This window comes from Toxotes jaculatrix, chromosome 7 (genome assembly GCF_017976425.1).
Source record: "Toxotes jaculatrix isolate fToxJac2 chromosome 7, fToxJac2.pri, whole genome shotgun sequence".
Lineage (NCBI taxonomy): Eukaryota > Metazoa > Chordata > Actinopteri > Toxotidae > Toxotes > Toxotes jaculatrix.
The window spans coordinates 18,256,576-18,502,941 of NC_054400.1; the positions used below are offsets into that span (position 1 = coordinate 18,256,576).

General features: G+C 38.4%; 10 protein-coding genes across 15 annotated transcripts; 7 read left to right on the top strand and 3 right to left on the bottom strand.

The window, feature by feature from the left end:
- Nucleotides 1-33,368: 33,368 nt before the first annotated feature.
- ido1 (indoleamine 2,3-dioxygenase 1) lies at nt 33,369-36,221 on the bottom strand. The gene is made up of 10 exons (XM_041042585.1): nt 36,072-36,221; nt 35,437-35,532; nt 35,236-35,355; nt 34,990-35,108; nt 34,854-34,868; nt 34,646-34,745; nt 34,369-34,486; nt 34,235-34,286; nt 33,978-34,126; nt 33,369-33,882 (listed from the first exon to the last, which is right to left on the bottom strand). Exons 1-10 carry the CDS (start codon nt 36,162-36,164, stop codon nt 33,488-33,490), a joined length of 1,257 nt encoding a protein of 418 aa, XP_040898519.1. The 5' UTR covers nt 36,165-36,221; the 3' UTR covers nt 33,369-33,487.
- Nucleotides 36,222-38,467: 2,246 nt separating this feature from the next.
- On the top strand, nt 38,468-45,981 carry LOC121184612 (rho-related BTB domain-containing protein 2-like). Its single transcript, XM_041042402.1, has 10 exons — nt 38,468-38,648; nt 40,571-40,772; nt 40,995-41,098; nt 41,184-41,369; nt 41,464-42,404; nt 42,509-42,627; nt 43,341-43,491; nt 43,606-43,694; nt 44,786-44,891; nt 45,342-45,981. Exons 1-10 carry the CDS (start codon nt 38,587-38,589, stop codon nt 45,545-45,547), a joined length of 2,166 nt encoding a protein of 721 aa, XP_040898336.1. The 5' UTR covers nt 38,468-38,586; the 3' UTR covers nt 45,548-45,981.
- Nucleotides 45,982-49,462: 3,481 nt separating this feature from the next.
- Nucleotides 49,463-100,335, top strand: LOC121184654 (phosphatidylethanolamine-binding protein 4). 2 transcript variants are annotated; one of them, XM_041042459.1, is made up of 8 exons: nt 49,463-49,564; nt 50,832-50,935; nt 51,224-51,356; nt 70,730-70,828; nt 90,984-91,029; nt 91,424-91,540; nt 98,063-98,176; nt 99,941-100,335. In XM_041042459.1, the coding sequence occupies exons 1-7, from the start codon at nt 49,562-49,564 to the stop codon at nt 98,152-98,154; spliced, it is 594 nt and encodes a 197-aa protein (XP_040898393.1). In that variant the 5' UTR covers nt 49,463-49,561; the 3' UTR covers nt 98,155-98,176; nt 99,941-100,335. The 2 variants fall into 2 exon arrangements, with proteins under 2 accessions (XP_040898393.1, XP_040898392.1); XM_041042458.1 differs by lacking the exon at nt 99,941-100,335 and having other exon boundaries at nt 98,063-99,923.
- A 2,905-nt stretch (nt 100,336-103,240) lies between these two features.
- On the top strand, nt 103,241-109,240 carry egr3 (early growth response 3). Its single transcript, XM_041043264.1, is given in 3 exon segments — nt 103,241-103,715; nt 106,433-107,488; nt 107,491-109,240. Coding segments are annotated over 3 exon segments (1,311 nt in total). The 5' UTR covers nt 103,241-103,561; the 3' UTR covers nt 107,592-109,240.
- A 3,247-nt stretch (nt 109,241-112,487) lies between these two features.
- On the top strand, nt 112,488-140,772 carry bin3 (bridging integrator 3). Its single transcript, XM_041041585.1, has 9 exons — nt 112,488-112,601; nt 118,237-118,285; nt 119,424-119,464; nt 124,185-124,246; nt 125,920-126,056; nt 130,612-130,652; nt 135,339-135,480; nt 136,577-136,711; nt 139,113-140,772. Exons 1-9 carry the CDS (start codon nt 112,594-112,596, stop codon nt 139,257-139,259), a joined length of 762 nt encoding a protein of 253 aa, XP_040897519.1. The 5' UTR covers nt 112,488-112,593; the 3' UTR covers nt 139,260-140,772.
- A 215-nt stretch (nt 140,773-140,987) lies between these two features.
- Nucleotides 140,988-152,970, bottom strand: acsl2 (acyl-CoA synthetase long chain family member 2). Its single transcript, XM_041041583.1, has 20 exons — nt 152,895-152,970; nt 147,817-148,067; nt 147,617-147,731; nt 147,202-147,266; nt 147,004-147,105; nt 146,376-146,475; nt 145,296-145,474; nt 145,145-145,177; nt 144,887-144,938; nt 144,657-144,730; nt 144,260-144,337; nt 144,034-144,168; nt 143,791-143,925; nt 142,990-143,158; nt 142,786-142,874; nt 142,585-142,701; nt 142,332-142,475; nt 142,129-142,230; nt 141,952-142,023; nt 140,988-141,854 (listed from the first exon to the last, which is right to left on the bottom strand). The coding sequence occupies exons 2-20, from the start codon at nt 148,063-148,065 to the stop codon at nt 141,714-141,716; spliced, it is 2,151 nt and encodes a 716-aa protein (XP_040897517.1). The 5' UTR covers nt 148,066-148,067; nt 152,895-152,970; the 3' UTR covers nt 140,988-141,713.
- A 1,069-nt stretch (nt 152,971-154,039) lies between these two features.
- prkg1l (protein kinase cGMP-dependent 1, like) lies at nt 154,040-160,931 on the bottom strand. Of its 2 annotated transcripts, none has more exons than XM_041042466.1 (19): nt 160,742-160,931; nt 160,512-160,635; nt 160,131-160,297; nt 159,390-159,503; nt 157,719-157,824; nt 157,389-157,452; nt 156,969-157,046; nt 156,679-156,773; nt 156,419-156,484; nt 156,221-156,298; nt 156,000-156,096; nt 155,754-155,893; nt 155,557-155,646; nt 155,211-155,352; nt 154,955-155,118; nt 154,732-154,854; nt 154,390-154,452; nt 154,227-154,293; nt 154,040-154,123 (listed from the first exon to the last, which is right to left on the bottom strand). In XM_041042466.1, exons 1-19 carry the CDS (start codon nt 160,929-160,931, stop codon nt 154,040-154,042), a joined length of 2,052 nt encoding a protein of 683 aa, XP_040898400.1. The 2 variants fall into 2 exon arrangements, with proteins under 2 accessions (XP_040898400.1, XP_040898401.1); XM_041042467.1 differs by having other exon boundaries at nt 155,754-155,887; nt 155,994-156,096.
- Nucleotides 160,932-162,993: 2,062 nt separating this feature from the next.
- ubl4a (ubiquitin like 4A) lies at nt 162,994-166,418 on the top strand. The gene is made up of 4 exons (XM_041041409.1): nt 162,994-163,189; nt 164,545-164,650; nt 164,757-164,980; nt 165,760-166,418. Exons 1-4 carry the CDS (start codon nt 163,142-163,144, stop codon nt 165,865-165,867), a joined length of 486 nt encoding a protein of 161 aa, XP_040897343.1. The 5' UTR covers nt 162,994-163,141; the 3' UTR covers nt 165,868-166,418.
- A 256-nt stretch (nt 166,419-166,674) lies between these two features.
- si:dkey-32e23.4 (dynamin-1-like protein) lies at nt 166,675-174,294 on the top strand. 4 transcript variants are annotated; one of them, XM_041042573.1, is made up of 18 exons: nt 166,675-166,837; nt 167,421-167,547; nt 167,820-167,961; nt 168,265-168,303; nt 168,534-168,580; nt 168,685-168,756; nt 168,839-168,925; nt 169,076-169,238; nt 169,794-169,914; nt 170,082-170,420; nt 170,829-170,949; nt 171,070-171,225; nt 171,334-171,444; nt 171,531-171,629; nt 171,832-171,948; nt 172,037-172,146; nt 172,280-172,439; nt 172,572-174,294. In XM_041042573.1, exons 2-18 carry the CDS (start codon nt 167,446-167,448, stop codon nt 172,626-172,628), a joined length of 2,043 nt encoding a protein of 680 aa, XP_040898507.1. In that variant the 5' UTR covers nt 166,675-166,837; nt 167,421-167,445; the 3' UTR covers nt 172,629-174,294. The 4 variants fall into 4 exon arrangements, with proteins under 4 accessions (XP_040898507.1, XP_040898508.1, XP_040898510.1 ...); XM_041042574.1 differs by having other exon boundaries at nt 171,334-171,423; XM_041042576.1 differs by lacking the exon at nt 168,265-168,303.
- A 5,546-nt stretch (nt 174,295-179,840) lies between these two features.
- disp3 (dispatched RND transporter family member 3) lies at nt 179,841-187,366 on the top strand. The gene is made up of 20 exons (XM_041042651.1): nt 179,841-180,840; nt 180,954-181,173; nt 181,331-181,467; nt 181,607-181,741; nt 182,098-182,258; nt 182,433-182,572; nt 182,698-182,789; nt 182,916-183,080; nt 183,472-183,633; nt 183,726-183,872; nt 183,965-184,101; nt 184,193-184,365; nt 184,464-184,594; nt 184,923-185,107; nt 185,223-185,349; nt 185,871-186,016; nt 186,118-186,277; nt 186,403-186,516; nt 186,643-186,815; nt 187,010-187,366. Exons 1-20 carry the CDS (start codon nt 179,841-179,843, stop codon nt 187,364-187,366), a joined length of 4,062 nt encoding a protein of 1,353 aa, XP_040898585.1.
- The last annotated feature ends 59,000 nt before the right edge of the window (nt 187,367-246,366 follow it).

A 246,366-nucleotide genomic window follows, 5' to 3' on the forward strand; every position in this document is an offset into this window, starting at 1 on the left:
AAAACAGAAACATGAGGTCCAGCTCTCCTCCCCACCCCAAATAATTCTTCTACTGTCCCTAACATCAACAAATGCAAAGCCTTTCACTAACACCAATAGACCAGACAGCATTTAACCAATCAGTTTTTTAGTCAAATGTGGTGCGTACTTTACCAGACTCAATCGCCTTTTCCCAAATATCTACCCAGAACATTCAAATGACTTGTCTTTTTTATCACTCTGGCATTTTCCTGAACCATGCCCAGTGATGACACCATTGTTGCTCTAGCTTAGGGAATCTAGTTAACGTGGAGATAAACTACCTGTATTGTTGACATAAAGTGTGGGTAATGATTGCTGCTGATTTAATTCTCCATTCTCCTCTGCCTAAGACTGTAAAATGTTGGCTCAGAGTTCACTAACTTGCAGCTGCACGTGCCGGCACACAGAGAATGATGTGTGGGACTCTAAGCTATCATTTATCATGGAGGCCTCACGCCTCTTCACCCAGTACAACGCTCAACCATTACAGACAGAATCAGACACTATGAAGCTGAATTGTCCTGATAATCATAGAGTGGAATAAAGGAAAAGGTTTAACACTGATTTGAAAAGGCTTTGCTTGATTTAGATTCCCAGCAGAAACGTCTTCATTAACTGAAATCAATTCCCCTTCATGTACCTGAAAATGTTTGTCCTCTTGTCACACATACAATTCATTACAAGCATCTCTATGAGCCAAGTATATATCATCACATTTAAAAAAGACTTCAGATGTTTTCCCATCCTGTTCTGTTAAATCACTTTTTCTTTTCCTGTGATGTGTCAGTCAGCAGAGAGCGCCTCCTCACGTCTTCTCCTCGTTATCTTTGGCAATCATCGTGTTATAACCCTAATTTCTCCCAGAGCATTATCAGGAGTTGGGCATGATGTCAAGCTGTTGGCACCTTATATCTGCTGGGGAATGCTGATATGGGTCCCTGCCAGCTGCACCGATAGCCTTTGTAATGGAAAGATGATATGAATATAACAGCCTAATGAATGAGCTACTGTCTACTGTCACAATCAATCACTGTCAACATCCTAGTCTAGGAAGGGCATAACTTATACTTCAGACATGGATTTTTGACAACTTGGGCTATTCAGACTAAATGGGATCACTGATGACTCTTTCAGGGGAGACGAGCTAAGGTCTGTGCTTTAATTCAATTAATTAACTGACGGTTTGTCCTTTGATGCCATTATTTTCAGTGCTTTTTTCTTTTCTTTGGAAGAGACATGTCCATATTTCCAAAATGAAATTGAACTGTCCATTGTAAACTTTTAAGGTTTCATCTCCTTCTGTTATGATAAAGGCGTTGCGAGAATGATGGCTGGTTTCCCCTCCCTGCAAATTAGGTGTGGAAAACAATATGTCAAAGACCAGCCTGCTTGCTTATTGGTTATGTCAGCACTCCTAAAAAAACCTGGAGAAAACAACAATGCCAACAATGTGTAAGATCTGAGTCAGATGTTGAGCCGATATTCGTGCTTTCCATGAATATGCTGCTGCTCTTGCAGTTATTGCTTCCCCGTGTTTTTTTTTTTTCTCCACTCAAGTGGGTGGGGGTTTAGATGCGTCTCGGCTGAAACTGAAGACGTGAACTGAGAGTTTATTCATGACTTTGGAAGTCAGACCCATCCTTGTTAGCACATCACTGCAGACTCTTCCACGCTGGAGCGAAGCCATACCACAGACACATTTGAGAATACCACCTCTGCGTCCTCTGGGGGAAAGGATAATGAATTCCTTTGTCAAGTAGAAGAAGGTGATTCACCTTGTTTTCAGAAATATAACAGACAGCGTAGAGGGCAGAGTTCACTGAAAGGACAAATCTGTTACAGAGAATGAACGTACAGTCAGGCTGCAGCCTGAGAGTTTTGCATTCATTTACATTGAGGTGGATGAACTGATTCTCTGATTAGAAGTCACTTTGCATCTAAGTTGAATTTTGCCCTAAGCTCACTGCTGTTTGCCTGACAGCAGCTTCCTCTATAATTATAAGATTACGAGATTGCTAATTATGAGCGAGAGATTTGAAATTAGTGCAATAAATGGAAGGTTCATCTTTTATCAAGCACAAGCAAATTAACCACAAATATCGCTAATGTCTGCACTAAGGCTTTTTAACGAGTTTATGTAATGAGTTATGTAAAAGGACTTGCAAGATGTCACCTGAAGGACGGTACAAGTCTACCTGTGCCCACAAGAGGGACGTCAGATGTTACTGACTTACACGGGCTATTTCCGTAAAGCAACACCTCCAAACAGTCTGGAGTCTCTGGTGTGTTGGAGTGGTGCAGAGAAAGCCTCATGATTTGTGAAATTCGAGAAGTGGAAAGGATACAACACACTCTGCAGGACTATAATCACATCCATGTTACCCAAAAGCAAAACCAGTCAACGGTGGCGTGTTTGCGCCTACATTTAGATTTTCCTGTGTGCATGTTTTGAAATGTGATGTTTGGCTGGGGGGGGGGGGGGTAATGCATTTTGCTTTCTAGCACCAGATGCTTGTGGTGTTCACATGAGAATATCATTTAATTTTTGAGTAAATATTTTGAAGAGCAGGCGGAGTACTGGGAGCAGCTCTGCACAATGATGACAGAAAGAACCAGGATCTGTCTGTCACACGGAGCAACCAGAAGTACCATCAGCACCCCCTGTCCACGCCCCTCCACCCCTCAAAAAAAAAAACAAGGTGAAGGCGATACAGGATCAATTTTAAATCTCAAGAAAAATTCTATTCTCTCTCTATAAAGCTCTCAGAATGCAGAGAAATTTGATTAATTATTTAATTATTTCAAAAAATGTTCACAACCTTTCAAAACCGCTTCCACAAATCAAATAAATTACAGTTATAGTCTGCATTGTTAGAGGAAAGTCTGTTGAAACACCAGAAATGGAGCAACCAGACAGAGCTTTGGTTTCTGTGGGCACACTGAACAGCCAAACCCATTTACCACTCAGAAAGGCTGAAATTAGCAGACACCTCTGTGTATAGAGCTCTAATTTAGCTGTGGCCTTGTGGAGCTCAAAATTTTTTTTGAAAAAAAAAAAAAAAAAAAAGATTGTAACTGACAAAATACTCATTGTCACATTATCAGAATGTAAGGTGTAATGCTTCAGCTTATTTTCTGAGGAGTGTTATATTCATTTCTTCCTCTGTTGTATCTGAATGGATGGTTTTTTTCCTCAAGCAGATGTCTGCATGACTCGAACATAACGCAAAAACTCAGGGGATCTGCATTCCTGACTGTGTATCCGATAGGAGTAGCGTAGCGGGGCTATACATCTGGAGACTGGAATGAAAACACACTGCAGCTCTGCAGCGTTACATGTTAGGAACAAAACATTGCAAAACAAAGTTAATTGCCACAAATGTTTTCACTGCTCTGCTCAGGGAATAAGACTCAGGAAAATGACGCAACATACACAGCATATATTGTATATAATGATCGTGTTTGAACAAAATGGAGGGAAGATTGTGGAGAAACACTTTTCCTATATACACTAACAAACAATATTCTGTGAAAATATAAACTACAGAGACAGTGTGAAACAGTCTTACACCTCTTTCAAATTCAACTGTTGCAGCTTGGTGTGTCTGATTGTAACAACAACCTTGTCTTCAAGACATACAGTTTAATGTGAATGCACTATAGAATTATCAATAATTAGCAATGAAAAATTGGTGGGCATCAAAATGTAACACTAAATCCAGTGTAATGCTAATTCCCACCAGTTTTACAGCTGAAATTTACTTTATAAAGCTGCTTGCAGCAGAAATCACAAATTGCTGGTAGTTTGTACATCACAGCTGTAAAAAGACAACTTGTAGTAATTCCCCCAAATACCTCTGTCAGTCAAATACTCTCTGAAGAAGTACTCCATCACCTCACCTTTCTTTGCATTGGAGATGCTTGCTCACTTGGTGATGGACTTGCTCAGGTCTGCAACTTCAGCCGAAGGGATGAAAAAGAGTTTTTTTTTTTCACATGCAAAGTGAGTACAACCTGAGTACAAATAAAACATGCAGATTAATTAAACATGAAAGATGAATAAAATTACCCATCAAACACCACGGTGGTCTTGTTTTCTGCTGTCATCAGTGCTGCCACAAAGAATTTTTAAAATGGTCTGTTTTCATCTAGATTTTCTACACGTGCTCCAGGTTATGTTAGTATTCTGTGATTCTTATCAGACTCCTGATTAGAGTTAAATTGATTTTTGTTCCTTTGCTTGTCCATGGCTTCAGCATGTCTCCTCCATCATCAGCGAGGTGCAGTGTCATGTCGTCACATGTGATCATCCAAGCGGCTGAAGTGTCCTTGAGGAAGATACTGAATCTCAGCTCCCGGCTCCGCTGGTGTGGTTCGGTAGCTGACCCTGCACTTTTGAAAAATGATGTCGCTCACCCACATCGCGAGCCCAAAGACATTTTACAAGGACAAAGAAAAAATTTAAAATGTGTCTGATTTTTCTGTGTTTTGCTCCTGTTTTCTGTTGCAAGCAGTGAAATCTGATTGGAAACATTTTGTATTGGGAAAAGCTTTTGAAGGAAGATGTGGGAAAATAAGTATTGTCTGCTTGTGTGAGCCATGCTGTTGAAGATTCATTTGAAATACACTAATTTATCAGACCCACACTATTTCCCAAAGGGCAGAGCCATTCACAGGCCTCTGTGAACCACTCACTGTGTAATATCATTCCCAGAGCTTCATCACTCCTGACCATGCACTGACACTTTTTGCAGTTACAGTTTAAAACACCTGCCGAGTAGTAGGCTTCTTTTTTCTTTTTTCTTTCTTTTTTTTTCAGGGTAATATCCTCTGGTGCACAGGTGTGTGCAGGGACTGTGTCCAACAGAAGCATGGGTGATGTCAGTGCAATATAAAGAGAATTCCCTTTGTAGTTTGCTTGAGCAACATCCCCTGTAGATAAAGATGACTGACACCTTTATATATTCTGACTTCATCATCAGAAAATCTAAGGAAACTTTAAGTATCACAGAACCTGATAAAAGTGTCTGGGAGGCGACTTCTGGAATGTGTGCTTCAGTGAAATATGAAAAGCACATTTTTGAGATTTGCAACTTTTTCAATGATTTATTCTTTGTGTCAGGCATTTAAATCTAATGTCATGGCTCCTCAGTTGAACATTTAATGTTTGTGGATCAGTCCAGTGTTTAAATGCCAAAGTGCTGGTTGAAGCCAAAATTGTCTGCTCAAGAACAGCAGAGAACTTCATCCAAGCACTTAAATTACACGGTGGATTTTCTGGCTTTTGTGGAGAGTTGTAAAGCTTTCGTCTTAATGTTCAGTATAGGTTCATGTGTAAGTGTACTCATAGTATAGGTATTGTGTAAAACAAATGTCATCAAATTAAAATATACCTCTCGTGGACTTTGGATAATTAGTGTAATTCCTCTTCACATTCCACTGCCCAAGCACACACTTGCATTTGTGCGTCAGACGCACACATACTCACGCACACACCAAGCAAAAATCACAGCCCTTGTACCTTAGAAGGAGTCCGTCTGTATGCAGCATGCAGTAGTACCTAGGCTATGTTCCCTTCGCCCAGCCATCTGGTTTCAGTTCAGACCCATCTGGATCTGTCTCCAGCCCAGGCATCTCAGGAATACATTTTGGAGGGGTGCCCACATCCGTTCACACAGACAAGTGTTTTCAATTACTAAATTTTAAATGTCTCTAAAACCCGAGTGATTGAGCTCTTTTTTTTCTTTTTCTTTTTTTTTTTTTTTTAAGGGGGCAGTGGTGGTAAACACTACTTTAAAAGAGCTGCTTCAAAGGAAGACAGGTAACCAGTGCATGAGGCGTTACACCTTGATGGCTGGCAGGAGCATGTCACCACTCAACTCAAGCACAAGCCAAAGCACAACCACAGCTCACATACTCCGCGAGATCACAACACATACTTGTTTGCTGATTTCAGTGCTACCGCAAATATCTTCTGAGCCGACGTGAGGGAACTAGAGAGCCGAGAAATGATGAGAACCATGCAAAGAGCTCATCTCATATTAAAACTGACAGGACGATTCCACAAGCTCCCACACCAAACGGAACGAGTTAGCTTTATGTGTAGCTGAGGTCTGAATCATGAAAAACAGAAGACATGTTCGGTTTGTAGCAGTTTATCACATTTACATGGGCCTTGGGCTCACATTAATTGATACTGATTCGTTTCTGATGGTTGCAACATCCGTTACCAATTTCTTAATTAGAATTTATGGCCATTGCTCATCCCAGTCCACTGAATTCATACAAATCAGAAAGTGGATAAAAGAGGTTTTGGATTCTTCTTGTTTCAAGTATTTTGTACATTTTTTCTAATGTACTTTATAGTACTAAATAAAGTAACATGCAGTAAAACCTAAGGGCAGTGTGTGTGCATCTTAGCAAGCTGCATTTTCACACCGACAAAGAACTTTCCATTTCTTTAACCGTAGTTTGTGTATGTGTGTGTGTGTGTGTGTGAGTGTTAACCCACCCTGATGAATTCTGCTGTGTCAGAGTGATGTCTGTACCTGAATCTATTTTAAATTGTGACCAACAACACATTTTAATGACTTCTATGACTAAACCAGCGGAGACCTTCCTCAGCATGCCCGCAGGCATGTGCTCATACAGCTACAGTATTTCACATGGCTGTGTGATAAGGTCTATAGTGTAGCACTTGTACATTGTCACAGGCAGTGGCAGTTAATCCAAAGGAAATACTGCCCCTTTTTTCAATTTGCATGCTAATACTATTCCTGATTTAATCTGATATGAGCTGCACAGTGGTAGCCCTCATATAAGTTCCCCATCAGGCATCCAGTCCCCCATCATTCACATCTATCTTGAATTAGTGCTGCAGCAGCTCTCAGCATCCTATTCAAATGTTGTAAGGCCTCCTTCAGACCAACAACAGCACTGCGTCAAACATGTAGCCTCCTCATTCTTTTCAGTGAGATCACTGCATTGTCACAGAGGTGGCCACCTATATAAAAAGTAGTCTGGGGGCTCAACTTTTGCTGCAGCACAGTGCAATGTCATCCAGAAATGCAGCTTATTAGCCAATCAACTGAACAAGAGACAGCTAAAGCATTTCTAAGTCTAGATGAACTTAGCAGCCGTTTGTTTAAGAAGAAGACAAAGGGTCTACAGGAGACTGTCCTGTCCTCAAAAACAACCTTTGTCTGTACGAGCAGCTCCAACTATGACCTATAGTAACCTTTTACTGTTAGGTGACCTCTGGCGGCCAAATACAAAACACAGGACTTTGACACAGGAAACCGCAGCTTGTTTCCAGTTTCGAACCGATGGTCAGTGTCGTTTCTTTTAACTGACCGTTCCACAACCTTAACCATGTGTGCATAGCTGTAACCATGATGATGAAGGTCCTTTAACCTTAACCTGATTTTAACTCAAACCATGTGCTTTTCCTAAACCTTAGTAGGTTATTTTTGTGCCTGAACCTAACCAAACTGCGGCCATAAAACGCTGTGCTTTTTTAAAAAATTGTTTCACACCATTATTTCCTGTCTCTAACAAACAAATAAGAAATATCATTGACCAACCAGCTAATCTGAATTCAAATAGGTTATATTATCTAACTCACTGTACTCATTGTAACTCACTGTAAGCCAGGACAGTTGTTAAATATGAGCCTCACTGAAGCTGAGTAACACAAAATGTCTAGGAATCATGAACTGCGTAGTACATTTTGAGACATTTCTCTGGAAAGGTGAAAAAGTCATTAGGATTCATCCTCCGGGGCCCACAAACCCCGACACTGTCATCCATAAACTCATGCCAAAAATAAAATTGAAAAGACAGAAGATACAAGTGTCATGACTAGCCCCTAAGGGAGCTGTTTTCTGAGCCCTTGTTTTGTTTTGAACCCTTTTGTGGATACTTGGACTCTTTTTTAGTTTGTTAAGTTTTGTTCATAGTTCCTGTTTTATTTTGAAATCATGGCCCTTGTGTATCTTGTTTTATCCTAGTTCCTGTCTTTGTCTTGTTTCCCTCCATTTGTGATTGCCTGCCCTGCCCTAATTGGTTTCACCTGTTGCCTCTTGTCTTGTGTATTTAAGTCTTGTCGTTTGCCTGTGTTCTTGTCAGTTCGTTTTGTCTCTTGTCTCGTATCTCAAGTCAGGTTGTGTATTATCATCCTTTTCCTAGTCAGGTTATTATTTGTTACTTTGTTTCTTGTTTGGTTTTTTCACTCCTCCGGTTGTTAAGTCTTTCTCCTCGCTAAGAGTGATTTTGTGTTCACGTTTTGCATTTTTGTTTCTGTGCTTTTTTCCCCTTTATGGGTGATTTTTGTTTGCTACTTTGTTAGAATAAAAACTATTGTTTTTGATTTCATCTGTGGGGTCGTGCGTTTGGGTCCAAGTTCTTGCTCAAGTCGTGAACGAACTGACCAGTATGGACCCAGCAGACCCCATCTCTAAGACTGACTTGGAGCTCACGATCTCGTTCTCCTCCTAAGACCTAGCTGACATGAAAGCTGGCAGTAAAGAGCTTTCAGAGGTCACACGTCGTCTTGGAAGACTGATTGAGCTCCACCAGCAGGCCACAAGCTACTGGGGGAGGGAATTAGCTCAGGAATTGCTCCGAGACCTAGTTTAAGAAAAACCCTTGGTGGTGGAAATGTTTCCAGAGGCAGCTCTACCATTGGGACTGTCTCCGTCAGATCCGGCTCTGGTCGACACCCAAGGTTTTAAAAAGAAACTGGTCAAGTTCCTCGGGGGTAATGTAGTCACCCAGCCAACCTCCTAGTTAGCTAGCCCCTTCAGCTTCGCCTCCAGTGGTGGCTCGCCTTCGCCGCTGTCACCCTACAGGTTGGCCATCTGAGCTGCTCCACCAGTCTGGTCGGCCTTCCAAGTGCCATCGCCTGTCTGTCCAGCCTCCTGGTCGGTCTCCCCAGCGTCTTCGTCCGTCTGGGGAGGCCGACCAGCATCAGCCGCTACTCCAGACCTCTGGGTCGTCCACCTGAGGTCTCCTGTCCTGCCCTGGCTCGTGGTGTGAGGTGTGAGTCAAATTTTAAAAGCTTTTTTTTCCTCCATCAGGTATAGTTGTCTATACTTTACATTCTTTTATATTATTTTTTTTGTTTTTAAAAAAAATGTAATACATGTAATTACTGACTTAGATAGGAAATAGAGTTGCAACTTGGGAAACAGGTGGTAAATCTCTGTGGCTCAAAGCTCATGAAAATACTTGGGAGGCGTAAACTGGCTCTAGGTTGGTCTGAATGCAGCCTAACCCTGACCCATCTAAATTATGGTACACCGTGTACTGAAAATGAAATTGGGCATTATTTGAATCTAAAAGAAGCAATTTTCCACAAGAAAACTGCAGAGTTGGTTTATTGCAGCATGCGTCTTGTTCTATAATGTATAAATCTCAGTATGGACCTTGCCAGTGTGTGTATGGGCATTTATGGTTGCAGTCTACTCTGTGGTTAAGTGGATTTCCAATAGTTGAGTGGAAAAATAGATAAAACAAAGTTAATGCATGAGTTTCTAAGTTATATAGATTCTTTATGGAGCTCTTGTTCTCTGCAAGTGTGTGTGTGTGTGTGTGTTGCTGAAAAAGTAATTAAAGCCTTAAAAATCCCCACATACACCAACAAGCTATAATTCTCGCCATTACACTAATTCCCATGTTGTTAAATGTGTTTTATATACAGCTTTTTTTTTCTAATGACCAGAATTGAACAGAGCTTGAAATCTGGAGGATCGTTGTGGTTTTGATTTATGATGCTGGAGTGTTTCTCAATGGTCTTGCGGCATTCATCACATCTATGCGTAATCCCTAATCAGGGTTATGTACATAGCACTCCATCAAGAGCCCTTCAACATCACTCAGAGAATGTTGACTTGGTAATTGAATTTGAGCATAGCTTATGATGGGAACATAAGCCAGATGCCAGGATGTTTATGGCGTTGTTGCTTTGCGGGCAACAGTGTACACAACCTCTCTCTCTCACTACAGCCGGATTTTCCATGCCCAGTGCATCCTTATGGTCAAAAACATCTCCAGTAATTACTCAAGTTATAGTAATGAAACCAGTGTTAGCAGTGATATGCATCATGTACATTCATTACAGCGCTCAGTGAGGTGCTGGCAAAGACAACATGACTGATTATTCTTTGTGTTCGAATGTGACTATTGTAATCTTCTGTGGTTTTTTTAAAGTCACCTGGTTTAATCCTAACGAGCACTCTCCACCACCATCATCAAAACACTAAATCATGAAAGATCGTTTAGAAGAATGGTGCTCCATCCCTCCAATCAAGACTTGTAGGATCTACGCCAAGGAGAACTCAAGTTCTTCTGGAGGGTCCTGGTAGCCCCAGACCTTACTATACGCCTTCAGTTTATCACCTATCATTTCTAGGAATAGCACTAATGTTTTCATGTTGTATTTCAAATACCAATGTTCAGTATCAATGCAGAAGGTAACATGTCCATTTTGTAGCGAGGCGTAACATGTAGCGGTCCAGGCAGTGGAGTTTGTGTCCTTTCATAGACATTCGACTTTTTATGAACTGTAAACACTATCTTTTTCTAACCTTCGTCACATGTTTTTAGTTAGCCCTAACCATGGCCTATTTTCCTCAACCATGCACTTTTCCTAACCTTAACCACAATGTCGCTGCTGTGTGCGGATACTGTAGAAAGCAAGAATTGTCAAAACATTGGAGTTGGACATAAAAAATGTTGTCATTGGATGCAGTGGGGTTCCTGAGCCAAGGAAGCAGTAATCTTCTCTTTTTCAGAAGCAGACATCTAGCAAAGCAATCCCCACTGCAAACCTTCTTCTCACCGCAATCGCTGCTCCCTCTCTTTGAGTGAATGAGCGTAAACACTGAATGGGAGTAGTCCTACTCAGTAGTGAGACAAAGCAAAATAGAAGATAACTGGTTGTAACTCCACTTATAGCACATGTAGCTCACCATCATCTGTGTATCACAAATATTACATTTTAGTGTAATACAGAGTACTGGCAACAACCTGTTGTGTCAATTGCTATGATGTTATCCAGTGTATCTAATGAAAATGAGTATAAAAGCATCTCATTCTGGCTCCAGAGGTGCAACCACCATGACAACCACAAATCAAACCGACATTACTACAGTCTAATTACAGACATTACGTGTAATTAGACTGGAACAAGTGAGAGAGAGGCTGTGGTGATCAATAGAGCGTAAGCGAGAAATAAAAACAATCATCAGACTTTTTACAGATACTATAAGGCACAAATGAGGTGGACACAGGACACATGGAGCATGCAGCTGCAAAACCAGCGTCTACCAGTCCTGCATCCACTGCAGCTGACTCTGCAGCCATCTCTCCTCCCAGTTGTTTGTCATTAGCTGTTGCCTCTATCATTTTTTATTCATTGTTCTGTTTATGTATCTGAGTTGCTTGAGCTAAATGTGTGGGTTTCACTTTCCCAATGCTCAATTAAGATTGACTACATAACAATGTGATTGATTGCATAATCCATGTTGTGGATTATGCAGAGTGCTTATGAGAGGAGAATTTGATATTAACAGTGCTGGTAATTACAATACAAAAGGACAATTATTCACTCACTGGCAACATAAGCAACTTTTCTACACTGCCACAGTGATCTAGCTCTGTACGGCACAGCCTTGACCTGCCTTTCCAAAGTTGAGCTTGAAGCACAAAAAAGAAAAAGGCAAGAAGCGTCTTACCAAGCCACAGCCCACTAGTTTCATGGCAGACACCCTAACCACACAACCACTGCGATGGCTAATGGAGAAAGCAATGGGATTTGTAGTAAAAGCACTGTGCATCCTCACTGAAATACAGCCTCCATGTCTCCTAGAGCCTCAGCAGCTTGGCCAATTGCTGTGAGAGAATGCAGATGGGAGAAATGCCCAGCAGTGGAAAACAGGGAATAAACTAGCTTAATGAAAGCATCATGGCACAGTGAAAAGCCAGTCTAAGCCATCAGTGAGAATGCCCCGGGGGTAGGAAGATGGGCTGGTGTGCGTGCTGGGGGCTGGAAGCTTGCCTAGATCCAGGAGCTCTGTTGGCCCTCTGTGGGCTCATGGCAGTCCACTTCCTCACCATGCAGCCCCTCCTGGAGCAGCCAGAAAGCTGAAATGCCATGTTACAGGTTAGGCCCTGAGGTACTAAGTACCATATCAGGAAAATTAGATGCTTAGTTGAGAATGGCCGCAGCCCAAGCTTGTCTTTTACAGATGGAGTTGCATCTGCATTCAATGTCCTTGACAATGTCAGGAGGTGAAGAAGCTCTGACGTTACAGAATAGATACACTGGTTGTGTCTTTCTAGAGCTGTAGGACTGATGTTCACCATCAGCTGTTCGGCAGAGAAGTGCAGCTAACAGATATATTTCCCAGCTGTTCAAGATTGCGTGCAATTGCCTGATATTCATTTTCTTTCAGACTTGATGCCTCCAGGCATTTGCTGTAATTCATGTTTGAGCTGGATGTTTTACTGTCACCTTTGGTAACAGCTGGGTGCCTCATCCCAGGAGAATCATGAGAGGCAACTCCTGGTTTGTGTAGTTTGGATGTTTTAAAGCTGCATTAATTAATATTTGCTTGTCATTTGGCCATGTATAATGTGAAAGGGGTCGCTCATAGTGATGAGAAAATTATCACAGGCTCTTCCCTTCAGCTCTATCGAGCATTTTTGTGTCTTTCAGCTAATTGTTTCCAAGTTACACAGCATAACTCTTGAATGGTGAGCATAGACAAGAACTGAGGAGCTAAGGAGCAAGACAGAGCTGCATATCAGTTTTTGTTTAGCAGATAAAAAAGTCTTTGTGTTTCACTCTCATCATACTTGGGGTAATGATGACAAAATCAATGAGTGTGCACACAGTGGTGTGGGAGTTTACAGTTTGCACAAATGTAACAGCCCTTTATGTAATTTCATAAATAATGTTTGACAGAAACAGTACTGTCTGCTCAGCCTTCATCCAACCAGCCCACCACTTTCTCCTCTGTTCACTCATCAACTTTTTCTTAAGGGTTATATAATTTTCATTCACAGTCCTAGATAAAGATCTTATTCAGTGGGAAAGGAAAATGATCTAACATCTATTGGACCCGGTCAACAGCCTTTTAATTCAGTATACTTGGTTTAAAGTTGTTTTTTTTTTTTTTATCCTTTTCTCATCGACTTTCATTCCTGCAACTATAAATAAAGTCTGTCAATAGAGGCTATTTTTCCCTCTCCACAGGGTGAGAGGAACCTTCATGATGAAGTTATCTCCTCCACAGCTCTGCTGTACAATGCCACCTATTCATTGCTCGCTGCTGTCTCACTTTGACATGTCTTGCCCCTAAACTTACCTCGCATTCCATTTATATCCACATATGTGATATTTTTTTTTTTTTTTTTTTTTTTTAGACAGCAAAAGACTGTATTAAATAATTTAATCCGAAATCTGTAGACACCATAAAGTATGGATCTTTGTTTCCAGTTTTAAATCTTTCACCCCTCACACCACCGATACATTTATATAAAATTCATGTACTCAAGTTAGATTTCTCCTTCACATCACGTGGCGGCTCTACAGCAGCAGGACATATGGTCACATCAGTCATATGGATGAACACATTCTCATTCAGTTTCTGAATTTGCGGTTCAGGGGAGGGGACAGTGGTGCATTGTCTCAAAGGCACAGAGTGAAAGCAAAGCTCAACAAAAACATCTGTTAATTGTTAAAGTCATATGGGAAGAAAATGTTAGGAAGATTGTTCCCTTGTAAATGGGAGAAGTTGAGATACTAATCCAAAAAGGTGCAAGCTAAATCCCTGTAGGAGCCAACTATGTGTCCGTCAACATCCCCACGACCTGTCAAACTGTCTTTTAGAACCAGACAGTGCTTTTTCACTTTTTGTAAATCCCTCTGTATAAGCTAAGTCAGCTAAAAGCCTAAAATGTAATAGTTGCTGTATGTGGACAGTTAGGGGAGTCTATTCAGTGGATTCAGTGACAACTCTACTGACAGAAGGGCCATTTACAACTTCCAAATATATCCTCCTGCCTGTATCTCTGGCTAAGATGGTGAAGTTGCTGTGCATTTTCCACCGATCCATCAAGAAGTGAATCAAACTGTGAGAGCCAGGGAAGTGCAAACAAGGCGAGGCTGGGTCACAGCCTCTCCTCTTTGTCTCTGTGAGCAGTAGAGCGGATATTAACTAACAAATGGGAGATAAGGCAGATAAATTAAAAGGTGACACAAAGAGAAAGAATACATTCAGGAAAGACTGTTATTTTTTCTCTTATCTCTCATCTCTAACACAACAGTCACTCTGAAATGAGATTAATAGGCATTGTTCTCTCTCTTTTTAGCCTATGGTGTCTAGAAGCTAGGTTGACTACCAGTCATTTTCATGGGCATGGGCCGCGTCCCTTTGACAAAAGCTGCGGCTTGTCGAGCAGAGAGGGGAGCCTCCTACTTCTTCTTCTTTTCTGAAGTTGGTTCTTCAGCTCTGCTTTGCTGAAGAAGTCACCACAAGCCACTGCTGGCTGCCGTTTGGTGTTGCCCCAGTAGGGCACTGTGGGATCATAAAACCAGAACAACAAGTTGAGAGATGCTAAAACACTCTATAAAGCTAAGTGGGACTGCAGAGGTGGGTGATAGTTATCTGCAGATTTGTCACTATGAGTGACACATTTCAAAGAGTCTGGACCAAAGAGGTGGACCAGTTGACTGATGTTGAACGGTCAAAGTTAAGAGTTAAACTTCTAGAAGGAAATAAAACATGTACAGTCATAATTAGTGAAAGATTCATTGTTTAAACACTGATAATTTTTCATCTCGGTGTAGCATTTCCAGCGGACATTCTTGATCAGAGACTTAAAACCATGAATCCAGTGGCTTTGGCATATATTCACAACATCTTTCAGTCTTTTCATTAGACCTGTTTTGGAAAGTTTGAGAGCAGTTTACTCCTTACTGTCTACAATCATTAGATTAAGAAGAAAGGGAACACAAAAGTTTTGCCAAAGGTATTTTCTTGCGTGGCTAGTGTGTATGTGTGAGTCAAAGGGAAAGTAAATGAGTGGTGTTTTTATGACTCCATTTATGTAGCACTTTGGTCCCATGGGTTTATACAACTTTGCAGTATAAACCACATCGAACACTCGCAGTGAGTGGGACGAATAACGAAAACAAGAGGGGTCCTTGTAACCTTTCATGTGAGCATTCTTGGCAAATCCATGTTCACTTCCCTGAGACATTTTTAATTTCAGCTGCCCAGTTGGAGAGCTCTTGAAAGGGCTGAAGCTATGATGTGTTAATTGGCACATGCAGTACTCATGAGCATGTGGGTAGCACTAACTTCAGTGCACTTTAATAGTCAGATCATAGATTCGGTATGGTCTTGTCTGAGCTAAGAATAGGTAAGCGTGTCCTTTCTTTGCTCCTGCATACCAAAAGTGTCCAGAAAGAATTTGATAAGTTGCTTTAACCTCACAGTAAAATTGATTATCTTAACTCTGACCAAACTCACAGTGCATTCAAAAGGCTTGGTTAATTATTAGAGTTCAACAGACACCACCAGTAATGTTCATGGCGTTCTCTCCTGGTATTTGTTAGTGAGTGTGTTTGCATTCTTGTCTGGGATGACAGATAAACCAGCTTTGCTTGCATGGAAAGCAGAATTGAAGAATGGTTTTGTGCACAGTGGGGAATGTGTAAACCACAGTGTCTGCAAATGTCCTTACTGGACCCCAGTGAGGTCTTTCAGGTCCCTGCAGCTTCAAGATGTAATGGTTTACATGCACAGCTGGCAGCACAGCGGGGCCATCAGTCACGGTTATATTTGATTTCAAGCAAGTGGATTTTCTTTATGTTATTTTTGTTTGGCTGTTCTTGGTTGGAGGAATGAGGGAAATTCTTATATTTATTGTATGACTTACATTTATTCAAGAAGGAATTCATGTGTTATGCTTAAACAACGATCTCGCAGACTGTGTGACTTTCATGTATCTAAGTTTGCTCACGCTGCAAGTGGAAAAGATTAGCATTTTGTGAAATTTCCCCTCAAACTCAGTGTTTATTAGAAATGAGTTGGTTGGTTTTTATGGTATAATGATGATAATCTCCTCACTTTTCTTTCATATTTTAGCAGACCACAGGGGTTTATAAACATTTATCCCATCACACTGTGGCCTGCAGTGTGTGAAGCAGACAAGACCGGAAATAAAAACAATTAGAATTTTATTTTATTTTTTTGCATATAACACATTTATGGAAACTCACCATGCCACATGTGGAACACATGGCGCAGAATCTGACCAGGACAGCGTCTTCCCACAGTGTTTGTGTTGGTGAAGCATTTATCATGATATAAGTGAGCGAAGACAGATTTTCCAGCAATCATGATTCAGATTCCTCATTCACAGCAGTGAGTGGCCAAAAAAAGATTTTATTAGATGCTTGATTTTATAATAAAAGTCTGGATGGATTTGAAAGCAAAAGTTAATATGTTAGCAGATGTCACATAATCTTAACACAGACAGACTGACTGTGACTCAAGAGAATATTCGTCTGTGTCTGTTTGCTAGACTCTTTTGAAATACTGTAATACAGTGGAAAAGGACCTTGTAGAGGCTAATTTGAAAGTTGTTTAATTTAAATAGCATATAATAAGCTTTTGATTAGTAGCCCAGGCAAATTAGTGGTACAGTTGTTTCAGTTTGGCCTTCTCTTTAGTGGTTGCAACTCTGTTGAACTTTACTGAGTAAAGGAAAAGAGAATTTTCTACCTTCAATCTGTTGGTCTTACAAAACATTGCTCATTGCACAGGAGAATCTCTCTCATGATATCCAGTCCTCAGGTACAAAAAAAAACAAACAAAAAACAAAAACCTTCATTTTGTAGAAAAAAAATGAAAAGATCTATCTAATATTCTCAAATAGCACAGCACATGTATAAAACAAGGTTATGCAACATGTAATGTTTAGTTTAATTTAAAAGAAGAGCAAGTTTTCCTGTTTTTCTTCACTGCTTCCTTTCTCCTCTGTGTTTCCCAAGTGCACGAACCGGGGAGGAGACATGGTAATTCAAAGGAGGTTAAACTGAAAACTGCACAATTTAGAGACAGCGGTTTTATGTGGAAAAGGAGAGGCGTGCACTTAGTAACGCATCCAACAACACTGGCGGTGACTTTGTTGGGGGCGAATATTTTCCATTAAGAAATTCATGAGCTTGTAAACAACTCAGGTCCTGGGAAGCGTAGTTACAACTGGGATGACAACCAGCCTGTTTGGAGAAATATCACTCGTTTTGTTTTCATTGACATACCCTTCTGTGTTTTTCTGCACAAGAACAGCTCCAGGCTGACTTTGCAATAAGCCCGACACTAATTCTGTAGGAAACCATGTAGAGGCTCCTGGCCCAGTGTTCACCTCTGTTACAAAATTAAAAAAACTTTTTCAGTAGATTATAGATTATTTTGTGTGTGTGTGTGTGTGTGTGTGTCTGTGTGTCTGTGTGCATGTTCACAGCTGCCTCCCTTTCAGTGCTTGGCAACCTCTGCCTGCGTGTGAGCATGCAGGTGCACACAGAGCCGTGTGCTGGTGAAGATGAGTCAGTACAAAGTCACTTAGCAGCTTTATAGAGGATGTTTGTAAACTTTAAAGGGCCACCTGTGAGCAGCCATAAAGCTGCCATTGTGCCAACCGTGTGTGTGAGCTGAGTCACATCATTTTGCCATGCTCTGCTTGCATTTCTCATGTCTTATTCTTTGGTTCGAGCCCTTTGAGGTGACACTGCTTACTGTGACTGATGCTAACATCACAGTGATAAACGCCTTCATCTGTGGATGACGCCTCCTCGGCTTGCACGCAACTTGATTTTAAATTTGAAACATAAAACAAGCCTGTCAGAATTTAGATTAAATAATTACCAAAGTCAATGCTAAAAGCAAAGGTGCAGGAATAAAATAAAGCAAATTAACATGAAAATAGTAGTCCATTAAGAAGCCTAAATAGGTCTTACCACCGTCCTAATGCTCACAGTCTGTACTGAAAGTGATTACTAACAAATGCCATGTTGGTCCATTAGAACATAGCTCTATAAAGTATGATAACACAAGGTCATACTCTGGATCCAAAACAAGTCTGCATTACAGAGTAATTACTTCTTCTAGTGGACATGTTTTATACTATATTTTATATCTTTTTTTATATCTTTAATTGGGTGCAAAAATCTGGTATTCATTTTCTGTTCCCCCATCACCATGTGTGGTGCCAGAGGTTTTTAAGTTAACCTTCCTGGAAAATATTGGTTATTTTGCTAAATATGGGGCCTGCTGTTACTCACTTTAGTACGTCTCATACACTTTATTTGTGTTCAGTGGAAAGTCTGGCTTTTATGATCCAGAATGAAGATGATTCTTGCAAAAAAAAAAAAAACAGAAAAAAAAAAAAAAAAAAAAAAAAAAAAAGCCAATAGCTGAAGAAAGAGTAATAACAGCAAATTTGTAGGTGAGAAAATCAAAAGTGGCAGCAACACAACCTTTTCTTATGAAACAGTCAACATGTCAGTTAAATGACAAAGTACCATATTGTTATGTTTGAAAGCGCCACTGACAAATGTGCACAAATACCAAGAAGCTGTGAACGATTGCTTTCTCAGCACTCAGAATCATTAACACCAATTATTCACATCTTGAACGGGAAACCGGGCAACTTCCTGTTCGCTTGACTTCAGTTCCTCCTGTTGCTGTTACTGTATTGTTTATCCTGTGTTTCTTCCTCTACGCGCTCTGTTCACACGTAGATTCATACAAGCATCCGAGATGCCTTTCCAGGATAGAGTCTATCCATCATGAACACTTCAAACGACTTGCCTCTCAGTTCGCACTAAACAGTCTTTCCCTTTTCACACTTAAGTTGGTTCCCATGTGTTTGGAGAGCTGTTCAATCCTCACTTGCTCATACTGGGACTCATCAGCATCCGAGAGACTCTCCCTTTCCAGTCTTCCCAGGATGCACAGCTGCTTTTCTGCGCTCCACTTGCTGGAAAGTCTATCTTTGTGCAGATAATATTAGCTACATCCCCTGTTTACTCAATGCTGAAAACTGAACCATTGTATAAGGAGCTGTCAGGGTCCCTGATGCCTCAGAGTCACGGCCAGCAACAGTGTAAAGGGGGTAGGATTCCCTCAGAGATGAAGGATAACACTGTCCTACCTGCACAGAGAGTAGAAGGCTGTGGATGATTGCAATGCGGGAATGAGATCTGTGAGAAATTTAGGGTGACAGGGTTATGTCCTGTAAAATGATCAACACTAGCAAATCAAGCCTTTGTACTATACTGACTGTCTAGTTGACCGAGCATGCTGTTGGTAAAAGACAAAGGGATCAGCTGTATGACTACATAATTCTTATTCATTTTGCACTGACTGAAAGAAGTGCCATGGGGTTTTGAAAAAAGTCTGATCAAGCCTGTTGACAAATCAGATGCTCACGATTTGTTCCTCACTCATTCCCTGGTTACTATTTTGTTTACCTTACTGTAAAGTGTTACCCATTATTTGTTATGTTCTGAATGCTGGAATCAACAGCTCCATATTGACACGGTTAGTCAAAAAGCACTACACATGTATGTTACAATCTTGACAATAACATTAAATTGATTTAGTAAGTTACATCTCCATCATACTCATAACCATCATGCTGTTGTAGGTTTTCATGGTGGGTAGATGTCAGCTACTGAGATTCTAACATCAAGAGGCAAATTTGCACAGTTTTTAAAAAGTTGTTTGGAGTGGTAATGTGGCAGCGGGGAGCTGTTAAGTTGAGCATTCACCACTTTACAACTGGCACCCGATGTAAAGAAAGTGTGGAAGTGATGCAGTTTGGAGCTTACTTTATCTTGGTCAGACATTACTTCCAAGAAAACCACAATGAGTTATTTGTAAAATGGGAAATATCCTTCCCTGTTGCTGCTTTGTGACTCAACATGAATGAGGTGGAAGTCGTACAAGGCAACAGGGAACAGTGCTTTCCTCTGGGTTAGGAGTGCAAAAGTTTGGTGTGTGTTCTCGATGAGTCACAGATCCTCTTCCAAAGCAAACTGGGCTGAGGCCACATTACGTCTTAAAACTGCTGTACAAATGAGATTCAAAGCCTCGCTCTGGCCCACCTGGCAGCTCTGTGTCACCTCCGCGTTCGAACAAAATCTGGATCAGTGCTTAAAGAGTGAAGAATTCAAACCAGCAACCTTTTATTTAACCCGTCTCACATTAAATGAGGATTGTTGCTCTACAACCTTCTGCTTTCTCAAGATCAACAACATCCTTTGTGATAGCTGAGGAACTGGCTGCTTTCCTTGGCATCATGTCATACACAGGGAGATATTTTTAGGCCGTCCTGTATGAATTAGGCAGTGTTCAGTGTTCTCTCTGTGGGGCAGTTCAGATCTACCTGATTCTAGGGTTGCTATTAGCCTCTCTAATAAAGGCCAGATTGTGGGAAAACTGGTAGTTAATGTGACCCGGCTGTGGCTTGCTGACAGACGTTCCCACCAGCGGTGTAGGACAGAGGTTGCTCCATTTTCCTATCCACAGGAAAAATGCTATCAACTCCCTCAGTGCTGCAGACTCTTTACTTGCATTATTTTCCCTTGAGAGATTTAATAGCCTTCTATCTTACTCTTGACATCAGCTGCGAGATTCAATGACTCCATTTTCAGTATGAGTCCATTCACTGCTTCTGTGGCAGAATGGCAAGAGCAAACTCAACTCTTCAGACACGGATACAAGAATCCAGTCATATGTCTGGATCCTGCTGAAAGTGACTGTGACAAATGAGAATAGTGTTTTATCGTGCAGCTCATCTCAGAGGTCTCAGGTTTTCAGAGGCCAGCAGACTCTTAGTTAAGTTTTTCAGCATCTATTTTAACTCAATGAAAAGGCAAGACCCTACAGGGATATCGATTTATATTTTTAGTTCAATGTAATCTGATTGTATGAGGATGGAATATCGTTATGTGAAAAAAGTGACAAACCATCCATCCAGGTCCATCGTGGCATCCTCAAGAAATTTACCATCACCCCAGACTTCCTTGCTTCTGCATGTTGGCACTTGTTTGAGCTGTATATACCTTGACTGGCTCCTTAGGGTCTGGGTTTTATCTCACACATAGTGTCTGATGACGGCTTACATTAGGCAGAAAAATGAGACAGTGGAAATTATCCACAATATGAGAAGGAAGTAGGGGATGTCCATTTTTCAGTGCTTGGTGGGCTGCTTGGAGTTCTTTTCTTTAACAGTGTTGAATACAAACTGTATAGCAACAGGTTTTTTTTGTGTGTGTATAATATCAAATACGTAAGGTCCTAATTATTAATATGAATAATGTTAGCAAAAAGAAGATAGGAACAGAGAAACCTTGATTTTTGTGCCCTTTTCTTTTTTGCTTGTCACTTTCTGTATTGACTGTGGATCAAATAACTCTGAATTATCATCCCGTCTCCCTGAACTCTAAAAAGCATTGTAGTTGCTCTTATGTGTGTTACTTCCAGCAGAGGCATCCTGCTGTTTTCACCAAAAAAACACTGATAGCCTCACTGTGTGATCCCAGTACCAAAATGGCAGGGGATCTTCACAGACCTGAAAGGAGAGTGTTTATTGGACTTTGATTCATCTGGTGGCCAGAAACACACAAATGAATACACATGTCTGCTAAAGTGACAACTATTTACCAACACATTTGCTGCAAAAATCACATCTGTTTTGTCTTTGAAGTTTATTTAAAGTGGCTTCTTAATATGACAACACAGCATCATGAATGTGACCATTTCAATGTAAATCTTTTATCTATCCATCAATTCTTCTGTAGTAAATCCAGTTTCAAAGTTGTGAAAATATGACTGAAAATACCAATTTTTGTCATTCTAGCTTATTTCACTGACCCCTAGAGGCAAGTTCACGTGCCTCACCATAGTACCAAAAGTCAGTTGGATGCCTATTGCCAGCATCAGGCTTGTGAAGCATGCTTGAAAAAAGATTAATTAGATTTTTTAAATTAATTGATAAACTTCATAGAACAGAATCCATAGCAACCACAAGACAATGTGGGCTTGCATTTTGAATTAAGACTTTGACTTTTTCAAACTAGAAAAGCTCTAACATGTTCATTATTCTACAACTTATAATGTACAGTGAGGTTGTCCTCAGGCATTGTCGGAAATAAAACTCATGTAGAAGTTGGCGAATAAAGCTGAGGTTAATGTTCTAATAACTACAAAAAAATACTGTTTTTCTCCTGAGTTGAAACCAGCTGCATAATTTCCATTACTTTTGACAAATTTTATGCAGCTCTCTGCAGCACCATACGCTGCCTCAAACAACAGATCCTTTCCACCTAAATCACATTACAAAGCCTCTAATTAGCATCCAGCTTTGTACCCTAAAATTTCAGACACACCAGGAGCATGGGGGAACATGCCTGTCTCCGTGGTCCTCTGTTAATGGAACAAGCCTGTCTGCATGAGACCGGTTAATTCAAGCCACTGCGTGATAATTTCTTCTGGGTCTCTTTGGTGCCAGGCCAGCAGGTGAGGACTACACAGCCAGAGCATCCTGCCCCATTATCCAGACAGGACCTAAACTCTGGTTCCCACATGTTTTTTTTAAATAATTTGGCTCATTTCTCCAAATTCATCTCAAACATGCAGGTATAGATTTAGTTTGTTTTTGTGAAGAAACATTTTCAAGACTTTTTCTATCCATTAAGAAAACAGGCAGCCCTTAAGTGTGTTTGAATCTTGATTGTGATTTTACTTATATTTTTCAACCTGAAGTTTGCAGCATTTCATTAGCAGACGTACAAAGCAAAGAAAAAAGATGTGACAAAGGTCATCAGCTAGAATCAAATTCACCACTCCACTAGTACACGATACAGTATGTGCTGGGCTAAGAGAGAGACAAAAAGTCACTGAACCTCATAAACATCACTCAGCGTACTGCTACAGAAATGACGGTCTTTAGTGGAGCTGAGGCACAAGCATCCCTCACAGCGGGACAATGTGCTTGAGGATAATCAGCTCAATAAAAGTACATCTGCCTTTCACACTGCTATATACTGGGACTGCACAGGGACACAATGTCCTGTTTTTTTTTTTTTTATGTCTCACTCCTCTTCACAAATAATTTCATGCTAGAGGATGAACATTAATCTATCCCTCTGCAGATGAGGATTTTCTCCTCTTTAAAACTTTTTCAGTGATTTTAGGAAACATTGTTCATTTGCTGGGTTTGTTAAGGCGAGGTCACATAAACCTGCAGCTCAGGTTTAAACTCTTTCAAAGTAAGGCCATTTAATTTATAAAGCACATTTTATTACAAGTAAACTCAGCATGAAAATGCCTACAGCAAAACTCATCTCACCCTCGCTCCAATTATGTGTTGTCACGTTACTGAAACTTCATTCTCAGGTCACGTGATTAAAAATGAGCTGTTTCCATGACAACTGAGCAAACTCCATGTGCTGATGAAGGCCCCCAGACATGGATGAAAGCTAGGGAAAATTTCTGCTCAGTGGACTTTTTGCCAGCAAAGTTTTGTCAAATTGCAATTTCAAAGGTCGGTGATGAACCTTCAGTCTCAAAATACAAGAATCTTTCTGCCAAAGATCTGACACATCTGCTCTAATCCTGTAGAAATTTGAACGTGTAACTTTCACAGTTATCATTTGCATGTCTTCAGGCTACACAACATCAGTATCATAATAGTTCTCAGGTTGAAATGTTTCTCCACTTTATATTATTTAGAATATTATTTATATTGTCATGGGTTACATCTTATTGATTTCATGCTAGGGGTGATCTTGAAAATGTGAGCGTGTCAAACAGGTCACAGTGCACTGCAGTGTTGCTACAGTCTGTTCAGGGTAATTACTTTTTATAGACCTTTCTTGCTCAGAGACTGGTGTTGAAAAGTGAAGATTCAGCCCCTGCTGTGGAGGATTTACTTCCTCTGTGTGTGTGTGTGCGCACGTGTACTGTTCTGCCAAAAAACACTCTCCACTCCCATGTCTGCTGCTTCTTTCAATATGCATCGCTGAATTTAAAAGAAAAAAAGAAAGAAAGAAAGGAAAAAGGAGAAAATTTCAAACACTTTAATTTGTTAGCTAATTTTTACAATCAAGCCTGTTTAAAGTTATTGAATTAGCTCTGGCCAGACACACTGACTGACATTTTACTAAATTATTTTTGGAGAAAGGTTTTATTTAGTGGAGAGAAACTAACCATCAGTATGTGATGCTGCAGATGATGAGAGGAAGACTGAAAATGGTGCACAGAAGCCAGAAAGAAAATCCTGGACTTCACCCACATAAGAATGAGTAAGAATGAGAAAAATAATAATTTGAAAAAAAAAAAAAAAAAAAAAAAAAACCCTGGAGTGAACAGCCAAGGCTGCCAAGGTGCCACTTGATGTCTGAAAAATTGCAACGCCAGATTTTTTTTTTTTCATAAGGATCTGCTAGCTGTCAGGCAGCTGAGGTGAGATGATTGGATCTTTGAAATCTTTTTTTTCCTTTTTTTTTTGTCCACTTGTCCACTTTGTTCACTGTGGTTCTGGGTGTCAGCTCTGCACATAATGGTTAATATAAACATCTGAGCACAAAGGCCTTCTCAGAGTACTTAAAACAAGTGCAGTTATTTGATTATATAGCAGCAAGTGAGATTATATAATTACACAATAGAAATGAGAAACAACTTTTCCCTCGACTACTGTATATTTGCAGTCCACAGTCGTAATCCAGATGACACCGCATATGAGGCTCCCAGACCTGGAACAATATTTTTGGGGTTTCCTGATTTTTGCGATGAAAAATATTTTAGTTCTCAGAAACTAATTTTATCCATGAAAATACTGAACAAGTACATTTGGCAAGCATCTATTTATATGTTTTGCATTAACCCACTGTGGAAACTAACAATATTGGCTTCCCCAATTTTGTAAATTACACGGCTGAAAGCACAAGGTCTTAAATATAAATTTGGTTGTTTTTGGCTTAGGTGAACATATTTTGGCAGAACAAATTGTAATAGTTTGTTTTATGAATACACTTTTTCAGGACACAGTGCCATGGGAGCAGAGACGAGCACAGTAAGCTCACACTGTGTGGGCAGCAAAGGGCCAGCCTCAAGATGGGACAAAGGTCTGAATGTTTTCCTACATGTACCAGTCAAGCCAGTGTATGAAGCTGTCAGTCCATATGAACAGCTATGTGTTGACTGTAATGTTAATGAGCCAATATTTCTGTTAAATTTGTTATAAGATATTGTCCCAGCACAATCAGCAACTTAAATTATATTTATAGTAAATTTCCAAGACAGCCAAACCAGACTTTTAGGATTTTAGCGAAGGTGTGTCCACTGGTCCAAAACTTTGGGCCAGACTGAAATACCTTCCGCAACTGTATCTCTCAAACACTTTTGTTTAAGAGACACAGGTGCAGATATCGGCTGAACCATGATAGAGAACATGGTGAACATTGTAACTGTTAAACATCAGTACAGTTAGAACTGCCACTTCAGACGTCCTGGTCTTCATAATCAAAAAGCATGTGGCACATGTGACAGCACAGTATGATCAACAGTTTAATGATCAAAATCTAATAACGTGTACAAAAGCAGTTCTAATGCATGGATTCATGAAATGAACAGCAGCAGAAGCAATGGGAACTCACAAAAACCATGAAAGAAAACATTACTTTAAAACACGCCTGTAAAAAACATCAGATCGATGTGATGTTAAAAGGAAGATACAAACTTGGCCACCGTCGGCCTCTCAGCTCTAATGTTTCCAAATCTACATTTTAGTACAGCCAACCAGGAGCTCGCCAAGGACACACTGGACTTGAGTCTTTCTCACGGGGGGTTAAAAGGTCTTACAGCTTGTCATGCCACTAAAACCCCTCTTGATGCCTGTAAATTGATCATGCATAAAAGTATGAACATGGTTTCCTTCAATCATGAAATCTGGGCAAACACAGCAGCGTTTCTGGGATTCAGACACAGTCTTTGGCCTTCCTATAGTGTTGTGGGCACAATCAGTGAAACACTGGTGAAAGAAGGTGTCTGCCTGCCAAAACTATTCACTGCAGGTACATGAATTGTGCTGCCTGTATATGGTAGTGTCTCAAGTCTGATGCTTTATCATTGTTTTGTGTAGCATCATCTTTGTCTGAGCAAACACTCAAACTTTCATTTTGAGCTACGACACAATGTGACACTGTCCTGCATTTTGACCCCTTTAAAATTATTCTTCATCCTGCAGCAACTGTAAAAATCTCTGCATACGTTTTCCTATCCATGGTAGAACAGTGTAGCACCTCATGTCAGTGGTCTCCCCAGGCCTGTAAGTTGCACCTGACCACTCCTCCCATCTGCCTGACCTCGTCTGTCTCCAGCTTGTCCCCTGGCCTGAGCAGCCCACCCTCTGCCTGTCTCAGCTCTGCCGACGAATAAGTCCGGATCTCGCCTGGGAGGAAGTGGAATGTTTTTACTGGGAAGTTTGGGATTAGACGACCATTGCAGGATTTTCATTCCATCTCTCGGTAGTTGCACTCCAAAGGAAGCCCCCTTTTTTTTTCTTACATAAGTAAGCCATGGCCAGTGTGGATTAATGAGCTTTATCCCATGCAGAAAAAGCAAACTAGACTCTGTGTCCAAAAACTGCAGTACAGAGTGTCCATGACTGAATCAGAACAAGGTCTGTGAAGAAAGGTTCTCTTCTCTCGCTGCCCTGTGATTAACTACCATAGAACAGTTTTGTACTGAATTACAGTACTCCTTTATTAATCTGTGAAATCTGCCAGTGTTTGTCCATTTTAGTCTGTGGAACCGTGTTGTTTGGCTTGTCACTCAACCTGTGGCAAAGCTTCTGTCTATGTTGGTGCTGGATACGGAGGTGTGAACATCCCACTGCAGATATTATCTCCAGTTCCTGAGCTTACTGGTATTATCTTCGAACACCTACTGTGTAATCTACCCCTGAGCTCATTCGTGGCCCTCTTATCATGCAGTGTGTCTCTGCACATAGCACCTAATACATGTGAGTGTGTGACAAGGAACGATGGACATTTCTTTTCCATGCAGGAGACCCCCGGGGAACTTCCTGTATTTTTGTAACCCGGATGAGAAGCTGTTGATAACATGAGTGTGTGGGCGCCAGCAGGGAAGGTGACATTAGCGACAACTCAGAGGAAGAGGAAGTCAATCAGCAGAGTGAGAGGGAGGAGGACAATAGCATGGCATGAGAGGAAAGCCAAGTGGGGAAAGTGGGAGTAAACACACATGTGAGGTATCTCTGTCTGCAGGTCAGAGGGAATGCAGGGCTATGTCTGCACGTGCATGCATGTGTGCTCATTTGGGCATGGCGTGTGTCTGTGTATTTAAGTGCATTTGCATGTGTGTGTGTCTGTGCACACGCACGTGTGGGAGTGTGTGTGTGGGATCACATAATTGTCTGTTTCGCACCTGGCCGGGCCAGAAGTGAGTCAGCAGTGGTGAGAGGTTGAGCTGTATTCCCTGTCACACTGTTCAAAGTTGTGTTAACCTTTAAGACAAAAGGCTGTGACGTGTGTGGGCTTCTGCTAATCCTGTGAGGGAAGCCATCTGAATGCCATGTATTCTTCTAGCAGCCATCAAAATCTGATTTAAAATGTGTGGTTTGGGTCTCTGGGGAAACCATTCAGCAAGTCCAACTGAATTGTAAGGGCATTTTGGTCACTGTGAGTCTTCCTGTGATCTGTTCCTCATAGCCTGAACACTCAAGTCCAGGCTATTGTCATCATTTTTACTGGAGACTTTCACTTAGACTGCAGTCTAATTAGATGGACCCACAGCACACAGGAAATCATTGAACCTTCCAAAATGATCTGCTGTTTTCATCTGCTGCTGTTTGTCTTTCACTTTCAAAGCTGACTAAAATGTGTGTTAATCAAAAGCATTTGTTACAGGATATGAGGTCAAAGAAACCTCAAAATTTCATTCAGAAATTATTATGAAGGAGCCATACTCGTTTGTACTTTTAACATCTCTGCTAACTTCTTTTTAACTTCTATGCTCATTATTTTCCACTAATCACAGTGTAGGGTTTGATGAAGATAAGACTGACAGTGTAAAAAATATCTGAAGTTTTCCACAGATTTTGATAATGCGTTTAAATATCTTTTGCTCTTGGATTTGCTGTCTGGCCAATGGCCACTACAAACCAACAACACAATGAAAGCATGACGCAGATGACTGAGCGTACAGTCTGTAGTGGCAATTTTTTTCATTAACCTTGTCAAAGCATATTTCACAGTATATATGAAAGAGACAAACACAAGGGTGTTTCAACTCCTATTGCAAGTGAATTTGTTTGAAAGAGGCCAAATCTTTTCCCCCTAACATGGGTAAAATGGGGACAGGTCAATAAGCTTGAGGTCACCACAGTACGAGAGGTCTTGTAGGACAGTATTTCAACCTTGCAAAGTTTTTGAACACAGATAAGGATTGCCGAGAGCCTTTTCAATGTGTTCAAGACAAAGAGGAGCACAAAAAAATATCTCAGAATAGGAAAACCTTTTCTTTAGTAATTTAATTTAAAATTTGTAAACACTCTACCAGCATGGCTCTAGGGATGGCTATGTTGATCAGCCAGTTCACCTGGGTCCAAACTCTGACTTTCCCTCTAGTGCCACCATAAGGTAATCTCATGGGATACCATAAATTAGTAATCTAATTCATAGTGTTAGCATCAGTCAGCATCATCAAACTGTTTCCATCAATCTTGATTGTACTTTGTGTTTGGTGCTAATTAGCAAATGTCAACATGCCAAAATGCTAAACTAAAATGATGAAGAAGGTAAACATTAGACCTACTAAGAATTAGCATGCTAACATTATCATGGGGGGCCTATTAGCACGCTGATGAAGCACCACTGTACCTGAGGACAGCCTCACAGAGCCGTTAGCATGGGTGTAGACTTTTAGCCTTATTTAAATAAATAACTAAACACATTACAAACATATTTCTATAATAAGTAAATATTGAATACAATGTTCCTTTGTGCCTAGTAATACTTCACAATCCTCTCAGGCTCTGAAAATGTTGCAGGTGACTCATCAAAACTGGCGCAACAGAGGCATTTAATCAAACACATGTAGACAGTCTCCTGTGTTTGTCCAGCTTTGCACTGTAGTTGTCCATCAGGTGCAAAGCCGTGAGAATCTCTGCAACGCAGCACAGTGCAGTGATATGTATCACTGGGGGCGAAATGTCACAAGTTTTCCCTGGAAGAATAAAGGCTGCAGTGTGACGCGCGCTTTCCTGTCAAATCCGTGACGTCACCTGGGGCTGGATCATAAATACAGGCAACAACAGTAATTCTACACCTGAAAAAGCAGCCTTTCAAGCTGGCCGTGAACATGACAGCCTCTTTGTTTTCTTTTTTCATGTGGGCATGCTGTTTCAGTCAACTCAGTGGGGAGGAAGTGATAAAGTTGCTGTAAGATGACTACATCAAAAGCCTTTAACCTGCTCTAACAGACCGCACAAGTGATGCACAAAGAGGAGCTGAGATTTAAAAAAAAAAAAAAAAAGATTACAAAGACAGGATAGGTGAAAGATGAGCTTGATATTTGTTAGATGGTAATTAGTAGGCAGAAAACTGAAGTCTGGAAATCCACAATACAGAGAACATCGGGTACATTTGCTTGTGTTTAGAGAGGCTTCTATGGAAACCTTCCTAATGGAGGTACGAAACGGGGAGGATGATTCACACCAGTATGGAGGTGATCATGGGATTAGGAGAGTTGTCAGGAGCACTATAGGTGAAGAAACCCTTTACCCTGGGGGTGAACTGTCACATCTTTCTTTCAGTTCTTTGACTCAGACCAATACATTTATGTCCCATGGGATGAGGAATCTAGGTACTCAGTTTTTCCACCCTCACACTAAAAGAGTTCCTCATGAGTGTTTGGTATAAATGGCTCTTTATGGTCTCAAGCATATGTATTTATTGAAAGAGAAATAAGAGAGCAAACAAAAGTTGTCAGGGGTGTAGTGCTATTTGTTTGAGCACCAGAGCGTACCTACGTTAAATTGTGGCTTGTTTCCCAGTTTGTGTACATACTGTTCCTAAGGTAGCAAGTTTACCATCAGATGTTTGACTGACTTCATAAAGTTGCAGAATTTGTATTAACACCGAAATGCAGTATCTTTAACAGGGCAAATGGGAGCGGATCAAAAAGAGGCTTTGTACTAAAATATGACCAAATATACTTATGACACAGAAGGAATTAGAAAGAAAGGCCAGTTACCTTTAACAGTTGAGGTAAATAAAGGCCAGTCACTGTTTGAGGAAATTCAGTGTTCATGTGAATGAATGAGCATTAAACACCTTTAATGTTATGCTATTATCATCAATGCTAGTTTCAGGAGAACCCTCTATTAACTCTATCTATTAGCTAGTCTAAGGTGGTCATGAGCCTGGTGCTGCCTTCTCATCATTACAAGTTAACATATAGGCAAGAAAAAAAATGAATTCACTGTGTCGTTTAAAGGCTACCAGCAGCTACAGCTGACCAACAAGTCTTAAGGTGGAATGTTTTTTTGCATGTTACTCACTGCATGAGCTGACGTCATAAATCAATCAAAAAATCTTAAATATTAATACGACAACTCTGACTATTCAGTTTGTTTTCACTGGCTCTGTTACATGACATACACTTTAGTGAGGATTGGATCTGTATATAAATTGTATATAAATGTGAATGTCATGTATGTGAACTGTGAATATTGAATTTCCTCACTTGGAAAAAAAAAGTAGAGGAATGTTGTTCCGGTGCACTGCAGCAGCACGACACCTATGATGATCATCTAAAGGCAAACTTTGGACATGGTAGTGAAAAAATGGTGATGACAGCCTGGTGGGATACATGGACCTCAAATTTAACACAATTTAACAGAGGGTGTGTCCAAACTGATCAGTAAGTGACCTCTGGGTGTGTAGACAGAGATGTTTGACAAAGATAGTGAAGTCAAGATGAGTAGGAAGTGGAAAAACGCCCAGAGTCACCTACTGTATTGCAAATACAGCCCATTATTCCCAGCTACACCCGTCATGTACACGCCAAAGGCTATCAATCCCTAGCTGCTGCCATTGAAACAGCTCATTCACAGGGTGAGAAAAGGTCCTGGCTTTGCTTGGCTTGAGGTAAGTAGAAGCATCATAAATTCAATTTTGAAATAACAGAATACAGGATATCCTGTGGTTAACCACTAAGGCACAGACATCCGATTGTCTAACCAAAAGGAGAACCCACGCCTGTAGTCCTGTCGGCTCTGATAGATGGACTATGGATGTTAGAGTGGATTTCATAAAAACAAGAGTGACTCCAGATGCCCTTTGACGTGAGGAAAATCACTTATTTAGCCAGCTGAGCTGATTCTTGATAGCATTAGCGTGGCAAGTTCGTACTCAAATACTACAGAACATTTGTATTTTCCTCCTTTGGAACATTTAAGCCAAAATGGTACTACATATTGACAAAAAACTGATTCCTTACATACTGTATTTTTTATGCATCTCACAACATTGTCAGTACAATACAAATGATTCGAAAGTAGGTGTGTACATGCATTTGTAGGTGTCATGACCTACACTGAAACTAGGAGCCCCAACTACACAATGAAGACATCCTTAGAGATGGCCTGTGTTTGCTGTCGGGTTGTCAGGGAGTCCTCCATAGTCAGGCAATAAGGAAGGGGATTATTTACTTTGGCTGTGGAAAAAGGCTCTCATCAGATCACTGTGACATGTGATCATGTTTGTCCTCCGCGCCACCCAGTTCTCTCCATCCCAGTGTAGCTTCTGGTCACCTTTCACCTCCTCACCTCGGGCCTTCTGGTGTTTTTGGGCGAACAGTTTCTCAGGTTGTGAAATGTGTGTGAGTGAACGGTTTGCTGTGGGTAAAAGAATAACTGACTTCCAAGAAAATGGTTTAAAACTTATGTTAAAATGTACATGTTCATAAAGAACCTTTAACAAATGTGTCTTGACAGGCTGCATTTGTAATTGTTTTTTTCCTCTCATTTGCTCTTTCATTGTCCTTCCTGCTACCCAGAATTTTAAAAGAGAAAGTGCAAGATAAAGTCGGTCAGGTGGGGATGGGGGGGTGGGGGGGTGGTGTACTGTAATGTTTAATTGCCACATCATCTCTCTTATCAGGCTGTTATCAGGGCTGTTATTGTAATGAAACACCAGTGGAGACCAGCCAAGAAAGGTGAAGATTACAGAGCATGAGCCATTCATGGTACAATCCATCCCTTCATTGCTCTGGGTTTTCCACACTCCCAGTCCAGGAAGTACAGTGGGGCATGTGAGGGCTGGATGTGGGCTGGAGGAGGGTGGCAGGAGTGCTGAGGTAACCACTCTGATAAGTGATGCATCTCCTCGCTGTATTGTGCATTGTGCTTCGACATGACAACCCCACTGTGAATCAGCACCATAGAGTTAAGATGCAACAAAGGATGATTATTTGCTGAGATGGAAAGTTCAGGTACCAGCCTGTCAATACTTTAAGTGTGAGGAAGATTTTATCTGGTGATGATTTCAACATATCTTCCAATGACAGTAGTTAATGGTGAATAGATTATTTCACCAGGTCAGTTTTGTTTTGACAAAGCCAAATCAGTGACTTGCATAGCTTTGGTTCCCTCATGTATGGCCCAGTGTTACAGCTTTTAAAGACAAACTCTGTGAAATCTTCCCTTGGTCGGAATTATACAGCTGCCTTTTAGTGCCCTGCTATGGTTCCATTGGGTATTGCAGTACTTTAGGTTTTCATCTGATCATTTTTTAACAGCTGCAAACTTCTCTCAGTTTTTATTTTTACTTTCAAACCAGTGCCAGTAACCTCAGTGGACCATTAAAGATAAAAGATAAATACTTCCACATTTTAAAGCTGCAGAAGACAAATCTTTCTTGTTATTCCTGAACTGAATTGATTGAAATGAATCTCACAATCACTTTCTCCAAAAGTAAAGGGGTTTTGTATTGACTTAAGTTTTCTAATGTCCAAATATCCTCTTGATACATTGGTCTGGAACAGATGATGTATTTTTTGTTCCAGTTCATATTAAAGAAGGAATTAGTGGTTGGATTTAATGGAAAGTAAGAGCAATGGTTTGAATTATGGTTTGGACTGAATGATGGGTATCACCCATGTCTATTAAGCTGAGATTTCTGTACAGACACAACAAAGCTCCATGTAAGACAAGGAAAGGAGGCGCCTCACTCTCTCAGGTGCCATATGACATCCTTTTAATGACATAAAAAATAGCGTGTTAAGTAATCAGAGGTGATTTACTGCCTGTTTTATGTGATGTAGTGGACACTCTGCTGGGTGTCCTCAGTGATGACAGCTCACATCAGCTTCATTTCATTGCTTGTCTCAGGCAGGAGGGCGTCTTTTGTTTGGTCCCTCACAGTTTTTAGGAAGGTCATGATGCCTGAGCCACCAGTGCCCCTCTCCTCCAGTGCTGTGGGTGCTCTGCTGACCATCTCCCTCTCGAAGTCCTCGCTCTGGTTACGGAGTTGTCGAGCACGGGCAGCAGGTACAGTGATGAAGCGGGTGACGACGTTGATGTGGTAGCTACGTAAAGCCAACAGTTTTGTGACACAGAGATGAAAAGCCTGGTTTAGCCGCTCGTTGGCCTGCTGCTGGACAAAACTCCTGAGGGAGGGTTGCCGTGAGATGTCCTGGATCAACTGCTTGTGAGCAGGCGGCATGTAGTTCCTCATGCGGGTTAAAAAGGCACCTGAAAAAAAGGCAGTATCACAGAGTCTTTTATTCTTTTATTCTCCTCCAGCACTGATGTAATCATTTAAAGTACAAAAAAATCAGCAATCGTACCACTGTTTTCTTCATGTTTGACTCCCAGAAGTTCATCAAAGCAGTGCAGCAAGCTGCTCTGTGCAGCACTCCCTCCTGAATACTCCATCGGTTCTGCCTGGACCCCTTCATACACCAACCCCTTTGGCATACTGGGGTTGTCTTTCCACCTATGCATACATACACAATGGACACAAACATTTCAAAAACATGTTCCACTGGACAAATCAATAATTAACTAATAAAAACAATGTTTAAAAAAAAAAAAAAATCTGTACCCAGACAGGTAGATCCTCATGATGCCATAGAAGACTGAAGGCTCCACGTACACTTAAGAAAAATCATACTGATCAGAAATACTTGTTAATAGGATAAACATGAATACATTTAAGTTTTTTGTCTGAGTGACTACCTTGCATCAATTTGAGTGCATCTGTCATGTTTTGTATGGACTGGCTGATGTCCTCCAGGGCTCTGGCCACAGTCTCAGTGTCACTACACCTGACACTGTTGATCACGGTGGGAATGTTCTGCAACACACGTCCAGTCTTAAATTTACTTGATTTAAATGCTTGTTTTAATGTGACTTTTATAGTTTTCAGTCAACAACTCAAACACAATTAATCCTCAGTTTGATTTTTCGCCACTGCAAACTATATGGATTGACTTAATTGTCAATGCATCTTCACCCTCAGTGCAGGAACTGCTGCAAGCTCCACCAGCAGAGTGACCATGAAGAAGCCTCGGACACTGTCTCCACCTGGGAGGCTGACCAGCAGCTCCAGATTGCTGTGCAATGTAAATAAACAAATAATTAAAACAAATAATTTTACATGCATGTGAAAATTTTGGTACATAAGGTGTAGAGGAACTGAATTAAAATTAAACTGTACTCACTCCATGTCAAAGGGCCTGGAACAGGAGATGCAAAGACATAAATGGAAAAGAAACAGCACAGATTTATACCTGATACTTATATGGGGCGTAATGAAACCAGATGCAGATGCAGAATGCAGATGATAACTGGACTCACCCTTCGGGGTCCTTCTTCCTCCAGTTAGCCAGTACTCCATCGGCATGGGTGAGAATTGGAGGAAGTCCTAAGCGCTGTGACACCTCCCAGTATGGAACAGCCAGGTTACGTGGCAGTTTCTAAGAGGAAGATTATTTAAAAAATGAAAATTATTCATTTAAATTTTTTATTGTAGGGCAATTGATAGCAGTGCAGGAAGGAAGACAGGAAAAAGGAAATATGACAAAAAGAAAAACTGACAGTTACCTCAACCGTGTCATTCTCTCCCTCCTGCCAAACATAGCCCATGGTCATTACGCTGAGGGTCAGGTGGGCCAGCCGCAACTCCCGGTGCTTCTGCAGAAACTTGGCGCTCAGCAGCGGCATCTGGACAGAAGGACTAACAACATTGAGCCATGGCTCTACAGACATTTCAAATTAACTTGCTGCTTTAATGTCCCCCCTTACCTTGTTAATATGGGCGCGCAGCTCGTGAGAGTGCACAAGCTCTGGGACTTGCAGGGCAATATCCATCCATGGCTGGTAGTAAGGTGGAAGCTCTTTCTTTGAATGTGAAGTTGCAGTATAGTGTGTGTGATTAGAAAATGTTCATTGTCATGGAAAAAGGAAATTAAACACAGCAGTGCACAAATGTGAACTTGCACATGATGGAACAATGAGAGGCATTTTTTATTTAGAATTTAAAAGGCTTACGAGTCAAAATTTCAGTTTTATTTTATGTTGTCACATGTACAGTGACCTTGGATCTGGAGAAGGGCTTAAACAAAATGTGATTTTGTAAACACATGATGTAGGAATAAAGTTCAGTACACAAAGCAAACATGAACAATGCCAAATTTCAGCTTCTCTCAATCAATACCACAAACCATGAGTGCACAGTTTTATAACTGCTAAACTATGAGCAGCATATTTGTCTCTCTGCCTATGTAAGAATCAGCATCATTGGACTTTAAAAAAAAAAATTGTCTTTTTTCAGTATAACCCAGACACTACAGTTTCATGGTAGTCAGGTAGTTAATTTGTGACAGCCTGTGCAAAATGTAAAAAAAAAAAAAAAAGTAGAGAAGAACTTTTCCACCTACCAGAGGCTCGGGGAGGATGAAGCCGAGCTCCTCAGAGACATGGTAGGAGTCCAGAGAGAAAGGAGCTTTGGATTCTGTCTCAGCTGCAGCCATAGAGAAAGTAACAGAAACCCACAGACGGCAACAATCACTGTCTGAATGGTTCAAGAGATCCTGACCTGACTGGACTCTGGCACAGAGTTCACTTTACAGCTGTTGTCATCAACGGTTATTGATTACACAGCATTTATCACTGCTTCTGCTGTTGCACAATTCCAAGTGTGGCAAATCAGTACCTGCGCTTCACTTTGTGAATCATTAAGTAAAAGACTGCCACTGTAAAAACTTTCAGAAGCATCTAAGCTGAGAAAATAGTTTACCACACTCTCTTTATTATACTGGCATTTGATAATTATACCGCTGTGCATAGGATTTTTACTTCTCTCATTAATTCCAAAAACATGGATCAATTGTGTGTACACATTCTCAATTCCGAGAACAAGATTAAAAGTGAAATAACAAAGGTTATATCCAAATCTATCTAGTCCTATGTCCTCTTCACTGTCTCATTTTTATGTATATTTATTTTATATGTATGATTATATTTTGTTCCATCCATTTTATTTTGAAGGAAATTATTCCACCCTTTTCTCTATGTATATAACTACTTATTGCTTAGAATTAAAGACATGATTAAGTAAATGCAGACTGTCAGCCTCACCTGGTGGAGCAGCCTGAATATTGCAGGAGTTGAATAAAACAGACTACATAGAAAAAAGATGTCTCTCTCTTTCTCTTGGTTCAGTATCACTCACTCCTCCAGAACACCAAAAGCGCATTTCACTTTGTGAGCAGACTGAGGTCATTTAGGAGCATTAACATGCTTTGCCCACTCAGACAAGTAACTCAATAAAACAGAAATGCAATAGGACATAAATCTGTTTAGGCATCACAGAATGATCCCTGTTGGAATCAGCTTACCAAGTTGGGGGCTTTCTTTTACAACAACGCTCAGTGCAGCTCTGGATTTAATGCATTCTAAAATTTGCAAGTATAAAGGTCGACTGTAATTCGATCCCCTTAGTCCTGGAACAAAGTTAAGATGTACAAACACTGGATTGCATTGTTCGACTGTGCGATTTGAATGACGTAGTTCGAGGCAACACAGAGTGACTGAGGGAAAAGATACAAAAACTCTTGAGATGGTGGTTTATTGGTGGATTTAAAGCCTTTCATCTGAAGCTGCAAGGACAGAGTTACTGCGTTGAACTGGAGGGGAAACAACTGCTATTTTACTGACAGTGAAAACTCTCTGTCAGTAGGCCTTCCACCATCTGTGCACTATGGCTGTCAGTACCTGTGAGTGGTAAGTGGCTTTTTGATTTACCGAGACCAATCGTGGTGAGTAGTTTCTTTGCAATGTTTGAGGCTGAGTTATCGCTCTAGTAATTGCATTGCCCCAAACTGCTAAATAATAACTAAACTGCGTGCCAATAAGAGCCACTGCTGCACGTGTCAGCAGTGTTAAAAGCAAGAAAAGAGCCTTTTTCCTAATCATTAACACTGTACCAAGAATGGATTCAGATAAATGTCACGATAAATGTAAATTTAATGCACATCAAGAAGATTTAACTCAGTAACCTAATCAATACTTGGCATTGACTAAATAATTTTCAGGTTTACTAAACACACTTTTTAGTACTGAGAACAGGTTTTTAGCTCAAATACAGAGATTCAAGGAGAATTAATCATTCTGAATAGTCTTATTGGTCTTGAATATGCAGTCACAGCAGCATTATTATCCAAAACAGTGACATGAGATCCCTATCTTTTTTTCCTGTGTGGGCTAGCTGCCATATATGCAACCACTATGTGTGTGGTTATGCACATACTGTACACACAAATGCACCAGTTAATAACTAGTTTCTCTCTGCTGGATGAGTCCCACCTGTCCCAGCTGTAAATGTAGTAGGACCGCCCCTGAATATAACACTATCAATTATCGCTTAAGGGAGCTGATTATTCACACTGAAGTCTATACTGTGCTCACTTTATTTAAGAAAGCCTGGATGCACGAGTGGTGTATAACGATTGTTTTAATCAAACTTACAGCATAAACAAACAGTGCAAAGTACAATCCAGATTCTTTAAAGAAAGAGATTTAAAAGAAGGGCTGGACTGGAGGCCAGTTTAGGCTGCTTAGGAGCCGTGGAATGGGATTTGTGTGACTTTAAAGTGGATCAGTGTTTTGTAATGAATGGGGTTTTTTTTCCGTCGGTGCGCCTGCCTATTATTAGCTACGGAGGCCTTTCAGTAAGCGGAGGTGGTTCCATGACGGTCAGGGCTGCAGCTCTGCAACGCACCGACAGGCTTCAGATCAGCGTTCGTATTTTTGGCCATGCAATCGGACTAATAGCACTGATCCAAAGGACTTCTCCTGAAACATCTGCGGTCGGCCGCCTATTTTCAAGCCGCGTTCACCTTGCCTTGAAGATGAAGTTAAATACGAGCTGCCGTCAGGTGCAAGCCGCATCCGATGGAGCCTTGCTTTTTATCGCGTTCAACGACCAACCCGATGCAGCACTTCCTTATGTTGCGGTAAGGGGTGGGTGGGGAAATGACACATCTCCTGCAGGGGAATCAAAACTGCTTTTTACTTCCCAATCGCTGGTTTTGCGATGAACACTTGAGCCAGATAAACAGGCTCAAGAGTCAGTGACGGGGTGTTACATAACCTGTAATGCAGCAGATCCTCATGACTAGTGTCTCGGTGGTGGAGGGACTGTTCGGTCCTTCTGGTAGGATATGCACAATTTTGTCATCTTTGTTATGGATGATAACTGAAGCTGCAAGCTTATTTAATGGCGATGTATTTTAAGAGGATAGATTGGAGGCGCAGTAGAGGTTATATATAGCATATCTGACCATAACAAAAATGATTAATTAATTCGGGAGTTGCGCAGTGTAGACTGTAACAGGAATGAGCAATATTAGAGGCGGTGTATCTCTATTGTGTCATACAGGCCCAGCCTAAGGTCAGACTGTCAGATGTTATTGTGTGTGTGTGTGTGTATGTATGTATATATATATTTTTATTGTGCAGTAAGTGAAAGGCGATTTTATGAATGGCTGCGACCTGCAAGTGACTGTTAGGAAAAAAAAGCACCATAGTAACTCGTGATAGTAATCTTTAGAGCATTGCCACTGTAAATGTGTATGTATGTATACATCTCAAAATATAAAGTTCTCGCCATAATGTGTGAATACTGTTTTCTGAGTATAGCATGTCATCGGAGAGTCAGACCTTCGGTTGTAGTATAAGTGACCAATAGTGATACTTTAGAAATCAGAGTGAAAACGAGGGCAGTTGTTTCTTTTATAGTGGGGTCCTTGGAGGTCCAGGCAGATACTGGGGACAGTAGGTCTAGCTGATCTCATTCATAAGAAGATAGCACTTTCTGAGGATCTAAATATGAATGAGTATAATGAGTAATATGATCAAAGATTCCCAGAGCAGTAACTCTTTCGAGGGGGGGGTTGCAAGTACAAAACTCAAATGGTGGTCTGGTGTTTAAACAGGTAGGCTCTGGGTCTGGGAGTCAGACATAACACTACTAAGTATAGCACCAGTGCATAATCAGTTCACAGTTTGATGTCCTGTGTGCTGTGGTGGCACAATTTAGACCTAAAATAAGGTTAGACAACTACACTAGTGTGACGTTTGACTAACCGCAGCAGTCACTGTCATGTTTATATCCTGCTGCTTTTGTGGAATTAAATAAAAAAATCATTATCAGCATAATACATGGAGGGTTGTCTGATATAGGCTGTGACACACAGAGACAGACTACAGTTCCCTTGGAAACTAGTCCGGGTACCTAAATCATCAGCCACCATTTTCAAGAGACAGAAATAGTCTGTTTACCTATTACCTCCATTTCATTTAATGAAGATATATTTGAGCTAATACTCATTGCTGTGAATTAGGGCTGTGACGGCTGAAGCAAAGCTTTAAGTCAGGGCTGTGTGGCTTGTAATATAGAATCCGTAAGCAGGGAAAAGTATTTTAGGCTTGCAGATGGCTGATGGGATTACAGCAATATCTGGATAGGATTGTATCACCCTTGATTAATCCATAGAAGACAAAATAAACACTTTATTTTGAAATGGGTAATTGTTTTAAAACTGAATGTTCTTTTCCATTCCACTTGAACTAAAGTGTTGAAAACTGTCATATTATTTTGCAATACTTTTTTTCTTTACTATCACCCCCTTTTTGTTTGCTTGTCCCTTTAAATTTTTTTCTATATTTGGAACAAGGACAGGGAACTTGTGAATGGGCACAGGGAAGTCACGAGACATCCATTGATAGTGCTGCGGGCAGAAAAAGCAGTGCAGATGATCAGGAGTAGACACAGTGTCTAATATCCATATTGATCCATGTTCCTCTACTGTTCAGGACAATAGTTTAGGATTTCTGGTGCTGATGCAGCTTTCTGCGCCTCTTTCTATTTCGACAGGTCACAGTTGACAGATTCTGATATGGACTATGAGAGGCCAAACGTTGAAACTATCAAGTGTGTGGTGGTAGGAGACAATGCAGTTGGAAAGACCCGCCTTATCTGCGCCCGGGCCTGCAATGCCACACTGACTCAGTACCAGTTACTCGCTACACATGTGCCCACAGTCTGGGCAATTGACCAGTACAGAGTATGCCAGGAGGTGAGTATGCAAGCTTATAACTTTACAAAGATCACCTGAATGTTGTTTTCTAAATTTGAATATATGTTTTTAAGGATTTAAATCTCTGGTAGCTTGACTAAATTAAATGTATACATGAGTAAAGCACTTGTGCATCATATGTCCCATTAGCATTGCAGTCATTCGCTAATGATTTACAGAAACTGGTGGTTAAATAGGCATTAAAGTATTATCTCTTATTAGGTATTAGAACGCTCCAGAGATGTAGTGGATGATGTCAGCGTGTCCCTTCGGCTCTGGGATACTTTCGGAGACCATCATAAGGACCGGCGTTTTGCATATGGCAGGTGAGACACTGTAAAATTCAGTATTACTTTACCAGCAGGTGCTCTGGTGCTGTCTGAGAGAATTTGTCCTGTGTCTTCTCTTCAGGTCTGATGTGGTGGTACTGTGCTTCTCAATCGCCAATCCCAACTCTCTGTACCACGTGAAGACCATGTGGTACCCTGAGATCAAACACTTCTGCCCCCGTGCTCCTGTCATCTTGGTGGGCTGTCAGCTGGACCTGCGCTATGCTGACCTGGAGGCAGTGAACAGGGCACGGAGGCCTTTAGCAAGGTACGTCAGAGACATCAGAGATTGTTTGAGATTTGTTTTGATTTACTCTTTTCTTGTGCTCAAATTGCCTTCGATATATTTTCTTCCTTTTCAGACCCATTAAATCGAATGAGATTCTTCCTCCAGAGAGAGGCCGGGAGGTGGCCAAAGAGCTGGGAGTGCCATACTATGAAACCAGTGTTGTTGCTCAGTTTGGAGTCAAGGACGTCTTTGATAACGCTATCCGAGCTGCGCTCATCTCCCGCCGCCACCTACAGTTTTGGAAATCTCACCTCAGAAATGTGCAACGGCCTCTCCTTCAGGCGCCCTTCCTGCCACCGAAACCTCCCCCACCTATAATCACTGTGCCTCCTCCCCCAACCACCACAGAGGAGCATCCAGTCGGTCTTCTGGAGGACCCACACTGTGCTGATGTCATTCTGGTTTTGCAGGAGCGACAGAAAATCTTTGCACACAAGATATACTTGGCGACGTCCTCTTCAAAGTTCTACGACCTCTTCATTATGGACACACAAAATGAGGAGACCGAAAGGCCCCCTCGTGGTCCTCTCTCTGGCCGAGAGCTGCTGATGCGTGCTGCTAGCTTCGACGTTTGTGAGAGCAGCGATGATGGAGACAGGGCCAACCTGAGGGCCTGCACTAGTGATGGGACCTTGAAAGATTCTGAGGGGGGCCGACGGGGCAGACTGCTCTCCTCGTGGAGCCGAGCCTTCGTCAGTATCCAGGAGGAGCTGGTAGATGACCCTCTAACATACAGCCCCAGGCCCATGACTGTCGTGCACATGGACCAGTCCATGCAGCTCAGTCCTTTCCGAGCAGTACTCCGCTACCTGTACACAGGTCAGCTAGACGAGAACGAGAAAGAGCTAATGCACATTGCACACATTGCTGAGCTGCTGGAGGTCTTTGACCTGCGGATGATGGTGGCAAACATACTTAACAATGAAGCCTTCATGAACCAAGAAATCACCAAAGCCTTCCATGTACGACGCACAAACAGAGTCAAAGAGTGCTTGGCTAAAGGCACCTTTTCTGGTGAGTGGAAATCATTAATCCATGTTTGTTCATGTGTTCTGCTTGAAATACAGCAGATGCAGGGGTAAGCAAGTTGCTACCAGTGTCTCACCTCTGTATTTCAGATGTAGTATTCAAGCTAGATGATGGGACGATCATGGCTCACAAGCCTTTACTCATCTCTAGCTGTGACTGGATGGCAGCTATGTTTGGCGGTCCTTTTGTGGAGAGCTGCACCAAAGAGGTAAGTCACATTACATCACTAGTTTGTTGGGCTGTGAAATAAGGTCAACAGAGCTCAAGTACAGACCAAAGTCAGTGCCGGGCAAAACATTTATTCTACGGTGTTCATAATTTCCAGTGGCGTTCTTATTGCCAGTCGATTTATAAAGCAGAAGCATTTAAAATTGAATTATTTTCTAATTACACAAAGCACGCTACTGCAGCAAAGATCAATAGATGTACTATCCCAAGTAGAGCACCAGTGACCTACGTGGTCTGTGTGCAAAGTGTGATTTAATTAGGGGATTGCAAATCGGTTGTAATAGAATTAAGTGGCTTCTCTTATCCACACATACTGCAGTTCTGTTCGCTCAGCTACTTTGTTTTTCTACCTTGATAATGCTACTGAAATATTATTCATGTAATATATGAAATCTGTAGGGAGTTTGAGATTTAGATACTGTCATTTGAAATGATCAAAAATCCATCATATGGCTCTTGAGCTTCATTTTTAGATGTAGAATTATCAGCTTTAAGACACGTCATGGCGTTTTTCCTTTTTGTTCCTCTGTTGCTGCTGTAGCTAAAGCAGAACTGAAAAATTGAATAATGATTGTTACATCATATAAACACACAAGTGAAAAGTAGATTTCTTTTCACTTTGATGTTAAATGCAAAACACAACAAAAGCCTTGGGCCCCAAACACATGACTGCCACATGTTCCTGTTTCTAAGGTGCTGTTTCCCAACACGACTCGCAGCTGTATGAGGGCTGTGCTAGAATATCTCTACACGGGGCGGTTTTGTTCTCGGCCTGACTTGGATGCAATGGAGCTTATTGTTCTTGCCAATCGTCTTTGCCTCCCCCACCTGGTTGCACTTACAGGTATTACATTTGGGATAGTTATTACCCTGTAAACCACAGGATTGTATTACACAAAGCCATTGTGCGTGTTTTTAAGTTAATGCCTGTGGTGACTCCCTTTTATGCATCTTTCAGAGCTCTACACAGTAACAGTATTGACAGAGGCGGCGATGATGGGGGCTGACATTGATGGAGATGTGCTGGTGTACTTGGATATGGCCCAGGTAGCATGACCTGTCAATCATCTCAAAACAAGGACAGCAGTTAAATCACTTACATAATGTTTTGGCAAACTGTATTTTAATTAATGAGAGCATTTCTCAGGGAGAACTGATCTGGAGGCGCTGAAAATAACCTTTCCATCTAGTAGGTGGAGCCTAAGAAAGTACGAGTCAGCTATTTATCATAATGAATGGCAAAGGATATTTGGGGCAGTGGACATTTAGGACACAGAAGTCAGACTCAGCACTGTAGTTTATCTCATCATTCAGACTCATATGTGCTTCTGGTTCAGCTCTAGCTCATCAGTGCCATATGCAAGGTAAATATTCTCAGAGGCCGCATCTTCGCTTTGTGGCAATTAGATTAACTGCTAATTTCTTTGGTAATATGTACCACTAAAGCACCTTGAGGCCCTTTCTAAAAGAGGAGCCTTGTGTCTGAGGACACTGGAGACTTTGCCACCTTCAGCTGTACTTCAGCAGTTGCCATTATAATGCCAACATGCTAAAATTAACATGCCAACAAGCTAATATTACAACAAGCTAATATTAGTATTAAGGTTAGTAAGGTAAGTATAAGAGTAGCGCCTGAGTGCAGCTTATGAGCAGCAACTGAGTTTGAACCATTGCAATAACCTGCTGCAGCTGAAACTGCTAATTAAACTCTCACAAAATGTATAGAAAGTCTGACCAAGCAGATGTAAACATGACAATCTGAACCTTGAAATTATGAAAAAAGAGAGTCTCTGGAGAGTTTTAACTCTCTAACAATGCATGCTGGGAAGTCTGTTAATGTGCTAGTTTTGTTTCTTTCAAAACTTCATTTAATGACTTGAGTGAACTCTCAGCAGTTCATTAATTCACCTCATCATTTCAAATCAAACAACCTCAAGTTAGAACAGCTCATGTTTCTAAGTTTTAAATTGGTCTGAAAATTAAAACTAGACATTCTAATTTAAATTAACTTGAAATTAGAAAGAAACTTGCATGTTAAGATGAAGTTAACAATAAAAGATTTGTTGATTACACCAAATTCCTGTATAATGTTAAACAGTGTACAAAGATGACAAACAATGATTTTGTATGTTCCACAGTTCCACGGTGCCCAGCAGCTCACTGGCTGGTGTCTTCACCACATCTGCACCAACTACAACAGTGTCTGCCGCAAGTTCCCCCGAGACATGAAGGCCAAGTCTACAGGTAACACACGTGATCTGGGAGAACATTAGCGATCTTTAATGTCCTCTTGTTCATACTTTACACCAACATGACATACAGTTTGGCAACAAAGCCACTTGGGCACTGTAGTACATGAAGACTTGTTCGTCTTGGAACATGGCAGCATGAAATGAAAAACATATTTAATAGGCTTTACAGGCAGATGGTGAATTTAAATGAAATCTGTAAAAGCAGATTAAGCTCAGTGGACCCATTCCACCTGAGTAAGACCTATATTTAGTTTTAGAGCTTTAGAACTAGCCAAGAACTCCTAGAATTAATGGTTATTGCCTAGACTGTACTGGTTTGAGCAGCAACTTGTTGTTGTGACCATGTTGAGATGCAAAAACCACTGTGGGGAATTGGGCTATTGATAATTAACTCTTGAAAATCCTATATAGCATCTTCCTAAAACAGATTATTCTGATGCAGAGAACCAAGAATACTTTGAGAAACATCGCTGGCCACCTGTGTGGTATCTTAAAGAGGATGACCACTACCAAAGAGCACGCAAAGAGCGCGACAAGGAGGACTACCTTTACCAGAGACGGCAGTGTAAACGCAAATGGCTCTTCTGGAACCTTCCTTCCTCCCCTAACTCGAACTCTCCCTCTTCTGGCTCATCCGCTGTCATCTGACCAAGTGGTAAGGCCAGGTCCACTCTGGGGTACATCAGTGTGGATGCGAGTTGTAAAAGGTACAATAGACAAGATAAGCACTGCTGACTAGGTACGCCCCAATTATTCAGGCACACTCTTTCTCCTCCTGTTTGTTTGCCTCTGCAGTCAAACGGCACTCCTCCAGGTTTGCGAGTTCAGCTCAATCTGGCGGTCGAAGTAAAATTTTGTTCCTTATATTTTTAGCTTGGTGTACATGAGATTCAAACCTCAGTGACACGAACCTTACTGACAAATGGCACAGTGTAAATGGCGCAAATAACAACTCATGTCGATTGTTATGTGTTCGACCATCTGAGTTTTAAGTTTTAGAACTAGGACTCTGCTGGCACAGAACTTTCCACCTATGACCATGATTATCATCAATTAACCTGAACTGATAACCAAGTGCTGCTTATCAGCTGCAACAACCAGCAATTCAACACAGAACTTCAGTCTCAGAGATAAAAACACTTTGCCCTTAAGTGTTTGTACAATCTACCAAACTATGTGTACAGTATGATCTCATCAATAGGATGTAACAATAGAGATAGCCTGCCAGGAATCGAATGAAGTCATTCTCTCTAACCATGCAGATTATGACCGTGTATGCATAAATGAAAATATGGGCAAGTTTTATTTTTGTACAGTCATTCTGTTTTTGAATGTTTGTGTACGGCTTTCACAGCTAAAAGTGATCTGGACACACTCAACATTTCCGCATTTGTGATGTTGTGATTTGTGGCTTCTTGTCACAAAAGGGCTTTAGTTTACATGAATGCATTCAGTGTCCTGATACACAAGAGATCCCAAATCAAGGAAAATAATCTGTATTTTCTGTAAAATGCCAGCAAAAACAAACCGGATCGCTATTATTTCCTATGTGTTGCTTGATGAGGCTTGTTGGCACACACGTTTCCTGAGTCCTTCAGCTTTACATTGAAAGGTCACATCAGCTTGATCACTTGTCATCCTGGAAAGATTCACATGATGCATCTCAGAACCAACAGCATCATTTCCATGGCTGAAGCGACCACATGTACATTACCATTCCTCCGTGATGGTGTGTTTGACGAGTCTGTCACTGGTGGCGATTTGGCCTTTAGAGATTTATCTTAGTTGATCAGAGGATGCCCCCTGACTGTCTGCAGTTGGTTGTGTAAGACTTGTACATGCAGGAGGCTTCCTCATGCCCGGATGAAGTTATTCATACTCTTCTACACACCTCGAGCACTTTCTGGACTCTTCTCTACAGAGACACACACAAAAACCTCCAGTAGCAGCATCCTGGCGTCCAGCACTAAAGACAGTACGGTGTCCTGACACAGTGCGGCAAATTTTGAAAAAAGGAACTGGGGGAGGACGCAAGACCAAGATATTTAAAATGTAAAAAAAAAAAAAAAAAAAAAGTCGTGAAGAGGTTTAGATCAAATCATTTTTCTTGATTTGTTTTGCACACCTCACAGTATATGTTCAAGATTGTCATTAACTGTTGTACTTGATTGTAGGATGGACTGCAGCATTATTTGGATTTGTAAGCACGGTGCTCAGTGATAATGGGTAGTATTGTAAATTGTACAAAATATCAGATGAACTGCAAGTAACTTGCATCACTCTAGTGTGCAGTTACCTAATATTGTGCACTGCAGGCAGTGAGCAGAATCATACAGTATTACTGAGTAATACATATACTGAATATTGACTTGACTTATCCGTCTTGCATTTAGTTACTGTGCAGCTACAAACTGTTGTTGAAAATAACTGAATACTCATCGTGCTGACCTCCTGTTACATCTACTATATACTGTAGTATACATGCAAATTACAGGCAGTTCAATCGAACAGTTGACTAATAGTAAAATAGGATTACAGTGCAAAATCAAGTAGACACGTGTTTATATAAATTACATTATAAAGACATCCATAAAACAGACCATTATTATTAAAAGAGTAAGTTCTGATTGCAGCATTTGCAGCATATGCTAAAGAAAGGCTTGCTTTAACTTCTGCATACAATGGTTTATACATTTCCATGCAGTTTTTGACTAGTCAGAGATTAGATTGAGCCCAACAAAGAGCTTAAAATGATTAAGTGGTAGGAATCAATTCACTGACAAAACCAATTTCTTGCTTGTAATAACTCCTGACCTAACTACACTGCATGAACAGGGCTCGCCGAAATAGATCAAGTTTATTCATCGCCATTTAAAGTGTAAGCTGTAGATAAGTGATGGTGCTGGTGCTCTAAGCAGTAGCTTTAAATTGCTCTCAATTACATTAATTCTGTCTATTGCTAATCAAACCATAGGAAGTGTCATTTTGAATATCTTACTTGTTAAAATCTTTTGGCATACGTGGTCAGACATTAGGCTAAGGGATGAGCCTCCAGGAGCATGGTACTCTTTTACAGCAAGCTTTATTCTAATTCTACTTTTCTAGTTTTAATCCCTCAAAAAATCAATTCAATTTATGTATTTATTTGATTGTTAAACAATAATGTCCAGTTTTCACACCAAATTTATTTAAAGTTTATTATAATAGTTTAACAGCAGGAGGGTCTATATTGTTGTAATTTGCCTTGGTGGTGTGATTGACTAAGTTCATAGACATACATTTCATTCCTCAGTGCATTGCATCTCTCAATGAATCTACTGCTGATGTTTTGCATCAACAACACCTCATGCCTTAATGTACAGTGTAGTGTATGGTATCGAATGTAAAGTAGTGTTACTATGGTTAGTAGTTTGTCTGCTATATGTTAAGTTACCATGGTGCTCTTTAGGTTGTGTGTGTCTGTGTAAATGTACATAATCCATAATTTGGATGTAAAGCAATCAATTGGTGTGTGATCTGAGGAGTCCGCTGAGCGTGCTTTAGTTTGAACACTGCGTAGGGTTTTATGTCCTTTCAAAACACAAAACTAATTAAAGACTCTGATCATCAAAGCCACAGTAGACTAACACAATGACAAACCATCAATTTGTGACATTAACCATGAAATGAATGCAGGGATTTCAATTTTGTTTTATTATTTCAAAGCTGCTTTATGCTAATGAGCTCCGTTTTTGGAGTCTGCATAGTTGCAAAATGTTGAGACAGTGTGTCCATTGGAAGTTAGATTTTAACTCAAACATGTAAATATAAATTGTGGGACGACTTGCCATTCAAACTTGGCATCGCAATTGATACAAGCTATTGCATAGTTTAAGTAGGTACTGTTTTTGTACTATGCATATTGAAATGTCTGACTTTCAAACTACAGACTTGCACTGCTTTGTAGCACCAGGTTCTATTCAAACTTCATTAGATGGTATTGCAACATCATTAGTTAGGCAGACAACATCAGGTAAAAAATAAATAAATACATAAATAAAAAATATATTAGATCATAAATTACAAAGACATCGTCATGGGGCCCTTTTCCATATGTTTGGGTGCTAATATCACCGCTGCAGAGAAGCACAAACCAAAGGGAGCTTTAGCAGCACCAGGAATATATTATATATGCTGCACAATCACTACTGCATAGTTTAAGAGGCCTTGTTCAGAAATGGGTGAAAATTAAATTAAAAAATATAATAAATGAAAAGAAAAAAAACTTGAATGTTTTCTCAGTGTTCAAAGCCTAGATGACATTTTCCTTAGTCATCAGGTATTTTTGTTCTCAAGAGCAGTTTTTATTGTTTAGGAGCTGTAAATCTGAAATTCTGTAGCATGTGTTATTGAAAATATGTAAATAACATTTACTAAATAAAAAAAGGAGCAACGTGTGCAGTTTGGGCATCGCGCCAGCCTCTTCTTTTGCTTGTTTGATTGTTTGTTTGTCTGTTTGTTTTGGGAAGCTGTTTTAGTTATGTCATGTGAAACTTTTGCAGCCTCACACGTCAGTAGGATCCTGCACTGCGCAGAGGCGGCAGCAGCAGCAACAGCAGCTCCTGAACCAGAAGAAGAAACCGGCTGCACAACAACACAAGTGGACAACTTCCGATTAGAGAGATGGTAATATTAAAGACAAATAACTGAAAGTACACTAACGCTGGTGCAGAAAACTGCACTTTCATCTAGTGTCTCCTCTCTGTCTGCGCGGACGCTTGATAAATTGAACCGTGTCGACATGTAACGTGATACGCTGCATAAATGAAAACAAGCTAAAGCAAGTGAAGGCTAAATTTATGCTAATGAGTATTTCACACACAAAAAAAAAATCTTATGAAACTTCCTTTGCGAGTTACGCGAGAGTCATCTGTCTGATATAGATTTAAGTTTGCAAACGGGAAATAAATAAGTGAAAGTACTGAACCAAGTTAGGTTTAAATATAGTAACGCTTAAGCACCACGTAATATTTTTATTTGCAGTGCAGCGCGTGTCTCCCCGTTTGTGTCACGCGCGTAAATTTAAGTTTTGTAATTTAACAGTCACATTGGCTGTAATTAGAGATATGAAGAGAAGTGTTTTTTTTTTTTTAAACGTAAACGAGGATTCTTCTCCAGTGTCGTTTGTAATGCTGCTGATGTGTCCTCTGTTTGAACAGGTGTGGGCGGGGTCAGGTGTAAACATAAGCTCTGATTGGCCGAGACTGTACAGCAGGTGAAGAGTTTATAGAAGGCGCATAAAGCAGCAGGACAAGAATTTAAATGCAACCGGACCTAAAGTAGCATAAAAATTCTCAAGCCAATGAAGTAAATACGTCAAAGTAGAGTTGGTCAAATTATCTATTAGTCAATCAACAGAAAATTAAATCACCAATCATCCTGGTAATCTCTTTTAAGTTCATCATCTTAGTTATTTTTCAAGGAAAAATGTCTAGAGAATTCTGGTTTAATCTAACTAATCAACTTATCAACAAAGGTTGGCAGATTGTTGAAAATGAAATTAATTTATAGTTGGAGACCTACATCAGTGCTGTAATTCACACTTCAGTAACAGTTGCTTCCCACCAACTGGCAAACACTATTTTTATTTACTGTTCAAGAGTTATGCTGCTTGACGGGTGAATGACATATAACTTGAACTGACAATCATTAGAAATGACAAGGTCAAGTGAAATGGCACTCCTCTAAACTGGCCTGCCAGAATAGACAGGCCTCCTTTGACCTTGACTGTCATTGTGTAGTTGGCAGTTTTTCAGTAGTCTATAGTGTATTGCTTGGCAAAAGAACAATACTGTCTGAATCTAACAGAGTCCACAAATAAAATATTTCCTCATCAAAATGTATTTGTTGAAAATAATTGCTTCTTGCCTAATTGAGTGCTGCTGTTCTTCAGGCTCTGCTGGGTTCATTCCTGGTATTATGTGCCTGCAGTTTGGAGCTTTTCCATGTGGAAGCAACACAAGACACCCTGAGCACTCTGGATTCTTCTTTCTGTCAGTAAGTAGATCATAATGTTTCAGAGAGTTGTGATCATCATATAATGGGCACTGACAGGTAAACTGTACACAAAATGAACATGGCAAAGACAGAAGAGTCTGAACTGAAGCTTCCTTTACTCATTAAATGTTGTATTTAAGCACTTTAGGCCTATGGCAGTATTGGAACATTTTTAGATAAGTTGGCCATGTTTGTATCAGGCTGTGAGCCTGTTCACTTTGCCCTTGGTTACAGAGTGTTATATAAAATTGTACAATGAGTTTCAACTTTTGTCTCTCTTCAATAAAGTGGTGGACTAGAAGTGATCTATCCAGAGCTGGACATCGACGAATGCGTCATAATTCCAAAGGACCGGAAACTCAGAGAGAAAGTCAGCACAGTTTGGAAAGCTCCACAGATTTACTTCACGAGAGCAGACAAGGTAAGAGATGTCTGTGTGGGTGTGTCAGTGTTTTTATGCTGTTTATGCTTTTTCGGGGGTGTCAGAGTAATCAATGAATTAAAGTGGGCCTTTACAGTGCGGTGATTATATTTCAGACACAGTGGATTTTTAAATGAGAGAATGCTACTCTTTTTAAGTAGTAAATGTACTGTCACAGAACATATATTTTATATGTTCTAAGCTGATATCCATTGGTAAATCCGCACTTAAACACATTAAAGCTACATAATGCAGATTTTTAGTTTATAGTTTTTAATAGGAAATCTTTTTTTATCAGATTATTATTCCTCCAAATCTGTTAAACAGAAACATGTTTATTGTACCAGGTCTGAAATATGATAACAGGCTTTATGGGAATTTTTTTGACATTATGGTGTCTGTGAAAATTTGTCTTTATGTAATCAGTGTTATTTGACAAACACGCACATACTTATTTTTAACACTAGAGTGCAGTAATGGATAAAACAGACGGCATCTCAGCTTCCAACAGAACAGGCCATGGGTTACTGTCACAAGAAACAAAATGTTCAGAATATTTGGCAAAATAATAAGCATTAAAAACAATTTAGCAGTATTTAAAATTTCAGTCTGCTCTTAAGTTTTTGAGCATCTGTTCTGTTATCTGTATTATGTGTACTGAGTACCAGTTTACTGTAGTAATCTTTAACACCAGAGAGGGGTGCTAGTACCTCATACTCCTAAGCCACTCGATGAATGTGTTTAAACCACAGTCATGTTGTACTTGCACTCGTAGTTTATATCATTTCAAATGTCAGAGAACATAAATTGTAAAGTTTGTAGTGCTGTCACTGGCATCCTTAATTCAGTAACTAACAATAGCTCAGGTTTTGTTGATAAAAGCTCCAGTCACACTAGTGACGTTAATCAGTAAATCTCCATCCTCAGTTATGTATCAGCTGCAGTTATTAGAATGAACTGGAGCAGACAGAAAACAAAGCTGTTCATGCTTTAGAGAAATAAATCAAGTTCAAGAATTAAAAACACAAACAGTAACTCTCAAACAATGCAGAATAAGACACACTGATCATTAATTATAATTCATCTGTCAAAATGACTAGGCTGGAATCCAATGTAATGCATTGAAACTACTGTAAAAAGTTTGAGTGTAGTGTTAAAATTTTAGATACATTTGTTGTAAAAGATTTTAAAAATTGCAGTATCAGAATGTTATTAGCTGATGATAACTTAGGAACCCTGGAAATTGCTTGTAAAAGGGCATGACATTAACAGCACAGCCCTCTAAATACCTGTTATACCAAATAATCTGGAAAGAGAAACGAGTTTGAAAAATGGTTTGACAGAACATGAACAAGGGCTTGAATGTCATGTCGTATGTTCCTCTTTAAATACTTACTCTTGTCATGCCAGGCTTAAAATCATCACAGAGGTTCATTCACATGGTCTTTGTGGTACTCATTTATTAATTTATTAAGTGTATCATCCTCTGTGTGGTTTTATTGTTGAGCGACAGATTGAGAGAGATAAACTTCCCAGTCCACAGGACCCCTGCTGAAGTTGACAATGAAATTACATCAAGTGTACACCAAATCTTATATCTGTAAATTGAAAACTTAAATTGAAAGCCACCTCGATTTAGGAGCTAGTTTATGAATTCCAGAGCTAAGCAGTCTGGCTTGAACATGATCTATTGCCCTTCTCTTGCTCAAACTCCCTTTGATCTATGGTCGTATTATCTATAATGCTGTCTTACATGATTCTCTTTTATTGCCAGAATCAGTGCTAGACAGCAAAACAGATTACATGTTAGATTAAATCAATACAAACTTTATTTACTGGGCTTTGAAATGTAATTCTCCATTTCTCCTGACACTTAAGCAAACACGCACTATTGAAGGCTCAGATTGTTGCCTGTGGTTCTGTGGTTGGTCTGCTGGTCCACCACGCTTTCTGTCACTGTGCCATGCTGCCAGCGTTGCTGCTATTCTTTGCCACTCAGCTCTTGTACCCAGTAGCAGGAATACAGAATAGTGGCCGCTCAGGCTCAAATCCACCCACTGTAACACCCACTTCATTACTGGGACGGGATGCATGCCTGCTGAGTAATTGTAATGGAGCGCAACGGGCAGTAGTCCCATAAAAACGCCTCTAAATAGGTGCTCATGACCAAAAACAAAAGCAGAGGGTCACAGAAGCTGCAGATTTCTGTGGCCAAACTTCGGAGCAACGATACACCAATTGAACTTATGTGTTAGCAAAACATGGCATATGTGTAAATGAAGCATTTTTAGAGGTCCTAATTACACTGAGAAGCCTCAAGAACATCTACAGCTTGATTCAAGTAATAAATAAAGCTAGTACAAAGTGGTAATAAGGATTGAAAATTAAACATACCTGACCAGATTTTTTCATGGGAACATGAACTTTTGTTGACTTAACTTTATGAATATATTAATCTCTGAACTTTAAACGGAACAACAGCAGAAAGTGAAACTGTCTTCTGCTTCATTTCCTGTTGAAGAAGGTTTTGAAATACTGAGAAAAGTTTTTCACTTATAATGGATAAAGCTAGTGTTTTGTAGGGAACCAATAACACAGATGCGATTAGAATTTTGTAAATGTAAATGTTATATTCTCTCACACAGCATTTAAAAGGATTATGCCAAGGCAGATACAGTTTTTCCTTACTGTAGTCCTAATTGTAATATCGAAAATTACATAATTCAGTGACCTTATAATAAGTGGAAGTTAAGGTAAAAAAAAATGTCCCCAGTCTCAGTCTCACAGCCCTGATGGATTTTCTTGGTTGTGAGCTGAAGCATCAGTTAAGTTCAGTTTTATCAAGAAAAAGTGTCAAAACACTCAAAAAGCAGAAGAATCAACTTAATTTCATTCAGCTAAAATTCTCATATTTTACATATATATGTACAGTAGGAATGGCTCCTGACTCAGCCACATAGTAATGATGGCAATTATTATTTGACCTCTGGAAGGAAGACAGACTTAGATCAGGGAAGAAGCTTTCACCCTTGGAAGTGACATGCTCAGCAGATCTAACATGAAGTTTTCCAAACCAGCTCTTATGTTTGATCTACAGTGACACCTTGCTGTGTATAGTGTCTCTGAAGATTGATCTCAACAAAGATATATTCTCTGAAACAAGGAACCAAAGTTGTAATTGGACCCAACTAGACTCACAAGATAATATCCTGGCGCAGAACATTGTAAAATTTACCTTTTGGTAACATTCTGGTACCTCTATGAGAGATCTTTATTTATTCGTTTATGTTTTACGTCAGACTGCACCAATATAGTTTTTGATTATTAATAATTCAACAAAGAGTTAGATTCAGTTTGTTTTTGCCAAAAAAAGTTTGTCAAAAGAATGTATCAACACCTTGCTGTCTTTAAAATCTATAATCTTAGTGTGTCAGCATAGCATTATGTTTCCTGTAAGAGCCAAGATGCTATTAGTAAATTTTGTTTCACAGAAAGAGGAAGAGCTGCACAGAGTCTTGATGCTGATAGGCACTCCTTGGAAAACAAGCTGTGTCTGCAGAAAAAGAAAGGCTAAAAGAATAGTAAAAATTAGGAGGAATCCAAAAATAACCAGAGAACTCTGAGCTAGAAAGGATTAAGAAGCTCTGTGTATATTTGGCTACATGTCAGCTCATCCAGGTGATTTGGCACAGCCAAGGAGTGTCAAAGTTTTGCTTGCAAGACAGTTCTTTATGGTAAAGCAGATAGCGTGACTTTGCTATACGGCTCTTTTGAAATATATATGTGTGTGTGTCTAAGCTCACGTGTATTATTATTATTATTATTGTTATTATTGTTATTATTATTATTATTATTGTTGTTGTTGTTATTATTTATAATGTTCAGTCTAGTTCACTAAGCGTTCTCATCCAGCAAATTTAGCTATGCTGACACTGAGCCTCGGTGAGAGCTCGGGAAACAGTGTTTGATAAAGCTGGCTAGCTAGCTAACACCGTTATATAAAGAAAATGTCAATGTATCATGCAGCGAGAATGGATTAATGCAATGTCACCAGCTCATGATTATTGTGCTAGCTAGCAAGCTGATAACAGTATTACACTTTATAAATCCGATTTCAAAAAAACCATTAAGTTATCTGCTCTTTGTTCTAGAGCTGTGCCAGTGCTGAAGAGTCTTGTCTGATCTATCATGTATCTAAGTTTGATGCAAGCATGGTCATCGTCCCTCGGTGTGCTTGGTGTAAACAGCAAAGGCCACAGGAGCTATCTTTACCTCACAGTTACTCCAAAAGTGGAGACAGTTTTGGAGTTGTTGTTTTTTTTTTTTTTTTTTCAGTAAGGACCATAGCCACAGGGCACATTCTTAGACACGGGGGATTTCAAAGCCTTGTTTTTGGGTAGACATTTCTTGCATCTGGTGGATGGAATGAGGGTTTAAACCATTACTGCGATTAGAGCTGCCTCACTATGATCTCTTGAGCTTGCTTACTGCTGCTAATAGCTGTTTCCTCTCTATTTCCCTCTATCTTTTTCTTTTTCGCTTTCTCTCTCTCTGTGAATGATTTTTATGCTTTGCTAAAACATGTGGGGGCGTTGAGAGAGGATTTAAATGCAACGATCCCCCTCCTCTTTTTTTTTGGTGAATCTCAGCGTTCTTTTCTGCAAGCCTCTGATGACGACAGGGCAGCTTTAAGCCTGGCAGTGCCCACGGCAGGCTGCCGTCTCAGCGCTGCCCACTCTCCTCTGTGTTGGCATGCTGGAGAAAGCGAGGGTGGGGTTCCTCTCTAGCAGACCCTGTCATTCCTAGGAAAGCCTACATGTCCACCCATGCAGGATTCCTGATAGGTCTTCATGTTGGGGATGTGAGAACGCAAAGATAGGGATTTTATTTTCAGTAGGCGATGGTCTATTATTCAGCGGAGAGTCAAGGATGTATATTTAGATGAAGAGACAAGGCACTTCCTTGAGCCTTTAAATGACAGTGAGGGTCAACAAGTGAAACATGTACTGTAATATCCATCTAATTGCATATTCAGTGTCATCAGGTGGGTGTTTTTGGCTCTGCTGGATTAAATCAGTGTGTTTGGCTGAGATTCAGGGAGTTTATTTCCTTAGCTAATGTTCCCCTTTGTCATTATAACACCATGTTAAGCTGACCCGTGTCCCGCTCCATTCAGTCATTGCCCATTACTACACAGCACGTATGATTCATGCAAGCTTCTGAAGAGGAAAGACTTACAACCTTCTGCTACTAGTACGATTGATTATGCTTATTCAGTGGAATGAGGAGAAGCAATAACCCTCCAAAGCCAACATCTCACACAGAAGAATAATTTGCACCTTGTGAAGCATGTCTGTGGTGTGCAGACGACTACAGGTGCAAGCAAAACTATTCGTACAAACTGTAGCGCTCACCTGACACATTTATATCTAATAAGCAGGATTTTTTTTCCTCCCCTAATTCTCTCACCTCCTTTTCCTGTCTTCTTCTTCCCTCCACTCACCCATGCATTCACTTGTATACTGACGGTCTATTTTATTTTTTGAAGATACTGTTTTGTACCCTGTTTGTTGCAGTAGCATGGTATTCCTTCACCTTACATTTGGTCTAAGCGCGTAGGCAGCAACACTTTTACTCTGTGGCTGTGAGTAAAATATGATTTCAATTACCATGAAAATGTATTGTATTATCAATGGGAGGATAAGAACAGATTAAGGAAGCTCTGGGATGCTCTTACAGATGACAATGGTCAGGTTTCTATGCAAGCAGGAAAAATGGAGAAAATGATTTTCACCGTTTGACAAAAGCTCTGAGAAAAGGAGGTGGTTCAACACATAAAGCCAACACAGACCCTGATATGTTTAAGATAGGGACATTTGATTTGGTATGTAGGACCTTTTTTAGAACAATATTTTGACAGATCAACTTTTTTTTACTTACAGAAGTAACGAACGTTTAAGAATAAAAGCATCCATTGTTGGAAAAAATGTGCAAAAAGTTAAAATTTAGATCCAAATTTGTGAACAAGCTTCAGCACAGAGGCAATGGCAAACACTTGGAGAAGCAGCGGGTCTTTAATAAAAATACCACCTGAACCCGTGCCTCCTGATTATTATTCAGTATTCACACAGAAATTCTATCTCGTCGGTTCATATACATTGACGGCAAGATCTGTTCAAACAGAAGTTCATAATTTTCATGGGAAGTGCATCTGCTGCTGTGGATACTTAAACAAACATACAAGATTAAATTTCTATTTATATGAGCCACAGAAACCTAACATTTGCCAGGGAATCATTGTAAGATCTGGAGACGACTCGGTTGCACTTTGGCACAGTAAGAAACTCGTACATTTTCTTAATGTGATCTGTCCAGCATGTATGCAGCCTCATGACACCCAAAAATATCACCTGGAGAAAAAAAAAAATCAAGCTGTTCCGTGCAGTTCTCATTTTGTCCTCTTATCTTGTGGTGTTGTATGATCTGGAGAAAGCATTGGGCCAACAATTTCTGAATGTTAATATGCTTTTTTTTTTCATTAACTCCTTCCTTCTGTGATGAAGTTCAGGACAGAAATTGAACTTGAAACTTTAATTTGGATTTTTAGTTGTAGAATAGTTTATGGTAGATTCATAGAGTGTGAATATAGACACTTCTGAAACTGAGATAATTGACTTTTCTTTCTTTGACAGCCTCTTTTCTTTTAGAACTAAGTAATCACAAAGTTAAAAGTGATCATGTGAAGTTTACTTAAGACCCAGATGCTTGGCTTAGTGGCACGTTGCCCAAAATGTTTTGTGCTTCTCATTTGTGGTCCGGCATAGGGTTTAGTTACAGTTGTGTCCCAATCCTCTGATTCACCTTCTTTAAGAACAGCTTCAGGGCTGCTCATAATGCTTAACTCTCCATAATGCCATCCCCTTCATCTCCCCAGTGGTCTTATTGTCTTAACTCTGGATGGAGAGACAGTGTTAAGAAAAAACAGGTTAATACACATTTGGCACAGTGAAAGTAAAGTATCTTTTTAAAGATGCACTCTATTCAAGTTTTTTTTTCTGAGAATGTTTTTTTCATCAGATGTTTCCTGTTTCTCTCAACTTGTTTAGTTACCTTGTCAGTCTGTTTTATTGTTTTTTTAAGATAAATTACCAGCGATTCTTTTTTTTTCTTTTGACATTAAGAGGCTGCTAATGGTAACAGCAATCAGGTCCATTGATGTGTTGATTGATCTGAGAACAGGGGATGATACAACTGCCTTCCTTGTCATTTTCCTGATCCTGTAGTTTGGAAGCAGAGAAAATGTTATGCAAATGATTTGTTAATCCCTTTACATTATTTGTTCCATTTCTCCCTTTCGTTTTCACACTCAATTTCTAGCACAGCAAGCTGACAGGCGGACACCCTCAGATTGCTAATTCTTAAGATAGAAGAGAGAAAAAAAAGTCAGCCATCCATCACATTTAGAATATACTTACTTCAATTAATTAATTTGACTTGAATGATTTAGCTGAAAAATGCACAAATAGACCTTTAAAGCCCTTCAGGTACTTCACTTTAGAGACCTTAAACTTTAACCTCTTTCTCTTCCTTTATCTGTGTTTTCTTAAATGTTTTCACCAGCAGATTAACAGTCTCTCAAGAAAAACATTGACCTGCACAATTAAGGATATAATATCAGCATAAGCAGGATAAGACAGCTGAGTCTAAGCTGTGAGAGCAGTGGCACATGAAACTGTGACCAGTGTTTTTCTTTTTTTTTTCATAGTTTTGTTGTCCCCAAAGGTTGGTGTTAAAAATAATAAGAAAGAGGTGGGATGGTCTTAGATTCAAGAAGCTTAAAATGCAAAATCTCAAATAAGCCCAATTTTCTCTAGCCAATCGCATTGCATTTTGGTGGGTTTGTGTTGATCGTCTCAACTGACTCACATACCGCCCCTCCCCAAATAAAAACACTAGAGATTTACGTGGCTTTTCAAAAAATGTATCTAGACATTTATCCAGCTTAATCTTCTTAACATATTAAAGTGATTTGCTTTACCCTGAAGTGGCTGAAGCTGCAAGCTCACCGCCCCTCATGGCTCTAAGACCTGAGAGGCATTGTGGACATCTTCCGCTCTTGAAAAAGAGAGAGGTGGGCAGAAGTCAACCTGCTTCTCAGCTGTGGAGCTGTGGCTGTCCCCGCTGTGCGTCCATTTTATTTTTTGTTCTGTTATTAGTCCAACTGTTGCACTCAGTCAGTGTTCTTAGGCACATGGCTCTGCCAGCACTGCCCACACTGTGGTGTGGAGGTTTGGAGCTCTCAGCTTTTGAGCTGAACTGAAAGAGCTCTCTCACAGAGTAGGTGTTGGCAGGATGCTTTGTTTCTTTCTGTGAATGTCATGAGAGGTATGGATAATGAGAAAACTGAAGCACAGTGATGGCATGATTTATCTGGGTGCCAACTTTATGGCTGACTGCAGATTTGGGCATTTTCGGATAGATGATGCGCTTAACCTTTTCTTCAGATGCGACACAAATCTGAGAATCAGTAGTGACGGTTACAATGTGTTTTCCCTTAAAACACCACTTCACAGGCCGGGCAGCTAAAAGGTCTTGGTCAAACTCAAGTACTGCTAATGTCCTTTTTTGGCATAATGCTCTATGGATGCGCCTCGGGGCATTAATTTTGCCAGATCGCATCGGCAGAACTGTAGGCTTACACTTGGAGACATTCATTGTAACTGAAGCCTGAGTCCATTTATTGTCTTCATGGTATTTAGCTTAATGTCTGTCAAAGTTAAATCAGACACGATGGGATCAAAGTAAATGAGGCCGTGTTACAAGCCTAATTTATTTCATTTGGATAAGAGTTTAAAGAGTTGCCTCAAATATAAAGCTGTTAAACTTCAAAAATAACAGCATAGTGGGAAAAGATTCAATACTATGGCTAAGAAATCACATATTTAGTGTGTTTAGTTCCTTGTAGGGATGCAACTAATGATTACTTTCATAATCCATTAGCTTACCCATTAATTGCTTGAGTAATGGATTAATTGTTTTGTTTACAAAATATCAGAAAACAGTTAAGAGTGCCCCCCCCCCCCTCCCCATTTTGTGTGACCAACAATCACAAAATATTCTGATTACTATCACATAATATAAAGAAAAGCAACAAATCCTCACAGCTGAGAAGCTGGAGCTGGAGAAGCTTTGGCATTTTTGCTTGAAAACAAATAGTCATCAAAATAGTTTCTCAGTCATTTCTTGTTGATCAAATAATCAATCAATCGCTTCAGCTCTGGTTTCTTACATTAATGTCAATTATGTGCACTGATTTGATTCATCTGCTACATTTCATCTCAGTTTCTAAATTACATTCATCAGAAGAATGTGATTCCCTTGTGATCTACCTAAATAATGACAGTGGTTTACTATGAAACAAATGAACCAGATTAAAATGAGACAATGTGCAGTGTGCTTTGTTATTATCGATAATGTGCCTAACCTTAGAAGAAGAGATTTTGATTCTGCATAGCAAAGTTTGCAATATCTATATACATATAGTTTGCAGGAAATATATTTCCTGACAGTATAATTTTAATTTAGGCTTTTGACAGATGTGACTCTAACACTGTATGCAGTTAACAACTTGCTAACAAGAAAGCAGCAGCACTTGCTGTGATTTCTTACTCTTGGAGAGAACATACATCCCATGTGTCCTGCACTGTAATGATTTAGCAATGATTTGTTTCTGTTCATGTGGCCACTTAGCAGGATACCTGATGAAATTAAATTTAATGTTTTACTGTTTCTCTTCTCTTATTCAAGCTGGCAGGCACTTGACCTCTTGGTACTTGGAGGTAATGTCTGACAGGTGTTAAAATCATACACTGAGGCTGTCCATGCAAAATGCTGTTGAACGTAACACAGCTCCACACAGTCGAGCACTTCAAACAAACTATGAGTGGCTGCTTCTTTTCATATCACAGAGAATAGGAGAAATTGATTGGAACTGGGAGGCTTAGGACTGGATTTTCCTCAACCATAATATTTTTTCTTTAACAACTGCAGCTTAAATTTAGATTTTTTTCTGGCTTTGTTTTTTATTTCTTTGTCCAAATCCTATCGAGTGGTGCTTCAGGTTTTTCCTTGAGTAAAAAGTTGATATTGTTGTGGGGAGGGAGAAAGGACTTTTTTTCATGTGTGCAGGAATGTAGATTTCTTCCCCCCGTGAAATCCTAATTGTGCCTTGGAGGGCTGGTAGGGTATCTCTGCTCGGCTCAGCTCAACAGGATTTGTGTCTGTGTATGTTAGAGTATGTCTCTTAGCTTGAATGCGGATATAACCCTTTCATAGCACAAGCTGCTGATTTTTCATATTTGCCGATAGGCTGATCCTGTGCATCCGTAGCTTTTTTGTGGAAGACATTGAAAGTTTTTTGTGAGGGAAGCTTCCATATTTAATTTTTTCCCTTAAATATTTGTAAATATTTTGTAAGAGTTAATGCAGATAACAAGTGCACCTCTTTCTGTGGATCAACTGTATTTGAAAATTAAGCTCCTGAGAGCAGGCCTTGTCAATAGTGTATGGTCAGATTGAGAATATATCTTGGGTCAAAACTACATCTGTCCTGTGTGCTTCTTGAATTATTGCTCTGCATTTATCTATGCAAATCCAGGATAAGATCCTATCTGCCTGCAGCGACATATCCCCCTGGATTTGGTCTATGTGAGGTAGGCAGGTTATGGTTGACAGTCAAAAAGGAATTGCAACAACATATATGCGAAGATTATTGCTGTAGTCATTAATTGTTGCTTGAAAGGGGATTAGGATTACCAGTCGTATAGAACACTCTAACACCTGTCCTTCCTCACATCTAACAATGTTACTTCAGTTTCCCTTATTTCAGTATCAGTTCAAGTTGGCAAAATAAAAAAGGCTGATTTATTCAAATGAATCATCAGCGCTGGAAATGATTCAATATGTGCCACATTCAGATGGGTGATATATTATTCCCTTGGGGAGAGGCAAAGATGGAGCTGTGGAGCTGTTTTATTTGTGCTGTCTTTATCAGTGTGTCAGGCAGAGAGGCTGAGCTTGTTCTCTATGAATGGACGAGCCCTTGAACCATAAACCTGTACCTCCTCTGATAACAGTTTCTGCATTGTGATATAAGTGCCATTCTCTCTTGATGTCCTCTCTGACAGCGCTAAATATATCAACATACACAAAATGATCTGTCAGACGAATTATTTTATTTCAAGCAGTTCTCCAAAACTAAGGATTTTCAGTGCTGTGTGTGCAGTGTGCGTTTTTGAAGACACATTGTGGATTGTGTTAAGGATTCAAAGCGAAGCGCAGTATTGTGGTTGCGTTTCGCCAGGCTTTGCTATTCATGCTCTTAATGTTTTGCCTCCAGGTGAACATTTTTTACTGTACTTTTTTGTCTTCCTTACCTTGTGCTATATTATCATTTAATGCTATTTCTGCTGCTGGGACCTCAGACTGCTCTGACGTCTGAGATTTCCACATCTTCTAAGGTGATAAGAGTGCTCCCTGCATTACTCAGAGCCCGTGTGATGACATGGCCCTGATTGTCAGACGGGTGGGCTGGTGACACTGGAACACAGACGGTGCTTGTCTGTTTGAAATATTCTGTTTCAAGCTTCCAAGCCCTGGGCAGTCCTCTCTCCCAGTCTCCCAACACCCAGCTTCGCCCACTGAAACAAGACTCTTCCATACTGGAAAATCCGGCCCTGTCAACTGGCAGTCTGGACTAGGTTCAGCCCACATGCCAAGCACCCCCCCACCACCACTTCCACCCCTTAATAGGCACTAGAGTTTGCCACCCCATGTAGATGCCTTTTGGTCGCCATCCATGGATGGCGTCAATAGCATCTTCCTACACAACAGTGACTGAACGGAGGGCACAAGAAAATGTGGGAATAATTTACACTTTCTCACTGTACTACCATCAGAAACCATAATTAATCATGATAGAAAAAATGTGGAAGCCATCTTGGCTGGTGAAACACACAGTGCCTGTGAACAGCCCTGACACCTTTAACAGCTCTGATGGCCAAATAGGAATGGGTGTCAGAGTGCTTACAACTAAACTCCCTTCATGGCAGCATGTAACCCATCGTCTTCAGAATTGTGTCTGCTGCATGATGGTTCCCCACGAAGTGTAACTGTTGTAATCTTGTTATATATTTTATATAGATAGTCTGGAGTCCATCAAAATGTGGCAATAACTGTCGAAATAGATGTAACAATAGCAACAGTGGAAGAATTGTTCTCCATGAGCACAAAATAGCTTCCAATGTAATATATGATGATGCAGATAAAGTTAATTTTTATAGCATGTTAAATATGAGGGTAGGCTTTTGTAACTTGAAATCTCTTGTCATGCACTGTGCAAACTTGCTGTTTTCAGTCGCACATACACTAGCTAATATATCCACTAATCCCAGAAGATCTTCATTATTTTACTTTTCATCCTAAAAAAAAACGTCCCCTGAGGGCTTTTAGAATCAAAATAGTTGATTTAGATTCCTAAATCCTGGTGAAGTAATTAGAATGTCCTCACCATTAACTTTTATAGGCTGCACTTGGTGGTAAAATAGCAGATCTATGACTCGAAGTGTGTGACATGCTTGACAGGCTAATTATGTATATGAGTCCAGTGCTGTAATTTGCCCTGTTTGACTGTGTTGTGTTCTCAGCAGCCAAACTACATGACAAAAATATTTCCCTCTTGCCTCATTTAGCACGGGCTGGATCTGAAGCTCATATCCCAGCGCCTGGCTGCATGTTACTTCAGAGTACCTGTTAGTGGTAGTTACTGTGTTAGAGCATGTGCATTTGCAGAAATGCTTTCATGGCAGTGAGTAGGTGTATGTGTGTAAAGCCACCACTAGAAAGTGTTGAAAGCCTCAGCTAGCAAGATCGCATCCAGGGTGACTAATAAGCTTAACATGAGCACGGCTGTGTTCGCAAGCATGGCGCGGTGAAAGAAGTCTTCAGTGTTGAGAGAAATGCAGAAATGGTTCCCTAGGCTGTCACTAATTCCTTCACCCCCCTCAAGCTTCAATCAGACTGTGAACCATCTTACTGTTAGCTATGGCCTCATAGCAGCTCCAAACTGCACTGCAAAAGTACAAGGCTTTACAAAACATGAGTTCAGGACAGACTGCTTTTAAATATTTTCAGAATTCATTAAAGAGCTGTTCACTTGTGGGTTTAGAAGCCAACATAAAATGTACTGTTAAGGAATTTTCAAGTGATAAAGACACAACAATTATATTTAGTGTGCACAGTCTATAGGATATAAATTATATTGCATTGTATTACTTTCTGTCATGTGTTAATTTGATTAGAATATAGCCTTGTAATAGGTATTTGAATGTTCAAACAAAAAAAGTGTTAATGTGATTATGTAATTATGTAAACTTGTGTTTCATATTCCGCTGTGATTCCCCTTGAACCGCTACCTCCTTCATAGCTCACTCACTCCTCTGTTTGGCAACCTAGTGGGGATCTAGCTGTGTTGTCTTTGGGCCTTAAATATGCATTTGTATCCACATGTGGCTTTCCTTTGACCATGTGGCTCCTCGAAGTGTGGATTTATAAGCCACTTCACACTCCACTCCTGTGTGGGAGGGAGGCTGAGTTAAAAATAGGCAGGTTTGGAGGTAGTGAGCAGCCCGCACTGTGTGAGGCGCTTAAGAACACACTGAGGAGTGTTGGCATTCTGTGCGCATATCATTTATATGTGTCAATAATCAATCTGAATATTAAACCAGTAACTGTAGTTGTTATCGGCTCTTGTGAAATTCCCCAAATCATCTTGTATAATGGTCTCAGACGCATCAGCAACAATTATGTTGCACCAAAGCAGCAAGAAGCGCTGACATTGTGCGTTATGGAGTTTGATAATAAATGGTGGTGCACTTCTCTGATAATTTATGACATCTGAGACATCAAATGGCTTCGATTACAAAACACCACCTTTAGTTTATTGACCCTGTGTGCATGTGTTTGTGTGTGAATGTACAGTGTGAGTCCATTTTTTTAAATATACCATCTTAAATGGGTATTCCAGTGACTGATTATTGCGTTTTTCATAAAGTTGGGGGACTTCCAAGAGACAGCAGAGGAGGCTGAGATATCATGACTTTTATTCCAGAGTCAACTCTGTCTCCTAGAAATTTCATTTATATATACTAATTTGTTTTGCCTAATAGGTTTTGGAGGAAATGCAACAGCTGCCTGGATTATGTTCAGTGTTCAATGTTTTTACCAGTAGAGGAAGTCTCAAGGAGGTGGTTAGGGTGGATGACGGGCATGCAAAGTGCAGGACTGTGACTCTGGAGACTGGGGTTACTTTTTCCGAGTAGCTTAGCTTGTGTGGTTAGATTTGGTTAAGGTTATGGCAAAACATAATCTTAAAGGTACCCTGTGGATTTTATGACCACTAGTGGCGCTATGGAGCAATTTCTTTTTTTCTTTTTTTAAACAAATGGGACTCACGCACACACACAAGGACAGTGGATTTACATCCTGCCATCGGTTTCACGCTCATCTGATGGTTGACAGTTTGTGATGATAATGGTCCAATAACAAAGGAAGTGAAGAAAATGAAGAAGAACATTACTAGCAAGGAATCATGGGTGTAAACAGTGCACATGTTGAAATATAAGAAAAGGATACACAGTGTGTTTTGGTGAGAAACACTGAATGTAAACATAAATTAAATTAATATTATCCGTATTTAAAAACGTAAAATTGGTGGAGAATTGTCTGCCATCACAGGTGTTTTACATGTTTTTTTTTTTCATTGGTACCAGAGGACTGCAAACAGTGGACTGTGAGTGGTCGTGTGTATATTTTGAAAGCCCTTCACACGTTGAAAAAAAAAAAAAAGCCTACCAGCTCTCCACCTTTAGCAAATCACCACCTGTGAAGCACTTTAAAACATTTGTTTTGAAATGTGCTATATAAATAAATCTTTACTTAATTTAAATATGTGGATCGCAGAATTCGGTTCTTGGTAGCCAAGCTGACATTTGTATACATGTCTCTGTAGTCATAACAAGCCCTTTTTTTCCTTCACCCACTTCCTCTGTAACAGATCACTGATCTGCCCTTTATGAGTGCCTATGCAGGAGGTTTTTGTGATGCTGCTTGCATTGAGGAACAATGAGGTTTCAAAGCTTCTGCAGATTAGGGGTGGGGGGTGGGGGGACTGTTATCAATGACAACGAGGACCTCCTCACCTGTAAAGGTTGTTGACCTCTAGGTGAGTGCTGTTGCCCTCCCTCCCCCTCTATCTCCATCTCGTCTTTGGGTCTACGGCCCCCCACTCTCTGGTCAGAATTCAATTACTGCTGCCGGTCTGACCCCTGACCTTCCGTCCACCAGGGTGAACCTCATCTTCTGACCCTGACAGTGGTACCACCGTTAACCTTCCCCATCGCTGGCTGCTCTGCCCCTTTCACTGCTGTTCTGCCTCTAAAATGAGACCCTATTACTTTGTCCTTAGTATAAAAGTTCACACATCTTTGCTCTATGAATTCACTTGATACTAGATTATTCATTCAGTTTGATTTAAAAACTTTTTAATACTGTTTGGCTGGAAAAAACAATGAAATTGTAGCTTGGATTCATTTTCTCCATCATCTGACAAATTTATTTCTACCACCGTGCTCTGGAGTTTCTATTTTTCTGTATTTACAGATCGATCTTTCAACCTTGCTCTAAGCTGCAGTCGATGGTTGTTAAGCCATTGCTGTCTCTTAATCACAACACAGATACCTGTTAATTACCAAACGAGTTCAAGTGTTTTTGCTACTTAAACAGGGATTTGGGATCGATGCTTTGCTTTGCTCTGGGTCGAGCGGTGAGCACAGTTGACCATTTAATGAAACGTTGTAGGTTCCGTGCACAGCGGCTGAAGGAGATGAAGAACAGGGAGGATAAAGCAATGGGTGTATTAATAGGCAGCTGCATGGACGACACTGTTTGGTATTGGGTCAGGGATAAAGCATGAACTTGTAAACTCACAGAGGGGCCTCTCCTCCCTCCCTTCCTCTCGCTAACTCACTCTCGCCCTTCGTGGTGTCATCAGTTAGCAGAGCTGGGCTCGATAGCCCAGGCAGCTCTACGAGAGCAGCGATTAGACATCTCTCTGATTCTCAGCCCCAGCAGAGTTCACTCAAAGGTAAGCCAGTAGTTTACATCCTCAGAGACACTGGTCTTCCTCTGCCTTTGTTCTTCACCGTCTTCTGTTTCGCAGATACTGTATCTATTCCATGCTACTGGCTTGGAGTGGGAGTTTCATGTCATCTCTTAAAAATACAACAATATAAAAATGTATTTCAGAAAACTAAACCTGCAGTTCTATAATATATAATCATGAAGAGGTCTAGAGTACATGTATTCTTCAATAAAAGACTCCCCCCCGCCTCCGGTTTTGTGTAGGTGTCACTGAAGAGAGCACCTCCTCCTTTCCTCTCTACCACTGACCAGTAGCCGTGACAGAGACACCCAGTCAGCTGCAGGGTTTATTCCAGCCGCCCGGTGTCTTAGGTGTGGTCTCAATGGGCCGTTTTGCTGTGATCACAGCAGGCAGTGGGAGGTTAATCCCAAGAGAATGCAGGCTCAATCTCCCCCCGCCTCCAGCCTGCACCCAGGAGCCTCACATCCCCTACTGTATAATGGCCCGATGGAGCTCGGTGGTCTGTGGCCGACACCTACCCAGATTTCACTTCTGCTCTGAGCTCTTAGATTATTATGGCATTTTTTAAGGTTCTGTAGCTACCATAACAGAGCAGAGCACAGCAGAGCAGACAGCTGACCTCTCACCTCTTTTACAATAATCTAAATTAAGGAGATAAAAGAGATTAAACACAGGAGCATTAAAACAATTTGAAGTCTTTGCTGAAAGCTTTGTGTGTCCTCCAAAATATGGACAATTAACTGTCATCAGTGATAGATTTGTTTATCTGCAGTGTAAAAGCAAATCTAAATTTCAAATTATCATCAAGGCTCAAATGTTAAGTTTCCTCATTAGTATTAATGATTAATACTAATAAGGTAGAGCTCCAGCATATTCTTGGAAAATGTGTGCCTTACAGTATCCAGCTATGAGAATTAGCACTGTTTTAATATACATTTAGTTTGTTCAAGCCCTGATAAATTATTTCAGATGGCAGAATATGCATCTGTTTTTCCCTGGAGTCTCTTGCACATATCTGTGTGTAATTAATGTGGATTTTGACAGATGGAGAAAAAAATGTCCTTGTAAGAGAGAAGGGTACATGCCACAATGTGTGAAGTGCAAGCACGGAGGGAGCTTCTTGTATTATTTGCTGCCCGTGCCAGCTGGACCAGCCAGATTCTTACAGGTAGAAATTTCGAGCACAGAATATGTGCAGAAATCGCTGAATTTCAGTGCCCACTATAAATAGGCCATGATTTTGTTGTTACAGTCGGAAATAAATGTGAAACGTTCTTAATGTTGTTCTAAATTTGTCTTTAGGAAACTAAGCCTGTGTAATACAGTGTATCTCTATCCATGGTAACTTTCGTGAAATATCCAATAAAGTGCCATTTCTTTCAGTGATAATTGTGACTGGAGGTCATTTTTAATTTAAATGCTTAAATTGCCTTTTAATGTGTGTGTGTGTGTGTGCACATATGTGCTTGTGTGCGCATGCTGTTGTTTGAAACCATGTTATTTCTGAATGCATCAGGGTCTGACTTAAATATTAGTGTAACTACATTATCACAGTGTCTTTGCCTGGTAGCAAACATGTACAAATGAGGATTACAACTCTTGAGAAGGCAACAGGTCATGGTTGGTAAGCTGCCCGGGGGGGTCACTGATATAGAGTCACTTTTGACAGGCTGTGGAGGAGGCTCTATTGTTGCTGGTGTGTCTGGATGTTACCTGCAGGCACTATCACTGAGACTACAGTATTATCCTATTATTAGGCTTAGTTGTTTACGCTTATTACCGCTTGTCAGGTAGGCAGAGAATCCTTCTGAAAATGAGCATCTGCAGAAAAATACATGACTACTTCTTTATCTCACTCAAGGACATCGGCTTAAATTTCAGAGGCCTTTAAGAATGTCTTGATAGGACACAACAAACAGAAATTTAAGGTTTATGTTTACATGGGAGCGTTTGATTCTATGAAATGTTTCAATGCGCCACAGACAAACAGACGTTGTTTGGCAGTCAGTGTAAGAATTTAAGAGACGCTACATCTGTTTTATATGTATTAAAGCTGATAACATTATGGTCCTGCTTCAGTTGAAAGTACATATACAGTAAGAGGACATTGTGGATTGAAACTGCCTCGATTAATGTCTCTGTTTGTAGAGGAAGTGAACAAAATAAAAAAAGCCCATCATATGGTCTGGCAGATTTTGGGCACAGGACCAGGGATGACAAATGTGCTCTCGCAATAATTCAATCTGCTCTCATAATTCTCTAACTTTTAGGGACAGACAGAATGAACATTTTCCGGCAATTAAGCCGCCAAGTCAACGTCCAATAACTGTGATCAAGTGTTAGTTAAGATGCTTTTTCTCTCACTTTATCTATTGACAGATTGAGGGGTATAAAGATACTGGGTAAGTGGCAGAAAGTTACTGTGAATATGTTAACGAGAGGAGTTGGTATCAGATCCAAAACGTTGTCATTTTTATTGATGTCACAGTAATTATATTAAGTTTCTGGAATAACAGAGAAGAGACAGAGCTGTAGTCTTTTTACAAAAACGAGCGTATTGCAGTTTGAGTGTAGCACAGCTACAGAACATATTCTGATGTGTGTTGCTGCCTTTTTAGAACAGTTTTATTTCATGCTTTGTATAACAGTATTGTCTCCTGTTAATTTCTTTCTAACATTTTAACATTTTCAGCCTTGACAGCTGAAGTAAAATTGTGTTATGATCATGTGTCAAGCCAATAAAAGGCAAACCCAGCCGTCTGGTACCAACTGGCTTTGTGAGCTTTCTGTGCTCAGTTGTGAGCTATGTAAAAAAAAAAAACACACACACACTCAATTTAAACACACATTTTATTTTATGAATAGAATAAAATTCACACTTTGCAACATTTTCAGGTACAATAAGTTAAAGCTGAGAAAGTAAAGTGATGTATTATACAAGCATTATTACAGAAGTATTGTTTGCTGCAGAGATGGCTGTCGAGCCTTGGGCAACGTGATGTACAAAGCGCATGGCTGTATTTAGAAAGCAAAAGGGATCAGGTACCGCTCTTCCTGCAAGTGCCTCTGGGCCAATCACAATGTGTGTGGTACTGTAGTAAAACACTTTTTCTATATTAAAAGTAATGATTTATAAATCTCCTTCTGTTTGCAGAAAAAGATGTATGTGCTGGTGATGGTTGATCCTGATGCTCCACGCCGCAATAGTCCAACATCTGCTTACTGGAGGCACTGGCTCGTCGTGGACATACAGGTACACTCTGCAATAACCTCTGCTCTCGCTTGAAAACAACCTTGTGTGGTTCGTTGATGGTGACACGGACAGCATTTCTTATTGGATTAGGAACTCATATGGTAGCGTTTGGATTTTTTTTTCCTTGAAAATTGTGCATTTTCATAATCTCAGGGTCTCACTTGGCATGTCTTGTGTTTACATCTGCACTGGGGCCGATTGCAAGGCTGAAAAATTATGAATGGTTTTTAAGCCTAACTTGGTGAAGAAAGGATGCCAAGTTCAAAAAATGTTAATTTTTCATATCATGTATCTTGTGCAATAAATGCCTGTGACAAAAGTGTGGGAGTAAGTCTTTCTAAATGGCTGTGAAAGTTTGCAAGGCCCTGTCAGCAGCAATTTCCCTCTGCTGCAGAGAGCCTGGGACGTGTCAATGCAGGCGTGTGAGACTGAGATTGAGGAGAGCAGCATGCGAGGCGCACACTCTTTCTCCCATAGAGCTCCAGTCCCTCAGCTCCCCCTCCAGTGGAGAGATCTTGGCAGAGTGTCCTCCCTTCATCTGTTCCCCCAGGCAGAGCAGCTCCCCCAATGATCCACACTTCTCCATATTTTACACCCCCGAAATGGGCACGGCTCCGATCCCCTTATTTCTCTTCATATTTCACTCCTTTTTATCCATTCGTTTGTGTGTTTTCACATTCTTGCATTCTAACGCCAAATGCGTGTTGAGTTGTTGATTGCCTCAAATATTTGGAGGTTTGCAGACATTTTATAATCCCGCGGGAACCGGGAGATCAACCCAGTAGATTAAGACTAGTGGTCTGAAAAACAAGCACACAAAGACGCTTCAGCAATGTATCACTGCTCCCGTTTCATTTTATAAGGCGTTGTTGTACACTAAGTAAATGCCACATTGATTCAAAGATCCAAATGTGATGTATCTGGGATATATATATATTTTAGTGAACCTACAAAAGGCATAAATTCCAAATTTTTGTGATTCAGCTCATCTGTGCCGCACTTAAGAGATGATTTATGCAACCAACATTCCTGCTTGCCTTGAAGGATCTTTACCTCAATATTTACCTCAGATCATTCACATACATCACTGACATACAAGAAAGAAAAAAAAAAACAACAAGTAATTTCCACTTTATAAAATTGCATTAGACATCACCTTTGCTTCTTATTTTTAAGCCCATAAAGTCTGTCTGGCCACGTGACCAGCTGTGAATAAACAAATGTCTTTCAAGTGCTCAGACAGACCACATTCTCTCTAGCAATTCAATTGCCTGTCACTTGTGTGGGTGTTGACCTGCGTTGCCCATGTAGGGATTGGCCAATGTGACGGGATGTTTTTTCTGATTGTGACTGGTGGTTGGTCAGAAGGGTTAATGAGCCTTTTGAGTGATGCCAACCCATGGTGGGAGGTGTTTAATTGACCAGGGTGGCTAGGTGACATCACACAACCTCAGTTTTGTTTTTTCAAGTGTCGATGTGAAGCTATTGGATTTTGTTTCAGTGCAGTAGTGATTCTGACAGCTATGTAGGTCAATTTATGAATTAATGCGTTTATATTAATGTAATTCAGCAAAAAAAATACTAAACTGGTGATCAAACATGATTTAGAAATTACTCATTTTTTCTCTGTAAGCTAGTTCCTTTCATACATATAAGGTAAACAAAATTCTGCACCTTAACATGTTTGGCATTTAAACTGATATTTCAGTGGCAATGTGTTTGATGGTAGATTGTTTTATAAAGTAAAGTAGTTTCTTTAGACGAAGTCAGGGGTCATGCTTTCAAATGTCAAATGGATCAGTGTTTTGATCCTCACTCGTCAAACGGTGCGAGCTGCGGCAGCCGTATTCTTTTCATATATATTCATTAGTCTAAGGTCATGCAGTCTTGCCCTAGTTTGTGGATCTTTCCATAATTAGTGTGTATTTTTTATCCATAGCCACAACCGCGAAGGTAAACGATTTCCTTAATTCAGCCGAGAGTGAAGTGAGGTCAGGCTGGACCGAGCACCAAGGCACCCTAGATTTACGCTGATTCTTTAGCCGGCGTCTCATTAGAGAAGCAGTGGTAACAGAACAAGGACACACTGGACTACCTCGTCTATTATAGACACATCACTCACCTTGCTTTGAGCTGTATTATCTTCACTAACCAAAACATGTGCTGAGGATCTCCTCACTGTGAGTCAGCCATGCCAAAACCCTCTTGAAGCACAGAGAGAGGAGTTTGAGAGCCTGGTTTTTGTTGCCACACACTGCACAGTGCCTCACATGCAGACATTATTCTTCCACAACTACAGTGTGGAGCCTTATATTAAGCAAACTTTAGCATTAGCTGTACAAACAGAAAGTTTTGTTCGTTACACTCCCCATGCTTTTCTAAAAACGTCATTAATTTGCGATAAATTCTTTGGTATGGATGATCATAGAAAGACCTGAGTTGTGTTTTATGAATACACCGTCTTCTATGGTAGATGTTTATGTGTAGAGCTTTAGACAGAGGACAGAATATTGTGTTTGCATTTTTATGGGATATGTAAGAAGTTATGGTCTTCTCTGACAAATCTGCCCTTAAAGTTTTCTGGGTAGGATGGATAGGATGCAATGCCCTCACACAACAACAACAACGCTTCCAGAAAATAAGAAATATGAGCAGAAAATAGTGTCAACAAACAAAATGTGTTCTTTAGATTTTCATCCATCATTTGTCAGTAATTACCTTGAAATGATAATAAATATGAATTCAAATTACAATTTAATACATTTAGTTTTATGTGATTTAAAAGTAGTTTAACAACACCTGATCTTTCACTCCTCACAAAAGGTGACATGGCAGTTAATGCTTCTCTGCTAAGCTAGGCTAGTTACCATTACTAGCTCAAGTTCAGTGGCTTTTTTATGTGGGATAACAAACTGAATTACCAAGATGTTAGTTCTTAAATATTCATATATTGTGGGGGATCATTTTAGCTGCAGTCATCTCACCAGCAGGATTGAACTGGATCTGGCTCTCTCGGTTTGACTGTTTGGTTTGTATCTCTTTTAAATTATATGTCTCTTTGACATAAAAAAAATTATATGTTAAAACAAATGTCAAAAAGTCAGACTCTGGTTTTAACTGCATTTCTTCTAAATATGTAGTTACCGCACTTTGGCTTTGTAAGCCACAAATGTTTCACCGCTGCAACAGTATCTCTGGTGTCCATATAGATTTGGCTTTTGTGCTTGTATGACACAATAAATAATGTAACTTACCAACTAACTAAGTGTATAAGTGTGTGTCAAATCTTCTATTTAACTGGCTGTATCACGTATCACATCATTACTTTTGACAGCCAAGAACAATTTACTCCAGCAGTTAAGCGTAAACTGTGTGGTTGGGTGTCTCGTCTTCTGCCGCCAGCTGTCCAGTTTCTTTTAGAACTCACATTATTAGATGCTGTATATGCAATTTAATCACAACTGCCCATTTTCAGTGACCCCTCGAGCTACAGAAACAGTCATTTAGAATCTTCTGCAACACTCTCTGTTTTACATCAATTATGGACAATTACCAAAATAACCATCAACAGATTGTTGTCTCGCTCTCGAAGTCGAATTCCAGATTGTGAGCCTCTCCCTCCCTCTCTCTGCTCTCCCAGAGACTAAATCAATGCAGATGTTCCGGTACGGTCTCGCAGCAATAATTACTGTAACAAGCAAATCATTAGTAGCTGAATAGAGGCAGCTTATATAAATACAGCACCGGGTGTTACTTTTACTCGTTAATACTTATTCTCTCATTATAGTTTTGGCGGTTTGAGAGTCAGCATGATGCAATATGAACTTGCAAAACAGTGCTAATGCTCTTTTCTGCTCTGAGAAAAGCCAAGGTGTTCATTATCGCTGTCAAATCCCATTTAAACAGAGATGTATAGCCTTAGGTTTTTATGGATTTTTTTTTTTCTTACTTTTTATAATGTATGAAGTTTCTCTGCCGAGGGTTTGTCTCCATGAGAGGTACTGGTTGTCTGACATACTTAACTTTTTCTTGTAATGTGCAGAAAAGTTAACATAAGGATAATTATTGGATTTTCTGTGCTCATTTTTTTTTTTTTTTGTACAATAGATCTTTGAAAAATCAATTGTGAAAATATTGAAACTGTATGTGTACATTCGCCAGAAGCAAAAGCATCAAGGTTATTAACTGTGCTATCATTTGATTGGGCTTAATTGCAGTTTTCTTACAGATACAGGAAATACATTTGAAACAAAACATGAGATTCATGACCCATTGTAACCTGCTCAGGCTGCGGTCACTGTGTGTCATTCTCAGTCAGTACAGTTCTTCACTTCCAGATTCACTTCAGTAAGGTCTGTGGATTGGAAGCCATCATCTGTTTGTTAACTTCCCCTCCTTGGCTAATTGAGGGCCAGTTGGACAGTTCGGCACACTGCGTGCTCTGCTCATTATTATGGTGCATGAGGGAAATGCATGCTTTAACATCCATCTCTGTTGTAGCTGCTCCCAAAGGAGGACAAAGCCTGTGTTCTGCTGCTGGTCAGGCAAATACAAACAGTGAAGTATTGTGAATGTATCAGACCAGCTGGCTTTGTGTTTGTGAATTCTGCGGCCTGCAGAGATCGTCTGCTCCACACCTCAAGATGTCCTTTAACTGCAAACTATTAGGCGTGTAACTCCTTACAGTGTTTCATTCAGTGTTTAGCCCTTAAAAGGATAACACTGGTGTTATTTTGCCTCTTTGTTCTTATCAACCATTCACCTTAAGAGACCAGAACCCAAAAAAGATGATTTTTTTGTTTTTTGTATGCGTTTGTGCAGCTTTGATATTAATGAAGAAATACTGTGTGATAACCAGCATCATTGTGTGGCTCTTTTACTAGCATTTCATAGTTTGGGGGAAAACGATAGTCCATGTCACAGAGGAATAAGCTTTATCAGGTTGTGGCTTCACAGTCAATACTTCCTAGTAGGATGAATTGGTTTAGTTTGAGTCTTAAGAGAGTTCTCTCAAAATACGGGTGATAAAAAGATAAAGTCACACCCAGCTTATCCTTAGAAAGTGCAGCCAGAACAGTCCTTTGTTCCAGTATGGCACGTCCTCTTGCCACAGAAACATTTCTGCATATATACTGAGTGACTGGAGTATAGATCTTTTTGTCAAGTTTTGCTAAAACAATCTCACTCATAGATCGTTAGCATCTGAGCAGCAGCAAATGATAGTACTGAGCATTTGAAATTACATTTTTTACCTCTGCAATAGCCTTAGAGTTTGTTTTAGCAAAATACCTATCCAATATTGCAAATAAACATACATAATTGCATTGTTCTTTATCCTGTAATTATCCCTACTGTGGCATGTTATGATTTAAGCGTTTATTTTTGACAGACAGCTGCCCCCATATGGAAGCCAAAAACAATTTCCCAAAGGCCAGACGAACCATAGCTAGCTTCATTGTGAGAACAAAGAGCCATTGGTATTATTCATAATTAAACTCTTATTGTGTACTCTGCTGAATATTTCCATTCTTCTGCCTCTCTCCTGCTCACTCTCGTTTCCCCTCTCGGTACTTTGCACCTCGTGCTGGGAACATCTGTCTGGCGTCAGAGTGGAGCCTGGCTGTGCAGATTGGAGCAGGTAGAGGAGCACATTGTAGCCCAGCTAATGATGAGAGTGTCTGCCCTCTCTCTTGGAGGAGACGCAAGCTGCTGCTTCACGCTCGCTCACTCCACTCATACGCCCAGGGAAACAGATTTCCAAACATATGCAGAATGTTTTTAATCCAGTTGAGCACTTCATTTCCCAGCAAACACAAATAACCTTACGGGACATCCATATCTTATAACAAGGGGGTGGGCGCAAAGGAATTGAACAATTTTCCTTTTTAATGTGATTTTTTTTTTTTTAGCGCTCCAAAGTTGCTAAACATGCTCATAACCTAGGTTAACAGTTTTCTTGTTTATGGTTTCACAAACTTTTACACAGAAGTGCCTCTCCTGGCTCCAAGTCATATGAAGCAACTTTATCCAATCTAAACTCTGCTCGGTGCACCTGTTGTCATCCTTTGTTTAAACTGACAGCATAAATACATGTTCTTTGTGTGAAGTGCCTTAAAGAAGTTGAACAGATTGTTGTGAATAATATATATGTGACGAGTATGTAAACTAAGCACCTATTTACGTAATTAAGAGTCCTCCCAGAAGAAAGGTTTCAGGTTTTTAAATCAACGTCAGTTACCTACTCGTCTGTGTACAGCTTGAATACTTTTTTTTTTTATATTTTATATTGCAGTTTGAATTAGTTTGACCCTCATAAAGTTTACATGCAGGTCATTCATCTTTTTTCAAAACTACCAAAACCTCCCCTGGTGCAAGGCAACAATAGTGCTTCACATGGAAGCCCAGCTGGAGGTGCTTAACATTTAGAGCAGTGCTCATCCTGCTGTCAGCTACAGCCAGACAAATGTCAGAGGTGGTACTACATGGAGTTCAGCTTTTGGAAGTCATTTCCTCACTAAACCTTATCAGACTCTCCTCACAGCCTCTCTGCCAGGTTGGGATGCTAGTGTTTGGTTTTTTCTTTTTTTAAGCTTTTTGAGTGTGACCTTTTTTTGCATAAATTCATGTGTCTGCATCTTTATGTGTCTGCTATCTGCATTCATGAATTTGTGCGTATGTGTGAGAGAGTTTGCTGAGATGCTAACAAAGCAGAAATCAGTAGTGCTTTGTGGGGCAACTTGCCAACTTCGTACCTGGACTTGCTGTGACTGTGGCTGTGTCCCTGTGGCTCAAACACATCTGGCCACCCCCCGGACTTGTGTACAAACACGCTGTAATAATCGTATCGATCTTATCTTATCTTACAGCTTATTAACAAACAGGTTCCTCTTCAGTGTGGGCTGCTGCTCTCACTGTTCTTCGCCACCTAAAGGGAGAATTACATAAGAATCCTCCGCTCAATTGTCAGCTCCATCCCCCGTCCACATACAACAAACACACACACACACACTCACACACATATACACGCTCATACACACACAATACTGTAGCTGATAACCTACCAAGCCTCTTGCCATCTCTATAACAACTGACCTCCCTGCTGTGGTTGCCGTGGTGAGATGATTGAGGAGGTTTCACTGCGTGAAGAAAGTGAGCTGCTATGGTTTCCTGTCAGAAGTCGTGAATGCTGTTTGGGCAGCGAGGGAATAATCATCCATAAATTACAGTTTTTACACGAAGCCTAATAGTTATTTTTTTCTAGGAAACCAAATTCCTATTGATTTTACCTCATGCATTTAGTCTCTTTCAGAGGGAGAAAGAAATCCATATTACATCCCTTACACATTTATTTTATTTAAGGAAGTAGGCCTACTGTGTGTCAGTGTGCTACCTTAATTTCCACCCTGTACACTGTCCTGGATGTATCACAATTACTCTCCAAGAAAACAAGGCCAACCTGGAAAGCCCTCTTTGATCCAGTCTGTCACACTATAGCCTAGTAGGAAAAAAAAGAACAGATTGGACCTTCTCCATGCAAATGCAGTTTAAAAACCAGTAGCTGTGCACACATAAAGGCGCTTCTTTTAATATGTGCCCCCTTTCTTCACACCCACGACCATTGTGTATAAAATCCTATTTTTCCTGAAAAGATTTCTAGTCGCAGCCGCAGACAATGTTCCCCCACACAAGCTGTCGTCTTTGTCATACCCCCCCCTCCCCCCCCACACACCCCCCCACCCTTCCACTTCAGTCAGTAAAGCAGGATCTCTGGCAGTCGGCCCCACGTGCGCATTTGTGTGTTTCAGGGTACAGGTGGGGGGCTTGCCGGAGTCTGCCTACCTGGTCAATCTTGGCAGACATGGACAGGGAAAAAAAAAATCAGACATGAAAACCAGAAGGAGGGAAAGAGGGGCGGGTAAATGAACAAATGTCAGGGTTAGTGGGGGGTTGCTGGGGCCGCGGCTGCGGAAAACGCTTCCTCATAGGGGTGTCTCCTGATAGGGTACGGTAAAGGGGAGTGAGGCATGCTGATAAAAACAACTCACTAACAATTATGCTCACCTAAAATAGCCCTTACTTAAGTAAATAGCATGCTTGCCAGTTAATTGTACACAAAAACAAAGACTTCACAAAAGACCTCCTGCAGCCAATGTATTTTCTTGTATTTTGGCATGATAATTAAGTGTGACAGCTATGAATGCAAAGTTGGCAGATATTATAGTGGCCTGTCTAACTCTACATACTGATTATGATTGTTTGTATTCCAAAAGTTATTCTAAACTATAAGATTAGCAAACTGCAGTATAATGTATATTGTATAATGAACAAATAGTTAGACGTGGTACGACAGCTGAGCTTGTGTATCATAAAATAAAACGCATTCAAATATCAGAAACAGTGAAGCTGGATTTTGCCATGAATATAAAAAATACTGAGCACATCAGAGTTACCAAGGCTTAGCTGTGATGGAGGTTTGACAATTATCTGTCCATGTAGATAGCGATCGTACAACAGAGTCTGGCTCTGTTTTACAGACATTAAATAAATATTCTGCCTATTTTTGTGAATACTGCGAGTGCTTGACAATTGCAAACATTGTACAGGAGGATGAGTCCATTCTGTGCAGATTACAGCCCATATCTGCTCCTAACCAAGCAGCTGACTGCATGGGATTTAATGACAGCGTTCCTAATATTCTCAGGAGATAATGCCTTTTATAATAGCAAACGAAAAAGCCACCGTCAATACAATGTGTTCAGCAGAAGCCAATATTTTGTCCATGTTACACTTGAATAATTTCCTCTGAAATGTTCTCTGGATTTGTTCAACTTGTTCTTATTGATATGCTGTAGGACTAACAACCATAAAATCTACTAAGACCTCTGATCTGTACTATTGACCATTATCATAGCCAAGAGGTTTGTTACAATGTGGTATTTTTATGCTACAGTTGGTGTGAAACCTGTTTACATTCCAGGGTGCTGTATAGTTCACTTCTCTCCGCAGCTCAGTCAGATTCCAAAGCACTGTATAGATTTCTTTCAGCTGATGAAATTAAAAAGACAGCAGTGTGTGTGTGGTGTGCCTTCCAGCAACGCGATTTGCCTGCGAGTTCACGATACGGGTTGAGAGGGGAGTTCCTTTGGGGGGGATTAAATAGCTCCCTCTCTTCCTTCCCTCCTCCCCTGCCCTCCATACTTGCAGAACACAAACAGCTTGCAGGGCTGTACACTACTTGTACAACATGTTTGCCACAGTGCTGCTCACAGGTAACAATAAGCCAAGGTCAAAGGTTAAGAGGGATTGTGGAGCTCGAATTCTTGTGTGCTCCTCTGGCAAACATTGTGCACACAGGCACAGGAAACAGTGCCCATAGTATCGCTGGGAGAAAGAAAGAGTGAGAGACAGAGAGAGCGAGTTGGCTCGGTAGAGAGGGGGCATCAAAAAGAGCAAGACCAGGGCCAATTTCACAAAGATATGTTATACCCGTCTATAAGGTTAGGACAGTGTTAGATGGTTCTGTAAGGTTAGGACAGTCTTAGTTTGGCTCCTAGTCTAATGCCAGTTAGACATTTGCACAAAAATGACTGATTTTAAGTTTAAAAAGAGATGTGACAACTGCACCTGCTGACAAATTGATACCATCCTCTCCAGAAAAACAGTACTATGGGTTTATCATGCTGCTTAAAAGGACCCGTGTTTGTGTAACCTTTTTAAATAAAGAACAAAAATCAAGTGTTAAAAAAGTCTTTGAATTTGTCTGGTGTTAGGATCTCTCTAAGAACATTCAACACAGGTTTCTTTTAACCCTAAAAACACTCTTTCCCTAACCTGAGGGGAGTTTTCTGATCTGCTACTTTTAGTTACCTAAAATCAGTGGTACAAGATCTATTCAAACCTTTTACTTAATACCACAAAGTAAAACTACTCCATTACTAGTAAAATTTCTGTATTCAAACATAAATAAAAGTAGGGGCAAGGAGGAACGAGGGGCTTTCTGGTAAAATGCTGTCCCCTATATGTCTGGGTGACAAATTAAAGGAAAAACCTGAATAAATGAGAAACGAATGCAGATGCATCTGCACAGATGCACTGCATGGTACAATTAAGCAGTGAACATCCAATCATGCTCTGTGACATGTCTAAAACATGCTGAGCAGGTCCAGTTGATTCTGGTTTTGCATCAAGATGGAAAGAGGAAAAGAAGATGCTGTAAAAGACGTCTTCTATAAAGAGTTCCATGTTTTTTGAATTGCAAAGAGTTGTAGTTTTACCCAGAATTGCCAAAACACAGAAAATTAGTTTTACCTAAGTTTGTCGAAAAATTACACAAATTTGAGCAACTGATGAACTTGGGTGTCTGTCTGAACTCTGGCTGTTGGTTTGATTTAAGCTATAGTTAAAGTCTATCTTAGTGAAACCAGATTTCTGCCTCCGTCAGGCTCTTTGAATGGGAAGGAGATTATCCATTTAATCTCTTAATCATGCACACTGTATACATTGTTGGTTCTGTGCCTATAACCTCTGTCCTGATCACATCTATCGTAGCCACCTTTTGCGATGATTCCCTCTAACCCACAGACTAATTCAGTTTAGCGCTGACACTGTTACATATGTTCCTCTCCAGCTGTCAATATATTAAACCCCTGGTGCCCTGTTAAAATGAAACCCAGACCAACGGTGCATATAATGGAATGTGAAAATATGTAGATTTTAAAACACAGCTTTTTAAAATCCCTCATCCCCGCAAATGTATTCAGAATAAAGACAGTTGTTTCATAACATGAATTAGGTTACTGTACATTTTGCACAGTATATGTTCCCCAAAAGTAGGAATTAATAATGAAGATGCTTTTTGGCCTGAAATTGCTATTCAAACAATTATGTACTTAGTTTCTTCCAACAAATGCATTCCACATTATTGTTTTGCCTCATAGCAAAGCACCCAAAAGACTAAAACCTTTCATTCCAGCAAAGGCCGCTATTGGTCACCGTCAATAAAAGCATAAAAGCATTTATTTCCCACGTTTGTCAAATTAACAGCATACTCCATCTCCCATAGGACTTGTAAGGTTCATTAACCTTTCTGTGAAGTGGGACAGGTTTCCAGCAGTTACCATAACCTCTGTCTCGCTCCTACCTCAATTATAATAGAAGAATTAAACATCCAGCGATTCAAAACAGTAATGCTGCCTCTTAAATCCCTTTGTACCAGCTCTCAGTTGTTAATGACTAAAGACACTGAATGAACTATGGAGTTATCAACAGATATAACAGTGGACAGAAGCAAATCAAATGGCTACTCTTAACAGCAGGGATTACTGACTGTACAGTTTTTGTTTGACGGCCAGAATTTACTGTTTCTAAAATTATTATTCCGTCTCTTAAACGGCATGTTGCCTTGGTTTTCTATGAATAACACAATGTTGAATTGATGGTACATAAAACTGTTATTATTTATTGAGAAGACTATGCCAAATCTGTGTGGAAACACTTGTGGCTGTTTATTAGTTTCTTAATTATTGTAAATTTCAGAATATTTCACCAAAATTTTCGCATCTTGCTGTGGGCTGGCTCGACGTCCTTCCAAAGTCAAAAGAACCAGCTGACCTTGAACTAATTAAGTGGTCAATTACACGCCTGTTGATCTCTTCTAATTTCTTAATAATTAGATTAACTGTGTGTGCAAAGAGTTCGTTCTCTTGTCCACCTACTCCTACTCCTCCTTCATCCTCCTCGTCTCTCTCTCACTTCTGTTTCTTCTCCTCCTCCTCCTCCTCCTCCATGCCCAGGCCCACTAGGTTTCAGTACTCATTTATTTTGTGTCACTGTTCACACCTCAAAAACTATTTTAATTTTGTGCCTTTGACTGTTTAATAAGCTTAATCTTCCTCTTCCTTTCCCACCCCCTTACATCTCCCCCGTCCCTTCATGTGTTAATCAAAATCCAGCACGTGCCTGGATGTATTTGTAGTCATACAGCTCTATTATAATCTATCCATTTAGTATCTCCATGGAGGCCTCATATTTGTGTGTGTGTGTGTCTTCTGATGCTACTTGTAGGCAAGCTCAGGCTGGGATTTTCCAGTGCCACCCCCGTCAGTGGGAAGCCCTATATGGGGACATGTCAGCGCCTTGTTTGCTTGTGCTGATGAAGCTGGGGGTGGGGCGAGTGGGCAGCCTTGTTCAGGTTCCAGGATTTCCTTCAAATGAGTCAGCCAGCCCCCACTCAAACCGACTGTTACCTTGGGAACTCAGGCTTGGGCTTCCCTCAACAGTACTAAAGTACAGACTCATCAGCACCCATACTCACAGACACACACACACACACAGTGGCTGTGAGGGAAGCAGCACCCAGGTTGGATGAAATTATCTTATTAAAACGCTCTCACTTTGGCCTGTACTCTGCCCTGTTAGGCCCAATCTGCTCCGTGAGATCGAGATGACCAACGCGGCACGGCAACTTTGTTAAGGTGAATTTGTAATGTATGCAAATTAGACTGAATAGATGGATGTGATAATGAGTTTGGGTGGCTAGTTTCTTAAGTCAGTGATTTGAGTAATAGTGTGCTTTCTTACTAATGAGCATGACCAAAGGAGTGTAGGTTTGGTACATCACAGTGTGTCGGCTGATGTCAGTGATGGCTGGAGTTCGCTTAATAACTGGACTGTTTATGTTTCCAACTCAGTTCATTACCAAAGCCAAATGAGTTTCTTTACTAAAGCCATTAGTCCAGCAGGCTATTGTTAAGTGGGTTAATTTGTTGATGCACTGAAGCAGATCAAGGGTGACTCCCCCACTGGCTTTCACCCTGTCCTGCTGAGCCAATCCACCCTGCACAGCTGATCGCCATTTGGTTTCTCTAACAACCATTCACCCCAGACTGCAGCCCATTAGGTTTTTACACAGCACAGGCTCTTAATAGGGGTCATTATTATATGTTTTTTAGGGATATATATATGTATATATATATATGTATATATATATATATATATAGAGAGAGAGAGAGAGAGAGTTTTTTTAATTGGAAATTTTTAAAATATATTTTTTTGAAAATTTGAGTGTAACCAATACAGTGTTATTGATGTGTTAACAGATGTAATTTATTAAGGTTCATTTATTGGTACTCTTATATTTTCTGCTTTGTGATGTGGTTGGAAGAGCAGGGAGCGACTACATCAAATGGGAAAAAAAATGTGTGTGTGTGTCTTCCTTATGCTATAACTGCCATACACAGCAGCATCACCAGTCATGGCCATCTGCCAGCTGCTCAGCCAAAAAGTAAACCTTGTTCATTATGAAATAATAATATTCCTTCCGGGTTATGCAGCGCTGAGGTCTGTTTGGGTGACACCTCGTTTTGTCTGAGAGGCCGAAGGTAGTCAGTCCCAGCTAAATGCGACCTGCACAAGCTGCTGACCAGCTTTCTAGGAGCACCAGAGAAGTTTCAGTGGAGGAATATGGTGTACCTCGGGTTTGCAGTGCAGTTGAAAAGATTGAGCCATCTGTTAGCTCTGAAGCCATTCTTCAAAAAAAAAAAAAAAATGCTAGGAAGTTTGTGGCCATGCTGGTTGTCTCCACAGAGACTCCTTGACCACCGTCGGTTCGATTTCATGATGCCTAGGTGATCTTTGTGGGCCGTGACAAGGACACAAGCTCGTCTGCAACAGGCATCAGTGGTGAGTCACTGGGCTATGCAGACTTAAGCTCCAACACAAGGGCTCATGTTGAACCTGGCAGAAGTTGACTTGTCCTTGTTGAGGTCTTTGAGGGTCACCTGGAAAATATAGAGAAAACTTGGGAGACTTCACTGATGTGCTTCAAGCCCAGCTGGAAGTGTAGGAGAGACCTGAGTGGTCTGCACCCTGCTCCTAATGTAGCTACAAGAGCTAAACAGTCAGAAGTACTCACAGAGTGTGGCTGTGATATTCCTTACTGAATGTCTGGCTTCTTTCTGATCCACAGCCGTGTATCAACTTGCTTGATCATATCTGCATCCAACCTCTTCTGAAGGTCAGCAGACACATTGTCTTGCACAGTTTTTTAGGAGTGGTGGCACAGGTGTGGTGCAGCAGCCGCGTGACCATGTACGTGTCAGGCCCGAGAAGGGACTGATGGCTGAAGCCTGAGTGGCAGCCTAGAGAACTGCAGCCTACTGTGTTAGGAAAGTCAAAACTCAGGGCATCTTGCAGTTTTCTTTTCACTAATTATACAAGAGACTCTTGTCATCCTTGTCATTTTAAATGCAGATTGAAAAAAATGTGATGTTTTTCCTTCATACATATCTAAGACCCCCAGTCAAGCAGTAATGTGATTCTCTCTTCCACTTTGAAAGAAAAACTGTGTTTAACCTGTAAACGGTGAGATTCCTTGTGAGACACAGACTTTTAATTCACAATAACCCTGCAAATGAATGGGCTGATTACTGAGGCGAAGATGAGGAGGCAGTCATAAGCACTTGGCTTGAGTGGAATAGGCGAGGGGGGGAGGGGTGGCTGTGGCGGTACAAGTCCAGCCTCAGAAATAGAGCTGTGAACACCATCTGTCATGCTCTCTCTCCCCGTCTGTTAGCCTGACTGCAAGTAAAAGGGAGAATGATGCTCTCAGAACTGCATTAGAAGGACGTGGGTGCTGATTGTCGTAGGTGTGGGTTTACAGGGTGTGCAAGGGAGGGGGAGGGAAGTGGTGGATACACAAGTAGGTGCATGAGTAACTCTTGCTGACAAAGGGAAGCACTCACCCACACATAGAAGGAGAAGGGTTGTTGGGCAAGTGGGTATTCCTGGTGAAACCGCACCCCTGCACCCACCCACCACCTCCTCACAGACTCCTACCTATTGGCTCTTGTCAGAGGATTCCTAGCGGAAGTTATGTAGACACATTATACAAACACAGTGCTCATCCTCTCCTCTAAGGCCTAGAGAAGTGAGCAACTCATCTGTAATATTAAGATTAGTTTACCTTTGTAATGCCTGCTCTTGTTTTTGTTAGCCACTTTCAGACCCACAGGAGGTGCATCAGTGTTCCATCAATTATCATTTTCAAGAATTGCATGATGGTAATAATATAGCTATCAACTCTGAACTAATTCTGGTTCATTATGAGTATTATGATATTAGAATAGTTGCTCTGGATGAGCCTTGGTTGTGCTTCACTTAGAACAATGGGACAGAGTTGTTGCGCTGAATATTGGTGGTTGGAGTGTCAGGCTATTGCGTGACCCACAGAAAAAGCTCTGCAGCATAGCTTTTTCCAGATTTTCACAATTATTCATTGCTCATAACGTGTAGGTTGTTTGGGATCCTTTCTGCTTTTGTCTGAGTCAGAGAGTGAGATATAATCAGTAAAACATGAAGGCAAGCTGGGCTACGAGAAACAGCAGGGAGAGGCAGGATGAAGTGTCCGTAATACCACAGCTGGACTCACATCAGTTAGTCCAGTTAGCACCAGGCTCCTATATTTGAAAAGAGCAGAGAGAACCCAAAGACATATTTTGTGAAAATAGTTTCTTTAACATTTAGAAACATGATATGGATCATATATTTAATCAGGTCTTTGCATGGTAATTTTTGTGATTGAAACCGCAATGCTGTTTTCCATTTCTGCAATCTGCAGGCAGATCGGAGGTCAGGGTCGGCTTTACAACAGCTTGTAGGGACCGTCTTTTTCATGAGCCATTTACCAGGGCACACGTTTCCTGTTGTGGTATCTTCAGCATAGCCCCAACCCTACTCACTAACCTTTCTCCCACTCCTGTTCACTACTCACTGGTTAAATTATATAGGAAGTAATGATCTCCAATTTCAAAGATTGAAACACTATTATGCTTTAGAGTTTTCTTATTCTTTTCTGCTAAATATGTAAAATAGTAAACGGCCATATTGACACTTTTAGTGTTTATATCTGTCAGTTTCTGCTTCTCCCACACTGCTCAGTGTGTGATTCGTGTGTATTTGACTAAATAACTCTCTCTTAATCCAGGTAATTTATTTCATGCTCTGTTTGTTTCTTGATGTTATCTATGCGTTAAATGATTAGTGTATTTCTCCAATCACTGCCTGATCATCACAAAATGTCCATGTGCTGAATGACAGTCTGATGATTTGTCAGGAATCATTCATAATATATGTCGTCTGCAGTTACAGTGATTTGTAGTGCATTTGTTGAAATGAATACTTATGACAAGGGTCAGTATAGTCAATTAAACATTTAAAATGTATGTAGTATGAAAGTTTTATACCTGTCACAAAATAAGAGTTTAAAGACCAAATGCTTTTCTCATCTGTCTCATATTTTCCTGAAATTAGGAGCATAGAAGAAATTATGTGACATATCATACCCACAAACATATATTTAAAATACAATGCCTAGATGAGGAAATACTTAGCATTACATAGCAGCACTGATAGTGTGTTCCTTGGTAACTGCATGAATAATGAAGCCATTCCCAGTCTTTTTCAACTTTCAGCTGTTGAAATGACATAACTTGCAAATTTCCAACAGTTGAAACACTGACACAGTGGCTGTGACTACACTGTTGGGGTTTCTAGTGAAGATACTCATTTTAATATTCTGCTGCTTTTAAACAATTAAACAAACTGCTTACAGAAACAGCTAACGTGAGTGGATCTATATGTTTGTTGTTTTGCTTTAGATGAATTAGCTGCAAGCTTCACAGGCTTGGATTGTGAGTGAATACAGCAGCAGTCTAAGCTACTGGTTTCTCTGACATCTGCATTATGTAATGTAACTTTTATCTTCAGCTTGGGGTCAGCACAGACAATCCAAAAATATAACTGTTTATAGTTGGTGAACATAGATATTGTACAGCAAAAAAGTTACACTATTTATTCTCTGTGTGTATGTGTTTGAAGAAGTTTGATATTTTGCAAAAGAGATATACAGTGTTAGTGCACCATAGTATATCATACTGGACAACAACACTGTTGCTTCACATCAGATTTTCATCTAAACCCTTTATGACATAGTCCTTAAACTGTAATTTATCTATTATTTATCTGTTACCTATTATTTATATCTAAATCTATTAAATAATTTCTTCACAACCTCTGTCGGGTAAACGTTTGCTCTTTTTAGCTGTGTCTGTTAGATCATATTGACGTGGTTATGCTTAGTGTGTAAAGTCCTTAATGTTCCTGCTTTTATTTTGGAGCTTTACAGTGTCTGGGGTGCGGAGTCTCAACGCTTTTAACTTTTCTAACCCTGGAGCTCAGAGCATCATAGTTGCTGAGGGTCTCATTGATCCAAGATTAACTTCATCAATGCACTATGTGGTTTTTTGATTCCCCCTAACAAAGCGGTAATAGATTTACTATATGACAAAAAAAAAAGTTTGTCTGCTTCAAACCGGCATCATCTATCATCCATGCGGAAATCCAAAATGAATGTAATTGACTATATTTGACCTGTGTAAGTGCTTGTTCACCAGCTCGTTGGTGGGTACGGCCCAACACACACTGTACGAGCCTTATAATTGTATTACAGCCCTAATTTATGACATCATCATTCCCAGATTTTGCATGGGTGGGGTGAACAAGAAAATCACTCAGCTGGGTTGAGAGGCATTAGGTGAATTGAATTAGGTGAAACTGGGATGAATTCAAACCTGACAAGTAGTGTTTGACTCATGTGAATCATCATTTCAATTTTCGGTGCTTCTACATGCTATTGTTGCACTTTGTTTTTGTCCACAAATTTAGACTCTACAAATTGAAATTAAGTAGAAACTTTGAAAGTGTAATTTGAATTTTATAAAATACTGTAAGAATAAAGTGATACTCATATGAAAACCCATACTTTAAGCTGAACTTTTCTTAATATACATAATTAACTGAGCGAATGGCTGTCAATCATTTAGTGGTCAGAACTTTATACGCTCTGTGCCCCACCCCCACATCAGAGTCCCTGGGGTAGGCCGCCCACCATGTGAGAATGTCCTGTAGATTAGTGTGAGCGAGTCCGTCACTCCCCAATGAACATCAAGAGTCAGCAACCTCAACACTGTCCTGCCCTGTCACAACTGCTGTGATACCAGCTCAGCTGTGGAATAGAGAGACCACTATCACCATAAAACACTTTTATTTTTAAGATTATGATATCTTTTGTATATTAGTAAGTGATTCTATGTGAGTTCTGCATATGATTGGCTTGTCTTTTATTATTTGTCTGAATTTCAATATTGCATTCATTTGCTGTTGTTTTTACGCTATGTATTATAATGAAATTAAAAGGGCACCGGGTGCCATGGAGAGTGAGCGAGAACCGAGCATTAAGATGTGGGAAAATGTTTCACGCTCAAATGTTGACTACCTGTTGCTATGGCAATGGGTTTGGATCCTGCAGGCTGCAGGACTCTTGCTATTTCTAAATAAAGCTTTTTTTTCCTCACTGATCAGTGGATGAAGATACTCAGTCGAAACTAATCGTCTGAATTATATCAGTCTGTGTAAACAATGGTGCTGTGCACTCTAATACTTATTCCTAAACCTCCTAAACAGCAGTTACAGGATTATAGATAAGATGATGCACAATAGGGGAAGCGTGCTTTACTTGTGCAAAATTTCTTAAAAATATTTAACTGATACTAATAAATGTATTATTAAAACGTTATAAGCACAGCTCAGTTATTCAAGAATAGAATTAAAAACTACATGCTTATGCACAGAGTTGTAAAATCTCTGTGTACCATGGTCACATTTCATCAGCTTCCAGGTGACCGCTGCTATATTTTCAAAAAACAGTCAGTCTGTGATTGGTCCAGTATCCTAGTCCTCTGTTCCACATTCCACAACTAGAAACTAAAAGAAGTGTTCCCTGTTAAAAAACACTGATACTGAAGTTATGTATGAGGTTACCGAAATAGGGGGATCAAGTTGTCTTTCCGAAGATGCAATGTGTTTATCCCCTTTTAAAAAAAAGATAATTGCTGAGAGGAGAATTTGTTTCCACTATTCCCAAGCTGAAGAAAAATAAACTCCACAAAAGGCCGTTGTTGCTGTTTGTACTATATTACTGAGTTGGTTAAGTCTACATCCCTAAAGAGAAATACCGCTTAAAGGCTTAATACAGCTTCTATCCTGCTAAAATCTGTATTTTATTTAGTTCTATCATCCAGCCAACTGAAATGTCTGCTTAAGGATCAAAGGAAATGAGAAAAACTCCCTCTTGCCCTGCATGTCTTTTGTCTTTGTATGCTGTCCCAGTACCTTTGTCACCCTGTGGGGGGAGCCTGTGTGTGGAGAAAAGAGTACAGAAATAGGTGCGGAGACCAGATATTTGATGCCTGTGATGGGGACTTCCATGCTTACCTCAAGTGGGTTTTGGGCCATTTCACAGACGAGATATTTAGTCATTTTCCTCCCACTCAAGGATGCAGCCGTTTTGCAGTAAGCAGCAAAGTCTATTAAACAAACATTCCTGTGTGCACAATTTGCAGCGTGAAGTCCCTGATTGTGTTCTTCCAGGGTATGAGAGAGTTTAACCTCACAAATATAAAGTAGAAAATAATTATGAAAAGTACCTGTGCTTCCATGTCGGTTTAAATGATGTGTGTTTCTAGGTGACAGGAAGGTAATATTCAATTAATAATATGGGAAATTGTTACCTGGAGATCCACTCAGTAGACAATTCCCAGACAGTCTTTTGTTTTATCCAACAATATGATATGACCCTCTAGTGGAGCTCAATGCGAGTTTAATGTTTGATGGAAAATTATTATCTTTCCCCAGTCATCACCTAAATGTCAGTGTTTATTGGGTCCATATTTACTAAAATCCCTTGCTGTGACAATATACTGGATGAATAGTTTACACTATAATAAAATTAGCTCCAGATAAAATTGTCTTGGGAAATAAATGGCCTCTCCATCCTCTCTCTAGTTGGTACAGTGGGTGCTAATTTAGGGATTGACCACTGAGCTAGGTAAGCGCAGAATGTTTTTGGGAGCACAAAACTAAAGGTGCATTGTAGGAAGCAATCTAATGAACCACTGTGCTGTCTTTATTGTTAATTCATTAGCTTTTTATGGTCATTTTTAAACAATTTCAGGTTTGGCTCAGGAGTGAGCTGACCTAACTGTCCTTCAAAATCCCCCAAATGCTTTTGCTCTGACTGACTCTGTGTCTGAATTAACAGGGAACTGCGCTGAAGAAAGGACAGATCAAAGGAACCACCCTCACAGGTAAGTATGGTTTTCACTTGACCATTCATTTTGTAACCTTAGTTACTGTACTCATTACATCTTACTCTAGCATTATATATATTTTCAGTTGGAATTATTGCACTGTATTATTTTGGACTGTTGCAGAAGTTTCATTATTACAAATCAAGTACTTTTTATTTTATTATCATTTCATTAACTTTATTATTGTTATCTTGACCCCTTGTCTCTTGGTAATTTGACTTCCTACCTGTCATTGTTTTTGCAGCACACATAATGCATGTAATACATTTGCTAATGAAAAGACGTTACCCGCTGACAGATTTTACTTTCATCATTGTGATAATCAGATATAATGTTGTGTAATATCATTCACCAGTCTCTCCTGATTCTCATTCTTTGTTTATCCCTGCAGACTATTACCCACCGTCCCCGCCACAGAAGACTGGCTTTCATCGCTACCAGTTCCTGTTGTTTGAGCAGCTTCCAGATGCACCAGTGTCACTCACCAAGCAGGAAACTGCATCCCGAGGTAATGACTCGACTCACCAGTACCTTGGGTTCAGACCACTTTTGGCTACTGCAGTATCATCTATCATATACCAACACTGATCAACACAACTGCCAACAGTTAGTTGTTGAATCAGCAATAGAAAGATTACACCAAGGCACTGAAACTCGAGGCCCAAACATTTCCTCTCAAATTAACCACATTATAGGCTTTTGTGGTTATAGGTTTTGTGTTTTAAGAAACTTTATAGGTGGCTGCAGGTACTTTTTTGTAAGCTAAAGGATTGTTCCACTTCCTGCCATACAGTAGGAAGTTGTGTCATTTTTCCAAAATTAGATTCAGTTACTGCCTCTTTTTTTTTTTTGAGTGGGCTGATTTTGGACATAATTTTACCATATTAGGTTTCAATAAATATATCAATGACACTACTGAAGCTGCTATTATCAGTGATTTGATTTATTATACAGTGTCCCAAGACAGTGCAGCCAGACACCATCTAATTGTCTTTAAGTCCAGGTTTTGGTCTGTGGCTGTGTTTCACCCAGACAAATGGCATTACGCATAATTCACAAACAATTACAAGCATTTAATCGAAGCATTTGGAGTTGCTTTAGGAAGATCATTTTCTCAAAGTGCTTGAACTTGACAAGGGAGATGTTAATGAGGTTAGTGAGTAAGTCTGCTGCAGTGTTAATGCCTGTAGGGTCAAGACAAGTACTGCTGGCTCCCACGCACACCTGCACGAGTCTGCCTTACTACGTCTTGTTAACCTCTGCCAACCAACCTCTGTTAACCCGAAATTCTTATAAACCGTGACAATCGACGTGAACACTCAGTTTAGAGTTAGCCTTGATTACTGCTGATATTCTTACCAGATCTTTTTCTCAGTTTGGCTCTCAAAGGACTGTGTTTGTCTTACAGAAAGCAGAGGTTTTCTTTTGTTTATTCAGGTTTTCAGATTTTTCCTCCCCCTGAAGAAAAGTCTCTTGAAGGTGGGCAACTGAACCTGGATGTACAGTGCAGTACCTCACAGGAGGCGTGCCCGTCTGTCTGTTCTAGTAGGGCCACAACTGCTGATTTGAGCAGAGTTTGGGGCGTTGTGAGACTTCAAGCGTTGCGGCCGTGAATGAGTGGAGCTGCCAGTCTCTGCTTTTTGAAGTTTTGACAGCTATGTCAGCAAACAATCCAGGCACATTAGGCTCAGGTTTGTTTGATGTTGAAACCTTTGGAAAAAGAAATGTCAGAAGAAATGTGCTCTGGAGTATTTTTTTTTTTTTGTATCCAAAAACTCACATTTTGGGAGATTGAGATCAACTCTTATCACATTGTTAGGGTATTCACTGTGTCAGTACTGTTTAAGCTGAAGAAATAATAGCATGAATAATAACCTGCTATTTAGAATATTTTAAAATACTTTTTGGTGCAAAATAAACTGGAGCGCACTAATTTTCTGCAACCAGCTCAAATACAGCAGCCCCCCCCCCCCTTTATGAGGCGATTGAACTGAGTGGATCCACCCATCCTTAATCTACTGGATGACTTTAACTCCCGCTGTAGCACTTCCTCTCTCCTGTAAACTGTTCTGTCCATTCAAGGGAAATGAAATTAAGAAATTCACTCTTGGATAATCAGATGTTTCATTTGATGGGTCAATTCTGGAGAGGATAACTGCCCTTGTAAAGAGGGTAATGGAAATAGACGCTGTGTGACATATTAAGAATGGAAGCCTAGTCATGGTTTATGAATAGATAAAATATTTGATTTTACAGTCATTATTAGTTTGGCCGAATTCAGTGGTGTACCTGCTGTATTATTGTTGGCCTCCACTTGGCCATGAGCACGGTATTCCCGCACAGGCAAGAGGAACAGAGGGAATCCCATGTCTCCCCACCTCCTCCGTTAAGTATGTTCACTTATTAGCGTCTGTCCTCCCTCCATGTGGTATGACACAGAGAGCATTTTTCATAGCCCATGACATTAATTGATGTGATTTGCGAAGGGAGAACATTTAGTCGTGGGTGGGAGACTCCTAATGATCGTTTTCCACTTCCAGTAGTGCAGTCATTGACTCAATTTTATCGCAAATTTGTCGTCTTTTTTCTTTTCATCTCTGACCATCACTTAAGTAATAAACGGGGTGAACAATGAGAGGTGGAGCAGGGCTGTTGTGAGGAACCGTGGGAGTCTGCTGTGCCTCCTGTGTTAAGGTTATGAATGTGGGTCAGTGAACTGATGGAGACAGCTGGTTTGTTACACAAGGAACTACAGGGGGGCTGCGCTCTTGGCACCGGGCACAGGGGCGTGATCAAAGGGAATCCCCATTGCTCTGGCTCAGGAAGGCTGTCCCTGAATGGAGACTGTCCCTGTGCCAGGGTGGGGGGCAAGCGTGGGCACACAGGCCCTCGTGATACTTGTCAGCCACTTGGCAAGCCCTCAATATGTCCTGCTACTGTTTAGTGCCGCCGAGTCAGTTTGTCAAGGGAAACAGTGTGACAATGCCGGGGAGGGATACGCCGAGGCCTTGAGAGAGGCCATCTAGTGTTGTTTCAGCCTACACGGTAGTTTGCGCATACACTGTTCACATATCCAGCCCTCTGTTTCCTGACTGGGATCCCATCAGATACCGTAGGCTGATCAGACACAAAAATGTGATGAAAACAGGAAGAACTCCATCAGAATTACTGGCTAAAAATTTAAGTAGAAAGTGAAGAATTGGTCAAAATCATCATCCTTGCCAATTCGTTTTTCCTTTTATTTTTTTCCTGGTAAATTACAAGCGAGAGGGAGAGTATGTGACAATCATGGTGTGTGTGTGTGTGTCTGTGTGTGTATGTGTGTGTGTGTGTGTGTGTGAGTGAATGGATCACGCTGGAGTTAGCTGCTGGATGGTGCACGTTGCTCATCTTGCCTCCTAGAGCCCCTACTGCCAGCTCAGCACACTCCACAGTAATTGAAGCCATTTGCAATGTTGCAGTGTGGTAATGGGCAGATCCATGTCTACCACCCACCCACAGCCTCTACCATTAATCAGAGCTGCTTGGAGTCAAGAGAGCCAGGATTTGGTTGCTACAGCAGGCCTGAGTTTCAGCCAGGAGTCGGCTGCCTTAAAGGAACACTTTGACGTTTTTTTAATTTTGGCAGGTTGTGTTTTGTTTTTTGTTTTTTTTTCTTCAGCAGACACTTGTCGGGTTTAAGATGAAAGTTTTGGGATTTTTCTTCAACTTCACTCACTCAGGTTCACAGTATTGTTTGAAATCATTGCTGAAATCAGTCATCAAAATAGAGCAGAGATAATCAAATCAATCAATCGATTAGTTTATCGAAAGGAAATTAACCAATTAGTCTATGACATCATTTATTTAAATGAAAGATTACAAATATTACAGCTCCTCAAATGTAAAGAATTACTGCTTTTCTTTCTCATGTGTGATTGTAAACTAACGATCTTTGCATTTTGTACTGTTAGTCAGATAAAACAAGGAATTTGATGGTGTTACCTTGGACTGTAGGAAATTGTGACAAACATTTTCAGTTTTTTTAAACACTAAATCATTAATTTATCAATTAAGAGATCACTAGATTGACAGAAAACTAATTGAGTACTTGTTCAGCTCATTTCAAATGCCAGTCCTCTGGTTTCAGCTTCTCCAATATGAGTGATCGTTGTTTCTCTGTGTTTTATATAATTGTAAACAAAATTTTAGGTTTTGGACATAAATGTAATCTTTGACACTGGGAAACAGGGATTAACATTTTTAATTTTTTCATTTGCCATTTTATGAACAGATAAACAGATATAATCAGCAAAATAACCGAATCTTAATAGTTATTAGTGGAAACCATAGCTGCAGACGTTAATTAGTGCGTACCTCGTAACTGACCAGGACAAGCATTCCAAAGGAAGTGAAGGACAAATACAAAACATTTTTCCTGCAGTGTGACGAAGGTGAAGAATACTAAACAAATATGATTCAACGTATAACGTATCCCTTTAAGACTGAATATGGAGTCTCCGGCAAGGCGACAGCATTTGGTAACAATGTAGGCTGCTATATTGACAGCAGGCAGTCAGCTGAGATCGGCAGCCAAACAACATAACACTGTTCCTCGACCCAGGTCCCTCCACAGCAGACATCTGCCTTGTCGAAGCATCAGCTCTGTTCTGTGGCTAACCCCTGACCTCTGAGGGCCGTGAAGAATTTCCCCCTCATGAATTTAGGTTTGCATTAATCTTACTATGAATTTTATGTAAAGAAGCTCAGCGTAGCTCTTACCCTGGCTCCTGTTACTCTACTGCAATGAACAGGATCACTTGGTTTTGAGCATTTCTGAGACACTATAAGAGGTTTAACAGGGACACCGCCCACACCACTAAATGTAGCAGTTCTGTGTCACCTCACAGCAGTCCTGATCTTCATGCCATACCCAGACAGAGAAGCAAGGTGGAAACAAAAGGGGAGGCAGGAAGACTTTAACATCGCCCTCAGGTCCCACACTATCTGTCCTTTCCATGAGCAGGCAGATGGGAGAGGCGGAAACACGTCTCTGCACTACAAACAGACACCAGCCTATTTTAAGGTCACTTGTAAGTCTAGGCATTTACCAGCCACCAGATATTGTGAATTTTCCTCATTTTGGATTGCGCCCAATGATTGCACAGCTTTAGACAGGATTATGTGTGTAAAGCCTTACAAGCAGCGCCTGGTTTTGACTCTTCGTTTGATCGTTATTCTCCGGTGAAATGATCTACAGTGTGACATTTTTCATTAGAGGAAATGTTGCCTAACACTATTGTAAGGCAGGTTCTCCCCATGAAAAGAGAAAGAGAAAGTCTGAGCATTTACACATGACATGTCATCAGAGTCAAATCTGCCATATGACTCGTGAACTAAATCCCAATATTCAGTATAAAGTTTGTTGTCCCCCGGCTACCTCACCCCTCAGCTTCCTTTAAAGCGCTGCCTCTGAAGGGTGAAAAGGGGACCTTGTTCTGGACATGCAGGGGATTCTGGGATCTGCAGAGGCGGTGCATTATCTTCCACTAAAGCACAGGCCAGAGGGGCCATCAGGCCATGCCCTATCATACAGACAGGTCTCTTGACTCCATTGCCCTCACTTGATTATTGGAGCCCTTTCTGCAGGCAATCCTCATTCACAGAAAGGACCTGGCAAGGTTCGGGTACTCATCTGCTCATCTCCCAGTTATTATTCATCATCTTCCCCAGCTGAGCTCAAAACCTGACCTGACCTCTTGGCTAACCCAGACACACTGAGGTGTCACTCTCATAAGCTAAATATGTAGGAAGGAACAGAAAGAGTGTATGAGCCCAAAAATACTTGAGTACTAATTTGGTAGTTGTGTCATTTTATGTTTAAAACTTTCCAATTTGAACAATACTTTAAGATTTGATCATTAAATGCAATAATATAATCTTTAAAAAGCATGAAATATCACAGTCATTTTGTCTTAGATGTAAAGAAATCCTTCTGATTTGTTTCTGCATTGAGGGCAGGAGAGTGCACTTGATGTGCTTGGCACCGGTAAAGTGTATTTCTTCTCCCAGATCTCCTCCAAGATGCCGGAGGATACAAAATGTGGCTCCCTGATGGTGAAAACAGAGACACCAAAGGCCTATAAAGCAGTAATGTTTCTATCCAGGCATAGTCAGATTTGACCCCTAACTGTGAGACCATTCTCTCTACAGATTTGGACCATTTCAATAGTTGGCTTTCTTTTCAAAAGATTAACTTTCCTATGCTATTCTTGAGCAGCTGTTAATGTAATTACTCCACATACGGAAATACCAGAATGTCAGTGATTCCCTGGATTACGGAGCAAGGCATTGTCTTATGTACACCCAAACATGTGAGGACTCATACAGACAGACAGATCCAAATTTTTTCTATAATCTGTTGAAGTTTGCAAGTTTAAAGCATGCAGGGTTTTGTTGCCTTGGAATGATAATTGTGAATTTGAATTTTTTTGTTTTTTGTTTTTTTTTTTTTGTAAAGGGAGGGGAGCTGCAGGGAATCAGCGGTTGTCAAAATCTAAGAAGTGATATTGTCATACCAGCCGGATGGCCGTCTGGTGTTTGTTTAAAAGGGGAGGGAAGAAAAAAAACAGTCCAGGCGATTGAATCATATCTTCTTGCCAATACGTCCTTGTGTTCCCACCTCCATCATTACAGCAACATGTTTTATTTTCAGCAGTGCTGTTCTCAGTGACTCACATCCCAGAGCCATGTGCTGCTCAGTTAGGCCTCAGATCCCTTAAACATGGACCGAGCGGTCATGAGAAATGCTCTTGAAATGCACCAGAGACTACACTTAGACTGTGCTAAATTTATGTTGGATATTGTTAGGATAAAAACATGCTGTCTAATAAACTTGTGAGGTTTAACTGCTCCTAAGTTATTTTGGACTATGTGCAATATAAACCTGGTACCACACAGAAAACAAACCTGGCTTTTAAGTACATGTCCCCTCCAAATGTCTGTAAATACTAATAAATATCTGTGTTTGTGTGTCATCCTGCTGCCACAGGTAAATGGGATCTTCAGGCCTTCGTCACAAGGTTTGGTCTGGGAAAGCCTGTGGCCACTCTGCAGTTTCTCACCCAAAACTACAAAGACTGAAGGATGCTCAGACCCCTCAAAGGTGTTGTGGAGGAAGAATCTGTCAGTACAATAATATAAAATAATGTTTCCCCACTTTCCCTGAATTAAACAGTATCTGTTCTTCAAAGCTTGCAACAGTTCAGCCCTCTTTACCTTTATCTTATCACTGAGTTAGAAAAAGATTTCCTCTTTGTGTTACACCAGCTGCTAGGTTTTGATGTTGCTTTGTATCTCTGTCATGTGGTCTGGAGCAAAGGATTTGGGAGATAGATTTTGACCTCACTGGGGATTTCTTATTAGTTTCCGAACACTGTCGACCAGAGAAGGAAGACGGCCTGATATCACAATTCAGTGTGGAAAGAGTTGATTCTAATTCAGGGGCGGAAACACGTCAGGGCCAAAAAAAGGAAGTGGGAGGTGAAACCGAGACCGCAACAGAGCCGGATGCTGCAGTGGAACTTGAACCAAAATACTCTACAGAGTGACAGGACAGGGGGAGGGGCTGCAGGGCCTGTGGTGTATCGGGTGAAGGGAACTTACTGTTTGTGTAATTGTTTATCATATTTCCATTGACCACTCTCACCCCAGTTGGAAACAGTGAGCTACTTTCAGGTCCTTGATTGATTTTTCTGAAGTAAAAACTGCTCTGTCTAAATGCTGAAGTGTCCTTGAATGTAACTTTGGGACAATGAACCCTTTTTGAACTTTTGACAGTTGTAGAGGCCCACCTGGTAGGTCTGTAGAGGATGGTGTGAAAACTTAAACTTTTCAACCCATTCGCGAGGAGATACTTTTCAGACTTCATGGGTCTTTGTAGAGGGTGGGTCAGAGTACACCCCATGAGGAATATTGGTTTCTAACCAGCAACTCTCCTCTGGGAGGAGTTTGTATCAATACCCCAGATGTCTGAAAAAGGCTGGATTTACATGAGGGACTTTGATGTTCTGATGATCAATCTTTAGTTGGTGGTTTCATTGACCCTAATTTGGTGTCTCATCAGTGGGCTAGGCAGGAGTAGGTAATGGAGGTTTTTGTTCCTTTGGTGGTTAAGCCAGCCTTGGTAAACCCCTATGTGCCCTCTCCATGAACTCTGGGAGATCATTGATCAAATTGTCCTGCATCTGCTTTGTTTGCCTCCCGGACTTAGAAGTCAAAGCGGCCGGGTCCACAAACAAAACAACCAAAACAATGCACATATTCACCCAGTTAGTCAGAGAGTCCATTCCTTTTGAACAAATGTTAAATATCCATCAGTTGGAATATCGCTCTTGACCTTGATTTACCCATCTTATTTGACTTATGAAATCACATTTTTAACAATTGGCAAGTGGAGTATAATTCCACACTCATTGTGAAGCATGCCAAGTGGGAGAGCATTCTTCCAAAAACCACCTACTTGAATCCATCAGTACACCACTGAAAGCCAAGATTTGTACTTCCAAATACACTGTGCATTTTTTTTCCTCCTTTATATCTTGGAGATATCCTGCCAAAACAGCTGGGTTTTGCCACTCAGCTTCCTTGAATGTGTTTATTTTTACTCCAAATGTCAGGAGAGTTGAAATATTATGATTAAGAAAAACTGACAGCTGTAGTTCAGTGGTGCACAGTATATTGCCTTCTTTGAAAAAAAAAAAAAATCACATCCCCTGATGATATGGAAAAGGCATTTAATATTTTCTTAATTTATTCAAACTTACATTAATTAAAAGGAATTTGTATAATCAATTCAATTGCCTAACCGCTACTAAGTGATCTAATATGCATGATGACTTGAGTCTCCATTTTTCTTCTCTCTCCTCAGCTGAAGAATTGCAGGAGATGTATTTCACTAGAGGATTTCTGCAGTTCATCACTTGCTGTGAGCAGTGGCAAAATGGATTTGAGTGTGACATCTGTTCAATGCATGTCAACAATATGGTCTGCTGACCTCTTTGCGCATTTATTTACTATGCGTTTGACCTCAGCAGACTGGTATTGTTCTGAAAATCTGACTGCATAGATTCAGTGTCGTTCAGTGCGACTGGAGATTCAAGTTCTGCCTCTGAAGAAAATTATGAATATCCACATTTGTGGATTCAGAATTTTAATGTGCGTCTTTCGACCTTTTTTTATTTGTTTGTTTGTTTTTTTCCTGAGGTATCTGCACTGGCCTTGTGTCTTCAATGTATGGTTTTACCCCTCTTAGTAACTGTGAAAAATAAAATATACAGAAAAAAATATGTATACGCAGACATAGTAGACTGCTTAATGATGTTTAGCTGAAACTATTGCAAACTATTGGATTTAATAGGAAACTATGTAAACATACCTTTGTTGTAGGTAATGTGATGATACAAATGAAAGAAATAATAATTGGGAACATTTTATCTTTCCAGCCATTTAACTAACAGCAAGGAACAACAATTTTAGCCTTCCCCATGAAGCTTGGAAAAAAACAAAACTAATTTGACTATATATCTGCAGTGCCTGGGCAGTTTTCCACTGTGCTTTAAAATGAGCCTGTGCTTCCATGGAATCCCCATATGCAAAGGAGGCAGGACAGTGCAGTCAAAGAGCTCTAACGCCGTGGGCCGTTGACAAACACTGCAGTAGGCCTGCACCATGTGACCCAGCTCACAGTCGAGGAAATAAACTGGCAACAGGTAGGTTCCAGATGGGCTGGCCAACTTTCCAACCACAGAGCCACACAAGCGCTTCTGCCGAGGAGAGACACTATAGCACAGTCAGTCCCCAAACTGACCTGAGGGAGATCCTCTCATTGGTTTGTAGCCATAAACATGACAGTTGAGGCATGGCTTTGTCCACTGCATTGATCAACCTGTGCAATTTCATGGGATGACAAAATAACACAATCTGATGCAATAATCTCACAACAAATACTACCTTTTATAATCTTCTAATATTCTTTATGTTTAAACTGTAATTTATGAGGCCAAAGGTCAAGGCATTGTTTTGCATTACATTACACTGTCAGGCGTTCCTGTTATTTAGTTCAAGTTATATCTCGTACATTCCTTGGTTTGCTTAGTTACGCAATGGTATACAGTTATAGAATGAATTCATACGTTAACACATTCACTCTCCAGAAATGTGGTAGTTGTGGTTTCAGTGTTGAATGTCACCATTTAACGCTATTGTTCATTTGTCTGTCCAGAACAGTTGTACCCTGTCCAAGGTATGTTATGGATTTTTTTTTTTTTTTACATGTATTCATATAACAGATATCTAGCACAACATTAACAACCTCTTAATGCATGTAAAACTTCAGACAGTTGACAGTTGCTGCATCACAAGTTAAAAACAAGGACAGAAAATATTAACATATTAAATCACTAAATCAGTGTTTATATAAGGCCTGATAATAGCTGAACGTATGTAGATAGACATTGTGCAACTTAAAGCTTGAACAGCTCAAACATGAGACAAATGACAGTTTTAACTCGTGCCTTTTGACCTGCACCAATGTGCAAAAAGCTTTACAGAGAACAAGTTTAGGGAGTGAGTCAGTATGAGGCAGAGGATGAAGTCAACATAGAAAGTCTATCTTTGGTCAGACAAAAGCGTTGTTGTTGAACTTTGAATCAAGTCCATTAGGAACATTGTTGTCTATTTTTTTCTGATTCAAGAGGCAAGACTGGGAGAGAGACACCCTGAGAGGACTCTGCTCTGCCCCTCTGGTATGACTGCTACTCTTAAAACACACAGAGAGACATACACATGGAGGACTTGCCTGTGGTAATGAGACGCACAAGATCACTGGCTGCTCTGTTTGTGTAAGCCCCCTAAACACCGAGCATGATTCAGACTAATTCTCCCACACACTCTGTTTACACTTCTGGTTCATTGAGGTACTATTAATTTCTCAGGTCTGAATATTCAGGCACTGACATTTCATTCAGTGTTTTCTGGGGATTTTGCAAAAGCCTGAGTTTTATATTGTTACAGCTACAGCAGAAAATAGGTGATGTTATTACCAAAACTGAGCAGAACTTCACAAGAGCAAGAGCTAATAACTATTATGTGATAGTGATAGGCTATATGTGAAATAAGTCAGTGACCCCAGAGGCTTTCAGTAATTCTTAGCTTTCTGTGAAACAAACCAAATAACAAGGGGATATTTTTGAAAGGGTGTAAGGCAACCGGAGAAGGTTTTTTTTCACAAGTTGGCAAATTGGTGAAAAGCGAGCCATGACGCTTTGTCATGTCTTTAAACGTCTGTGGCTTCCGATCACTTTTCCACTACTACTTCACCCGGAACTCACGTCCAAATAGAGAGATGAAGGGGGCGGGGCCGGACACTGCCTTATTTGGAGTTTCCACTTAAGCGATCACTTGGGCTCCAAGTCAAAGCAAGCCTGTGGATTTACAAAGCGATTGCAATATTTACAAGCGATTAACTCCGTCAATTATTGTCTTTGTAAGACAGTGTTGCTGCATGAAAGGGGGGTTGGGGAGCGGGGGATTGAACCGGTGTTCTGCAATACGGGACGGCACAAAGTGTGTGCATGTTCACCAAGAGCCACTAGAGCAAAAGGAAAGCACTTGGACTGCAAATTCATTTCTCTGTCTGGGCCTCTTTGGAACAAAGAGAAGCTTGGATGTCAGTCCAACAAAGCAATGTATTCCAGTATTCAGTCAGCACTGGTAAACTCCTAACAAACAGTATGTGGGTCGAACTTAAGACATAAAGTAATCTTTTTTTATGAGTGACAGCCCCTATAGCCACAACACACTCTTCTTTTCTTGCTCTCTCTCAGCTGCATTTAAAAAAAAAAAAAGAAAGCTCGCAAGGTGCCTGTCAGTCTATTAAAGATATCCCCATGACTGATAATAATAAAGATAACACGCTGCTCAGTCACTGTAAAGTTTTCCACAGGGACGGGCATCCCGGGGAAGGACGCAGCTGGAGGTGACATGCAGATTTTGTAAAGTTTGCAGCTGTCTATCTGTCGGAGCCTTTTGCCTCCACAGTAATTTCCACGACTGGTGCGGGCGCTCTGTCCATATATGGTCATCTACGTCACGCAAAAGTTCCATCCCCCTATTTAATACAGGCAGACTGGAGTCCCCTATCCAGCTCCAATAGAGCAAGTAGAGCTGCTCTTGTGCAACCAACACCACCACCTCCTCCATTGATTCACAGACTTCAAATTCCCCCACAAGCAGAACCATCAGCTTCCACTGTGATCAGATTAATAACAACAATAGCCCGTGATCACACAGGAGGAGATAACCGGCGACTGCACGTCCTCCGCGGGATACTTGGATAGCTACGGCAACGGGATCCATCCTTTTTTTCCACGCCTGATCCACACCTGTGTTTTCTACTTTGAGAACACCCCGCTGTGTGTTTTTTTGTGTGTGTAACTACTTGGATACCTGCGCGTTGTCCTTTATAAATGTCGGACTGAATATAACTGCTATGACAGGGAAACTAGCGGACAAGCTCCCTCTTACCATGAGCAGTTTAATAAACACGATCCCTGACAGTCTCTACCCAGAAGAGGACATCCCGACGTCTATGAATATTTTCACCAGTACGGAATCTATTAATCATTATTCACAGATGAACACAGGTAAGATTTTAATTTACTTTGTGAGTGTGTGTGTGTTTTGGTTAAAGTGGTTCAAACTGCGATGTGCGCGGAAGGCAACAGTTGTCTTGGGGCTTGGAGCACCTGTTTGCGCTCTGGCTGTAGCGCACAAAGGCAGATTCCCGCACGGAATACCTACTTTTTGGGGTCAGGTGTAACACACCTCACTATGAATTAGATACACCTTTAAAAAAAAAAAAAGTGACTTTCGGGTCGTGGCCGTGTGATTTTTTTATGAGTATTGTTATTATTATTTTGTCCGTAGCCGAAATGTCAGGAGTTAAAACACAACGTGAAAGGGGCAACTGCACTCATTTCAAAACTAAAAAAAACAACAACAACACAACAACAACAAAAGCTAGGATATTATATTTTAGCAAATCTACCGTATTTATAGTGAGTCTAATTCTCTAAAGCTGATGCGTGTTTGAGGAAATAGCTTGATCTGACTGGTTATGGAAAAAGGCTGTTTTACGCACTGATCATTTAAAACGCAATCGGCTGGTGATTAAAACTGAAATATGAGGAAACATGTCTAGTGAATGTGGTCAAACTACCAACGCCGCTGATTTATTAATCTTATATCCATCCGCAAAGATGTCTCAACTACTTTAGACAATGACTTTCATTCACAACTCTATTAACATGTCACAGATTGGATTTTAGTAGGCGTGTGTGGCTGTTTTTCCCCGTATGACGCCAGGCCCATATAGTCACTAAAATACAAGGCCGCAGATATTGATTGATTTATGGCTTAGTCTAGATTTAACATATATCTCTGATTAATTCAGACGCCAGCATAAAGCTGACTTGTTGGTGCGGCTCAGTATCGTGCATTGGCATTAAATCAATCACTAATTGTACACACTCACTTTCTGAGGTGATGGGTCAGTGCTGCTCGAAAAATATTAAATCTTTAGTTTCCTGACGTGGCTGAGAAGATCACCAAGAGATGCAGTGAACTAGGTTTTACCTCGTCGAACTTCGTTCATTAATCAGTTTTTATGTTTACGTTTTTTTGTTGTTGTTCACAAATTAAAACAGTTTGAATTAAACCTGAAATATTTCCGCCTGATTTACCTAAGAAGTGTGCGTTTAAATTATCTCAGCGCCAGGTCTTATAAATAGTATGCTTCTTTATGTGTGTGTAGATGAATTAAATATGAGCGTCTTTAAGTACCTGACAAACGTGACATATTTCATTTTTCTATAAAAACAGCAATTAAATGTTTATTATGTGACCTCTGACAGGAGATATTTAAACAAACGGAATGAAACTATGGGAGAAAAAAAGATGCTGCAGAGTACAGGTGTGTGTTGCTGTCTTAATTATGTCTGAGCTTAGTAAAATTCACATTATAAACAAATATATATATATATATATATATATATACATACATCATTTTCCACATGTGCTTTTTTATGGAATTAACAATCCTACATTTTTGTTAAAAGTACCATGCTCTGATTTTACAGGTGGAGCAGGTGTGTGTTCTGGTCTCTTCAGTGCTGACCTATAAGAAAAGAGTGATGACTTTATTTCATGCCCCTCATTCTGTTCAAATATCCCACTACTCAAATGTCCTCCAAAGCACTAAAGATTTAGAGTAAAATCCATTAATATCTACTCTGACTCCTTTTTTTTAACGTCATGCACATAAACACAATTATGTCATTGTGAATCATTCTTCATGTGTTGAGCAGTATTGTGCAATATACATAATTTTGGTTTTGTTTGTTTCATTATAATTTGCCTTTAGCCAAATTCCAGCAGGCTGTAATTACTGGGAGTGAATATATAAGCACCCCTGTGTATGATTTCCTGCAAATGAGAAGAGCGACGTCTATTTAAACTTCTGTTTAAGAAAGAATTATTTTTTTCAGATGTCTCACATTTAGCCTTCAGACTACTATCAACACGTAAATGTATCCCCATTAAGCACATCTGCACTTGATGGTTTTTATGGCGTCTTTGGAATAAGTCACAAATGTGTGTGTGTGTGTGTGTGACAGAGAGAGAGAGACAGAGAGTGTGTGATTGGTGTTAAGTGTAAGATTCTGTACAAATAAAATATCCAGAAAAATTTGTTAACTGATGCAGAGATTGGACTGACACTTAATTTTTTTTTTTTTTTGCCCCCCGTTATGTGCAGATGTTCTTTGCTGCAAATGTGTTTTGAATCCTTGAGCGTGATAGATGTGGCGTCTGCTTTATAATCCTCCCTGCTGTAAAGAAATCAGATCTTGCCATTCAGTTTGGCTGTCCTCCTGAGGGACACAATGACTGGATCAAAGGGGGTGTTTAGGTCTTGATTTATGAGAGCTTGTGGGATCTGAGAGAGAGAGAGACACCACTGTCTCAGATGCAGCAGTCACTCACTTAACTTACAGGTCTGACAGCGCTCACATTTCTTTATGAACTGTGTTGGACTTCTTTTATATTTGATCTCTTGTTGGCACACTATTCCAGAAATATGCAAAAAAGCTGAAATTTCGGACAAACCAAGGACTGTCACTGCAAGTTCATCTAGCTTGACAAAGTGAATTTTCTATACTTTTTTTTCACAACTTGTGCCACATGATCACTTTTACAGTGATCTCTCAACTGATTGCATTTCATATTCATGTTTGAGCAACCACGTGGATGATTTGTTCATGATATGTTTTTTCTTTTTTTCTTTTTAATTTGCTTTATGTAGATAATATCATGGATCTGGGCATGGGAAGCGAGAAAGCAACGGCAGAGATTCAGTATGGATCCAGCTTCCAGTCCAACCGCAGCGGGCAAACTGTCACCTATCTGGGGAAGTTTGCCTTTGACACTCCTCCATCAGGTGGCATTGGTGGCTCTGGCTGGTGCTCTGATAACAATATCATAAGTCTTGTCAGCGCGGGGATCCTGGGTGTTTCTCCATCACCCGGCACGGTAACGACGCAGACATCATCCTCCACAGCCAGCATGGGCGGACAAACGTCAGATATGGAACAGGTATATGGTCCTCCACTGCCTGCCTATTCCACCTGCAGTGACCTGTACCAGGATCAGGTCTCCTTCCACCACAGCCCTGCCACCAGCACGGCTCTAGCCTACCCTGGCAATGACTATCACTCCACATCCAAAGCCTCCATGGATGGCAGCCTTTTCTCCATGATCCCTGACTACAACCTTTTCCATCATCAGGGGGAGGTTGGTGTGATGGAGCACAAGCCTTTCCAGACCATGGACCCCATCCGAGTTAACCCTCCACCCATCACACCCCTGGAGACCATCAGAGCATTCAAAGACAAGCAGCAAATTCACCCAGGCTTCATCGGCGGGCAGCAGCACCCTCCTCAGCACCACCCACCGCCACAGACTCTCACCCTCAAACCCATCCGACCACGGAAGTACCCCAACCGTCCCAGCAAAACTCCTGTCCACGAACGGCCGCATGCCTGTCCGGCAGAGAACTGTGACAGACGCTTCTCACGTTCAGACGAGCTCACACGTCACCTTCGCATCCACACAGGTCACAAACCCTTCCAGTGCCGAATATGCATGCGCTCCTTCAGCCGGAGTGACCACCTGACCACGCACATCCGCACACACACAGGTGAGAAACCCTTCTCCTGTGAGTTCTGTGGACGCAAGTTTGCCAGAAGTGACGAGCGAAAGAGACACGCAAAGGTTCACCTGAAACAGAAGGACAAGAAGCCAGCTGACAAGAGCAGTGGGGCAGCAGGGAGCCACAGCTCGCCACCCAGCTCCTGTGGGGGGCCAACAGTGGGAACCTCATGACCGTCACTATGTGCATTTGGACTGGACCCTCACCATGCCCCATAAAGAGACTTAGGAAGAAGGGATCACGTCCACTATGAGATAAATAGGTGACTTTTTTCCTCTCTTTTACATCCCCTGCTCCTTTCAGTTGTATTCCTTCTATTTTGAGACGGATGCCTTTAGTTTAATTAAAAGGGGAAAGGCTGCTACGCCCTTCTCTTTCAAGCAACTCAGAGCCTCAGCTACTGTAACACAGTGCCAACACAAAGAAGGGCACCTTGGCACATCCTGTCCAAAAGGCCACTGTGTATCTATAGGTTTTGGGGTGGATACACTTTTGTAAATTTTACCGAGAATTTCTACATTGGAGGGAAGCCAGAATCCATCATTAGGGTCAAAACAGACAAAGTTATAATGGAGCTTAGCTAAAAGATAAGTTGTCTGGGATGTATGCATTAATTTTATTAGGCTGTTTAAAAGTGCAATTGGTTATATTTGTGTACTGTCATGGATACCTTATTAGTGGCACTTGACTGTCTTTCTGTTGTTTTTGTTGAGGTGTAGTGTTTTTTTTTTTTAATTTTGTATTTGAATGTTGTTTTTCTCAAAAGAATGTGCCAAATGTATTGTGGTGATACAGCCAAGCTGGTTCTTATTATTGTGCCTGACATTTGCCAAACATAAAAGTGATATCAGCTTATAGCACACATGTTGAGTTCAAGGAAAGATCAGATTCAAACACCGTATCTCAGATTTAGATTAACCTGAACAATTTGGTTAAATCTAGATAATGACTGAATGGGTCACACAAAGCAAACCAATGTCTTGTCCTGTTACTTTTACTTATAAAACAAACACGCCTGCAGTAATCAATGCCTTTGCCATTACTTATTTATTTGTAGTCACTGAGAGACACTGTGTGTTTATGTTGCCTTTTTATATGGTGGCTTTATGTGGTGTTACCAGATATAATTTCTGCAGCTTTTTTTGAAAAGCTCACCAATACTGTTCTTTTTTTCAGTTTCCATGAGTTGTGCAATTATATGCAATACATTCATGACATGTGCCAACAACCCGTAAATCAAATAAACTAAGAGCACAGTTAGACAGACTGAAATACTCAAATAAATGACACTGGGTTGCAAACCAGCAGTATATGAAAGCAAAGATGAATAAGTAAAAAGATGAATGAGGCCCTTTGCGTGTGCTTCACAGTGTAAAAAGACTTATGTACTGGGTTTAAGTCACCAAAACATGAGCAACATATGGTAAGAGAAAAATTAAAAAATTCCAAATCCATGTTTACATCTATTCTAATACAGAGAGACTGAGACTGAGTTGTAAACAAAGGACTTGTTGTTTTTGTACATTATACTAATATGTATGCAGGTAGCTACAGTAGAAGTTTCACTTTTGTACTCAAATGTCAAATGCACCATAACTCAGTATTAAATTGTGCATATATGTGCATGCCTTCATGCACACTATGTAAATACAAATGTCTGCATAAACAAGAACTTTCAATTGACTGAACGCTTGTGCGGAATGTGTCTTAAAGCTTTTGGTAATGTAGTTATAATACAGAATATTTTGTTGTCATAAGTCATTGCAAAAATTTTTGGGGCACTACAATAGTGCCTAATATGGTGTGTTATCTTCCATTTAAAAAAAAAAAAGGAGTAATAGCATTTGCCCCATCTGTATGCTTTAAAGTGGTAACTGGTTTAAGGAAGCACTAATGTGTTCTCTGAATAAATGACAAGGTTTTTTTTTTTTTTTTTTTTTACATTTTGTGTATCTCCATTATAGTTGCAATCAATTATTTCAATTAAAACATCTTCCCCATTGTATAGAAAACACCGGTTGTCCTTGAATAGATGTTCTCAGAGACTAAATGATTGACTCTCTTCTTAAACAAAAAAAACACACTGCACACTATGTGGCTCCTTACTGATCTTTGTGCAGATAGAAGGGAATACCTCTTATTTTTTTCAATCAAGCATTTTGTATAGGCTCATCTCTGGCACTGGCTTCTCTTGGATCTGAAGCGTATTATAATGATATTGACAACAATAACCAATCCGATAAAACTTTGCTTTTCTCAAAAATGTTGTTTTGATTTACCCCTAGAAAGCAGGAATGTTTTTTGAGATATTAATATAGTATTTTCACCTAGTACTCATTTGGTTAAAAAACAGGAAAAAAAATGAAAAATGATAAGGAATGAATAAGACTTTAAATATCGAGGTATGTACTTCTGTCGAGGCTGGAACAAAACACAGATGGCCAAAATATTAGTACTGACCACACCAATCAACTTATTTGCATTTATTTCATTAGTGTTAGTGAAATATTTAAGGAGCAATAGACTTGTGTGGTAAGATTATTGCGCAAACACTAGATACACTTGTCCTTCTTTTAAAAGAAACATTCTTGTCTCCATCTAGTTTGACATAGTGTATTTCTGGTTAGTGGCTGTTCTTTCTGACTATTAAGAAGTGCCTGGTGTATGCGAGGCATAAGAATTTATATAAACATTGTTGTCCGCTGGAAAAAAAAAACATTGTACCAGTCAGCAGACATGGCAATCAGACTTAAAGAGAATATCGACTGACAAATGCAAAGGCCAAAAGAAAGGTTCAGAAAAGCAGTGCCACAGAGAACACAGTGCATACAGAAATTCTGCTTCCAAGGCCATGCTTCCCCTTTCCTGTAACAACCAGTTTTCACTGCTGAGCTTCCTGGCAAGTGTCCACTTATTTTCCAATTAATTTGGCCTCAGAGAGTCTTTTCTCAACTCATCTACATGGTTAAATGAACAGACCTCCTAGCACTTTTACAGATAGTTTAAAAGTTCACACACCCTGAAACATCTAACTGTAAATCAATAGTTTTGTATCATAAAAAATACATTATTTTATTGCATAGATGTTTGTCAACTAATGAAACTTTTCTGAGCTTGTCCCAGTAAAATGCAACTGAAATGAAAATCACAACTTAACAAATGTAACTTTTCACACATTGCATGGCAGAGAATTCCTTATTTCAGGTGCCAGGTATTTACCTTGACAAGTAATATTAAAACATTTGAGATTGGGATTTGCCAGGTTAAATCTTGCAATAAGTAATGACCTCTGATGTAAACATTCTGTAGCAGACAGCCTCATGGAGTCAGCACAAAAGAATATATGTAGTAGATGAGGTGATAGGAAAAACAAAATGTTTATCTTTAATGTTTACCTAGAATAATTTGATGTTAGACACTGATCATTATAGACTGGATCATTTTAACTTTATTTGACCAAAAATTATGCTCTTGTGTGCTCTAGATTTGACACTTTGCTGGTGAGAGTGGATTTTTTTAATTATAGTATATAGAATGTGGCCTCCTCTAAGAGAAAACTGTGTTTATGTTGCTTTGTGTTAAGGATTGATGCAGAGTAAGGCGGAGACTACACCAAACTATTTCCACATCTAAATGAAGCCATGTAATTACAACTTTGCAAACTCAATATTTCATCAGTCACGTCATCTCACTGTCTGTCACTTTTGTTCTGTGACATTTTTGTAATGGTTGGGTAGATTTTGTACAATTTATATGATCCCCTTCCATCCCACTCCCACAATATAGTTTGGTGGTTGAACAACAATACAGGCTGTACCATGTTCTTTTTAACAATAATCCTTCTGTGTAATGTGTGAATGCTATAGATATATGTCAGTGATTTGTTTAACAAACTCAGAAACAACCCCCTCCTAATACTGCTTCTCAAAGAATAATTTATTTTATGTTTTTTATGTTCTATTGTCCAAAAGTGGGCGGCTGAACGCTCTGAAATTGGAATTTGCCTCATCCTCGTTCTCTGCTCCATGTTGGATTTGAGCCAACATCAGCAGCCATCTTTGTGCCAAACTGGGTTGCAGGGTTGGCTGATCAAAAACAATACATGATGAGAACTCCACAGGAGCAACAAATCATAAATGTGACCTCAGTCTGCTTGCAGTTGAAGGCAGCCTTGTGCTAATGTGTTTAACTGTTTAATTTAGTCTCCGTGAAGTTGGCCTCGGGCAAGGCAATAGGCTTGGGCTCATTCATGACAATTAATAATTACAGGATTTAAGAAAAAAAAAGAAGGGAAAAAAACAACAACTCACATTTGAAGAGATTTCAATAATATGTAGATATTATAGGCTACTCATGTCATCTTATGGACTACAGTGTGGCTTCAGGGATTTTGTGGTCTTCAACGGTGACACTATGGTGTTAAGACAGAGTCGATACTCACTGTTTTCTGTTGTGTTGTGTTTCCTTTTCATTACAGTATATCCTCATGTTTGCATGTGCACGGAAATGTTCCGAAGTGCTACCCCCAGATGCTATGGGTGGTGCTCATTTCTTTATTATGCATGAAAATAAAAGTCACATTGGGTGAAATGGGATAAATCAAACAACAATTCAAGACAGACAATTGGAAACACGCACTGGGATAACTGTTCTGTTCTGGCTTTTTTTTTTGTTTTTTTTTAAGAAAACAAGGGGTCTTGTTTAAAATGTTGTGGATGTCTTTAGCCTATTTCATGTTTTTATTACCTTATAATAAGGTCCTTTCATGATGAGCTGAATATGGAAATGAATTTTACTATATCCTTGTGATGGGGGGATGTACTCTCCTGTTTACTTGGCACTTCAGTTTGTTGTAATGCAATTGTTTTGTTATTTCTATGTAAGTACTTGAATAAAGAAAAATATCACTTGCCTTCAGTTTACTTGGGTCACCACGCGCACGCGCAACCACGCACTCACTCACGTCAGCGCGCATACCCAACACAAACACACAAGCAAAATGAAACAAATGAACATAATGTATAAACGTTTTACTAACACATTTATTGGATGGAATTATTATATTAGCACATAACTGTAACTATTTGCTTTACTCGTTTCTCTCAAAAAAAAACGCAAAACTCATGAGAGGAAACACGAGCGGCTTAGCTCCGGACTTCCTGTTCAACGCTCGACTGTTGACTGGTAGAAAGGGATGAGGTCCTCGGAAGGTAAAAAAAACAACTAAGTGAAATCGGAATAAAAGTTCACTCAAAATGAGCTGGTATGTATTTTCCTACATCACTGATTTGAGATACTAGTTACATAGAAAAGTATAATTTGAAAGGACACGTTCATAATGACATAGCACTGACGGCTCGTCGACCGGGCTCCGGCTATTTTCCGGAAGCGCTACACAAACAGTAGTACAAGAGTTAGCGCTAGCATGTTAACTCACGGCTAACGAAATGAAAAATACTCGTAGATAATTTTCATACTCCTTTAGATAACAGTTCACGTGTCGATGGTTTTCATGGAAATAGTATATGTTTTCCTTAAACAGTTGCAAGTAAAGCGACAGTTGCAGCAAACTTCGATGTAGGGGTGTTTGGTAAAGTCTTATACAGGAGCTATGCTAGTTAGCGACAGTTCGGTTGTTTGCTGAAACACTAGTGAGAAAGTCATTTGCGGAAAGAGAATTAACTGCTGTCTGAAGTTATAGCTGCTACCTAGTTGTTTGGATAAATCAGGCTAAGTTTTGCCGCATAACGCGAAAACTCAGTTTAGCTAACTGTCAGGTCAGCAGGGTCAACAGTGAAGCCATTCAAAGGGAACTGAAGTTGACAGAAGTCATCTGTCTCTGGCTAACGTTAGCATTTTAACATGCACCCCTGCACCACTCAGGAGAATTTGGTTAATTTTTACACTCCTACCGCGTAGACAGTACTAATGTAATGGCGTTGTGTCCTGTATCATCTATATATTAAGTGTAGAGTAGAGACGAATTGAAATTATTGCTTTGAATGTAGGTAAGTAGGTCAGTGTGTTAATAGTCTTTACATGTTTACTGCACCTAGCAAAACTAGGTTTCTTCAAGGATATGTTGGACACCCATATGGTCAAATGTTGGCTTAGAAGTTGGTGGGCTTTTGCCCTAATGTGCCTTAACATTTGTCTTAGGTTTGGTTTGGTTTGTTAGTATAACCTCAAGACTAAAGTCTTGAATCACTTGAGTCACTTGAATCAGCATTAAAGCGGAGACAATTAGTCAAACAGTTTGGGGAAAAAATCATCAGCAACTATACTGATCACCAGTTATTCAGTTTTTCAAACCAAAATGCTTAACACTGAGTTTCCAGCTTCTCAAATGTGAGAAATTGGTGCTTTGTTTTATGAAAGGAATACCTCTGAATTTCAGTCTGACTGGTTGGACAAAAGCGATCAGTTTCAATATGTTGGTTTTTGTTTTGATAAGTAGTCTTCACTAGTCATTTCAGGACAGTTGATTGGGAAAACAGTTATAATTATAAAAATAATAGTTTCAATTCTAATCAGCAAGTAATGTGTAAATGAGTTCCAGACCAGTATTATTGTGTGATGTGTAAAGATATACTTTTAAGCCAAGCTGTGTCTCTAGTTCCTAACCCAACCAAAGTTCTCTCTGGAGACAAAGAAAATAAATATATCATTGACTTCACCTTTTCTTCTCATTTTGGCCCAATAGTCTGAAAATGTAACAAAAAACAACTATATATATGTGTGTGTGTGTGTGTGTGTGTGGTTGTTTCATGTTTCCTGGGCAAGATTTGTTTTCTGTTACTGAGAAATGGTTGCTGACCTGGTTCCACAAGATCTGTCATCTATTGTATGTGTCACATAGGCAGAGGTATGTTTCATAGTCCTCAGTCTGTTAAGTGTTCATAAGTTTATAAGTGTGCAACCCATGATAGTTGTATTCTGTCTTGTTGTTTGGACAGCATGTTTTTAATTTGACTGTATTACTAAGGATTCTGCTATGATTGCAATAGATTTTCAAGTATGGGAGAGTTTGCAATATCAGTCCTCAACTGTGTGTGCTGTGGAGGAGTCAAAAGGGGCTATCATAAATTCAGTGCTTGTTTCTCACAATTCATGACTGCAGTTCAAGACAAAACGACAAAATCCTTCAGTGCGCTTGTGACGTGTATGTATATTAACTTGCTTTACAGTACGTTATACATCCTTAGTGTCATTTTCAGGGGAGACAGTAATCAAGTAAGCAAGCTGGCGTCACTCAGTTCAGTCGGACAGTCAATAGCTGGCAAGCGACGCTTCAACCAGTACGCACTGCCAAACACAAGGTCAAGAGTGGGGTGCTCGACCAGTGAAAAGAGTCTTTTATGGGCTCTGCTGACTGATGCATTCCAGTAGGGCTTGCACACTTGCTTCTGTGACGTGAGAGGTTTGACTTTGGGGTCATAATCAGAACAATTCGACTTCCCAACAACTTCAACCAGTCTTCTGTGCTCCATGGAATATCCAAGGTCGAATGATGCACTATCTCTGTAATGGCATACACATTTGCAGTTTTAGTGAAAAGCCATTGGTTCTTCCAGGCAGTGCATAATGTGTCCAGGGCAGAGAAGACTGTTATGTCTTTGTTCAGGCCTACGTGCTTACTTGATGGCGGTGACGCGTAGCCTATTACAGCAAAAATCAGAGAGCTCTGTAAATGCAAGTTGACCAACTTCCTGATAATGACAGCATATTTGTAACAGAGAAGCTTTTTAAATGCATCTGGGCCTCAAAATAGGCAATGAGTGAATATTACCATTAACTTCTCAAGTAAATATTCTCTGAATAGTTATGTATCTCTGGAGCTACTGGTTCATATTTACTTTTACAAGTAAATGGTTATTGGTTAAGTGAATCTTTGAATTCAAGTACTGTAACATGTACCTATACTACAATGGCTGTAGATTATATTTATGAAATTGTCAAAAATATTTAGCACAAAATACCAAGCCAATGTTCGGCTGAACTACCCACGTCTGCCATCACTAGGCTAAGATTTGTTTTCAGAAAAATTTGGACTTCAGTTTGTGTAACACACAAATTTTCTATCTTCAGCTGTCTTGTGGCCGAGCCTCTGCCATGTTAGACACTAGTTCTGGGTTCACAGGACCCGATTTACCAATGTTTCTAAATGTGACAGCCCCTACAGAAATATTGCTGTGTGAAGAAACATTAGAAATGATTCTCACAGTGACTACCATCCTCCCTCTTTCTCATTCTCTCCCTCTGGTTGCCTGCTACATTTTCCCTCTCTCTCCCTGAAGCACACTTCACTCGGTGTGTTTGCCAGTTCTCATGAGCAGTTGAAGAGAGTTTCCTTTGGCTCTTTGTAGAAGTGGCTTTAATCTGAATCTATAACATTAAGGACTTTCTTCAGTATTTTTTTCCAAGCAAATTTATCCTTTGGTACATTAAAGGGAAAATCCACCCTAATATAGTTACACTTGGTCAGACACTCTTGATGTCATCGAGACACAAATCCTGTCATGGTCAGCTCTGCCAAGATATGGCAAAAGAGAACATTGAAAGCAAACATTTAAATATATGTTTCATAATGTATTGGAACACTGCAGTGTTTATACTTAACTCTTCCATTGGGTTTTTGCTGTGAATGTCATGATTTTCTTCCTGACACACCCACCAAATGAGGGGAAACAAAATCCCTTTGAATGTACTGCTAATGTTCTCTAAAGACCAAATCAACAAAACAACAGTATACATGTCCGTTGTCTTTAAATACAACCACAATAGCTGTGTTTTAGCACTGTATAATCGCGGTGGCCTCTTTTTACATATGAGTTGTGTTATGTTTCCTTAAATTGCCATCGTTTACAAGGTAGAGATGAAACATATTACATATGTACATCATAATAAGTCAATTCAGTCATACAAAGTCATCGTCATGCACACAGACACACAAATTAAAACAGCTTCAAATATCATTAGCAAGAGAACCTTTAATGACCCTCAGAGAAATGAGTGTCTTCAGTTTGTTTTGCAGTTCATTCTAGTATCACAGTGAAGTAGATATGAGTCAGTGTGTAGCAGTGTGGATTTGTAATTTCTACCTAAGCTGTGGTTTCATCATTCACAATCACTGGAAAATGATGTGGGTAAACACTGGAATATTGCGTTAGCAATAGGAACAGTGATCATGAGGAGTAGGTGTTCACCCACACTGACTGAAAGGGTTAATGGGATATGTACTCAACGTGAGATACAAGTGTTAAAGCAGGCAAGTCATGAACTTTTTGTGATTGGTTGGTACACATCTGACCAGGCTGAACTGATTCTTAGGTGGCTGTATTCAGACTTAAATGTCCTGGTGACGACTTCTCTTGCAAGACGTAGCCTGATTGTGTGAGGCTGGTTCTCCTTGTTTTAGCTTTGGGAGAGCACAGCTTAAGCTTGCGTCCTGTGAATTATCTATTAAATGAGGCTGCTCTTGTGTTTTGGAAAAGGAATCCTTTGCAATTTCAAAGGCTGATGTGTACTTACGTATTGTATTTAATGTGACGTTATAGTGTGCTAATCAGGTCATCACAGAAAGGTGAGTCATGTTAGATGGAGCTGAGTAAGGTCTGTCGTTATTTTCCGTGCTGGCTCACCCAGATGATGACACAGTGGGTGAAACTACTTTCCTGAGCCAAAAGTAACAAAACCGTTTTAGGCATTTGTAATCAGTTCAGATTCGAATGACTAAAGTTTGTATCCAGATCTACTTTGAAAACAAGGACAAGACCAGCGATACTTTATACAACTTAAAAGACGGAATCAACAGAGCCAGCATATCAAAGGAAATCTTGATATCTGAGCAACTAGTGAAACCTGTTTTTTTTGTTTTTGTTTTTATTTTTTTCCTTGTTTGTTTCTGTCTTTTTTTTTTTTTTTTACTAGATTAATCCTGCTTTTTTTTGACCATGTTGAGTTTTGGGATTGAGCTGCTATCAAAAGGATCTTCCACACACATCAGTAGCATTCCCTGGTTGCACAACGATCACATACATCACACCCTCTCTTTTCCATCTCATTATTCTACACACCTTTCTTTTGACGCAGCTGCTGCCTCACCCTGCCTGTCAGCGGCAACCGTCCATCATATAGCTTAGATTTCAGGCCATTAGTGCCACATCAATGACAGCGTACAGCCAAGCACATTGGCAAGGCAGTGTTTTCTGTCTCATGGTTTCTCAAGGCACTCTGATGCTCGGTAGCAACTTATTAAGGCATAGGCAAGGGTTTGAAATGGGGATAAAAGATTGTGTTTTAACTAAGAGGGAACAGGTTTCTTTTTCTTTTACCAAAACTATAGTGTGTTTTTCTTTCAAGAGTGAGGAAAAGTTTGTGTTTCATTCTGAAAATTAGGTGCAACTACTGCAGCTACACTAAACCTCATGACATGTTTTGGTGTTGATCTTTTACAGGGAAGTCAGTGTCCTGGTTGTACTTTTTTGATTATATATTATCGGGCCCCGTCTGACACTGAAATATTATTTTCTTGATATGTAGTATAAACAAGTGCATCTGTGTTTGATTGCCAACCAGGGTCAGGGAGGAAAGCCACATAGAGAAGAAGGGACAACCTTCTGTTTAGTGATATCCGCTTGCAATGGGTGCCAGATGTTTTCAGTAATGATGTGAAGTTAGTGTACGTGGCTTTGACTGCATTCATGACAGAAGTAAGAATTAACAGTTTCATGTTATCTGTGTCAGGGATCTGAGAGTTGTTTGTTCACCTTAGGGCCTGGACCCACCTCTGGTCAGACATTATGCAACCCATGACTATCTGAGAATTAAGTAATTTCACCTTTTATGTAGTCATTTGCCAGTTGCTTATGTCACCTGCCATTTCTTTTGTGTTTCAGGATTCCCTTCAAGATTGGACAACCTAAGAAGCAGATTGTCTCTAAAACTGTAAGTCACCAGACCAAATGTACACTTAATTCACTCATCACTCAGAAAGATGTAGAGCAGCAAATCCAAACAAGTGTATGTATATAAAAAAAAAAAAACTTGCTTTAAGGGAGCATTTGTTTAAAAAATGTGTTTTTGTAAAGGTTTAGCTTCAGTTGTTAAGCTTCACAAATGGTACATGCAACATGAATAGTAGTTTGAATAATATCATCAGAGTGCCACAGTCAAAAGACTTATTGGTTGCCAATTTGTCTGAGCCATTAAAGGGGGCAGCGGTGGTTACCTTGAAGTGACAGTGAGTGGGCGTTCTCCTTGCTGGAGAAAACCACTTCCACTGTAATGGGTCTGTGGCCCGGCAGTCACAGTGAGCCTGGGTTTCCAGCTTCCTGTGCCATCCTAAGCAAAAACCAGGGAGTGGGTTAGAGGCTGCCCAGTTAGATGATCCACTAGTGACAAAGTGTCAACCGCCTCCCTCTGTGTTTTGGCCTCTGTGTTTAAATCCAGGAGCCCACAGAACCACAAGACAGGAACCCATGAGGCCTCTGTAACCCGCTTGACATGTTTTAGAGACGTGGTTGGACAAGCTGTTTTAGCCCTTGTTCACCCTGGGAACTTGATGTTTTTCACCTGCTTTTCAACCACTGGAAGTCATCTCCAGCTATAGTTCCCCGGTTATTGTTTATGCTCCCAAAAAGTCCCTGAGAAAATATACATGACCCAGCAATTTCTCAAGTACCAATACTAGTTTTGAAGATGGTTGTGTGGTCAAATGTAAGTCTTGAGACTGCAACAGCTTATATGCAGAATTCATTTAGTCTACAAACACACAGTGGTTGTGGCTGATATGTGTTACATCTTTAAATATGTGAGTACCTTTTTTTTTTTTATCCATTTTCATTTGTCTGATCATCCTTCAGATAATGTGGAAATATATACAGAAAATTTGTCCCCAAATTAGTTACTGACTGACTGGCTCCTGGAACTAGTAAATCTTCAGGCTTTGTGGTCAGAAAGGGTGGTATGATTATTCTGTCTTCATGTCTTGTGTGATTAATAATTTTCTGTGATTAAACAAATAAAATAAACATGATAAATAATGAAATTACAAAATTTTACATGAATTGCCTTCTTTTTTCAGGTTGAAAGAGACTTTGAACGTGAATATGACAAACTCCAAAAGTAAGTTTGCGTTTTAAACCAAGATTTGTAAGGCAGATGATTACTACACTTAATATGAAACTACTACTACTATTACATGTTTTGTAATTAACTAAAAAACTTTCTTTGTGTGTGTTGCAATGTGTGTGTTTGGTGCCTTCAGTTTGGTGAAAGGTGATTTCTCCTACACCATATCTGTGCCCACATAATGCATTTGAATTTTTTCTCAGAGGTCTCCTTGTGCCAGTATGAAAAATTCATCAACATTTAATTCTCAGCTTATTTAGAGATAAAATGAAACAAGAGCAACAGTCCAGTGGAAAGCGTTATTAAAGAAAAATGAATTTACAGTATAATAGCTTTCTGTAACTTTTACTGTGATCGGTATTGACCAGCCTGCTGCTGTGCTAAGTCCAATGTGGGGTGTATGTGAGAAAATTTCTCCTTGTATGCTATTGTTAATTAATGTAAGATAAAGTACTGATATAAGTGTTTTTATTATTTATTGTAAAATGTATATCAGTTATCGTACATTTTGTAGTCAGACAAGATGCTAAAACTCAGAAAACAGTAGGAGATCTTTTCACAAATGCATGCATGTTGATCCAAAATTGTTGGTTGTTGGTGGTTGTTGTTGTGTGTTATACAATTATTATACAATTTTACCTAACTTGTAGGTATTTTGGCTTTACGTGTTGACAAAGCACTCTGAGAAACTCACACGAATCATGCTCCTCATTGTACAGCACAGTTTCTTTGTCCCACACAATTCACCAAACCCTGCTGTGCTTGGTCACTTATTTTTTTCTCAACACTGAACTGTGAAAGGACCCACATTTTAGCTATGGTGGAGTCTGAAATTAGAAACTGGGAAAAAGAGCTTTCTTCTCATGAGATATTCCCCTCAACCTCTGATAAACCTAGATTTAAGCTTAAGTTATAATGTTATGACATTTTCTGTACATACATCATTAATATTTAAATATTCAGACAAACTTTAATGTCCCACCTATGTCATTAGTTTGAACACGTAGTCGTTCTCAAAGCTTTTTACTGGAGACTTAAGATCCTCAGTATGAAATATATCAGCAGTCGATGGCTGTTGCCCAACGAGCCTACTTTGAATTGAGTAACACAATATCAGTGTTCCCGTGAAATAAAGGTGAGAGGGTGTCAGAGAACCTAAGAACCCAAGGCCTAAAACCTCAGTATATCCAGGCTTCTCTTTCTGTGAGGCATAGGTTATAGAAACTCCCTGAGGGTTCTGCAGAATGAGTGGGAGCACCATTTTCCTCTCAGGTTTTGTTGAGTAGGAGAGCCCTTTATCAGGAAGGTGTGGTGCCAATAGACCTTATAGATGAGTCAGAGCAGCAGACATGTACAGACACTGAGGTTCTACACCCTAGAGATCCATATCAACACATCATGGTCTGTCTGTGGCCTAAGTGTGCGTGGTAGGCCTAAACCACGATGCCCGCTTTTGCATTCTGACATCTCGTGTAATTTTCACTTATAAGCTTTTGGTATTGATAATATTGAATCTAAATCAAGGATAATGGCCATGTGCACTGCAGCACATTTTTCTTTACATAATCACATAACATACATTAACATTTTTTATAAGAAACCCTTAACCCTGTGAGCCCGTACGTATCATATATGATACCCACATTTCTGGGACTCATTGCATCACCATCAAGCATAAACTTTGCATTTAACCCTTTTAGATGAACTCTTATGCTCGTATACTGACTCCTGGTGGACCCCCCTCACTTTTCCAAATGTTTTGACATGTGTGATACAAACAAAAAATATAATTAGAATTTATTTTTTTAATTATTTTTTTTTTACATTTTGTCAAAGGGACAAATAAAGAGTTCATATTTGAAAAATTAGAATTTTCTGACCATTCTTTCATAGTTCAGGTCTCACAGGGTTAAGTTTGTTGTTAAAAACAAACTAATGTCACAGTGTCACTTAAAATTCTTGCCAGGTTGAATTTCTAGCGTAAATAATGCAGTGGTCAAATTAAATGTACTGAACTGTACTTGTAAACATGTTTTGGTTTTTGCAGTGATTTACTATAGTGTACATCTTCTTCTTGTGTGAATGACAGTAACCAGGTATTTACCCAAAAGGAAGAGTCTGGTGTGAGCAGTCAGATGTGGTTGACTGCCTGTTCATTATCTAGTGTCATACAAAGGGTTTGTGAAAGCCATATAAAATGCAGTAGTGTCTTTCCAGTTTTCAATAGGCGACATGGACAGATGATTGTGGCTGCACAGGCCCAACATTGGGGCACTGGAGCAGGGAGCAGCAGCTGTTCCACTAGGCTGCTCTATTAGCACCTTTTGGAAAGAGACTCCAGGCTCACCTGGCACTTATCCAGAATGGCGCTCTCACTGTGAGTGCTGACAGAGAAGGGAAGATGCAACAGCATTGTGCAACACATTTTGGAGTGGGAGGTACTATCTGGAACATGGGTTTCACATGCACAAACAAGATCTACGAGAATACATCTTGAGTGTACAGGCATTGGTCTCAGAGCACGCTAGTTTGTTTACATAGTGAGATGCTTTCACCCACTATCCTGCAAAAAACGATGACTCCATGACTGGCAGGGTTTTACTGTTATACTGTTATTTTCCTCATCTCACATTTGCCTCCTTTCATTACTCTCAAGTGTTAATTGTGTCAGCCAATTTACAAGACACTATTTTAGTTTCAGTTTGTTTTACATGATGCCCTCCATTAATTCCACTGGTATTCAGAACTGCATTCAAAACAAAGTCTAGGTAAAGTTATGTGGTATGATTTCTCAACTGCTTCTGCTTGCTGCCATCACAGAGACAGAAATGATAAAAACTGACCACATATCCGTATTTCCAGATGTTTAGAACAATGTCAGAAGCAATTTTCCAGTTGCAGGTATGATTCAGAACAGAACTGTAATATGATAGCTGCATGGAAATATTGTCTCTTTCTAAACAAAACAGAAAAACTGTTCTGAACTCTTCACAGCACATCCATTGTCCTGGACTACATGCACACTGAAAATGTATTTAGTGGTCAAACATTACGAAAAGAGGAGGAGGCCCTCTAATTATTAGATACTAACTAAATCCTGCCTGAAGTATTGCTGATAATATTGACTATAATATGAGTAGCATCTGCTGCAACAAGAACTGCCTGTTTCTAAATATCTGAAATATAAGTGTATATTTTGATTAGAGGAAGACTGAAAGGGCATATGAGAACCAGTTACAGGGAGACGAGAAGTTACTGTGGAGATTGTTCTGACAGAATTTTTTTTTTCCTGTGGCATGAACAATAAGGGATGAAGTTACATCATTTACTGCAAATGACATTTTTAGAACAACCTCCATCTGGTCTGTGGCGATTCAGTATAAAATCCTAAAAAACGTCAAGGAAAACAAAAGCATGCTGAGAACAAGTTATGATAGAGAATAATTGATTATATTTATTTACCCATACATCCTCAAAGTCTACAAGCAGTTTATTATGGAAACAAAAACAAATAAGTGAAATTGCATTAACAGTTTACAATCTAAAATCAAAGCTGTTAGAGTGCAATCTCATGTGGGTCAATACCACAAATTGTTAGGCTATTTTTTATTTTTTACCACTGTTGTTATGAGTTGCTCTGGAGTAACTCACCAAGTACCTTTTTCTGAAATGACACTGACATGTCTGAAATGGTTCTGTTGCAGCTTTTCTGTATGTGATTCAGAAATTGCTGGTGTTATAATAATGAGCAATGGTAAATTTGAGGTGCATTATTCTTTTGAATCCGTACTCCTTTGGTTTAACATTGTTTAAAAGCCAGTGTCAGGACAGCAGAGAACAGTGACATTGGTCCATGCACCTGTGGGAATGCTGGAGTAGCCTGCTAAGTGTTTGTTTCTCAGCCGCTCTGCTGAACAATCAAAACTGCCCAAACTCTGTATTTTCAGGCAACTTACTTCCATTTTTGGTTGTGTGTTACCAGTGTCTTTACATCTTGTGGCCAGTGGCCATAGTGCCCCCACCAGAAATCCTATGGGATTATACAGCTATTGTCTTCCCAGTTAATATAATCCCTCAAAGCAATGATGGAAATGAAACCCCGCCACATTCCTTTTTTTCAACAAACCAGGAGAAGTGATATGAAAGCAGTCTCAGGGGAGATTCTAAACCCCTCATTTGCCTTAATTGATATAATGAATGGCATGTGTTTTCAGCCTCCATAGTCTGGTAATTGCCATTTTTAACACCCATCAATGGAATATGTGCAGTGGAATGATTGAAGACATTAATGCTTTTGAGCGCAAATGTAGTTGACAGCGACAAGAAGGATTCCCTGTATTGTTAATTAGCTAACAGATGTTATAATAACATTTTATGTGGAATCAATGAAATGTGTAATTCCTTCTTGAACCATGTTTTTATATACTAATTTCCTTTCCTGGGTTTTTTGGTTTGGTGCTTTCTTTGTCCATGTCAACATGTCTTCAGTGAATGGCATAGATGATGAATTATATATAGATTATTATTAAATGCCGATATGGTGTGGACATGGTCTTCTTTTTCACATGATTTTTTTCCTATTCTGTTTCTGACTGATGCCATTGTTTGTTATAGATTTCAGTTCACATTTCCCATTGTTATCGGTATTACTGATGCTTTACTGTGTTACAAGCCCAGAAGCTGGCTGATAATTATTCTTCTTCTTGTCCTACAGGCTCGAGGATCAGACGAAAAAGCTTCACAAGGACATGAAGAAAAGCACTGAGGCTGATTTAGGTGTGTTCTGTCACAGGCCTGTGTGTTAAAGCCTGGTGTGCCATTGATCTCCACTTGTTCACCAGCATACTTGATGTTGCTTGGCAGGTTTTTTTCAGGGCTAGAAAGACGTCTGGTTGCCTCGGTTTATTTGGTGGTGCGTCAGCTCTCCGAACAACTTGACAAATGAGACGAGAGAGTGCAAGCCTCCGCCTTAATCTTCTTTTATAGGTTTTTCTAGGCTATCATAGTGTGTGTGTTTTGGATTTATGAGTGTATCTTTTTGTGCAATGTTCAGTTAGGGCTCTCTTTGTCTAGCATCTCTGCCTTCATTTATTCATGCGTTTGTCGGCCACAGAAATCATGTTTACTCTACTTTTTATTTGCTTATTTGTTGGTTTTGGAGTTGTGTGTTTGGGAAGTAGCAGTAGACATGGCCTGTGGTAAGTAGTCAGTTGTGGGGGTGGAGGAGCGGGGACGGATGGAGGAGCGAGAGGCTTCTTCATTTCCTCTCCTTTGTGCTCTGGAATATGGATGCATCATCAAAGTGTCATAGCTGTCAGGCCCTCATTATCGTTAATGGATTCCATCTGTCGCACAGGTCCCATCTCCACCAACTGCTACCAAACAAAGAGCTGGACCTACTCTGTGTGTCAGCACTACATTTAATACACTTCTTTCTATATCAGCCATTATTTATCAAGTAAAGGGTGGTGATATGCTAAACTCTATTGAACTCGCTGACAATTGGCTGGTGAGGGATGATAATATCTTTGAAGGGTTGCTCCTGTTTACAGTTTCAATTAGGCCAAGTAAGAAAGTGGCAGGGATAACTGTGCTGTTCATACTGAGAAATTGTTTCATCTTTTCTCAGGTCCAAGCGATTACAACAGACACGAGTTTCACTTATTTGCACTCTGCTAATAAAAATAAGAAAATCACTACCCTCAGGTCACCTTTTGATTTTCATGACCTTATAATCAACGTGTCTCTCAGTCATGTCAGGTGAGGTCAAAACAAGCAATTTGTTACTTGTCAAAAAAAAGAGATGCAGAAACACCACGACGCAGTAATTGATTGGTTGAAAATTGGTCTTGAGAGAATCCCAAGGGAGTGTGAAAAGACACCAGTGGCGGTTCCAGATCTCCATGAAGCCCATTTTCACCACAGCCTCCTCCTGTCAGCTTGTGTCTCCCCAGTGCAGATCATTTATTTTGACAGTGAAGCCATAATCTGATATGTGCTCTGTGTCTAAACAAAGTGGCATGAGTGCAGATTAACAGTAATTGGTGCTGTCAGTGTAGAAACATTGCAAAGATTCTTGGTGCTCTGGTGAATATTCAACACGGCAGGCAGCCCCACCACCCCCTCAGATTTTTACAATGGGGGCAGCACAGTGCCATTCTACTTTTGCTCTTTATTTCTTTCCCAAAAGCTCACTTTTCAAGACCCTACCACATACAAACACATGTACTGATGAAACGCTAAAAGCCTTAGTGTAATCCACAGAAATTGGCCCCATGGTTTTAAAAAGAGAAAAAAATATGGCTTTGAATTGGATTAGAATGTGTAGATGAGGACATTTTCAATAACCATTTAAATGGGTTGTAATCTACATGATGGTCTTTCCTCAAAGTTATTTAACAAAGTTGTAATGGTATCCTCTGCTTTGTGTGTGTGTGTGTGTCTTCCAGCCATGTCCAAAGCAGCGGTAAAGATCTCTGCCGACCTGCTGAGTAACCCTCTGTGTGAGCAGGACCAGGCCTTCCTGGAGTCCATGACTGCCTTAGATACAGCCATGAGAAGGATGGACTCCTTCAACCAGGAGAAGGTCAGATTTGTTCCCATAGTCTTCCACACTTATTGTGCACCATCTCACTCTTTCACTCTCTTTTTTGTTTTCTTAGAACTTGCCATTCATATTAGGTTGGTGTTGGGGGAAGTATATATCCTAAAACATAATGGGACACCACTGTCCCATTCAAGTGAATGGGATAGTGGTCTCAGACCTTTGGACCCCACTGTACATAGTAGGAAGCTAGACGGGTTTTTGTTGAAAATGCATGTTTTCATGTTTGTCAATATTGTGCAGCCTGTGGACTAAAAACTATCCGTATGTCTTTCCTTCTGCTGTTTTTGAAAAGCATCTGTGGGATCATCCTCTATAAGCTCAAGCTACTGGTTATCAGCTGTGAAAATTGATGCATTTGTGACTCACTGGTGTCTAAAATAACTCATACAATGGAAAGGCCTTTTCTCAACAGGAAAATATGCCCTACCACAAAATCCACAGAAGTAACTGTTCACAGCCTGTGCAGTGAACAAGTCTATTGTATTGGTTGCATTACGAATTGAAACAAACATTTGGCTTCAGCTCAACGCTTTTTAAACTGATGGTTTACACTGATGTTTTAAACTGATGGTTCACACCATATAATCTTGAAAGGTTGCCGTAACAAGTATATTGTTAGAAGAGCAGCTGCAATCAGCAACACCTCTCAAATCTCTCCTGCAGTATTACATTTTTGTGACTAACACTTGATGAAAGAACAAGCAGGGAATCGCCAAAGTTTGAGACCATGCCAACAGACTTTCTGACAGTTTGACAGGCAGAGCCAAACTGACATTGCCATCCATAAAATGTGGTCCATCACATCCTTCACCTCTGTTTCCTCTTGTTGCACTTTTTGTGTATTTTGATATTTAAAGTATTTATTGATTTGGAGTGTTTCTTGCGATGTTTGTGCTTTTTACCATTGTATGTTTTTTCCTAAGGGGCAAGCGTAGATATGCAGACATTTCTTTACACAACTGTAAGCAATACAGCATACTCTTGCCCGCGCTCTCTCATAGCTGTACTTTGTGAAGATCTTTTCTTTGGCTGTCAGGCCTCTTCAGATTATTTGCCGAGTGCACTTCAGTTTTTGATTAGAATCATTGCCACAGGTAGTTATAATGTGAATCATAGTGGCACCACATGTGTGCATCCTCAAGGCACTACACTGTGAAGGGTAGACGTTTAAAGAGGGAAAAAATACAGGAGAGAACACAGGAGATCACACTAAGGCATATACCGATTGACTTTTTTCCATCTGTGTTTTCTTGACTCATTGCCCTGCTGTTAGGTGTTCTGGGCTTTTCACATTTGTTGCCTTAAAATATTCCCCTTTCGTTTCACGTTCTGTTGTGAACCAGAATGATTTCATAACCTTTTCCACAACAACAATTTTAACAAGGTGAAGAAAATGAATACCTTTGTTAAAAAAAAAAAAAAAAAAAAAAAAAAAAAGGATTTTTTTATTTTTTTTATTTTATGGTAAAATTGTAGTGTAGTATCTCAGAAATGGCACACCATCTGGAAATGTGCATATTAGGCTGAAGAGAGTTGATTTATATTTTCTGTGAAACTTCATGACCTGGACTCAGTTTCCACAGAAAATCAAACCATAACCTGTTCCCCAAGATATGTGAGTGAAGCAGTGTCCATGCTAAAACTCAAGCTCAGCACAGAAGTGTTTTGAAGTCCTCTTTTGAAATGAGCATATTGTCAGTCTAAGAAGTGCGAGTTGGTGAATCAGCCTCATCACAAAGTAAGTTGAATACTGTATTTGTGTTTTAGGCGTAATGCCCTGTCAAGAACTTTCTTTCTGCTTTGATATGAACAGACTCAAATGTCACTCAGACTAGGAAGATCACTGTATTGAATATAAAATATACTAAACGTCTAAGCAACTATACTGGAGAAGTCACTTTTGTTTCTTTCCTTTCTTCTTCATCTTTAACATACCAGTCTTGCAGACTGGCTTTGCTCACAGCTCATCAAATTTTACAGGAGCCATTTTGAGTGACCAGACAAAGTAGAATGTGGGTTGGACTGAGCGTGTGGGTTTGTGACCCCGGGTGCGTATGTTCCAGGACTTGGCTTGGTCGAGTGCCCAGGAGAGCACTCCTGCCAGTTTGACTGTTTTCAGGATAGAGCAAGTTTTACATTCTTCAGATTTTATACAATATCAAATTTGCTTTTTTTCCATTTTCACTGTCTTTGAATTCAGAACTGAAGAAAATTTTTTACCAGTACTGCCATGCACACTTGACTGTATGGATTGCTGGGTGCTTTAAATCTACCTCCTCCTTTCCACATCATTTGAAGATCATAGTTTGAAGGTTGACTCTTTCAGCATCAAAGTCCTTTCCTTTTCCCTCCTGGCTAAAACTGTAACTTTTATCTAATTTCAGTTTCTCCACAACACCCTCATCAACTCAGTCATCTTTTATTTTAATGTGATTTTGTATTTTCCCATTTTAATCGGTTTCTAGTTGCAAAAGACAGAAGTTGTCTCTATAGTGTATAGTAGTGGATTCATTTTCTGGCACCGTGGTGTGTAGTTTTCCTGTTTGGCTCTGTGACTGGGATGTGTTTGACAGTGATTCAGGCAGGCACTTTGATCCCAGCACAGTTTCTCACTCGTGGAGGACAACAGTCACCAACTGTATTGACGTGGTTGTATTTTTTTTTAACACACTTTGATCCAGAGTGGATTTTGACAGCTAGGTCACACCTGATTTTCTGTGCACTTCTTTCAGTCTTACTAAATAAAAATCCTTGCTTCAACACAATGTTGAGTTCCAGGTTTGGGCTGGGCTGTGTGGCTTCCTTTTGTAGAGTGGCTAAAAGTGAGCTAAAGGCAAAATAGTGAGTGTTAGCACTTTTTGGTCAGTCTGCTATGTGGAATATCACCTCAGGTTTGCTAGGTGTTTAAAATCCAGCACGGCTCACTCGAACACTACTCCAGCATCTCCCTTCAAGCTGACTGTTGATTCTGACGGCACCGACAGCAAACCCTATTGCTCCAGCAAAACAGACACAAAAGCATCCACCCTTTGCTCTTCTCCGTGTTGAGACGAGATGTTCTGCCGCAGGGCTCGCAAGTGAGAGAGCCAGCAGATAAAACGTGCAGGGATAATGAAGGCAGCAGTGGCCCAGGTCTGTGTGTTTATTTCTGGGGCTGAGGAGGGCGCACAGCCCCGCCGGCACACTGCTGCCGAAGCTGAGCCCCAGTGTAGATGGCGGCAGCACAGTAGAGGATGCTCCGTTTGGAGGGATATTGATTTCCTCTGCGATCTGTGTGTATTTTTGGGAGGCCTGTGTGCCGGGATGGCCTCTGCCCCGTGACTCACTGATGGAGACTGCTGCTTGAGCGCCGGCCTCAGGCTCTGCAGGGCCTCCAAGGAATAGCTCCCACCCCCCACCCCCCCCCCTCTCTGTGGGAAGGGGCAGAGGGTAGAGGGCACCAGCATGCTTAAGCAAATCTGCCGCTGTTGTTCTCCCTCCTCGCTGCATGCTCTCACCTTAGAAGCAGCGGCGCAGCTCAAGTTGGGGAGGGGGGGGTTGTGGGGGGGGTGTGAATATGTAAAACAAAGAAAATGTGAATTCCCATGTACTTATTTGTTATTGGTTCTCTGTTTTCCCTCAAACCACAATCAACCATTTTGTACTTGGAAATCTGCCCGTGTGAAGCAGTGAGTGTTGCTGTATGTTCTCATCGATGGTCAGGGCATTTTTACAAAGCACAGCTGCGATCTTGCTTCCTTGTTGTTGTGTGATTGACTGTCCTTCCAATAGCGAGTGAACATATGATTAGTGGAGCTGCTCACTGTTCTCATGCAGCTGTCACTTCACATCTCGCTGCTTTAAATTCTCCTCCGCTGCTCTCAGTGTTCCGTTATGCTAGGAGATCTAGTAGTAAAAGTCATTTTGAATCTGCAATGTAAATTACGCTGGAAACTTTATTAATTGTGCGCCAACTTCTGTCAATGAGACTTGGTGCCGGGGCTGGAGGCTTCAAGATGAGATGTTCGTTTACTTCCATTTAACACCCCCCTTCCCCTCCTTCCCTCCCCTGTCGGTTCTGGCAACCAGAAGGAGAATGCAGGAAAATATAAACTGTTATTGTTAAAATGTTTGTTTGCAAAGAACTTTCATCTTGTAAGGCAGCCCACCCTCCACAGGATTTGAAATCAGTTGGGCTTTGCTTTCATGTCCGTCCCCTGACAGTTCCATCCTTTTGTATCGCAAGCTCAATGAATATTCAGGGGTTTCTCCTCAGGGCTTGTGTACAATAAAAGAGTCAACGTCATGAAAGTTTCTTTGCAAGCCCCCCCCCCTCCCTTATTTTTCTTGAGTGCTCCGTTTGAAATATACACAATTGTTGATGTTTGTGCAGTGCCATTACTTTGCAGCTAATGAGCGAGAGGTGTAGAAGCTGTTTTGTCCTGAGTTTAAATTTGATGTAATTCAATTTGACAGTGAATAACAATTCATAATGTTACTTCTTTAATATAGAGGTGCTTATTGCTTACATTAACAAGTGTTCTTTTTGTTACAGGTCAACCAGATCCAGAAGACCGTTATCGACCCTCTGAAAAAGTAAGTGTCCATCTTGATTTCTCATTCTGTACTACTGTATTTTAAAAGTTGGCTTTAAATGGTCTCTGTATGACCAAAGACAAATGGTTGCTGTCAATAAGTTTAACATTTGTTTGGCCTAGCAGAACAGTGACATTATTCACATAGGACAATTTAGATGCATTGCAAAATCACAGGAAAGTGTTGTCAAGGCAGTTTAGTTCAGCTTTGTGACATAATGTTCCTGATGTGGTAAATACAGGCTCGGGGCAAATTAAGTCCAGCGACCCGACCTTGCTGTGCTAGTCACACTAGTAGGGCGGAAAGTACAGCTGGTGTGCATGACCACAGGAAGGCCTGCAGTGTAGTAATACAGATTGTAAAAATGCACTATGGAGTGAGTGGTGCTGCTGTGGTGGTGGTAGTGTGTCTGGAAGAAAGTTTATTTGGTTCTCATTCCTAATACTCGCCCCCATTTGAATAGGCAGTGAGTGCTATTCCATTCTTTAAGCGTGTGCGCGCACACATACACACACACTGCACACACACATGCAAAGCAGAGGTACTGAAGGGAGTGGTTGGACTATCCCACCCGGCTTCCGGAGCGCTTGTTAAGGCTTTGCTTCCTCCGCTTGACTCCTCCCCGGGGATTAAACATATGCTTTGTAAGAGAGCGTGTGCATGTGTTTCTATTGCAAGTTAATGTTGAATTCCTCCCCTCTTAAACTTATCATTTTTTTAAAGTAACCAATATGAAGCAATTCCTCTGTAAAACATGAATAGGTTGGGTCAGTGTCTGTCTGTGTGAGTGTGTGTTAAGCCCTCTCTTCCTCGTGTGCTCTGGTGGCGGAGAAATGACAGGATGGAATGGTTCTAATTTCCTCTTCCTGGTGGGCGGCAGGCGGACGTGTGGGCAGGCTCAGAAAATGGCAAAGGGCCCAGCTTCCTGGGCCCAGAGCCGTGGATTGGTTGAGGAGGAGAACTGTCTCAGGACAGTGCACATGCTCGCACAAACATACATGCAGATACACAAACACCAACCCAGATTTTAGAGGGGGGCTCGGTTTCACAAAGATGGTATTTTAGACCATAAAGTTAGGTATTTACATGATTCTGAAATAGAGCAGAGCAAGTAAGTTCATAAACGAGTTTTAAAGCCAAGCTAAACTGACCTCATCATTAACTTTTTCCCTCCTTAAAAACACAGCACTATTAGTTATTAGTCTATCAAAGTGTCTTACATAGAAAACTGAGACACAAAAGCTACTATACTTCAAAGCTTCCATTAAGATTCCATTAGTCCTTCACTAATGAATATTTTTCATTTACTTAGTCTCAAAATACTCTATTGGTGATCTTGTGTCATTGTTAAGAAAATTAAAAAAAGAATGTTAATGTTAATGGAAGACCCTTGAATGGGGTGTGTGTGTGTGTGTGTGTGTTTATAAGTGTGTTCATTTGGTACGTGATTGAAGTGTCCATGTGTGATTACTATTTAAAATTTTGGCACCCATCCTTAATACTTAGTGTGGTAAAATGTGCAGTGAACACATGAAAAAGAAGCAGCCCCCCTCCCCCTACGTGTCTGTTTCTCTCTCTCAGGCCCAGACGTGAATTTCATCCACTCAGCGGGGTCACTGAATGACATCACTGTGTTTGTGTGAGAGGAGGGGAGTGCGTGGGCATGGAGGAATTTATGTTATCTAGGCCTCCTAACCTAGCCCTTTCTGCTCCGTTGCTCTTTTGGGTGAGACAGAAGTCAAGCCTGTTTTGAGACCTCTGCCCCGGGTTGAGCTGTGACTGGACAAGTCACCTTCACCCCTCTCAATCAGAGGAAGACCCTGCCCCTGGAGCAGGTTGTGAGGCCTGGAGCCGACGGTTGTGTTTGGCCTCAGCTTTTGGACTGTTGCGGTTTTGGGGAGTGATTGAACTTGATCTGATTTTGTTGTTAAATTTTGGAATCAAAATTTGTTTTTGTGTACCTAGGATGTTTGCTATGAAGTTATCTATCTTTTCCCCCCATCTTATCTGGTGTATCATGTCTAGGTTGCGTGAGTTGTCTTAGTTTTGATCAACAAAGCGCAAGGCAAGTTTCAGCAGATCAAACTCCTTCTGGCTTCTAGTGAGACAAAGGGGGTTTCGTCTGTCATGTACGTCACACACACACACACGCCTTCCCATGGCCCAATGCTCTTAAACCATTTATACAGCAGGTGGTAGTTTTTTTTTTCTTTTTTTTTTTTTTTGCAGCGAGCATATTTGAACAAAAAATTACCATATGATGTAAACTTGTCTGACACTCTTAAGTCTTCATCTGAGACTGTGACACATTGGAGGTGGTTATTTGCACATAAACAATTCTCTTTCCCATATTTTAGTGGTTTGCTGTGTGTGTTTTGCAGTAGTGGGTTTTGTGATGGTGACAGCCAGCCTCCTAGACTGAGGGTGTCTACACCAGACTTGGGCTTGGCTGACGGGTCAGACTGGCCTGTCTGTGGATTGGCAGCTGCTCATAAACACACTCTTTGGTCCAGATGCTATTTCCATCCAGCCTGTTCACCACACCCTGACCTGTCACATGGACGGTGGTGTGCCCTTGGCCCCCGTGCAGCCCTCAACCAGAGTAAGACCTCATTCAGGCGAGGCTGACCGCAAATGCAGACCTAGCCTGCTGACCGGTAGTTGTTCAGCCAAGGCCAGGACATCGAGGGAAATGTCCAGTGTCTGGACAGTTATAGGCCAAACTATCATTACAAAGGATGTATCGTCACCTTCAGCTGTGGACATATTCTGCTGCTTATTCTTGTGTGGGAGCCTTTGACACAGCTGAGTCACTGTAATCTCTGGACACAGAGAGCCCTGAATTTAACAGTGAGACATCAGTGCCCAGCATAGGAAGGTCAGAAGTGAGTTAACAAGCAAATGGCTCTGTGTCTCACTCTTCTTCTGTCTTTCGCACCAGGAAAGCAGTGGCCCTTAAGTCTCTCGGTGTGCTGTAACACAGACTCCTGTTGCTGGTGTTACTGTCCCACTTTAGAGCAGCACATCATCATGGTGTGTCTCAAGGAAATTGAATTGTTCTGGCAGGTGAAGTATGCAGGTCAGCCTTTGTTTGATCTTGAAGTTGGTTTGCTGCTGCGCTGTCATCAGCCAATAGGATCATGTTTGGAGAGCAGTCATGCCTAGAGGGCAGTTACATAATCCCTTGGCACTTCAAGTATGTGTACACTGGAGCAGATAGTAGACTTGAGGATCGGCATCCACCCCAGCCATAAACTGGGCCAAAGTGGTATTTTATAAATAGTGGTAGAGCGTGGGCCGTGGGGCTGGGCTGAGCTGAGCTCCGTGATGTCACTCAAACACTACGAGGCCACTCCTTGCTTAACTTCCTGTCGGAAACAATCCCTGCTTGTCTGAGACTTAGCCTCAGTTCGCGTCACTTTCTACTCCCCGCCCCCCCCCCCCCCCGGCAAGGTGCATGGGCAGACACAAGGCGTAATCTAGGATTTCACAATCAGTCCACAGGTTCTCAGTGGTTCCCTCTGTGCGGAGCAGGGCAAGGGTTGGCATGGAGAGGAACGTAAACCATGAAGCCCACACATTTTGTGGCTAATAACAGTATAGGCAGAGACTCACATAAACTATTGTAGCAGTGTGCCTACACACTTGATGCTTCAAATGAGTCATTCAAAAAAACAGTATCTCACTCTTCATTACAATTATTATTACTGACTCACATGTAGCAGACACCTGTGTGAATAATCTTGTGGCCTGCTTTTGAAAAACACTGTCACTGGTTTGTGTTTACATGTTAGAAACGCTAGAAAACTGATGCCTTGCTTAGTTTGTTTTGTCGTTAATTTGTCTGTGACTGCTGAGATTTTAATAACAGCTTTCTGGTGTCTTATAGCCCCTTCACACTCACCAGTGTTAATTGTTGTATATCCTTTAAAACCAATGAAAACAGAGCAAAATTACCTGCATTTAAATAAATAATATTGTGCATTTACTGCATACATTATATTAATATTGCACACATTCAAGTATACTTTAATGTTGTAGCTTAAATGTTATCGATCATCCATGTATGTTAACTTTAATTTTTGTATTTTTTATTAAATATTATTAGGTTGAATATTTACTGTATTACAGTATTCCTGCTTCCCATTAAAGGCAGCCACAAAACCAGTGCAACAAGTCCCAGGATGAATCTCAGACTCCTGTTGCTAAGTTACAGATGAATGTTTTCCTATTTTTAGTGCTGAAGACTAGGATTCTCGTTGCAAGAATATATTTTCATTTGGAATATGATAATTGTCACAAAATGAATTGTTTCATGCCATTTTGAACTACAGTAATTAGATAATAGATTAGAGGAAGCTTAATGCAGAGCTGTCCTCTGGGGTTTGAGAGTACCTCTACAATAAGATGTTGAGGAGAGGGATTTTATTAATTCATAATGACTTCTATTAAGATGGGATGCAATGCAGAATGCATGTCTACAAATTTCACAGCGCAAGGAAAGCTGTCTTAATGATTTCAGTCATTTTAGTTTCTGTTATAGTTTCTTATTTTTCTAAGCATTTGAGTACTCTGTTGTGAGTGTCTGGGTATTTTGTATTTGCATGCATGTGCAAGTGTGTGTGTTTTGTTACGTGTCCCATCGTTTGTGTCAGAGATGTCTAAGGCTCTGTACCTGTCTTGCAGGTACAGTGGCGTCTTCCCCAGCCTCAACATGGCAGTGAAACGTCGGGAGCAGGCACTGCAGGACTACAAACGGCTGCAGTCCAAAGTGGAGAAGTATGAAGAGAAAGAAAAAACGGGCCCTGTTATGGTCAAACTACACCAGGTACTGTGGTTTAAAACTTGCATCGGTGCACGTGTTGGTCCACTCGAATGCTCTCCCTATCTGCAGAGGAGCAAAGTTCACTTGCTCTTACATGTTGCACGTATTGTGAATTGAGCACAATAAGTGGAAAAAGACAAATGCTGACTGGATATGAACAAAAATAGTTGAGCACATGCATACTGTACATGTGCGCTCCTTCACCCACGCAAGCTACCAGGCTCTCAAGTAGTGCCTTTTCAAAAAGGCAGTGCTGCACATCTACAGGCACGTAATTGAGAATTGTAGACACACAAATACGCATACACACACACCATGAGGCCACTACAGAAGCGCACACATTCACAGATAGCGCTGCAGTGTTGCCTATGCTATTGCCTCTAACACATCCTCACATGGCGAGCCACCCACACACATTGAGAAAAGCACTGTCAGGGGAACAAAGCCTTGAAGAGGCCCCTACATCCCTGCCCTTTGAATCCCTGTGCACTTAAAGAAACGATCCTGACAAAACACTCGTATGCCATTTCAACCGGCAAGAAAACTAACTAAGGTGAAGAGACCATACCATTATGCAGCAGATAAACAGTATGTTGTAGTTTGAATATAGCAACTCCCCCCTTCCCCTTAATAAAAATTCTCACCCTCTCACACATATTCATTGTGCATTCCATAACTCCATGCCTACAGTAGACTACCCACTAATACATTCACACACAGATCAGTGGTGCTGGAGTCCACTCACAGCCAAGTCTGCCCACATTACCCACTCCTCCTCACTGTGGTCGTGATTACAGCCTTTTTTTTGCACTGCTTCTCCGTGGGAATTAGGCAAATATCTTTCTGAACAATAAGAAAAAGGACACTAATGATGGCTCAAGTGTTGAATTTACTTAAAACTAACGTGTTTCTGTTTGCAGGTATTTGTTTTCCTCTCAGTCTGTGACTCCCTCTACCTCAGGGAAGATTCTTAAATTTTGAGCGTGGATTATAACATGAACTGACATAAGTGAAACAAGAGGATGATCTGTAAAGTCAGAACTGATAGTGACCACTGATGGTCTTTTCTTTTGTTTCCTCTCTAATCTCCACGCCCCAGGCCAGAGAAGAGCTCCGACCGGTCAGGGAAGACTTCGAGGCCAAAAACAAGCAGCTGCTGGACGAGATGCCCAAGTTCTACCACAGCCGCATCGACTACTTCCAGCCCAGCTTTGAGGCTCTCATCCGGGCACAGGTTAGTGACCTCCCCACCTCCTCTCCCTGGAGATGCACACACAATGAGGCGCTCATGCATACACGCTCACACCCACCCCAAAGTGTGCTGTTACGCCCCGTGAGCATTGGTTAAACAGTGAATAAAGTGTCTGATGGAAGGGAGTGTATAATCCTGGCAGTCTGTCTCCCTCCACGCTGTCCTAATGTGATTAACCCCCAATGACAGCCCACACTACTGTGTTTAGCCCAGGAAGGCCTCATCTGTCTGGCTCCACTGCAGCCCTGCAAGCCTTCCTCTAACCTGCAGCTACTCTTAAAGCAGCTGGGTGTCTCAAGTTAGCGCCACCATGTCCCCCTCCCCCACCCCAGACCTGCATGGCCAGGTCATTTCCTCCTTGGGACAGCCACTGGCACACTCCTAATTAGAAAACTAGATTATCCCAAACCTAATGACAATTATCGAGTTCTATGATGTACTTTGAACTTAAAATTAGCAAACTGAGCACTCAGCTGTAACCAATATAAAATATTTCCACATCTAAGCTTAGATCTTTTCTCTTCTGAGATGACATTTTTACCTTTTACCTGGCTTTGTATGGTGCAAGCTCCTATTAGTCACACTAGCTACTTTATTCTGTCTACGTTCTTTTTATTCATGTAGCTCACGCACATGAATGAGCATTTACACGTTTACAAACACACACACACACAGCCGCACGTGGGTGGTCAGTGGACCAGTGGACCTTATCCCCAGCCTTGCTGCATGTGATCAGTTTCATCCTCCACTCCCTTCTCTCCCAGCCGCTTGTTGCTGCTCAGCTCCCAGCGGCAGCAGGAAAAGGCACAAAGGCTGCCTTTGTTGGGAGCCTTCAGCTTCACTACCACAAGTCCTGTCCAGCGACTGTCAGTGGGACACACAGCATGACCTGTCCACCTGTACAGATGTTGATGAATTGAGACATTGTCTTGCTATTTTTTTCCTCCTCAGTTTTGAATTCTCTGCGGCATGTTTTATTTTTTTAAGCATTTAAAAGATTACTTTCTTTGTCTCTTTTTCTCAGATGATTTTATTTGTCTCCTGAAACAGTGGTCACGCAGTGTTTAAGGACTTACTGGGTAGAAAGCTACTTAAATTATTCATTATTTTTGTGGGCTAAGAGGTCAAAGTGTAACCTCTCTTTATAAATATTAAGCAGCTGGGACTATGGTATGTTGAAATTCTTAGACAGAAGTCATGTAAATTAAAGCTCTGCTTTACCCAAAGGCTCCTTTTTGTATTGTAGGTGGTCACAGTTGTGTGAGGCTGTGTTTACTCCTCGTGGTGACTCAACTAATTGGAATAGTAGTGTGTCTTTGCTACAGAAGACACCCAGACAGTGATCTGGTGTACATTATCATCACTGGTCATATGGACATTTCCGATGGCCATTTCAACAAGCCACTTTTGGTTTAAAAAAAAAAAAAAATATCCGCTTTACCCCCACAAACAGCAGTAACCTAATACTTATAGCCCACTCATGTGGTTTAGGTGGCAGATATTGGTATAAACATACAAAGGTCTTTCAGACTGAGCACTTAAAAGGTGGTTTAAAGACTTGACTTTTTTTTCCTTTTGGCTGACAGTGTTGAATCTGCTCAGGACGAAGTAAGACAAATGTTATTTCTATATAAGATGCAGGATTTTTATTTTATTTTCAACTTGACTGAGCCCTTATTCTGCTGTGACCTGTAGCAAATTGGTAAGCCTTTCTCCCACTGGTATCTTGGTTGGTCTTGCTGTTTCGGCCTACAATAGGACACACATGCAATTTCAGAGAAGCCAACGATGCCCCCTTAAGAGCATGGTATCGTATGCATCGCTGCGTGAATAAATATTGAGATGTGTGTGTGTGGGTTTCAAGGGGTTGTATTTCCCAGTACTTTCATTCTCTGCCTACTCTTCTGGAGTCTTGTAATGTGATTAAAGTCTATTAATCATCAAAGCAACTCTCTAGGGAGCCTGACTCATGAACTAAGGGGAAGAAGCAGGGGTGGGAAGTGTCAAAAAAGCTTTCAGTGAACACTCTCTATCTCTTGTTCAGATCGGGAGAGAAAAGCAGGGTCACTACCCACTGAAGTGCTGGGTTTTTTGGGGCTTTGTCGGAGTTGTTTGATATCTGTGGGCTCCCTCTTCTCCTCACGAATCAGTTCTCATTAGCGGGGTTGAAGAGGTACGAGGCGAGCAGCTTCAGACTTGTGTAAGTAAAACCAAGGTTAGATTGTGCGAGCGGGGCAGAGTTTGGACATGATTTTGGAGTTTTTCCCTGAGAGGCATCTAAGACAGGTCTGTGGATTGACCCTGTCCGGTCTCTATCAGAAGACAGACAGGACTATTTGTTCTGCTATCACAGCTTTTTCCTTTTTCCCCTCCTGGCCCTCAGGTGGTCTATTTCACAGAAATGTACAAGATCTTCAGCGAGTTAACAGACCAGATCGACCAGGCAGGGTTGACTGATGAGCAGAGGGAGAGGGAGACCGAGGCCAAGCTCAGCGAGTTGCGTGCTCTGTCCATTGTCGCCGACGACTGAGGGAGGAAAGCTGAAAACCGGGAACAGCTCCTTTCATGCCTCTCTGAATGGATTGCACTCTTTTCAGGCTCCTCTGCGCAGTTCAAACGGACAGCAGTGGCCTTAACTTGATTATCAGTTTGTTTCCTTGCGGCCTCATCACCCCACCAACCCCCCGTCCATTCCTCTTGTACTACACTCCCATGTTTCATTCTTTCTGCAACTCCAAGCAGCTGAAATGCCACATAAACTAAGCCATCAGCCAAGTGCAACATTATAAGCCAATATGTCTTTTTTTTTTTTTTTTTTTTTTTTTTAGTAAAGGAATCAAACAGCTCTCGTCAGAACTAATTAGCGGGGTTACACTTCTTGGTTTCAGACATGTCTATAAGCATTTGTTTCTAAAGTAGGAAATGAGCAAGGAAATGTTTTTTTATTAGTCACATCTGCTATGTTACCAATAGTCTGTGAAACATAGTTTTTATTACCCAACTTTGAAATAACACTACAGACTGAATGTTATGTAAGGTGCTGTAAGTTATCAGCAAGAAAAAATGTATTTCTGTATTTTGGCCTTTGCCTGTTATCTCTTAAATTTAGCTCTGTGCCATGGTGTGTGAGGGCTTTTGATGGGGATTTACAGGATACTGGTAACATCACCTGTGCATAATGTGCCTGCATTGTCCTGACTGTGGATGTAACATGAAAACTAACTTGTGCGAAGTTAGACTGTGCCTGTGCAGAGGTCTTGAGAGATCGAAGACTCAGGCTGCGGCGAGAACAAGTCGCCATTGAAGTCGAATCACTGTTCAAAACAAAGGCTGGTGCTCCCTCTAGTGGAAAGTACTTATTGTGACACACAATTTCCTTTTATTCACACCATCCATCCTTTGTTCTATTGTTGGTGGTTCAGTTCATCTGTTAGCAAAGAACCTCACACATTGTTGGCACTCTAGAGAAAGTCCTCTCTCTGTACCCTGTACACCAGGGTTTGGATGCCAACTGTTTTTGGCTTTTCTTGATTTTGGACCAAATCATTCTGCCATTGCACTCCTTTGTTTCCAACTTTATCAGGTACAGCCTCAGTGTGATGACCACGCTCTGAGGGTAAATGGTAATGTACACACACTGATTGCTCCCATATCATGTTAGCAGGTTTTTTTTGAGGTGTCACACCAGGAAGTTGACTATTTATTCTTTTACAGTCCGTTTTTGCTTTGTTGTTTTGTTTTTTTTTTAATTATAAAAGCAAACGAGTCGATTTTCTGTCTTTGTGTCAGGTAATGTGTAACTGTTAGGAGTTACATGTAGAAGTGTATTAATGAAGGTGTTTTTCTAAATAATGAGTTTAAGTTGTAGAAGAAGGTTGATTCTTTTTTTTTTTTTTAACATAACTAAGTGAAGACTTTTAACATTTGTGTTGGGCTTTTTTTCAGGTTTTTAAACGTATTAATACCACAATCTGTTTTACAGACAGTGGTTTCACCTAGGATCTCAATGTACAATCATGAAATAAATTAATTGTGAGAATGTCTACAATCTGCAGTGTTAACCTGTTAATATTATATTGTTCCCTGGTTTAAATTCACCTTTTGAATTTCCACAGCATATTTCCCTGGGTGGGTGAAGGAGTTGTGAGTTTTTTCTTTTTTTCTTTTTTACTGTAATTCAATCACACAAAGACTTTTCAGTTACTAATTTTTATTTCTGTTCAGTTTTGCTTTACTGGAATTAGTCAGCTGTGTCCACTCAACAGATATCAATATAAGCAGTATTTACAGAACAGTAATTTTTTTTTTTTTACAAATCATTGCTGGTTGAAACCCTCATTAGTTCAGGTGAAGGATTATGTCCAGAACCAATTAGAAAAATGCATGACCATTTGAACTAAGATCAAGGATGTTCATGAAAAGCTTGCATCATGGCAACCCATCAGCCTTAAATTACAAACCTACAATTAATGCAACTTCTATCAGCCTCACAAGTCAAGTACAGTGTCCCTTTAAAAATCCTTGCATGGGAAAAGGACAGGGCAGCGTAAATACAACATCTAATTTATTGACTGTGAAGGTTGCTTCCTAATAACTTCAGTGATTCTCCTCCCTACTACTACACAATAATTTACGTAACAGTAAAATCTCCCACTGAATCACAATGCTGTATTAGTGACAAGGACAACAGTGAGACTGGAACAAAAGTGAAAATGGTTTGGTCCCATTCTGTGTTATTTTCATGTGAAGAGTTAATACATTACGTATGTGCAAGAGCTGGACACCGGTGGATGTGAATGAAAACTTCTTTGAAGCAAAATACCAATATTCCAAAATATATCCATTCATATATTTTAGATGAGGCACTGCTGGATGTTTAAGATTCTAATTTCTTCGCCCCCCCAGGGTCCCGCTCCCATTTTTTTTTCCCTTATTGGACACAGTAACCCTTGGGTGTGATGTGTGAATTACTGAGTAGAGTCTTTTAAATGGGCGTTTTGCTGTACATGCTTGATATCTGTTCCTGAAAGACTCTGCGGATGTCAGCACGTCTACTTTTCAGGGTGGGTGTGAGAAGGCCGTTGGCGACGCTGAACGTCTCTGGGTGCAAGTACAGGTCCTTCACCTGAAAGGAGGAAAAGATGTGACACAAAACCACAATGCCGGTAAGTACTAGGAGGTTTGTAGCTCATAAATTTGAACTGTACTCAGAGATTGCTCACTTGTTCGAAGGACTTCAGCCCTGCTTCCTTCCCCACGGCTTTCATGTCCTCTAATACTGCATTCTTTAAATCCTGTTAGTAGACAGGTAACCAAGTACATGTTTTTTTAGAGTCCATACCGTAGTGTAAATCAGTGATATTAAAGAGCCATTATAAAATTTTGGAGATTTGACATACTGGATTCTGGCACAGCTCCTCATAGGACCCCACAAATCCCCGCTCTTTAGCCCAGTCAACAAACACCTCGGGGTCGGGCACAACTATGCCTATGAGATGAGACTGGTCACATGAAATACAAGAGAAAATCAAATATTTAATTTGTACCTAGGCAAGTGGTTTGTGATCAGCTGTATAGGAATCACATCATATTAACATTGTACCTGTAAACTATCTCCATGCACGAACACCTGGAGCACAGGTACACATCGCATGTAGACATTTTCTATCTTCTCTGGAGCGATGTACTCTCCCTGGGACAACTTGAAGATGTGTTTCTTTCTGTCAATGATGCGCAGTGTCCCATTCTGTTAGAGGAGAAATGTAAACACACATTTGCTCATTTACGGGAAACTAGATGATTATATAATCATCTGTGTGTGTCACCCATAGGCTGATTATTCTGTCTAATCTCACTGGAAGCCACTGGCCCACGTCCCCACTGTGCAGCCAGCCGTCGTTGTCCAAGGCCTCAGCCGTCCTATCTGGGTCCTTCAGGTAGCCTCTGAACACGCTGGGGCCACGGATGCAGATCTAACGCAGGATAAAGCCGTGAGGAGTGTCAGCAGGCAGCAAGTTGTCAGGTAATGTGTAGCACGATTGCTTATTTAGACTCACCTCTCCCTCTCCATTCTTAGCATAGTAGTTCATGTCAGGGATGTCAACCACTTTCACCATGGCACAGGGTAAAGGAGCACCAACATGACCTGACAGACACACAAACATACCTGCTGAGGACACGAGTAACCAGCATAGGCACAAAAGCACAAGCAACTGAGAGGGAAAACAAAAAAAAACGTTAAGAATCAGATGGTTTCCTACCTGCGCTCCAGTCTCCCGGCATAGAGAAAGTGCAGCCTGCAGTGCACTCTGTCTGACCGTAGCCCTCAAATATCAGACAGCCCAGAGTGGCTCTGAGGAAGGACAGCACTGCAGGGGAGATGGGCGCTGAAGCGGTCAGGGCAAACCGTAGATTACCTCCTAAACTGGCCTGAAACAGAGGTAGCATAATGAAGTATTTGTGTAAAATAGCTCAAACACAATCATATTGTGATTAGAAGCTCATTTCCATTTTAACCATTTTCAACCTAGGCCATATTTCCCATCTGCACTGACCATACCAAGCCAGAATCTTTCAGTTCGTGTTTGCCTGTGTGCGCACGCTTCTCCAATACACTCCCACAAGGCCAATATGCTCTGGGTGAATTTGGCACTCGTTGCTGGAATAGTTGTGCTTCTCTTGTAAAGTTTGGATACAAATTTGTTGACTATTTGCAGGGCTGCTGGTACCACTGAGTTAAGTAGTACAAAACATAAATAGTGACAACAATAAAGTCCTGGATTAGCAGAAAATATGTCATTTTAGGGCTGAAAATGAATGTGTAGTAAGAATTTGGAGTTTTTTTGGGAGGGCTGATTTCTGATTTCTGAAGAGACCACTTGTCCTGTAGGTCCTTTACTAGACAGCCAAACGTGGGTGAGCGACCTACATATGAACCTACAGCACTGCAAAGCAATGAGAAACACAATTCTACAGCAAAGGAGCTGTTATAAACATTCATCAGCAACAGCATGGGAAAATATGATCCAGGCAGAAATTAAATGGAGCCTCCAGCAACTGACCTGAATCCTGTTGAAGACCAGTTTGTCCCACAGACTGTTGTTGCGTACAACCCCGCTACTGAGCTCCGCCTGCTTTCTCCTCACAGCGTAGTGAAGCAAAGCCCGTCGCAACGGAGAGGTCACAGAGCCCAGGATCTTTAGAGATATCAGCGAAAATGGACACAAAACCAGGTTTAAAATATGACCAGCTGAGAATTACGCCTTCTAAAATAAAAATGACAAGATCTGAATATATTTGCTGACCTTGTCGTAAATGCGGTTGAGTAATCGAGGCACAACAGGAAAGAAGGTCGGTTTGAGAGTTTTAATGTCATCCATTAGAAGAGAAATGTCCCCTTGGTAGAATCCTACTCTGGCCCCGTGGCAGAACATAGAGACCTGTGACAGAAAAAAACTTAATTTAGGGTTTACACACACATAAACACACACTAGAAAAGAAAAACAAATGTCTGAAAAGAGGGTCAACTACCTGAATCATCCTCTCAAACATGTGGGCAAGCGGCAGGTACGAGATCGACACGTCCTCTTGCTGGATCACAAACGAACCCTGGGAGAAAACAAGAAATAAAATGAGCAAAGCACCAGGGAGAGATAAAGATCAGGCAGCAGCATACGGTGAAGCCTCGCAGGCAATCAAACATGCTGTATGGCTTTTTCAACAGCAGTTAGATAGCTGAATCTTTATACTGGGGCAATTAGTTAAAGTACCTTGCAGCGACAGGGGCAATCAAACACCCAATTAATCATACCATTAGACACAGCGGGGAGAGGGACAGCTTTGAGATACAGAGACACAAGCAGATGGGAAGTGATGGAAGCCGTGAGGCTGTTCTCAATTAGACAAGGAGGTGGAAGTGTAGACAGACCTCCAGGATCTTAATGACAGAGGAAGTGTTGGAGGCGATGTTGCCGTGGGTGATCATGGCTCCCTTGGGCTTCCCTGGATAAATAAACAAGACATTATTGCAGTGCTCTGCACAGCAAAGGAAACTACAGCGGTGCCATAAAGAGAGGCTGGTAGTGGGCACTGAAGGACACTTCTCTAATGATGTGAGTGAAGGATAATTACGGAGAGACTTATGAGATCAGACGATACCTGTGGTTCCACTGGTGAAGCAAACCACGGCCAGATCCTGGGGCTGGGGCGGCTACAGCAGGCAGCAATAAAATATGAGAATATGACAACGGGCTTCCTCCACTCTTAATTTAAGCCCTGTTTACAAGTGAGTGTTAATGATATCTTATGGGACAGTCGCAACGATAAAACTGTCAACCTAGCATTTAGAGGGGGATAAGGTATTTACTGGAACCAGTCTGATGTGGTGATACAGCAGCTGAGAGATAACAAACTCACCACAGGATCTTTGAGGTTCTGCCTTCCCAGGTCCTAAGATGTGGACAAAGAGGAGTTACTCATATCAGTTTACACATCAGCATTGATTAAAGGGGGACATTTTTTTTAATGAGCCTGCATTATAGGGATTTAGTGTTTCCACCCTGCTCACCATGAGCTGCTCCAGTTTCAAAACCTCCACCTCACAGGTCTTCGCCCTCTCCACAAAGGCTTCACTGAATTCGTTGAAGAGAACCAGGCAGGAGAGCTTCGGAGTCACCCCTTTCTCCTTGTTCTCTAACAGAGACGCTGCCTTCTCCTCCCGGTCACAGATCACCAGAGAGATCTCCGCTAAGAATGAGCCAAGACACGCAGATGGGATAAACTTTACTGATCACATGCTGATACTACTACCTATCTACAGTATACAAATTAAGTATGAAAAAACGAAAATTTAAAAAGATACTAAATACAGTAAGTACACTTACTGACAGACTATACTTATATTGCCACTTCGGCTACTTCACCTCCACCTGGATACTGTATTTCTCACAGCTATAGTTACTTGTGACTTTTCCTATTCAGATTTTACATTTAAAACATAACATATAATAAACATATAATGAGCTTATAAATGACAGTGTATTGTTAAAGATTAAACCTGTGGTTCATAACGTTTTTGGGTTTTCTCACCGTACAAAAAAAACGTTCTATAAGACATTAGCAGTTCCAAAGAGTAATTTTCTCCTCCATACTTTGAGATCAAAGTACATGAGATTATCCAGTATTTAGCAAAAAACACAGATTAGGAAAAAGTTTAAAAAACAAAACAAATGAATAGAAATTAGTTTTTGTATACATCACTCCCATTCTTCTGCAGAACCAGCACATTTGCTTTTAATTCTTTAAGTACATTTAACTCATAATACTTCTTTACTTTTACTTCAGTAGGATTATGAAAGCTAGACTTTTACTTGTGCTGAAATGTTTTTATATATACTACTCTTAAGTTATATATTTTCTGTATGTGAGTTACACGGTTTACATGTCTCTATCAGTCTTCAGAACAGTATTCTGTATTGACCAGCACAATTGTTTTCCATACTTCAATTAAATCTGATGTGATATAGGAGGCTGGCAGACACATAAATAATGACATTTATATTTTGAGGTGAATTATTCTTTTAAATAATAATAAAATCTCATCAATTGTGGTTTTTTTTTGTCTTTTGTCTTATCAAGGTCTTCTCACCCAGATTGAGTATGTGGACCATGGCTTCCAGCCCCAGTGTGTCATACAGAGGCACCACCGCCATGGAGTAAGTATAGCAGGCCAGCTCTGAGATGATCCACTGTCACCAGCAGAGGGAGACAGAGCAGCACTGTTAGACTCAACTCCAGTCTTCACTCATTGCTGTGTACTTGTTGGGTCAGATACATTAGAGACTTGTGCATTAAGATCTACGTTACAGGCATATCATATTTACAAGACAAACAAAACCACAAATAGTGTGTAGATTGGTCTGATGGAGCAGAAAATTACGTTTCACTTTCAGTCTACGCAGGAATGACAAAAATGGCCCAATGGATTTATTAAAAAGGAGTCTGGGAACAGACATGTTCCAATATTAGCTGCCCTGGAGACCCACATTCACCACCAGCACTTTGCTCTCAATATGAATAACAGCAAACACACTTTCAGGGATGAGGATATATGAAGCTGAACTATATTAAGCTTAACCTAAGTTAATCCTTAAACCCTGGGGGTTTAAAGATCAACAGTCCTGTCTAGAGGCAAGAACGGTTTATGTCTTAGAAGTTATGTGATCGATTCTATAGCTCATAGTTAACCAACCAATGTGGGCACAAATTTTTCATACCTCCGGTCTGTTTTGTGCAAATATCCCAACAAACTGCTGCGGGTTCGGCTGGCAGCCTTTAGCCAGCAGCCCAGAGCCCAGCACTTGCGCCCGCTCAGCCACCTGAGAGATCGGAGAGAGACTGAGTCAAGTAAAAGCAACAGATTACGCAGACGAGGCGTGACGCGTGGAGGATCAAAATGCCAAAACATCTCAGACCTCTGTGTAGGAGATCCACTGGTAGGGCTGGCCTGGCTTCCTGAAACCAAGGCACGGGCCACTTCCTGAAGGGCACAAGACAGCGGTGTCACAGCAGGTCAGTCGTTTACAAGATTTATCGCATAATGTCTGTGATATCTTTCTTTAAGTAGGGACTTGTTCTAGTGGAATCCTATAGTGATGAATAACAACTATTACACCACACTTTTCATGTTAACTGTGGTGTAATACAGTGTCATTAACATAAATTTATTTAAGTTTTACTTTGAAGATATATCAGTAAAGTACTTTTCATTGTAGATATATACATTTTGTGCTGTTGCCTGAAATCCCACTAAATGTCAGCTTTGATTACACAATAAAATTTAGGATAAAGTCAAATGTATTGTGTGGTGAAAGAGTCTACTGTCATCACCTGAAATCTTCAGGCCTCTCTGGAACATGTCGTAGGCCGTCCTGGTGTCGTCATAGTAAAACTCCAACAGGGAGTCATCTTTAAGAAGAGCCGACCGCCTGCAGCTGGGTTCTCCCTACAACAAACTCCACTATCAAAAACCTATGCCATTTACACAAGTCTAAGAATGAGGACGTCAACAGTGAACATGATCCACTCACGTTTACAGCTACAGACTGGGCTTGCAGATCACAGGGAGGACGCATGGGTCGAGGACGGGTCACCAGCCAGTACGCAGTGAGGGAGGCCAGGGCTCCTAAACCCAGCAGAGAGGAGGGCGACAGAGACAGGGAGGACAGGGAGAAGGAGGACAGAGGCAGAGATGGCAGAAGACTCCAGAAGTCCTCTGTTTCAGACCCTTTCAGTCCTGCGCTGGAGCGAAGTGACCGTAACCACTCCTGGAAATGCATAGCTAAGAGAAGAGGATAGGAGAAGAAGGAAATTACATGGTGCATTCACATCACAAAAGTTTCTTTGTGCTGCAGTTAAAAAAAAAAAAAAAGTAGCATCTTCTGCAGGGAGCACCACAACAATAAACATGCAGCAGGCAACAGATTCAGCCCCCAAGTAACTTTTTAAAATGCTTTTTTCTTGTTGAAGATTTTTTTTCCTAATGTGTATAGTTTCATTGTTGTGTTATTTACTTGACTTTTTATCCGATAAATGCATGACTTTCTTGTCTTTGCATTGATTTTACTATCCTTTATTTCTTTTTAACAGCCGTAGCAACAATAGACATAACAGAGCTGCAACTCATTATGTTAATCTGTCGATTCTTTTTTCAGTTTTCATCTATTAATTATTTTGTCTGTAAATAAGTCCAAGAATGGTAAAAAAATAAATATTTATATTCCCAGAGCCCAAATTAACATCTTCAAAAAATTGTTTTTTCAACCCAACTGTCCAAAATGTACATTTAACAATTATATAACAAGGTAAAGGCTGAAAAAAGCAGCAAATTCTCACACTTTAGAGGCTGCAAATGTTTGACATCTTTGCTTGATAAATGACTTAAACAATTAGTTGATCGAAATGGATGCCATTAATTGACTTACTATTTCAGCACTGGTAAAAAAAAAGTTTATAAAAATTTCAATAATGCATTTAGATTTCTCTAATACCAATAGCAGCTCTAGTTTAATGCATTTTAAATAAGAGGAGATTTAATTTCACTGTAAGCTATTCAGTTGTAAATGAATAACTTTCAGGGTTTTATATTCAATAAAATAAACTTGCTAAAACTTTGTAAAACTAGCTTAAAACATCCCCCTGCTCTCCACCACAGTAAACTCATGTTCATATACTTCAATCTACCTTAAATACAGACAGAAAAAAAAAGTAAATAAAATATCACTGCCTTTGAAACAGTAAAATAGCCGTTTGAAGAGTTTGGTTAAAAGACTGAATCACACTGGGTCACAGGCTTGGCACCGCAGAGAGAGAGAGAGAGAGAAGAGAAGAAAAGGAGCTGAGCTGTATACAGGGGTGGGTGGTTGGGGGGGGGCGGTGGAGAGACACCAGGAAGTAATAACGATTGGCTTAACAGAAACAGGCACCGAGGTTACTCTCAGGCATGTTGTGCCACTCTTTCATCCAACGGGGAGCGAGAGACTCGGGGTGCGTACAGTAGCGAGGGGCTGGTGGTGAGATAGGGTGAGGGGGAGGACCGGCTAAGTCCACCCCCATGATTCCCTGCCAGAGACTTTATTGTTCATATCAAAACTGAATGAAACAGGGACAGACCGGGAGGGGGAGAGGCGATTTAGGCAATTTGAGAACAACGTATAGCCTCAAAACAAACTCCGACCAAGTAAAACTTCTCCCTGCAAAAAACTGCTCATTTCACCCTCTCAAACAAACCACTTCATCTTCCACCAGGCAAGGAATTCACCTCCCTGAATAAATCTTTCCTTTCCCACATCCACTCCCCTCCCCAAACACCCCTCAACCTCTCACCCACTTTCTCCCCCAGTACCCAATAGGAGAGGGGATAAAGAGTGATATCATACCCCTCCCTCCTCTTTCCCCGGGCCGATCCTGAGCTGCTTCCCTTCCCTGCATGGGCAAAGCGATGCCACACTTGTCCTCAGAGGATTTATAATCTACTTTAAGCATCAATTTACGTGAATTAAAGCTTCTCAGTTGCTACTTTACACCTGCCGGAATAACAAAGCAGCTGGTGATCCACTTGTGTCCTTTCACTAGGTAAATAAATGGAAAGCAAAGGGATTTATGAAATGTGACACATCCCAAAAAAATGACAGTCTGCTGCGAAGAGAGCTTCCTGTATCCCTTTAGTGTGTCTCGGCACCGCTCCCTCCTCTCTCACTCCCATTCATAATGGCTATTGTCAAGGCCCAGACAGGGACCATTGTGCTCCCAGCTTTTACTCCCTGGAAGGAATGAGACAAAAGAAAATGGCACACACATGTGAATTTATACTGAAGGGAAACAAATGCACCTTCACAGCCTGTGCCAATCCCTGCTTGAAGAGAGAAACCTGAACGTTCAGGCAGTTCCCACTTGAATTTACATTATTATGGGTGATTGCATAGCAGGACGCACATGACAGAGATGTGTCTGTGAGGGATCACACAACGTCAAGCGGGGTGGATTAAATTTCTGTTTGGTGCAAATGGTGTAAATATGGAAATAAACTGACATCCTGCTACAGAGTGCACGGAAAATGCCATAAAACAGCAGAGTGCAGGTTCACAGGGAGACAGCAGGCATGTAACAGATAGCCTGAGGCAGTCTGCACGTCTGTGCACATTTACCGCTGCTGACAAGCAGAGACAGAGCCGAGAGCACAGAAGACATTCAGTGCTACAGTGTAGTGTGTGCTAAAAAAAAAAAACAAGAGAGCAAAACAGTATGTGGAACGTGCAACAACAGAAACCAGAAACTGGTTCTGAGAAAGCTCTGGCATGAAATCAATGATAACTATAACTTTAATAACTCAGAACTGTCCAAAATTATTTGTGTGCTGCGTTTCCAGGTGCATTAAAATGCAAATAGCCTAGCACAGGTGAAAAATGAGTAACATTAAAAATGGGAGATTAAAGAATTAACATGCTTTGAATTTCATTTTAAAATATTAATAGTAAAAGAAGAACCTCGCCTTAGGTGAAATCCAGGCTTCAACAGATAATTTGAGAGTTTATGTTTTGCATTAATAAATGCAAACATGCAGCTTCATCAAAAGCTTTAGCCGTGTTTTTGGTACAGTGAGAAGCAGATTGTCGGTTGTCAGGAATATGTGGTAACATCATCAACACAGTCAGGTAAAGTCTGCTTGCATTAACAAATAAAACGGAGCCAGTTCAGTTCTGACTGTGGAGGAGAGTGAACTCAATTTCTGTATTTAAAACTCTGGCAGCCAGAGTTCAAGTTTTAAATTATGTTAAAGGCTTTTTGGTCAAACCTTGGTCAAACCCTTTTCACAAATGTATACAGAAATGTTTTTACTGTCACAGGCAGACAGAAAAGAACTGACATCAGTGATATTACTTAAGTGAGAGTGAGAGTGCTGTTTTTTGCCACCTTCCTGTTAAATTAAACTTATAAATTTGCTCAACTAGTAGAAACAGAATTAAGTAATACTTTTCCCACAAAAGCACAGATCCCACACAGAATCACACCCTGAATGAGAAGAAGCTCTGTACAGTAGCCAACAGGGCTTCTGTGTTGATGGGAGCAATGTTGGGGAATGCTTCTCCATGACCCAGAAAACTACAGGAGGTGACATGAAAGGGGGCAGGAGGGGAGAGAGGGAGAGGGAGAGAGGGAGAGAGGGAGAGGGAGGGTGAGAGAGGTGACAGCATTTTATACCCACACCAGCACCAGCAGCAGCAGCAGCAATGAACTCTGCACACTTTCCATGTGCCCAGAGTCGTGAATGGTCTGATGGAGGAGAGATGAGGAGAGGAGTTACGGGGGGGGGGGGGGACACGTGAGGCAGCAGGGGAGAGAACCAGTAAAAGAGAAAGAATGAAACTCAGGGGTGTTTTCCGGCTGTGATTCCCAAATGAAGCGTGAAGAACACAGACACACACTTGGTCACAATGATGTTTTTTCTTGTCGAGGAGGAAGGAGGTGAAGAATAAAAGAGAAAGACCATGCATCCTGCACGTAGGGAACACCATCACTTTCTACAAGTCGGTCATACGTCTCCCATCGTCTCAAATTCACTTGAAACCGATCAGGATTTAAACTTAAAGCTGCAGGATTTTCCTGCAGCCTTAAGTTTTCAGTTACATGTAACTAAGCAGCAGGTTCAAAACATAACTAACCAACAGTAACTTTCCAATGTTTAGCTTTTTTGACACCAAACCTCATAGGTCACTTTTGAATCACTGAGTGTTTTTGTGCACCAGGGCAGATCATCCAGCCCTGCACGGCTGGGCACACAAGCCTCAGCTGTCACACTGTACTCTGTGACTGTCACAATACCAGAGAGCTGGCATTTGGCCATGTGGACAACTTCAAACATGTTACACGCCCTAAAATATCTAGACATGCAGCTAAAGTTACAAGACTTAGGTGAAACAAACACAAACCCAAAGGAGGCGCAAGATGAGGACATGGACAGGAGTGTGATTTGACAAAGGAATGTAAGGAAAAACCTACAGCTCAGGGCTGAAGCACTCTCCAACCATAATTATCCTCAGCTTGGATCAGGGACAGAAATACCACAGCACTGTGCTTAAGTTGACAGTTACACATAAGTGCACCTCAGGTCTTTTAAAGAATCTGAAAGCGCGCTGAAAAAACATCTATCAAACCTGAGGTCTCTGCACTGTGAAGTAATTTTATAAACACTGCAGCAGATAAACACTGCAGCAGGAGAAAAGCACCATGAGGTGAATGTAAGTTAACGTTTCAGTTATGCAAAGGTAAACTGCACAAAGAAATCTCATATTTCTCATATTTCTCATTATTGTAAAGAATCACTTACATGTATCTCTTCACTTCACCACTGACAGGAAAAAAGATATGTTTTGTTTGTTTGTTTGTTTTTTCAGCTCCGTGCAACAGTTTGTTAACAGGTTGATTCACCTTCACTGTGCTCCTCAGACTTGAACAAACTCTCAGCTCGGCAGCCTGGTAACTCAGCGGGCTGCAGTTAAACTTTTCTTATTTTCAGATCGGAATCAAAGCCCGAGCTCGGGGTTGAGCTGAAAAGACTGAAAACGAGAAAATAAACAAAAGAAAGAAAGAAAGACCAAACGGAACTTACCTTAGAAAACCGCAAGCCTCTGAACTTTTTTCCCTAGATTGCGCTCCAAAGTTTCTACTTCAACAGCAGATCCATCGAAACGTGTTCTCACGTCAAGTTACAGACAATTATACATTCATATCCCGTCAAAACTTTCAAAATAAAACCGTGACTGAGGGGCTCACTCTGCGCATCCTAGTTAAGTTGGAGATTTTAAACGGAAAACTTAATCTAGAAAGTTGATTAAGAGAATAATCATGTAATTTTACTCCATTTAATACTTCACTTGCTATTTCAAACGTTATAGAAAATCTAAGAAGGGAAGAGAACTGAGAACAAGAGGGAAAATACAACCAAACAAAAGGGATCATTGCAAAACATTTTTGGTATTTCTATTTGTTTATTTATTTATTTAGCATTTCCTCTTTTCCATTTGTTATCTAATGATTTGGTTTTTTGCTATAAGGTAAAACAATTATGAGGCATCCTTTCATCAAGCCACACCATGCATCAAAACACAGTTTGTCACATATCTGATCACAGCACGAGTTTCACTTTGTGCCTGTTCTGTTGTATCACTATTATATTTCATGACAGTCATTCTGTTATTCTCAATCATTTTAATTGTTTAAACCAGTTCGACGTTTTCTAAAACCATTTGATTCAGTTGCTTTACTTTGAAGGTGAAATCACTTAACTTCCTGTTATATTTTTCTCTTGACGCTTTTCTGCAAGACTGTGCCGACTCTGACGTCACTTTTTAATGAAGCGACCACCCCCCCCACACACACACACACTCACAGTGAGGCTGACGTTTCAAGAGGAAACGCAGAGATAGTCTGATGCAACTGATTTGTTTGTTTGTTTGTTTTTTATTGAGTTACAATCAACCACAATAACATCAGTGAACTGTCTTTATAAATCCATAGAGGTTCTAAATCAAAAACAGTCTCAGCTCAACACAGTAGGCAGCGTGGTTCATTTATCAAACAACATCTGCAATTACTGATACTGTGGAAATTATTTCCTATCTGAAAATATAATTAGGTCTTGTTGGCAGTAAGACTGAGAGACAGTGAATTATTTAAGAGAACTAAACCTAAAAGTGATGTATTGTCAAACAGGCACTCCCCCACCCCCAATCCCACAGTTCACAGCTGATAGCCTCAGAAATCTTCCCAGTCTGTGCAGAGCTCAGCTGAGTCCTCACTGTAATTACCACATGCACTGCAGTCCAAAGGATGTTTAACCTGAAAGACATTATGACAGGAAAAAAAACAAGAAAATATAATATGTCTGCTCACTGAGTTATCACAAAACAAAAAGTAATAAGCCAAACTCAAAGTGTCTTACTGTGGGAATAACCGGAGGGCTCAGAGTTCTTTTGCAAAGACCGTCCCAGTTGAATCCTTCAAACCATCTAAATAAAAACAGAGCATCACATCCCATAAAACCATGTTTTTTTCATGCACAAGGCTCAGTGTTTTTCTCCAGTGTAATAAACCTGTCGCCTTACTTGTGCTTCTGAATGTCCTTGGCCCCATTTCTCAGACTGCCCAGTCTCTCCGAGGGATTGCTCCTTGGCGATGGAGAGCGAAAGGGAACACACAAATAAATAAACTATGAATTAATAATCAGCACAGGTCGGGTCCAATACACCCGCATCATTTCTTAATTTGCTCCTATCTGTTTGTGATTGTTGAGGCTGGAAGAGGTGAAATACAATATATTACACAAGGGTGGGTGGATGGAGGATGGTTTTTAGGAAGTGCTGAGGAAGTGCTATAAAATAATTAGAAAACTGTCAGTTACTTTCACGTAATAATTCATGGTGTCTAGTGGGTCATATTTACAACACCTGCAAAGTTTCTTTATGAAACTAGAGGCACTTTTGCTGATGTTTTTTGGGAAGTCGACCTGATCGATGCCACGGATGGCTGCAGTGAAAATCTTCAGTGGGTCCGAGCCGCTGAATGGGAGCCTGAAGAGGAAAAAACAGACCTATTGATACCACTTTAATGTAGAACTCAAGAAATGAGCCTGAAAAGTCCTGCTAGGCTGCACAGAACCGTAAAACGTACCCACCGCTCAGTAGTTCAAACACAAAAACACCCAGTGACCAGATGTCTGCAGATGTACTGTGGCCTTTGTTCAAGATGATTTCAGGTGCCATGTAGCCGAGCGTACCGCAGAACGTCCAGGTCTTCTTACCCACCTCAACCTTCTTCAGACATCTGGAGCCGATCTATAAAAGGCAGACATCAGTACATTTACAGGTACCCGTGGTGAAAGTCAAACTCAAAATGTGGACTTGAGTTAGTAAACAAATTGTAGCACCAGTTTGGCATAACCATGCTCATCCAGAAGAACATTTTCGGGCTTGATGTCTCTATAGATGACACCTCGACAGTGAAGAAAGGTCAAGGCCTCAACAACACAAGCTGTGTAGAACCTGGAGCTGCTTTCGTCCAAATATCTTCTGAAACGGTGTGAAGAAGTGCTGATTTAAACACCACAGCGAACAAAACAAATGTGTGTTGTAGAGAGATGTAGAGCAGTCCTAAAAAATTGAACTGTGATGAAAGCTTGGCTGAAAACACAGTGGTAGGACTATAAATATTTTATCGGTATGATGACAAAAGGTGCCTTGAATCTTAATTTCCTTTAGTCCAAAAATACTTACTTATCTTTAAGTAGAGTGCATAAATCCCCACCAAGACAAGCCTCAGTTAAAATGTACAGGCACTCAGGGTCTCTGAAGATTCTGTGTAGCCTGCGCTCAATAAAAATACAGAAACATGTTAAAGGTTTTTTTTAAATCATTAACATTTTATGTAATCAAACCAATCCTAACTGCTGTAACTGCTGAAGAACAGACACCTGACTATGAATGGACAATGAGCTTCCATTAGGATGTGCCCCTCTCTCAGGATGTGCTCTCTCTGACCGCTGTTGAGGATCAGCTTCTTCTTGAGGACCCTCATGGCAAAAAGACACTTGGCGTTGCTCTTTAGCTGCACCTGACAGAGGATAAAATCAATAGATTGCATTATAGAAACATGGAATCTTGAGTAGAGCAGCAGCACAGGGAATCACAGGGTAGCACAGCATAAGATCAACCCTTACCAGATCTACGTGACCAAACTCCCCAGCTGCTAGAGTGCAAATAATGTGGAAATCGCTTAAGGTGGACAATAAGAGGAGGGCACAATCTCTGTCTGACCTGCTCACAAAGAAAACCCAAGGTGAGCTGATATCTTGCATTTTCTATAAGTGGTAAATAACTATGTGCATAATAGTTAATGTGCATAATAAAAATAAATTAGCGTAATTGTAATGCCCCTCACTCGACTTTGGATTCATGGCTTTGCTGTGCCTCGTGACTGCAGTCAAATACCAGCCCATCGATGATGCCTTTGAAGGTCCTGAAACACAAAGGCATGTGATTATTCTCCAAATCTCTTGATAAGCACAACAATTAATGAACAGATTAGAGAACAGTTTTCTATTCAGTTAATTTTATTAGCACAAAAACATCCACTTACTGTCTGTCTATTACCAAGCATGTAACCGCACCAGCAGCAACCACATTCACAGTCTGAACATCCTCTCTAAAATAAAGTATCATAACAAAATTATAATGTATGCAAAGCACAGAATTTAACAAGAAAAGAATGTCATTGATATCATGCCGGCACAAATGCCACTTTTTACCATCATGTGCTGTTTTCATAAAAGCTGCTGAAAGCTATGCATAATTTTCTTAACAGCATCTTCTGAAAATGCATTATTTCCCTCTGCTTACCCCCACAGAGCCTTTTCTCCAAACCAATGTCTCTCAGAAAGCTTAGAGAGAACTATCTGCTCCTCATGCCCTGGCTTCTTTTCAGTGACTTTCACCTGCCGAGCCCAAAAGAGAGGTAATGAAAAAGAGGTAATGGTGGAGAGCAATATAGAAAAGTGCCAAAGTCAATTATCACTATCATAAAGCAATTTCTGAAGCTTTCTAAAAACATTTTGCCCTCCACACTCTAAATCTTTTACTCTGAAAGCCTCGTTCTGCCTGTGCAGCAAGCAAAGAGCGTAAAATTTTACCTGGCCTTTGCTAATGATATAAAAGGTGTCTCCTGTGGCCCCTTGTCGAATGATGTAGTCTCCTTCTGTGTAGTATGTCTATGGAAGACCAATGACAGACAAAGGAGCACTGAAATGGTGGAAAGTCATTTTTTTTAAAAACAGCTGAAAAGAGAGAAAGAAAGAAAACCACCTCTCCTACAGACATAGGGATGAGGCCTGGTAACAATGAAGGATTAAATCTGAAGCTATCCTTGCACCTGCTTGTTGACTGGTGCAACACGAAGGAAGCCGAAAATAGAAAATGCAAAGGGACCGCCTGTAAACAATCATGTTTACACGCCGTTCCCTCTGCCTGCACACATAATCTTTTGGCTGGTTTCTGTCTGAAGTGATGGTCACACAATACTGTGCTTCAGATTTTAAGAACTTAATCTGTACCTCCTCCATGAGATCAGACATTTTCATGATGACATCCTCTGGCAGTGACTGCAGGAAGGGAACGCTGCAGACGCACAGGTACAAAGAAGACATGCTCAGATATCCTCCACAATGACAGATTTAATTTAATTTTTCCACATTTTCTAGGTGCTTACATATCAGAGACATGTCATGGGAATGTTGATATTTAGGGCAGCGTTAAAGGCCTTAATGCAGCCTCGTGGTGACTTGCAAACAGCATGACCCTGGTGACATTGCGTCGAAGGCATCAGAATACAAAGCAGCTTTCTGGGCCTGTTCTGTATCAGGTGTATCAGGTCTGGTGTTCACCTGCTAAGCAGCTCCATCGAATGAGAAAGGCTGTGGAGACCATTCTGCATAAGTACGGTCTGGTAGCTCTTGCAGTCAATGACCCACAGCTTGCTGTCTGTTTGTGCTGCAGATCAAAAGACAGAGACAGAGAAAGTGATAAAGGTTATGTCAGCGACACTGGAGCTCAGGTGGAGGTACAATAAAGAGGCAGGCATTTAAAACCTGCCGCTTATATAATGTGAAACAGCTCTGCTTTCATGATGGATGTGGATGCACAATGCAGGATTGTCAGCTACAGCCTGGAGAGCAGACAGTAAGCAGGTCAGGGGCTGTATTATAAATCCTTAGCAGGTAGAATAAAAAGAAACGTAAGTGCTTATTTTCCTTACAAAGGACTTTTAATATAAATCTAATCTGGTTTCCTAATTACCCTCTTTGTCTATAATAGAGCTTGAAAGAGCTGTTGTAAATTAATAATGACCCCTATTGATTGGTTCACTGAAACTTCCTGAAAACGGAAGTGGATGTCCTCTAGACAGCCTAATTAGATCCACCATCTGATAATACGGTGCGGCCTCGATATCTCAGTTCCTCCATTTGGATATACCCCATTCATTTTTTCACTTCAGTACCACATCACACACTATTCATGGTCATTCCTTTTTATGTGCTTCTGAATCCTGTGCAGAGTATTTTCAAAAAGTACAATTGTAGTGTGAAAGACGGACGTTTTCTTCGCTAAATCCTTCGCCACCCTGAACTTCCGTGACCTGACGGTGGCACCCCTGTTTTCACTCGTATCTTTATCACTGTCACAATGAAAGAGACCTCAAGAAAAGCAAAAGCCTTATTGATGGTCTCAGATGGCAACAATGGAGAAAAAAAAAAGCAATTTCAGGTCAGGAAGGAGATAAACACAGTGGGCCCTGAGCAGAGCCAAGGGGAAGGGCTGACAGAAATGGACAACAGACTGCCGACATGCGCTGAGGATTGTTACCAGAGAGCAGACATATAATGTAGAGTGGTGAATTGGAAAGGCTGACTGGTTGAAAGATTAAAAAAAAAAAAAGCAGTACAAAGGGAATGAGATGCTTAGGGACCAAACAAAGGCAAATAAACTGATTTTTCAATTTAAACAGATTCTGGGTGTTTCCACAGCCTATTTACTTGTGAAACCAGGTCACCAAGTTTTCCCACAGGACTCAGTGATCAGATGCTGGAAAGAAATGATAGCACGGTTTCTATTTTCTAAGGAATATCACAAATCCTTACACCAGAAATGTATATATGACAGGTTATGATCCAACCAAGACATGTGTGAACTGAATGCAAAATATTCCTGAAAATGTTTGTAGAAATTCAGTTAATGCATGCTGGATTGCTGGCAGGAGATGTGGCAGTCAGGCAGCAGGGTGATGCAGTAAAATTCCCCACATCTCTGAGAAAACCTTTTGAAGCTGTTGTGTTGTCTAAGATCTCAAAAGGTCTTTGCTTTTGAATTCAACAGACATCTTCTGTCTGAGACCACCGCCAGAAATCCTCCTGCTTGTGACAGTCTCTTGAACAAGAATTATTTATGTGCCCACAAAATCAAAATTAATCACAGTTAAACTAGATCAGTGTTTTGGTGTGACAGTGAAATCTGTATGCAAATATAAAAACCAAGAAGCCGACTCAGTGCTTTGATACCTGAGACAGAGTAGCTGTGAGTGCAGTTGTAGAGGAGAGCCAGCTCTCCAAACATGTCCTCTGGCTCAATTGTGAGCAGCTTCAGTCCGTCTTTTGTCACCTCCAGCCTCCCTTCTGTTAACAAAACACACAGTTAGTGTAGAAATATAGCATGTGCACAATGCGTAGTACTGTTACATGCATGTGCTTTTGTGTCAGGAAATGAAGAGGGGACTGTCAAGAGCCGTCCACTGCCTGAGACGCACTGCATGAACAACAGACATGCAATCATCCCTGAACCAAAACAAGGACGCCACCTCAGTGGTTGGGATGACAGGAGAAAAAAAAACAGGGAGCAGCCACCCTCCATTAACTGTCACATTACAAATGCAACCCAGATTCGTGGGGACAATCAAGCACTGATGAAATCTGCAGCCACAGACAAGCAGAACCTCTGTTTTTCCTGTACCTTCAGGCCCAAGTTGACATTTCAACACAAAACATCAATGTAGGTCACTTGCTATTCCCCCAAGTGCTTCCTCTTTTCTTGCTCAGACACGCAATTGTCACAGCATTGTGCTTGAGAGCAGTGTCAGGCTATCTAATCAAACTGTGAGCCAGCACAAAGAAAACTGATAGGCAAAGATATGATAAAAAAAATCTATCATTTCATCTGACTGTTCACCTGTCATCTCAAGGAAGTGTTAATAAATATCCTAAGGTATGATTAATGTTAGCAGTCGTAAGAAGAAAATGATTTACCTTCTAAAACATAAGCCTGAGCGCCACTGGTCCCCTCCTGTATGACATAGCAGCCTTGATTGATGGTGGTGGGGTACATGCAGGCTATGATGGCTCTGATTTCTCCTTCGTCAAGGTTCTTCAACAAGTCATTTTTCAAAAACGCTGCCTGAATCAGCCTCTGAGACCTGAGGGCATGAAAGCAGGATACAGGGCTAACATTTAAGAGCAAGTTATTAAATGCCTCGAATGAAGTGTCATAGGCTACAATGCTTGAAAATGATTAGAAATGTTTATTGATTCTAAATCATGCGGAAAGCAGTTGGGTAAGCTTTAGATGTTTGAGGGACCGTTTTTTCATTTAGAGTAAGTGGGAGCTGAGGGAACACCGTGTGCTCTTACTCCTGGCTTTTCTCACAGCTTCTTTGAGAAACCATGGCGAGGGTCACCGGGTCCAGACTGAAGGGCTCAGAAATGACAGTCTTCCTCTTGGCTCTCTGCTTGTCCTCAAATTGAGCCGAGCAAGCTAAAGCACACAAATAAAAACACACAATAAGTGAGTATTTCCGCTCAAGTTTTTGGGCTTGTGCTACCTGTTGATGCTTGACAAATTAAAGCAACACATCCTGCACCTGCACTGCCTGCAGAAGGTCCAGGGAGGGACACCGTGGCTCTGTAGCGATCCAGTTCTTCCTGTAGTCTCCGAATAAGTTCATCCTTCGTATCCAACTCCAACTCTAACTCATCTATTAGTGTGTCTCTCTGGCGAAGCTCCTCAATCTTTAGCTGCAGGGCAAACTGGAGGTCCCTAAGTGTACCCATTACCTGCAAATACCAGTTGTCAAAACACAACAACTGCACACATACATCCACAAAGTATAAAAACACAGAGAGAGTGGGCCCAGCGGCAACAACAAAATTTGCTTTTGAGCTGAGTCCACCTTTTGCAGCTACGATCTCAGCTTGACAGTTGTTCTCTAATTAATGTGCATATTTTCCTGTGATTACTCATATTAATATTATCCATATTAATGATATAATAGGGGACTCATTGAGGGAGAGTGGCTTCCACTTGGATTAACTCACTATAGCATGGATGGGAGAGTATCCTGCATACTTCTGTATAAATATCCAAATAACTGCTTAAGATAGATAGATGGATGGATGGATGGATGGATGGATAGATAGATAGATAGATAGATAGATAGATAGATAGATAGATAGATAGATAGATAGATAGATAGATAGATAGATGACACTTGCACAATTATTTTTCAGTAGGCTGAATAGGGAAGATGGTCCAGTCTCTCAATGACAGTTTCCCATGCAATAAAAAAAATAAGACCTTAATCTGTCTTTGCACCCTGAGCTTGTGGTCCATCTTGAGGTGCTTGATTTGATTTCCATGCATGTGAAAATGCACTATGGTTACAATATATTTAGGCAGTCACTGTATTTGTACATTAGTCTTTCCCCACATCTTAATAAAAAAGAATTCAAGGACACTTGACACATTTGCGAGAAAAAAAGGACAAGTAATATAATATATAGGTAATACAAGAGATACAACTCTGATTAAAAGAAGGTCACCAATAACTAATTGTTGAATGCCACACACTTTAAATACCAAAAGAAATAAAATATAGATTTTCTTTTCTTTTCTTTTTTTTTTTGGGGGGGGGGTCGCAGACGCACCGAGAGCCATACGCACTGATAATATCCTTAGTAATACATTAATAAAATGGTAATGATCAGCCAACAGCGTGTTATATCATGCATATGTGTTTACAAACAGTCTATTACTCCTGCAAAATACAATGCCGCTCAGTACTTCACATTACACACTAACGATCACTTACCACATGTAAGGGCGTTGTGGGAGTCTTTCTCACTTGTCCTGAATAGGTTTGCTCCTGTTTGGCAGCAGACGGTCCATTCGACAGGTGCAGATCTCCTCTGTCACCGCCCCAGTGAAAGATGCTCCTCTCTCGCTCGGGGCTGACCAGGGTTGGGCACAGACATCAGGCAATCACATGACCAAGACAGTGGAGACCATCCGGGAGGGTGTAACGAGAAATGCATGGACTGGATCCCAACTGGGTCAGAGGGTCTTCTGAGTATTTCCGAGCCCTGGGGATGTAGGTGGGTCTCCGGCAAACTGAGCGGTGAACACTAATCATTTTACTCCCGAATGTCTAGAACACGTGAAAGAGATTAAAGTCTGGCTGTGTGCATTGATCAAACAACAAGTGACTTATTCTGGGTAAAGCTGCAGCTTTAACTGTGACTTTTTCAGACACGGTTGTTTTTAGTGACCAACACTGTCACGATTATGTATTTAACATAGCAGCAAAAACAATATATAAATTGTGTTAGGACAACATTGATAGTGTTTCATATTAACCTGTTAACCTGTTAATATAACATGTAAACTAATTGTGGCCGCAAGTTATAGTCACACTGGCTGTTTACTTATTAATGAAGGAAAATTGTTAAAAGGGAAATTCAGTTACAGGCACTTATAGGCGTTTCTTTTTCGAGAATGACAAACTCACACATTCAAGACATAGCTTTGACAGACAGCTTAAGTCATGGTTATTTTAGGCCTGTGGTAGCACCAAAGAAAAATCCAAATATAACTTGTAATTTGATATAATAATAAAAAATAATAATAACTACATGATGGGGCTCAATGGATCTTTTTCTCTGGTGCCTTCCTAGAGTCTAGAATCGCCAAAGATAACAGGAAAAATAATTTGCAATGTCTTGCTCTTTTTTCGGTGTGAAATTCTCCTACACGGAGGGCGACCCTCAGCGGCCATACTATACTCCAGCCAGTAGGTGGGAGTAGTGTCACCTGAGAGCTGCAGCAGTCTCACCGCAGAAGAGGAAGAAGAAGATGGGCCGCTGACAAGAAGAGAATCCCTGTGGTTATATTGTACTAGCAAAGTAACGTTACCTGGGTAGAGTTTGTTGTTTAATCCTTAAACGTATTGTTGTGTGGTTGTGTTTTGCTCGGGGTGTCATTGAAGATGATTCTTACCGTGAAGCCGCTTCAAGGAAAAGAGTGCAATGTACAGGTGAGTTGAAACACCACAGAGCCAGCTAACTGCTAATTGTTAGCTCCCTGACGCTAGCTTAATTCGCTGCATTAGCCTTTACAGTGAGCCTAGCTGGTCGGCGGTGATCCTGTCACACGCTGAGCTACCTTTGAGCTAAGCAACTACATATATTGTGCTTGAGTCTAAATTATTATTATTATTATTATTACTATTGTTATTATTATTATTGTTAAATCTAAACCCATTAAATTAGGTTGTCAAACTCCTCACGGTGAAATTTAAAGTGAAGCTTTTGTACGGACGCATCGTCGCCCAGGTATGATTTGACGTTATTGTAGCTAGCCTGTCAGGCTCAGCCCTGAGATGGGCTCGATACCTGAATCGTTAAAAGACTTTTTCTCGTCCTTTCTCACTTCTAACATTTGTTACCACTTTGACACACAGAGACTGAATGATAGCCTTCTAAGTCTTTATTAGGTGGTGTTCATAGGAAAGAGAGTTCACTAGTATAATGCTCCTATGAAGCACCATTTTCAAAAAAGGTTTTGGGTAGGGCGGCACAGCAGAATAACTTAACATCTTGCAAGTCACTAGCCTTATTTGTTCGACTCTCAACAGTCTGCCATGTTATGTGCACACTGTAGGCTAGTCCTAGCCACATTTGGTGCCTCTCATGTTTTTAAGTGATAACGTTACTGCATGAGGCACCAACTGGGGCTATAACAGGCCACATATGCGCGGAAACACCCACAGCCCCTTATGTATAGAATCTGTATGGACATAAGAAGTTTAGTTCTTAACATGATCAGTGTGCTTACTTTATTAGTCTGAGGTTTTGTATCTAGTTATTCAGGAAACAAAGAACGGTTTTGACATCTCACACAGGCGATGGGCAGTCTAAAGCATTTGATCGTGGGTTTATCAAATGGGGAAGTATTCTTCAGACTGGACTATATTCAGGTCTGTCATGTCTTTAGTGGAAAAGAAGTGACTCGTGGATCCTGTGTCAGAGCTGAACATCATAGCTTTGCTCTTAATGTTAAAATAAGTGTGTTTGTGTGTAACATATCTGTTATTGGATGTCTGCAGTGTTTACTGGATAAATACTACTGCAGTAAGACACCAGCTGTTAATTTTTGTTATTGGAAAAATGTGAAGAATTTACCGAGGTAGAGGTGCAACTGTCATCTGTGTGTGTGTGAATTCCTCATTAATCATTGGTTTTATGTAAAGCTAATGCAAAGGTAGAATTTCAGATTGGCTATGATACTGTGCAATTTGAATACTCTTCAGCTAAACTGAAAGAGAGACTGTGTGCCAGCTGTATTTTGATCATGTACTGAGATTATGTCATCATGTTGTTGATTTTCCAGGTCACTGAAGATGAAAAAGTCTCCACAGTGAAGGAACTTGTGTCCGAACGTCTCAACATACCAGCAAACCAGCAGCGGTTGCTCTATAAAGGGAAGGCGCTCGCAGGTACATTTCAAGTCAGGTGTTTCATAACCTTTGTATGTAACTGTAATTACTTGATCCATGAGTCTATTTAATTTTTGATGACTGTATGCTATATTGCTTTCCTCAGATGAACACAGGCTGAGTGATTACTCCATTGGGCCAGAGGCTAAACTGAATCTGGTAATCCGTCCAGTGGGAGAGAGGACTGGAGCTTCAGGGACGGCTGCCAGCAGCAGTAGCAGCAGCAGCAGTAGTACCACACATGGAGGAGTGTGGCAGACCGTGTCCACTATACTTGCTAGACACTTTAGTCCAGCAGATGCAGCAAAAGTCCATGAACAGCTTATTAAGGTATGTCAATGCAGCATCTTTGCTCCTAGGCATTGGAATCTGATCAAAGCCAACTTTGTGCTCGTCCATTTTGAGATGTGGACATGTACAGTTGCTGAACAGTATAATATTCAACAACTAGTGGAGGCTGGAGACTGAAAATGTCAATGAGTAATGCATCAAATGCGGCTTTAAAGGCCTTTGGCCCATTTTATGAATGCTTGATGAATGTGTGGATGTGAGGGCAAAATAATAATTTTTTTGTTTACTGTAAGTTTGAGAATATTAATATCCTTTAGCTGACATCTGATCTGTTGCCTCTTGTTCCATTAGTATGAATGCAGCACCTCTATTTAAAGACTGCATCCTCTCAAGTCCTCATTTTTAGCAATAATACATTACAACACGCAGACAATTACAGTTTCATTTCAGTGTCTCATCCAAACACGGGCAAGGCTTGCAGTCCTCTTTGTCCTGATTTGAGGAAATGGAGAGTTTACCTTTTAAAAAACTCATCAAGTCATAATTGTGAATCAGCATATGACAATGTGTAAACACTTTTAACCAGATGTTTCAGGTAAGTGCGTGATCTGTCGCTGGACTAGACCAGAAGAAGAACACAATATGTTGAACACACTGTTCAACAACAAGTTCAGAAATTCAAGAGCTTCATCCTTCCTATCCTCCATGCTTCTTTATAAACAGATCAGTATGTCCCCACACATAACATGGTTAAAATAAATGCATTAGCATATTTTTTAACCTGCTTTCTCATTATTTGTATTTTGTTTTTCTTCAAGGACTACGAACGTTCACTTCGACAACTCAGTCTTGATGACATCGAGCGCTTAGCAGGAAAACTGCTTCACCCAGACAGCGAGGGCATGGACACCTCATACATGGACTAAGAATGCCAAGCTGGATGTTGCTTTTTTTGATTGTCTTTTGAGAGGCGCTCAGTGCTTGGAGATGCATACAGTGTTTAGGGTGTGAGGCATGGAAAATACAGTATCAGTTTTCTTGCAGAGAGCCCCTGGTTTGTGCCTAATCAGTGGCTGAGTGAACACGAATAACACTGACTGTTGATTATCTCAGCAATAGGGCTTTCTTATCCACGACCAAAGGACTTGGATAAGAAAACTTTGCCACTCTGAAATGGTCCTCGTCATTGATGTTGCAGTCATGACACAAGACCTGATCACATAATATTTGAATACAAAGGAATCCATTTATGCTGTTTGTTTCACATGATCTCCGGCTGCTACAACTCCCAGGGGGACGCTAACTTCTACTGGATGGTATTAGTAATGTCTGTGTTGGATGATGATGATGACTGGGTGTTTTCTGTTTATGATCTGTGCGAAGGTAACACATGTTTTATCCCATAACTAACTGATGGTCATTGTATGATTTGTAAATATCGTGTTTATATATACAGACATTAAAACAGAAAAAAACAGTGATGTTTATGTTTCCTCTTCTGCTGATATTTTAAATGACTTTCAAAGAAGTGATGACGGTTGACTGGTAAGAGCTTTCATCTATTTTGTAGTAGAAAAAGGAGAAGTGCTTTGAATGAAAAATGAAAAGGGATGTTGGTTGTAAGAGGCATTTCACAAGGCGATCTAACAATTCGTAATATCTGTGCCGACCAATCAGGTGACAGGAACACTCGTGATTCTTGTTGTATGTCCAATCAGATTGATGGAGGGTGATGCGGGCACCGCCCATGTGTTAAATTGACGGTTATCTCTTTTGCGGCTAATTTTGGATCGCAATTCGGGTAAAATGCGACGTTTTTGACGATCGCTGTTTATTCGACAAAGTATGAAGGACAGACGCGTTGGACCAGGAGGGATATTTTGCGTCTGAACATCGGTAAGGTCGCAGTGGAGCATCGGTTGCTCCAACCGCTAAGCTAGCGTTAGCACAAAGCTAGCAGATCTCACTCACTTCCTGCATTTACCGATTAGCTTCAACCAGTAGCTAACATTCAGCTAACGTTATCCGATAATACCGAGCGGTCGGCCTGTGTTGGTACATCATTTGTTGCCATGTAATTTTGACGGCGGGTCAGTGTTTCACCTGATAGCCAGTGTTCAGCTTGAACTCCTACTTTAGCGTATAATTCTGTTAGGATTAGTCACAGGGTGGTCTAACTGATGCTTGGGCGTTACACCCCTCTCATCAGGACCACTTGTCCCATTGGCAAACAGTACTGTCTTCTTAGAGGAATAACTTCAGCTTACTTTATTTTTCCTATTTGTCATCTGGAGTCGCAGTTGTTCAACACAACGATCTGCTTTTGTTTGAGTAGTTTGCAGCCAACTTCATTCTCATTGAGCATTTGGGAATAACATTAGTTCTTTAGAGTTATTCTACTTTCAGTGTGGTTCAACATCATTTGTTTTACTTTGCTGTACTTTCCCTCTGTCCATTCGTGTTTGTTTTATCAATTTAGGTAGTGTGCCCAGTTTAAAGGAAGGATGGAAACTCTGATCCCTACCATCAACCGGCTGCAGGAGGTCTTCCTCACAGTGGGCGCAGAGATCATACAGCTGCCTCAGATAGTCGTGGTTGGATCTCAGGTGAGCCAACAAAAAAAAAAACCACACACACAATGTAAAGCTTAATATAAAACAACCCTTTCTGTAACCTCTTCCTGACCTCTACTGCCATTATTAAAACTGTCTATTATTATTTAAACTAGGGTTTCCGATTTGAGTTATGTATTTTCATTTAATCAGATATGGAGCCTGTATTGTTAACGTGTCTGTAATTGACACAACACTGATAGAAAGTGGCTTTATCAATGTTGCTGGAAACATTGCTGAATTGGTCTCATTATGTCCCACAACAGAGCAGTGGAAAGAGCTCTGTGTTGGAGAGCCTGGTTGGACGGGATTTCTTGCCTCGGGGATCAGGAATAGTCACAAGACGACCCCTGGTGTTGCAGCTTGTTAATGTTGCCCCTCTGCGGGAGAGACTGAAGATTGAGAATGGTACCCAAATATGAATCTGTGTGTTGTTCTTTTCTCAGACTGGAGTTGCTTTAAATATCATTTTAAATACACAGTAAAGTTTTGGAAATTCTGATGTGCAGAATATCAGCAGATTAAAGTAGGGCAGCGGGTTTGTTATTTCTGTCTAGGCATGGAGTTGGCTTGCAGTAGCTGATGTGTGATTAGCGCTTAGGCATGGCACTTTCACTCACTGTTTGAACTGCTAGCTAGTCCTTGTACAGCCTTGGTCTGTCTTTCCTAACATGCAGTCTTTCTTCCTCCTCTTCTTCACTACTTTTTCAGGAAATGGGGTAAAACAAAATGTCCAAAACAGCTACCCAGGTCTCTGAATATTTGGTCTGCATGGACCTATCTTTATTTAACTTTGTCATTTCTTTTGTGAATTTTCTCAAACATTTAGTTTGTTCTGATCTTCATTCGTCAAACATGATATGTTCATTTGTAATCTTTTAAGTTTATGTTTTTTTCCCCACTAACACTAATTTTATTGACATTCTACATGTTTGAATGCATCACTGTGAAATTACTTAGACCCGCTCTTGTTTGTTCAGGTGTCAGAGCTGAAGAATGGGGTACATTCCTGCACTGCAAAAACCAGGTACATTTATCCTAAGACATTCAAAGGATGTACTCACTGTCTTTGTTTTGTATCATATTCTGCTTAGATGATGTGTTGTTCTCTCACCTTTATTTTTTTGACAGATCTTCACAGACTTTCAAGAAATCCGTCGGGAAATTGAAACAGAGACTGAACGCAGTTCAGGTGACAACAAGGTGAGAAGGAGGGGTTGGTCATAAAGTCAGTAATGTTTTAACTTTAGCTTTTTACACTGCATTCATTCATTTCTTTCTCCAGGGAATCAGTCCTGAGCCCATATATTTGAAGATTTTCTCCCCCAAAGTCCTTAATCTCACTCTGGTTGATTTACCTGGAATAACCAAGGTAAACTCAGCCATATCAGTTTGTTTCATGTGTGCAAACAGCGTCACTAGAACACAATTAATGCTGATTGCGTAGCATACCTTTAATCATCACAGATTCACAGAAGCACTGCATCTGTTCTGTGCTGACTGCTTATATTTGTTGCCTCAGGTTCCCGTTGGGGACCAGCCAGAGGACATTGAGGCTCAAGTGCAAGAGATGATCTTGTCCTTCATCTCCAACCCAAACTCCCTCATCCTCGCGGTGTCCCCTGCCAACTCTGACTTGGCCACCTCTGATGCTCTGAAATTGGCGCGTGAGGTTGATCCAGATGGTAGGACATTTTGTACACAGGCTCCCCTTCTCCTCAGATTTCATTTTAATTTTCTCTCTCTCCTCTCCAACAGTGTGTATTACATAACAAGCTTCAAGTAGAAATGCATTTTAAATTATTAAATGTGCAGGAAGAGCATATTAAACACAAGTCATTTCAGGCTATCAGACTCATCAGTCTTTACTTTTAACAGCATCCTGGCAGTTAACAGTTGCATAGGAAATTAATCATGCTGTCATGGTGCACTCTGAAGAACTAGATTGATCGATAATGAGAATCTGCCTGTAGTAATTGCCTGGGATGTTGGCAGTATCGCCTAGTGGTGCCTGTTGTGCACAGTGATTGTGTACTAGGATTTCTGTAGCTGGGCCCAAATATTCCCCAGCTGGCCTCAAACCCTGTCCCATCAGAGACTTGTTTCCTGTTTTTCCTCTCTTGTGTTCCACTGTGAGATTTCCTACAGGCTTTGTCAAAATAAAGGATGACTAAACTAGGGGGGTTGTCTACTGTCCTTAAAAAAATGAGTGATCTCATGCTGTGTTTGTTTACTGTCAGGTCGTCGAACACTGCTGGTGATCAGTAAGCTGGACCTGATGGATGCAGGGACTGATGCTCTTGAGGTCCTCCTGGGTCGAGTCATCCCAGTCAGGCTTGGGATTATTGGTGTGGTTAACAGGTTCGAAACAATAGTAAATCATCTTCTAATGTTTGGTGATCAAATTTTCCGTTTTATCTATGCAGTATTTTTAGCTTTCATCATGTAAGGTAGTAGCTTTTTAATTCCCTTTTTTATCCTGTTTGTGTGACTACACTCACTCTCTCCCTAATTGGTGTTCCTCCTAGGAGCCAGCATGACATCAATACCCAGAAGAACCTGGAGGACTCGATGAAGGATGAGCAGGCCTTCCTGCAGCGCCACTACCCCTCTCTCGCCTCCCGCGCCGGCTCACGCTATCTGGCCAAAACTCTCAGCAGGCTACTCATGCACCACATCAGGGACTGCCTGCCAGAACTCAAAACCAGAGTGACCGTGCTGAGTGCCCAGTACCAGGCAAGGCTCAATGGCTATGGGCAGCCGGTAGAGGACCACAGCGCCACCTTGCTGCAGATTGTCACCAAGTTTGCCAGCGATTACTGCAACACCATAGAGGGAACAGCCAGGCACATCCAAACCTCAGAGCTGTGAGTCTGACCTCTCTACAGCAGCAGGATCCTTACTGAATTGCAAATGCTTTTATGATGACAGCAGGCTTTGTTTCATGTTGTAGTGAATTTTTTCAGTTTGTCATCTAATTTCACACTTCTGCTGCAACACTCAGCATTTACTTACTTTAGTTCACGCTGTCTGTCGTGAAGGTAAGGTCCTTGGGGTAATGTAATTGTAAATTAAAGTGGTATCAGCATCTTCTGTGGGCACCTTAATCTTCACAGCTCTCTCACCACAAGGCGATTAATTCATGTAAATATGTAGGGAGCAAATGTTGACCTTTTTTTTGGTTGACTGCATTTAATTTTGGCACAATTAACATTGCTGACACACAGCACTGAGAAACAGCGTTGGTGTCACAGCTGAAACCATCTCTTCTGCAGCTGTGGGGGTGCTCGGATCTGTTACATATTCCATGAGACCTTTGGCCGCACTTTGCAATCCATCGACCCCCTCGGGGGACTGACTGAGCTCGATATCCTCACTGCCATCCGCAATGCTACGGTAATGCTACTCCTATTTGTGTAATATATTTAATCCAGATTCTGGTCAAGTTCTCTCATTTAGAGGAATAGCAGGTAAATAGTGGAGCTGGGTTGTGTGTGTGTGTAATTTGCCCTGCAGGGTCCGCGGCCAGCGCTCTTTGTGCCCGAGGTGTCCTTTGAATTGCTGGTGAAGCGGCAAATTAAGCGTCTGGAGGAGCCCAGTCTGCGCTGTGTAGAGCTCGTTCACGAGGAGCTGCAGAGGATCATCCAGCACTGCTCGTCCTTTAGCACACAGGTTAGCAAAGAGACGGCAATGCACTTCACACGTCACTGACTTCCTAAAACAGTGCTGCATTAATTATGACAGCACCATGTTAAGAAAGTACATCTTTGTATTTGCTAGGAGCTTCTGCGATTTCCCAAACTGCATGACTCCATTGTGGAGGTAGTGACTGGATTGCTGAGGAAGCGCTTGCCGATTACTAACGAAATGGTAATCCAGTGCTTGGCTGAGGTGATCTTTCATACTAATTATAATAACCAACAGCAAAATCCTATTAATTCTCTGAGGCACTTTTTCCCCCTGCTTTTTTCCTTTAGGTACATAATTTAGTAGCAATAGAGCTCGCCTACATCAACACAAAGCATCCAGACTTCACAGATGCAGCGCAGGTCTCCGCATCCGTCAACAGCCAGCAGGTAGTTATTTGTCCCTTACAGCAGGTACTTACATTTATCATTTATTCTGCTGCGGTAAACAGCAGAAGTTGTTTTCAGCAAAGCCTTAACCATTATGTTCCGCATCCAAACATTACAGTCCCCTTTCATAGCTGGTAGTGGAATTCCAGGCTCAGCCAAAATAGCTTTGACCTTCTGACTTCTTTGGATTTCTCGCTGTCAGGCAGAGGCCCTTGATGGAGGGAAGCGCTGGAAGAACGAGAAGGTTGCGGAAGAGAAAGCCCCGCCTGCAGGCTTTGGCAGCCCCAGCAAAGGCCAGGCCATTAACCTCCTTGACACAGTGAGTGGTGGGATTAGCAGCTGGACAAAACACTCAGTAGTGAATTCATTGCAGCCTATCAACATTTTACTTTGGCTCTCTCTGCCAGGCGGTGCCCGTATCCCGCAAGCTAAGTGCGAGAGAGCAGAGGGACTGTGAGGTCATCCAGCGCCTCATCAAGTGCTACTTCCTCATTGTCCGCAAAAGCATCCAAGACAGGTTCGACTGGAACGAGTCCAGAGCTCCTCGGGGCACCTTCTCTCCCCATTCTCCCTTCTGTTTCTGCTCTTGAGCTCGGTTGTTGTTGTCGACACTGATTTTCTAACTTTTTCTCTGGGCTGTGTGTCCGCAGTGTGCCCAAGACAGTGATGCACTTCCTGGTGAACTTTGTGAAAGAGCATCTGCAGAGCGAGCTGGTGGGTCAGCTTTACAAACAGCCACTGCTGCAGGAGCTGCTCATTGAGTCACAGGACACGGCACAGCAGCGGACCGAGGTTGCTCAAATGCTCGAGGTAAAATTGGCTGATGCTTTTATTCTCTGAGTAGGTTCTGAGCAGGAACAGCAAGTACTTTCTCTTTTTCTTTTATCCCCTATTTTAAGGCCAACAATATAACAACCATCTGCTTTTTTTTTTCTTTCTCAGGCGCTCAAAAAGGCCAATAACATTATCTCTGAGATCCGGGAGACCCATCTGTGGTAGCCAGAGGACCCGAACAAATTCCCTTGTCATAGGACAGCTTTGAGAGTATGAGAGTGTATGTGAGTTTACAACAGAGAGAGTGAGTGCGTGTGTGTGTGTGTGTGTGTTTCTAAATGTGTGGCAGTACCACTGTTTTCTCATGGACCAATGACCATAACACATTTAGATCTAGAACAGTACACTGGGGCTGTTGCTTTTCACTGTGAACGTTGCGTAGTGATGGAAATTAATTAAACACTCAGGCCGAAAGTGTTATTGCAAAGTTGAAATGTGAAAGACACAGCCGTGAACAAAATGTCTTTGCGCCATTTTGTAACAAAATGTTTGTTGAGTTGTATGATTGTTGCCGTAAATGTAAGATGTAAATTATATGTGGAGTATTTAAGTTGTTCTTCAGGGTTTTTTTTTTTTTGGATCAAACTGTGTTCACACTGTACAATTTCACACTTTCCAAGAACTGGGCTTCCTCTGAGCCCCTTCAGCAGGTGCTAAAAAACTATGTTAGACTAAGATGCATTCCAACTTTTAATCCCCTTTGTTGGAGAATTCACCAGAGATAGAAGCAAAGTGAAAATTTAGCTCAATCATTGCTGACTGCAGTGCAGAACTATAGACACACACGGTGTTTATTTGCAGAAATTACAGGATGGATGCAGATTGTTTTTCCAGCTCTCTAGTGCAAATCAATATTAGGTTTATTTTTCAGAGTCACATTTACATATCAGCTCATTTACACTGTTAGCTGTTGCACTAACGTGCCAGATTTGTGTGTGGTCATAACCGAGGACATTTCCCTCTGCTTATGTGAGGTTTTTAGATGACTCCCACATAGAGGTGGACAGCTATAGTATGTAGTGTGTATACTGTATACTATGGTGTTTGTGAATTCTCATGATTGAAATGTTTTTTAAAAAAATTCTTAGGAGATAAAATTATAAGGGTAGATGGTATTAATTAAATGTTCTGTAGCTTTCCTTCAATTCCTCAAACTAATTATCCACTGCCTTCCACTTTAATGGTACAGAGAGATAAGTTTGTTCCACATTACTAACCCTCTCCAAACATACAGACCAGCTGCCCCCAGGAGCGAGAGACTCAGTATGCAGATACCCAGATACCTCCGGCATGCATTTACTAGCAGACCATGTACTTTCATCTTAAGTTAGCCAGAGCCATTAGCATCAGTGTCAGTAATCACTTCATTGTGTACAATTACTTGATGTGTGGAATTATTCATCTTTTTCCATCTGCTGTTCCTGACTTAGGCTGATGTTCAGGTAGAGTCCTCCCCCTAAGCAGTTCATGTAAATCTTTTTTCCCTTTAGCCAAAACAAATAGTTTTCCCAAAACATTTTCAGGAGGACCTGCCTTAACAGGACCATCAAACAGTAACTCTGACTGCTTCTGTGTGATCAGGGAGCGAACACAACATCCACAGTCAGTCCGTCTTTCTAAAAACCTTGTGCAAGTTTGCATGTGTGTGTGTTCAGTATGCATGCGTGGATGTATGTACGAATGGCTTGTGTTATGTTTTGGATTATTTAAATGTATGTTGTTATCATGTGTCAACTGCCTCTGAGTTCTTGCCTGCCAATACTTGTGATACATGTTTACCGAATGAAGTGCGCTCAGATCGGAGGTTACTCATTAAATGCTAACAAAAGACACTGTACAGAAGCTGTTTGGGTGTTATTGACGACATGCAGTTATAACAATTGATCAGTTTTCATAAGATCTGTTTGTTTGTCTCCCTCGGTGCCACAGCAGTAGATGTGATTAGATTCACTCCGCTTCACTTTATTGATCTCAAGTAACTGAAAAAGTCAGTTTGGTCAGATGGGCCCGTCACAGCTGCATCAACGGAATTAAGTGTCCTGAAGGTGTCCCAACACACATACACACACACTTGCATTGACATGAGCTTCAGTCTCCAAACCTCTTGTTTTCTAGATGTCTGACTCTGTCTGATGTCTGACATTGCACCAGCTACGCAGAGTGAAATTTCACTTCAGAGACATGATGATGAATTATTACCTTTTGATGTCAAGCCAATCTAAATTAAACCTGAACAGAGGCTAAGAAGTGAGCTGATGAGTTGAATGTGGTTGCGGGACTAGAGAGCAGGTCATTAATGTGAGATGAGAGTGAGTGAGGGCTCTCCAGCCCTGGAGGAAGGACTATTGGCACAAAAAGGCAAACATGACAAGTCAAATCAACCCCACTGTTAGTGGTGCTGTACAGCTCAGCAGTCAATCTGCAACAACCGAGAGCGAGATTGCACTGCTTCATTGCATCTGGTGCGAGAGCGCCATGCTCCAAAATGAAAATGAACCACAAACTAATAAACTCTTACTTCAGGTGATTATTTTAAATTGCCTGTACTTTGTCTCACACTGTAGCCAGTTATTCTGATCACCCTCTTATAACACACCCCACCTCCCCACCAACTGAGACTAGACTAGACCATACCAACTCTGACAGGATGGGAGGGGGCTCGCCTGCAGCACCATGACAGGCTGCATCATTTCAGTCTCATAAAAGCAGCTGAATTAGAATTAAAGTAGAATCAGTCCAATACTTTTTTTTTTTGATCCGTTTATAAAATCCCTTCATGCTTTCTTGCTTTCCATCAGAGGAGTGCGCAAGGTTTTGGGCTGTACTCCCCTCCTTGTTTGTCTTCCACTGGTGAGCCAGTCAGCAGAGCAGGCTGAACAAAGCCATGGGAGAGAGAGGAGCTTCTGCGAAGAAATGTCTCTCACTGACTCTGTCGCCTGGACAACCGGGTAAGAGAGGAGGGGAGGGAGCACGAGAGAGAAAGGACTAGGGAGCATAAAAGGAGAGGAAAACAACACATTATTAACTGCTGAGATTAGAGGATTCCTGTAGAGTGTGAGGGGGGGAGGTGGATTTTTGTGTCATTCTCTTGTGAGGAGTCCCTTGGTGTCTATCCTGATGAGTTATTAAGTATGACAATAAAGCAGTAAATGATTTTCTTTTCCCCCCTAACACCAGAGCACGAAGGAGGTGAAATTGCAGAGCACAAGTTCAGCACATTAAAAGTGGACCCAGTAGGCCTGAACGCTCCACCTGTAATTCTGGTCTGATCAGCCTCAGGTAAGTCTCTCCTCAATGTTGCAGGCATTTAATTTCATAGGGATGATTTTACTTTTTTTTGCCTGATTATGTACATGTATTGATGCAAATATTAATTACTGAGGGCAGTACGCTGCAGCTATCTGGAAAATGAGAAAGAAAGTCAAGAAATTGTTTTTAAATCAGTAAAAGCTCATCCTGTTTGCTTGCGGGCAGCTTGGAGAACAAGCATTGTTCATCAGAGTAACTCTGAAGCAGATAAGTTTTGGAAAATAGGCTTCCTTATCTGTTTAAATGTGTTGTTTTTACATTTTCTTATTACACTGCCAAAGAGAAACTACCTTCAGCGAAGTGTTAGGCTTATTTATTCCATTTTTATTCAGCAGAGTGAGAGAAATTGCATGGAACATCCCCAGGATGCTTCACACAGCGTATACACACACACACACAGAGCTTTGCGCGTCCTTCAGTGTGAGCAGGAATTCATCGACAATAAGAAAATTAACACTGTCGTCAGGTGCAAATGGATCTCGAGAGTTTGACTTGAACCGTGGACTCCAGCTTCCCAGCGCATAAAGAATAGGAGGGCACGTCCGCTATAAACACACTGCTGAGCACTCATGCATAAGGAATATATTCATAGAGCACTAGTGGTGAAATCAATGCCCCTTTAAATGAGGTGGTATGCTGGCTGAGTTTACACCAGGCTGAATATGTGTGGGGCAGGAGGCAGCATGTGATATCCATATTGGATGAGATGGAGACTAGATAAACTGAGGTGGGTGGAGGGGGGCGAGGGTTATTTTTAGCTGCTGTCAGTAATGAAGGTTACAAATCTCTCACCTTTGTGGACAAGATAGAGGCATAGAGAAAAGGCAGCAAGACTGAAGGGAGGAAAAGGACAAGAGAGTGAGGGGTGGAGAGCGAAAGGAGGGTCCACCCCCCCCCACACACACACACACACCTACACCACACAATCCAGAGATGTGGTGGAGGGTAAAAACGCTGACACTCAGCTTACCCTCATTTTTATTGGAGTAAAATAACATGTACAGTTTACGGTTCACGGCACACGACACATGAGACACCCCAAACACAGCTCTGTGTTGCACAACACAGTCTATCAAATACAGCTGCTGTACTTCCAGCAAGCAGGCAGGTGTGGCACAACCACCTGGGCTGCACTTTCTCAAAAAAAAAAAAAAAGACCAAACCAAGGGTATTCAATACACAGTCACACAGCATCCACAATACCCGAGCAGGTTCGTTTTTTTCAGACAACTAATAAGAGATTTCTCAAAACCTGCAAATAGATGTTGCTTTGGTTCACTTCAGGCCTCTCAGTGCATTTTTCTGTTTTAGCCTTTAGTCTAAAAACACAGCCTCACTATTAAGAACATAGATTTAATATAGACTGAGCCATATGGGAGACAGCTTTTATTTCCAATTCATACAGAAAGCAGGATGCCAAATTACCCCCTATTTTTAATCCACACCTGCGCAGGGTTTAAAGCGACTGTGTTCTCCTAATCTTTGCAGAAAAATAGCAGTGTTGAACAATTCTGGCAGCTTGTAAACACATTAGTTATACCAGGCTCTGCACCGCTCGCAGTGCTTTGCAGCTGTACACCGCTCATAATTATTGTACATGAGGTGCAATGTGCTTGGATGCGAAGACGCGTCAGACTCATCAAGACGAGAGAAAAGGATGTGTCCCTGAGGCTGTGCATCACTGTAGTTATCTTTCCTCCACTGTACCTGGGTGCTGTCTGTTGCAGAGTACACAGTAGGTGAATAGCGGGTTAGCAGAAAGCACAGAGCTCTGTCTTAATGTCTAATAAGCACTGTGTCTGTCTATCAGCCTCTAATGAGTTCCCCAAACTGTCAGACTTCTGCACCGCTAATCAGCCTGTTTTGATGTTGAAACAGACACAGAAATGAAGCTGCGGCGATGTGCCGACAGTCCTCTCTCTTAGATTTTTTTTCCATGAATATTAAACAGCTCAATTTCTTTTCACAGATGTTTGAGGTACTGGTCGTTTGTTTGAAGGGTGACGGCAGTGGCGTGTGTCTTCAGTCACTCCCCAGGCTTTTCTTTCCTCCCTTTCCACTTCTTTCCCTCGTCATATTTCCGTGCTTGTCTTCGTGCCTCCTCTCATCTTCTGCTGATGAGAGCACCATCATCAAAACAAGCTGGAGAGGCTGAGATGAAATGTAACAGGATTACAATAATCTAATTACCAAAATTAGCAGCTGTATTTCATTTCATTTCATTTGCATAATTATATCGCACATATTTCTTAAAGATTGGTCACATAATTGGTCATATCTCTTGAACAGGAATGTGTTTGAAGAGGAAAGGGGACTTGCACTATAGCATTACTGAAAACAGCGTAATAGTGCTTTAATTTTAAATAACAGCCCATCATGGGTAAAGATAACCCGCAGTGCTGCCTTCATATGACAGCCTGCAAATTGGAACAAATTATTTTTCTTGTTATTTTAGAAACAGACAGCACTGTAATTCAAAAGCCGACTGAAAATAATTAGATGATTTTGGTGCGTCTGCGTGTCTCGCCCTCTGTTTTCACACTTTTTGAATCCAAACTTCCCGACACCATTAATGAATTTGTCCTCTAAAAGAGCAGAACGTTCGCATTCTCCCCCCTGCGTGGGCAGATGTTGGTCAGCTGCTCGCCCATTAAAAGGTGCACTGTTGTCCTTGTTTGTGCGGTTAGATGACATGGTAATTAATGAAACCAAGTGTTGTGCAGATTTTAACAACAAAAAAAAAGGTCCAAAATTGGCTTTCCTTTCATAGAATATGAGACACTGCGTAGAGCTCCTGGTTTTCATCTCAGCAGGCTTTATCTGTTTCATAAAAGGAAAAATCCAGCATAAAACTGGATTAGCGTATTTAAGTCCTGTGGACATTTGAGAACACGAAAAATTGCGTCTCAGAAAGTGAGGAACTGTAGAGCTGAGGCTGTTAATGATGTGGTCATGAAACACATCCACGAGCTCCCCCCATTATCAGCGAACTGGAGAATGACTTTGTGGACACAGTGACTGCGCATGAGGTGATATTTTTTTCTGCGGTACACATGAGCACATCTTCTGCTATAATGCATACCACGAAATAAAGTCCATTCAGGTGTGAGAGCACAAACAAAAATCCCATAAATCAACAAGCCTCCGGTTCATTTTTGGCTTCAGGGTTTGTCTCTCAAGTGTCTTTCATCTCTGCTTTCTAACTCTAGCAGTCTTAATAGTTTTTTACAAATATTGATTAAACTGTATAATTAGTAAATTCTTCATTTTTATGATGGATTTTCTCTTCAGCTCCAGAGCTGAGCGCAGCTATCTTTTACATATAATCAAGATTCACTGTCTCACCTGGCTGACCTTAAAGAACTGTTCCAAAGAGAACAGATAAATTGCTGCAGTTAGTGGGCTCACTGCCACTTGAATGCAAACCGCAGTATCTTGTGTGTAGAGGAGCGGAAAAAGAGTGGCACCTATTGACACTATTAGTCAAAGGCTGCCCATCACAGGAGATAAACCCTCTCTTATTCCACAACTCTGTCTAATATCCCACTCGCTCTTCTTGTCAGTAATTAGACAAGAGAGATGATTTAATTTGCTGCAGAGCAGACGCAGCTACGTCGACTGCTGATATGTAGAAAGCCACCAGCAGACTCTCTCTGGGTGATAATGGCTTACACATGCTGACAGTGAGAAGAATTAAATCACAGCTTTTAGCCTGTCTCACCCCCAAGCTCTTGTGATCAGCATCTTAAAACAGGACCCAGCAAACCATTTTCTCCTACAAGCCCTTGAGAAAAAAAAAAAAGTCTACCCTTCTCAATTTTCTCCATGTGAGCTGCCAATGAGAGCCCTTCGACAGCTGCTTGAGGACAGACTTAATTCTCACGTCCTTGCTCGCTGGGTGAAACTATGGAAGTTACCTTGTCCTCGGTTTTGCCTGATGCTTGTGTCAGCTGCTCGTAGTTCTAACATCTATTTTGTGCTCATGTTCACCTGCCCGAGGAGAGAAAGGGGTGATACTTTAAGTGAGTGATGATCAAGTGGTGTTACGTGTCCCTGACAGGTGCCGGCATGGAGGTGGAGGATGAGCCGCTGCTGTTTCAGACCAGCTGGGGAAGGGAGGAGGAGGAGGAGGCCGAGGAGGAGGATAAGGAGGAAGAGGATGGAGTAGCACACACAGCAGGACAGAGCTGTTTGTCTGGGGATGTGGGGGTGTGTGGATTGTGGAGGATGGTGGCGTGGGTTTACACACAGCCCTGGGCCAGTGGGGTGGTTTTAGGGGTAGTTGTCCTGCTACCATGTGCCCTGTTTGCCTACATGCTCCTCTACTGCCCTCCTCTGGACATAGACCTCTCCTACAGTGCCTTCGAGGTTCACAGTCACTTCTCTGCCGAGCGCTTTGATGCCCTCACCATTGCTGTGAAGACTCAGCTGGGCTCCTGGGACAGACGTAGGCGAGACTTAGATAACAGTGAGTCTGAGGCCTTGCTTGAACTTCTGCTGGAGAAGCTGGGCAAACAGGGAGTGTTCAACAGGACAGATAATGAGGATGTGAGGTTCTCCACTCATCAAAATGACCCTTTACAAGCAGCAGATGATCAGAAGGCAGGTGCTGCAGTGAGCACAGATAAAAGGACAGCGTCTGATTTGGGTCAGAAGGAAATGGAGAAGCACAAGAGCTCAGATTACAGAGCGGAGGAGGAAGAGGAGAGATCATGGGACAGAAATTCTACTTTGTCGCTCATTAGGAGGCGCAGGTTTGCTCCCAATTATTACCTGCAGAGCCAGGCTCTGTGGAGGATTGAGCTGGTGTTTGTAGCTCAAGGGGAGGGCGATCGCAACATCTTCACCCCAGAACGTCTGCAGACGATCCACCATGTGGAGCATCTGCTCATGCAGCACCCACAGTTTCATCAGTTCTGCTGGAAACCGCTGGAAGTGCTGAGGGATCTGCCACTGGGACCATCCTACTGCTCCCCACCCAGCTCAGTCCTGTCTTACCTCTACCCCAGTGAGAGAGGAGGGAAGATATATTATGATGGCATGGGCCCAGACCTGGCCGACATTCAAGGTGAGTCCACAGCAGTGAAGTTGAAAACTGTAATAACAGTTTTCAAGGATTAAGACCTACCTTTAAGACTCCACCTAACTGTGCTGATTTGCCTTGTATGTGTTCCTTTATAGGTTCCCTGAGTCTGGCCATCACCCACCCACAGTTCTACTGGTACGTGGATGAGAGTCTGTCCCCTGAGCATCTCTCCTCCTCTCTCCTCCGCAGCGAGATTCACTTCGGAGCTCCTCTGCCATCCTACTACTCCCTGCAGGACCGAGCAGACGAGCAGAGAGCACGCTTCAAAAACTTTGTGGTTCAGTATGCGGACATCTTGGCCAAGCAATCCACCAGGTCAGGAAAAAAAAATACTGCAACACTGGCCCTTTCTTAAAGTGCACCATTGTTTCTCTCTGGTGTTTATTTTGCCGCAGTATTGTCACATTCTTTACACATGTTGTAAACAGTTGATATTTGATGTATCTGCTTCCCTTGTGCTCCCTTGTTCCAGCCAGGTGAAGGTGCTGTATGGGGGAACAGAGCTGTTTGACGATGAAGTGAGGCACACCTTCCACAATGACATGATGCTGGCTGTCATCAGTGGAGCCTGCATTACTGTGCTTGTCTATGTCCTTACCTCCTTTTCTGGTACAGTATAACCTGTTTCTCTATCCTCTTGTATTAGTGTGTACATATCTTAGTTTTTACACTGTCAAACTTTGTTTTGTCTGTATCATATGTGTGTGTTGATGAGCTCCTTGTTGTTTTATTCCTTGTGTCTCTGTAGTCTTTCTGACTTTCTTCGGGCTGGCGAGCATTGGACTGAGCTGCTTGATGGCTCTTTTCTTATACCATGTTGTCTTTGGTGTGAGGTATCTGGGCATTCTCAATGGAGTGGCAGCCTTTGTTATTATCGGTATTGGTAAGGGAAAAGACATACGACAGTTTTCTTCACTAAGGGCACAGTTAAACATTTTGTGAAATTCACTTATTTGTTTTTCTTGAGGATGACTCCTCAAGAAGGTTGATGCCGGTCTGACGTCTGTATGTTAAATATGAAGCTAAAGCCGGTAGCTTGTAGCTTTACATTTATTATCTTAGCTTTATGTGCCAGACTGTTTCTTGGCACATAAAGCTTCTTGTATGGTGAAAAAGAGATGTAAGAGTGATATCAAGATTCTCATCTAACTCTCAGGGGAAAAAAAATCCCTCCTTTTTGCAGTACATTTACCAAACTATGCAATAAGACAGCTTTTTTGTTTTCTCATCACCTCTCAGGGGTGGATGATGTATTTGTGTTCATCAGCACCTTCAGACAGGCTGCTCATCTGCGTCAGCCGCAGCAGCGGATGATCTACACAATTAAAACAGCTGGCCGAGCTACTTTCCTCACCTCCTTCACTACTGCGGCTGCCTATGCTGCGAACACCTTCTCTCAGGTAATCATAGAAGGGAAATTCAACAGTTAATAGGGTCTGTACAGGAATTATAAATCACTCCCCTGCTTGGATGAATAGAAGTGCCTCTCTCAGCAGACAGCCATTTTCACGCGATAAGCACAAATTGAATGTTTCAAGGTCCTTTACACTGTGTTTCGTTTAACTGACACTCAGATCCCAGCCGTGCATGACTTTGGCCTATTCATGGCCCTCATTGTCAGCTGCTGCTGGCTTTGGGTATCCATCCTGATGCCAGCCGCCCTGTGTGTCTGGACTCAGTGCGTGGAGCCTCGCAAACACGCCTGGTTGAAGTGGTGAGGAGTTATTTCCTTACTTTTGTCTGAGATGTTATTTGTGCATGCTTTGCGACACCACCGGCAAGTTGTAATCCCTGTCTCTCTCCCTTAACTGCCCCCCCCCCCCCCCCCCCCCCCCGAAGCTGGAAGTTGTTTTCGGGCCTGTCAGCGAGCCACAGCCCTTTGTCAGATGAGGATGATGATGTGGCACTTCTGTCAGTGGAGATAGAGCCAGGTGAGATTATTATCTCCACAGCAGCACTGAGTGAGTGACAGCAGGAGAATGGGAAAGGGAATGAATCCAGGCTGTAAAACGCTGCAATCCAGGCACCACTAAAGCCCCTCTCTTTGTCTTGGCCAGACTCCTGTGACACAGATGGCGATGCGGCCATTCTGTCCCTGTCAGTGGAGACACCTCTGTCCCCTCCAGGACAGCAGCATGTGGGGGTGGTGAGCACGAATCTCCAGTGGGCCCTGAAGCATTTAGTGGCAGAGCCAGTTGTGGAGCGACGAAAAGCCATCCTAGGTGAGATTTCATATAAACTCTGAGGACTCACTAGGATTCTGGCGTGGCTAAGCTCAGTTCATACCCAAGAAACCTTTAAAAAGATCAAGGTGAGATTCTATAATTTAGTTTTCTCAAATATTGTCTGTCAAGCTCTTGATGTATGATTTAGACATTAGAGTAACCTCAAGCTTAAATAAGAACCACTGTAAGAACTGCTGTAATCTCTGTCCATCTTGAGGGGATTCAGTCTGTCAGAGGAAGAGTAGGCGCCTCTCATGAAGTATTCATCCACCCTCTTCAGTAGTGACTGTAATTTATCCATGCTCCTGGTCTGTCTCTCAGCTGCTCTATCTTCTCCATCAGACCCTCCTCTCTGCCATTGTTCATCACTGTATACCTCCTGGCTTAGGTGTCTTTCTCCTGATCTTGCTGTTATCTGCTGGGTGCTGCTGTCTCCTGAGGCCGGCCACTCACGCCCCGCTACTTTTCCGCCCGGACACAAACCTCCAGACTCTGTTGGCTCTAAGGAGCAACCTCAGTGGTCAAGGCATCTCCTGTCCCATGTGCTCAGGTGAGACTTTATTTAAAAGTAGCTTTATTTAAAAGTTTCTCGCCAAGTTAAGATCCAAAACACATGTCTGAACTACACCTTGTGTCCTGCAGGTGTGTTCATGGAGAAGCCCCACTCTTTGTACTCCCACACTTCCTTATCATCATTTAAGTTCTCTACACATCAGCAGACCCCAAGCTCAACAACCTCCTCTGCTCCTCGGAGCTCGGCAAAACCAAATTCAGGCACCAGCCAAACAGGTAAAACATCCTGCACAAAAAAATCAAATCCTCCTCCTTATTTCGAGCCTGTTCCACAACTTTGAAATGTTGCACTTTGCACGTTTTTTTAGGCTCTTTGCTAACAGTGTACGTATCAAAGCTGGACCTTGGAGTCTCTACAACACTTTACCGTTTCTCCCTCAACACCAGCACTCCCTCCCCATGGAAACTATGCAGCACAGAGCATGAAGAGGTGTCGTCATTTCAGGTTTGGGAGCAGAAACAGCTTAGTTGTAGAGTTTTGTCTCTGGTGTGTGCCAGTAAAGTGACTTATAACTAATCTCGTTTTATCCCAATAGGCTTATAATCAGCCCCACAGTAATTACACCACCAGAATGACAGTGTGTGTTTCCCATGTGTACCACCCGTACCCCAGCTGGATGATCACATCTGGCTCATGCGAGCCCCATCATGTCTGGACGCCAGAGTTTTCCTTTTATGTAGCAATGTCTCCGCAGCAGCAGCACAGCAGGTGAAAGCACAAAAGAAGAGAAATGAGAGTTCAGTTTAGATGGACTGTCACGTTGTGTCAGTGTATCTGTCATTTCAGCTCTGCTCCTCTCCTCTTAGGAGGCTGTACTTTGCACAGCACCGCCTGAGACCTCATCCCAGCAGAGTGTGTGTCAGCCCGCGTGGCTGCGGCATCAGTTCTGGGCCTGATGGACCCACACAGGGAGCCTTTTATACTCCTCTTCCTAGTGGTTAGTGAGGAAATGTCAGAAACCATCATCAACATAGAGACGGTTTCTTAGCCCATCAGGAAAACTATTTTTTGCGCTACATGTGTCACACTGCTGAAATGTCTTTTTTATTTAATTTATTCTAATGTTGAGTCTCAAAAATAGAGAAATTACAGTGATGTGATTCTTTTATTTAGTCTCTTTTTTTTTCAAACATACAGTCCCTTCTTAAAGTTGCAGACTCTGAACCCACTGGAGGATTTTTCCACAGTACTCCAGTTGTACAGATATTTTTACACTGTACAAATAAACGCCCTTGAGAGATTTCTCTCTGGTTCTGTTTTCAAAGATCCTCAGTCTGCTGCCAAAACGAAACCATCCAAAACGTTTGGCTTCAACCCATGCAGTGGTGGTGTGTGTGGCCACCCAGCGGTGCGTCCCCTGGTCGACACCGGGGCCATGGTTTTTGTCGTTTTTGGGATCCTGGGAGTCAACCGAACTACACACAAGGACAACCATGTTATTGGAGATATGGTGAGGGTTACACCTGTGTCATTTATGTATCTTAACAATCAACAGAAACAATGAAGAGGCAGATTTTTAAAAAAAGATTTTCTCATGGTATTGACATGTTTCATTTTCTCCAAAGGGTAGCATTATATTGGATCCAGACTTTGATATTTTCCAGGAGATGGGGCATCTCTGCAAAATCTGTAAAGCTGTTAGTGCCAACAAACAACTTGTGAAGCCAGGAGGAGCACAGTGCTTGCCTTCAGGTAACACCCACACACAATTCAGCTGAAATTCTATCTCAAAAAATAATAATAAGAATCATTTAAAGTTGTAAATGTAACTTATTAATGGACAACAACTATTTTAGTAATTAACTTAATTGCTTAAGTTATTTTTAAGCAAAAGTATTCACCTCTCAAATGGGAATATCTGTAGATTTTCTTATTCTTTCAAATAGTAAACTGATTGGAATTTTTGAAGATTTGAAGATGTCAATTTGAGGCTTGGGAAATTGTGTTGGGCATTTTTCACTATATTTTAATAATTTACTAACCAATGTAAATAAAAATCGTTTCAGATTAATTGATAATGACAATAATCAATTGTTGCCATCCTAAAACCTTATTTGTATAATAATATAAAGTGCTTAAAAACTGGAAGAGATAACAACTCTCAGCAAATCAAGTTCTGAACAAAAAGTAAGTAAATAAATGCATAAAACTCTAAGAAGTCATAGAAGATCAAAGTGCTTAAAAGTCTGTGTACTTTCTCTGGTTCCCTTCAGGCAACAAACTTTCTTCTATTCTGCCTCTGCTCCATCCTGAGTGTCATTCTCTCCCTGAACCCAACCTGCTCCCGGGGCAGCTCTCCCACGGAGCAGTGGGAATGCACGGAGGCAAGGTCCGCTGGCTGTCTATGGCCTTTGAGTCTGTAAGTTCCTTCATCTTTCTGCTTTTCATCTTCGTGCATCAAAGAGCTGCACGTTTCAGAGCTGGTACCGTTCTCTAATGCTCTACCTCTCCTCTCCCAAGACCACGTACAAGGGGAAATCCTCCTTTCAGACCTATTCTGACTTCCTACAGTGGGAGAACTTCATCCAGGAGCAACTCGCCAGCCTACCACAGTCTTCCGCTCTGCAACGAGGTTTCCAGACCTGTGAGCACTGGAAGCAGATCTTCATGGAAATCATAGGCAAGTGAGAGGTAGCATTTCCTGTAAATCAGATGTGTAGTTTTTGTTTTTCTGCAAATTGAGGAGGGATTAATCAGCAAGCAAAAAAATCTGAAAAAAAGCAGTGCTCTCTGGTCTGTTTGTAGGTGTGGAGAGTGCCCTGTGGAGTCTGCTGCTGTCTCTGGCCATCTGTGTGGCAGCTGTGTCTGTCTTTACTGCACATCCTCTGCTGCTGCTGCCAGTGCTCATAACCATTCTAGGTAAGAGGGGAAGTTGTGTATTTTAGGTTAAGTGACTTGTTTAGATACCAAAAAATTGATTTTAAAATTGAATATTCAGGTCTGTATTGCGCTCAGGTGTTTAACTGAGTTGTTGGCCATCAACAGGAGTGATTTGTCTGGTGGTGGCGATCATGTATTGGCTGGGCTGGGAGATGGGAGCAGTGGAGGCCATTTCTCTGTCTATACTTGTGGGGTCTTCAGTGGATTATTGTCTGCACTTGGTGGAGGGATACCTGCTGGCTGGGGAGACCATGCCCTCTACTCCCAGTCATAACTCGGTAGGGGAGCATAAATTTGTTTCACAACAACAATTATGAGCAATTAGAAAAAGCACCACATCATGTTTTCTGTTTACACACATGCTAAAACAAGCTAATGACTAAGATTTTGAGTTTAATAAGGCGAGAAGCGCCCTGAAGGCTGATGAATAAGGAGGAGCGGCCTGTCCAATTAATCTGTGTTTTGTTTGCAGCAGCCTCTGGCTGAGAGGCAGAGGCGGACACTGGAGGCAGTGAACCATGTGGGCGTTGCCATAGTGTCCAGCGCCGTCACCACGGTGATCTCCACAGTCCCTCTCTTCTTCTGTGTCATTGTGCCTTTCGCCAAGTTCGGCCAGATAGTGGCCATTAACACCGCCGTCTCCATTTTGTTCACCCTGACTGTGACTGTGGCCATGTTGGCGTGCATGGCCCCCTCCCGCTTCAGCAGGCCCCCCAGTGCGGTGCTGAAGGCCAGCCTGGCTGTGATGGCGGCTGCAGCCTTAGGAGCAGCTCTGTGCTGGGTGGGAGGACAGCTGGGAACGTTGGCCTGGCAATCAGTCAGCACGTAAACACAACAGGCCCCTCAACTCACACTGATGTCAGGCAGAGGAGTTCCTCTGAACGCAAAATTACGAGAACTGTAAGCACTGCATTTTCCTCTGTGTTTAAGAGGAATATGAGATCAGTAAATGATCTTGTACCTTACAGCACAAAGATGTCTCCATAATTCACACTCCATAATTCATTTCAGAAGACATTTTTTTCATTTGTATTGATCAGTGGATTGTAAGTATTGGGAAAAAAAATCCTCACATGCTGATTATCTCTTCTAAAATGTAATAGTGTAACTATGTGACTCATAGTAGTGGGCTCACCTTTATTGCGTTGACGTGATTCAGTTTGAGGTTTGTTTGGTTTTTTTTTGATCTGGCATCGCCCTCAGCATAAAGGTGGAGATGACAGAGTAATTGAGGAAACACTCGCTGAGTCACAGTTTTCATCAGTGTAACCTACTGAGTTGTGAAGAACAACTGACTGTTCTGTGACCTGCTGTTGTGAACACCAACAGGGCACTGTGCTCTGACGTCCATGAAGTTTAGTGTTCCCATGATTCATGGCCAAATTGTGAAACATCAAACATTTGTTTGATTTCTTTCTTTCTTTTTTTTTGTGTTTTCTAAATTGATGATGTCCCGCTGTGGCTGGATTTAAAGTTGTCTAAGCCAAATTTATACTGTGCACAGTTTTGTCAAACGTGACGTGTGATGTAAATGTCTCAGTGTGCTGCTCTCACACATGCTGAACTGAACTTTAAATGCTGCCAAGCACACACTTGTTATGAAGAGCTGTGTGTGGCAATACTTACCTTAAGCTACCATCCTCCTTTCTAACCCTTTCACATGTTTATATCTTAGATCTTAAACTGATTCAAAGTCTCTATTTTTATCATCAGCACCAATTGAAAGAGACCTCTTGTCAGCTCCTCAGGTGTACCCTCTACACGCCCTCCACTACACTTGTAGGCACTCTCTGTAACCCATTCTGCTCTCACACAATTTAGAGCACCACTCAAACACCCATCAACACCGGCTCCAGTCTGCCCTGCAGTGAAGGTGAGGGCCATTTGTCAAACCACATAACACAATAATGGCTCAGGAGAGAGGACTGACTCAATTGCGGTAAGAGCAGTAAATTTCTGTTTTGTGTGTGTGTGTGTGTGTTACTTGGGAATGTCAAATAAAGCAAGTGCAGAAAGCCTAGGGTCTTTTTGTTTTTGTTAAAACTCGGCACTGTTATGTAACGGAGCAGGATGAAGACGTGTCACTGTTTGCTTACAGTCACATAATTATAGGGAGAGCAGATAGACAGCATCACATGTCCGAGTGGCTATCATTAATTATTCATATGAAACGGGTCAGATTTAACACTGGATTGCAGTGCATCAGTTTTTTATATTGGCTAAAAAAAAAAGGAAGCTGCGGGACAGTAGCTTTCCTGTTCATCATAATGGAAACAGAAGTACGAAGATGTAAACAAATATTTTGTGTAAAAGCAGAAAAAACTTTAGTAGACTTTTATTCTGGAGATTTCTCTGTTCATTATTTCACTGAAGCAGCAGCACCAAATTTATTATGTTGCAGTATAAAAAGAAAATAAAGTTGTGTTTCCTGTTGTCAGTAGGGCTGCACCGATCCACATTTTTTCACTTTCGATACGATCCCGATACTCGAAATGATGCTGTAATAAATCTTCCCCATAGACCCACATGTATGCATGTATGTCCCAAAAGGCAACTTGAGGTAAGTATAAGGTCAGAAAAGAAAATCAGAAAAATAGGAAATCCTGTTAACAGTCAATATTTATTAATTTCAAGACAGATACCCATAAAGGGTAACCTTCTTTTAGACTAACCCTCTCCAAATAAAATAGAAAAAAATATGTTTGCAAGCAGCAATATGGGGTCCAAGCAGATTTGTGAGCCCATGTAATTTTTGGAAAAAAGTTACATGCAAAAATGCAATTTTGCTAATTACATCACCCTCTAATGGCTGAATGACACCAAATTTTTATTGCGCACTTCAGAGGAGGTCTTAAAGCATTAAGACTGGTTTGGTCTTCGGACATCAAAGCGTTGCAGAGATATGAGCAAAATTCAAAGTTTGAATTGGCGAGAGATTGGTAGAAATATGAGCTGACTTCCTGTTTGGCGGCTTTGCCTGTCGATTTTCATTTGTCAAGGAAAGCTGGCAAGTTCTATCAATGGAATAACACACAGTATCTGCAGACATCAATTCATCAGTTCTAAATCCAAATATATCAAGTGATATGAGCCAACACAAGAATTTTGCTAATTGCAGCGCCCCCATAGTGGCCGAATGACACCAAATCTGTCCTGTCCCCTCGGGACATGGTCATGAAGCATGCAACAAAAGTTGGTTTCGTTGCACCAAAGCGTTCCAGAGATAGGAGCGCAAATCAAATATGGCGGCGAAGCTGCCAATTTTGACTGGCTGTATCGGGTTGAAAGTTGAAATTGAAAAATCCAGCAAGTAAGTTTTGTGCAGAATGGTCTGAAGATAGTCTGTACCGATTTTCGTGAGAATCAGACAAAATTTGTGACCTCTGAAAATTTTGAAAAGTTTTTTCTGAAAAGTTTTGCTTTCAACAAAATCCAATATGGTGGAGAACCCAATATGGTAGAAGAACATAGGGTGCGTTGAATTCGGTATGATCCAAGGATTACATCGCTGACTTGTTTTTGAATATTGGGCATACAGGTCAAAAGTTATAAGCAAGAACGCAATTTTGCTAATTACAACACCCCCCTAGTGGCCAAATGACACCAAATTTTTATTGCACACTTCAGAGGGAGTCTCAAAGCGTCCAACCAAATTTGGTCTTTGGAAATCAAAGCATTGCTGAGATATGAGCAAACTTCCTGTTTGGCGGCTTCGCCACTGACTGCGATTGGCTAACATGAAAAGTTGGCATATTCCATCAAGGATTACTCACGCAGTCAGTGTTCAGTTTGAGAGATGTTGATGAAGCAGGTTAATGGAGCCTGTTGTTAAAAGTTAGACATTGTTTTTCCAAGCATTGTATAATTTGTATTTTAACCATACACATTTCATGATTAAATGTAGGGAGGTGGGACTTTAGTTGAGTGGGACTAGTTGTTTGGTTCAGTGGTGTCTTATGATTGATGAATGATGTCTGTGGCCACACCCCCTTTTGTTTTGGGAATTCTGCCAACGTGTGAATAAAACAACAACAAGGTGAGTTTAGGTAGACATTTTTGCCATGTGGTTGATTTGGTAATAGTTAAAGCTTTGTATAATTTGTATAGTGTGTTGGTTTTTGGTTAGAAGGGGTTTATTTTGGCAGTACAAATGTTGAGTTGCATTGTAAGATGAATTATCTGTGCAGATAAAACATGTTATATGGTTTGATGGACAGTGTGTTATTTGTAAATCACCTTAGTGATGGTTAGAGTTTGTGGATGGAGGTTGAGAATGTTTTAGTGATTAAAAGCAATTTTACAATGATTGTGGCTTGTTGATGTACACAGGTGTGCATCATAGCCCTTTTTTCCTTTTCTCTTTACTTAATAATTTATTTCTACTATGTGTTTATTACTGATACACAACAGAGCTGTGTTGCAACCTTTTTAATCTCTTTTTTTTCTTTAATGAAATTTGTATTTTTCCTGTGTGTTTGCAGTGTTATATAGCTGGTGCACAAGAAAGCTGTGGTTCAGCCTTTTTTACTTATATTGTTTTTTTTTCATGCACAACAGAGATGTGCATTGCCATTTTTACCATTTGTCCTTTTCTTCTATTCTTATTTTGACTGTGTTTCTATTGGTAATGCAGAACAGAGATATGTTGCAGTCTTTTTTACCTGTTTTCTTAACTTTTTTTATTATTTTTTTATGTACTGTGTTTTTATTGCTGGAGCACAACAGAGCTCTGGTGCATTTTCTACATTTCTACTGTGTTTGTGTGCTCTTTACATGTCCAAATCCTTTGCTTTCTCTAATTTCTCAACAATTAAGAACAATTTCAAATCATATACAATCCCTTACCCACAGACGTAATGCAAAAATACATAACACATTATAGATTATATGTCATAAATCCATGCTTTGATTCTATTGCAGTAATACCTACTGTACATATATGTCATATACATCATTCAAAGTAAGGTTTTCTTTCCTACATTACAACAGCATTTCCACAAATGCCATATTTCATTCTAACTAGATATGTTGATAACACAATACTTAAGAAATGCTGTTGAAATATAGGTTTTGCTTTACCTTCACATCACTTCAAAAAGCAAAAGGCACTGGTTATGGTACACCTAGTACACTAGGGTGGGGTTCAATTCCCTGCAGTGCCCTGCTAATAGATTGATTATTTAAGATCCACACACAATCCTAAATCTACACAGCTTGTCATGACAACTCCATGTTAACACATCTATACTACACATCTATGTATTTCCATTTTATAGCTCACATGGCACACTGACATAAACAGACAATTATGGCTCCAACTAAAAAGGAGCTCAACTGCACCAATGCCTCCACTATCTTCTCTTCTTTCCAACAGCCCTAATCTCATCTGCTCTCCAGATATACAGAGACATACACATGTACAAAAGACATGTCTTCTCCCCCAGTAGGTGCTGTATGTGTGTAGTATAATATAAGCATGTCACTGTGTTCTTTTGTATGCTGATCAGTTTCTCCCTCTTCATCTGGTCTGCTTTCCAGTGAACTACATGACACATAACTACATACATGAAAAATATACGACTACATGAAAAATACACATATTTCCTATTCCCAATAGTTGCCGCTATTTGTTTATCATGATATCAGTACATAAATCTGTTCTGAACCACATGATCTATGTGACAGTAAAGTTTAATCCACATTGGATGAAGTATGTGGGAGATACAGGCACAAATATATCCATTTACTGTGTGTTGGTGAAGGGTCAATTTCATGGCGGCATATTTTAGTAAGACCTCAAAATGTCATAAAACATGTCCTACGGCCGTAAGGCTTCAAAATATGCCAAAAAAAGTAATATTTTAATAAGACCCCAAAATTCGCACGAAATTCATGCTTGGGCCCTAATAAATAAGGTCATGGTATATGAAGACTTGAAAAAGGCCAAAAAAAGTCATACTTTAGAATGGCCTCAAAATGTCATTAAAAAACGTCATAGTATAGAAAGGCTTCAAAATTGGCCAAACAAAGTCACACTTTAGAATGGCCTAAAAATGTCATAAAAAATGTAATAGTATTGTAAGACTTAAAAATCGACCAAAAAAAGTCAATTTTTTTTTTATCTCAAGAAGTCATTTTTTAGAACGGCCTCAAAATGTAATAAAAATGGTCATAGTATAGTAAGGCGTCAAAATCGGCCAAAAAAAGTTAAAAAAAAGTCAAAATTTTTTTGGACCTCAAAATGTTATAAAAAACGTCATAGTAGAATAGAATATACTTTATTGATCCCTTTGGGAGGTCCCTTGGGGAAATTTGGGGAGTATAGAGTATTAGTATAGTAAAGCGTTTTTTTCGGCCAAAAAAAGTCAAAAATTTTTTTGACCTCAAAATGTCATAAAAAACGTCATAGTATAGTAAGGCGTCAAAATCGGCCAAAAAAAGTCAAAAAATTTTTTGACCTCAAAATGTCATAAAAAAGGTCATAGTATAGTAAGGCGTTTTTTTCGGCCAAAAAAAGTCAAAAATTTTTTTGACCTCAAAATGTCATAAAAAACGTCATAGTATAGTAAGGCGTTTTTTTCGGTCAAAAAAAGTCAAAAATTTTTTTGACCTCAAAATGTCATAAAAAACATCATAGTATAGTAGGCGTTTATTTCGGCCAAAAAAAGCCAAATTTTTTTTTTACCTCAAAGTGTCATAAAAAACGGCATAGTATAGTAAGGCGTCAAAATCGGCCAAAAAAAATCAAACATTTTTTTGATCTCAAAATGTCATAAAAAACGTCCTAGTATAGTAAGGCGTCAAAATCGGCCAAAAAAAGTCAAAAATTTTTTTGACCTCAAAATGTCATAAAAAACGTCATAGTATAGTAAGGCGTTTTTTTCGGCCAAAAAAAGTCCAAATTTTTTTTGACCTCAAAATGTCATAAAAAACGTCATAGTATAGTAAGGCGTCAAAATCGGCCAAAAAAAATCAAAAAATTTTTTGATCTCAAAATGTCATAAAAAACGTCCTAGTATAGTAAGGCGTCAAAATCGGCCAAAAAAAGTCAAAATTTTTTTTGACCTCAAAATGTCATAAAAAACGTCATAGTATAGTAAGGCGTTTTTTTCGGTCAAAAAAAGTCAAAAATTTTTTTGACCTCAAAATGTCATAAAAAACATCATAGTATAGTAAGGCATTTTTTTCGGCCAAAAAAAGTCAAATTTTTTTTTGACCTCAAAATGTCATAAAAAACGTCATAGTATAGTAAGGCGTCAAAATCGGCCAAAAAAAATCAAAAATTTTTTTGATCTCAAAATGTCATAAAAAAACGTCATAGTATAGTAAGGCGTCAAAATCGGCCAAAAAAAGTCAAAATTTTTTTTGACCTCAAAATGTCATAAAAAACGTCATAGTATAGTAAGGCGTTTTTTTCGGCCAAAAAAAGTCAAAATTTTTTTTGACCTCAAAATGTCATAAAAAACGTCATAGTATAGTAAGGCGTCAAAATCGGCCAAAAAAAGTCAAAAAATTTTTTGACCTCAAAATGTCATAAAAAACGTCATAGTATAGTAAGGCGTTTTTTTCGGTCAAAAAAAGTCAAAAATTTTTTTGACCTCAAAATGTCATAAAAAACATCATAGTATAGTAAGGCGTTTTTTTCGGCCAAAAAAAGTCAAAAAATTTTTTGACCTCAAAATGTCATAAAAAACGTCATAGTATAGTAAGGCGTTTTTTTTCGGCCAAAAAAAGTCAAAAAATTTTTTGACCTCAAAATGTCATAAAAAACGTCATAGTATAGTAAGGCGTTTTTTTCGGCCAAAAAAAGTCAAAATTTTTTTTGACCTCAAAATGTCATAAAAAACGTCATAGTATAGTAAGGCGTCAAAATCGGCCAAAAAAAGTCAAAATTTTTTTTGACCTCAAAATGTCATAAAAAACGTCATAGTATAGTAAGGCGTCAAAATCGGCCAAAAAAAGTCAAGATTTTTTTTGACCTCAAAATGTCATAAAAAACGTCATAGTATAGTAAGGCGTTTTTTTCGGCCAAAAAAAGTCAAATTTTTTTTTGACCTCAAAATGTCATAAAAAACGTCATAGTATAGTAAGGCGTCAAAATCGGCCAAAAAAAGTCAAAAAATTTTTTGACCTCAAAATGTCATAAAAAACGTCATAGTATAGTAAGGCGTTTTTTTCGGTCAAAAAAAGTCAAAAATTTTTTTGACCTCAAAATGTCATAAAAAACATCATAGTATAGTAAGGCATTTTTTTCGGCCAAAAAAAGTCAAAAAATTTTTTGACCTCAAAATGTCATAAAAAACGTCATAGTATAGTAAGGCGTTTTTTTTTCGGCCAAAAAAAGTCAAAAAATTTTTTGACCTCAAAATGTCATAAAAAACGTCATAGTATAGTAAGGCGTTTTTTTCGGCCAAAAAAAGTCAAAATTTTTTTTGACCTCAAAATGTCATAAAAAACGTCATAGTATAGTAAGGCGTCAAAATCGGCCAAAAAAAGTCAAAATTTTTTTTGACCTCAAAATGTCATAAAAAACGTCATAGTATAGTAAGGCGTTTTTTTCGGCCAAAAAAAGTCAAGTTTTTTTTTGACCTCAAAATGTCATAAAAAACGTCCTAGTATAGTAAGGCGTCAAAATCGGCCAAAAAAAGTCAAAAATTTTTTTTGACCTCAAAATGTCATAAAAAACCTCATAGTATAGTAAGGCGTCAAAATCGGCCAAAAAAAATCAAAAAATTTTTTGATCTCAAAGTGTCATAAAAAACGTCATAGTATAGTAAGGCGTCAAAATCGGCCAAAAAAAGTCAAAATTTTTTTTGACCTCAAAATGTCATAAAAAACGTCATAGTATAGTAAGGCGTCAAAATCGGCCAAAAAAAGTCAAAATTTTTTTTGACCTCAAAATGTCATAAAAAACGTCATAGTATAGTAAGGCGTTTTTTTCGGCCAAAAAAAGTCAAAAATTTTTTTGACCTCAAAATGTCATAAAAAACGTCATAGTATAGTAAGGCGTCAAAATCGGCCAAAAAAAGTCAAAAAATTTTTTGACCTCAAAATGTCATAAAAAACGTCATAGTATAGTAAGGCGTCAAAATCGGCCAAAAAAAGTCAAAATTTTTTTTGACCTCAAAATGTCATAAAAAAACGTCCTAGTATAGTAAGGCGTCAAAATCGGCCAAAAAAAGTCAAAATTTTTTTTGACCTCAAAATGTCATAAAAAACGTCATAGTATAGTAAGGCGTCAAAATCGGCCAAAAAAAGTCAAAAATTTTTTTGACCTCAAAATGTCATAAAAAACGTAATAGTATAGTAAGGCGTTTTTTTCGGCCAAAAAAAGTCAAGATTTTTTTTGACCTCAAAATGTCATAAAAAACGTCATAGTATAGTAAGGCGTTTTTTTCGGCCAAAAAAAGTCAAAATTTTTTTTGACCTCAAAATGTCATAAAAAACGTCATAGTATAGTAAGGCGTCAAAATCGGCCAAAAAAAATCAAAAAATTTTTTGATCTCAAAATGTCATAAAAAACGTCATAGTATAGTAAGGCGTTTTTTTCGGCCAAAAAAAGTCAAAATTTTTTTGACCTCAAAATGTCATAAAAAACGTCATAGTATAGTAAGACGTTTTTTTCGGCCAAAAAAAGTCAAAATTTTTTTTGACCTCAAAATGTCATAAAAAACGTCATAGTATAGTAAGGCGTCAAAATCGGCCAAAAAAAGTCCAAATTTTTTTTGACCTCAAAATGTCATAAAAAACGTCATAGTATAGTAAGGCGTTTTTTTCGGCCAAAAAAAGTCAAATTTTTTTTTGACCTCAAAATGTCATAAAAAACGTCATAGTATAGTAAGGCGTCAAAATCGGCCAAAAAAAATCAAAAATTTTTTTTATCTCAAAGTGTCATAAAAAACGTCCTAGTATAGTAAGGCGTCAAAATCGGCCAAAAAAAGTCAAAAATTTTTTTGACCTCAAAATGTCATAAAAAACGTCATAGTATAGTAAGGCGTTTTTTTCGGCCAAAAAAAGTCAAAAATTTTTTTGACCTCAAAATGTCATAAAAAACGTCATAGTATAGTAAGGCGTTTTTTTCGGCCAAAAAAAGTCAAGTTTTTTTTTGACCTCAAAATGTCATAAAAAACGTCATAGTATAGTAAGGCGTCAAAATCGGCCAAAAAAAGTCAAGATTTTTTTTTACCTCAAAATGTCATAAAAAACGTCATAGTATAGTAAGGCGTCAAAATCGGCCAAAAAAAGTCAAATTTTTTTTTGACCTCAAAATGTCATAAAAAACGTAATAGTATAGTAAGGCGTCAAAATCGGCCAAAAAAAATCAAAAATTTTTTTGATCTCAAAGTGTCATAAAAAACGTCATAGTATAGTAAGGCGTCAAAATCGGCCAAAAAAAGTCAAAATTTTTTTTGACCTCAAAATGTCATAAAAAACGTCATAGTATAGTAAGGCGTCAAAATCGGCCAAAAAAAGTCAAAAATTTTTTTGACCTCAAAATGTCATAAAAAACGTCATAGTATAGTAAGGCGTCAAAATCGGCCAAAAAAAGTCAAAATTTTTTTTGACCTCAAAATGTCATAAAAAACGTCATAGTATAGTAAGGCGTCAAAATCGGCCAAAAAAAGTCAAAAATTTTTTTGACCTCAAAATGTCATAAAAAACGTCATAGTATAGTAAGGCGTCAAAATTGGCCAAAAAAAGTCAAAGTTTTTTTTGACCTCAAAATGTCATAAAAAACGTCATAGTATAGTAAGGCGTTTTTTTTCGGCCAAAAAAAGTCAAAATTTTTTTTGACCTCAAAATGTCATAAAAAACGTCATAGTATAGTAAGGCGTTTTTTTCGGCCAAAAAAAGTCAAATTTTTTTTTGACCTCAAAATGTCATAAAAAAACGTCATAGTATAGTAAGGCGTTTTTTTCGGCCAAAAAAAGTCAAAAATTTTTTTGACCTCAAAATGTCATAAAAAACGTCATAGTATAGTAAGGCGTCAAAATCGGCCAAAAAAAGTCAAAAATTTTTTTGACCTCAAAATGTCATAAAAAAACGTCATAGTATAGTAAGGCGTTTTTTTCGGCCAAAAAAAGTCCAAATTTTTTTTGACCTCAAAATGTCATAAAAAACGTCATAGTATAGTAAGGCGTCAAAATCGGCCAAAAAAAGTCAAAATTTTTTTTGACCTCAAAATGTCATAAAAAACGTCATAGTATAGTAAGGCGTTTTTTTCGGCCAAAAAAAGTCAAAAAAATTTTTGACCTCAAAATGTCATAAAAAACGTCATAGTATAGTAAGGCGTTTTTTTCGGCCAAAAAAAGTCAAATTTTTTTTTGACCTCAAAATGTCATAAAAAACGTCATAGTATAGTAAGGCGTTTTTTTCGGCCAAAAAAAGTCAAATTTTTTTTTGACCTCAAAATGTCATAAAAAACGTCATAGTATAGTAAGGCGTCAAAATCGGCCAAAAAAAGTCAAGATTTTTTTTGACCTCAAAATGTCATAAAAAACGTCATAGTATAGTAAGGCGTCAAAATCGGCCAAAAAAAGTCAAATTTTTTTTTGACCTCAAAATGTCATAAAAAACGTAATAGTATAGTAAGGCGTCAAAATCGGCCAAAAAAAATCAAAAATTTTTTTGATCTCAAAGTGTCATAAAAAACGTCATAGTATAGTAAGGCGTCAAAATCGGCCAAAAAAAGTCCAAATTTTTTTTGACCTCAAAATGTCATAAAAAACGTCATAGTATAGTAAGGCGTCAAAATCGGCCAAAAAAAATCAAAAATTTTTTTTATCTCAAAGTGTCATAAAAAACGTCCTAGTATAGTAAGGCGTCAAAATCGGCCAAAAAAAGTCAAAAATTTTTTTGACCTCAAAATGTCATAAAAAACGTCATAGTATAGTAAGGCGTTTTTTTCGGCCAAAAAAAGTCAAAAATTTTTTTGACCTCAAAATGTCATAAAAAACGTCATAGTATAGTAAGGCGTTTTTTTCGGCCAAAAAAAGTCAAGTTTTTTTTTTACCTCAAAATGTCATAAAAAACGTCATAGTATAGTAAGGCGTCAAAATCGGCCAAAAAAAGTCAAGATTTTTTTTGACCTCAAAATGTCATAAAAAACGTCATAGTATAGTAAGGCGTCAAAATCGGCCAAAAAAAGTCAAATTTTTTTTTGACCTCAAAATGTCATAAAAAACGTAATAGTATAGTAAGGCGTCAAAATCGGCCAAAAAAAATCAAAAATTTTTTTGATCTCAAAGTGTCATAAAAAACGTCATAGTATAGTAAGGCGTCAAAATCGGCCAAAAAAAGTCAAAATTTTTTTTGACCTCAAAATGTCATAAAAAACGTCATAGTATAGTAAGGCGTCAAAATCGGCCAAAAAAAGTCAAAAATTTTTTTGACCTCAAAATGTCATAAAAAACGTCATAGTATAGTAAGGCGTCAAAATCGGCCAAAAAAAGTCAAAATTTTTTTTGACCTCAAAATGTCATAAAAAACGTCATAGTATAGTAAGGCGTCAAAATCGGCCAAAAAAAGTCAAAAATTTTTTTGACCTCAAAATGTCATAAAAAACGTCATAGTATAGTAAGGCGTCAAAATTGGCCAAAAAAAGTCAAATTTTTTTTTGACCTCAAAATGTCATAAAAAACGTCATAGTATAGTAAGGCGTTTTTTTCGGCCAAAAAAAGTCAAATTTTTTTTTGACCTCAAAATGTCATAAAAAACGTCATAGTATAGTAAGGCGTCAAAATCGGCCAAAAAAAGTCAAGATTTTTTTTGACCTCAAAATGTCATAAAAAACGTCATAGTATAGTAAGGCGTCAAAATCGGCCAAAAAAAGTCAAAATTTTTTTTTGACCTCAAAATGTCATAAAAAACGTAATAGTATAGTAAGGCGTCAAAATCGGCCAAAAAAAATCAAAAATTTTTTTGATCTCAAAGTGTCATAAAAAACGTCATAGTATAGTAAGGCGTCAAAATCGGCCAAAAAAAGTCAAAATTTTTTTTGACCTCAAAATGTCATAAAAAACGTCATAGTATAGTAAGGCGTCAAAATCGGCCAAAAAAAGTCAAAAATTTTTTTGACCTCAAAATGTCATAAAAAACGTCATAGTATAGTAAGGCGTCAAAATCGGCCAAAAAAAGTCAAAATTTTTTTTGACCTCAAAATGTCATAAAAAACGTCATAGTATAGTAAGGCGTCAAAATCGGCCAAAAAAAGTCAAAAATTTTTTTGACCTCAAAATGTCATAAAAAACGTCATAGTATAGTAAGGCGTCAAAATTGGCCAAAAAAAGTCAAAGTTTTTTTTGACCTCAAAATGTCATAAAAAACGTCATAGTATAGTAAGGCGTTTTTTTTCGGCCAAAAAAAGTCAAAATTTTTTTTGACCTCAAAATGTCATAAAAAACGTCATAGTATAGTAAGGCGTTTTTTTCGGCCAAAAAAAGTCAATTTTTTTTTTGACCTCAAAATGTCATAAAAAAACGTCATAGTATAGTAAGGCGTTTTTTTCGGCCAAAAAAAGTCAAATTTTTTTTTGACCTCAAAATGTCATAAAAAAACGTCATAGTATAGTAAGGCGTTTTTTTCGGCCAAAAAAAGTCAAAAATTTTTTTGACCTCAAAATGTCATAAAAAACGTCATAGTATAGTAAGGCGTCAAAATCGGCCAAAAAAAGTCAAAAATTTTTTTGACCTCAAAATGTCATAAAAAAACGTCATAGTATAGTAAGGCGTTTTTTTCGGCCAAAAAAAGTCCAAATTTTTTTTGACCTCAAAATGTCATAAAAAACGTCATAGTATAGTAAGGCGTCAAAATCGGCCAAAAAAAGTCCAAATTTTTTTTGACCTCAAAATGTCATAAAAAACGTCATAGTATAGTAAGGCGTCAAAATCGGCCAAAAAAAGTCAAAATTTTTTTTGACCTCAAAATGTCATAAAAAACGTCATAGTATAGTAAGGCGTCAAAATCGGCCAAAAAAAGTCTAAATTTTTTTTGACCTCAAAATGTCATAAAAAACGTCATAGTATAGTAAGGCGTCAAAATCGGCCAAAAAAAGTCAAAAATTTTTTTGACCTCAAAATGTCATAAAAAACGTCATAGTATAGTAAGGCGTCAAAATCGGCCAAAAAAAGTCAAAAATTTTTTTGACCTCAAAATGTCATAAAAAACGTCATAGTATAGTAAGGCGTCAAAATCGGCCAAAAAAAGTCAAATTTTTTTTGACCTCAAAATGTCATAAAAAACGTCATAGTATAGTAAGGCGTTTTTTTCGGCCAAAAAAAGTCAAAATTTTTTTTGACCTCAAAATGTCATAAACAACGTCATAGTATAGTATAGTAAGGCGTCAAAATCGGCCAAAAAAAGTCAAAAATTTTTTTGACCTCAAAATGTCATAAAAAACGTCCTAGTATAGTAAGGCGTCAAAATTGGCCAAAAAAAGTCTAAATTTTTTTTGACCTCAAAATGTCATAAAAAACGTCATAGTATAGTAAGGCATCAAAATTGGCCAAAAAAAGTCAAAATTTTTTTTGACCTCAAAATGTCATAAAAAACGTCATAGTATAGTAAGACGTTTTTTTCGGCCAAAAAAAGTCAAAAAATTTTTTGACCTCAAAATGTCATAAAAAACGTCATAGTATAGTAAGGCGTTTTTTTCGGCCAAAAAAAGTCAAAATTTTTTTTGACCTCAAAATGTCATAAAAAACGTCATAGTATAGTAAGGCGTCAAAATCGGCCAAAAAAAGTCAAAAATTTTTTTGACCTCAAAATGTCATAAAAAACGTCATAGTATAGTAAGGCGTCAAAATCGGCCAAAAAAAGTCAAATTTTTTTTTGACCTCAAAATGTCATAAAAAACGTCATAGTATAGTAAGGCGTCAAAATCGGCCAAAAAAAGTCAAAATTTTTTTTGACCTCAAAATGTCATAAACAACGTCATAGTATAGTAAGGCGTCAAAATCGGCCAAAAAAAGTCAAAAATTTTTTTGACCTCAAAATGTCATAAAAAACGTCCTAGTATAGTAAGGCGTCAAAATTGGCCAAAAAAAGTCTAAATTTTTTTTGACCTCAAAATGTCATAAAAAACGTCATAGTATAGTAAGGCGTTTTTTTCGGCCAAAAAAAGTCAAAATTTTTTTTGACCTCAAAATGTCATAAAAAACGTCATAGTATAGTAAGACGTTTTTTTCGGCCAAAAAAAGTCAAAAAATTTTTTGACCTCAAAATGTCATAAAAAACGTCATAGTATAGTAAGGCGTTTTTTTCGGCCAAAAAAAGTCAAAATTTTTTTTGACCTCAAAATGTCATAAAAAACGTCATAGTATAGTAAGGCGTCAAAATCGGCCAAAAAAAGTCAAAAATTTTTTTGACCTCAAAATGTCATAAAAAACGTCATAGTATAGTAAGGCGTCAAAATCGGCCAAAAAAAGTCAAATTTTTTTTTGACCTCAAAATGTCATAAAAAACGTCATAGTATAGTAAGGCGTCAAAATCGGCCAAAAAAAGTCAAAATTTTTTTTGACCTCAAAATGTCATAAACAACGTCATAGTATAGTAAGGCGTCAAAATCGGCCAAAAAAAGTCAAAAATTTTTTTGACCTCAAAATGTCATAAAAAACGTCCTAGTATAGTAAGGCGTCAAAATTGGCCAAAAAAAGTCTAAATTTTTTTTGACCTCAAAATGTCATAAAAAACGTCATAGTATAGTAAGGCGTTTTTTTCGGCCAAAAAAAGTCAAAATTTTTTTTGACCTCAAAATGTCATAAAAAACGTCATAGTATAGTAAGACGTTTTTTTCGGCCAAAAAAAGTCAAAAATTTTTTGACCTCAAAATGTCATAAAAAACGTCATAGTATAGTAAGGCGTTTTTTTCGGCCAAAAAAAGTCAAAATTTTTTTTGACCTCAAAATGTCATAAACAACGTCATAGTATAGTAAGGCGTCAAAATCGGCCAAAAAAAGTCAAAAAAATTTTTGACCTCAAAATGTCATAAAAAACGTCCTAGTATAGTAAGGCGTTTTTTTCGGCCAAAAAAAGTCAAAAATTTTTTTGACCTCAAAATGTCATAAAAAACGTCATAGTATAGTAAGGCGTCAAAATCGGCCAAAAAAAGTCAAATTTTTTTTTGACCTCAAAATGTCATAAAAAACGTCATAGTATAGTAAGGCGTCAAAATCGGCCAAAAAAAGTCAAAAATTTTTTTGACCTCAAAATGTCATAAAAAAACGTCATAGTATAGTAAGGCGTTTTTTTCGGCCAAAAAAAGTCCAAATTTTTTTTGACCTCAAAATGTCATAAAAAACGTCATAGTATAGTAAGGCGTCAAAATCGGCCAAAAAAAGTCCAAATTTTTTTTGACCTCAAAATGTCATAAAAAACGTCATAGTATAGTAAGGCGTCAAAATCGGCCAAAAAAAGTCAAAATTTTTTTTGACCTCAAAATGTCATAAAAAACGTCATAGTATAGTAAGGCGTCAAAATCGGCCAAAAAAAGTCTAAATTTTTTTTGACCTCAAAATGTCATAAAAAACGTCATAGTATAGTAAGGCGTCAAAATCGGCCAAAAAAAGTCAAAAATTTTTTTGACCTCAAAATGTCATAAAAAACGTCATAGTATAGTAAGGCGTCAAAATCGGCCAAAAAAAGTCAAATTTTTTTTTGACCTCAAAATGTCATAAAAAACGTCATAGTATAGTAAGGCGTTTTTTTCGGCCAAAAAAAGTCAAAATTTTTTTTGACCTCAAAATGTCATAAACAACGTCATAGTATAGTATAGTAAGGCGTCAAAATCGGCCAAAAAAAGTCAAAAATTTTTTTGACCTCAAAATGTCATAAAAAACGTCCTAGTATAGTAAGGCGTCAAAATTGGCCAAAAAAAGTCTAAATTTTTTTTGACCTCAAAATGTCATAAAAAACGTCATAGTATAGTAAGGCATCAAAATTGGCCAAAAAAAGTCAAAATTTTTTTTGACCTCAAAATGTCATAAAAAACGTCATAGTATAGTAAGACGTTTTTTTCGGCCAAAAAAAGTCAAAAAATTTTTTGACCTCAAAATGTCATAAAAAACGTCATAGTATAGTAAGGCGTTTTTTTCGGCCAAAAAAAGTCAAAATTTTTTTTGACCTCAAAATGTCATAAAAAACGTCATAGTATAGTAAGGCGTCAAAATCGGCCAAAAAAAGTCAAAAATTTTTTTGACCTCAAAATGTCATAAAAAACGTCATAGTATAGTAAGGCGTCAAAATCGGCCAAAAAAAGTCAAATTTTTTTTTGACCTCAAAATGTCATAAAAAACGTCATAGTATAGTAAGGCGTTTTTTTCGGCCAAAAAAAGTCAAAATTTTTTTTGACCTCAAAATGTCATAAACAACGTCATAGTATAGTAAGGCGTCAAAATCGGCCAAAAAAAGTCAAAAAAATTTTTGACCTCAAAATGTCATAAAAAACGTCCTAGTATAGTAAGGCGTTTTTTTCGGCCAAAAAAAGTAAAAAATTTTTTTGACCTCAAAATGTCATAAAAAACGTCATAGTATAGTAAGGCGTCAAAATCGGCCAAAAAAAGTCAAATTTTTTTTTGACCTCAAAATGTCATAAAAAACGTCATAGTATAGTAAGGCGTTTTTTTCGGCCAAAAAAAGTCAAAAATTTTTTTGACCTCAAAATGTCATAAAAAACGTCATAGTATAGTACGGCGTTTTTTTCGGCCAAAAAAAGTCTAAATTTTTTTTGACCTCAAAATGTCATAAAAAACGTCATAGTATAGTAAGGCGTTTTTTTCGGCCAAAAAAAGTCAAAATTTTTTTTGACCTCAAAATGTCATAAAAAACGTCATAGTATAGTAAGGCGTTTTTTTCGGCCAAAAAAAGTCAAATTTTTTTTTGACCTCAAAATGTCATAAAAAACGTCATAGTATAGTAAGGCGTCAAAATCGGCCAAAAAAAGTCAAAAAATTTTTTGACCTCAAAATGTCATAAAAAACGTCATAGTATAGTAAGGCGTTTTTTTCGGCCAAAAAAAGTCAAAAATTTTTTTGACCTCAAAATGTCATAAAAAACATCATAGTATAGTAAGGCGTCAAAATCGGCCAAAAAAAGTCAAATTTTTTTTTGACCTCAAAATGTCATAAAAAACGTCATAGTATAGTAAGGCGTTTTTTTCGGCCAAAAAAAGTCAAAATTTTTTTTGACCTCAAAATGTCATAAACAACGTCATAGTATAGTAAGGCGTCAAAATCGGCCAAAAAAAGTCAAAAATTTTTTTGACCTCAAAATGTCATAAAAAACGTCCTAGTATAGTAAGGCGTTTTTTTTCGGCCAAAAAAAGTCAAAAATTTTTTTGACCTCAAAATGTCATAAAAAACGTCATAGTATAGTAAGACGTTTTTTTCGGGCAAAAAAAGTCAAAAATTTTTTTGACCTCAAAATGTCATAAAAAACGTCATAGTATAGTAAGGCGTCAAAATCGGCCAAAAAAAGTCACAATTTTTTTTGACCTCAAAATGTCATAAAAAACGTCATAGTATAGTAAGGCGTTTTTTTCGTCCAAAAAAAGTCAAAATTTTTTTTGACCTCAAAATGTCATAAAAAACGTCATAGTATAGTAAGGCGTCAAAATCGGCCAAAAAAAGTCAAAAATTTTTTTGACCTCAAAATGTCATAAAAAACGTCCTAGTATAGTAAGGCGTTTTTTTCGGCCAAAAAAAGTCAAAAATTTTTTTGACCTCAAAATGTCATAAAAAACGTCATAGTATAGTAAGACGTTTTTTTCGGGCAAAAAAAGTCAAAAATTTTTTTGACCTCAAAATGTCATAAAAAACGTCATAGTATAGTAAGGCGTCAAAATCGGCCAAAAAAAGTCAAATTTTTTTTTGACCTCAAAATGTCATAAAAAACGTCATAGTATAGTAAGGCGTTTTTTTCGGCCAAAAAAAGTCAAAATTTTTTTTGACCTCAAAATGTCATAAAAAACGTCATAGTATAGTAAGGCGTCAAAATCGGCCAAAAAAAGTCAAATTTTTTTTTGACCTCAAAATGTCATAAAAAACGTCATAGTATAGTAAGGCGTCAAAATCGGCCAAAAAAAGTCAAATTTTTTTTTGACCTCAAAATGTCATAAAAAACGTCATAGTATAGTAAGGCGTTTTTTTCGGCCAAAAAAAGTCAAAATTTTTTTTGACCTCAAAATGTCATAAAAAACGTCATAGTATAGTAAGGCGTCAAAATCGGCCAAAAAAAGTCACAATTTTTTTTGACCTCAAAATGTCATAAAAAACGTCATAGTATAGTAAGGCGTTTTTTTCGGCCAAAAAAAGTCAAAATTTTTTTTGACCTCAAAATGTCATAAAAAACGTCATAGTATAGTAAGGCGTCAAAATCGGCCAAAAAAAGTCAAAATTTTTTTTGACCTCAAAATGTCATAAAAAACGTCATAGTATAGTAAGGCGTTTTTTTCGGCCAAAAAAAGTCAAAAATTTTTTTGACCTCAAAATGTCATAAAAAACGTCATAGTATAGTAAGGCGTCAAAATCGGCCAAAAAAAGTCAAATTTTTTTTTGACCTCAAAATGTCATAAAAAACGTCATAGTATAGTAAGGCGTTTTTTTCGGCCAAAAAAAGTCAAAATTTTTTTTGACCTCAAAATGTCATAAACAACGTCATAGTATAGTAAGGCATCAAAATCGGCCAAAAAAAGTCAAAAATTTTTTTGACCTCAAAATGTCATAAAAAACGTCATAGTATAGTAAGGCGTTTTTTTCGGCCAAAAAAAGTCAAAAAATTTTTTGACCTCAAAATGTCATAAAAAACGTCATAGTATAGTAAGGCGTCAAAATCGGCCAAAAAAAGTCAAATTTTTTTTTGACCTCAAAATGTCATAAAAAACGTCATAGTATAGTAAGGCGTTTTTTTCGGCCAAAAAAAGTCAAAATTTTTTTTGACCTCAAAATGTCATAAACAACGTCATAGTATAGTAAGGCGTCAAAATCGGCCAAAAAAAGTCAAAATTTTTTTTGACCTCAAAATGTCATAAAAAACGTCATAGTATAGTAAGGCGTTTTTTTCGGCCAAAAAAAGTCAAAAATTTTTTTGACCTCAAAATGTCATAAAAAACGTCATAGTATAGTAAGGCGTTTTTTTCGGCCAAAAAAAGTCAAAATTTTTTTTGACCTCAAAATGTCATAAAAAACGTCATAGTATAGTAAGGCGTTTTTTTCGGCCAAAAAAAGTCAAAATTTTTTTTGACCTCAAAATGTCATAAAAAACGTCATAGTATAGTAAGGCGTTTTTTTCGGCCAAAAAAAGTCAAATTTTTTTTTGACCTCAAAATGTCATAAAAAACGTCATAGTATAGTAAGGCGTCAAAATCGGCCAAAAAAAGTCAAAAATTTTTTTGACCTCAAAATGTCATAAAAAACGTCCTAGTATAGTAAGGCGTCAAAATCGGCCAAAAAAAGTCAAAATTTTTTTTGACCTCAAAATGTCATAAAAAACGTCATAGTATAGTAAGGCGTCAAAATCGGCCAAAAAAAGTCTAAATTTTTTTTGACCTCAAAATGTCATAAAAAACGTCATAGTATAGTAAGGCGTTTTTTTCGGCCAAAAAAAGTCAAAATTTTTTTTGACCTCAAAATGTCATAAAAAACGTCATAGTATAGTAAGACGTTTTTTTCGGCCAAAAAAAGTCAAAAAATTTTTTGACCTCAAAATGTCATAAAAAACGTCATAGTATAGTAAGGCGTTTTTTTCGGCCAAAAAAAGTCAAAAATTTTTTTGACCTCAAAATGTCATAAAAAACGTCATAGTATAGTAAGGCGTCAAAATCGGCCAAAAAAAGTCAAAATTTTTTTTGACCTCAAAATGTCATAAAAAACGTCATAGTATAGTAAGGCGTCAAAATCGGCCAAAAAAAGTCAAAAACTTTTTTGACCTCAAAATGTTATAAAAAACGTCATAGTATAGTAAGGCGTTTTTTTCGGCCAAAAAAAGTCAAAATTTTTTTTGACCTCAAAATGTCATAAAAAACGTCATAGTATAGTAAGACGTTTTTTTCGGCCAAAAAAAGTCAAAAAATTTTTTGACCTCAAAATGTCATAAAAAACGTCATAGTATAGTAAGGCGTTTTTTTCGGCCAAAAAAAGTCAAAAATTTTTTTGACCTCAAAATGTCATAAAAAACGTCATAGTATAGTAAGGCGTCAAAATCGGCCAAAAAAAGTCAAATTTTTTTTTGACCTCAAAATGTCATAAAAAACGTCATAGTATAGTAAGGCGTTTTTTTCGGCCAAAAAAAGTCAAAAATTTTTTTGACCTCAAAATGTCATAAAAAACGTCATAGTATAGTAAGGCGTTTTTTTCGGCCAAAAAAAGTCAAAATTTTTTTTGACCTCAAAATGTCATAAAAAACGTCATAGTATAGTAAGGCGTTTTTTTCGGCCAAAAAAAGTCAAAATTTTTTTTGACCTCAAAATGTCATAAAAAACGTCATAGTATAGTAAGACGTTTTTTTCGGCCAAAAAAAGTCAAATTTTTTTTTGACCTCAAAATGTCATAAAAAACGTCATAGTATAGTAAGGCGTCAAAATCGGCCAAAAAAAGTCAAAATTTTTTTTGACCTCAAAATGTCATAAAAAACGTCATAGTATAGTAAGGCGTCAAAATCGGCCAAAAAAAGTCAAATTTTTTTTTGACCTCAAAATGTCATAAAAAACGTCATAGTATAGTAAGGCGTTTTTTTCGGCCAAAAAAAGTCAAAAATTTTTTTGACCTCAAAATGTCATAAAAAACGTCATAGTATAGTAAGGCGTTTTTTTTCGGCCAAAAAAAGTCAAAATTTTTTTTTGACCTCAAAATGTCATAAAAAACGTCATAGTATAGTAAGGCGTTTTTTTCGGCCAAAAAAAGTCAAAAATTTTTTTGACCTCAAAATGTCATAAAAAACGTCATAGTATAGTAAGGCGTCAAAATCGGCCAAAAAAAGTCAAATTTTTTTTTGACCTCAAAATGTCATAAAAAACGTCATAGTATAGTAAGGCGTTTTTTTCGGCCAAAAAAAGTCTAAATTTTTTTTGACCTCAAAATGTCATAAAAAACGTCATAGTATAGTAAGGCGTCAAAATCGGCCAAAAAAAGTCTAAATTTTTTTTGACCTCAAAATGTCATAAAAAACGTCATAGTATAGTAAGGCGTCAAAATCGGCCAAAAAAAGTCAAAATTTTTTTTGACCTCAAAATGTCATAAAAAACGTCATAGTATAGTAAGGCGTCAAAATTGGCCAAAAAAAGTCAAAATTTTTTTTGACCTCAAAATGTCATAAAAAACGTCATAGTATAGTAAGGCGTTTTTTTCGGCCAAAAAAAGTCAAAATTTTTTTTGACCTCAAAATGTCATAAAAAACGTCATAGTATAGTAAGGCGTCAAAATCGGCCAAAAAAAGTCAAAATTTTTTTTGACCTCAAAATGTCATAAAAAACGTCATAGTATAGTAAGGCGTTTTTTTCGTCCAAAAAAAGTCAAAATTTTTTTTGACCTCAAAATGTCATAAAAAACGTCATAGTATAGTAAGGCGTTTTTTTCGTCCAAAAAAAGTCAAAATTTTTTTTGACCTCAAAATGTCATAAAAAACGTCATAGTATAGTAAGGCGTTTTTTTTCGGCCAAAAAAAGTCAAAAATTTTTTTGACCTCAAAATGTCATAAAAAACGTCATAGTATAGTAAGGCGTCAAAATCGGCCAAAAAAAGTCAAATTTTTTTTTGACCTCAAAATGTCATAAAAAACGTCATAGTATAGTAAGGCGTTTTTTTCGGCCAAAAAAAGTCAAAATTTTTTTTGACCTCAAAATGTCATAAAAAACGTCATAGTATAGTAAGGCGTCAAAATCGGCCAAAAAAAGTCTAAATTTTTTTTGACCTCAAAATGTCATAAAAAACGTCATAGTATAGTAAGGCGTCAAAATCGGCCAAAAAAAGTCAAAATTTTTTTTGACCTCAAAATGTCATAAAAAACGTCATAGTATAGTAAGGCGTCAAAATTGGCCAAAAAAAGTCAAAATTTTTTTTGACCTCAAAATGTCATAAAAAACGTCATAGTATAGTAAGGCGTTTTTTTCGGCCAAAAAAAGTCAAAATTTTTTTTGACCTCAAAATGTCATAAAAAACGTCATAGTATAGTAAGGCGTCAAAATCGGCCAAAAAAAGTCAAAATTTTTTTTGACCTCAAAATGTCATAAAAAACGTCATAGTATAGTAAGGCGTTTTTTTCGTCCAAAAAAAGTCAAAATTTTTTTTGACCTCAAAATGTCATAAAAAACGTCATAGTATAGTAAGGCGTTTTTTTCGGCCAAAAAAAGTCAAATTTTTTTTTGACCTCAAAATGTCATAAAAAACGTCATAGTATAGTAAGGCGTCAAAATCGGCCAAAAAAAGTCAAAATTTTTTTTGACCTCAAAATGTCATAAAAAACGTCATAGTATAGTAAGGCGTTTTTTTCGGCCAAAAAAAGTCAAAAAATTTTTTGACCTCAAAATGTCATAAAAAACGTCATAGTATAGTAAGGCGTTTTTTTCGGCCAAAAAAAGTCAAAAATTTTTTTGACCTCAAAATGTCATAAAAAACGTCATAGTATAGTAAGGCGTCAAAATCGGCCAAAAAAAGTCAAATTTTTTTTTGACCTCAAAATGTCATAAAAAACGTCATAGTATAGTAAGGCGTTTTTTTCGGCCAAAAAAAGTCAAAAATTTTTTTGACCTCAAAATGTCATAAAAAACGTCATAGTATAGTAAGGCGTTTTTTTCGGCCAAAAAAAGTCAAAATTTTTTTTGACCTCAAAATGTCATAAAAAACGTCATAGTATAGTAAGGCGTTTTTTTCGGCCAAAAAAAGTCAAAAATTTTTTTGACCTCAAAATGTCATAAAAAACGTCATAGTATAGTAAGGCGTCAAAATCGGCCAAAAAAAGTCAAATTTTTTTTTGACCTCAAAATGTCATAAAAAACGTCATAGTATAGTAAGGCGTTTTTTTCGGCCAAAAAAAGTCAAAATTTTTTTTGACCTCAAAATGTCATAAAAAACGTCATAGTATAGTAAGGCGTCAAAATCGGCCAAAAAAAGTCTAAATTTTTTTTGACCTCAAAATGTCATAAAAAACGTCATAGTATAGTAAGGCGTCAAAATCGGCCAAAAAAAGTCAAAATTTTTTTTGACCTCAAAATGTCATAAAAAACGTCATAGTATAGTAAGGCGTCAAAATTGGCCAAAAAAAGTCAAAATTTTTTTTGACCTCAAAATGTCATAAAAAACGTCATAGTATAGTAAGGCGTTTTTTTCGGCCAAAAAAAGTCAAAATTTTTTTTGACCTCAAAATGTCATAAAAAACGTCATAGTATAGTAAGGCGTCAAAATCGGCCAAAAAAAGTCAAAATTTTTTTTGACCTCAAAATGTCATAAAAAACGTCATAGTATAGTAAGGCGTTTTTTTCGTCCAAAAAAAGTCAAAATTTTTTTTGACCTCAAAATGTCATAAAAAACGTCATAGTATAGTAAGGCGTTTTTTTCGTCCAAAAAAAGTCAAAATTTTTTTTGACCTCAAAATGTCATAAAAAACGTCATAGTATAGTAAGGCGTCAAAATCGGCCAAAAAAAGTCAAATTTTTTTTTGACCTCAAAATGTCATAAAAAACGTCATAGTATAGTAAGGCGTTTTTTTCGGCCAAAAAAAGTCAAAAATTTTTTTGACCTCAAAATGTCATAAAAAACGTCATAGTATAGTAAGGCGTCAAAATCGGCCAAAAAAAGTCAAATTTTTTTTTGACCTCAAAATGTCATAAAAAACGTCATAGTATAGTAAGGCGTTTTTTTCGGCCAAAAAAAGTCAAAATTTTTTTTGACCTCAAAATGTCATAAAAAACGTCATAGTATAGTAAGGCGTCAAAATCGGCCAAAAAAAGTCTAAATTTTTTTTGACCTCAAAATGTCATAAAAAACGTCATAGTATAGTAAGGCGTCAAAATCGGCCAAAAAAAGTCAAAATTTTTTTTGACCTCAAAATGTCATAAAAAACGTCATAGTATAGTAAGGCGTCAAAATTGGCCAAAAAAAGTCAAAATTTTTTTTGACCTCAAAATGTCATAAAAAACGTCATAGTATAGTAAGGCGTTTTTTTCGGCCAAAAAAAGTCAAAATTTTTTTTGACCTCAAAATGTCATAAAAAACGTCATAGTATAGTAAGGCGTCAAAATCGGCCAAAAAAAGTCAAAATTTTTTTTGACCTCAAAATGTCATAAAAAACGTCATAGTATAGTAAGGCGTTTTTTTCGTCCAAAAAAAGTCAAAATTTTTTTTGACCTCAAAATGTCATAAAAAACGTCATAGTATAGTAAGGCGTTTTTTTCGGCCAAAAAAAGTCAAATTTTTTTTTGACCTCAAAATGTCATAAAAAACGTCATAGTATAGTAAGGCGTCAAAATCGGCCAAAAAAAGTCAAAATTTTTTTTGACCTCAAAATGTCATAAAAAACGTCATAGTATAGTAAGGCGTTTTTTTCGGCCAAAAAAAGTCAAAAAATTGTTTGACCTCAAAATGTCATAAAAAACGTCATAGTATAGTAAGGCGTTTTTTTCGGCCAAAAAAAGTCAAAAATTTTTTTGACCTCAAAATGTCATAAAAAACGTCATAGTATAGTAAGGCGTCAAAATCGGCCAAAAAAAGTCAAATTTTTTTTTGACCTCAAAATGTCATAAAAAACGTCATAGTATAGTAAGGCGTTTTTTTCGGCCAAAAAAAGTCAAAAATTTTTTTGACCTCAAAATGTCATAAAAAACGTCATAGTATAGTAAGGCGTTTTTTTCGGCCAAAAAAAGTCAAAATTTTTTTTGACCTCAAAATGTCATAAAAAACGTCATAGTATAGTAAGGCGTTTTTTTCGGCCAAAAAAAGTCAAAATTTTTTTTGACCTCAAAATGTCATAAAAAACGTCATAGTATAGTAAGGCGTTTTTTTCGGCCAAAAAAAGTCAAATTTTTTTTTGACCTCAAAATGTCATAAAAAACGTCATAGTATAGTAAGGCGTCAAAATCGGCCAAAAAAAGTCAAAATTTTTTTTGACCTCAAAATGTCATAAAAAACGTCATAGTATAGTAAGGCGTCAAAATCGGCCAAAAAAAGTCAAATTTTTTTTTGACCTCAAAATGTCATAAAAAACGTCATAGTATAGTAAGGCGTTTTTTTTCGGCCAAAAAAAGTCAAAAATTTTTTTGACCTCAAAATGTCATAAAAAACGTCATAGTATAGTAAGGCGTTTTTTTCGGCCAAAAAAAGTCAAAATTTTTTTTGACCTCAAAATGTCATAAAAAACGTCATAGTATAGTAAGGCGTTTTTTTCGGCCAAAAAAAGTCAAAATTTTTTTTGACCTCAAAATGTCATAAAAAACGTCATAGTATAGTAAGACGTTTTTTTCGGCCAAAAAAAGTCAAATTTTTTTTTGACCTCAAAATGTCATAAAAAACGTCATAGTATAGTAAGGCGTCAAAATCGGCCAAAAAAAGTCAAAAATTTTTTTGACCTCAAAATGTCATAAAAAACGTCCTAGTATAGTAAGGCGTCAAAATCGGCCAAAAAAAGTCAAAATTTTTTTTGACCTCAAAATGTCATAAAAAACGTCATAGTATAGTAAGGCGTCAAAATCGGCCAAAAAAAGTCAAAATTTTTTTTGACCTCAAAATGTCATAAAAAACGTCATAGTATAGTAAGGCGTTTTTTTCGGCCAAAAAAAGTCAAAATTTTTTTTGACCTCAAAATGTCATAAAAAACGTCATAGTATAGTAAGGCGTTTTTTTCGGCCAAAAAAAGTCAAAAAATTTTTTGACCTCAAATTGTCATAAAAAACGTCATAGTATAGTAAGGCGTTTTTTTCGGCCAAAAAAAGTCAAAAATTTTTTTGACCTCAAAATGTCATAAAAAACGTCATAGTATAGTAAGGCGTCAAAATCGGCCAAAAAAAGTCAAAATTTTTTTTGACCTCAAAATGTCATAAAAAACGTCATAGTATAGTAAGGCGTCAAAATCGGCCAAAAAAAGTCAAAAACTTTTTTGACCTCAAAATGTTATAAAAAACGTCCTAGTATAGTAAGGCGTTTTTTTCGGCCAAAAAAAGTCCAAATTTTTTTTGACCTCAAAATGTCATAAAAAACGTCATAGTATAGTAAGGCGTCAAAATTGGCCAAAAAAAGTCAAAATTTTTTTTGACCTCAAAATGTCATAAAAAACGTCATAGTATAGTAAGACGTTTTTTTCGGCCAAAAAAAGTCAAAAAATTTTTTGACCTCAAAATGTCATAAAAAACGTCATAGTATAGTAAGGCGTTTTTTTCGGCCAAAAAAAGTCAAAAATTTTTTTGACCTCAAAATGTCATAAAAAACGTCATAGTATAGTAAGGCGTCAAAATCGGCCAAAAAAAGTCAAATTTTTTTTTGACCTCAAAATGTCATAAAAAACGTCATAGTATAGTAAGGCGTTTTTTTCGGCCAAAAAAAGTCAAAATTTTTTTTGACCTCAAAATGTCATAAAAAACGTCATAGTATAGTAAGGCGTCAAAATCGGCCAAAAAAAGTCTAAATTTTTTTTGACCTCAAAATGTCATAAAAAACGTCATAGTATAGTAAGGCGTCAAAATCGGCCAAAAAAAGTCAAAATTTTTTTTGACCTCAAAATGTCATAAAAAACGTCATAGTATAGTAAGGCGTCAAAATTGGCCAAAAAAAGTCAAAATTTTTTTTGACCTCAAAATGTCATAAAAAACGTCATAGTATAGTAAGGCGTTTTTTTCGGCCAAAAAAAGTCAAAAATTTTTTTGACCTCAAAATGTCATAAAAAACGTCATAGTATAGTAAGGCGTCAAAATCGGCCAAAAAAAGTCAAATTTTTTTTTGACCTCAAAATGTCATAAAAAACGTCATAGTATAGTAAGGCGTTTTTTTCGGCCAAAAAAAGTCAAAATTTTTTTTGACCTCAAAATGTCATAAAAAACGTCATAGTATAGTAAGGCGTCAAAATCGGCCAAAAAAAGTCAAAATTTTTTTTGACCTCAAAATGTCATAAAAAACGTCATAGTATAGTAAGGCGTTTTTTTCGGCCAAAAAAAGTCAAAGTTTTTTTTGACCTCAAAATGTCATAAAAAACGTCATAGTATAGTAAGACGTTTTTTTCGGCCAAAAAAAGTCAAAAAATTTTTTGACCTCAAAATGTCATAAAAAACGTCATAGTATAGTAAGGCGTTTTTTTCGGCCAAAAAAAGTCAAAAATTTTTTTGACCTCAAAATGTCATAAAAAACGTCATAGTATAGTAAGGCGTCAAAATCGGCCAAAAAAAGTCAAAATTTTTTTTGACCTCAAAATGTCATAAAAAACGTCATAGTATAGTAAGGCGTCAAAATCGGCCAAAAAAAGTCAAAAACTTTTTTGACCTCAAAATGTTATAAAAAACGTCATAGTATAGTAAGGCGTTTTTTTCGGCCAAAAAAAGTCAAAATTTTTTTTGACCTCAAAATGTCATAAAAAACGTCATAGTATAGTAAGGCGTTTTTTTCGGCCAAAAAAAGTCAAAATTTTTTTTGACCTCAAAATGTCATAAAAAACGTCATAGTATAGTAAGGCGTTTTTTTCGGCCAAAAAAAGTCAAAGTTTTTTTTGACCTCAAAATGTCATAAAAAACGTCATAGTATAGTAAGACGTTTTTTTCGGCCAAAAAAAGTCAAAATTTTTTTTGACCTCAAAATGTCATAAAAAACGTCATAGTATAGTAAGGCGTCAAAATCGGCCAAAAAAAGTCAAAAACTTTTTTGACCTCAAAATGTTATAAAAAACGTCATAGTATAGTAAGGCGTTTTTTTCGGCCAAAAAAAGTCCAAATTTTTTTGACCTCAAAATGTCATAAAAAACGTCATAGTATAGTAAGGCGTTTTTTTCGGCCAAAAAAAGTCAAAATTTTTTTTGACCTCAAAATGTCATAAAAAACGTCATAGTATAGTAAGGCGTTTTTTTCGGCCAAAAAAAGTCAAAAATTTTTTTGACCTCAAAATGTCATAAAAAACGTCATAGTATAGTAAGACGTTTTTTTCGGCCAAAAAAAGTCAAATTTTTTTTTGACCTCAAAATGTCATAAAAAACGTCATAGTATAGTAAGGCGTCAAAATCGGCCAAAAAAAGTCAAAAATTTTTTTGACCTCAAAATGTCATAAAAAACGTCCTAGTATAGTAAGGCGTCAAAATCGGCCAAAAAAAGTCAAAATTTTTTTTGACCTCAAAATGTCATAAAAAACGTCATAGTATAGTAAGGCGTCAAAATCGGCCAAAAAAAGTCAAAATTTTTTTTGACCTCAAAATGTCATAAAAAACGTCATAGTATAGTAAGGCGTTTTTTTCGGCCAAAAAAAGTCAAAATTTTTTTTGACCTCAAAATGTCATAAAAAACGTCATAGTATAGTAAGACGTTTTTTTCGGCCAAAAAAAGTCAAAAAATTTTTTGACCTCAAATTGTCATAAAAAACGTCATAGTATAGTAAGGCGTTTTTTTCGGCCAAAAAAAGTCAAAAATTTTTTTGACCTCAAAATGTCATAAAAAACGTCATAGTATAGTAAGGCGTCAAAATCGGCCAAAAAAAGTCAAAATTTTTTTTGACCTCAAAATGTCATAAAAAACGTCATAGTATAGTAAGGCGTCAAAATCGGCCAAAAAAAGTCAAAAATTTTTTTGACCTCAAAATGTCATAAAAAACGTCATAGTATAGTAAGGCGTCAAAATCGGCCAAAAAAAGTCAAATTTTTTTTTGACCTCAAAATGTCATAAAAAACGTCATAGTATAGTAAGGCGTTTTTTTCGGCCAAAAAAAGTCAAAATTTTTTTTGACCTCAAAATGTCATAAAAAACGTCATAGTATAGTAAGGCGTCAAAATCGGCCAAAAAAAGTCTAAATTTTTTTTGACCTCAAAATGTCATAAAAAACGTCATAGTATAGTAAGGCGTCAAAATCGGCCAAAAAAAGTCAAAATTTTTTTTGACCTCAAAATGTCATAAAAAACGTCATAGTATAGTAAGGCGTCAAAATTGGCCAAAAAAAGTCAAAATTTTTTTTGACCTCAAAATGTCATAAAAAACGTCATAGTATAGTAAGGCGTTTTTTTCGGCCAAAAAAAGTCAAAATTTTTTTTGACCTCAAAATGTCATAAAAAACGTCATAGTATAGTAAGGCGTCAAAATCGGCCAAAAAAAGTCAAAATTTTTTTTGACCTCAAAATGTCATAAAAAACGTCATAGTATAGTAAGGCGTTTTTTTCGTCCAAAAAAAGTCAAAATTTTTTTTGACCTCAAAATGTCATAAAAAACGTCATAGTATAGTAAGGCGTTTTTTTCGTCCAAAAAAAGTCAAAATTTTTTTTGACCTCAAAATGTCATAAAAAACGTCATAGTATAGTAAGGCGTCAAAATCGGCCAAAAAAAGTCAAAAATTTTTTTGACCTCAAAATGTCATAAAAAACGTCATAGTATAGTAAGGCGTCAAAATCGGCCAAAAAAAGTCAAATTTTTTTTTGACCTCAAAATGTCATAAAAAACGTCATAGTATAGTAAGGCGTTTTTTTCGGCCAAAAAAAGTCAAAATTTTTTTTGACCTCAAAATGTCATAAACAACGTCATAGTATAGTAAGGCGTCAAAATCGGCCAAAAAAAGTCAAAAATTTTTTTGACCTCAAAATGTCATAAAAAACGTCCTAGTATAGTAAGGCGTTTTTTTCGGCCAAAAAAAGTCAAAATTTTTTTTGACCTCAAAATGTCATAAAAAACGTCATAGTATAGTAAGACGTTTTTTTCGGCCAAAAAAAGTCAAAAAATTTTTTGACCTCAAAATGTCATAAAAAACGTCATAGTATAGTAAGGCGTTTTTTTCGGCCAAAAAAAGTCAAAAATTTTTTCGACCTCAAAATGTCATAAAAAACGTCATAGTATAGTAAGGCGTCAAAATCGGCCAAAAAAAGTCAAATTTTTTTTTGACCTCAAAATGTCATAAAAAACGTCATAGTATAGTAAGGCGTTTTTTTCGGCCAAAAAAAGTCAAAATTTTTTTTGACCTCAAAATGTCATAAAAAACGTCATAGTATAGTAAGGCGTCAAAATCGGCCAAAAAAAGTCAAAATTTTTTTTGACCTCAAACTGTCATAAAAAACGTCATAGTATAGTAAGGCGTCAAAATCGGCCAAAAAAAGTCAAAAACTTTTTTGACCTCAAAATGTTATAAAAAACGTCATAGTATAGTAAGGCGTTTTTTTCGGCCAAAAAAAGTCAAAATTTTTTTTGACCTCAAAATGTCATAAAAAACGTCATAGTATAGTAAGGCGTCAAAATCGGCCAAAAAAAGTCAAAATTTTTTTTGACCTCAAAATGTCATAAAAAACGTCATAGTATAGTAAGGCGTTTTTTTCGGCCAAAAAAAGTCAAAGTTTTTTTTGACCTCAAAATGTCATAAAAAACGTCATAGTATAGTAAGACGTTTTTTTCGGCCAAAAAAAGTCAAAATTTTTTTTGACCTCAAAATGTCATAAAAAACGTCATAGTATAGTAAGGCGTCAAAATCGGCCAAAAAAAGTCAAAAACTTTTTTGACCTCAAAATGTTATAAAAAACGTCATAGTATAGTAAGGCGTTTTTTTCGGCCAAAAAAAGTCCAAATTTTTTTGACCTCAAAATGTCATAAAAAACGTCATAGTATAGTAAGGCGTCAAAATCGGCCAAAAAAAGTCAAAATTTTTTTTGACCTCAAAATGTCATAAAAAACGTCATAGTATAGTAAGGCGTCAAAATCGGCCAAAAAAAGTCAAAATTTTTTTTGACCTCAAAATGTCATAAAAAACGTCATAGTATAGTAAGGCGTCAAAATTGGCCAAAAAAAGTCAAAATTTTTTTTGACCTCAAAATGTCATAAAAAACGTCATAGTATAGTAAGGCGTTTTTTTCGGCCAAAAAAAGTCAAAATTTTTTTTGACCTCAAAATGTCATAAAAAACGTCATAGTATAGTAAGGCGTCAAAATCGGCCAAAAAAAGTCAAAATTTTTTTTGACCTCAAAATGTCATAAAAAACGTCATAGTATAGTAAGGCGTCAAAATCGGCCAAAAAAAGTCAAAATTTTTTTTGACCTCAAAATGTCATAAAAAACGTCATAGTATAGTAAGGCGTCAAAATCGGCCAAAAAAAGTCAAAATTTTTTTTGACCTCAAAATGTCATAAAAAACGTCATAGTATAGTAAGGCGTCAAAATCGGCCAAAAAAAGTCAAAATTTTTTTTGACCTCAAAATGTCATAAAAAACGTCATAGTATAGTAAGGCGTTTTTTTCGGCCAAAAAAAGTCAAAATTTTTTTTGACCTCAAAATGTCATAAAAAACGTCATAGTATAGTAAGGCGTTTTTTTCGTCCAAAAAAAGTCAAAATTTTTTTTGACCTCAAAATGTCATAAAAAACGTCATAGTATAGTAAGGCGTTTTTTTCGGCCAAAAAAAGTCAAAGTTTTTTTTGACCTCAAAATGTCATAAAAAACGTCATAGTATAGTAAGACGTTTTTTTCGGCCAAAAAAAGTCAAAAAATTTTTTGACCTCAAAATGTCATAAAAAACGTCATAGTATAGTAAGGCGTTTTTTTTCGGCCAAAAAAAGTCAAAAATTTTTTTGACCTCAAAATGTCATAAAAAACGTCATAGTATAGTAAGGCGTCAAAATCGGCCAAAAAAAGTCAAAATTTTTTTTGACCTCAAAATGTCATAAAAAACGTCATAGTATAGTAAGGCGTCAAAATCGGCCAAAAAAAGTCAAAAACTTTTTTGACCTCAAAATGTTATAAAAAACGTCATAGTATAGTAAGGCGTTTTTTTCGGCCAAAAAAAGTCAAAATTTTTTTTGACCTCAAAATGTCATAAAAAACGTCATAGTATAGTAAGGCGTCAAAATCGGCCAAAAAAAGTCAAAATTTTTTTTGACCTCAAAATGTCATAAAAAACGTCATAGTATAGTAAGGCGTTTTTTTCGGCCAAAAAAAGTCAAAGTTTTTTTTGACCTCAAAATGTCATAAAAAACGTCATAGTATAGTAAGACGTTTTTTTCGGCCAAAAAAAGTCAAAATTTTTTTTGACCTCAAAATGTCATAAAAAACGTCATAGTATAGTAAGGCGTCAAAATCGGCCAAAAAAAGTCAAAAACTTTTTTGACCTCAAAATGTTATAAAAAACGTCATAGTATAGTAAGGCGTTTTTTTCGGCCAAAAAAAGTCCAAATTTTTTTGACCTCAAAATGTCATAAAAAACGTCATAGTATAGTAAGGCGTTTTTTTCGGCCAAAAAAAGTCAAAATTTTTTTTGACCTCAAAATGTCATAAAAAACGTCATAGTATAGTAAGGCGTTTTTTTCGGCCAAAAAAAGTCAAAAATTTTTTTGACCTCAAAATGTCATAAAAAACGTCATAGTATAGTAAGACGTTTTTTTCGGCCAAAAAAAGTCAAATTTTTTTTTGACCTCAAAATGTCATAAAAAACGTCATAGTATAGTAAGGCGTCAAAATCGGCCAAAAAAAGTCAAAAATTTTTTTGACCTCAAAATGTCATAAAAAACGTCCTAGTATAGTAAGGCGTCAAAATCGGCCAAAAAAAGTCAAAATTTTTTTTGACCTCAAAATGTCATAAAAAACGTCATAGTATAGTAAGGCGTCAAAATCGGCCAAAAAAAGTCAAAATTTTTTTTGACCTCAAAATGTCATAAAAAACGTCATAGTATAGTAAGGCGTTTTTTTCGGCCAAAAAAAGTCAAAATTTTTTTTGACCTCAAAATGTCATAAAAAACGTCATAGTATAGTAAGACGTTTTTTTCGGCCAAAAAAAGTCAAAAAATTTTTTGACCTCAAATTGTCATAAAAAACGTCATAGTATAGTAAGGCGTTTTTTTCGGCCAAAAAAAGTCAAAAATTTTTTTGACCTCAAAATGTCATAAAAAACGTCATAGTATAGTAAGGCGTTTTTTTCGGCCAAAAAAAGTCAAAATTTTTTTTGACCTCAAAATGTCATAAAAAACGTCATAGTATAGTAAGGCGTCAAAATCGGCCAAAAAAAGTCAAAAATTTTTTTGACCTCAAAATGTCATAAAAAACGTCATAGTATAGTAAGGCGTCAAAATCGGCCAAAAAAAGTCAAATTTTTTTTTGACCTCAAAATGTCATAAAAAACGTCATAGTATAGTAAGGCGTTTTTTTCGGCCAAAAAAAGTCAAAATTTTTTTTGACCTCAAAATGTCATAAAAAACGTCATAGTATAGTAAGGCGTCAAAATCGGCCAAAAAAAGTCTAAATTTTTTTTTACCTCAAAATGTCATAAAAAACGTCATAGTATAGTAAGGCGTCAAAATCGGCCAAAAAAAGTCAAAATTTTTTTTGACCTCAAAATGTCATAAAAAACGTCATAGTATAGTAAGGCGTCAAAATTGGCCAAAAAAAGTCAAAATTTTTTTTGACCTCAAAATGTCATAAAAAACGTCATAGTATAGTAAGGCGTTTTTTTCGGCCAAAAAAAGTCAAAATTTTTTTTGACCTCAAAATGTCATAAAAAACGTCATAGTATAGTAAGGCGTCAAAATCGGCCAAAAAAAGTCAAAATTTTTTTTGACCTCAAAATGTCATAAAAAACGTCATAGTATAGTAAGGCGTTTTTTTCGTCCAAAAAAAGTCAAAATTTTTTTTGACCTCAAAATGTCATAAAAAACGTCATAGTATAGTAAGGCGTTTTTTTCGGCCAAAAAAAGTCAAATTTTTTTTGACCTCAAAATGTCATAAAAAACGTCATAGTATAGTAAGGCGTCAAAATCGGCCAAAAAAAGTCAAAATTTTTTTTGACCTCAAAATGTCATAAAAAACGTCATAGTATAGTAAGGCGTTTTTTTCGGCCAAAAAAAGTCAAAAAATTTTTTGACCTCAAAATGTCATAAAAAACGTCATAGTATAGTAAGGCGTTTTTTTCGGCCAAAAAAAGTCAAAAATTTTTTTGACCTCAAAATGTCATAAAAAACGTCATAGTATAGTAAGGCGTCAAAATCGGCCAAAAAAAGTCAAATTTTTTTTTGACCTCAAAATGTCATAAAAAACGTCATAGTATAGTAAGGCGTTTTTTTTCGGCCAAAAAAAGTCAAAAAATTTTTTGACCTCAAAATGTCATAAAAAACGTCATAGTATAGTAAGGCGTTTTTTTCGGCCAAAAAAAGTCAAAATTTTTTTTGACCTCAAAATGTCATAAAAAACGTCATAGTATAGTAAGGCGTTTTTTTCGGCCAAAAAAAGTCAAAATTTTTTTTGACCTCAAAATGTCATAAAAAACGTCATAGTATAGTAAGGCGTTTTTTTCGGCCAAAAAAAGTCAAATTTTTTTTTGACCTCAAAATGTCATAAAAAACGTCATAGTATAGTAAGGCGTCAAAATCGGCCAAAAAAAGTCAAAATTTTTTTTGACCTCAAAATGTCATAAAAAACGTCATAGTATAGTAAGGCGTCAAAATCGGCCAAAAAAAGTCAAATTTTTTTTTGACCTCAAAATGTCATAAAAAACGTCATAGTATAGTAAGGCGTTTTTTTCGGCCAAAAAAAGTCAAAAATTTTTTTGACCTCAAAATGTCATAAAAAACGTCATAGTATAGTAAGGCGTCAAAATCGGCCAAAAAAAGTCAAAATTTTTTTTGACCTCAAAATGTCATAAAAAACGTCATAGTATAGTAAGGCGTCAAAATCGGCCAAAAAAAGTCAAAAACTTTTTTGACCTCAAAATGTTATAAAAAACGTCCTAGTATAGTAAGGCGTTTTTTTCGGCCAAAAAAAGTCCAAATTTTTTTTGACCTCAAAATGTCATAAAAAACGTCATAGTATAGTAAGGCGTCAAAATTGGCCAAAAAAAGTCAAAATTTTTTTTGACCTCAAAATGTCATAAAAAACGTCATAGTATAGTAAGACGTTTTTTTCGGCCAAAAAAAGTCAAAAAATTTTTTGACCTCAAAATGTCATAAAAAACGTCATAGTATAGTAAGGCGTTTTTTTCGGCCAAAAAAAGTCAAAAATTTTTTTGACCTCAAAATGTCATAAAAAACGTCATAGTATAGTAAGGCGTCAAAATCGGCCAAAAAAAGTCAAATTTTTTTTTGACCTCAAAATGTCATAAAAAACGTCATAGTATAGTAAGGCGTTTTTTTCGGCCAAAAAAAGTCAAAATTTTTTTTGACCTCAAAATGTCATAAAAAACGTCATAGTATAGTAAGGCGTCAAAATCGGCCAAAAAAAGTCTAAATTTTTTTTGACCTCAAAATGTCATAAAAAACGTCATAGTATAGTAAGGCGTCAAAATCGGCCAAAAAAAGTCAAATTTTTTTTTGACCTCAAAATGTCATAAAAAACGTCATAGTATAGTAAGGCGTTTTTTTCGGCCAAAAAAAGTCAAAATTTTTTTTGACCTCAAAATGTCATAAAAAACGTCATAGTATAGTAAGGCGTCAAAATCGGCCAAAAAAAGTCTAAATTTTTTTTGACCTCAAAATGTCATAAAAAACGTCATAGTATAGTAAGGCGTCAAAATCGGCCAAAAAAAGTCAAAATTTTTTTTGACCTCAAAATGTCATAAAAAACGTCATAGTATAGTAAGGCGTCAAAATTGGCCAAAAAAAGTCAAAATTTTTTTTGACCTCAAAATGTCATAAAAAACGTCATAGTATAGTAAGGCGTTTTTTTCGGCCAAAAAAAGTCAAAATTTTTTTTGACCTCAAAATGTCATAAAAAACGTCATAGTATAGTAAGGCGTCAAAATCGGCCAAAAAAAGTCTAAATTTTTTTTGACCTCAAAATGTCATAAAAAACGTCATAGTATAGTAAGGCGTCAAAATCGGCCAAAAAAAGTCAAATTTTTTTTTGACCTCAAAATGTCATAAAAAACGTCATAGTATAGTAAGGCGTTTTTTTCGGCCAAAAAAAGTCAAAATTTTTTTTGACCTCAAAATGTCATAAAAAACGTCATAGTATAGTAAGGCGTCAAAATCGGCCAAAAAAAGTCTAAATTTTTTTTGACCTCAAAATGTCATAAAAAACGTCATAGTATAGTAAGGCGTCAAAATCGGCCAAAAAAAGTCAAAATTTTTTTTGACCTCAAAATGTCATAAAAAACGTCATAGTATAGTAAGGCGTCAAAATTGGCCAAAAAAAGTCAAAATTTTTTTTGACCTCAAAATGTCATAAAAAACGTCATAGTATAGTAAGGCGTTTTTTTCGGCCAAAAAAAGTCAAAATTTTTTTTGACCTCAAAATGTCATAAAAAACGTCATAGTATAGTAAGGCGTCAAAATCGGCCAAAAAAAGTCAAAATTTTTTTTGACCTCAAAATGTCATAAAAAACGTCATAGTATAGTAAGGCGTTTTTTTCGTCCAAAAAAAGTCAAAATTTTTTTTGACCTCAAAATGTCATAAAAAACGTCATAGTATAGTAAGGCGTTTTTTTCGTCCAAAAAAAGTCAAAATTTTTTTTGACCTCAAAATGTCATAAAAAACGTCATAGTATAGTAAGGCGTCAAAATCGGCCAAAAAAAGTCAAAAATTTTTTTGACCTCAAAATGTCATAAAAAACGTCATAGTATAGTAAGGCGTTTTTTTCGGCCAAAAAAAGTCAAAAATTTTTTTGACCTCAAAATGTCATAAAAAACGTCATAGTATAGTAAGGCGTCAAAATCGGCCAAAAAAAGTCAAATTTTTTTTTGACCTCAAAATGTCATAAAAAACGTCATAGTATAGTAAGGCGTTTTTTTCGGCCAAAAAAAGTCAAAATTTTTTTTGACCTCAAAATGTCATAAACAACGTCATAGTATAGTAAGGCGTCAAAATCGGCCAAAAAAAGTCAAAAATTTTTTTGACCTCAAAATGTCATAAAAAACGTCCTAGTATAGTAAGGCGTTTTTTTCGGCCAAAAAAAGTCAAAATTTTTTTTGACCTCAAAATGTCATAAAAAACGTCATAGTATAGTAAGACGTTTTTTTCGGCCAAAAAAAGTCAAAAAATTTTTTGACCTCAAAATGTCATAAAAAACGTCATAGTATAGTAAGGCGTTTTTTTCGGCCAAAAAAAGTCAAAAATTTTTTTGACCTCAAAATGTCATAAAAAACGTCATAGTATAGTAAGGCGTCAAAATCGGCCAAAAAAAGTCAAATTTTTTTTTGACCTCAAAATGTCATAAAAAACGTCATAGTATAGTAAGGCGTTTTTTTCGGCCAAAAAAAGTCAAAATTTTTTTTGACCTCAAAATGTCATAAAAAACGTCATAGTATAGTAAGGCGTCAAAATCGGCCAAAAAAAGTCAAAATTTTTTTTGACCTCAAAATGTCATAAAAAACGTCATAGTATAGTAAGGCGTTTTTTTCGGCCAAAAAAAGTCAAAGTTTTTTTTGACCTCAAAATGTCATAAAAAACGTCATAGTATAGTAAGACGTTTTTTTCGGCCAAAAAAAGTCAAAAAATTTTTTGACCTCAAAATGTCATAAAAAACGTCATAGTATAGTAAGGCGTTTTTTTCGGCCAAAAAAAGTCAAAAATTTTTTTGACCTCAAAATGTCATAAAAAACGTCATAGTATAGTAAGGCGTCAAAATCGGCCAAAAAAAGTCAAAATTTTTTTTGACCTCAAAATGTCATAAAAAACGTCATAGTATAGTAAGGCGTCAAAATCGGCCAAAAAAAGTCAAAAACTTTTTTGACCTCAAAATGTTATAAAAAACGTCATAGTATAGTAAGGCGTTTTTTTCGGCCAAAAAAAGTCAAAATTTTTTTTGACCTCAAAATGTCATAAAAAACGTCATAGTATAGTAAGGCGTCAAAATCGGCCAAAAAAAGTCAAAATTTTTTTTGACCTCAAAATGTCATAAAAAACGTCATAGTATAGTAAGGCGTTTTTTTCGGCCAAAAAAAGTCAAAGTTTTTTTTGACCTCAAAATGTCATAAAAAACGTCATAGTATAGTAAGACGTTTTTTTCGGCCAAAAAAAGTCAAAATTTTTTTTGACCTCAAAATGTCATAAAAAACGTCATAGTATAGTAAGGCGTCAAAATCGGCCAAAAAAAGTCAAAAACTTTTTTGACCTCAAAATGTTATAAAAAACGTCATAGTATAGTAAGGCGTTTTTTTCGGCCAAAAAAAGTCCAAATTTTTTTGACCTCAAAATGTCATAAAAAACGTCATAGTATAGTAAGGCGTTTTTTTCGGCCAAAAAAAGTCAAAATTTTTTTTGACCTCAAAATGTCATAAAAAACGTCATAGTATAGTAAGGCGTTTTTTTCGGCCAAAAAAAGTCAAAATTTTTTTTGACCTCAAAATGTCATAAAAAACGTCATAGTATAGTAAGACGTTTTTTTCGGCCAAAAAAAGTCAAATTTTTTTTTGACCTCAAAATGTCATAAAAAACGTCATAGTATAGTAAGGCGTCAAAATCGGCCAAAAAAAGTCAAAAATTTTTTTGACCTCAAAATGTCATAAAAAACGTCCTAGTATAGTAAGGCGTCAAAATCGGCCAAAAAAAGTCAAAATTTTTTTTGACCTCAAAATGTCATAAAAAACGTCATAGTATAGTAAGGCGTCAAAATCGGCCAAAAAAAGTCAAAATTTTTTTTGACCTCAAAATGTCATAAAAAACGTCATAGTATAGTAAGGCGTTTTTTTCGGCCAAAAAAAGTCAAAATTTTTTTTGACCTCAAAATGTCATAAAAAACGTCATAGTATAGTAAGACGTTTTTTTCGGCCAAAAAAAGTCAAAAAATTTTTTGACCTCAAATTGTCATAAAAAACGTCATAGTATAGTAAGGCGTTTTTTTCGGCCAAAAAAAGTCAAAAATTTTTTTGACCTCAAAATGTCATAAAAAACGTCATAGTATAGTAAGGCGTCAAAATCGGCCAAAAAAAGTCAAAATTTTTTTTGACCTCAAAATGTCATAAAAAACGTCATAGTATAGTAAGGCGTCAAAATCGGCCAAAAAAAGTCAAAAACTTTTTTGACCTCAAAATGTTATAAAAAACGTCATAGTATAGTAAGGCGTTTTTTTCGGCCAAAAAAAGTCCAAATTTTTTTTGACCTCAAAATGTCATAAAAAACGTCATAGTATAGTAAGGCGTCAAAATTGGCCAAAAAAAGTCAAAATTTTTTTTGACCTCAAAATGTCATAAAAAACGTCATAGTATAGTAAGACGTTTTTTTCGGCCAAAAAAAGTCAAAAAATTTTTTGACCTCAAAATGTCATAAAAAACGTCATAGTATAGTAAGGCGTTTTTTTTCGGCCAAAAAAAGTCAAAAATTTTTTTGACCTCAAAATGTCATAAAAAACGTCATAGTATAGTAAGGCGTCAAAATCGGCCAAAAAAAGTCAAATTTTTTTTTGACCTCAAAATGTCATAAAAAACGTCATAGTATAGTAAGGCGTTTTTTTCGGCCAAAAAAAGTCAAAATTTTTTTTGACCTCAAAATGTCATAAAAAACGTCATAGTATAGTAAGGCGTCAAAATCGGCCAAAAAAAGTCTAAATTTTTTTTGACCTCAAAATGTCATAAAAAACGTCATAGTATAGTAAGGCGTCAAAATCGGCCAAAAAAAGTCAAAATTTTTTTTGACCTCAAAATGTCATAAAAAACGTCATAGTATAGTAAGGCGTCAAAATTGGCCAAAAAAAGTCAAAATTTTTTTTGACCTCAAAATGTCATAAAAAACGTCATAGTATAGTAAGGCGTTTTTTTCGGCCAAAAAAAGTCAAAATTTTTTTTGACCTCAAAATGTCATAAAAAACGTCATAGTATAGTAAGGCGTCAAAATCGGCCAAAAAAAGTCAAAATTTTTTTTGACCTCAAAATGTCATAAAAAACGTCATAGTATAGTAAGGCGTTTTTTTCGTCCAAAAAAAGTCAAAATTTTTTTTGACCTCAAAATGTCATAAAAAACGTCATAGTATAGTAAGGCGTTTTTTTCGTCCAAAAAAAGTCAAAATTTTTTTTGACCTCAAAATGTCATAAAAAACGTCATAGTATAGTAAGGCGTCAAAATCGGCCAAAAAAAGTCAAAAATTTTTTTGACCTCAAAATGTCATAAAAAACGTCATAGTATAGTAAGGCGTTTTTTTCGGCCAAAAAAAGTCAAAAATTTTTTTGACCTCAAAATGTCATAAAAAACGTCATAGTATAGTAAGGCGTCAAAATCGGCCAAAAAAAGTCAAATTTTTTTTTGACCTCAAAATGTCATAAAAAACGTCATAGTATAGTAAGGCGTTTTTTTCGGCCAAAAAAAGTCAAAATTTTTTTTGACCTCAAAATGTCATAAACAACGTCATAGTATAGTAAGGCGTCAAAATCGGCCAAAAAAAGTCAAAAATTTTTTTGACCTCAAAATGTCATAAAAAACGTCCTAGTATAGTAAGGCGTTTTTTTTCGGCCAAAAAAAGTCAAAATTTTTTTTGACCTCAAAATGTCATAAAAAACGTCATAGTATAGTAAGACGTTTTTTTCGGCCAAAAAAAGTCAAAAAATTTTTTGACCTCAAAATGTCATAAAAAACGTCATAGTATAGTAAGGCGTTTTTTTCGGCCAAAAAAAGTCAAAAATTTTTTTGACCTCAAAATGTCATAAAAAACGTCATAGTATAGTAAGGCGTCAAAATCGGCCAAAAAAAGTCAAATTTTTTTTTGACCTCAAAATGTCATAAAAAACGTCATAGTATAGTAAGGCGTTTTTTTCGGCCAAAAAAAGTCAAAATTTTTTTTGACCTCAAAATGTCATAAAAAACGTCATAGTATAGTAAGGCGTCAAAATCGGCCAAAAAAAGTCAAAATTTTTTTTGACCTCAAAATGTCATAAAAAACGTCATAGTATAGTAAGGCGTCAAAATCGGCCAAAAAAAGTCAAAAACTTTTTTGACCTCAAAATGTTATAAAAAACGTCATAGTATAGTAAGGCGTTTTTTTTCGGCCAAAAAAAGTCAAAATTTTTTTTGACCTCAAAATGTCATAAAAAACGTCATAGTATAGTAAGGCGTCAAAATCGGCCAAAAAAAGTCAAAATTTTTTTTGACCTCAAAATGTCATAAAAAACGTCATAGTATAGTAAGGCGTTTTTTTCGGCCAAAAAAAGTCAAAGTTTTTTTTGACCTCAAAATGTCATAAAAAACGTCATAGTATAGTAAGACGTTTTTTTCGGCCAAAAAAAGTCAAAATTTTTTTTGACCTCAAAATGTCATAAAAAACGTCATAGTATAGTAAGGCGTCAAAATCGGCCAAAAAAAGTCAAAAACTTTTTTGACCTCAAAATGTTATAAAAAACGTCATAGTATAGTAAGGCGTTTTTTTCGGCCAAAAAAAGTCCAAATTTTTTTGACCTCAAAATGTCATAAAAAACGTCATAGTATAGTAAGGCGTCAAAATCGGCCAAAAAAAGTCAAAATTTTTTTTGACCTCAAAATGTCATAAAAAACGTCATAGTATAGTAAGGCGTCAAAATCGGCCAAAAAAAGTCAAAATTTTTTTTGACCTCAAAATGTCATAAAAAACGTCATAGTATAGTAAGGCGTCAAAATTGGCCAAAAAAAGTCAAAATTTTTTTTGACCTCAAAATGTCATAAAAAACGTCATAGTATAGTAAGGCGTTTTTTTCGGCCAAAAAAAGTCAAAATTTTTTTTGACCTCAAAATGTCATAAAAAACGTCATAGTATAGTAAGGCGTCAAAATCGGCCAAAAAAAGTCAAAATTTTTTTTGACCTCAAAATGTCATAAAAAACGTCATAGTATAGTAAGGCGTCAAAATCGGCCAAAAAAAGTCAAAATTTTTTTTGACCTCAAAATGTCATAAAAAACGTCATAGTATAGTAAGGCGTCAAAATCGGCCAAAAAAAGTCAAAATTTTTTTTGACCTCAAAATGTCATAAAAAACGTCATAGTATAGTAAGGCGTCAAAATCGGCCAAAAAAAGTCAAAATTTTTTTTGACCTCAAAATGTCATAAAAAACGTCATAGTATAGTAAGGCGTTTTTTTCGGCCAAAAAAAGTCAAAATTTTTTTTGACCTCAAAATGTCATAAAAAACGTCATAGTATAGTAAGGCGTCAAAATCGGCCAAAAAAAGTCAAAAATTTTTTTGACCTCAAAATGTCATAAAAAACGTCATAGTATAGTAAGGCGTTTTTTTCGGCCAAAAAAAGTCAAAAATTTTTTTGACCTCAAAATGTCATAAAAAACGTCATAGTATAGTAAGGCGTCAAAATCGGCCAAAAAAAGTCAAATTTTTTTTTGACCTCAAAATGTCATAAAAAACGTCATAGTATAGTAAGGCGTTTTTTTCGGCCAAAAAAAGTCAAAATTTTTTTTGACCTCAAAATGTCATAAACAACGTCATAGTATAGTAAGGCGTCAAAATCGGCCAAAAAAAGTCAAAAATTTTTTTGACCTCAAAATGTCATAAAAAACGTCCTAGTATAGTAAGGCGTTTTTTTCGGCCAAAAAAAGTCAAAATTTTTTTTGACCTCAAAATGTCATAAAAAACGTCATAGTATAGTAAGACGTTTTTTTCGGCCAAAAAAAGTCAAAAAATTTTTTGACCTCAAAATGTCATAAAAAACGTCATAGTATAGTAAGGCGTTTTTTTCGGCCAAAAAAAGTCAAAAATTTTTTTGACCTCAAAATGTCATAAAAAACGTCATAGTATAGTAAGGCGTCAAAATCGGCCAAAAAAAGTCAAATTTTTTTTTGACCTCAAAATGTCATAAAAAACGTCATAGTATAGTAAGGCGTTTTTTTCGGCCAAAAAAAGTCAAAATTTTTTTTGACCTCAAAATGTCATAAAAAACGTCATAGTATAGTAAGGCGTCAAAATCGGCCAAAAAAAGTCAAAATTTTTTTTGACCTCAAAATGTCATAAAAAACGTCATAGTATAGTAAGGCGTCAAAATCGGCCAAAAAAAGTCAAAAACTTTTTTGACCTCAAAATGTTATAAAAAACGTCATAGTATAGTAAGGCGTTTTTTTCGGCCAAAAAAAGTCAAAATTTTTTTTGACCTCAAAATGTCATAAAAAACGTCATAGTATAGTAAGGCGTCAAAATCGGCCAAAAAAAGTCAAAATTTTTTTTGACCTCAAAATGTCATAAAAAACGTCATAGTATAGTAAGGCGTTTTTTTCGGCCAAAAAAAGTCAAAATTTTTTTTGACCTCAAAATGTCATAAAAAACGTCATAGTATAGTAAGGCGTCAAAATCGGCCAAAAAAAGTCAAAATTTTTTTTGACCTCAAAATGTCATAAAAAACGTCATAGTATAGTAAGGCGTTTTTTTCGGCCAAAAAAAGTCAAAAATTTTTTTGACCTCAAAATGTCATAAAAAACGTCATAGTATAGTAAGGCGTCAAAATCGGCCAAAAAAAGTCAAAATTTTTTTTGACCTCAAAATGTCATAAAAAACGTCATAGTATAGTAAGGCGTTTTTTTCGGCCAAAAAAAGTCAAAATTTTTTTTGACCTCAAAATGTCATAAACAACGTCATAGTATAGTAAGGCGTCAAAATCGGCCAAAAAAAGTCAAAAATTTTTTTGACCTCAAAATGTCATAAAAAACGTCATAGTATAGTAAGGCGTTTTTTTCGTCCAAAAAAAGTCAAAAATTTTTTTGACCTCAAAATGTCATAAAAAACGTCATAGTATAGTAAGACGTTTTTTTCGGCCAAAAAAAGTCAAAATTTTTTTTGACCTCAAAATGTCATAAAAAACGTCATAGTATAGTAAGGCGTTTTTTTCGGCCAAAAAAAGTCAAATTTTTTTTTGACCTCAAAATGTCATAAAAAACGTCATAGTATAGTAAGGCGTCAAAATTGGCCAAAAAAAGTCTAAATTTTTTTTGACCTCAAAATGTCATAAAAAACGTCATAGTATAGTAAGGCGTTTTTTTCGGCCAAAAAAAGTCAAAATTTTTTTTGACCTCAAAATGTCATAAAAAACGTCATAGTATAGTAAGGCGTTTTTTTTCGGCCAAAAAAAGTCTAAATTTTTTTTGACCTCAAAATGTCATAAAAAACGTCATAGTATAGTAAGGCGTTTTTTTCGGCCAAAAAAAGTCAAAAAATTTTTTGACCTCAAAATGTCATAAAAAACGTCATAGTATAGTAAGGCGTCAAAATCGGCCAAAAAAAGTCAAAATTTTTTTTGACCTCAAAATGTCATAAAAAACGTCATAGTATAGTAAGGCGTTTTTTTCGGCCAAAAAAAGTCAAAAAATTTTTTGACCTCAAAATGTCATAAAAAACGTCATAGTATAGTAAGGCGTCAAAATCGGCCAAAAAAAGTCTAAATTTTTTTTTGACCTCAAAATGTCATAAAAAACGTCATAGTATAGTAAGGCGTTTTTTTCGGCCAAAAAAAGTCAAAAATTTTTTTGACCTCAAAATGTCATAAAAAACGTCATAGTATAGTAAGGCGTCAAAATCGGCCAAAAAAAGTCAAAATTTTTTTTGACCTCAAAATGTCATAAAAAACGTCATAGTATAGTAAGGCGTTTTTTTCGGCCAAAAAAAGTCAAAATTTTTTTTGACCTCAAAATGTCATAAACAACGTCATAGTATAGTAAGGCGTCAAAATCGGCCAAAAAAAGTCAAAAATTTTTTTGACCTCAAAATGTCATAAAAAACGTCATAGTATAGTAAGGCGTTTTTTTCGTCCAAAAAAAGTCAAAAATTTTTTTGACCTCAAAATGTCATAAAAAACGTCATAGTATAGTAAGACGTTTTTTTCGGCCAAAAAAAGTCAAAATTTTTTTTGACCTCAAAATGTCATAAAAAACGTCATAGTATAGTAAGGCGTTTTTTTCGGCCAAAAAAAGTCAAATTTTTTTTTGACCTCAAAATGTCATAAAAAACGTCATAGTATAGTAAGGCGTCAAAATTGGCCAAAAAAAGTCTAAATTTTTTTTGACCTCAAAATGTCATAAAAAACGTCATAGTATAGTAAGGCGTTTTTTTCGGCCAAAAAAAGTCAAAATTTTTTTTGACCTCAAAATGTCATAAAAAACGTCATAGTATAGTAAGGCGTTTTTTTCGGCCAAAAAAAGTCTAAATTTTTTTTGACCTCAAAATGTCATAAAAAACGTCATAGTATAGTAAGGCGTTTTTTTCGGCCAAAAAAAGTCAAAAAATTTTTTGACCTCAAAATGTCATAAAAAACGTCATAGTATAGTAAGGCGTCAAAATCGGCCAAAAAAAGTCAAAATTTTTTTTGACCTCAAAATGTCATAAAAAACGTCATAGTATAGTAAGGCGTTTTTTTCGGCCAAAAAAAGTCAAAAAATTTTTTGACCTCAAAATGTCATAAAAAACGTCATAGTATAGTAAGGCGTCAAAATCGGCCAAAAAAAGTCTAAATTTTTTTTTGACCTCAAAATGTCATAAAAAACGTCATAGTATAGTAAGGCGTTTTTTTCGGCCAAAAAAAGTCAAAAATTTTTTTGACCTCAAAATGTCATAAACAACGTCATAGTATAGTAAGGCGTCAAAATCGGCCAAAAAAAGTCAAATTTTTTTTTGACCTCAAAATGTCATAAAAAACGTCATAGTATAGTAAGGCGTTTTTTTCGGCCAAAAAAAGTCAAAAATTTTTTTGACCTCAAAATGTCATAAAAAACGTCATAGTATAGTAAGGCGTCAAAATCGGCCAAAAAAAGTCTAAATTTTTTTTGACCTCAAAATGTCATAAAAAACGTCATAGTATAGTAAGGCGTTTTTTTCGGCCAAAAAAAGTCAAAAAATTTTTTGACCTCAAAATGTCATAAAAAACGTCATAGTATAGTAAGGCGTCAAAATCGGCCAAAAAAAGTCAAAATTTTTTTTGACCTCAAAATGTCATAAAAAACGTCATAGTATAGTAAGGCGTCAAAATCGGCCAAAAAAAGTCAAAATTTTTTTTGACCTCAAAATGTCATAAAAAACGTCATAGTATAGTAAGGCGTCAAAATCGGCCAAAAAAAGTCAAAATTTTTTTTGACCTCAAAATGTCATAAAAAACGTCATAGTATAGTAAGGCGTCAAAATTGGCCAAAAAAAGTCAAAAATTTTTTTGACCTCAAAATGTCATAAAAAACGTCATAGTATAGTAAGGCGTTTTTTTCGGCCAAAAAAAGTCAAATTTTTTTTTTACCTCAAAATGTCATAAAAAACGTCATAGTATAGTAAGGCGTCAAAATTGGCCAAAAAAAGTCTAAATTTTTTTTGACCTCAAAATGTCATAAAAAACGTCATAGTATAGTAAGGCGTTTTTTTCGGCCAAAAAAAGTCAAAATTTTTTTTGACCTCAAAATGTCATAAAAAACGTCATAGTATAGTAAGGCGTTTTTTTCGGCCAAAAAAAGTCTAAATTTTTTTTGACCTCAAAATGTCATAAAAAACGTCATAGTATAGTAAGGCGTTTTTTTCGGCCAAAAAAAGTCAAAAAATTTTTTGACCTCAAAATGTCATAAAAAACGTCATAGTATAGTAAGGCGTCAAAATCGGCCAAAAAAAGTCAAAATTTTTTTTGACCTCAAAATGTCATAAAAAACGTCATAGTATAGTAAGGCGTTTTTTTCGGCCAAAAAAAGTCAAAAAATTTTTTGACCTCAAAATGTCATAAAAAACGTCATAGTATAGTAAGGCGTCAAAATCGGCCAAAAAAAGTCTAAATTTTTTTTTGACCTCAAAATGTCATAAAAAACGTCATAGTATAGTAAGGCGTTTTTTTCGGCCAAAAAAAGTCAAAAATTTTTTTGACCTCAAAATGTCATAAACAACGTCATAGTATAGTAAGGCGTCAAAATCGGCCAAAAAAAGTCAAATTTTTTTTTGACCTCAAAATGTCATAAAAAACGTCATAGTATAGTAAGGCGTTTTTTTCGGCCAAAAAAAGTCAAAAATTTTTTTGACCTCAAAATGTCATAAAAAACGTCATAGTATAGTAAGGCGTCAAAATCGGCCAAAAAAAGTCTAAATTTTTTTTGACCTCAAAATGTCATAAAAAACGTCATAGTATAGTAAGGCGTTTTTTTCGGCCAAAAAAAGTCAAAAAATTTTTTGACCTCAAAATGTCATAAAAAACGTCATAGTATAGTAAGGCGTCAAAATCGGCCAAAAAAAGTCAAAATTTTTTTTGACCTCAAAATGTCATAAAAAACGTCATAGTATAGTAAGGCGTCAAAATCGGCCAAAAAAAGTCAAAATTTTTTTTGACCTCAAAATGTCATAAAAAACGTCATAGTATAGTAAGGCGTCAAAATCGGCCAAAAAAAGTCAAAATTTTTTTTGACCTCAAAATGTCATAAAAAACGTCATAGTATAGTAAGGCGTCAAAATTGGCCAAAAAAAGTCAAAAATTTTTTTGACCTCAAAATGTCATAAAAAACGTCATAGTATAGTAAGGCGTTTTTTTCGGCCAAAAAAAGTCAAATTTTTTTTTTACCTCAAAATGTCATAAAAAACGTCATAGTATAGTAAGGCGTCAAAATTGGCCAAAAAAAGTCTAAATTTTTTTTGACCTCAAAATGTCATAAAAAACGTCCTAGTATAGTAAGGCGTTTTTTTCGGCCAAAAAAAGTCAAAAATTTTTTTGACCTCAAAATGTCATAAACAACGTCATAGTATAGTAAGGCGTCAAAATCGGCCAAAAAAAGTCAAAAATTTTTTTGACCTCAAAATGTCATAAAAAACGTCCTAGTATAGTAAGGCGTTTTTTTCGGCCAAAAAAAGTCAAAATTTTTTTTGACCTCAAAATGTCATAAAAAACGTCATAGTATAGTAAGGCGTTTTTTTCGGCCAAAAAAAGTCTAAATTTTTTTTGACCTCAAAATGTCATAAAAAACGTCATAGTATAGTAAGACGTTTTTTTCGGCCAAAAAAAGTCAAAAAATTTTTTGACCTCAAAATGTCATAAAAAACGTCATAGTATAGTAAGGCGTTTTTTTCGGCCAAAAAAAGTCAAAAAATTTTTTGACCTCAAAATGTCATAAAAAACGTCATAGTATAGTAAGGCGTTTTTTTCGGCCAAAAAAAGTCTAAATTTTTTTTGACCTCAAAATGTCATAAAAAACGTCATAGTATAGTAAGACGTTTTTTTCGGCCAAAAAAAGTCAAAAAATTTTTTGACCTCAAAATGTCATAAAAAACGTCATAGTATAGTAAGGCGTTTTTTTCGGCCAAAAAAAGTCAAAAAATTTTTTGACCTCAAAATGTCATAAAAAACGTCATAGTATAGTAAGGCGTTTTTTTCGGCCAAAAAAAGTCTAAATTTTTTTTGACCTCAAAATGTCATAAAAAACGTCATAGTATAGTAAGGCGTTTTTTTCGGCCAAAAAAAGTCAAAAAATTTTTTGACCTCAAAATGTCATAAAAAACGTCATAGTATAGTAAGGCGTCAAAATCGGCCAAAAAAAGTCAAAATTTTTTTTGACCTCAAAATGTCATAAAAAACGTCATAGTATAGTAAGGCGTCAAAATCGGCCAAAAAAAGTCAAAATTTTTTTTGACCTCAAAATGTCATAAAAAACGTCATAGTATAGTAAGGCGTCAAAATCGGCCAAAAAAAGTCAAAATTTTTTTTGACCTCAAAATGTCATAAAAAACGTCATAGTATAGTAAGGCGTCAAAATCGGCCAAAAAAAGTCAAAAAATTTTTTGACCTCAAAATGTCATAAAAAACGTCCTAGTATAGTAAGGCGTTTTTTTCGGCCAAAAAAAGTCAAAAATTTTTTTGACCTCAAAATGTCATAAAAAACGTCATAGTATAGTAAGGCATCAAAATTGGCCAAAAAAAGTCAAAATTTTTTTTGACCTCAAAATGTCATAAAAAACGTCATAGTATAGTAAGACGTTTTTTTCGGCCAAAAAAAGTCAAAAAATTTTTTGACCTCAAAATGTCATAAAAAACGTCATAGTATAGTAAGGCGTCAAAATCGGCCAAAAAAAGTCAAATTTTTTTTTGACCTCAAAATGTCATAAAAAACGTCCTAGTATAGTAAGGCGTCAAAATCGGCCAAAAAAAGTCCAAATTTTTTTTGACCTCAAAATGTCATAAAAAACGTCATAGTATAGTAAGGCGTCAAAATCGGCCAAAAAAAGTCAAAATTTTTTTTGACCTCAAAATGTCATAAAAAACGTCATAGTATAGTAAGGCGTTTTTTTCGGCCAAAAAAAGTCAAAATTTTTTTTGACCTCAAAATGTCATAAAAAACGTCATAGTATAGTAAGACGTTTTTTTCGGCCAAAAAAAGTCAAAAAATTTTTTGACCTCAAAATGTCATAAAAAACGTCATAGTATAGTAAGGCGTTTTTTTCGGCCAAAAAAAGTCAAAAATTTCTTTGACCTCAAAATGTCATAAAAAACGTCATAGTATAGTAAGGCGTCAAAATCGGCCAAAAAAAGTCAAAATTTTTTTTGACCTCAAAATGTCATAAAAAACGTCATAGTATAGTAAGACGTTTTTTTCGGCCAAAAAAAGTCAAAAAATTTTTTGACCTCAAAATGTCATAAAAAACGTCATAGTATAGTAAGGCGTTTTTTTCGGCCAAAAAAAGTCAAAAATTTCTTTGACCTCAAAATGTCATAAAAAACGTCATAGTATAGTAAGGCGTCAAAATCGGCCAAAAAAAGTCAAATTTTTTTTTGACCTCAAAATGTCATAAAAAACGTCATAGTATAGTAAGGCGTTTTTTTCGGCCAAAAAAAGTCAAAATTTTTTTTGACCTCAAAATGTCATAAAAAACGTCATAGTATAGTAAGACGTTTTTTTCGGCCAAAAAAAGTCAAAAAATTTTTTGACCTCAAAATGTCATAAAAAACGTCATAGTATAGTAAGGCGTCAAAATCGGCCAAAAAAAGTCAAAATTTTTTTTGACCTCAAAATGTCATAAAAAACGTCATAGTATAGTAAGGCGTTTTTTTCGGCCAAAAAAAGTCAAATTTTTTTTTGACCTCAAAATGTCATAAAAAACGTCATAGTATAGTAAGGCGTCAAAATCGGCCAAAAAAAGTCAAAATTTTTTTTGACCTCAAAATGTCATAAAAAACGTCATAGTATAGTAAGGCGTTTTTTTCGGCCAAAAAAAGTCAAAAATTTTTTTGACCTCAAAATGTCATAAAAAACGTCATAGTATAGTAAGGCGTCAAAATCGGCCAAAAAAAGTAAAATTTTTTTTTGACCTCAAAATGTCATAAAAAACGTCATAGTATAGTAAGGCGTTTTTTTCGGCCAAAAAAAGTCAAAATTTTTTTTGACCTCAAAATGTCATAAACAACGTCATAGTATAGTAAGGCGTCAAAATCGGCCAAAAAAAGTCAAAAATTTTTTTGACCTCAAAATGTCATAAAAAACGTCCTAGTATAGTAAGGCGTTTTTTTCGGCCAAAAAAAGTCAAACATTTTTTTGACCTCAAAATGTCATAAAAAACGTCATAGTATAGTAAGACGTTTTTTTCGGCCAAAAAAAGTCAAAAAATTTTTTGACCTCAAAATGTCATAAAAAACGTCATAGTATAGTAAGGCGTCAAAATCGGCCAAAAAAAGTCAAATTTTTTTTTGACCTCAAAATGTCATAAAAAACGTCATAGTATAGTAAGGCGTTTTTTTCGGCCAAAAAAAGTCAAAAATTTTTTTGACCTCAAAATGTCATAAAAAACGTCATAGTATAGTAAGGCGTCAAAATCGGCCAAAAAAAGTCAAATTTTTTTTTGACCTCAAAATGTCATAAAAAACGTCATAGTATAGTAAGGCGTCAAAATCGGCCAAAAAAAGTCAAATTTTTTTTTGACCTCAAAATGTCATAAAAAACGTCATAGTATAGTAAGGCGTCAAAATCGGCCAAAAAAAGTCAAAATTTTTTTTGACCTCAAAATGTCATAAAAAACGTCATAGTATAGTAAGGCGTCAAAATCGGCCAAAAAAAGTCAAAATTTTTTTTGACCTCAAAATGTCATAAAAAACGTCATAGTATAGTAAGACGTTTTTTTCGGCCAAAAAAAGTCAAAAAATTTTTTGACCTCAAAATGTCATAAAAAACGTCATAGTATAGTAAGGCGTCAAAATCGGCCAAAAAAAGTCAAAATTTTTTTTGACCTCAAAATGTCATAAAAAACGTCATAGTATAGTAAGGCGTTTTTTTCGGCCAAAAAAAGTCAAATTTTTTTTTGACCTCAAAATGTCATAAAAAACGTCATAGTATAGTAAGGCGTCAAAATCGGCCAAAAAAAGTCAAAATTTTTTTTGACCTCAAAATGTCATAAAAAACGTCATAGTATAGTAAGGCGTTTTTTTCGGCCAAAAAAAGTCAAAAATTTTTTTGACCTCAAAATGTCATAAAAAACGTCATAGTATAGTAAGGCGTCAAAATCGGCCAAAAAAAGTCAAATTTTTTTTTGACCTCAAAATGTCATAAAAAACGTCATAGTATAGTAAGGCGTTTTTTTCGGCCAAAAAAAGTCAAAATTTTTTTTTGACCTCAAAATGTCATAAACAACGTCATAGTATAGTAAGGCGTCAAAATCGGCCAAAAAAAGTCAAAAATTTTTTTGACCTCAAAATGTCATAAAAAACGTCATAGTATAGTAAGGCGTTTTTTTCGGCCAAAAAAAGTCAAAAAATTTTTTGACCTCAAAATGTCATAAAAAACGTCATAGTATAGTAAGGCGTCAAAATCGGCCAAAAAAAGTCAAAATTTTTTTTGACCTCAAAATGTCATAAAAAACGTCATAGTATAGTAAGACGTTTTTTTCGGCCAAAAAAAGTCAAAAAATTTTTTGACCTCAAAATGTCATAAAAAACGTCATAGTATAGTAAGGCGTTTTTTTCGGCCAAAAAAAGTCAAAAATTTTTTTGACCTCAAAATGTCATAAAAAACGTCCTAGTATAGTAAGGCGTCAAAATCGGCCAAAAAAAGTCAAAAATTTTTTTGACCTCAAAATGTCATAAAAAACGTCATAGTATAGTAAGGCGTCAAAATCGGCCAAAAAAAGTCAAAATTTTTTTTGACCTCAAAATGTCATAAAAAACGTCATAGTATAGTAAGGCGTTTTTTTCGGCCAAAAAAAGTCAAAATTTTTTTTGACCTCAAAATGTCATAAAAAACGTCATAGTATAGTAAGGCGTCAAAATCGGCCAAAAAAAGTCAAAATTTTTTTTGACCTCAAAATGTCATAAAAAACGTCATAGTATAGTAAGGCGTTTTTTTCGGCCAAAAAAAGTCAAAAAATTTTTTGACCTCAAAATGTCATAAAAAACGTCATAGTATAGTAAGGCGTCAAAATCGGCCAAAAAAAGTCAAATTTTTTTTTGACCTCAAAATGTCATAAAAAACGTCATAGTATAGTAAGGCGTTTTTTTCGGCCAAAAAAAGTCAAAATTTTTTTTTACCTCAAAATGTCATAAACAACGTCATAGTATAGTAAGGCATCAAAATCGGCCAAAAAAAGTCAAAAATTTTTTTGACCTCAAAATGTCATAAAAAACGTCCTAGTATAGTAAGGCGTTTTTTTCGGCCAAAAAAAGTCAAACATTTTTTTGACCTCAAAATGTCATAAAAAACGTCATAGTATAGTAAGACGTTTTTTTCGGCCAAAAAAAGTCAAAAAATTTTTTGACCTCAAAATGTCATAAAAAACGTCATAGTATAGTAAGGCGTCAAAATCGGCCAAAAAAAGTCAAAATTTTTTTTGACCTCAAAATGTCATAAAAAACGTCATAGTATAGTAAGACGTTTTTTTCGGCCAAAAAAAGTCAAAAAATTTTTTGACCTCAAAATGTCATAAAAAACGTCATAGTATAGTAAGACGTTTTTTTCGGCCAAAAAAAAGTCAAAAAATTTTTTGACCTCAAAATGTCATAAAAAACGTCATAGTATAGTAAGGCGTCAAAATCGGCCAAAAAAAGTCAAAATTTTTTTTGACCTCAAAATGTCATAAAAAACGTCATAGTATAGTAAGGCGTCAAAATCGGCCAAAAAAAGTCAAAATTTTTTTTGACCTCAAAATGTCATAAAAAACGTCCTAGTATAGTAAGGCGTCAAAATCGGCCAAAAAAAGTCAAAAATTTTTTTGACCTCAAAATGTCATAAAAAACGTCATAGTATAGTAAGGCGTCAAAATCGGCCAAAAAAAGTCAAAATTTTTTTTGACCTCAAAATGTCATAAAAAACGTCATAGTATAGTAAGGCGTTTTTTTCGGCCAAAAAAAGTCAAAAATTTTTTTGACCTCAAAATGTCATAAAAAACGTCATAGTATAGTAAGGCGTTTTTTTCGGCCAAAAAAAGTCAAAAATTTTTTTGACCTCAAAATGTCATAAAAAACGTCATAGTATAGTAAGGCGTTTTTTTCGGCCAAAAAAAGTCAAAATTTTTTTTGACCTCAAAATGTCATAAAAAACGTCATAGTATAGTAAGGCGTCAAAATCGGCCAAAAAAAGTCAAAATTTTTTTTGACCTCAAAATGTCATAAAAAACGTCATAGTATAGTAAGGCGTTTTTTTCGGCCAAAAAAAGTCAAAAAATTTTTTGACCTCAAAATGTCATAAAAAACGTCATAGTATAGTAAGGCGTCAAAATCGGCCAAAAAAAGTCAAATTTTTTTTTGACCTCAAAATGTCATAAAAAACGTCATAGTATAGTAAGGCGTTTTTTTCGGCCAAAAAAAGTCAAAATTTTTTTTTACCTCAAAATGTCATAAACAACGTCATAGTATAGTAAGGCATCAAAATCGGCCAAAAAAAGTCAAAAATTTTTTTGACCTCAAAATGTCATAAAAAACGTCCTAGTATAGTAAGGCGTTTTTTTCGGCCAAAAAAAGTCAAACATTTTTTTGACCTCAAAATGTCATAAAAAACGTCATAGTATAGTAAGACGTTTTTTTCGGCCAAAAAAAGTCAAAAAATTTTTTGACCTCAAAATGTCATAAAAAACGTCATAGTATAGTAAGACGTTTTTTTCGGCCAAAAAAAAGTCAAAAAATTTTTTGACCTCAAAATGTCATAAAAAACGTCATAGTATAGTAAGGCGTCAAAATTGGCCAAAAAAAGTCAAAATTTTTTTTGACCTCAAAATGTCATAAAAAACGTCATAGTATAGTAAGACGTTTTTTTCGGCCAAAAAAAGTCAAAAAATTTTTTGACCTCAAAATGTCATAAAAAACGTCATAGTATAGTAAGGCGTTTTTTTCGGCCAAAAAAAGTCAAATTTTTTTTTGACCTCAAAATGTCATAAAAAACGTCATAGTATAGTAAGGCGTCAAAATCGGCCAAAAAAAGTCAAAATTTTTTTTGACCTCAAAATGTCATAAAAAACGTCCTAGTATAGTAAGGCGTCAAAATCGGCCAAAAAAAGTCAAAAATTTTTTTGACCTCAAAATGTCATAAAAAACGTCATAGTATAGTAAGGCGTCAAAATCGGCCAAAAAAAGTCAAAATTTTTTTTGACCTCAAAATGTCATAAAAAACGTCATAGTATAGTAAGGCGTTTTTTTCGGCCAAAAAAAGTCAAAAATTTTTTTGACCTCAAAATGTCATAAAAAACGTCATAGTATAGTAAGGCGTTTTTTTCGGCCAAAAAAAGTCAAAAATTTTTTTGACCTCAAAATGTCATAAAAAACGTCATAGTATAGTAAGGCGTCAAAATCGGCCAAAAAAAGTCAAAAACTTTTTTGACCTCAAAATGTTATAAAAAACGTCATAGTATAGTAAGGCGTCAAAATTGGCCAAAAAAAGTCAAAATTTTTTTTGACCTCAAAATGTCATAAAAAACGTCATAGTATAGTAAGACGTTTTTTTCGGCCAAAAAAAGTCAAAAAATTTTTTGACCTCAAAATGTCATAAAAAACGTCATAGTATAGTAAGGCGTTTTTTTCGGCCAAAAAAAGTCAAAAATTTTTTTGACCTCAAAATGTCATAAAAAACGTCATAGTATAGTAAGGCGTCAAAATCGGCCAAAAAAAGTCAAATTTTTTTTGACCTCAAAATGTCATAAAAAACGTCATAGTATAGTAAGGCGTTTTTTTCGGCCAAAAAAAGTCAAAATTTTTTTTGACCTCAAAATGTCATAAAAAACGTCATAGTATAGTAAGGTGTCAAAATTGGCCAAAAAAAGTCTAAATTTTTTTTGACCTCAAAATGTCATAAAAAACGTCATAGTATAGTAAGGCGTCAAAATCGGCCAAAAAAAGTCAAAATTTTTTTTGACCTCAAAATGTCATAAAAAACGTCATAGTATAGTAAGGCGTCAAAATCGGCCAAAAAAAGTCAAAATTTTTTTTGACCTCAAAATGTCATAAAAAACGTCATAGTATAGTAAGGCGTCAAAATTGGCCAAAAAAAGTCAAAATTTTTTTTGACCTCAAAATGTCATAAAAAACGTCATAGTATAGTAAGGCGTCAAAATTGGCCAAAAAAAGTCAAAATTTTTTTTGACCTCAAAATGTCATAAAAAACGTCATAGTATAGTAAGACGTTTTTTTCGGCCAAAAAAAGTCAAAAAATTTTTTGACCTCAAAATGTCATAAAAAACGTCATAGTATAGTAAGACGTTTTTTTCGGCCAAAAAAAGTCAAATTTTTTTTTGACCTCAAAATGTCATAAAAAACGTCATAGTATAGTAAGGCGTTTTTTTCGGCCAAAAAAAGTCAAATTTTTTTTTGACCTCAAAATGTCATAAAAAACGTCATAGTATAGTAAGGCGTCAAAATCGGCCAAAAAAAGTCAAAATTTTTTTTGACCTCAAAATGTCATAAAAAACGTCATAGTATAGTAAGGCGTTTTTTTCGGCCAAAAAAAGTCAAAAATTTTTTTGACCTCAAAATGTCATAAAAAACGTCATAGTATAGTAAGGCGTCAAAATCGGCCAAAAAAAGTCAAATTTTTTTTTGACCTCAAAATGTCATAAACAACGTCATAGTATAGTAAGGCGTCAAAATCGGCCAAAAAAAGTCAAAAATTTTTTTGACCTCAAAATGTCATAAAAAACGTCATAGTATAGTAAGGCGTTTTTTTCGGCCAAAAAAAGTCAAAAATTTTTTTGACCTCAAAATGTCATAAAAAACGTCATAGTATAGTAAGGCGTCAAAATTGGCCAAAAAAAGTCAAAATTTTTTTTGACCTCAAAATGTCATAAAAAAACGTCATAGTATAGTAAGGCGTTTTTTTCGGCCAAAAAAAGTCAAAAATTTTTTTGACCTCAAAATGTCATAAAAAACGTCATAGTATAGTAAGGCGTTTTTTTCGGCCAAAAAAAGTCAAAAATTTTTTTGACCTCAAAATGTCATAAAAAACGTCATAGTATAGTAAGGCGTCAAAATCGGCCAAAAAAAGTCAAAAACTTTTTTGACCTCAAAATGTTATAAAAAACGTCATAGTATAGTAAGGCGTTTTTTTCGGCCAAAAAAAGTCCAAATTTTTTTTGACCTCAAAATGTCATAAAAAACGTCATAGTATAGTAAGGCGTCAAAATTGGCCAAAAAAAGTCTAAATTTTTTTTGACCTCAAAATGTCATAAAAAACGTCATAGTATAGTAAGACGTTTTTTTCGGCCAAAAAAAGTCAAAAAATTTTTTGACCTCAAAATGTCATAAAAAACGTCATAGTATAGTAAGGCGTTTTTTTCGGCCAAAAAAAGTCAAAAATTTTTTTGACCTCAAAATGTCATAAAAAACGTCATAGTATAGTAAGGCGTCAAAATCGGCCAAAAAAAGTCAAAATTTTTTTTGACCTCAAAATGTCATAAAAAACGTCATAGTATAGTAAGGCGTCAAAATCGGCCAAAAAAAGTCAAAATTTTTTTTGACCTCAAAATGTCATAAAAAACGTCATAGTATAGTAAGGCGTCAAAATTGGCCAAAAAAAGTCAAAATTTTTTTTGACCTCAAAATGTCATAAAAAACGTCATAGTATAGTAAGGCGTCAAAATTGGCCAAAAAAAGTCAAAATTTTTTTTGACCTCAAAATGTCATAAAAAACGTCATAGTATAGTAAGACGTTTTTTTCGGCCAAAAAAAGTCAAAAAATTTTTTGACCTCAAAATGTCATAAAAAACGTCATAGTATAGTAAGACGTTTTTTTCGGCCAAAAAAAGTCAAAATTTTTTTTGACCTCAAAATGTCATAAAAAACGTCATAGTATAGTAAGACGTTTTTTTCGGCCAAAAAAAGTCAAAAAATTTTTTGACCTCAAAATGTCATAAAAAACGTCATAGTATAGTAAGGCGTTTTTTTCGGCCAAAAAAAGTCAAAATTTTTTTTGACCTCAAAATGTCATAAAAAACGTCATAGTATAGTAAGACGTTTTTTTCGGCCAAAAAAAGTCAAAAAATTTTTTGACCTCAAAATGTCATAAAAAACGTCATAGTATAGTAAGGCGTTTTTTTCGGCCAAAAAAAGTCAAATTTTTTTTTGACCTCAAAATGTCATAAAAAACGTCATAGTATAGTAAGGCGTCAAAATTGGCCAAAAAAAGTCTAAATTTTTTTTGACCTCAAAATGTCATAAAAAACGTCCTAGTATAGTAAGGCGTTTTTTTCGGCCAAAAAAAGTCAAAAATTTTTTTGACCTCAAAATGTCATAAAAAACGTCATAGTATAGTAAGGCGTTTTTTTCGGCCAAAAAAAGTCAAAAATTTTTTTGACCTCAAAATGTCATAAAAAACGTCATAGTATAGTAAGGCGTTTTTTTCGGCCAAAAAAAGTCTAAATTTTTTTTGACCTCAAAATGTCATAAAAAACGTCATAGTATAGTAAGGCGTTTTTTTCGGCCAAAAAAAGTCAAAAAATTTTTTGACCTCAAAATGTCATAAAAAACGTCATAGTATAGTAAGGCGTCAAAATCGGCCAAAAAAAGTCAAAATTTTTTTTGACCTCAAAATGTCATAAAAAACGTCATAGTATAGTAAGGCGTCAAAATCGGCCAAAAAAAGTCAAAATTTTTTTTGACCTCAAAATGTCATAAAAAACGTCATAGTATAGTAAGGCGTCAAAATCGGCCAAAAAAAGTCAAAATTTTTTTTGACCTCAAAATGTCATAAAAAACGTCATAGTATAGTAAGGCGTCAAAATCGGCCAAAAAAAGTCAAAATTTTTTTTGACCTCAAAATGTCATAAAAAACGTCATAGTATAGTAAGGCGTTTTTTTCGGCCAAAAAAAGTCAAATTTTTTTTTGACCTCAAAATGTCATAAAAAACGTCATAGTATAGTAAGGTGTTTTTTTTCGGCCAAAAAAAGTCAAAAATTTTTTTGACCTCAAAATGTCATAAAAAACGTCATAGTATAGTAAGGCGTTTTTTTCGGCCAAAAAAAGTCAAAAAATTTTTTGACCTCAAAATGTCATAAAAAACGTCATAGTATAGTAAGGCGTCAAAATCGGCCAAAAAAAGTAAAAAACTTTTTTGACCTCAAAATGTCATAAAAAACATCATAGTATAGTAAGGCGTTTTTTTCGGCCAAAAAAAGTCAAAATTTTTTTTGACCTCAAAATGTCATAAAAAACATCATAGTATAGTAAGGCGTTTTTTTCGGCCAAAAAAAGTCAAAAATTTTTTTGACCTCAAAATGTCATAAAAAACGTCATAGTATAGTAAGGCGTCAAAATCGGCCAAAAAAAGTAAAAAACTTTTTTGACCTCAAAATGTCATAAAAAACATCATAGTATAGTAAGGCGTTTTTTTCGGCCAAAAAAAGTCAAAAATTTTTTTGACCTCAAAATGTCATAAAAAACGTCATAGTATAGTAAGGCGTCAAAATCGGCCAAAAAAAGTAA

Bases quoted from the DNA above. Each gene is read 5' to 3' on its own strand.
- ido1 (XM_041042585.1), bottom strand. From the start codon at position 36,164: ATGGCTGCAGCTGAGACAGAATCCAAAGCTCCTTTCTCTCTGGACTCC. The intron at 35,533-36,071 runs GTAGGTGGAAAA...TCACATTCAAAG, and splicing joins TCATCCTCCCCGAGCCTCTG to AAAGAGCTTCCACCTTACTA. The intron at 33,883-33,977 runs GTACGATTGCTG...CCTTTTTTTCAG, and splicing joins CAAACATGAAGAAAACAGTG to GTGCCTTTTTAACCCGCATG.
- LOC121184612 (XM_041042402.1), top strand. From the start codon at position 38,587: ATGGAGCCTTGCTTTTTATCGCGTTCAACGACCAACCCGATGCAGCAC. The intron at 38,649-40,570 runs GTAAGGGGTGGG...CTATTTCGACAG, and splicing joins CAGCACTTCCTTATGTTGCG to GTCACAGTTGACAGATTCTG. The intron at 42,405-42,508 runs GTGAGTGGAAAT...TCTGTATTTCAG, and splicing joins GGCTAAAGGCACCTTTTCTG to ATGTAGTATTCAAGCTAGAT.
- LOC121184654 (XM_041042459.1), top strand. The intron at 50,936-51,223 runs GTAAGTAGATCA...TCTTCAATAAAG, and splicing joins CTGGATTCTTCTTTCTGTCA to TGGTGGACTAGAAGTGATCT. The intron at 91,541-98,062 runs GTAATGACTCGA...CTGCTGCCACAG, and splicing joins GCAGGAAACTGCATCCCGAG to GTAAATGGGATCTTCAGGCC.
- bin3 (XM_041041585.1), top strand. The intron at 118,286-119,423 runs GTAAGTCACCAG...TTCTTTTTTCAG, and splicing joins AGCAGATTGTCTCTAAAACT to GTTGAAAGAGACTTTGAACG. The intron at 136,712-139,112 runs GTTAGTGACCTC...CCTGGCCCTCAG, and splicing joins AGGCTCTCATCCGGGCACAG to GTGGTCTATTTCACAGAAAT.
- acsl2 (XM_041041583.1), bottom strand. From the start codon at position 148,065: ATGCATTTCCAGGAGTGGTTACGGTCACTTCGCTCCAGCGCAGGACTG. The intron at 144,338-144,656 runs GTCTGTCTACAC...GTTTTCTCCCAG, and splicing joins CTGTCATTAAGATCCTGGAG to GGTTCGTTTGTGATCCAGCA. The intron at 142,875-142,989 runs GTAGGAAACCAT...TGTGTCTGTCAG, and splicing joins GCCGGGAGACTGGAGCGCAG to GTCATGTTGGTGCTCCTTTA.
- prkg1l (XM_041042466.1), bottom strand. From the start codon at position 160,931: ATGGGTACACTTAGGGACCTCCAGTTTGCCCTGCAGCTAAAGATTGAG. The intron at 156,097-156,220 runs GTGAGGGGCATT...CTTTGTGAGCAG, and splicing joins AGCCATGAATCCAAAGTCGA to GTCAGACAGAGATTGTGCCC. The intron at 155,353-155,556 runs GTAAGTATTTTT...ACACCGTTTCAG, and splicing joins TGCACTCTACTTAAAGATAA to AAGATATTTGGACGAAAGCA.
- ubl4a (XM_041041409.1), top strand. From the start codon at position 163,142: ATGATTCTTACCGTGAAGCCGCTTCAAGGAAAAGAGTGCAATGTACAG. The intron at 163,190-164,544 runs GTGAGTTGAAAC...TTGATTTTCCAG, and splicing joins GAAAAGAGTGCAATGTACAG to GTCACTGAAGATGAAAAAGT. The intron at 164,981-165,759 runs GTATGTCAATGC...TTTTTCTTCAAG, and splicing joins TCCATGAACAGCTTATTAAG to GACTACGAACGTTCACTTCG.
- si:dkey-32e23.4 (XM_041042573.1), top strand. From the start codon at position 167,446: ATGGAAACTCTGATCCCTACCATCAACCGGCTGCAGGAGGTCTTCCTC. The intron at 168,304-168,533 runs GTCTCTGAATAT...TTGTTTGTTCAG, and splicing joins TGTCCAAAACAGCTACCCAG to GTGTCAGAGCTGAAGAATGG. The intron at 168,757-168,838 runs GTGAGAAGGAGG...TTCTTTCTCCAG, and splicing joins GCAGTTCAGGTGACAACAAG to GGAATCAGTCCTGAGCCCAT.
- disp3 (XM_041042651.1), top strand. From the start codon at position 179,841: ATGGAGGTGGAGGATGAGCCGCTGCTGTTTCAGACCAGCTGGGGAAGG. The intron at 186,517-186,642 runs GTAAGAGGGGAA...GGCCATCAACAG, and splicing joins AGTGCTCATAACCATTCTAG to GAGTGATTTGTCTGGTGGTG. The intron at 186,816-187,009 runs GTAGGGGAGCAT...TTTTGTTTGCAG, and splicing joins CTACTCCCAGTCATAACTCG to CAGCCTCTGGCTGAGAGGCA.